The following is a 235313-nucleotide window of genomic DNA, read 5'->3' as shown; positions in this document are numbered from 1 at the left end:
AAAAAAAAAAAAAAAGAATGTGTCTTAAAGCTATTAGAGCTATCTAAGATATGAAGTCAATGGTGAATACAATTTCCTATATAGAGATAAAAGCACAGTTTTGGTATAGTTGGGTCTACAATGTAGACTCTACATAAACGAAATGTATCGGGATTTATGTCCCACCAAGAAATGTTAGCTTGCCAGCATTCCGAAAAACTATTTTGGAAATGAGATCTTCCACTACTACAATAACAGCACTTAGAAATTAAAAGGTAGGTAAACATTTTGAAGTTACTTCAAGGAATTGGACTGTAGTATTTAACACATATGTTTAAAAAAATGTATAAATAATACTTGTTTTATATACAAACATTTTTTTAGTAAAGGAATTTAACCAGAATATACGCAGAAACATTTAAAGGAAAGATTTTTTGAAAATTTCTTATAGGTTTCTATTTCTAGGTTATTATTTCTCGCGGTGTACACAGCTGATAATAGGTGATTAATCAGCATTTATCGATACATTTCTATGAATATTTTGTTTACTATTGGTAAGGGTTGAAGGTTTCAAATGTTTTGGAACTAATTCCTTTATTTCACAACTATTAAATGAACGCGCCGAAATGAGCGAAGCAAAGGAAGATGCAGGTGTTTTCTCAGTGCGCCTGGTCATAGCGGATTTCTACATGGAAAAGCCAATATTCGGCTTCGATCCATGCTATTCGGAGTTTCGCGGCAAGGAAATTAAAAGGGTCAGTTATATTGAACATTTTTAATTTATTTCCTTAAAATTGTATTATTTGTGAAATTCATGATTTCCAGGTGCCAATAATTAGAATTTTTGGTTCTAGCGCTGATGGACGCAAAACGTGCATGCATGTCCACGGTGTTTTTCCATATTTCTATATACCTTACGAAGCAAAGGAGTTCGAATCCTTGAATAAAGCAATTTACCAAATTACGAGTAATGTTGACAAAGCAATTAATATTTCATTGGGACAGGCGTGTTCTAGTGCGATTCATGTATTCAAAGTGCAGCTGGTCAAGGGCATGTATGCTTAAAAACAGTCATTGTTAAGGGACTTTACAATTAATGTTTAAAATTACCTTTTAGTCCATTCTATGGATACCATCGCGGTGAACATCAGTTTCTTAAAATCTACATGTTTAATCCACGATTTGTGAGACGAGCGGCAAATTTGTTACAAAGTGGCGCGATTATGAATAAAAATTTTCACCCTTATGAATCACATGTACCCTATATTCTCCAGTTTATGATAGATTATAATTTATATGGTATGAGTTTTGTTCATATACCGCTTGATGTAGTGAAATTTCGCCAAGCCGGTGATGAGCATAACCTCAGAGGTAAGTTTTTTTACACAATACACTTACGAGCGGATATTTATATGATTCTTTGTACCAATAGAGTTCCAAGTTCCTGCGCTGAAGCAAGCACAGTTCCTTAATCCAACAGTGGCGAAAAAACAGTCAACTTGTGTATTTGAAGTGGATATCGGGTCAAATTTTATACTAAACCGTTTTCAACTCGCGTTGCGCAGTAATAACAGCAAAACACATTCGAATCCAGGTATCGAAGCCATTTGGAATGATGAACGTTTGCGTAGACAGAAGATGGCTGAAAGATCTGATGTTGACAAGGTAATGTAATTTGGGCATGTCTTTCGATTAAAGATTTGTGAAAGTCAATTTCTTGGTAATTGTTAATTTAGGTGCCTGATCTGGAGTTGCCGCCCACTCAGGAGCGTTACAATGTGCAACCAACAGAAAGCGATATTTTCCATCGGACCGTCTTGCAAAGCAAATTAATGGCATTAGAATTGTCTGTAACGGGAAATGTCAGTCAAGCTGATCAATCCACGAATTTGACGTTACAAACAAGTAATGCTAATTTTAGTTTAGTAATTTCTGGTGACAAAGAACAGGTACATTAAAGTTATATTTGTTCAAATGGTAGTAATGATCTAAAATTAACTTAAAATTTGTTGCGTTCAGAAACACACTTTCAATCTTCGCAAAATTATTGGTAATGCCATCTATCCAGAGGAATGTACACCTGACGAAAATTTAGTCGATGCCTCCTTCATTGAGAATCACGTCTCGCAAAATGGATTTCTACTAAGTAGTTCAGTAATACAATCCACAGCAACACCGCCTATTAACACGGAGACTGCTGATCGTAGGGATAACATTTTTTTGGATGACACTGTCGTTGATGAAGAATTATTTTCGAATTTCAAGGCAGACACGCCTAAACAATCTGATACTAGCCGTAAGTGAGAATTTATAAAAAACGCTCTGCTAACTGCAAGCATTGTCTTTTATCTCATTTAGTGGGTGCAGAAGATTTAGAATTGCTAGATATTCTACAACAGCTGGAAGAGCATGAGGAAGATGAAAATCAAATCGATTTAGACAGCACGCTTGCGCCACTAACACAAACGCACAAAAAATGTAAGAAATAATTATGATAAGGTATATAAAAAATACTAAATATTTACTAACAATTATAACAGTTGATCCTTCGCCAGAATTGCTGGACAAGCAAGTAATAGCGGCAGCTATGAGTCAACCATTGCCTGAATGCGACACCGATTCCGATACCAGTGAAAATGGCAATCTTCATGATTACTCCATAATTTTAGAGGATATGGATGAATTGATCTTAAAATTTACCCCCAGTCAACCAACCGAAGAAACTGATAATCAAACATGTCTGCCACAAATGGATGGTTCAGACGATTTATTGCCCAAGACACCAGTTAAAGGCGCAAGTAGTGCGAAAACAGGCAACAACCGAAATGTATTAACTTCACCACGAACGCCAAGGATCACTAACGGACCACATTTGTCACCGAAACGATCACCAAGAACCCCAAAGTCTAGTGCGAGTAAAAAGTATGCGCCATTACCGTTAACAATCACTTGTAAGAAACAAGAAAGTAAGTTGAAGTGCAAAGTTTCAAGAATAGTTGTAAAATAAAAAAACCGTTTTAGGAAATGTCGCAAAAGAAGTTCAAACAACTCCAGCCCGACATACAGTTTTAAGAAATTTAGATCTCGGCTCTTGTGATACTAAGAGGTTGGTCTTCCTCAGCTTTTTGATATTCATTTTAAATTAATTTCTAACTTTTAAATGTTCAGCACCAAAATGACCTTAAGCAAAAAACTGGCTTTAACTGCTTTGCGGCGAAAAAGTGTGGACTGGAGTCCAAGCTCAATGCAGGAACATATTACAGCAAGCAAAGAGCCAAGTGATGAGAGAAGCGTAAAACGGTGAATATTAAAAAATTCTCAATCTTCAAAAGAAGACTTAAGGGTGTATTCTGGTCTAGACGCCTAAATTTTAAGCATTTTTTAAACTAACATTTTTACAACAAAAACATTTTTACTATCTATTTTTTTTATATGATTTTTAGTGACATTTAAAAAATAGTAGTGATCTAAAACAAACACATTTATAAAAATTCTTCATTTGTAAAGATGTGGACATCGGATTGAACTTTTGCCAAAGAAAAAAATTCACAAACCAGCGTTGAAGTAAAAAAAAAAATGTTTTTATTTCCTTATTTTTTGACCTAGAATTTTTTAAAAATATTAAAAGTTCAAATTTTCAAAAATCCGGGGCAGGCACGATATAGAGATGTTTAATAAAGATTTCAAAGAAATCAGTTAAGTAGAACTTGAGATATCATGTCAACCACCTCAAAAAAAGTAGTTTCGAGAAAAATGCGTTTAAAGTTTCGTCGTCCACTAAACCCGTTCAGTTGCCAAGAGACTAAAACGGCTATAACGGAATAATTCGAATTTTAAATAATCATTTTAGGGAGATGTTTTCGAAGGTCTAAACTTTTAAAATCGATTTTTTCAAATTTCTAGACCCGAATACCCCCTTAAGATAATGTTAGAGCGAATTCAGTTTCAACAATAGTAAAACATGAAGTTTGAATTTGATTGTCAGATAAGATTGATCTGCTTACAATATACACTTATTCCATTGAAATTATTCATGTTTTTTTTTTGTTTTAACTTCAGTACACCAATTCGCCGCTCTCGAAGAACTATGGACTTGGACAGAACACACATTACATGCGAGCTAACGCCACGTAGAAAAAGTGAGCGAATTTTAAAAGTATACAGCATTGAAGAAGAAGAGAAACTGGTAAACGCGCCGGAAGGAACTCGGAAATATCGGTCTGTTGTATCTCCATTGAAAGTACAGAAGCAAAATAAAACCAAAGAGACATTATCAGATGCAAGTAAAAAAAGATGTCGGAACAAGTTGTCGAAATTTGCCCAAACAAAAAACCAAACGGAAGAGGTTTCGAGTAAAGTAAAACAAAAGAAAAGCCCGGTACCACGTCAGCATCAGACACGAAAGTGTGTAGTGAGAATTAGTAAAAGTCTAAAACAAAAAGCTTTAGATAATTCGAGTACTAATACTCCTGAACCATCAAATGTGATAACCCATAATAATAATAATGAAATCGCCGATGATCGACAGCTGGATTTAAGCAAGAGCACAATTTATACGAGCCCTCAACTTGATTTGAGCGAAGACAAAGAAAAGCGTCTACCAAATAATATAAGTCCGCAACTCAACGCAAGTGATAGCGATGAGATTGCAGCTTCAGACACGGAAGACGCGCCCACACCTATTAGCGCTAAACGTTTACGACGCAGCTTTCACCTGATACAACATAGAAGGATGCAGAAAAATGATGTTTCGAATAAATACATACACGAGACCACAAAAAGTGCCGATCACACCACGAAATCGTCGATCTCATCAACAGAAGCGTTTAAAATAGATACTGATGATGGTGTGGATATAGAAGATCCGCATATTCAAAGTTTCTATGATATATCATTTACCGACGATCTTAGTAGTCCACCAAATTTCAAAGAGATTTCAAGTCCAACTAAAGTGAATCTAGTAAAAGATGCCTCTTCTATTCCACTAATTAGTTATGAGTCTAATAATTCAATTCAATGCTGCCAACTACTTGAAAAAGTTCAAAACACAACCTCAAAGTCGAACTCAAGCACAATTTTGATTAATATCGAGCCTCTCTTAACAGAATCTGCATCGAATTCTGCAAAGCAATTAGTGCAGTTAACACCACTTAATTTGCCGCCAAGTTATGAAGAGGTATTGACGAGCTGTGTGAAGCTTGACATACCTGAATATGAATTTCAAAAGCCCTTCTATGGCAATCCCGATGACATAACGCGACTGAAGGAAGTCGGGCACATCGCGTTGCATATTCCAGGTAATTATTTATTTTATATTTTTAATTTTTATTTATTACTTTTGTTGTTCCAACATCAGGAAACACGCTAAACGACTGCGAAGAATTCAAAAGTGTTCTTGGTGATGAGCTAAAGGGTCTTACGGAGTGGCGTCGTCAGCAAATGCTTGCTATTAGTGGTCCTTCAGCACTCACCACACACTGCTCTCACCGAAATACTCAACGAATACGTGAATACTTTGCCGAAGCGAAGCGTGCAACGATCACACCTCAAATATGCCCGCCCACACGTCAAGAAGCTAAATTGTGGTTAAAAGCGCGCGATATGTTGGCCAAAAGCGAAACATGTGCTCAAAATAAAGTAACATTGGACGAAAGTCCCATAAAAGTGCGACGTCAAAAGACCACAATGATATTGAACGATGGTGGCGGAGGCTGTGATGACGATGAGGACGTGCTAAACAATACAAATTGCATCACATTAACACCGCCAACGCCGTTAGCGAATACGCAAAGATCCTCAAATGCAGCAAACACGACTGAAGAAGCGACAGCTAAGCCAAATTCGAATGTGAAATTGAAATTGCGCACGAAGCGCGCAAAGCTTTCTTTGAATAAGAAGCTAATAGCCTGTGCTAGTCCAGAAATGAGTGTGCTCTCGGCAAGTGACAGTTTGCAGTTATCACAAATTGCGCAAAGCACCAAAACTTTGAGCAGCGAGCAAGTTGTGGCCTCCAACGACACCACCATATCCAATGAAACCGTTTTAAATGCACTGAAACGAAATTCATTTCTTAAAGATTTGCAATCAAAAGCCGCACCATCGCCACATGAGCTCAGTTTTGGTTTGAGTAGCGCTTCGTTGGACAACACCTTTGGTTTCAAAGTGAATTTGGAAAATTTGCAGCAAGCCAAATCGGATGTGGAGGTAATATTTTCGATTAAAGATATTATTATTTATATACACATATATATATATAAATGGAAAGAGAGTTTTGTCCGCTCAGGGCATGTAATTGGCAGTGCATTTTTTGTAAGAAGGAATTCTCCAACAGATGAAGTTTTGGGGTGATACTTCTCCGGCGTATGAAAATTCGACTATACAAGCACTTTGGAAATGTGAAATAAAACGAAAAAGTATAGGTCCCGAATGGGTATGGTCAGTGATTTGAGCATTTTTTGCTTTTTAGACCCCTCAACGCCTTCAAAATCAGTAGGCCGTAGAATAAATAATAGCTCTTGAAATACTTCTCGTATTAAACGAACCACTAAATTCCTTTAGACAAATTACAAAAAATTATAATAAGGTTTCACAATAAGGGAGACTCCACGTCCAAAATTTAGGTAAGACAACATTAGCAGAGTCCAATTCCAGAAAGATTAAAGACGACCAAAATCAACTATATTTCTTACTGTTAAACAAAAAAATCAATGAATTAAAATTTTGATTACATATTTTTATACCCGTTTCATATTATATATTTTATGATGCAGAAGAGTACTGCTAAATGTCCACAATTTTCCAGTGCAATTATTTAACAACTATAATACTGGAGTTATTCGTGCCGACGCGTGGTAATTTGCTTCCCGATCCTGTACACGATGAAGTGCGTTGTCTCTTTTACGCCATTGAGCATCGTTCGCCAGCAACGCAAACCAAAGGCGCCACACTCCTACCACAAAATGATTGTGGCTGCATCATTGTTAAGGATATCGAAAGCGATAATGCTGGGCAAGACCATCACATGTACGGCACGGGTGGCAATAATGATGTAACGATGCGTTTCGTGAATACCGAAATCGAAGCATTAGAAGCGCTTGTAGAGTTGAGTATGCGCTGGGATCCGGATATCTATGGCGGTTACGAAATCGAGACGGCATCTTGGGGTTATGTTTTGGAACGTGGCAAGCATCTCGGTTTCAATATAGCGCCCCTGCTATCACGCGTGCCGACACAGAAAGTACGCGAATTTGTGGACGAAGATCGTGAGCATTTTACCGATTTGGATATCGAGGTGAGTGCGAATGTAATGTTTAAATGCTTAAGATGGTATATCTGCTCGTTCATTGTAGTTGAAATTGTGCGGGCGCATACTCTTGGATGTGTGGCGTTTAATGCGTTCGGAAATCGCGCTCACCTCATACACTTTCGAAAATGTCATGTATCATATTTTGCATAAACGCTGTCCGTCGCATAATCATCGTGCCCTCACCGAATGGTTTGAGGTGCCCTATACACGTTGGATAGTCATTGAATATTATGTGGAACGTGTACGTGGTACCTTGGCGCTGTTGGATCAACTGGATCTGATTGGCCGCACCAGTGAAATGGCAAAACTAATTGGCATACAATTTTATGAAGTCCTGTCACGTGGCTCACAATTTCGTGTGGAAAGTATGATGCTGAGGTAAGACGTTCTAAGTTGTTGCTAGCTTTAATAGTTTTTATTGTAGTACAAAGCATTCCCAAGGCGATTTTTAGGAGTTGACTGTTCTTGGCCGTATATAAATTTGGATTCGTTCCGGTAACATGGAACCGACTATCATTAGAGAAACTTTTATAGTTGTTTTTGTAGATGCAGAAAACATTCCCAAATAATTGTGAGTACTGCTGACCAGTTAGGGGACTTCGGTCGGATATAATTAGGGATCCATTCCAGTAATGTAGGCCCAATTGTTGTGAGAACAAAGAACAGTTAGGACGTACTGCATATTATATAAAAGGCTTCAAATAACAGTCTATCAGCAATTTGAGAGCAGCCTAAAGCTTCTACAACCCCTATTCGCCGGACAATACACTATTCGCACATATAAGTATTAGGAGTAGTGGAGAAATAAATGCTCATTTGGACATCTATCAATTATAGAAATATCAATATAGCACAGTTACCATACATATTCTATTGAATATTGTATCAGCCTAACCTTAGCTGACCATTCGTCCCGGTTTGGCCGGGACAGTCCGGATTCCGAGATAAGCGTTGAATAAAATTGTGTTGCTCTCTCACCTATTATATGTCGTGATTTTCAGTCAAGTATAATATGGAACAAATTGATGACTAAAAAAAACCGTCCCGGATTTGGCCGGGACAAATATGATCAGCTAAGCCTAACCTCTTAATTTGTATAAATTCTATAAAATACTTAATTCCTGATCGCAAATTTCTAATCCACTAATTGTAAATTATAAAACCCTACTTTTTGTAAAAAATATATTATCTCTCACTCTTTAAGGATAGCAAAACCGCGTAATCTTGTGCCGCTCTCACCGAGCGTACAACAGCGCGCTCACATGCGAGCGCCCGAGTACTTGCCGCTTATATTAGAGCCACAGTCGCGCTTCTATGCTGATCCAGTCATTGTATTGGACTTTCAAAGTCTGTATCCGAGTATGATTATAGCTTACAACTACTGTTTCTCCACTTGTTTGGGGCGTGTGGAGCATTTGGGGCAGTGAGTATACTTTTTTTTTTTTAATATTTTACATTTACAAGTCGGAGAATTTAAAAAACGCCTATTTCCTTTTCAGCTCCACGCCTTTTGAATTTGGCGCTTCACAGTTACGTGTCTCACCGACATTACTACGTCGTTTAATTGACGACGATCTCGTTACAATTTCGCCTTGCGGTGCTGTCTTTGTAAAAGCGTCGGTGCGCGAGGGTATTCTGCCGCGCATGCTTAGTGAAATATTAAACACGCGACAAATGGTTAAACAATCGATGAAATTAGATAAATCCAATTCGGCTCTTCAACGCATACTCCATTCACGTCAACTCGGTCTGAAACTGATGGCGAATGTGACATATGGCTATACGGCGGCGAATTTTAGTGGTCGCATGCCTGCCGTGGAAGTGGGAGATTCTGTTGTTGCGAAAGGCCGCGAGACACTCGAACGCGCCATTCGTATGGTGGAGACAAATGAAAAATGGCGTGTGCGTGTCGTTTATGGTGATACCGACTCGATGTTTGTGCAAGTGCCGGGACGCAATCGTGAACAAGCTTTCAAAATAGGAGAGGAAATCGCAGCAGCCGTCACCAAAGACAATCCACAACCGGTGAAATTAAAGCTGGAAAAGGTTTATCAACCCTGTATACTGCAAACTAAGAAACGTTACGTTGGCTATATGTATGAAACCGCGGATCAAGCGGAACCTGTCTATGAGGCGAAGGGTATTGAGACGGTGCGTCGGGATGGTTGTCCGGCTGTTGCAAAAATGCTAGAGAAAGTGTTGCGTATTCTTTTCGAAACGACAGATGTGAGCAAAATTAAACACTACGTTTGCCGTCAATTTAGTAAATTACTAGCTGGACGCGCCAATTTGCAAGATTTGATTTTTGCGAAGGAGTTTCGAGGACTGAATGGCTACAAACCAACCGCGTGTGTGCCAGCGCTCGAGTTGACGAGGTGCATATGTGAAAGTCTAAACTATTAATCCTTTTGTGCATAACTCGGTTCTTTTGTGGTATTCTAATATAATTTAGCTATTCGGTCAAGGTTTTTCTTATTTACAGCAAAGAAAAAAAACGAAACATAACCTCAAAAGTTGAGTTAGAGACTCTCTTACTCTATACACACATTTTGATAAATTAACTTTTATGATTTTCAAAAAATCTTATGTTCACAAAAGGGTTTATTTTAAATTTCAATATTAGCTCATATTTTAAATTTCTATCATTTGTACTTTTTTACCTTGCAGGCGATGGATACAAACCGATCCACGTCGTATACCGCGTTGTGGTGAGCGCGTTCCATTCATTATTGTTAATGGACCACCCGGTGTACCGCTAATCCGGCTCGTACGCAGTCCACATGAAGTTCTGGCTGATGAAGGCTTGAAAATCAACGCGATCTATTATATCACCAAAGCAATTATACCACCACTTAATCGCTGCTTGCTACTCATCGGCGCTGATGTGAATGAATGGTAAATATTTACATTTTTTATTTTATTTTTAATATTAATAATATAATAATTAATGCCTTTCCAGGTTCGCCAGCTTACCACGCAAATTACTTATCGTTCCACCAATTTGCACAGCCAACAAGCTGGCTTTCAATGTGGAGCAGCAGGCAAATCATGCGAAGAAGAGCACAATTTCACAATATTTCTCCGCCACAAATTGCATTGCCAGCTGTGGACGCCAGACAAAGCAGGGCATTTGCGAGGTGTGTGAACGGCAAACGCAACGCACCTTCGTCATATTGCACCAGAAAATGGCTAAAATTGAGCGAGGCTATCAATTGGTACAGCAGATATGTCAGGCATGTTGTGGTCGCGTGGGGGAGATCAAATGCAGTTCTCTAGATTGTCCAGTGTTGTATGTGAATGAGGTCAAACGTCGTGACTTGCAGCAAGTGGAACATATACGTAAACTGCTGGCAGAAAGATTTTAATTGTTTATCGGCAGCGATTGTATCCGGTTAAGCACTTTAACTTCAGCAGCATTCTCAAAATTATTTTCTGTTTTCTATTACAAGAACACGATTTTGCTTAAGATATAAATTAGTGTTAAGTGTTAGGTAATTTCATGTTATTGTAAGTATTCAACTATTTTAGCTAAAGTACCGTTTAATAGTACAATATATTTAAATGCTGAACAGTTTTACAACGGTTTCAAATGCAAATAGCATTTTTAAATTAACCTAAAACGCCACCAATTCGCAAGTCCTGAGTTCGATTCCAAAATATTTTGTAGAGTCTCCGACGTTTCCTTGGAGGTGTAACACACTTCGTGCCAAGCTTAATATTATATATACTCCGTTAGGGCTATAAAAATATTTGCTCTAATAGTGATGGTCACACAACCAGCTATGCCGAACCTTCGGGTGTACTTATGCCTTGAAGAAACTTCTAATAAATTTTATAAACCATTTGGGGGGTTGCTCCCTAAACACCTTACATTTTACATAAAAAATGAAGGTATTAACCTCAAATTACAGGGTAAGCTAAATAAAATATCTTGGAAAATTTGTATATATTACATACGTATATACATAGGTGGAAGAATAGAAAATTCATGTTTCAAAAAAATTTTTTAAAAAAATGTGAGGTTAGGACCGTTCAATGTTTGCTTAATTTAAGAAAACTTTCAAAATTATTTCTAATTCTCTACACACTTTGTATTAGAGATTAGAAACTCACATAACGGTCGTTGTTGTTGTATTAGTATCACATATTATTTAAATAATTTTGGGGAAATGTCGCTGAGGTAACATACCTGCATCGCAACCTGTTTGGGGTTATAAAAGCTTAACGTTTGTCGACTCTTATGCCTAGCTAACGGTATCAATATGCAAGTTCCACTGCCAGCATAAGTAATAGCGCTTCTTTAGTTAATTTAAACAATTTGAGTTTTATAATTTTAAAATATTTTATTAACATTTTTCATTTCATTATATAATTAAAGTGCTCAGAATGTATTGAGTCCATGTACGAGCATATGAGAACATGCACTAATTGTATTATATTTAAAAATTGTACAACTTGTATATGTAGAAATGTATGAATGTATGTATGCGTTGAATATGAGAATGATCATGTTAAAATTGTTGCTGTTGTAGTTGTTTTTTTTTTGTTTTACAAATTTCAAAATTAAAATTGTACAAATAGTTGTATGTATAATAACAATGACATTTTTTTTACGCTAAATTAAATCAGTGAGTTTTTTCATCTATGTTTATCAAACAATTTTGCCACGCCTTATGTATATTAAAGTGTGTGTGTATATGGTAACAAATTTTTTCTTTAAGTAATATTTCACAATTTCTCATGCTACAAAATGTATCTAATATTCATATTTAAAATGTTGAATTATTTTTTGTTCGTGTATGTGTGTGTGTTTGTTTTTAGCATACAAAAATTACTCAATGATGTTTGACAATTAAGGCAAAAGTAAATTGTAAATATACATATGCATAGACATAGTTGCAACAAATTTTATAAATATATATGTATGTATGTGTATATATGTAAGTAGCTAAGACATATATCTAAATAGATCATATGCATTGCTTACGGTATACAAACAATGTAAGATGAGACAATGTTTAATTATGGTGGGTGATGGTTTGTGTTGCTTTTGTAATTGCGCGAGTTAATTTGTCGCTACTGTTTAATGATTGTTTATTGTTTGTACAATTCCACACTGCTGTAGCGCATGCATTTGCAACACGGCCACTATCACTACATATCGAGTTCGAACATCATCGTGTTTCGATGTGCATCCGCATCGGATGATTCCTCTGATTCGAGACGAGCACGTTGCATTTTGCTGCCGCCCTTTACGTGCTGCTTGTTGGCGGTGTTATATTTATTGGCGTGTTTGCCACCAGCATGTGGCGGCTTATGAATACTGTTATCTGCGCTGTCACCTCCTTTACTCTTCGATTTCAAATATTGGGTGTCAGCCTCCAAGTCAATGGGCTGCAAAAAAAAATATAAATTTGAAATTATAATTTAAGGAATTATGATATATATTTTTTTTTTTGTTAATTTACTGTTTTTATATATATTTTGGTATAATTACAAACACAATATTGTATTTGTATAGATTCAAGTATTGAAAATATGACATTTGTGCGCCAATTTGTTGTTTTTGCCTTCATGTTATTCTACATATTAAGATTATTAAAAGTTCAAGCCAACTCGGAGCAGTAGATTAATTTTTATAAGAACTTTCTCATGCATAAAAATGCTCAAGCTAATTTTTCTATGATTACCGATATGTTAAGATCCTAAATTCGTTCGAGTCCACGACCCTAAACTAACAGCCCAAGTTCTTCATAAGAGCTACTTTTAAACACAAAAGTATTGTTGGAACTGCACTTTGTCCAAATTAGGTAGGTATTCTTATCTAATATATGTTATTAGCTCTAGCTCCAATCAGTCGTGAGTTATAAATCATGAGAATTACATTTTCGAGAAAAGCAAGACGACACTCAATTTCGATGTGGTGACCTAGCAATACATTTGGCTGGTAATTTATTATATATCTGGCACTATAGAGGTCACTGAAATCGATTTATTGCAAAAGTATTTTGTTTCTTTTGTTGTTAAAGCAGCTTAAAACATTCTGTATAGACATTTGCCACCTCACCCGCTCTGCCTTGACGACAACTCTTGTCCGCACACATGTAAACTCGAGCGCAGTTAAGATTAAGTAAATTCTACTGTCTTGTGAACATTTCGAAAAGGTGTAATAAATCAACTCAATTAAGTTATTATTAACAAAATATTATCATAGCAGTTATATTAAAAATAGTTGGTCCAAAAATATACCTAATAAGCAGGGTTTTGATACTATGAAGGATGTGGAAGGATGTCGAAAATCTATATCTGACCGAAAAAAGGCGCCAAGAGCTGCTAATAAATTTATTTACAATAACTCACTTAGACACAGTAAAAGGGAGTTATTCGGAGATATATATGTACATATAGAGGTAATAAATTTGGCAAAGCACTTTAGTTAACTGCGGAGAAGCTTTTACGGCAGTACTCAATAAGAATTAATATATTTATATTGGAGTGATTAACAATTCATTTGAATATTACTGTTATATAAGTATGGTAGATTTTATCCCCTAAAATATAGTAGAAGTGCATCGCTAAGTATATGTTGTCCATGAGACAAAGAGGAAGCTCCCATAGATTTTCAAACTTTTATGGTGAAAGGGTTATACTATAACAACAACAACTAAAGGAAACAACTCATAAAGGCTGCACCCTATTAGCGTTCTGCAAACACACAGACACACCAGTGCGCACACACCCTCTGCGTGTAATTTTAGCACTGCTATCGAAAGCGCCGCCAAGAATCAATTCAAAAATAACAATGTCCCACTTTCAGGCTAAAGTGCTGCAATCAATGAAGTAATTAAGCTATGCTATGCAAATAAACAAATCGGCGAATAAAGTGTAATGTACATACATAACGAGTGAGCACTACAAGTATTTACTTACATATGTACATATATCGTATTTACGTAAGTGATTCCTTCGAATTAAAGAAGAAAATCTTAAATGACAAAATTGACCACTTGTTTACTGTCGGTGCATACAACAAAAAGTATTTATTTGTCAATATGTCTGTATGTCAGAATATTGGCGTTGGGGGTCTAAATATCACATGTTTATGTTTGTATAAAGGAGGACACAGCTGGCGTGATGCCAATAAATAATTTAAAGTCATGTAACATATTCATATATTATGTTTATATAGAAAAGTATTTATATAAAGGGTGATCCAGTAATGATTTTTCAATGCATATTAACTAAACAGGGACAAAATATTCCTAAAATTCTGAATAGGAACCAGGAAGACAATCTGCAAAATGTTACCAATTTATTTATACAATACAAATATTGAAAAGGTATCAAAACTGCCGTAACTAGGAACCAGAAGAATACAGATAGTTGTTTGGAAACCAAAGCATCCTTAGCAAATAATCTATGAAACATTTTTGGCATACAACATAACAAGGCATTCGGCAATGCACCGATATGGTCGCGAGTACATACTTATGTATGTAGCGAAACACAGACGAAGAAGTTGCAGACGGGCCAGAACACTGCACTTCGTACGATAACAGGATGCCTTCTGTCTCACTGTGATGACCTTGTGATGTCTCTCTCACACCTACTTAGTGAGTCATGGAGGCTTCCGGTTAATGAACACAATGCACACCTTTTCAAGCTATTTCTACTGGAATGTATTCGCAGAAATCATCCCTGCAGTCATCTGCAGGTAACTGCCTTCTAGGAGCATCACGCAACTTACTTCAGAAACGCACTGCCTCCAACCGACTACCTCCCAGTGAATGGCGTACTTGGGAGTCAAACCACAACCCATTGCAGATAAAAAACTCTAGTTGTCCTGAGAATCTAGAGTGATTTTTGTGAAATTTCGTTTTGGATATTGTACCAGTTTAAACTCCTACCTATCTAGTATTAACACCGACATACTAAATATACATATGTCGTGTGTGTTATGAGTCCATGCATGACTCTAACCAACTTTTCGCAAGACTAATGAATCTCACTCATCTAATACCTCTCTCACCATGGTGCGACCTCGTCGAAACAGCACGTTTCCTGGGTCTCTCTCAGAGATGACAACCAGCTTGAACCTTACCATCGTTACAACAATACAAATAGTAGCTTGGCTCTGATTTTGAAGTGATAGAATCATTCACTTTTAACTAGTGCAGGAAATTTAAGACATGAACGTAGAGCAACAAAAGCCCAATTAGGGATTGCTAACTAAAACCGATTGTCTTATTTCATGAACGTTACAGGATTTTGAAGCGGATAGCAAACAAGCTATTACTGAAATAAATTCGAGAGAATCACTCAGGTCTTAAACCATTAAATGCGTAACTGCAAAAAAAGCCAAAATAGCTTTCTAAAAGAAAAAAATAAATACAAGATATAAAAATCTATGTACTAAAGAAAATGTTTTTTGTTGAAATTTCATAAAGAAAGCAATATAAGGACCACCCTGTACACCCAAATCTTACCTATACATAAGTACTTATGTATATTTGTTTACATTTGAAAATGGTTATTTCAAGCAAGATTACAAACAAATACGCCCTCGCAAATGTAATTAGATATGTGAGTTGTTATCAGTATTTTAAATAAACATATAAATTTAATTTACTGATAATGATAGATTAACAGAGAATTACATGTCAGCTAAGAATTGCTATTATTAAATAATTAAAGACTCAGTGGAATTTTAATTAAATTTGCGCGAATAACGCGAATTTTCATTTTATGAAAAAAATATTTCTGCATTTGTCTACAATAATGTTGTCACCTACAAAATATTCTCCATTCAATATTATGCACCTATGTCAGCGCTTCTTTCCATTGTCGAAACACTTGTCAAACTCGATTTTTGTGATAGTCTTTAGCTTAGCTATGCTTGTAAAACGACGGAACTTTAAGGTTCTCTTTCTTTTTTGAAATAGAAAAAATCACATGAAGCCATGTCTGGCGAATATGGCGGCTGGGCCCTCGTTACAATATTTTTTTTTTTTGAGAAGAATTCATGAACATATATTTGATTCATTTCTTTTAACAAACGAAAATCGCCAAATCTCATAAAAACACGTCTAACCTTAGCGGCTGCTACAGACAAAACAAGCAATAAATACAGCTGAAAATATTATCATATTTAAGGGGCATGTATATCAACATAATAAAACAAAAAAAAATTACAGTGGGAGTCTCCAAACTTGCGAAATTTTAATTTTAAAATTTAATTTAAAACAACTCGTATTGAAAGTCAACTTTCAAAGGCTTATGGATGCTCATATGAGTTTCCTAACTGTTAAAACAAATACACTTACGCAGTCTATTCGAAAAAAAACTAATTCTATATTTCATATTTTACTAGCGCAGAAATAGAAACCACAATCCACTAAATTTTAGACGTGCTAATTAACAAAAAGTTAAAGCGGTGAAAACGACTTTTACGGGCTTATTATAAATGTTTGCTTGTTAATTAAAAAATAATAGTAATAATACCAAAATTTTACGCGCATATTCAGTGATAGCTTTTACAGTAGTCCCGCGCTTTAAATTTCCCCAAACTACACACCATTTACTCACCTTGCTATTATCTTCGTAGTCGGCAGAATCGCCTTCGCTCAGGCGGCGCTGCAAGGCGCGCTGTTTGCGATCACGGCGTTTCTGATTTTTCTTACGTTGCCCCAAAATGCTGGAATTTAGCCTAAAATACAAGAAGAAAGCAAAGTTAAGATAATAGTTCGCAATTGAGGCAATTTAAGCCAAATTAAATATGTATACACTTGAGAATATTTATATTGCTTAGACAGCGCTCAATTGTTTTATCAACTGTTATGCACGTCATTGTGAGCAGTTTGTGAATTGCGCAATTTAACTGTGAAATTGCGCAAATCAGCCGTACAGTAAATCAAGATAAGGGGGCATCTCAAAGTGAACCGCTTGTTTGTTTTTGTTCATATTCATATTATTATATAGCAAAATTTAAATTAAGCTCATCCGTTAATGGAAACTCACCTAAATACCTGCTCCTTAATGACCTCATTAAATCTAACAGTCTTTTTACAACTCTCCGATAGCCTATTGGAGTCATTTTCCTCCGGTATGTCACTGAATGATTGCGAGAAACGCAAGCTACTCCCCACACCACCATCCACGGAACAAGAAAACGACGAATACTCATCGATAGACGAGCAGCTGTCAGAAATCGATGGACGTGGCGCATAACGGCTATAGCGTTTCAAAATACCCTTGAAAGAGGGTGGTAGAGTGGAAGCACCGCTACTCACAATACTATCACCACTACGACACTCCGAATAGCTACGTTGTTTTCGTTGTTGTACACCATTTGGTACAGCCATTGATTGGGTGTTCATGGATGGTGGCTGTAAGTTTGGTGTAATTGTGTCGTTACGTTCCGGTGATGAGTTATCATCCGGCGAATTAGAAGAATCATCATTCAAAATTTTAGCAGCCTCTTTCAAAAATTGTTTTTGCTGTTCCTGCTGTTGTTGTTGCTGCTGTTTTTGATACACTTTGATATCATCACATACCGATTCGGAGAGTGAACGACGTTTCTTATTCTTCTTTTTTTGTTTTTTGTTAACTTTCTTCGGCGCTGCATCGGCTGCATGCACCAAACCATCCTCATCTTCTGTGGTATTAGCCGTACAGGTGGATTGTACTTCGTTTGTAGGTTTTATTTCGATTTCCACAGAACGTTCACACTCCGAACGTTCAACGGAAATGTCCAATGATGAGGAAAGTGAAATCGGGGGCGTTGGTGGAGATTTTTTGCGTGATTGACGCGATTTATGAACCAATTTGAATTTTCCTTGTATTGTGTACTCTTTTAAATCACTGGCGTCAATGCCAACTAAGTAGTTGTGGATATTCTCACAAGAGGCAGCCATGTTTAGATTCAGTACTATATTATTTTCCCAAGCTTCAGCTTCCGCTGACGAAATTTCTGCATTACAATCGTCAGGCAGTTGCAAGTAGAGTGCATAATGCGTTGGGTAATAACCGCTGCCAATCGATGTAAATTGCAGATGTAGACTCTTAGCGTTCTTAAGCATTGCTATTGACTCCGGCTGTACATTGCGAACGTGTAGTACCAAAGACATAACATTGTCCAAGACATTGCAGTCGAATTTGGCGGGCAGTTGATACTGAATGGAACTCTTAAGGAAATTGGTGGCGGTGTTTATTGATGTCGGCGCTGGCGAGCTGAAAGACTGCGACGCTGTGAATGGGTAAAAGGATGAAATATATTTATTCAACCCATTCTTCAAGTAAAAATTGAGACATTTTGCATTTAAACAATATAAAATAAAAAAAAAAACATAAATGATTATCAAATTAAATCTTCCTTATCAGTTGTAAGCTCAATTTGTATTTACTTATGTTGAAATTACAAAATTTGAATACTCACAATTTACATTGTCACCAGATGCGCTCAGGTTTTCCTCCACCGTGTCACTAAGCTCATCTACGGGTGATTCGCTATTTGACTGCAAATTGCCCTCTTCGCGAATATCACTCTCCACACCGCTGTCTTCGCGATTAAGTTGGAAAATGGAATCATGCATGGTACGTTGCTTCCTTGGACTATTCTGCGTAACTGGCAGCGTTATGCATAAACGTCGCTGGTCCGTATCGAAACGCGCAACACCGCGCTTATCATCCACAGCATAGGGGAGATCTAAATTGAGTCGATACTTTGCGCCGGTACGTTCGCTCAATAAATACAATGACTTATCTGTCACATCCAATTTACATTCGGCTGTAGACTTGAGGAGAGGTAATTCGATTTCTATCACTAACTCGCGCGGTACCGTCACACTGAACTTAGCGTCTATTTCGTAGGTATATTCGGTGAGATCAACATCACGACGATGCTTAATAACATATTTGGGTATATTAAATTCTGGTTTTGCAATTTCATTTTGTGTTTTCATCGGTATAATTTTGGGTTTACCGGCATCAGCTGATGGCATGGCGGGTGAAATGCCATCCAAGGGGTGTGGTTCGGCAGCCTCTGCTGGCGCAGTTTTTGATAATGTACGTATCACAATTGGGCGTGACATGCCCTTAAATTGTAGTTTTGGAAATTTTAAATTTGTACGATCCAAATCCACCTGTAGCGACAAATTTTTCATTAATATATTTATATATGTTTGTAAATGCTTATATGCATATCATCCAGGTAACAATTTGCATTGATTCCGATAAATTTATCGAAAGTATAAATTTGCTCACCTTGAATTCTCTTTCTACAGCGTCCAGCGCTGTGTCAATGAGGCACTTACGGAAAGCGGAATCTCGTTGTGACAAATACAACGCATCCGGATGGAAAATCACATCGTACACGCGACAACGCTTACCCTGTGCATCTAAATCCTCACGTGGTGGCGCCTGCGCAAGCGGTATCGACCAGCTTAAGTCGGGATTACCCGTTTCTGGATTTAGGCACAACTTATTCGATGGACGCGTTAGTTCGGCACATTTTGCTACATTTACGAAACACTTTGTAACACCATCCTCAGATGTTTTAATCACGAAACCGGGTTCGGGATTTATAAAACGCACATCTACTCCCCGTTCCGCTTCAAATTGTTTAATTTCTTGTTCGTAAAGTTTACGATTTTCCGGATCTTGTATCTCTTCACAATATTCAAAGAATAATTTTCGAAATTCTTCTTTTTTTAAAGCATCTTCAATGCGCGCAAACTCCTCTTTCGTTATATCAAGATATTCTGTGCCGCCGCCGCCACAATTTTTGCTATTACGTCTTGGGGGCGGCGGGCAATGTTTATTACGTGCAGAGGAGTTTTGAGTGGCGGTCGATTCCGACATTTTTGTAACACAAATTTTAATTGGACAATTTTCAATTGACAAACTCTACAAAAGTTAGACTGATAAAACAAAATATTTTATTGTTTTGTACACCAATGCTTTTATGCTCTTTTCTTTGATTTTTATTTTTTAAGAAATAAAATGTCTTAAATTTGACTTTTTAACGCACTATAATTAGTTTGCACACCAAGTTTTTTAGTTTTTATTTTTTACTTTAATACTCTTTAATTTCACTTATATGTGGTAGAAATTATGCGATGCAAATCTGAAATAAAAAAAAAAAACAATTTATTTAGCGATGTACAATGTTTTTCTGCCAACAAAAATTATACGTTAGCGTATGGTATATAGGTTTTACCGGGTTCGCAGTTTGGTACTTGAAGAAAAATGTATAATTTACTAAAGTTTAATTTAAAAATTTTGTCTATAGGGACAACGTTATCAAAGGGGCTTTGAAGATAATACCGGCGTGAATGCTCTTCTAATTTACCCAATCGAGTCTTTTGCGTTTCTACTGGATCATTAGTGCATTACACCTGTTAAATGCTACTTAAGCCAGGGAGTAATATGTATAACTATTCGATAAATATACTATAGCTTGGTCCATATATATATGCAAATATTTACACATACATACACATATATGTACAAGGAAAATTGTTAATTTCAATTCCACTTACGTAAATTTCACTTTCTTTATCTGTTTATTCTTTATATACTTACATACATACATAAATATTGTACAAAACACACGGGGTACAAAACTTTATTAAGGATTATATGAATATACATATGTTCATATGTATGTAGTATATGTTTTTATAACGAGGTTATTTTGTTATATGTTTCATGGTCTGGATTACAAGTTTTAATATTTTTGTATGTTTTATAAAGAGTAAATTCTTACATTTATACATACATTTTGTTTACATACAAAAACAGCAACGATAACAATGTCGTCATATGAACAAACATAGATACATAAATTAATTTGTATTAACAAAAAAAAAATATGTACAATAAAATGTTTTTTATCTTTGAAGATTAAAAATGAGAACACTCATTGCCTATGTGTAGACTCTTTGGTCCCTGAATAGAAGGAAATTCAAGCCGAACCCAACCGAGTTCATTAAAGAAACTCTCGACATATTTATGTTTTTATTTTTGAAAAAATATTTCAACGCTTTTAGCTCTTTTTATTAGTTTTTCTTATCTCTACAATGAATGCCAACGTATGTGTAATGTGTATGCAGATAGATACATCATACATATGTATGTCTGAAGGTCTTTCTATTTGCGTTATAAAAATTACGAATACATAGGAACGAGAGATGTTCTAATCAAACACATTTTGGGAGATATCAAACGAAATACCGGCTAATTATTGTCTACCATGCGGCCTGGTGACGACTAAAAAATTCAATTGGAGGGAAACGAATTTAACACTTTTTGTTCTACAAGTTTAAATGAGATTTCACTACAATATGCACTTTTTCACATGTCAACAATTTAATGAGGAAAACCATGATATATAAATTGGCTTAACAAAATCACCCTCAGCTTACATCAATTTTTTGGCTGCGCTGTGTTTGCGTGATTCTAACCAAGTAGCATATGTAAATACTTATGTACAAGTATATGCACAAGTAAATAAATATTTTTTGTAATGTTTTATCAATATTTTCAATAATGTGTACCAACTCTGTTAATATTAGTACTTATGCATGTCTGTATGTAACCAAATATCGTAGACAAATTGTCCACTATGAATACCGGCTTCAAATCGATTTTGTTCTGAGGAATACGAAGGTAGTTGTTAAATTATAAACAGCCGTCAACTAACGGTAGTCAACGGTTATCACCTTGCGCATCCCACAACTACCTACACCAATGCATATTGAATGGGGTTACCTACGGAAAACCCATGTGCATGCAACCGGCAGTAGGGGGTCATTATTATCCACTACAAGCAATAAAACTTGATTTGCCTTGGACGCAACTTGCAGCGCCGGCGACCCGGTTCGTATGCCATGGCTTTACATGTTTGCACACACGTATGACGAGCGATGTCAGTGACATTTGCACTACTTTTCTTTCTATAATCTTTTCTCTACACCAAATAGCAAAGTGGGCAGCTGACTCTTGCCATGAGGTAAGGATTCAAGAGCTGCAAATGTTCCATTAATTTAAGCAAACGCTATTTGTTATTGGTATTTATGTATGTATATATGAGTTTATAAACAAACTCAGCTGTTTCACATATTGTCACGTATTTTAGGGTGCTGATAACGAAATATTGCGAATTTCACTGTTCCAGAAGTTACTTTACTCTTAGATAAGTACATACACCATTTGTTCATAGGACTTTGATAACTCAATATTTTGATTTAGCACTGCTTTTTCTGCGAAAGTATGTTCAAACGCTCCAGCCTCGTGTTTCCTATTGCGCAGCGGCTTATTAGTTTTCACCTACAATGTTTGTATATATACATATTTCCTAAATTTTTATTTTTGTACCAGTTTTTGCTGTTTTTTCTGACGTGTATTTAATGGCGGCTACGACAGTTGGAGAGGAAATCATCTGGTAAATTGTGTTAGTGACGGCATTTTAGTATGCAGTTTATAAGATAACCGAATATTATTGACCAAAGTTGGTAAAACCACGTGGTTGTGTTGTACCCAATTCTTTTGAAATATTCGCTAAGCTGTTTCGCTGTATTTAAATTAGTAAAAAGCCCACTAAGAAAATATATACTTAAATAACATTATCTTTACCTAAAACAGTATAATTGTATGAGCTTTAAACAACAGCTAATAAGTACCCGGTTCACAACTTGTCTATTCACCTTTGGCTTAGAAAGAGAGAACAACAACAATAAATAAAAAAAATTACAGGAGAGTCGTGTATAACAGCTGTGAAAGAAGTGCAGTAGCTGATTTTTCTGGAACTCCACTTCAGCTGATAGTGTTGGTTAGTACTCAACTAATCATTGCAACATATGACTATGTACACAGCCCTTATTATTGAATAGTATGGTATTATTATAAGTATTTATAACAATTTGACAAAAAAAATAATACATATTGTATATTATGGCTAGTTGTAATTGTGGATTACATCAATTGTTTGATGGGTTTAAGGCGTGATTAACCGGTTTTAAGAACGTAGGCACCGATCTTCTGCAATAACCCTTCATAATATTTAATACCTATTTAGCCTTAATGCACAATATTCTTTGCACGCACACACACACATAAAGTAACTCACATACATGCACACGCATTACTATTTTTATTTAATTCTTCTGTAATTTTGTAGATATGTATACATGCAGTCTGTAATAGATATATAGCAAAGCGAAAGTAATTGTATACTAACCGGCCTTTCGTACTTTTAATTTGAATCACCGGTTTTCAATTAATAAATATACTATATTTTAGTTTTATGATTGGAAATTTTATTAATATGACTTTAGTTTGTCTGCGCTCTCGGCGTTTACACAAATTTACAACCACTTGCGACGAATTGATATAATCAACTGGCCGCTTACCACAGCAGAACCCGCGTACAAACAATACGATAGGTGAGAGCTCCGGCATACGAACTAGTTGGAGAGTGTATTTTCCGAATATATGCCGGTTCTGTTGTTGTTTTGTTTTAATGGCCTCTGCGCCTCACACTGTTCATCGACGCAATTTAAAAACAATCGTGGAACATACACACACACATAATTTATGTATGCAAGTATATATATGTATGTTATTAGTAGACGAAATGATTTGGAAAAACGTCTTAACTAAAAAAACATAAATTTGCTTAGTCTGAGGCCTTACCATAGTTTTGAAATATCATATTGAGAGTTCTCTTTATTTTTTTAATATTATATTAAAGAGTAATATGCAAGTTATCCTCAAAAAATTGTGCTATAGATAAGATATTAGATTAAATTGACTTATTATATTTATAAATGAAATAATAAAATTACATTCTGTCGGCTTTGACTAATATTTCAATATTTTGTTAGTCATATTTACCTACTAAGAAGGTATATGATAGTATATACATACATATGTATGTATGTATGTATGTATATGGATGTGTGGTTTTATAAAATATATAAGAAAGAGGAAATGAATTTTTACTTCCCTCCGCAGCATTGAACGGGCATTATTCACGTACCAATATTTTTATTGATAAAACAATATATACATATACTTAATATACGAATATGTACATATGCAGTCATATTTGTCTTCTTAAAATAATTTTAAAAACTAAAATAAGAAATACTAACCTCTCAATGTAGAATGTGTATTTAAAATTCATATCAGCTGAAACTAAACGGAACTTTCACTAACTTATCGACCTTATTTAATGAAACAGTCGATAAAGGCGTGCGCGAAATGTCAAACTTAAATAAAATTGTGCAAAAGCTTTTGCGCGAGAACGTATAAAAATTACCAGTGAAATCGAATAGTGAGTGATTGTGTAAATTTTTTTAGACATATCAATTGAATAATAAAAATTGATTAAAGTGAAATATTAAGTTACACACCCGAACTAAATTACAGTCATATAAACAGCTGTGTGTGCCACTTTATAAAAGGTGAGTGAAGTCGAAGCCTTACTTACTAGCAAAGTTCTATAGTAGATCAATTAATTTAAAATGATGTTATTCAAACTGATATTTTAAATTCTTTGCTGATATACATAACTTACGTATATATATGTTCCATTTCAAGGCAGACTGCCTAAGTAATAGCCACGGCCCCAATTTTTAGTCGGGCACTAACTCCCAATGAAGCGCTGTTTGTGAAAAACCCTTTGTGCAATTTTTAATGTTGCTACAATTAGAACAATTTACATATATATGTACTTATATATTCCCAAACACAGTATTCTAGCATGAATTGCTTTGATGCATTCTGTAGGGCAACTTCTCGCAGTTCCAGAAATTGTGTGGCCGGAAGTTCAAAAGCGCTGATTTATTTATGTTGCAAACATCAAAGGATTGAATTTAGTTACGTTATTAATCTATTTTATTGGATGTTTTATAGATTTTTAATGATGTTTAAGGGGTTAGGCCAGCCTAAAACCCTCAAAAAGCTGTATGTAAAGGGCTATAGTGGTCCGATGGCAATAATCTATGCCAAAGTCAAATCGTGAAGATATCTTGTCAAATAAATAAGTGGCAGCTATATCCTATAGTGGTCCCATATCAGTGGTTCCGACAAATGAGCATCTTCTTTTGGAGAAAAGTATGTGTGCAAATTTTCAAATCGATATCGACACTACAGCGGTTTGGAAGGGGATTTTTTTGACTATTCTACTAATTAAATAGTTTTTAGGACCCTAAAATGTACTTTAAGCTAACAAAATAATATTTTTTAAATCCTTAAACCGGTCTAACCCCTTAATACATTCTGGTGCATACAGGTCACCGATTTTTTTTTATCTAAATTTCAAAATTAATTTCCGCTTCAGTTATTTAAACGATCTTCAATAATCTTTTTTATGTTATAATTTTTGGATACTATTTTAGTGCCAACAGCGTTTTCTCTTTTAGTTAAAAACCCACAATTTAATTACGCAAAGCCAAATTATTATTTTTATATATAAAGAATTCCTTTATTGTACAGTAAAGGTAACCTAAACATTTTACAAGTACGTACTATACAATAAATAATCGATCGTTATAATATATAGATATACAAATTCAATAGAGTGCCACAAGTAGCACTATAAATTTATAAAATAAGATTTTTGTCTTAATGTTAAATTTTCAAACAAATTTAAAGAATTTAATTTACAAATAACTTACAAGTATTCACACACATACATGTATAAAAAAATACAGACACAAGCTCATGCACACCAATAATTTTACTAACTATACTTTAAATTATATTCATTGTAGTAAAATTATGTAATTTATGAATGATAAATGATGATTTTAGAAAACTACTTTTCCAAAGAATATGGTATAACATAATTCATTTAATATGATTTGAATTCTAGGCAGCAATTTTATATATTGTAAATTGTGTCAGAGGTTGATAAAAATTCGCCTGAATTCCAAAACAAAATAAGCTTAATGACAATTCTCTAAGCTACTTTTCTTCTATTTTCGCATATTCGAGTGTCCGCTATGGACTCACTTTCGCTCTGCGTTCAATGAAATTTTACGCCTGACCCTTAGCATAGTAATAGCCAGCAAAGGGCAAAGCGTGGAATGATTGTGTCAGTGGGATTGTACGCCCAGCTGTAGCTGCGCTTTGTTCTTGTTGACGGCGTAAACGTGCTGGTTCATATGGCGGTTGTAAATCGCGTTGCAATGCCAGCGAGGCCAAATGCTGCTGCTTAAGATCACTGATCATGGCGATTTTGCGATGTTTCGGCTGTTCTCCTATAACTGGTGTTGCCTGAGCGGCGCTGATGGCTGCTGCAGTGGCGCCATTACCAGCCGTAGTGCCAGTTAATTGATAGGCTTCTAAGTCATCATCGCGTGGCAGCGGTTTATGTTGATCCTCCTCGACTGGGCTGCCATCGGGACGTACACGGAACACTAGCGGTCCACTGAGGAAGGTCTCTGTGGAGGACTTTTGATTATCTGTCTGCCCGTTGGCATAGCCATAGGTAATATCCATATCCATTGCGAATTTGTGTTTTTTGTCGGCTTCGCCGTCGAAGAGTGGATTTTGACTGTGTGTGTTGGTCGTGCCGGCTGTATTGGCTGGCTTTTGATGCGTGAGTATGATAAGTGAAGAATCGGGTGGTGTTGGCAAGGGTTTGCGTGTAGTAATCAATGTTGAGCTTTGATGATTGCGCATAATGGAAGACCAAACTGTAAAGGAAACATAAAAAATCTCTATTATTACAAAGAAATCTATTTTAAGCAATGTAATTAAATTATTGATGAAGTAATTATGCATTATAACTCTGGCTGGGTGTAAAAATGCATATACAAAATAGCAGACGCATGATTTCCAGTTATTTATTTGACATTAAATAACAATTAATTACATTATCTAATATTCAACGGTACAGTGAGGCAAAGTCAGTTTATATCGTGTTAAAAATTAGACTTTACTCATTTATGATGCTTCTAAGAACAACGTTTATTTTATAACTGTTGGCGGGGCTTTAATGCAACAATGTGTCAAGCAGACAGCGCATCTATCTATCTATCGTGTCAAGTTAATTGCAAATTTATGCGAAACTATTATGGTGAAAACACTTCCTTAATAAAAACTTATTTACATTACATTAGCTGCGCGATAATCGCATCTGGTCAATGAACAGATAATATGCATTGAAACTGTTGTGTTAGTAGCCCCGTTACTCATAATTTGAGTTTTAGCTAGTGCTTAAAAATATTTCTTCATTCTTTGGGATAAAACAAATAACCAGAAAGCAATAAAATTCACTTAACTTCAATGGAGAACAAGAAAAAATGTTAACTTCGGCTGCGCCGTAGCAATAATACGCTTCACAGGTCTATTTCTTATAGCAAATATATACATATGTGTATGTACTTGTATAAGTAAATCTGAAAACATAACGCCAACGATTTTTATCCAACGGAAAATATTTTGCTAATTCCTTTTTAGCCACCTTGTTTGATATAAACAACTTTCAAGTCGAATTCATTTGATGAATGTAATAAAGGGAAAAGATCTTCATATTAGTCAGTAAATTTCAGCTAAGTATATACTACAGTGCTCCGATCTGAACAATTTGTTAGGACAATAACTTTTACTGAATTTCGTGAAGATATCTTGTCAAATAAAAAAGTTTTCCATTCAAGGTCTTCAGTTTGATTGATCAATTTGTCTGACAGCTATATCTTATAGTGATTCGATATTTGCGATTCCGATAAATAAACAGCTTCTTAGGGAGAAAAGGACGCGTGCTAAATTTCAGGTCGATATCTCTTTAGTTTAGTTTCAGTTTTCAAAACATATGCATATCGGGTGGACCGCTGTGATAGCTGTCTTCTGCTGTCCGCCAAATCTTTGAGAGTGCCTAGTCAAACAATAAACTGGCATAAAACATCTAGTATAATCAAGCACATGAAGGAAGCGGTTATACCACTTTAATGAGGTGTCTGCATACTATCTTCTATTGAACTGGAAGTCAACTGGGTAATTTTATGACAAGAGTGTATAGAGTGACGTAGCGAACAGAGAAATATGTTTTGGATACTGCTAGTGTCATGCTGGCCCAGTTCCAGAAAATTTCTATGGTTTTAATTAACAGTCAGCATGATTTTCTCATTTCTCATCTCCAAGGACTTATTGAACGCAGTTCGAAGGCTTTTTTTGGGCAAAATCGATTTTTAAAAGGGTAACTAGTTACATCGTATGTTTAAGTAGTTGTTCGAAAACTCGTTAAAAAAAAAAAAGGTAAGTATCACTGGTGCCGAACTATTTTAAATATTAATCATCTTCCTTATTCAGCGTTTTTCTAAATATTTAGAATATGTTTTTGTATACTAAAAAATATATTATAAAACGAAGTAAGGAAGGGCTAAATTTGGTTGGCTCTTTCAATTTCATTAAAATAACTCCCACAATGATCGATTAATGTGGTATAAAGTCAACTGGAAGTTCGAAAATCTTTATATTAGGTATATGGGGGCTAAGAGAAGTATTGATTAGATTCAACTTATTTTTGACACAAGGGTATATTATTAGCAAAATAACATTTTCCCCAGATTTTACGTATGTATATATCTTACAGATTGACCGATATTTTTGGTCTGGGGTCTACATTTCCGGTATCTGGGGGCTTGAATAGTTATGGTGCGATTTTGACAACTTTTAGACCTAAGATGGTATACCTTAAAGAAAATATTTTGCGAATTTTTATCTTTGGCACTGTTAAATGGAAATGCCAAAATAATCTTACGTACCAAATTTGTCTGAAGTTGATGGAGTAAGCTCGGAGATATGTAATTTGACCTAAATATCGGCGGTGCCACACCCATTGTCCAATTTTGACATCAGCCCCTATAAAACACTTTTGTGTTGTTTTGGATGTAAAATTTAATGTATCTGGTGCATTTCGTTTTGGATTTATCGCAGTTTTAGTAGTTTTTAACAAAACCGTTATATGGGGAATGAGTGTGGTTATCATCCGATTTCACCTATTTTCATGCTGTCACACGAGGTCTCGAAATGATTTATCTTGTGATTTCATTCGGGTGATATAGCTTGAATAGTTTGGGAGATATATACGTTAAACTTGTAAGGGGACGGGGACGGACTTGTAAAAAACAGGTGCCACTCATTATTGCGATTTGTTGTATCAAATTAAGTATAACCCTATAACTCGATTATTTTTTGGCGATATAAACAACCGTTAGTTGAACAAAACTATTATTCTCTGTAGCAACATGTTGCAAGAGTATAAAAATGAGGTGTCAGCCGGGATTATGTCAAGACATTGCATATAAGTGAGCCTTGGAAACATCTCTGTGCAGAAATCTTTTGTTGGCTATTTCAGTGTGAAATTAAATATGGTGGGTTCACTAGTTTGTGTCATAAATAAATAGAGGTGTATAGAGATTTTAGACTATATAAACTTTTCCAGCTATATATGTAAATACGATTGTGTTAGAACACGCCCTTAAAGTCTAAAGAAACCTTCACATAAACTTGGTAAAGTTGTAAAAGACCTTATATTATATATCATTTTTATTATTATGCAAAATTTTAGATGTAATATGTCTGCAGCTGTACATATTTTTTTAATTGCACAATAAAATTGATGAATGGACAAACACAATTAGCAGTAAAAGCCATTGCGGAAGTCAATTAACCGGCGCCTATAAATATGGACTCGCGGATAAATGTAAATACATACATATACATAAATATAAATAAATACACATACATACATACACTATCAACTATTCCGCATAAACAACTGTTTTCTAAAGTTTTATAAAAAAAAAATTATTTATTTTATTACACTTGTCAACTTACTAAGTTCATTGGCAGCCCGTTGATAGGGATCCAGCAGATCCAACTGCGAGTCGGTGAACGTTTGTAGTTTCTCATAGCCATAGGCGAGCAAGTCGCGCTTGCACTCGTTCACTGGCATCGCCGTGCTGGCGGCGGTGGCTTTACAGTGCACGCTGACCAATTGACCGAACGTCGAGTAGAGGTACGACATCTGTGGGGCGAGAGAAATGTGAAATATAAAGTTATTAGTGATTATTTTTTATAAACTTTAATTATATATTTTTGTTGTAATTGTATGTATAACTGATAGTTATATTTATTTAATTACACGCTTATTGATAAGAAGGCGGACGTGGCTTGCGCCAGAAGTAGAGTGCAGTGTGAAATATATAATATTTTATGATAAAATATGTTTTCTACGAGATGATAAGCACTAGTACCGATATTTATAGTTGAATGAGATAAATGCCAATAAGTGTGTGACAAAAAGACGATTATATGTGAGATTTGAGATATCTTAGAAATCAGTTGTTGAGAATTTGAAATATTTTATTATCTTTTTAAACATCCGACGATTTGTCAGCATTATCGCAACAAATCTACTTGCGATATTAATAAGGAAAATGTCTAGTGATAAGCACTAGTACCGATATTTATAGTTGAATGAGATAAATGCCAATAAGTGTGTGACAAAAAGACGATTATATGTGAGATTTGAGATATCTTAGAAATCAGTTGTTGAGAATTTGAAATATTTTATTATCTTTTTAAACATCCGACGATTTGTCAGCATTATCGCAACAAATCTACTTGCGATATTAATAAGGAAAATGTCTCTCGGTATAATTTATGACGGCTTATCTTTAAAAGATGAAGGCACAAATTTTCTACGAACGAAGAAACCCAACTTGATCTTATTTCCATAAAATATTTAATACTTTAAAAACTTATGTTAAAACCCCATTGGTTTTAAATTTTATCAAATAAAACAGGTAAAAACACATTACCGTTTTCTCACGAACTCTAACGAGTGCAATGACAACAAAGCAACAACTTTCAAGCCAATTAATTCAACCGGAACCGGAATGGATACGAATTTATATCCCGGAAATTATGATCTCGACTTTTTGTATGGAGAAAGCTCTTTAATTTGACGAGATATCTTCAAGAAATTTGGCGCGGGTATTGTTTCATGCAATAGTGTAATCTTCGAATAAATTTTTTAAAACAGATCACTATAGCATCTAGAAAGCTTTTTCATTTAAAGAGATATCTTCACCAATGCAATCTCCGACTCGATATTCAGATCCAGTCACTATAGCATATAGTTGCCAAATAAACTAAACGATTAAAATCAAGTTCTTGTAAGTAATATTTAGTATTTGTAAAGGGTATTACAGTTTCGGTGTAACCGAAGTAAATGTTTTTCCATTTTATTATGTCAAATGAATGCCATAAATCGACTAATTTTTAAAGACTACTAAAGAAAAAGCCGCGATAACGACTGAATTAGCTTTTCAGCTGATATTATTCTTAATTAAATCTTGGTTTTGCTTCTTTCTTCTAAATATTATTATAATGGAAATATCAGAAGTCGATCTATCACACTCTAGGCTCTCCAAAACTGCTTGGGAGATTAATATGGCTTGATACTCTGATTATAGTAAAATTAGGCCTAAAATCATTGAATAACTACTTAAAAATTATGCTATATATGTGAATCTCCAACTTGTAACTCTTAACATTTAATTTGCTTCATCTAATTACAAAAACTTAAAAAGTGGTGAAACGAACAAGCTACTGGTATAAATAAATAGAGCTCAGCAAGTGGTTATACTGATATTAACTGTATAAATTTGTTGTTGCTTTCATTTGTAAATTTTTTGACAAGAGAAAAGGCTACAAACGAAACGAGCAGCGAAGTTGCGAATCAAATACGGCTATTTTACTGACATACAAGTATATACTAATACGATTACATATGAAAATTTTGATATTTTCAAAAATGTTCAATATAAAAAACAAAATCACATTATATTTTTTGATATAAATGTTTATATTAGTTTATTGTGCCAAGTGAAATTTTAGAGCTTTACACTGGACATGTAAGGAATACTCAATTATATAATTCTGGTCAGGTACTCCAATTTTATTTTTATGGTTGCCACTTGCTTTAATGTGACTGCAACCGGAAACCGATATGAAAAGTAATATATTCTACCGAAAATGTTTATTCATTCAATATCCGCCAAATTAAAAAAAATATCAAAAAATTATAAAAAGTTTTTTTTTGTTTTTGTTGAATATGGTTGTAATAAGGATATAGATTTTAGCAACATCAGTCTAATTTTTAAAATTTTTGTATACAATTTTCAGCATGTTAAAATAAGCAAATATGTAGAAATCTAGATGTGGATATGACGAATAATGTACAGGGTTTTCCAATAAGAGTGATATGATTTTTTTTCAAAAAAAAACACACTAACTTTTTACTGAAATTCAATTCTTTTATATTTAATGTGAAGTACAATCGTTACAATTTAGTTCTGAATATAACATCATACAAATGGCCGCCACGACTTCTTTTGCAGGAACGAATTCAATGAACCCAATTTTCGAGTACTTTTCCATTAAATGAATAGCACTTTCAATAATGACTTCTAAAGCTTGAAGAGAGTCAGGTTTATTGCTAAAGACCAATGACTACAAATAACCCCACAAGAAGTAGTATAATGGTGTTAAATCAAAACTCCCTGGAGGTCATTCAATTTCACAAATTCTTGAGATTATCGTATCTCCAAATTTTTCTCGCAACAATTCGGTTGTTGCACGTGCTGTGTAGTACGTGGCTCCGTCTTGTTGGAACCAGATGTTGTCAATATCAACTTCGGCCAATTGGGGCCATAAAAAGTTGGTTATCATCGAACGATACTGCTTCATTTCGAAAGAAGTACGTACCGGTGATTCCACCAGACCAAAACCCACACCAAACTGTCAACTTAGGTGAATGTAATGGTTGTTCATGAATAAATTATGGATTTTCTTCGCACCAGAATTGACAGTTTTGTTTATTAACTCACCATAACCATAGCGGCCATAAAATGACAAAAGCGCAAGAAAAGTTGTAATCGGAGAACGATTATTTTGATAATAAAATTTAATAATTTGTAAACGTTGTTCTTGCGTATATCCTTTCATGATAAAATTGTAAACATTACTGAATACAATGAAAAAACGACATATCATCCCTATTGGAAAACCCGATATATTCGCCATATAATTGAGCTTAACGTTTTGTTGAAGTTTGGCCAAGCTTTTACCACTCTTCGAGGTAAGCTCTTTGGTTTTAACGGACTAATGGAGAAACCTACTACTCCTAAGCTGTCTAAAAATAGGTTTAAGTGAAGCTTCTTTAAGGCAGAAATACACTCAACTACTTGCCAAAAATTATTTGATAATTTTAGTTTTGGCTGCGATTCGAGCTCACGACGCATCGTTTAGTGGTTGCGTACTTCAAATATTTTCAACATATGTATATGTACAATAGGTGTTTTGAACAAATGCATACGAGTATAAATAAATATCAGCTTCTATTCAACATCGAGATAAACATCTACTCCAGTTGCGCACTCGGAAAAAGAAAAAATAAAAACAACAACATTGATGATAAAATGATGCTACAACGGCTAGATTGCGCTACCGATTTGCTAACTCTTAGACATTTACGTCTAAAGTTAACCGACACAAATTTCTGCATGTTTGTATGTATGTGCGTGCATATGTAAAAAGCCATATGCAAAGAACGTGCTGCAGCTCCCGCTTTAGATGCCACAACTACGACAATTTACGGCGCCAACTACAATGCAAATATGTAGGAATTACTGCATAAAATTTTCGGTTCAGTGGTTCTTTAACACATAATTTTGTATGTATGTACATATGTACATTGGCATATGTATGAGATTTGCTTCTGCGCATGTGTAAACGCTGCCCTATGGCAAAAGAATTTTGTGCGCATGCGCAATTATGTATTCTGTAAGGGTATCGGAGCGTGTCATTTTGTGTTAATTTTGCATTTTGAGTTTCGCAAAACGGCAGCTGGAAGAACCGAACACGCGGTAGCATTAAAGACATACAGACAGACGAACAGACAGACAAGCGACGATAAATCTTGCTCAGTTTGGGGTTTTCAAAGATTTTGTTAGCCAAAGGCGGTCAAGCATCTGTGCCGATGACACATTTCTGTTCGACGAATGACGGAATTGGGGAATTTCGCACTTTGATTTAAGACTCAATTTCACTTTTTGTGCGAAGACAACAACGCAACAAGTGCTAAGTGATCAGTTTTAATAAAACAAAAATATGCTAACAATATTTCGGACAACAAGATCTGCATACGGAAATATAGAGAGCTTTTATTTATTAGGTATACATATAAATAGAACAATAATACAGGTAAACACAGTTATAAATTAAAAACAACAACAATAGTGTGATACGAATGAGTAATAACTAACGGCATGTTGTCGCGTATATTCTAACTGGTTTTTAACTGGTTTAAACGCCTTCTAAAGGCCATCGATCAGTTTTGCTCAAACTAATTTTGTCGACATAGAACTAGACTTTTAAAATTTGCCATATAACGATAGTAATTTACTCTGCTTTGGATACAAAAAAAAACAGAATTTTATGAATTTTTCTTATCGTTTGGTAGAATATAACCGGCTAAGCGATTTTAAACGGCCCACCCTGCGAAGTTGCGCACATCTCCAAAACACCAAGTGAAGTTGATTCTTATTTCACTTAGTCTTCTCTAAGCTGGTACCGTCTTGAGCACTTTTTAGCGCTGGAGAATTTTTATTCATTCGGCTGATATGTTCTAGCCCACATAGCCACTGCGTTTTAGTTTATTGGCCTTGTTATATTATGTGTTGTTTTGGGAAAATTCCTGCTGCATAGATTTCGAAATCTGCCCAAGAATAATTCTTTCGAAATTTTAAAAAAATGCCTTATCGGAAGTTGTGTTCCTTATAGCGGCAAGAAATATTCCTCAATATATAATTTTACTAATTTCTGACGAATTGACAGTTCTTGGTCGGATATAAAATCGGATCCATTCTAGTCGTAGGGCCACTATTGGATGTCTTTGTTTAGGATTCTATACTTTAGGTATGTTAGGCTTGATACTAACATAGATCTCTGTTAAGTCATAGCTTTGTTCATCGCTCTAGCAGCAATTGATGGCAAGAGAGTTTTATGTTAGCTTTCAGGGTTAATATTGTTTTCAGTTCTTATGCTGGTACTCAGAAGGGCAAAGTGTTTTCAACAGCAACTGTCATATAGTATGAGCCAAAAGGCAAGTGCGCCGGCTGGATATACATACAGGTTGGTTGAAAAGTTTCTGCTTTTACCAAGAAATGGCACTACTAGCTCCAAATTTTTTTTCTCAAGTTGGTACATCGGTCGTGAGAACACATGTAAAGTTACAAGTTATCACAAGCAGAAACTTTTCAACCAACTTATATTTCACCTTATCTTCCTTCACAGCAAGACTCGAATTTAAAGTTTTCTCGGAGCAAAGGTTATTTTCTTCAAATCGACAGTGCTCTCTAAAACTATTTTCAATATGCTGATACACAAATAACTTTAACATTACTACTCAAAATTTAACTGATTACAACTTGCCAACCTTAAAGATGAAACTGTAATTGTCTGGACTCTCTCTACCTAATCTACTCTCTTTTTTTCTCAACTATCCCTTTTGAAATCTAGTTTGCTTCCCAAAAAATATAGACATTTATTTGTAATAATATTTGCAATTTTTTTGTATAAAAATGGATTTTGAAAATTTTTTGGTCGACATTTTTTTACATAATATATAAATACGTATAATTTTTTTAATAAGTCTACTATAAGTAGGAATATGTAGGTGTAGGTGGAAGTGCACCTCTATTTATATTTAAAATTTTATGAATCTCCGTTGTTAATATATATATTTATTTATTTAAAATCAGCAACTCCATTTTTTTTATCCAACCCTCACATAAAATTGTTGTCTGTCTGCAAATGTAAATTTTGAGCATTTTACAATTTTCTGTTGCTAGCATATTAATGCGAGAGTGTTTCTGTGTGCGTCACGGCGTATAAGTGACCACTAAATGTGTTCGAAAAAACATGCCAAAAAGTTGCCGAAAGCGTATGCAAATATATGAATGAGGTAGTGCATGCCAACAGTAAGAACACTACATATATACATACATATATATGCATGTAAATACATACATACATATGTAAGCTGTGCAATCGCATGCCAGCTAAGTGTAGAGGGTTCGCGTACGTGGGTGACTGCTTTGTTCCCAAGTACTCGTATTGACAGTTATTTAAAGCCGTACGTGATTTTTATGTAAACTAACTATCGTTGGCTGAAAATTAAGCCAAAACTATTGGATTGGAGAGGTTTCGCTATTTTTATTGCGCAACGGTATAAAGGTATGTTTTCAGACATATTTATGTATGTTATACATATGGTAGATATGTGTGAGTATGTATATGTTAAAGACGAGCGTTTTAATGTGTTATTATGTTATTCAAAAGATAAAAATTTATTTTTGAAAATTTTCACATGGAGTCAAACTATTTCAAATAATTAAATACAGAAAAAATTATATTTTTTTAAATACTTTACACTCAAGCTCGTCTGATCATAATAGATAACCTCAATTCTCTAGGTATTACTATACTTCAAATTCGAGCTTTTAAGACCTATAGGCTACTCTGGTTTCCAAATCATTGTAAATATTAATGTTAATTTTTGTGTGAGTAAATTTAGCTCGTATTTGCAACATATTGAGTAAAAGTTTATTTATTGATATTTAAGTATTTCTAAGTCGTGTTCATATTAACTAGATGTATGTAGTATACACTATTAATTTTTTACAAAATGAAAAAAAAAATATAGCAGTAATATAGCATTCGGTATATCAGGCATAGGTAAGTCATAATATTAATTTTGAATTTGAATTTATAATTTGCATGCAAAAAGTCCCCTATATTATAACCCTTCATTTAAATATTTCGAAATTTCCTCTCCCTTTGGTTTAATTCTTTCTTTTGGTATTGCTTCTCCCCTAATTGCTTCCACCTAAATACATAAAAGAAATTAAAATTGTGTTTTTATGTTAAAATAGCTAAAAGTCCGAATAGCCTTAAAGTGGTCGAAATCCATATACAAAACGCTTGTCCATTGTCAATTTTTTGAAACTGTCGGCAAATAAATTTGAATACGAAAACTAAACTACTTTTGAACAAACCAAAGATCTTATCTCACTGATATTTACAATATCTTATTGATAGTTATTTTTCTAGGTTCGGTAATATCAAATTACTGTTTTAGGATCTTCCTTGAAGTGCAATTTTACTATTTTCGATTGCTGGGAAAATTCATACGAGGTGTGTTCAAAAAATAACAGTTTAGAGAATCCAATTGTCATTTTTTTATGATGTTGATATACATGCCTCCTCATGTATATATGATAACACTTTCAGCTGTATTTATTGCTTAATTTGTCTGTAACAGCCGCTAAGATTAGACGTGTTTTTATGAGCTTGGCGATTTTCGTTTTTTAAAAGAAATCGATCAAAGTATTTGTTTTCGGTTTCTTGGTCAAAAACTATACTGTAAGTCCCAGTCTCCATATTCGCCAGACATGGTTTGTATAAGTTAGTATTGCGATGATCTAAAACAGAATTTGACTTTGTTTTTGCGAGCTGGCAAGTACTTAGTATGGTTATCATGCAAGAAATCTTTTAAAATTATCGAAAATTTCTAAATGAGTTATATTTTGTATGAAAATTACTCAAACTTGTTAGAAATTATGAAGTAGCTAATATTGATTATAAGACTCATAACACAAGCAAGATCTTGATTAAAGCAGTCAATAGTATTTAGATTTTCTTTTTCATTGGTCATATTGACTATATTACATATCGATTTGTTATTTAAAATAATAGAGATAAAATTTACTATAATATTGAAAGTAAATACATAAATATTGTTTCTTTGCGAATTTTCATCTCATAAACACATGCTATGTGACCGATCAATGCAACAACAACAAATTACCGGCTGAAGCTTAAAATTTTGAGGAAAGTATTTTTTTTTGTTAAGTTTCTGTAGCAGAGTCTAGTGAACGAGTTCATATACATACATATGTTTATATGTATATATTATATTTTATATACCCATTGATCCACCTTATAATTAATGAAGTACATTTATCGCTATGCATTTAAGTACTACGACCTCACTTCTATCATAACTTATGGGCTTGTTTTACATACATAAATTATCATTAAAAAATGCCTATTTAAATTTAAAGCAGACTATAAATTGATTTAATAAATTTAATAAAAATTATTGAAATTTTCGCTTTTATATCCGCTTTTACCGACAACCGCTCATTACATATATGTATATAAATACATATACTTATACATACATATGTATATGCCCATACACACATACATATGTTTGTATTGTATAATGAAGTTGATATCACTTGGTTAATGATCATATTGAAGGTGTGAATTATTTATGAATTTAAACGCTTTTAATATTTCTTAAATACTCCGTGTGTGTTTGTATGTACATATGTAATCGTGTACACCTCTGCATTAACTTCATGTGGAAACGGTGCAATAAATTTATGCAAATGGTGAGAAAAATGATCTTATAATAGCCAGTGGTTCATAAGTGCGCTGTATAGCGGTAAAATGCGGTCGGTCAGTAACCCCATTAACAAGCCAACAACACTGACCACGAGCAATAAAACGACAAAATAGCAACAAAAGATTGTGAAAAAATAAACAATATTGTTGAGTAAAAGAAAAATGAAAGACGGCACTTTTACCGCGACTTTACAACGCAATATTAAGCGAGCTGGCGTAGGATATTCGTTTGTAATTAATTACTTAAGATATTTTAATGAATTGAAGCGAAAATACAAAATAAAAGAAGTGGCAAATAAATTAATGAATACTTTTTAATGAAAAGCGGGCAATACTTTTACATTTTTTATTTTGAGCAAACGGCGTCTATATTTCTACCGCCGAAATAGCGCTTCAAATTTGATTATGAATAGGTTGTTATTTATGTTCGATGTGTCAGCGATTATTCGGCGAAAAAAGTTAATATAATCGATCGACCGTACCCTCGGCTATTTGTGAAAGTGTTAATGGTCATGGGAGGGGAAAAAATATCATGTTTTATTCAAGCCTGTGTGTAGTGTTCAACCTACTGAATTTGTAATGAAAAATTTAACTAGACGTAGAGCGCAAATTGTTGTTGTTTTATAAAGCGTTATTGATGTTGAAAACATATTTATACCCTGAATAGGCCATTTATGATTTAAACAAAATGTTGGCCAAGTGGCCACGATGGCTCCGTTTGCATATCTCCACCCGTTTTCGATGGCCCGGTGCAGCATTTTGGCTCGAATTGGAATTACTGCGCTGAATGTTGTCTCTCGAGCTCCTCGAACGTTGCTGGTTGATTGGCGTAAACCTTTGATTAGCACACCCCCAGAGAAAATAATGTAGAGGCGTTAAATCACATGATCTTGACGACCATTTAACTGGGCCATTTCTCAAAATTAACTATTCACTAAACTTTGCACGCAATATGTCTATGTTTAGACGTGAAACATGAGGCGGCGCACCGTCTTATTGGAAAAGAGGTCGTCCGCGTCGATTTCATCAAATTTCGAGGGAAACAAGTCGGTCAACATCGTGTTATAACGCTCGCTATTAATGGTAACTTCATTTCCTGCCTCATTTCGAAATAAATAAGGCCTGATGATGCCGCCATACTAATTTTTGGGGATGTAATTGTGTTTCCCGAACCACACGAAGATTTTATTCTCTTCAATAGCGACAATTTTGTTTGTTAAGAAACCATTAAGGCAGAAATTATCCTCATCTTAGAAAATTACTTTTCGATGAATTTGTTTAATATTTTTGGACAATTTTCAAGTGTTTTACTAAAGTGAAACGGGACATGATGAAATGGCAAACCTTCCTGAACACACTGACAAAATTTGACAATTCTGACACCGTTCCCACGACAGTCGGGTCTACATAACCGAAATGGACCCGGATTTTATCTGACCAAACTAACTTAACTCGCCAGAATTTGACGCTACAACAACATCAACTACAATAAAATTTGACATAATAACCAGATAAATATATTTTTATACTCTTTAATGCTACAAGAAACGCACCTGTGAAGGGTGATATAGTTTCGGTGCAGTCGAAGTTAATACCATGTTCCGACCCATACTTAACCCTTTGCACTCGAGGACTTTTTCGTTTGCGCGAACTCGAGCAACTCGAGACGATTTCGGCCGAATTAGGTCAACATTTTATAGGTACTTTAAAAACATTTATGAACAAGCAAGCATATACAAGTTATAAAGTTTCATTAGTTTAATCATTTAAAAGCCGAAAATAACAAACTTTGATAAGTATTACACTCTGTAATGCTCAAGTTCACACTTAAAATCGGTCGGGCGCCGCTCGAGTGCAAAGGGTTTATCACTGAATTTAGGCTGTTCAGTAGATTATCTCACTAATCTACTAGATTTAGCCAGATTTCGCCATACGAAAATGACAATTGTTAATCTCGTCACCAAAACGTTAACTTAAGCTATAATACCCATCACAGATCCAAAGGTTCCTTACAATAACTTGATTCCGATCTAATTTCGTGAAGATACCTCGTCAAATAAAAAAGTTTTCCATGCAAGCACTTTACTTCAATCGTTCAGTTTGTATAACAGCTATATGCTATAGTGGTCCGAAATGAGCAGCTATTTAGTGAGAAAAGAACAGGTGCAAAATTTCCGATCGATAGCTTAAAACTGTGAGACAAGTTCGCGTATATACAGTAGGACGGACATGGCTAAATCAACTCAGCTCATCATACTGATCATTTGTGTATATATAATATTTCATAGGGTCTCCGACGTTTCCTTCCAGGTGTTACAAACTTCGTGGCAAACTTAATATACCCTGTTCAGGGTATAATTAAACAAACAAATAAAATGAAAAGTGAAAAATTAAAGCAATATCCAGTAAATAAGTGAAAATGGCAGAAAATAGTAACAAGGAGAGTAATGTGGAGTGAGGCTGCCGAAGCTGATCTAATAAAGTTGTGGTGGGAAAAAACGCCTCAGCTTTGATGGGATAGGCAGTTGTAACAGTCTAGATTAGTGAATAAATTAAATGTAATTCAGTGATTGGACAAATTTTTGGTGGGAACATGATATACGATTTTTTCTTGTTTGACCAAGACGGCGACAATATGGTATCTTGCACAGTGGTTATACATTTCTCTAGGTTTAACTTATCTGGTGATTTGGCAATTTTTGCTTCAAAAAACGACATAACCCTGATCGTGATTGGAATTCCACTGATTATAGGTGTGCGAATTATTGAAAAGTGCAACACTCGAAAAAGTCGAGCCTTAAAAAGTCACTGCTGACATTTGTTCAATATTAAGATAATAGTACAGTTTTTTTTCGTAAGCGAGTGACAAAAGATATTGACTGCAGTTGTTTATGTTTAAAAATCTTCAGTATTTATTTTGTACCTTACAGAACTATATTTGAGATCGCTGAGCTAGGAAAAAATAGTCGACTTAGTAAAAAAAAAATACTTGCTTAAAGCAGAAAATGTAAAAATAGTATGTATTTTGAATTCTATATTGAGATAAAAACTATTTTAATAATAATATTTTATCTCCATATGCAAATCATACAATAACTGTTTATAATTTAAGTTTAAATCCATTAAAATGCTGTGAATTTTTCTTTATACATCTAACTAATTATGCATAGCTAAAAGGCTTGTCCAAATTGATGCGCTCAAACTGACAGTTCTCCTGCCAAAACCAATTATTGTAGTGCCACATCTACAGCTAAATTAATTATACGCCAATTTGTTACACACGAATAATTTTCTAATTTCAATTTGAAGCGCTTTTTTTCACTCAACACGTTTAATTCTTCAAGTAAAAAAGAAAAAATGTTAATAATGAAAAATACTAAAAAATAGAAATAGAATTACTGCGCAGTCGCAGAGGCATGTATGGGGAGGCGTATTAAGTGAACTCGCAAATGGTGAGAAGAAAGAAAAACATAATTATTAAAGAAAACAAACAACTAAAAATCACAGAAAACGTTCTGTCATTATTTTATAACTTTTTAGATTCTCCCATACCCGCTTGTTCTACACACAGTAATCAATTTTAATAGTTATAGGGAATCCAAATGAAATGATAATTATGCATTACTAAGCTGAGTATATCTATATAGGGAGACTTGACAGCCTGGGAATAAAAACAGCAGGTTTCAATATGTAAAGCAATAAATGTTGACTCAAGCTGGAATTGCGTGTAAAGAGCAATAAGTAAAAAATATAAGACTATTCTCGATTATTATTGGCACAAAGAAAAGCATAAAACCAAAATATATACAAATATATGTATGTAAGCATTTTTTGTGCTAATCCCTTACCATTGTCTGATTATTCCTGGAAAACGATCATATTATATATACTTAGATACAAACTTTACACACAAATATAAGTGTGAAAATATTTACATTTAGTTAACTAAGAACCTACAGTGTACACAACTTTAATCCTCATCAGTTTTTATGACCACTTGGTTAGCCTTTTGGCTTGACCAACTTTATAGCTTTTACCAATAATTTTCAATTAAGAATCGAAAAGAATTTACGATTCGTTTCTTTTTGTTTTGTTTTTTAATTCGCACTTAAGCTGAAAGCGCTTTTAAAAATATTTTCAAAAGGCAGAGAAAACAACAATTAACAATTCTAAAAGATGACCGGCGATTTTTTGGACTAATGACGACATTGTTCCATATAAAAATACCGAAGGCAATAATAATGCCTGATTTTTTATTTTTTATTTTGATATTTTAAGTTAAATATTTCAACAGCTTGCTTTGTGACTCCCTGCTGAACGTGTTCACAATTTTTGTTTTGTTTTTTGGCTTCACAATAATCGGATATAAATGAATTTTTTGTAAAGATGTCATCTTTTGATTTTAAAATCTCATATACATACGTACATATATATGTAATTATTTATTTATATAAATATATATATGTATATATTATTTAAATATTTATATTGTTTGAAAATTGGAAGCAGTAAATTTTGATCAGCTAAATAGCGGATTTAGACTGCGCCTTAAAATTGCTAATTGATTAATTTAAAGGGTAAACATTCTGTGTCCGATTTTATGTCATGCAAACATAAATTGGGTATGTATCAAGTTCTAAATTTAGATACGAAGTTTTTATCGGCAACAGTAATCCTTTACAGAAATTTTAGGCTATCAGAGTTGCCTTAAGATTTGTAGATTCTCTACTTTCCAGTTAAGAATTACCTTAAGATCGATGGCGAAGTTCGCTTACGTGAAGATCGCTCATCCTCTGCTATTATCTACTGGTAAACAACATTTTTTTATTACGTAAAATGTGATTTAATTAACCGACTCGCTCAATTTGATTTTCTTGGCTAGGTTAATGATCAGGCAACCTCTTTCCAACACTTAAAAAATACCCTAGCTTTACATTACTCGAATACCACCAACAAAATAGTACATTTGTATATTATGACGAGCCTTTGCCACGACAATTTCGTCTAGATTAATTTAGTGGAACCGAATCTACATAAATTTGGCTAGACATGGTGAAAAATAACAAATATGTTGAGAGAGTTGTCGTATGGTATTGAATGTCTGTAAATTATTTACTGCATTGTTTTCATAATATTTGTTTGCAAATATAATAGTTGAATTAACTGTTTTGTTATGCCAAAATCTTATTGAAACATTATCGATATGTTCTTATAAAAATTACAGCACATAGTATAATGACTGAAAATTGGGATATTAGGAAGCGATACGAAAGATTAATGCCGTGGTTGCTCCTAAAGCACAAATATAATTGGACGAAGGTCAACGAAACTTAACATAACATACCTTCGATGTCCATAAATTTGAAGACTCCAACTGTTTCAGTTTTCGTAATGAAAGCCAGTAGTGCCTAGAGAGACTATTTACTAGGAAATTGATAAAAATTATCATTCAGAAAATGTTTCGATTGAAATACCTAAAGTCAATGGGTCAAAATTCGAATTTCTTTCCCTGGTCAGATTTTGGTACATTTTTCATTGTTTTATTTTATTTATTTAATTTCAAAAATTACTATGTTGTAATATAATGGTCAACAACAAAGAGCGAGAGACACAGTCCGCCGTGTTCTTGGAAGGGCTTGAATTTTCCTGCTACAAGTATAAAAAAAGATTGCAATTATGAAAATCAATTAAAAGAATATTTTATTGCATATAATGAAATTTTTGATCGCTTCCCTCCCCATGAAATATTGCTGCAGGAGTTGAAATTCATCAACTTTAAATAAAGTAAGCTTGTAAAAAGGTGCTAAACTTAGCTTAACGGTATAAATGTGTTAATTTACTAAACGGTAATTTAATAGTTGTGCAATTTGTTAGGTGTATAACCACTGCTACTGCTATACATATACATACATAGCTCTACAGTTATGTTGACAGTCAACTGAAACTCGAGTGCACCTTGAGAAACTCGAGTGCACCTGGAGTAAGACTCAAGTGCAAATTGGGCGCGTGTGTGCATCCCGGAATGAGACATCATTTACACTTATTATCATACATAAGTACATATGTACATTCTTGAATGTCTCTCGAGTAAATTGCCCGCTTAATAAATTGACGCATGTTGTCGAGTATGCCCGACGGTTAATAGAAACTCTCGAAAGTCAATGAAAATTTGAAACGTTTTAAGGTTTAAAACTACAAATAAAATAGTTTGGCTATATGTACGAGTATATATTAATCTACAGCTATTTGCTTATACTCCATCTATGTAAAAAATCTACCAATAAACATATCTCACTTGGCAATCTGTTAAATTATCTTGCGGTTTTTAGTTTTCGTGACTTTACTTGTGGTATACAAACATAATATATATATATTTACGAATGAATGTATGTATTTACATATATACATTTAAGTATGTATGAATATACATATGTAGGTCCAGTGAAATAAATTATGATATCCAGCAGTTGCGGCATGTGTGACATAATAATCATCGTTTTAATTGAAACTCGAAGGTCGCACGAGCCATGTCGGCATATTTCTTTGCAATCAAACTGGGCGTCATATGACAAGTAAAATAAAAATAATACAGCTAAAAGTATGGTACATAGTTCGTCTTTACTTTCTGAGTAAGCCTAAATCTGTTATTGTTATTGCTTTTATTGTAAATAGTAATAAATCTCGTCATCTAGAAATGAAAAACCATATCTCACTTTATTCGAACGTCAAATTTTTTAAATCACTTTTTACTCGGTGATTTTTTGACTTTTGTAATAATAAGTCTTTAACCTTAATACTACTTCACAATTATTTATTGTGACCTCCATCACACTCGCACAGGGGGCAGTACCGAAGTATATATGACCAGTGGGATTTATTTTTACCGAATCATCAAAAGCAAACTACAGAGGACACGATACTACTACAAACAAAAAAAAAAGAATTAATATATATACTATGAGGGTTAATTTGCTTTATTCGCCTTAAGAACAAATATAAATGGATTCTTACTTAACCCTTAAAAGTAAACAAAAGTAATAGAGTCGAAAGTCAAATCATCAAATTTGCAAATAATTACTAGAATTCGAGTAAAGAAATTATTATGTGCATACCTTGCCATACCTAGTTTAATATAGTGATAGATCAAATTCAGTATTAGTTTAATTTTATAATAATATTAACATATATTTCCTAGTTCGAAAACTTTCGAATGTTTCAGTACTTTTTGGTGGTTGTGGAAGACAAGGTATATCTTATGTATGTTAAAAAATAAAATAGCATTTCGGTTATAGTGATAATCTGTAAGAGTTGAAAATTATGTGAACCCTTATATAAAATAAGTGTCTCATATTTTCCAAACAAGTTCAGTTCAATTGAGTATGTTTCGCAAAAAAATTTAACCAAAAGCTTAACTGCCGGTTTAGCAAACATAAATTTTTTTAACAGGGGTTAAGAGTTGATAAATTGAGGAAATCCTACTTGGAGCATGCGTTTTATAGACGAATTCAGTTCAATTAAGTATATTTCGCGAAAAAAATTAACCAGAAGTTTAACTGCCGGTTAAAATGAGTAAAAAAACCCCATTTTGGGTATAAGTTTTCCAGACAAGTTCAGTTCATTTAAGTAAATTTCGCGAAAAAAATTAACCAGAAGTTTAAAAGCCGGTTAAAATGAGTAAAAAAACCCCATTTTGGGTATAAGTTTTCCAGACAAGTTCAGTTCATTTAAGTAAATTTTGCGAAAAAAAGTTAACTAGAAGTTTAACTGCCGGTTAAATTGAGTAGTTCAGAAAAGAACTGTTAAACTTTAACAAACAAAGGAAATTCTCGCTTGTAATTCTCAAACGATTTTTTCTTCACAAAATATATATAATAACACATCTTATATTTTTGTATTTCAACAATTTTAAAACAATTTCTTTGAAAGACCTTCGAGGTGTAGTCAAAAATTATAGAGGCATTCACAAAGTGGTCGTTCAGTCGAATAAATAATCCAACTTACTGTGTTGTTGTTATTATAATTGCACAGATATTTTTTGATTAGTTTCTATTTTTTTAACAAATTAGTAAATAATTAAAAAAGACTGATGATTTTTTATAGTAATAAACTTGAATTGGCGCATCACTGTATTCTACTGACCTTTCGCTTTTTTTCGTGTGCAAAATCAACACTTCGTTATAACCAGTAAGCGAGCGTCCCTGCTGATTTCTAATATATTTATATTTAATTTGAAGACGTCAAATTGGCGCTGTGAAATATAAAGAGTCGACAGTTCGCGAATTCGCGTGTTTCACCGTTAATGGACCGGCTTAGCCGGTATGAATACATACATAAATACATAAATACATATGTATGTGCAAGCATAAACATTTTGAATTATATTATATTTGCGCTGTTTCATTTATTTGGTTTATTTTTTATCTCCCATTCAATTTTTTTAACTGTTGATTTTTCCTTTTATACAATTTTAATCTGCTTGGTTGCATTGGCATTCACCGCCGTTTTACAGTTAACGTGAAAACGGTCGCTTTATTATTGCTATTATATTATTGTTATTAGAAAATCGTTATTGTAAATATTGGCGTAAATTAGACGTGAATATATTTTTAGAAATTTCGAAGACGCGTGCTAATGCATAACTACTATAGCTTTAGTCTGTGGTTCGAAACCCGGTGGTTGGGAAAATTAAACTCTGTGAACTTATTTATTTGCTTTTATTTTTTTTACAATTTTAGTAAAAAAAATCTTCTACTTAAAGTTTATACAAAAATCGATGGTTATATATGTCTCATTTTTATAAGACAGATAGACTTGCGCCCCAATTTCGACATAAACTCAGCCTAACAACTGCCATGAATGCAAGCGCCATATTATTATTAGGGGCATTGTCAGTATAATAATAGTGTATATAATTGTACATATATATAATTACACATACGTACTTATATATAATTGTGTATATAAAATTTCCAACGTCAAGTTCAATGCAAACGTTCAGCCGTGTGGAACAATTGCCCGTTAGACAGGTGGCACGATGCAGTTATGAAAATTATATCTTTAGACAGAAATACAAACATTTATACATTGTATGTATGTGCTCGTATAATGGCAGAGTCGGCGCCATAACTGTTGTTGTGGGAGATTAAAGTTTCCTTAAGATATCAAAGAAAGTACTAGACTAGTAAGTAGTGTTCTTTTTAAAGTGTATAAAATGTTTAGTACAAAAAATCACAGAAATGTGTATAAAGTGTCCAATATTTTGGATTTTTTGGTTTAAGAATTTTATAATAATTACTTTTTGAATGGAACTTCTGTCATATAATAACCGCAACTCATAAAGATCCTTTGGTTCAATTTCGGCCAATTTCGGCAGCTATAAGCCGATCTCAAAAATTTCTTCGGCGAATGTACCGGCAATTTAAACAATAATGCTTGCCAAATTTCGTGAAGATATCTTAGAAAAAATAAGTTTTACATACAAGGACTTTATTTTGATCATCAGTTTGTATGGCAGCTATATGCAATTGTAGTCCGATCTGAACAATGCTCTCTTAGATTGTACCGTTGCCTTAAAAAATAATCCGTGTCAAATTTCATGAAGATATATTGTCAAAAAATTTTTTTTCTATATCATGAATCACATGATTTTGATCGTTTAGTTTGCGTGGCAGCTATATACTAAAGTGGTCTGATTACAGCAGTTCCAACAATTGAGCAGCTTCTTGAGGAGAAAGGGACGTGAGCAAAATTTTAGATTGATATCTCAAAAACTAAGGGACTAGTTTGCGTATATACAGACAGACATGGCTAAGTCATCATGTATATCATTAATATGTATACATATTTTATTGAGTCTCCGACGTTTCCTTTTGGGTGTTACAAACATTGTTGCAAACTTAATATGCTCTGTTCAGGGTGTTTACTTTGACAGTTATCCCTCCCTGAACTTGTGTAATACCCTATATTTAGTTTGTATTTTATTAAGCCCCGTAATATACCAAACTGATAATTTCAAGATAGATAAAAGATCTAATTGGCTGGCCCAGCTTGCAAAAAGCACCTTGAGATTTTTCCATAAATAAAAGGTCCTTTCTAGTTTTTCAGTTATAAGCCGATTATAAACAGCTAAATTGTCACTATTTGAAATTTATATGTATATGTATAGTATGTATGCATGTTCTTGGAAACCTCACTCGAGAAACTGAAATTTGAAAGTATTTGCTGGCTAGAGAGGGGGCAGCATGACCCCACGTAATAATAATTTTCAAAAATTTCCACCGTAATTGCATCTACTTGTACTATAGATATGCATACTTACACATACATACTTAGCAAAGTGCATGCCTATCTATCACATGTATATATGTTTTTTTTGTTTATATATGTAAGTATGTATGTATGTATGCAATCCTCCAATAAAAAGCTGCTATGAATCGAGTCGATGGCAATGACAATGCTGACGCTACCTTGGCATTGGCGCTTTGTGTAACGCGGCGATAGAAAACGCCGTTGCTTTATTGTGAGTATATGTATATTTATTTAATTGTATGTACTATATATAGGTGTGTGTGTGTGTGTATGTCTATTTATAGTATGCATGACTTTGCCGCCATTGCATTCTTCTCAAGTAATTTAGGTCTATTTAGCACAAAAAAACGATAAGTCGATTCGAGTTCAATGATAAAATCAGCAACAACACAACAAAAACAAAAACACCAGTCAAACGTTAAATCCAGTCTGACTACTCTATTCGGCGGCAATTCAAATGCACAAGCAATATTAAACTCAAAAGCCACTTAAATACAAATCGAATGCTGTACAAACTGTATGCCAATATGAGTGATATCATTATTTCGAATGCATAAGGCTGAAGACGTATTCCGATTATGTATATATTATATTATATGTGTGGACAACGCTTAACGGTTCAACATGTTATCTGCTGTTGCCTAAACCATTTCGTTCCGATACATTTAGCATAATCAAGTGGTGAATAGCCCCGTATGCGAGATGCAAACATATTCAAAATGCGATAGTCAAATTAACTGCTATTCGTAGCGAGCGCCTTGCACTTGTGTATAATCGCCATATGTACATATAAAAATATGTACCAGTTGATTTTTATTGTTGTAATTGGTTCAATATTTGCATTTGAATGGCTTATTGATAAACAGCACCGAACAAACCGGCAATGCGAAGGTGCATATTTAATGATTTACATATATAAATATTGTATATATTCATATGTTTATGTAAATCGCGTCAGTGTAGCGTTATAACATCAGTTTTTGGCCTAATTTGCATTTTTCATGCAATTTTTCATTATGATAATATACAAAATAATTCACGAGCAGTAGCGTTAACCTTATCATCGTACGATTTCTTGCTCTATATGCTTAAGAATGTATCGCACAGTTAAGACAGTTAAGGTCTCTAGCTGTGCAAGGCTCTTTGTATGCCGGGTACTCGTAGTAAGTTGTGTTTTTTCATGGGGTCAATCGTGAGGCTTAAAGACGTCTTCGGCGCTGCCTTCTTGACCTTATGCCTTTTTAATTCTATTAATATATGCCGAGATTTATGAATTATTAATAATTGGACAGAAAATGCAGCAATAATATGTTATATGCAAATTTAGGGTCAACACTCGCTTACGTTCGTTTTTGATTAAATTAGATGAGTTATTGATGAAGAATGCAAATAAATATCATAAAGATGTTTCAGTTCAAGCGCAACGACATTTGTTATTGGTTAATTCCATATTGAAGTTATTTTATGCATTTTATTATTATTTAAATTAATGAAGTGGCGTCTACACTTTGCTTAACGACTTGTCGCGCTTGTCATGTGATCTAATTAACATTAACTAACAAAGGATGTTAAAGATATAGATATTAAATGCAGTTTTTTCATGTATAAGAGCATTGAATGAGATACTTTTTTATGTGACAAATGTAATTAGCGGCTTAATATTGCCCGCCGAGAGTATTCACCTATTGAAAAAAGCGGTTATCTAATTTTAGAATTTGCTGCAGTCGATGTACGAATGCATAATCAGATTGAGTGACTGTTAATAAAAAATGTGAACCTCGAAAAATGGTTATTTATTTGTATTATTTATTACTCCACATATTTGACCCCAAAATCAAGCGGTACAATGGAAACTAAACTTGTTATTATCATACATTTTATACTAATAACAAAATGGCATGAATTAGATTAAGGATTGGATACTCTTCCCATAAACTTTCTGGTTGGCTCTTTTCTGTTCACAAATTTGGTAAAATTCCTCGAAACAAATTTTATGTTGGCTAAATTTTATAATTGGCCAATTCTAATTTTGTCCTTATATTAATAATATTATTTAAAAAAGAAGCTACTTTTCTAAAATATTTTACAACATTTAAAAAAAATTTAATTAAATAAAAATCAAATTATTTTTTAAATTTAAGTTCTTATTAAAAATTTCATGAATATTATTTAAAAGAACAAAAAATATTAAAATTAATTGTTTTTGTATTATATGTATTTACAAGTATATATATTTTTAATTTAACAAAGAACTTTATTTTAATAAATTATTTATTATTTTTTAAATCTTAATTTTAATACTTATTACAGGTTTGGTTTAATTTTCATTTTTAATAAAGATTTAAATTTATTTATTATTATATTATTTTCTTTAATTTTTAATTAATTGTAAATTTATTTTGATATTTATAGTAATGAAATATAAAAAATATTTTTTTTATAAAATATTAAAATTTTCAATTCGTTTTTTTAAATTATTTTTTAAGTAGTATTTTTTATGTCGGTTATTAAAGTACAATTAAGATAACATCAAAGTCATTCATATGTCGTTAAATACATTTTTAGCATGATTACGAAAACCAACTTTCTTCTCATTAATTGGCCATTTCTAAATATTACTATCTCTATTTTTATAAATAATATAATTTATTAAAAGAAATTATTTTTCAAAATATTTTAGCACATTTTAAATATATAAAACAATTTTTGAACACAATTTTGATTATACATAAAATCAAATAATTTTTTGAATTTAAGTTCTTATAAAAAACTTCAAAAAAGTGATTAAAAAGAAAATAAATTATTAAAATTAATTGTTTTTATATTTAATCTTTTTCAAATTGATAAATAATTTTTAATTTAAAACTTGTATTTTATTTTAAACAATTTTTTATTATTTATTAATTTTAATAGTTATTAAAGTTGTTAGTTGTTTTTTTTTTTTTAATTTTAATTTATTTTAATAAATTATTTAATACTTTCTTTAATTTTTAAAACAACTGTATATTTATTTTGATAATGATAGTATTTAAAATATATGTAAATAAAATTTTTTTTTAATAAAAAAATTGAAAATTTTAATTTTTAATAATTTTATTAGTGGTATTTTTTTATGTCGGTATTATAGCTATCTAAATTGATAACATCAAAGTCATTCACATTGCTGTATTTTTACTTGGTAGAATTCATTAAAAAAAAATTATACAAAAACCAAACTATTTTTAAACTTATAATTTAATTTTATTCCAAAAATTAATTTTGAAAAAAGTACTTTCTTTATTTAAGTGGCCTCAACTAATATTAAAATTGAAAAAATAAGACTGGTACTTAACTGAACTTCGCTTAAGCTCATCTACAGCAGCAACAACGCAGTTATCACAAACGAAAATCAAACAAACAGTAAAACAAAATAAATTCATTTAAACACGTAACACTAAAACCAGTTGGCGATAAAAATTTTTGTATAAAAACAAAAACTTGTTAAAAACAATAAATAACTAAATAGTACGCATGCATACATATTAACCCATGGGTATGTGTTTGTGTGTGAGTGTACAAGTCAACTCATCCTACTTTGAGGCAGCAGCAGTAATGTGAGTTAAAGTAAAGTACATGCAAAACAACGCACAAAAACAACAACTTAATTACAATATTTGCGTCAGCCCAAGTGATGGCGGCTATGCACGGCATGTTGTTGTAGTTTTTTTTTGTTGTTGCGCATATTTATTTATGACTACACTTTATATTTACACACGCACACACACATGCGCACATTTGTTAATGCAAAGTAAAATTATGCAGCATTTTTCATTTTTCGTCATTGTTGTTATTGTTGCTATTGTATTTTTGCTTACCTTTTCATAGCGCGTCAAAAATTCCCAAATCGGTATCGCTGAGCCGCAACACATTTGCATGGAAACGCTAAAGATGAGGCATGTTGCAATTACTTTCGCTGCAGCGCGCTTGTTGTTGTTGTTGTTAAGGTTCCTCATTGTTGTTTTCTTGTCGCTATGCTGGTTGCCTTTAAGTATGCGAGTAGGTTTTTTATTTAATTTATTTGCGTGTTTTTCGCGTTCGGCGCCGATAAATAATGTCAAAAAGCGCGACTTTCAAAAAAAAAAGAAGGCGTTAAAAAAAAACACTTCTGTTGTATAACAGCGAAAAGCAGATGCGACAAAGCGCTATTTTGAGTTTTTATGTTTTTACTTTTAATTTATTTTTATAATTTTAAATTAGTTTTTTTATTAAAATTTTTGTTTATTTCCAATTCTATTTTATTATTTTCCGCTTTGCGCCCGCATTCACATAATTTCACTGCAATGCGCGACTGACTTTCTTTTTCATCGGCCTGTGCGCGCTCGTTCGTACGCTCGATTTGCTGCGCTACGCTGGCGTTTGCTGGCTCTTTGCCACTCGGCTTAGCTGTTTTGTGGTGCGCTTGCACAATGACTTGAAGCGTTATATCCGGCGCGTATCTACTTGTAATATGTACACCTATGAACGCACACGCGTTCAACCGGATGACTGCAGCGCCGTGAATTCAATGTATAACGATTGAAAAGCGCAAGGTTTGACCTCTGCGCGCGACTTGTCTGGCTGTCGATTGGCCTCTCTATGCGCCCAGTTCCGTCTTGCGAAACACTTTCTACGGGTTTCTTTTATTTATATATGCTCAGCTTCACTCCTCCTCAACGCGACGAACTCAAATCGATTTCTGCTCTTTTAACTGTAGCGAAGACGACTCAGCGAAGACGCTGCAGACACGCTAGACAAGTTATGTAGAAAATTGTGTGAAAAAAACACACCAAGCGTTCCAAAAATAACAAAAAAGTGACGTAAATATGCTGAAATTGTGCGTTGTTGTTAGGTAAGACGTCGCTTGTTCGTGACGCTTAACGGTTTTGCTATTTCGATATTTCAAAAGTCTTCAACTAAATTTGTATTGATTTTATTTTGAAGTTGTTTTTGTAAATTAAACTTTTTTCGTATCGCGGAATTGCACTTTGCGCTTTACAGTTTGAATAGAGACACACAAATACATATGCCGTGTGCGCTTCCGTTGTGAGTTTGTTAAAAGTCGCTTTTCCGATTCAATGATTTTACTTTTTACCACTTTTCTCTGCAATAGACATGCAATATTTGTTAAATTCAGTTTATTATAAACAAAAAACACACCAAAAATATTTTTTCTTTTCTGGGGGCGTGAAGTACACAGCACTTTCTGGTTCGACACGTCTGTAGACTCGTTTTGAAATGCGGTCTCTCGCGCCGCAACGCAGGCATTTATACGTTAAGCGCTTGACGTTTGGCAAGCTCACTGTGTGAGGCGCATGTGGAAGAGCAGTTGGCAAGAGAACATGCTTGGTGGAAACTCGTCGCAAGCACAACGAGCGCACAAACAACGAAACAGATTACTAGTAGCTTCCAAATTCAAACAGATACGGAGTTGTTGTTAGTTCATTTACTTATGTATGTATGTCTGACTGTGTGTAAATATGTATACAGATTCGTATGCGGAGAACATCATCAGCTCGCTAGTTCCCGATTTAGTGAGTTAGTAGTCGCCAATAGGCGCTCATCATTTGCCATTTCGGGAGAGCAACTAAGCCGGGCATAGTTGGAATGAGTGGCTAGTGGCGCTGTAGAAGGACTAACTTAAAATCGATGAGTGAGAAAAGACAGCAAGTTTCGCTCATCTACTGTGGCTGGAATGCTTGTTGCTGTTTACTCGCTGCAATTGTTTCCGCTGCGTTGAGCGTTGCATGGTGGCGGAGGGTTGGTGTATGTTGTTGCAACATTTTATGCTAGACGAAAAAGTCGTTCAACTTCACCGAGACCTTAGTCACATTTTTATACTTGTTGAGTGACGTTGCATTTTGCTGTTGTTGCATTTCAATAGCAACGAGTAAACGTTGACATTCTACTTGTAGGTGACTGCATTGACGGCGGCAACTTGATGATCGATGCGGGGTTTTGACATGAAAAAAATCAGTTAATTAAAATTTGAAATCGAATTGAAGTATACAATGTTCTGAAAATTATTAAATGTATTTTAGTGTAAAAAATTAATTTTCTCATTAGCATGACAAAGGCAGGTAGTAAGGCATATATTTATGAAATGCAATAAAAAATAATATTTAAAAAATAAAAATATTAAAAAATAAAATATATATACTTTTTAATAAGAATTAAAAAAATATTATAAAATAAAATAAAACAAATTTTCACATTGAAATTTAAAACATAACAATATAAAATTGTATGAAGTTTTAAGATTAAAAAAAAAAATATTAATACCTTTAAGTATATAAAAAAAAATAATTGGCTGAAATGTCAATAATCAATTTAAGTGACTGAAGTTCAAAAACAAAAAAAAACCTGTAAAAGCGTTAACTTCGGTTGCACCCTTAACAAATAAAAAAGTTTTCTTTACAAGGATTTGATTTTGATCGGTAAGTTCGTATGGAAGCTATATACCCTAGTGGTCTCATCCGAACAATTTGTTCGAAGATTGTAGCTTTGCTTCAGACAATAATCCATGTCAAATTTCGTGAAGATATTTTGTCAAATAAAAAAAGTTTGCCATACAAGGACTACATTTTGACCTGTTAGTTTGTATGACAGCTATATCCTATATTAGTCCGATATTGGCGGTTCCGATAAATGAGCATCTCCTTGGAGAGAAAGAGACATGTACAAAATTTTACACCGATATCACAAAAACCGATATCGCGTATATATCAACAAACAGACGAACATTGCTAAATCGCTGATCATTTATATACAATATACCATATATATTTTATAGGGTTTTAACGTTTCCTCTGTGTCTTACAAACTTCGTAGCAAAATTAATATACCCTGTTCAGGGTATAATTAACACAAAAAGGCATTTAGTAGCACAAAAAAAATTTAAACAATTAACTTTTGAGTGAGATTAAAATTTGTTAATAATAAATGCACGTACATATTAAAAAATTTTGATCATTTTATGAATGCGCGTAAAAAGATGAGCAAAAAATGCCCACTGATTACGCAGAAAGGCTCGTTTGACACACATAAAATACAATTATAAGAAGCAAATAAGAAGCTAAAAAAAGACTAACCCACATTTAAATTGACTTACTTTCAAGTATGATGTTTTTCAGAATTTAATTTTTTTTTGCAAAATACGATGAACAAGTCAAAAATGAATTCAACAAAGCGCAAAGTAAAATTAATCATATTTAAAAATATAAAACAATTAAAGAAATTAATTTAATTTTCTTAGCTTTAAAGGACTTAAAGTTAATTAGCATTACATTAAATTTTTAACATTGTATAAAAAAATCGAGAATAATTTATAAAGAGCAACGGACTGAGTTAATGCTAATATTTCCCCCTGAATGCGATGTCATATCACAAATCAAATATCTCATTATTGTACAAACAGGTAAAATAAAGTTAGGTTATGTGCTTAATTGATGCCATGAAAAGTACACAATTAGACTTTTAGTGATTTACCTTAAAGTGTAGTAGTAATTATTTTGAAGACTTATTCTTAAGACCTTACACTTATCTTTAACTGATACCATATATTTTTCATATACATACGTATGCATTTGTTTGAATGATTCTTTGTTCAGTTTACAATTGAGCATTCCTTGCGGGAATGATCTCACAACTTCGTCCAGCATACAACAAATACAGATGGGGCTTGTGCTTAAAGTGCTATGTATATATATCCTTGAACGAATATAAAATTTGAAATTTTGCCGTTATTCTTATTGTAATTTTATGCTATAACCCCCAAAGTTGCGGAACTTTGCTGTGGTGACTTGTTGCCCTTGTTGGGATTAATCTTTGATACTGACATCTTTTTCCCCTTGTTTACTGTCAATGATAAATTCATGTGGAACCCGACAATATTCATTCACAAGTACTGTTCAACACAGTACAGTTCACAGCATTCTACAAATATGGCCAAGGCGACAATAGAGTGTGAGCTTCTTCACCAAAATTTTTTTCTTCACCAAATTGGGCAGTTTTTCTGTAATATGGCGTTGAATTGACCCAATAACTCGACATAGAGGAGCCCCTTCACCTTCCATATGTGGTAGTTGATTTATAGATCACACCCAATGATCCCCGAAAAACGTTGACAATTACCTTTCATCTTTTTCTAAAATCTCTTCAACAAACCGGAAACAATTCCTTCGTGGAAAGCGTTTTTCGGTGAATGAAGAAGATATTACAGCTGTAGACGGGTATTTTGCAAAGCTTCCGGAAAGTCATTATAGGGATGACATAAAATTATTAGAGGATCATTGGAATAAGTGTATTGAAGTTAAGGGAGATTATAATGAATAAAAAAATATATTTCGTACCAAAAACAGTATTACCAAAAACACTTTTCAACCAATCTGTATACACCCATATTATCCAATATACGAATAGTCGCAGTTAAGAATATTTGCACCACATAGTGTCATCAGTTTCTTTTCTTCCTACATGTAAGGCTTCGTGACGGCGTTAACCACCACATGCAACAAATTTCTGCGTGTGACATTTCCAAGTTTGGTAACAAATGGAATTCGCACGGGGTCAAATCTGAAAAATACGGTAATCCGGCGTCGAGTTGTCACAAGTATTCGTCATGGTAGAACCCTATGACCGTTTTTCACTTTTTTAAGTAGTCACATATCGTGAATTTCAAAAAAAAAAAACAATGGTTAACACCTCTCCGGCCAATAGGGCAGTCTGCAACTTTTTTAGAACAGTTGCTGCGGTTGGTTTCAGCACTGTTTCGACTGTTTAGCTTGCTTTAGTAGCTTCACGGTTGCGCTTATCGGCCGGTGTACGAAAACGCGTTCCCATCTTCCCGAACATTCTCATACACAATTTTCAAGTAGCATATGAACCAAGCAGTTTTTTTTAGATGTTTACTGCCACAGCTATCTCACGCACGACGTGATGGCAATACGAGAGTGTGGACGTTTGTCATCCTTCATGGTTCCACTGTTTTCGGCACTATTGGACTTAGGTCAACAAAACTTACATGTGATCCTTGAATCTCGTTAAACCATATAGGAAGAATATTTACTGCATGAAATTTAATTTCTCTTGTAAGCTAAGCACTTATCGGATCACTTTCTTAAGAAATTCTTCCTTTTAGCTCCAAGGACGAATACAGAAATAATTATTAAAAAACCGCCTGAGCCAAGAAAAAGTTTAGAAGTAACTACCCGAAAACCTCCACAAGTAGGGTCCAATGGAATAACAGGATTTAGAATTATTCTTTAAAATTGCTAATAAGGCATTTTAAGATGACTATTAATAAACCTTATACCGTAAATGATTAAAAAAATTAATTACTTAATGTTTAGCTCAGTGTAAATTTACGCCTATGTAATTTCTTTTATTTCGTGTTTGTCTACAAATTTAGTTTCAACAAAACCTATATGGTCATTTTTTAAGGTTATGTTAAGCTTGGAGACTCCTAATCGTAAGACTAAACCGTTTCAAAATAGAAAAACACTTTCTGCAAAACATTTACACACACATATTTGCATATACATACATACTGGTATCTTAGATCTTGTATCGCAAATACGACTATCTGGAGAACTTAAATGTAGTGAAATTTTAAACGATTTGTCTCTTCGCATTTGTAAAAATATGAAACTCATTATATATAAATACTCGTAAGCAACTCAACTCACACACACACACTAACAAATGTCTAAGGAGCACAAGTTCGTTTCTTAAGTTTTTTGTTTTCATATAAAATCCCCCCAAAGACATCAAGTTGGAACGATTAATTGTTTGCATGCGAAAATCGCATAAATCTTTTAATGTCACGAAGTAATCCTTTTAACAAATTCGTTTGTTTTTTAGCAACTGCTTAACGGTAAACCAATGAATAGATGGTTCAAACCGCGCCCACATGCACTTAAATGACACAACAGCGTCGCTTCAATGCAACACACAAGGGTGTGGCATTTTATCAACAAATTACCATGGCATTTTTTGAAAAGCCAAGCCAGTGATTCCCAAATTGCAATAAATTTCTTTAAAAAAAAAAATAATTTTAATTGTCAGGCAGTTTAACGCATGCGCAAGAACAACTTCGCGGAAATATTCTGGAATTTCCAATTTCTCCGTTCATTTTTCTTGTTTCCCAAAAAGGCCACCCATTTAAATGTTAAACATTTCAAAAAGTAAGCGCTGCGCAAGTCTTAATGCCTGTAAGTGACCCGCCCTTTCTGTGCCACCGCTATTTGAACAAGCCACTTTCCGAGCACTTCTGACCAAATCACAAATGAATGCAAAATGCGAACAGCAGTAAGTAAAACACGCTTCAGACTACATTTAGTAAACACACAACAAAAACAACAATAGCAATAATGACGGCAAAAATAACGCAAAAACAATAAAAACACATTTTAATAAAACAAAACGGCCGCCAACAACCACACACAAACAAATGCTTCTGCCGATTCGCATGGAAGTTGACGGAGCGGACGTCAACAGCAACGACGGCAGCGACATTGCGCTATAATGCTGTCGGAATTTTTCAATAACTGGTTTTGAAACTGCGACATAAATTTCTCCCAAAATAATATTATTTGTGCAAAAGTTTGTTTTATTGCTTTTTATCTTAGATTTTGTTTTTTTGTTATCGGTAAACGTTCGGGGAATTTCGGGTGATTAAGGAGAAGACGGCGATGATTCCTCTTACCAAAGTGTGGAAGAAGTTTAATATTGTTGTAGTTAAAATTGATTTAAATATCTTTCTTGTTTTTTGGTGTTGTATTTTACTACACGAGCATAGTAAATATTTATAGCTTAGCGTTGCTGCCTTGCTGTTTCGCTGGAATATCGTTTTATAGTCATCTAGTGAAGTGTATTTTATTTTACCTTTTTTTGTTGTTGTTTTTGTATATCACATCCCATTTGTGTATGGAACATACAATATTATATTTGAAATTTACAAACTGCATCTTTTGACGCTTTGTTTCATTATATTGTTTGTATATTAAATAATCCAGATTTGGAGGTTATATGCAGTTTTCGAACAATAGGTGTGTTTTCGTGAAAATATTTGATTCGTTCATTCGTGGCCTACCACCTAAAGTCGATAGGAACTTGAGCTTTCTTACTGTTTCAAATTAGCGCCAATTTGTACCACAAAAAAATATCTGCCGTGATATTATATATGCATCTGACTCTAAATAATGAATAGAAGAGGAATTTAAAACAAGGTCGTTATCTGATCCTCCTTAAATACTGGTTGGTTGAAAAGTTTCTGCGCTCGAAATGAAAAAATACTGTTTTTGCTACGAAATATATTTTTTTATTCATTATAATCTCCCTTAACTTCAATACACTTATTCCAATGATCCTCTAATAATTTTATGCCATCCATGACTTTCTGGAAGCTTTGCAAAATATCCGTCTACGGCTGTAATCCCTTCTTCATTCACCGAAAACGCTTTCCACGAAGGAATTCTTTCAGGTTTCTGAAGAGGTTTTAGTAGCTGGGAGCCAAATCTGGTGAATACGGTGGATGCTCAAGCAATTCATACTTTAATTCGTTGAATTTTGTCACTGTTAAAACATCTTTGTGAGCAGGTGCATTGGCTTGATGAAAAATTATTATTTTTTGCTGCAAACCATGTATTTTCTCACGAATTTTTCATCAAGCTGATCCAAAAGGGTGCAATAACATTCAGACCACCTTTCTGCAGATAATCAATCAACAAAATTCCTTTTGCATCCCGAAAAACGAATGCTGATCGTTGTGGCTTATTTGGAGCTGAACAACCAGCTGCAGTCCACTTTAAACGTTCTTGTTTCAATTAAGGATCATGGTGGTAAATCCAAGTTTCATCCATAGTTATAAAACGACGCAAGAAATCGGTTTTATTCTATTTAAAACGCTCCAAATTATGCTGAGAAATTTGTTTTCGATCCAGTTTTTGTTGAATTGTTAACAAGTGTGGCACTAACTTCCCAAACAGCTTTTTCATATGTAATTCTCAATGTAAAATATGAGGTACTCGTTCGTCTGAGTTGTCTATGACATTAGCAATTTCACGCTTAGTCAAACTTGAATCTTCACTAACAATATTATGAACTTGCTCAATGATTTCTGGTGTGGTTGCGGTTTTTGTTTATCCTTCTTTTGGGTCGTCATCAAGTCTACGACCACGTTTAAATTCACCAGCCCAAAATTCGGCGGTGCGCTTTGAATGTGAGGACGCCTTATACACTTCTAACAATTGTTCATTAATTTTCTTTGACTTTGACACGTCAACTTTAAATGTAAATTGTAAACAAAGAATTAATCGACCGAATGACTTGTAACTTTGAATGTGTTCTCGCGACAGATGCACCAACTTAAAAAAAAAAAAATTGCAGTTAGTAGTGCTATTTCTTGGTGAGCACTACTCACTTTTCAACCAACCTGTACAGACTCCCAATTGGCACATATTAACTCCGGTTAGTAGGATATTCGACTAAAATTAGTCTGATTTTTATGATTATATTTAGATAAGTCCATCTAAGCTTCTGAAGTAAGCAAAAAGTATTTCGTTATTAGCTTTCAGGTCAATTAAAATAAGCGTCACCTTTATTAGTTTTTGGATATTTGCGCACTAATTGTGATTTATTATTATTAATGCTCTTGGTTCATAAAATGAAAATTAGAAAATATAACACTACAAAAATATTAATGAAAGAATAAATAAAAATAATTTAATAGTCTAGCGAAAAGTGTTGCAGAAATTTAACTACGTTAAGAAAAATAACATAAATAAATGTTAAAAAAAAAAAAAACTATTGCCTGGCACGCCTGCTCAACGTTTTGCTAACGGTTACGGGTGGTGCAACGTTTTCATCGTTATTGCTGGCCGGTGCTTTTCGGTTTGAGCGTGCGCGACCACGAGTTGTGCTGTTTGCGCTTGCGTTCTCCTTTTCCTTGCTTGCGGTATGTGCGGCAGGTGACAAAAACTTAATTTCCGTCTCCATTGTGATCACTTTCAAGGTGCGTACTTCGGTTTTAGTACGTGTGCGTGACTTCGTCGTGGTTGATTTTTTATCCTCGGTTATTTTGATCTTTTCTACAAGCTGTATTTGTGGTTCGCTTGGGACGAGTGTGGTTTTGTCGCCGTTGGCGGACACGCTCACTTCTGCTGAAGCTTCTTTTGTATTCGTTTCTTTACTTATACGCTTGGTTGGTGCGGCACGCGGCGCTTTTTTGTTGGTACTTTTGGCATTTGTGGTTTTTGGCGGTGCTGTTAGTTTACCGAAAGTAGAATCGGGCGTTTTAAAGCAATCGGTGTTGTCGTCGGAAACATCAATGACATCGGGCGTGCGCATTTTGCGCGCTTTTGTTTCTTTCAGTTTGGGTGTGCAGCTATTATTTGAAACTAATGTGGGCTCATCGGCGCCAGCCAAGTCTATGGATTCAAATTTACGACAAATATTCGACAGATTCTCATTGTGGCGGCTAGCTTTGCGTACGCTACACTTTTTGCTCGACATTACACTAACGCTAGCCTGTAAATTTACAACTTCTTTGTGCTTACAACTACTCGCATCATCACTGTCCAACAGATCAACGGATTCGATGCGTTGACAGCGATTCAGTATATTGTCAATATCAGAATCGGGCGTAGAAGTTGACGAGTGGCTGGACAAATCACTTGTAGCCGCTCTAATTTCTCGCAGCTTTCTCGCTGTCAGCGATTTTGTGCTTCCTTTTATATTTGTAGCACCGGTTTTGGCTGGCGTTTCAGTCGCCAAAAGTTTCTTCGCTTTTCTTGCCGTTAAAGTCAACATTTTCTCTTTGGTTTTACTAACATCTGGCAACGGCGCAATAGCACGCTTAGGCGTATGCTTGTTTAGACTCTCGTCGCTGTCGTATATTTTGAAACCAGCAGTTGGCAGCTTTTTCCCTGTTTTAGTTGCTGGCACATCCTTTGCTAGCACAGTCGCGTCTTCTAAATCGGGTGACACATTAAATGCTAGCGCGCGTCGCAAACCGCCATGACTCTTACTCACTTTCTGCATGGACATCTCTTTCTTTGTAGCGCGCAGTTGTAAGAGAAAATTAATGTGATAAACAGTATCAACATTTCCTTTTACGCTAGTGTAGCGCAACAGGCCCGCTTGGAGACAACTTAAGGCTTTTTCGTATTTCTTATGTGTACGCAGATAATTGACATAGTGTTGCAAATTCAACAGTTGTATATTCTGAAAATTGATACGTAGGAAATTGTTTTGCTGATGCGTTTCCAACCATTGCTGACTAGCTTCATAGAAATCCTCCAGTTTGTCATGATTATCGACAAGAAAGTAGAGTCTGGCATTCAGGCAACCAACCATAAAGCAACACCATTGCAGAATTTCATATTGTTGTAATGTATCGTTGCAAGCTATTTGGAGAAAGCGTGTAAGACCATTTTCTCGCTGTATTGATGGACTAAGTTGCATCTTGAGCTTAATTTACGGAAAAAAATTAAAAGGAAATGTTAACTAAAATTCAATTTTAAATAGTTGTATAAAAAAATACTCTACTTCATACCATTTTTAAGGGCGATGCATGCAACGGTATCATTTTGCGCAGCGGCTCCATTCCCGAATGCAGCAACTCCAATGTGTTGTAAGTGGTTGGGACTGCCAGTTTCTTCTCAACGGCGCGTGCTTCACTTAGTTGCCGCAAATCTTCGATACTTTTCACACCCAATATGTATTCAATCAATTTTACTTTGATCTGTGCATAAAAAAAAAATTAATTTAAAACAAGATAAAAAACACAATTAACTTCGGCTGCACCGAAGCACTATAAGCATAACTAAATCTGAACGCCAACGGTTTGCCTCCAACGGAAGAGGTCTTGCTATATCTTTCTAGCCACGTTGTTGTATATAAAGGATCTTCAAGTCGAATTAAGGTTACTTAATAAGAGAAAAATATGTTTTTTTTATTTTTATCGGCCAGTTTGAATGGCAGCTGTATGTGATAGTGGTCCGATTCGACGTTGTTTGTACTTTGGTTTTGATCGATTAGTCTGTATGACAGCTTTAAGCTATAGTAGTCCGATCTGAACAATATGTTCGGAGCTTGTATCGTTTGTTTGGATAATAATCAGTGCTAAATTTAGTGAAGATATCTTGTCAAATAAAAAAGGTTTCCATACAAGGACTTGATTTTGATCGATCAGTTTGTATGGCAGCTATATCATATAGTGTTCAGATATTAGCGACTCCTACAAATGAGCAGCTTCTTGTGGAGAAAAGAACGTGTGCAAAATTTCAGATTGATTTCTCAAAAACCGCGGGAATATACACCAACTTAATATGCTCTGTTCAAAGTAAAAAAAAAAAATAAATTATTTGTTATGCTTACCTGCGTCTTTTGCACATATTCCATTTGTAAGTTTATCCACGCCCACATGGCTAGCATTTGTATTATACGCAAGGCTGAACCGGATTGCAGGAGCAGCTTAAAGGTGCCAGCGAAATATGAATTCACAAAATGATCGCATAAACGATTGGCGGCACATTCGGCCACTTGCTCTATGAGACTCAATAGTAAAATCGTATATGACATTAATTCACTGTTCGAGAGTTTGAAGAAATCACCACGGAAGCGCTCCAACGTATCTTCCATTTCTCGCAGCAAGCAACGTTGTGAAAGCTGGGTGTCTCTCCGTTCTGGTACACTATCCAAATGCTTCCATAAAATACGAAATTTAACAATATCGACAGTGCCGAGCACGACATTATATTTGCCCTGTTGATTGGGCAACTCTGCGTGCACCTGATGAACATACTGCAGCAGGACTTGTGCATAGTTGAGGTGACCAATTCGTGCGTAATAGTGTGCCATTTGGCAGAGGCACATGAGTACATGGTTTTGGTGGCGTTTAATAAGCGTTGGCAACTCTTGTAAGGCGTTTAATAAGAAATTTTGCTTGTGTGCCACTTCTACAGCCAAGTCGATGTTATTTTGTGAATTTAGAAAGTATTCGCTGTTTTCACAAAAATAGGCGAGGCTACGTAATGAATTGTATTCATCGTTAATTAAATTTGTAGCGCGATAGTGTAGAATCCAAGCTTCCGTAGCGACATCCAAATAGCCCGCCAATTGTAAGTACAACGCAAGTGAGGTTAGGTCTTCAATGATGGACTCCCAATCGATGTACACCTCATTGCTGAGGATCGGTTCGGTGTCAGCCTGCAAAGTACAGTAGTTGATTATGGTTTATAATTTTATAAACAAGAAATGTTTGCACCTTTTCATAGAATTCGCGGAACGCTTGCAGTGCCGTTTCGGCTTGCTTTACGTATTTAACTTCATGTGTTACAGTTAGCGTTGACAATTCTTTGCGCTGCCACAAATCTTCTATGTTGTCCTCTTGGAATTTTATTTCCACTGCCAACAAGTCCTTACGCACTTTTAACGAATCATGAAGCAGCGCTGTATTTATATGCGCCCAGCAGAGTTGTTCCAAACGTGTCAATCCCGCTGTTTTCTCTATCTTCTGCTCCAAATCTTTCTTGAGTTGTTGCAAGCGTGTAGCTACTGCAACCGCTAGTGGACCAGCACCACGCGCCACCAATACTTCACCATACAATGAAGGACTGCAGCGCATTAGCGTCATTTGAAGTTGTGCACAACTCTTATGGTACTTGAAAAACTGCTGAGTTTCTAACCAATGTAATAAGTGCTTCTGTGGTGTATCCAGAAAAACCTTAAACGGATTGTGACTTTCCATAGCTATTTGCAGGATGCATTGTCCGGGCGTCACGTGTGGCGAGGCCGTGTGAAAGTGTCCAATGCGGGTACGCAAAGTAGTAATGTCAGGCCATGCGCTTTCTTGCAGCATGGAAGCTATGTGTGCTACATGTAGATCTAATGTTAAATTTGTTTCACTCGATTCCAATGTCATTTTGTATAGACGACGCAGTAGTAGTGTCCAATCTTTAATGGAGAATTTATGGCGTATGCGTAAGAGAAACTCAGCTAATGTTATGCAAAGGCGTTTTTGTGCTGGTGTGCGCATATCCAACGTCAGTTGTACGACACATGCGTAGAGAAATTTCAATTCTGCTGAATCAGGGGTTATACATGCGAGAGAATCAAGCACACTGACGCCATGGCGCATCAACGTTAACAATTGCGTACGTAAACTGACAAAAAGATCTTCACTTTCCGCTGCTGAGTCATCCACAGCCAAGGCATAGGATGAAAAGGCAGCCAATGAACTAACAACAAAAGAAATGATTGTATGTTTCCTAGCGCTGGTGCAGCAATTAAATTTTAATAATTTTGTTTCAGTAATACGTGGCGCTAAACGTATACAGCTTAATATTAATTCGTAATGAGATATATAGCATTCAATACTGGTCATGTGTTGCCAAAAAAATGAGAATGGTGTGGTGGGATTTTGCTGTAAATGCGTCAATAGTACCGCTATTATAACCGGTACATCTGTAAACCAACGCTCTTGCATTAACATCTCTCCATAGCGTTCAAAGAAAGTTGTTAGCTTTTGACTTAGATCTTTATATATATCCTTAAATTCGCCAGGATTCGGTAAACCATAAACTAATTTCACCAGATAATATAGTAGTGAAAATACGTAATTGGAACTTTTGTCAGTAGCAAACACTGACATTTCACGACATGCACGCAAATGTCGCAAAGCCAGTTGTTGCTGCAATCTATCCGGCATATCTAATTGAAAGAAAACAGTAAGTGCTTCTAAATGCCGTTGACAATGTGCTTGTAATTCTCCTTTCGACGGTTGCGTTGTACGTACATCCTTAAGTAACGTGAAGAATGCATCATACATTTGTGTTTTATTTGTAGGAAGTGTGGCGAGATAATTAAAAACTGTGGAAACACGCTTTGGCACCAGATATTGTATAAAATCAGCTATTAATTCCGGATATGCAAAATTATCACTTTTATTACATTGCAACATACGCATGAATAAGTCTTTAAGTGAGTCTATAATGTGGACTATATGCTCTTGGGCTAGTTGGGCATTTACGCGTATGTGATTGTGTTGGCAGAGTAAGTGTTGCAAGTACATGCCTAATATAACTTTATAATCGCCTTCACTCTGTAGATAACTAGTATAACTTGCAACAAGGTCACATATCCTTTTAGCCTCAGTAAAGATTTTCTATTGGTAAAAATTTTACATTAAATAGTTTGATTTTATAATAGAGTTGGACTCTTGTTTCACCTTATCTGCGACCAAATGATGTAAATATCGAACATGTTCCAGGTACATTGTCCAATATTTAGCGCTTATTGACGGTTGAATATGCTTCCCTACTACATGCACCAATGTATCACAGTATACATCATAGTGTTTGCCTTCCGACTTCGCAGCAATAGTACAAATGGCACGCAATATCGACAATGCTAATTGCATTTCACGTCTATTGGAATCCTTACTCCCATTCTCTTTTAGTGTTTGAAGTTGTTGTTGAACCCTCTGCATTGCGTTGACGGCCATTTCTCGTGTGCCTCCAAATGCCGCTTCATATTCGGTCGACATTTTCTCTTTAATTTATTTTAACTTACATATGTGTGATAATATATTTTCACATCAAATAAAATTATTTTTACTACCAAATCAGGCGTTTTGCGGTTTTAAATTAAAAATCAATTATTTGTCTTTTGGCGCTTTTGCAGCACAGCCAACCTTTTTAAAATAACTTAAGTGGTGCCAATTCATAATAAGAGTGTTGCCACTTAAAAAATGTAGCAAGCGCCGAAATACCTCAATAAAAGTAAAAGTTATTTGCATGTAATTTTCTTAAAATTTGTTTGTAAAAATGCATTACTAAAATAATACAAATGTAATATAAATATGCTTTATACTAAATATGTGTCAATATCCCAAATTTGTTACACGTCTTGAAGTGTTAATGCCTTCATAATTTTTTACTCATCTGGCTACTATACTCCAGCTGGCAATTGTTTGTATTTTTCTTCGCTGTTTTGTTTTAACAAAAATATTAACATTTTTCTTTGCCAATCAACAACAAGTATATTGCCAATTGCTTCAGTACGAAACCGTTTGCCACAGCGTCAATAATTTAAAATTTATCGAGTGACGCGAGTGAATTAATGTAGTGTTTATATTATTAACATGTGTGTGTGTGTAAGCAAAATAAAAATACGTGGTGTCCGATTGTACAATGTTTGAAAACAATTTATTATCTTATCTACATTTTCAGATTTTATACATTTAAGGTATATCAAACCTGATATTCACTGTTAAATAAAATCCTTCATTAATAATATAAACATACGCAATATATTTATGTACCTATTTGTATATTTTATAGACGGACGGCGGGAGCAAAGTTTGTTAAGTTTACTTAAAGTGCATGATATTGTGCCAACAAGTGCATTTATTGTTGAATTGGAGAAAGTTTTCATTAACGGTTTGCAGTTGAATACACATTTGAGGTATACCGCGTAACGCACACACACAATATTTTAAAACAACAAAGTGACGAACTTTTTGCCGTTAAAGAAACGCATGCGGCTGGCCCTACTTTCTGAAGCCCTTGAACTAATAATCTTGCAAGTAAATAACCTGATAACGGCATTTCTTGTGTGATACAATATTATTTCAACATGTTGGCTTATTCGGGGCACATTATGACGCTGGCCAATAGTATTATTGGCGTGGGAATACTGGCCATGCCGTTTTGTTTCCAAAAGGTAAGCAAATCTATTGTTTCTCTATTCTCATGTATATATGGAAGATCATAAATTATGTAGATATTACTTGTTCATGAATCATACAAGAAAACCGATTTTTTAATAAGCAAAATTTAACAAACATATAGGACGTAAAGCGGTTATTTAAATTGCTGTCATAATATCAGACGAATTGTATTAGCGTGCTTATAAACAGTTAAAAAAATTATATGCAAAATTTGAAAATATTCCACTTTATAAATTTCATTCCTGCTTAGCTGCAGTATATATAAACATACATATGTATGTATATAATATTAATACTTGACACCCTTTGTTGTCAATATTTTAAAACCTCATAATATCTAATGAGTAAAATTTCTAATTAACTCTAGCAAATTGAAAAAGTGTATATATTTTGTTTTAGTTGTTTACAAAAAAAAAAAAAAAAAAAAAATGAGTAACCTAGTAATTTGTAAGTAATAATAATTCACAATATTTTTAAGGTTACAAACAAAATTGATACAGACACGAAAATTGTTTTATGTGCATATATGTAGATGTATAGTATATGTATGTACATATGTATATTCAAATATTTATATCTACCGGTATATATATAGCTTATCATTTCCTAGAGACTCCAATGAAAAAATGTGTTTATCAGTGCTTTAACCGGAAATGTTATATTCAGAATAATTTGTGTTTTCTAAAGTATATTTTCTATGTACATGCATAGATACTAAGTTCATATTGAGTAAATATGTACATTGTCGAATTTACAATTATAAATTTAATTTATTTCTGTATTATTATTTAACATGTTAATCGTTTTGTTGTTTTCGCACCTCTACTATTAGGTGCAAATGCAACTATATACCTATATATATACATATGTATACATGTTATTTTTTATATTTCGAAATATAAAGAATATATATTTTCATAATTTTAGTGCGGCATAGTGCTCTCTGTTCTGTTGCTCATCATCAGCAATTGGATTACTCGCATATCTTGTCATTATCTAATAAAATCCTCACTGTTGACACGGCGTAAAAGTTTCGAGTTTTTGGGTAAAGTAATAAATTGCAAAGCCTATTGCTTTGCTATTGTATATAAATTACATTCAAATAATTTTAAACTTTAGCTTCTTTTTCATTTTCACCGCTACAGGCTTTCATGCGTTCGGTTCTTCAGGCAAATTACTTGCGGAGTTATGTATTATCGGTTATCTTTTCGGCACGTCCATCACATATTTCGTGGTGATGGGTGATTTAGGACCGCAAATCGTTACAAAAATGTTTTCACTTAACACGGCTGACTTTCCACACCTACGCACGTGGGTGATGATAGCTGTAACCGTCTTCTGCATATTGCCCTTGGCTATGTTGAAGAATGTTGATAGCCTTTCAACAGTATGTGCTGCATCGATTGGATTTTATGTTTGTTTGGTTGTGAAGATTGTACTAGAATCCGAGGCGCATATTGTAACGCATGATTGGGTGGAGAAAGTGGAGTATTGGCGGCCTGCGGGTATTTTACAATGCTTACCCATCTTCAGTATGGCGCTGTCATGTCAAATGTAAGTGGAAAATTGTATTCAATTAATATTTTATATTTTTCGCACATTGCACGCGTCATAAAGTTGCACTAATTATTTTTTACATTACTGCGATTATCTTTATTTTGAACGTCCAAAAATCATAATACAATATGTTTATTTTTTTTGCAAAAAATCAACAAAAAACCTATACTTTTACTGTACAAACCACCCAACCATTCATTAATTTTTTTTTTTGTGAAAATTCATCAAACACTTGCGGGCTTTAAAAGTTCATTCCTTCCGTTTCCTCGCTTAAAAACCTCATTTCACACGCTTCATTAGTTAACGAGCTAAATTTGCATTTTACAAAACACATAAAAACACTAATTAACATTGAAAATTATTACAAAAAAAAAACCAAAACACTTGCCTTTATCAGGCAACTTTTTGAAGTGTTCGAGAGCATCAATAACCAAAGCGTGGAAAAGTTGAATGGGATTGTACGTAACGCCACTTGGATTTGCACTTTTGTGTATATAGCCGTCGGATTCTTTGGTTATGTCGCCTTTTGTACTCAAACCTTTTCGGGTAAGGCGTAACATTTCCTATAATCAACTGAAATTTAATTGAAAATATTTTCTAGGCAATATTTTGATGAACTTTTCACCCTCCTTTGGCAGCGATGTTATAAAAATTGGATTTGTGCTTTCGGTTGCATTTAGCTTTCCGCTAGTCATATTCCCCTGCCGTGCTAGTATTTACTCGCTACTCTATCGCAAGGTTTATTCTACTATAATTTACAATTTACCGTACATACCTATTAACTTGTCTATACAATTTTAGGGTCACACTGATAACAGTGGTTATATACCAGAGACTCGTTTTAAGGTCATAACCACCTGTCTGGTGGGTTGTGCACTCTGTATTGCGCTCATGATACCGTCCGTTGAGCTAGTAATCGGTTTGGTGGGCTCCACTATTGGCGTTGCGATTTGTATCATGTTTCCGGCATTTTGTTTTCGAAAAATCGTGAAGAAAGACTCGACAGAACGTTCTTTGGCGCAGTTTATATTCATTAGCGGGTTTTTTCTCATGATTTTGGGCACGTTTGCCAATTTGAATGCCATCGATGAACAGCGTTCTGGTGCGCATTTACATGTAGTTAACGAACTCGAAAATACGAATTTATTGCGACCAACTGAGAAAATAAATGTGATACCCTTAGACTCAGCGGTAGCACAACCGCAAATAGATAAACTGAGAATGGAAAAAACACTTGTTGATTTGAAGTTAAAAAATAATATTTTGGAGTCAGAGGCAAAGAAAAAGTCTGATTATTTGATGAGTGCCACACCTGTGCAAATGATATCGCAGCCAGCGGCAGTTGTTATTAATAAAAACATAGAATTACCGAAAGCAAATGTGATAGCAGAAAACCCAGAGAATATATTGAATGTAATGCCACTTAAACCAGAGGCGCCACTTATTGTTGAGGCAATAAAGCCAAAAAATGACGCTGCGGAAGTAGACGAAAGCATAAAGCAACCAGTTGGAGAAGAAGCGGCGTCAGAACTTAAGCCGGTACAACAAAATCCACTACCACATGAAGCGTTAGCGCCACAACAACCAAATATTGAAACACTACCGAAGCAGGCAGAGCAAAATGTGCCAGAAAATCAGCAACCGCAAACCATAGATAAGGATGCTATCCAGAAGGATGAGGAAATTGCCGCTGAAGAGTTGAAGAATGGACAAAAGTTGACCAAAAGCAGCAATGATGTGGAGCTTAAAGAAACGCGCAAAGAACTGAAAAAGACCAAAGAATTGTTGGAACGCACTGTGGATCAGTTGAAGCATGAACTGGCCAAACAGAATGAGGAAACGCAAAATATGGTGGCAGAAACGTTGGAGAGGGTAGTGAAAAAGGTGGAACAAATCGAAAAAAAAGTGCAGCATAATGCGCCAGTCGAAGCACACGCACCAGCGGCAGCACCCGAGCCAGTGCCGGCGCATAAACAACGCAGTGACTCGTCACCGCAGCAAGCGGTAGCTAATGCGCCGCAAGAAAGCGTAGTAGCGCCTAAATACCACGAGGAGGCACCTAAAATTCCAAACGTACCAAATCGTCTGGACGAAAGACCATCGCTGCTGAGTATACTTTCGGAACAGCAAGCAGATGTGAGCAAGAACATTCCGCAGCATGTTTATGAACCGTTATCTTATAAAACCGGCGAACTTATTGAGAAAGTGAAAAATGGCAGTCAATTAGAAACGCGTTTGCCACTACCTTTGGCCGTATTGTTTAATGCTTCATCCATAAACACCAACAACAAGTCAAATAATATACAAATACGTGAAGTGGGCGACAAATATCCCTTGAACACCACACAACACATCGCCGATAATGCCAATGCTAATGCCACCATTAACTTTAAGACTGATAATGCAACACAAGTAAAAGTAAATGAGCAACCTTCCGCGAGTTTAGCTCAAACACCTAGTGACAAGGAGAAGGAGAATGTGGAGGCGATACGCCGCGAAATACTGCAATTAAAGTCCGAGAAGTTGAAGGAATTTCCATCATTTGGCGTAACGGACACTGACATCGACATAATAGCGGCCAATGCCGAGCATATAAGGCGTAAGAGGGCGAATACGCCCAACTTTGCGGAAATCGATACGAAAATGCAAAGCAATAATTGTTTAACTGCGCCGAAAGTGGACCAATTGCTGTCGCAGGGTGGCATAAGCAATGCCATTAATTTGAAATCGCAAACTTTTGGACGCGAATTGCGTTCCATAAGAGAGGAAAATGAGGTGCAGCTTTAAATGAAGAGGGTTTTGCTGTGCTTAAAGCTCAATAATTAACCTCTTTGACGATTTTTCTATTTAATGTATTTAGGGTTCATTGCATTTACTTAGAGATTTTTGCATTAAATGTAAGCTGTTTTGTATATCCCATTTACTCAACACATACACAAAACCGTGTGTATATGTGTACGTACCAAAAGCATTATCTGCCAGTATCATTCCTACCGATGGCTGCGTGTTTCACGTAGACCACCATATACTAAGTCGTTACTTATAAACTGTCGACAAGCCTATCTACCTATTCCTAAATGTATATAATATGAATACTTTTTTGTGCGTGTGTGTGTCTATGCATGTTGACAAGACTTAATAAAATAAATATTTATTTATTTAAACTGGTGTATAATTTATTTATACATCTACAAATTCTAGAATATATCTGAACTTTATGTTAGCTAATATACAATATTTAAATTGACGACAGATTTTTTTTATACCCTATACAAATACATATATTAAGTTTGCCATGTAGTTTGTAAATGTCAAAGACGCTATAATTTATCTATCTATTTAATGAATTATGGTGACGAGCTGGGTTGATTTAGCCATGCCCGTCTGTGTATACGCGAATAATTCCTTAATTTTTGAGATATCGATCTGAAATTTTGCGTACATCCTTTTCACCTCGAGCGGCTGCTCATTTGCCGGAGCCTAAGATATTGGAGCACTATAGAATATAATATAATATAGAATATAGCTGCCATACAAATTGATCGGTCAAAATTAAGTCATTATATATAAAGCTTTTTTATTTGACGAGATATCTTCAATAAATTCGGGATGTAATATTGTCTAAGTCAAAGCTATATTCTTTGAAAATAATGTTCAGATCGAACCACTATAGCATATATTTTTCATACAAACTGACCGATACAAATCAAGCTTTTGTATGAAAAACTTTTGTATTTAATAATATATCTACATGAAACTTGGCAAGGATTATTGTCCACGGCAACGGTACAATATCCGAACATATTTTTCAGATGGCTCCACTATAGCATATAGCTGCCATACAAACTGATATCAATATCAAGATAAAGATATTTTATATCCTTCTATGCTAAATGTTCCTTGTGAAGGGTATTATAACTGCTGTTTAACTAAAGTTGGCGTTTTTCTTGTTGTTTTTTAATTATTTACCGTTTAAAATAAAGTGCGCGGCAAATTCGTTTAAAAATATAACTGTATATATGTTTGTACGTATGTACCTATGTATGTTACGAGGTGTGCGGGAAAAACCCTGAGTTATGTTAAGCGCTATTTGTTTTACCGGTGAATGACCCTATGTAAGGTTAGGTTGGATTGAAAACTCTGTTTCATAGCTAAAACTTCACATACAGCTCATTCCACTCTTCATACGATTACAAATAAAATGAACTTTCAAATTTTTGTTTTTGTTGAAGTGACAGAAAGTATACCTCAGGTAATTTTGAGAAAAGCTGCTGAATTCCCAGTCCTCGACCGCATAATAATCCTTGGCTTTCCAGTTACGTGAACCTGACTGTCGTGAGAACTCACGAATTTCTTAAAAGTTATGGTCTATGATGCTCAAAATGTTACACGGTTGGTCACACATTCCAAAGGCATATAGCTCTTATATTTAGCAAATTATCAAGAGATTGACCCTTCAGAGAGCCACTGATTCTAATAGTGGGTCTCAATAACCTATTTAGCTGTCAACTTATCCTTTTTTATTACAGCGAATTCCTTTCGTCACGTCGTCCTTTTTGTAATAATATTTATAAAACAAACATGGACAAATAATTTCATACGTAGTGCCTCTTATTGCTAGACTAAGTTCATACATGACTACTTCTTGGACTTCTTCTTCCACTACATTTTGTAAGAGTATGTGAGACTACTTTACAAATTCCATATTAATTAATAAGGAGGGACTTAGTTCGTACTTAACCTTAAAAGTAATTTTTTTTTTTACCCTGACGTCACTACCATCATACTGCTGTCGTCATTGTTGTTTTATAGATTGTTTTATAATTTAATTATATAAAACCCTGTACAACAAGAAAGCGATATTTGTAACATAACCTCAAAGAGTTTTCTTCCTTACTACTTGATTTACATTTAAAAGTAGTCGAGAAGAGCACAATATTACAACACCATATCCATTTCCAATACTGCAAAGCTTTAAAAAAATTTAAAGTAAAGATAAACAAATCAAAGGTGCCAAAAAATAAAAAATAAATTCGAAAACATGTCATCTACATTTGAATTCGAAAAAGAAAAATCGCAAAATTTAACTTTAGTTAAGAATTTTTTCAAATTTCTTATATTGCAATTTCTACATTTGTGTCAAAAAATGTTTCCCTCCAAAGTAAGTAACACTCATAAGCGCTGACTTGCTTTAAAGTCGACGCTTTCTTTACAACAAAACAAAGCGCGACAAATTACCTTCATTTTTCTACAGTTATTTAGTAACGACTCATTGCCAAGTCTGCAAGGTTCGCTCCTCTCACTAAATTCTGTCTATTCGGTAAGTGAATTCTCTATCAAAATGCGTTTCATCACACTAAACGTTTCATATTTTCGCAGAACACTTTTGGTCCAACCACACAAATGGAACTCTATCCACGTCGACGTCATACCGAGTTCTACTATGACCCCCAACCGATGGAGGAGTATCAGAGTCGCGCCTGTGAGCATCCGCAAGACAAATTGCAATACAAAGCACGTGGTTCGAAATTTGAGTTGGAACCCATAAACGAGGAGTCGCCGAAGTTACGCATCAATCCACCGAAGAACTCTGATATGCGCATGTTTCGTAACAGTTACTTCTCGTAAGTGCTATATGAATGACGAGTGGAGTGGAGTGCTGTTGGTGTGTGGAGTTGAGTGCGTGATAAGCGTATAGCGAGTAAGAGCGCGTAGTTTGTGTGAAACTGTAAACGCTTTGAATTTCATTGAAAAATAAAACACAAACATTTTTTAAACTAACAAGATTTTCGAAATATATTTATATGTGTGTGTTGTTAGTAATTTCTTTTTATTTTCTATGTGCATTAGATATGCAGTCAATTACTAGCGATTAGTTCGTTGAGTTAGTGAGCTCACAATACTAGCATCATCTAAGCTTCTTAAGAAATACAAAAAGTATTGTTTGTATATGTATGTATGTATGTATGTATGTTTTTAAATAGTCAACAGCATATTGGTACACTTCTATAGTATCTGGTTGTGTATAAAATGTATTCCAACAACAATAATCTAATGAACGCACGAAGTAAACAACAATTAAGGCGATCTTAAGGATCGTTTTTAAGTATTTTGTTTATGTATCTAAGTCAAATGTATGTACTTTCTCGGATTCTTCTTTTTTTGCTCTTTCATTCGCTGTCTAGAAGTTTAAGGTCTTTTAGGTAAAAGTTTGCGCATTTCAGACATCACCACCAATAGCGTGCAAATCATGCAGAACCTATAGAAAAATGTTCGAAAAATTGCATATTTCAAATAAATTATTTAAAAACCATCACAATTTTACCTCTAATATAGTGGCCACACTCCACGCCTGCGTACGACAGGAATCATGACAATAGGCACCGTTATCGTTGGTCAGTTCGGGCAGTCCACGCCAGTGGGAGGTGTGTAGCTCTTTGAAGTGAGCGCGCAAAATTGACCTTGAGGGGAGTATATAAAAATATTTATTCTAAATTATATATGATATATTAATATATATGTATTTACATATATATTTTTTTTTGTTGTTTAACCCCAAAGCTTAGTGTGAGTAGAAATATTAAATTCTAATGAAAGTTATATAAATTTTACTCAGAGTTTGTAAAAAAACCGTTATATTATTTATGTATTTTCTAGATACAAAATTCATCCAAACAATCTTTACTCTCTTTGCCTGTACTAGGGACGCTTTCTTTCTTGAATATTTAACTATTTTTGAGTGAGCTCTCATTACCTACTATTCGTTTAATACGACCTAGTCGAATTGCAAAAAATTTAATTTTTTCCATTATAATTTCCAGCAGAGTTGACTGTTTCAATCAATAAATAAGATCATATATGACCTGTTTCTACGACAGTCTGATTTAGCTAACCGGAATGTACCTGATTTTATGTCCGGCGAAGAAATGTACACTCTGCAGCATTAAATTATTATTATTAATTATTTCGAGAATTTTGCCTGTTGTTACAATAACAACAATAACGTCTACGTCTTTAGTGAATAATAGGGCCTTAATTTATACCCGACCAAGCATTGACATATTCAAAACGTTGCTTCAAACTATTGGTGGATTATTATACTTCTGCAAACCTGCAATAAATTGTTGCCTAATAAATTCTTTTTTATTACAAATTCCGTTATATTTTAAGCAACCATATGAGATTCATCAGTCTTAATATCTATATATAGCAGAATTAAACAATTCTTTAATCAGCTTAAATTGCGGTTTTGTCTACGATCTCTAAGATTCAAAGGATTTTTAAACGATAGCTCTTTCAAAAACTTAATTTGGACCTGAGTAAAGAGATCTTCATGTCACCCCGACGTAATGTGTCAGTAGTTGATGCTTATCAGGAGCTGATTGCTCCTACTAAAGCAATGAATATGTCACTAAGCACTTTTATAATCTTGAAGAAGTATAAAAAAAAAAAAGTTCTACAGTACCACAGTTCCCGCGATGATATCCAGTTGCAGTCTTGTCGAAACTTTCTCTCCACTTTATAACTTTCCATATACTCCCAAGTATTTCATATTGTTATGTTATGTAACGGACAAATTTCACATTTCAAGCTATCCTTCGCATTCTTTATACTTATCTTGTCCCGCCCGGAAGTATAACAACCTTTATTGTGTTATGAAACTCAGTTGTTTTGATTTCGTAGACCTAACTGTAGTGGTAAACTCTCTACGTATTAAGAAACCTATTAAAAGTTTTTGGACGTCAATGTGAACTATGGTTTCGATTGAAGGCCTAATTAAAATTTTTTTCGAAACAGTCTCTGATATTCGATAAGGTCAAAATTTTCTTTCATACAAACTCACCATATTTCTGCGATAGTCGCATCCAGATAACCGCACTTCTTAGCGAATATGAGACGAGCGCGTAAATAGAATCCAATAGGCCACAGCCATTCGGGTCCCTGATGATAGTTAAAACCATGCGCCACCGTGCAGTCATCGGCGTCATTTGAGTTATCGTAATTAGGACGATAATTCCAATCATCTGGATCGAGTGTCTTCATGCCCAGTGGACCGAGCAGATGTTTGCGCGCTTGCTCTAAAGCAGACCAGGCTTTTTGTGGATTGAAAAGCTCCGGCGCAACAACCATTGTTATTGGGAAGTTGCAACGCAATTGGAAATCAGTCCAACCTTGCGAAGCACCATACGAATCCTTGTAGATATTCTTCTTGTTTGCTTGCAAGCCCTTCTCCGATTCATCGACAAAGAAGCATTTCTCGAAATTGTTTTGAATGCGATCAGCCCATTGCTTGTAGGTCCATTTGGTCGTTTCACCTGTGATTTAACCCAAATTTAAATTTATGTTTTCAAACATTTTGTTTGTTGGTTTTACCATTCGGTCCCTTGCGTTCCACAGATTTATATTCAATAATACCCTTCTCGCTCAGTGATTGCATAAAACGCAACACCGACATTTGCAGTCCAACCAACTCCACAGCGGAGCCATCGCGTGGTGTAGCGGGACGACCGCGGTTGCCCGCCGTCTCAGATGAACCCATCTTATCCATCCAAGTGCCGCAATTAGCAATATTGCCGCCGAAGACGAAACCCGTCTCTGGATGTACGCCGATATTGTTGTTGAAACCCTGATCGGTCATGTGGGCGTCAATTTCATAGCCGGCATTGCGTTCGCGATATTGCAATCCTTGGAAATGTATCTGCAGCGCCTCTTGCATTACATCGATCAACTTTTGATCGAATTTACCACGTGGGTGTGGCTCACTGTCATCGTAGGGGAAAATACGCGAAACTAGATCTTTGAGGATCTCCACACCACGCGGTGCTTCACCAACATATTGTTTAATGGAGTTCAACCACCACCAGACGGCATCTCGGCAGTTAAAGCGTGGCTTCGTGCCATTGTCTAACAAGTTTGGTATGAGTCCATGTCGAAGACATTCACCGAAACCGAGTATAATATAGCGTGCCTCCTGATAGCGACCGGTCAGGTACATGATGCCGCGCAATGCAATGAAAGTGTCACGACCCCAGCAGCGCATGTAACCGGTGGAGAAGTGTGGCAATCCTGTGAAAAGTACAGGAGTACTTTGACCAATCGTTTAATTGATTATGAAGCAAGCTTACCTGCTGAGAGCGTTACACATATCTCGGGCGGTTGAGGTACTACAGCCGGACTGAGCGGTGGCAAGTTAGCAGATCTGCAAGCCGATAGGAACTGGAGTGTGGCCAAAGCAAGCGTTTGCGGGAAGTTATGACCGTCTCGTATAAATCTGTGGATAAAGTTTTAAAAACTGATAACTTGAAAAGCATATGACATAAATATCAACTCACTCTGGCATCAGTTGGTAGGTGTGTCCAACGAGAGCTTCGTACACACCACTCAAAATGGCGTCAAAGTAGCAAGGAATGAGGTATCTTGGTATATTCTTCAGCGGATCGAAAGAGGTTTTTAGCCACTTCGACAATATCTTCGTGCCTTCACGCTGACTTAGACGATCAGCCACATAATCTGTTGCGAGCATAAAGATATCATTAAAAATATTTTCGATTATGATAATAACTCATTTACTACAAACCAATCATCCAATTGCCATCTCGCAAATTGTTGCAAAGCGGATGACCCAAATCATTGCGTGGCGATATCTCCGTTAATATGGAGATGAAACCCTGCAGACCACAGTAAACTGTGCGGCCATAGTTCGGTATATCATAGGTGGCACCACCATAGCCGTGATCACGTTCCTCCTCTTCGCAGGTAAATAGCGCGCGATTCAAGTCAACCAGGTCCAATTTGGCGATGATTTCACACAACTCCTTGTACATCACACCGCTTTCGGATTGCAAAGACGTCACTAGTCTTTGAAGGTATTCAGCATGAGGTTTCGTTGGGTTGTGCAGAGAAACTCTGTAATGATGTAAACTCTGGTAGAGCTCATTTCAAGAAAAAGTTGATAAAAGTTACCTGATAGCTACCACCGAGCCTGGATAAAGATTTTCGAAATCCAGTTGTGTTACATTACCATCAACATGTGCAGTGGCGCGGAAAATTTTCGACTTATCCAAAGGTATATGTTCGCGCAAATTGAGTTTGAATTGTGAAAACCCGTTGATGTAATTCGGGTCCTTCTTGAATGGACCCGGTCGATCAAACGGCTTATCACTTTTCATTGAAATATCTGCTTCAAGTATAATCTCGTTCAATGTGCCCTCGAAACGTAGCGAACGTACGCCGGTTGGTCCAGCATTCGGATGTGGATAACCGAAGGCAGTGTGTGCGACGAGTATGACACTTTCATGGGTAGTTGGTGAATGACGTGTAACCGCAACTATATTTGGATCCATTTGATCAACATATACTTGATTGAAGCCTTCTTCAGCGAGTTGACCATGCAGCAAATTGAGTGCACGTTTAGCAGCAATAATACCGGAATTGCCGTCTACGCCTTTGCCCCATTCCTGGTACTGACGCTCCTCGTCTACGACATGGATCTGTTTGATAATTTTCGTTAGTATAAAATATACGAGGTTAGCGGTTGACTCAATGTTTTAACTTACGTGATGCGGCACGAGTTCGTCGTAGCCGCGATTGCTGCCTGTGGCACAGCAAGCCATCGACACTAAAGCTGCTGACGGCAATAAATCGTAAACCGAACGCTTTTCCACTGGCGATGGATTATCATGAGTTTGGTCCATGAAAAGTGCATGCGCAACGCTGGATGCTAAATCACGTTTGGGGTTCACGTAGAATGCGCCAACCGGTTCGCCACCATAGCGGTAGACTAAGCGACCCTCTTCATGCGAATCCCAGGCTGACAAAGCTTCACGTATCAGGGAGGTTATACCGAGGCGATTGACGAAAGCATTGTCTGTCCCGTCGGAGTTCGTGAAAAGCTCCGCAACAACATATAAATCTTGATTAATTGCTCTAGCAGCATCTAAAAGATATTCGGCAACATGAAGTGGTGTTGAGTGACAGTTATCCAAACGTACACCATCAAAAATCTTGGCGGTTGTCACCACATACTCGGTCATGTGTTTCCACAAGTAGGGGCTATCTTCCGGTTTTTTGCCATAACGCAATTTAACGCTATCTCCCCAAGCAATAAGCTCGCGCTTCAGATACACATTTCCACGTCCGGGTTGTTCTTCGGCAAAATCGCGTAGTGGATCACTATAACCCATGACCCAACCGTTGTGTGCTTGGAAGAATTTACCCAAATCGCCATACATGCCTTCCTCGATCTCCTTGAGACTCTTGCCGAATGCTTTTAGCTGTGTGAAGTATTGCATAAAAAGTGGATGTTTCTCGGAAATGACGCGCACATGTGGACCATCGTGCTGCACACGCTCATAACGTACGCCAGCCAAACAATTTTCGATGGCATAGCCCAGATAACCTTGAACCTCTGCACGCGCTTCCTCATTGATTGCCTCTAAACGGTAACGCAAGGTCTCGGCGCATTTACGGAAACGTGATTCTTCATCGAAGCAATCACCATGGAAGGCATTAAATATCTCCAATGCCAGATTCATATTAATGGTGGCACCCAAACGTTTATACTGTGGATCTTTAATCAATTGTATCTCATTTAAACGTGACTCGTCGGCGACATGCTTTGGTGGTGAGCGCGTGCGTACTAAAGTCATGAATTCCTCGATAGTTTTGCTAATATTGCATTGGAAGAGTTCGTGAATATTCACTTTTGGCAAATATACTTGATGTAATTGATATTTGAGCGCCTGCAAGTGGTCCTCATATTCGATCACAGACGGCACACCGACATTTTCTAAAAGTCCAGCTGCCACATCTTCGCCGCACTTTGCGAGTAAGGCGTCAAGCAGAAAAGCGGGACGCAGATACGGACTAGTTGCGCAAGAGTAGGTAACATCGGGATGTTCGCGCACCCAATCTGACTCGTTGGCCGTATGATTTAGCACAATATCGCAAATGGAAGCTATCTGCAATTAAATAAGTGAGACGTTAGCCACTGGCTAGTATAAAATTACATGGACCAACTTAAACTTACACCCCACTCCTGACGACATTTCTTTATCACCTTCTCCACATCATCAAAGCCGACTTCACCGCCTTTCTTTACAGCAAAATGCGGATTCACCTTCAACTGATTGCGTAGTGAATAAGCCGAACGCGAGCCGCCAAGCTCTTGAATTGGCGTGAAATGTACGACGTTGTAGCCCGATTCCTTGGCAACGCGCAACTTCGACTCCCACGTGTTGAGCGGGCCCAATAACTTTGTAAGCACCGTCTGACAGCGCACCGAATTCAAGGGTATGATCTTCTGTGCGCCGGGTGGGCCGACCTGTAGTGTGGGCTCTACTTGCACATACAGTGCGCCATCGGGCTCCAAACCTTTGCTATAACATATTTATGAGAGAACCGATGTGAGAAAACTATGTCTAGTTAAGTTAGAAACGCTAACCATACAATATTACATACCTATCCTTGTATTGAAACCAGAAGCGGAAGGTACCTGAGAGATTCATTTTCACTTCGCTGAATATGTCCGTGTCGACAATGTGTGCATATTTACTCAAATTTGTGGTAAATGGTTTCCCATTACGGGCATGCCAGTCCAGCACGCGGTATTCAGTGCGAACGAACTTTTTACCTGCGAAATAAATTAGTAAAATAAATAAATATTTTATAGTATAGTGTATGCTATACAGTTAAGTAACCTACCATCTGCAGGGTAATTAGTGTGTAAAATAATTTCGCGTCCCAAAAGTGTGGCATCGCCATGTACACGAAGTGTAGTGCCACGCTTGATTCTATAGAGCACACTCTCGGCATTGGTACCCTCAGCGATGGGTACACTATGTATATCTGTCGATATAGTCATCTTGGCTGTTCTTGGTTCTGCAGTCACCAACTGATCTGCGCTAAGCTTTTCAAATTTGGCGCCAACAGTTTTTGTTACTGGAACTTTGACTTCTTCAATTGGCTCCTCTTTGGTTTTCTCTTCCTGATTGTTTAGTTCCAAATCAAATTGCTCCTTGGAATTCGATTGCTTCGAAGAAATTTGTGTGTTATTCGATTTCTGTTCTTTTGTGTCTAATAATTTTGCCTCAAGTCCCACAGTCTCTGCTGATTTCAAGCTAAGCTGCTCTGAACTCGTTTCGGATAAACAGTTCTCTAGCGCCTGCTCTGCTTTGCTATCGACTATGTAGCTCGATATTAGTATATCAGGCTCCGTTTTTTCAACGACAATTTCGTCTGCCTGTTTGTTTGATTTGATATTTTTCTCCTTTGAATTGTGCTTCTTCGGTGAGGTTGTGGTCTTGGGAGACTTTTGTGAATTAGTGCCCTAAAAGAGAATGTAAAGTTAATTATATAACATTAAAGGTTCAGATGCGAGAGAGAAAGGTGCATAGAAAAGCGATATTTGCATACTTAATTATTAACGGTTTTTGTAGCGACATTTAAAGGCAAGAAATCTTTACTTTTCCCGAGCTGTGAGCGGAGGATTTTAGACACTTTAGGGTTATGAAATAAATACATTTCATACGTGAAAGGGACAGATTATTATACAAACGCTTTTATAATATGATTAACTGTTAATAACACACAATATAATGGATATATTAGGTAAAGTAAAAAGTTCGTTCGGTTTTTTATTGATTTTTCAAAAGATGATAACTTTGTGTACATTTGTCCGATTTAAGTCAAATATGCGCCGTTTTGTTCGTAAACTTGTTGCCAACGAGATGCCAACTTCACACATACACCTCTCGTAGAAGACTGCGTCCCTATTGCCAAAAAGCTCGGAGAGCCAATTTTCACAAGCCTCTCTTGAGGCCAACTTCCCACCATTAAGCGCGTTCGCCATGGACAGGAAAAGATGTTAATCACTTGGTGCCAGGTCCGGACTATAAGGTGGATGCATTAGAACCTCCCATCCGAGCTCCAGGAGCTTCTGGCGAGCCACCAAAGACGTGTGTGGCCTAACGTTGTCCTGATGGAACACAATTCGGCCTCTGTTGATCAAAGATGGCCTCTTCTGGATGAGTGCTGCCTTCAAGCGGTCCAGTTGTTGGCAGTAGAGGGCCGAATTGAGCGTTTGGCCATAGGGGAGCAGCTCGCAGTAGATGATTCCTTACCCATCCCACCAAACACACAGCAAAACCTTCCTGGCCGTCAATCATGTCTTGGCCACCATCTGGGCCGCTTCGCCGAGCTTTGACCACGACCGTTTGCGCTCGATGTTGTCATAAGTGACCTATTTTTCATCGCCAGTCACAATCCGCTTCAGAAACGGGTCGATTTTGTTGCGATTCTGCAGCGATTTGCAGATGGAAATTCGGTCCATCATGTTTTTTGCGTTAGTTCGTGTGACACCCAAACATCGAGCTCCTTTTTGAATCCAAGGTTATGCAAATGGTTCCAAACGGTTTTCTGGCTTATCTTTAGTTCGTCAGCAATTAAATAAGTGCTCACGTGACGGTCTGTTTCCACTATTTCCATGATTTTATCGCAATTTTCGACGACAGGCCTCCCGACGCGTGGTGCATTTTTGACATCGAAATTACCGGAACGGAACCTAGCAAATCACTTTTGGGCTACACGTTCGTTTGGGCCCATAAACTAAATTAATGTTTTCAGCCGCTTTGGCTGTTTTTCGCCTTGATCGAAGAAAAATTGTAAAATATAGCGAATTTTCTCTTTGTTGGTGTCCATCTTTGACGAGCGCTCACAACGAACTGAGTAAATCAATCGAAAAACTCTCAAAGACAAACTTTTAGCGCGAATAAACACGTTTTCAGCGCCGTATAATGACATGATGCGACACGTAACACTAGTACTATGGACAATAACGCCATCTCTTAGATAAAAACCGAACGCACCTTTTACTTGACCTACATATTATACTACATACATATATATTTTATACATACATATTTAATCAATGACAAAACATAAACACGTTGCAAGATCTTATAATAAGCTACAAATGAAAATTTAGTGCCAAAAGCTTGAATATTATATAGCATATCATATTTACAGTATTACCCGCTTTATTAAAAAACTGTCAAATCGATCAACCATAACTAGTTTATTATACCGCTAGTCGGTCGTTTATCCGACATCAATTATGCCTAAAAACATATTGTAATTTGTAGTCATAATGTGTTTTTTTTGTAGTTCTAATTGTATATATGTATATCATAAAACAAATAAACACATTTAACGATAGCACAAAACACGAAACGTAATCGACAAAAATTGATTGTTTAATTGCTTTATACTGTATATGTGGTATATATAAAGAGTTTCAATATTTTTAACTTGTTATATTTTTAACACATCCCCAAAACCAAAAAGTTAATCTTAAATCTTAATCAAAATTTATGAAAGTGGGTATGCCCATATGTTTACTTAAAATGTTCCAACAGTTGACTACCTTCCAACTCTTTAATTTGTTTGGCTTCAAATTTTGTAACAGGTGTTAATCTTTTAAATTGTTTTATTTTAAATTATACGAGCTATGTATATTTTTAAAAACACTTTTTAAACGCTGAACTAAACAAAAATAAACATGTGGCAACTCTTCAAAAAAATATTTATAATTATAAGCCTTCTTAAATCTCCCCAGTTTGATGCCGCTAATGCCGCTTTATTTTATACATTTTTTGACTTAAAAATTTCAAACAAATTTTGCTTAAAACTATACCAGCCATATACCTAACAATAAATAACAAAATATTCCAATCGATTTGGTATTCACTATGATGGCTCCCTGTATAACATACATCCTGTGTGTCGGAATTTGGTCGGGCTACATAATTTCGTTGTATACTATCATCTCTTATACCGAAATTTAGACTGTGTCTATCCAAAGTGCCAAAATCACTTGCAAATTAAATATCGATCGTAACGAGAAGTTAAACTGTCTTTATACGAGTATGTCTCGGCCAACAATCCAAATATGAAAGGTGTTGATCCATTTTAATCAACATCAGTTGGATTTAATTGTAAAAATTTTCTAATAGTTATCCACAGTCAGATTGAGGTTACACCAAATCATGCACTCTCAGTTTGATTTGGTGTTGATAAGCGTTGAGTATTTTTTTCTTGATCTTTAGAATGCCAAGTGAGGTTTTAACGGCGAATGGAACATGGCTTTTAGATTTTTGCACTCGCATTACATTTGAACGGAATGATTTATTATTTTTAAATATTAATTTTTTTTTCATTAAACTATTTTCTCAACTGGTTTAACATTCAGAAATTCCAATTTTAAATTGCTCAATTTCAACCGGGCGTGTGAATTTTATCTTTGTAATTAGTTGATGTACCTTTCTGGCTCGCAAATCAATACTTCGCCATTTATATCGTCGTATTATACTCGTACAGAGTAATTAATATGCCGTGATCTTTCGTTTCATAGTTTTCTAAAAAGAATAGCATGGACTTCTTTTCGAACGTATGATGTTTTGCAACAAGTAGGTCGTACAAAATTTTATTGATACCTCTAAGATTGCCAAGATCTCATGTGTTGTAGAGTGATGATCTTCATTTCAATCATTTTGCGCTGAGCATCGAAGTTCTCACAATAACGATGAATAGAAAATCCATAATAATATTTTTAATTCAGAATGTTTATTGTACGCTGGCTTTTTTGGATCAGGCGAATATTACCTTTTTGAATGACATTTTTATTTTTTCCTAACAGAATCGCAACAACATATATATGTGACAATCTTGCAACATGTTGCTACAGAGTATAATAGTTTTGTTCACCTCACAGGTGTTTTTATCACCTAAAAATAATCGAGTTAGAATCTTAATGAAACTCGTGATCGTACGCTTAGCAGATTTCCTATAAGTATCCCTTATGTCAGTGTGAAATGGAATTCGGATTATAACTCCGCCCTCTCGTCACATAACGGTTTTGTTAAAAATTACTAAAAGCGCGATAAATCAATGACTAAATACGGCCAGAGACATTAAATTTTACACCCAGGATGATACAAAAGGGCCGAGGTCAAAATTGGACGATGGGCGTAGCACCAACCACATCACATATCTCCGGACTTACTCGACCAATTGCAATCAAACTCAGTACATAACATTATCCTGACGATCCTATGTTACATTATGAAAACGACCGCAATCACGCCTACTTCCCATATAACACAATTTTAAATTATATATGACTCTTTCACTGTCCACTACACAAATGAAGCACCAATGAATACATTCGGTTAAAACTTTGCACAAATAGTGTCTTTAATGTATGCTATCTGAAGTCTAAAAATTGTGAAAATCGAACCACAACTGTTCAATCCTGCACATACCGAATATGTGGACCCCAATGCGTATGACTGACTTTCTGCTGAAAATGTTGGTCAGATATGTTATTGAAATTCGATTAAAATGATTCTCTTGTGTTAAAAATATGTTGAATCGGGTCAATGCTTCCATTAGCCCTCATATACCTAATATAAACATTTTCGAACTTTCAGTTGACTTTATACCACATATATCGGTTAATGTGGAAGTTATTTTAATGAAATTGAGAGAGCGTGTTTTTCTTATAACAGTGTATCTTGGTGCCAAAAATAGATAAAATTGGGCGAAAACTTGGTATAGCCCCCATATAACTGATATTCGGGATTTTAAAACTACCAGTTGTCTTTAAGATGACGTTTATTATTTGATTAGATATCTTATGATATTTGGCATATTTTACTGTCCGAGACAACGTTACAATCTTCGAACAAAATTTTTACTTTAGCATATTTGTATATAGCTAAAATATGTGTTATACCCTTTTATAAGTTAATGCACCTGTGAAGGGTTTTATAATTTCGGTGAATTAGAAGTTAACATTTTTTCTGGTTTATATTTAAAATTTTGTATTCATGTAAATCACCCGTTTCCGGCTTTGTTTCATAGCTAATAAGTTAACACAAATGTATAATAAGGGTCTTAGATTGCTAATCGTTGCTTATACCATATTTATCCAAATGCATTGTAGAAAGTAGTATATAATACCTGCCTAATACCTGCTTAAAATCAATACTTTTGACTTGGGCGGTTACTAATGAGATTCTGGGTAGCGGCGTAAAATAAATTATATTTATGAAAATATTGTTATGAGAAGAATTTTAAGTATTTATGACAGGTGTTTTTTTATATTTTACAAAAAGGGCTTTATTAACTTAATCTGGCTCTAGCACCAGTGGTAACCATCAAAAGCGCTCAATTAAGTTAATTATTATTATTTAACTTTGCTTTTTACACGTAGTTTTCAAATATTTCTATAGCATATACATAACTTATTATACATATGTCTGTCGAATATATACTACATATATATATAGTAGTTATAGGTATGTATGTTAAGTGTTTCATCATTTTATCCAATTGGTTATTTGTTTTTCGTTCTAAATGAAGCAATCGGTATTAATTTGATACACAAAAGTTAGACTCAAGAGCACTCGGGACGAATTTCAATGTCACACGAATTGAGCGGCTGATTTTTTGAAATCGATCGTGCTGCTTGTCTCCGTATTGATAGAATAATTGTTGTTGATCGCATTGTTGTTGGCGACAAGTTTACAATTTGCGGTTATAAAGGCGCTTATATACATATATTTATTAATGTATGCCTATAAGATTTGCTCGAAATATTATTGACATAGGCGCCAGTCTTGAATTGCTTGGCTGTGCGCCGTTTGTTGTTGTAGCTGCGGTTTAACTGATATTTTTGATATTTGTAAATAAGTTATTATATAACTGTAGCTATTAATATACATACTTACAAGTAATTTATACTTAGAATTACGAATTTTTTGTTCAATATTTTAATATTGTTTTAGTATAAATTTTTTTTTCGAAATTCTATTTGGTTTCGCTGCTCGAGTCTAACTGATTATGGTTGCAAATGCATTTTGTCTCATAACTGCCTCACAACATTTTCATCTCAACACATTAGAGCTCATACACACACAGAGCTATTTCTAACACATAATTACTTACATGTGTACACATACATATAATTACTTATTTATGCAACTATTCGATGATTTTGCATAGAATCTTATCAGTCACGGGCGTAAAACGCACATGAGGACGACGAAAGGGTTTCGGTTGAATGCAAACACTGAAGATTAGACACCTTAGACACCAATTACTGATAGAACACCATCCAACAAAGCAACAAATATTTTTTTATATAACATTTAAGCGCCGAATAGCTGTACCACTCAATACACAACGTTCACGTTAGCTCCCAATATTATATACCCAAAGTTATAGTTAACTTTTTGTTTCATAAATTTTTGAAATACATATTTGTACTTGTTTTTCAATAATTTTTCTCAACATACCTCACCGCCAGCACTAATTTTGTTAGCTTTATGCTTGTTTTTATTACTACTATGCACATTGCCCATATTTGCGCTTGGAATTGCGTTCAGCACACCCGCAAGACCGACGTCCGTAACAGTTTCTGTCACCGGTATGTCGGGCAATTGCTGTTCTTGGTCACACTCGACCATATCGGAAGCTGCATTTCGTGGGCGCTTCGTGTCAACGACGCGCGTCACAGCTTCGGCAGCAGCACTTTTACGCCCTTCCGAACCCTCAGCGCCGCCATCGCTAACCGCATTTGTGGCGTTGGCTCCTGTTCCATCTTCGGTTACACCGCAAGACCATTTAATGCGCGGTCTATTGTTGGTTTTGGTGTTGGGTTGCTGAACGTTAGCGTCAGCGGCGCCATTAACGTCGTCGGCGTTCACATCGGCGTCAATGCTACGATCGTTAGTTAATTTCGAATAGGAATCGACGATCCAGCGTACAAATTGCCAATCCAATATTATTTGTAGCAGCGTGTGCAATTGTCGTTGAAGGTCAACGAAGAAGCGTCGAAAACCGTCCATCCTGATTTATATTTGATTTTTGTTTTTTGAACACTTTTATATCTATTATCTGTGGGATTTTTGCGGGATTTCGTTTTTTGGTTGCTTGTGACTCGGCGTTTATTTGCTTACTAACTAAATGTGTTGTCGAAATCTAAATTCTGAGCGGTTAAATTTGCACCAAATAGAGCATTATTCACATGTCGGCACGTATACAGGGTCTAAAGTTAGTGCAATGATTCATTTTACTTTTGTGGAAATTTCACAAATTCCTCAAGTAATGCCGACCTGCAGTTATAAGCTTTATATGTATATCTAAATAAGTATATCTGATAATTTTTAGTTAGTGCTTTGGGGTTTACTTACTATCGGTTCATATAATACTCTATTTTTATAACCTAAAAATGCAACGAGCGTCGATCAAGCAGAATAACCACTATGAGTGGTTGGGGTATTGATCAAACAAAAGTTATCGATTTGTTGCTGTATTAGAACCGAAGCTCCAAAGATTGTCTGAACTGTATGACTATGCGCATAATTCGGAAATAATAATTTTTATTGAAGTTCCCAACATGATAACAAGACGATTGAAAGAAGAAAGTCTCCAAGACGATCGTGTATGAATTATCAGAATGGAGTAGAAGTAGTTCAAACTTATGATATTCTCAAAGCAATCGGATGCTGTCGATGAAAATTTAGACTTTTTGAAGAACCTTGCCCCTCGCAGCATTCTCCAATACTCATTTGGGTTAAATTTTTGATCTTTAAAATGAAATTAAGAGCAAAGATCCTTAATACCATGCTTAACTAAAACTGGGATACTCTCTAAAGGCCCCAATTCCTTGAGCACCTCATTCATTCAAAACAATATGCGAACAGGTGTAAGCTACAGTCCTTATCCAATCACTTTTGAATATAATTTATTTAAAACTAGCTGACCCGGTTAATTGTTTACCATCTCACAAATGAATGGTTTATTTAGACCCATCGATTTGAAAATTGTTGGCATTTTTTTATGCATTCGATATATTTTTTTATAAGAGAACATTTTCGACATTTTAGTAGTTAATCTGTTATTTGGGGCGTAGACGGGTTCAATAAATCACGAGTTCATCAAAATCGTTCTTGAGCTATAAACGTTATTAATAATCCGCCTTTGCTTTATTCACATATATAAAAAATTTATGAAGAACTATGAATATCTAGAGAAAACTGTGAGAATTTCTGAATTTCAAAGTCACTCAGAGAAATATTTCGTTTAAGACCGATAAGACTAGGTTAAAAAGTACTACATTCGAACAGTTTTAGAAAGAAAACACCATCGTAGATCCAAGGGCTCTTACAAGTTGAATCGACTTTTTATAGATCAGCAGAAAAAGGTTGAGTTCCTAGGAGTCCAAAACTATTCTCGACATTCTAGAAATTTTAATATATCATTACACCTTTGCTTTAGTAGACGACATATTTGGAAGACCGATTTGATAGAGCTTTTGAGGGAACTACATAGTTAAGACTCTTAAGGAGATTCAAAACGACACTATTTTATATAAATACAAGGGAACTCGTATAGCTTTTTAGATAACTTTTTGGAAATTGAGATCCATTAATGTTTTCGTACCGGCCATATATTTCGAAAGTTATGGAATATTTGTTATGGAGCACCTATATGGTCTCAGCAAGTTTCTTAGGTTCAGGAACTATAGATGTAAAATAATTGAAAATATAACCATGAACACAGTGTGAAAGACATTTAAGAGATTCGTCTTCTCTTAATGACCACTATCATTACAATATTACGAACGAGGTAAGCAAAGTACGAAATTTTGTGTGTTAGTTCACACAGAAATAGTTGTTGTAGTGTTAGTGTTATTTAAGAAGAGCATTTCACAATTTCTAGGTTAAATTTCCAAATTCTCCTCGGTATTGTACCATACACCCTATACCACCAGCTCATGCACGTAAACCAATGACCTTTCCAATGAACTTGAGAATTAAAAGTGACGTCATAGAACTCACTGTTTCGTTTGAGAAAATGCAACAACTTTGCACTTATGTCTATATGTAAATGTATACCTACGTACATATATCGGAAATAAGTGCTAGTTGTTGGCGTTTGCCGACTGTGCGCGATTCGTCTAGCTAGACTCTGGCTGAGGGGCTGGTATATACACAAAATACCATACATATAGATATGTGTGGTGAATCAAAAACGTGCAGCACTTTCACTTTCTCTTCGTAACGTCACTCGTGGTTAATGTAAAAACAAACATTTTAGTTGACAGTGGGCGATGAAAAATAAACACCACCCCATTTGGGTACCTATATGCATGTATATCTGTATTTATTGTATACATATGTGTATGTATATATATGTGTTTAGGAAGTTGTCTGCTGACCAAGTCAAGTACTTATTACCGATTTAATTATAGTGCAAATGGGTGTGTCTAGAAACAAATATCTATGTACATAAATGTACATATACCTATATAATATATACTACTCGGTTTATAACCTTTCTTTCTAATCTTTACGCGTGGAAAATTTTTTTCTTGTTTAAGTTGCTGTTTGTTTATAAAATGGGCATCTTTGCTAGATTAGTATATAAACGCACATACATTTTGAATAAAAAACGCGCTCATGGACCATTCGTGAGCGACATTTGGTCATTGATTTAGAAAGAGATTAAAAGTTTTGAAAAAACTTTTTTTTTTACTAAAATAAAAAATATGTCTTATGAAATGTAGTATACATAATTATACCCAGAACAGATTAATGGTGCAATCTGCGAAGAAATTTTCCAGATCGAATCACTATAGCATATAGCTGCCATACAAAGTGAACAATCGGAGTATGGAAACCATTTTTCGAGATATTTTCACGAAATTTGGCGTGGGTTATTATCCAAAGCAACGGTGCAATCTCCGAAGCAAGCGAGGTCGAGTCACTATAGATACAATTGCCAACTGACCCATCAAAATTAAGTTCTTGTTAGTAATGTTTTGTATTCCTGAGGGTATTATAGCTTCGGTGTAACCGAAGTTAACGTTTTTCCTGTTTTGGCAAACGATTTTCACAAAAATCAATCAAACGCTCCTATACTCCTATCACGTGGCTATCACTCGCCTTCGAGCGCAAATTCTTCATTAACAATGACATTCCTTAGAGATTAGCAAACGATCCACTGCATCAGCACTGCCATTTACATTATAAAACAATTTTATTATTGCACTTAATATATAGTAAGAAGTTTGATTTCCTATTGCCGCTCTGCTCTGTTTTGCCGACCCGCTTATCAGCCAGCTTGTGGCGCCTTTTCTTTTCTGCTGCACATTTCATTAGTTTCGCTTATTGGCTTGTACTAGTTCAATTGTGCATAAATATGTAAATCACTCTAGTACATATAAATATATATACATACATATGTATGTATGTATGTATGTATATGTAATATGCGCGTAATGTGGTGCAAAAATAGATGTGTTTATTTAAATGGGTCACATCATATCAACGAATTGCAAATAAGTCACAAAAAATAAGAAAAAAAGCAACAACATCTAAAAAACTTTTAACTAATTAAATTTTAATTAATTGTGTATATTTTTGCATTTGAACCAAAATCTAATTTAATAGGTTTGTTTTATTTTAAGATATCGTATGTAAATATACATCTGTTTGTATGTATATATTTAGAAAATATTTTCACTGTCCACTATAAACCATTTTTCTATTATTTGTATGCCCGAGAAGTCACTGCACTTTACGGAATTTTTCGCATTTATTTATTTATTTTTTCGCCTTCTCATGCCTTAATTAATTAATTTATTTTTATTATTTTAATTCTATTTTGTTATAAATAATATACATACAATGCTTGTATATATTTATTAAAATATTTTATTTTATTTTTTTCTATTTTTTTTTTATTTAAAAACTTGTTTTTCTATTAACATAAAATTAATTGAAATTAACGAAAATTTTTAATAACATTTTTTTTTTAATTATTATTATTTATTTATTTTTTAATTTTTTTTTTGTTAATTTATTTTTTAATAGGTTTTTATTTTTTAATATTAAAAAACTCTTCTTTGATTAGTATTTTATTCCACAAATTTTTTTTTTTTTTAATTCTCGAAACACCTTTTGCGCACAACTCAAAATGTTTATGCAATTCACGCATTTCCACCATTTAACCAAACATTTATGTGACATATGCATTTAAATAGAAAATTTGCAAATCTGAAATATTTCTACCATAAAATATGTATGCAAGCAGAACGATTACTTTACCCAAAAACTTTTGTGACTTAACTGACTTTTGTTGGCTGGCGCGACGTTGAAAAATCTGTCGAAAATCGGGCGAAAAAATGCCTGTGCGTACGAACTGCGAGTAAAATAAAATTGACTGAACTGAAATTCACAACTTCAAGGTGACCTCTTTGAATCGAATCGCACAGCTGATAGCTTGACAACCTCTCCCCGTTTGACTGTTGTCTGCCTGCCTGGTGGCGCTGCAATCGCTGTTGATGTGGGGCTGGTGTCTTTGTATATTTTATGTACTGTATTGCTTTTGGATTGCGTTCATTCGCCTCTTGTGCTTTCGTTTGTTGTGCTCTCTCTCTTTATTGGCATATACTCAAACATATGTATACATATATGTACATATATAAAATCGGTTTGTTGGTTGTTGGGGAAAATGCCGGTCTCCCATTTCATTTAGACGTGGTTTGTTTACAATGCGGATGTGAGTGTATGGGTTCGCCGGCAATGTACTGAACTGGGGAGTTTTAGCGCTGCACGTTTGCCGCTGGTGGGCATTCGACAATGTTTAGACGATTACTGATGATGGTTGAGTTAACGATTTCAAGAAAATATCGATAAGTTATAAAATAAAATATACTTTAAAATTTAAAATAAAAATATACAATATAAATTTAAGATATGTTTGTTTGCTAGAGATTAGCGATCCAGCAGTTTCAAAAACTTGTCAGCAATTTTTTTTTAAATGTAAATTTTTCCCTTGCAAAGCAAAAAAATATGTGGAAGTACAAGTCCATGCATTAATTGTGTTTTTTCGCTTTCATTCCATACTTACTATATTGTTTCAACTTTTTTCTTTCAACTATCATTACTAACTACAAGGATATCATGTAACTGAAATGTCAAATCATTATGTATCTCCCACTTTAGCAAAGGGGGTGAAGATTGACATATTTTCTCTACTTTGCTCGGATGTGGCTTTCTCTACATTCTCTTTCGGATATTAAATTGAATGTATATACCTCTCTGTAGTGACTTTGACTTTATGAAACATGAAACCGTCTTGAACTTTATAAGCTCACCAAAAAACACCAGTGCGCATGTCACACCTACTTCGCTTGATATGCCTAATAACAGAATAGGTGTACTGTGAGTAGCGGGACTTAGTTTCGTATTTCGTCGGAAAAATTGCCTTGCTTTTTAGAAAGTTCGGTTTGGCGAAAATTTGTCGTAAGGCAAAAAGTCTAATGGCTTTGAATTCAAACCGATGTACTTTACCTTTTTAAGACTGAAGTGAGTTCTTTGGTTGGTTACGTGCTCTAACAACAAAAACACTAATTTATGAAAGTGAAAGTTAATCTTTCTTCTAGTAATTAAACGAAACTTTATTTTTTAAGATTTTTTTTCAAATAATTTCCCTTTAAGAGGCTAGTTAGATCCATCTAAACCCCTCAAAAATTGGTTAACATTGGAAAGGTATTTAAAATGCGAAGTATTCTTTAGAAAATAACGGAATTTGTAAAATTTAAAATTCGCGAGTTTGGAGTTCCATTTTATTATCTTGATATATGTACATACAAATATACATGCCCGTAAAGTACGAAAACATTTTCAGCTGTATTTATTGCTTACTTTGTCTGTAGCAGCCGCTAAGGTTAGACGTGTTTTAATGAGCTTGGCGATTTGCGTTTGTTAAAAGAAATGGATCAAAGAATTTGTTCGTGAAATCTTGTCCAAAAAAAATACTGTAACGTTGCCTCAGCCTTCATAATCGTCAGACATGGCTCCGTGTGATTTTTCCTATTTCTAAAAATAAAGAGAACCTTAAAAGGCCGTCGTTTTGCAAGATAGATGAGATGAAAAGTGTTTCAACAATTGGAGAAAGCGCTGGCATAAATTTATAATATCTATTAGGGGCTATTTTAAAGTCGACAACATTAATGTAGACAAATGAATAAATATTTTTTTTCAAAATTTCTACTTTCCCGTTATTTTTTGAATACATCTCATAACCTAACCCCTTTAAAAATATTTCTTCTCTTAGTTTCTTCATAAATTCGCTACAAGAAAATAAATAACTAAGTCAATATTTTGCAACTGCATTTTAAAATCTTTATTCTCATACATCATTCAATTCTGCTAAGTACAATCTAATTGCTACTGGCTGCAAGCTAGCCAAGCTTTTCTTCCGTTAAATGTCGTATGTTATAATTGATAGGTGCAGATGTAGTATGTTTGTATGTCTGTGTGTTTGTTTGTATCTTTGTATATGTTTTACTAACTACTTTTGTGACATTCACCATTTTTTGTTTATTAATTTATTTAATTTATTATTGTTTAATAATTTCTGCAACTAACAATACTTAATTGGTAAATTGTGGTTGGTTCTTTTTGTTGAGGAGCAACGTTTTGATTTTCATTTAATTATGAATTTATACACTTTATACTTTTTTCATTAGTAAACAGAATCAACAACAAACGATATTAACGATGTAATTGGGTTTGTTATTGTTATTTTTACTTTTCTTCTCAAATTATGCGATAAATACACGTTTAGGGTCACTCGATTCTTAGGCATCGTTGTAAATCATTTAGTTAAATATTAAGTATTGGATATACACAAAGCGTTATACATCGTTATACATATACAAATCGTTATATATAATTATCTATGTATGTATATATAGGGTATATGCGCACAATACATAATTAATATACTAGAAAATATTTAGTTAAATTATTTTGTATATCGATATAGTATAAACGAAATTGAAATTTGAAAAATATATATATATATATGTATGTGTACGTATGTATGCTGGTGAGTGCACACATACAAAACACACATTTGATTATAAATAAATGTACTACTTATATATAGATAAAGCATTACAGCTAGCACTATTCGTTTACACAAAAAATCAGTTTTACTGAAATATATTTCTATAGAAAAAATAAAAGTTGCTTTGTGACAATTCTGCGGCAGCTTTTCGACATGACAAAATGGCTCGCCACAACAAAGCGAATAACTGAACTTGTGACCTTTTCTTGCAGTTTAGGTTATCTTTTGCTATTTTTACATTTTGTTTTCCTTTTCCTTTCTTCATTTTCATTTGTGAAGGCATTCCTTAGACACAACATCGCTTATTTATATTATTTTCAAGCCAACAATCAGTCAGCTGATTGCTGGATCTGGCACTGAATTTGCTCATTTGTGTACAGTAAAGACTAACGGCGCTGATTCATCCTCCGGCAGGTGTTCAGCTAATATAATTTTATTCGCTGAGCGCGCCGAGGGCACTTGACTCTCGATATCCTCATAGTCAACCGACGATGAACGTACCAATTTGAATTGTGAACCCTTATTGTCTTGCTTTGTGATGACCAATGAGGCGGGGCGCGGACCTGTGTATGCAAAAAAAAACACACATTACTAGTATACTTACATGTTTTTAAAAATATTTGTAATAGTATACCTGTTGTTTTGCTCGGCCGTCGTTCCAACGTTGTTGAGCCGCTCGAAGGCAACGTTGATGCAGACGATGAGAGTGATGAGGGCTTCTCCGAGATGTACTCCAAATTGGATGTCATTTGTAGTTTGCTGCTCCCACTCTTCTGCCCGCTACCCTGCTTGATGCTGACACGCTTATCAGTTTTAACACTGTTCTGATGTTTCAGTATTGAATCGCGTCGTTGTGCTACCGGTGATGCTGGTGGCATTGGTGTGCTACTGATTAGCTGCAGTTCGGCATCTACGGAGATAGTTAAGGTAAACATGCAGGCATATATGTAGTTGGTTTATTAGGTTTGAAAGGAGACTTAGATGTAAAGATTTAAGTATTAATAAAGAGAAAGAGAGAGAGTGAGAGAGAGAGAGAGTAAATACACAACTTTGATGACACGACTTAGGTTTAAAGTATAAAAAAGTTCTCTTCTAGTTCTAAAGCATATTAATTAACGAAAATTTTTACAAATTTCTATACATACAAATACACACTGGATCTATTTAACTATTACTATTTAACATTATTTTTTATAATCATATTTTTTCGGGAAAGTTTAATTATAGCTGAAAATAATTTTCTAATTTTTCTTAAGTTAGCGAGTTTAGGGATTTTTCACCAACTGGATACTAATGGCGTTAGTGGTGTTTAGAACTTTTTGGGTATGAGAAGTCTGAATCTAAATTCTGAAGTTATCGATAACCGTCACACATTTCATTACGAATTTTTACGAATTTTCACCTAGAAAGGTCGTAAAATCTGGCCTAAATATAAAATACAAATCTTGCTTTCTAGAGCGTACGTTGTTATGTAACGGTTTCTATATGAACTCCCAATATATATAAAAAATTCTTTTTTCTCGATATTTCGTAAAAAGAAGAGGGGTCAAACGTAGTCTTATGACTTTAAAAAATCTAAAATGTCATTAAATTTTTACATAGACCTTTAAGGAAGTGTTGCTAATTTATGGCACAAAAACCACTAGTACAGTAATAGGACGATTTAATTTCCAAGTTTCTATTAAAAAAATTTGTATCTATATTATTTTGAAATTTCGTTTTTTGGCGTTATAATTATCACATAAGGTCATTTATATACATGGTACTTAAAAATTAAAAAAAAAAACATATGTGAAAATGTAGTTGCAAAATTAGAATTTTTTCAAAAATATGAGAATTATATGTACATATGTATATTGAAGATTTCGGTTTCTAAAAACAGTATTTCTGACGTTTGAAGCATATTTATCATATATTGAAAGACCCTCATATTTTTTTTTGTATGCATAAATATAGCTGTTTCATATAATAAATAATGCCTTGAATTAAATAAATATTATAAAAGTATTAAAAGCCGGTTCCAAATAATTTTTAGGTTATGTACGAATTTTTGGGAATCGATTTTTACATACATTTTATAATACTTATGCGTATTGACGTATACACATACGCACGTATTCTAAAAATAGTTTTGATTTTAAACATAATACTTAATATTTTTGAACTTGTGGATCAGTAAATTTATGATTTTTTTATACCCTTGAACAGGGTGTATTAAGTTCGGCACGTAGTTTGTCACCACCAGAAGGTAACGTCGGAGACCGGAAGTATGTAATATGTACATAAGTATATATGTAAATTATTAACATGGGAAGCTGAGTCGACTTAGCGATGTCCGTCTGTATATACGCGAACTAAGTACACAGTTTTTGAGATATCAATATGAAATTCGGCACAAGTAATTTTCTCCCCAAAAAGCTGTTCATTCGTTGAAACCGCCGATATCAGACCATTATAGTATATAGCTGTCATACAAACTGAACGATCAAAATCAAGTTCTAGTATGAAGTATGGGAAAGTTTTATATTTAACGAAGTATCTTCACGGAAGTTAGTACGAATTATTATCCAAGGCAACAATATACACTCTGAAGAAATTGTTCAGATCGGACCACTATAACTTATAGCTGCCAAACAAATTGCATGATCAAATTCAAGTAAGGCAACTTTTTCATTTGTGAAGGGTATTATAGCTTCGGGGCAACCAAAATTAACGTTTTTTCTTGTTATTTGTATTATTACTGTTAATCATAATTATTATCATTATTGCCATTCATAGTAGGGTATGATTTAAGTATTATCTTAACCAAGTCAATTTCATTATTTGAAATATTATCAATTAATACCATTATTTTTAGCTATAACCCAAAATCACTAAAAATATACAATATTTATATTTAAACACTAGTGCGACTTAAATAAATGTATATATAGAAATATATAATATAATTTGTTTGATTATACATAAATAAATAAATTTAATGGGTTATACTAGTATGTATGTACACATGTATAGAAAACTGCATATATTGGTATAATATTACAATACAATAAATCATAAACACATACTTATATACAATTCAATTTGTGACCAAACCGAGAACGAAAAGCGCCGGCGCAGCAAAGCGTATGCAATGGCAAAAAGGAAAAAAGCCCAACACCAATAACCACCAGCACAACCAACACCAAAAAAAAAAACAAATGATTGAGGAGTGCGCAAGGCAGCGCAGGCGCAGCTAGCCAAAACCAAAGTATATAATAATATTATGTACATATGTATGCAATAAGTTAATTTAAATGATTTTGTGATTGCAACAGCCAGAATAATTGCAGCGTATCGCCCAAAAAATGAAACTAACACAGCACACTGTAAAATTTATTTCAAATTTTTATTATATTTTTTTTGTTTTTGTTTTTGTTTTCTAATACTATAATTAATTGTTTCTTTAACGCACGTTAGTATATTTTGCATAGTTTATATATTTGCTATAACACATTTGAATCATAATTTTTATTTCTATTTATTTTTTACTATTTTTTTCAATACTCTACAGTTAGTTTTAGCATGTTTTTATTATATTTATGTAACGCTACCACAGTTAGTAAGTCTATACATGATATTATACTATTTGTGTGTAACTACCTATGTATGTTTGTTTGTATGTACTCTAGGCATCGGTTAGGTTCACAAACATTTATTCATTGTATGCATACTTTTTTCATATGCTGTATGTGTATTTTTTTATAGTTTATGAAAGGGTTATTTTTGCTTAAACAATTAAACATGCATTCATGATAGTTTTTAATTTAAGTCTTTGCATTAAATTAGTTTAAAATATGTAGGTTCAAAGCTCGCTGCACTAGAGTTATAGCTTGTGATATTCTGTTTTTTTTTTTAAGTTATTTATGTTTGCATCAGCACTTTATTATTAGTAACAAATATTTTTGTATGCAATATAATGTATGTAGTTAATTAATTCAACATTCGTAGGTATATGTATGTGTGTGTAATGTTCGTGTGCATAAAAATATATGTGAAAAATATAATCTGTTAAAATTGCAAGTCAAATAAAATACTGTTGAGTTATAATAAAAAGGTAATAAAAAAAGTAAGCAATGCGATATAAACTCAGTAAAAACTTCAATAATTAGTTAAAAAATATTTCCATTTGCTTATTGTACAAAAAAAATTTAAACTAAAATTTCCAGTCATCATGCAAGTTATGTGATTCAACTTTTATTAACATACATACATAACTTGTGTCTGCCAATAAATGTAATGGAATGTGATTTTAAAATCATCAATTAACTTTAATGTATGAAAACAATCGTTGAACAAAATTTTCACGGTTAGCATACATTTTTGGTACTTTTTATGACATATATGTATATATATACTTTCAGACACATTTTTAGTTTGTTAATAGATTATTCTTAGACCGATAAAATCATATTTTCCCTATCTAACATACTAAAGATTAGTTCGTTTGAATTTTTGCTGCGAGATTGTAGTTATTTTCGCTTTTATATTAGTAGACGATTTTGTAACTGCCATTCGGTGGGTCGAGACTTAATATCATGGCCGCATTGCAATTTAAACAAATCTTTTCTAATAAAGGTTGCCTCTTGAGAGAACTTCCAGTGAAATTCTTATATGGAAAAGCTTCGCTTAAAAATCCATCAACATTATGGGTAAGAGGTCAGTTAAAATCAACGCAGATATATACTGTACTTGTACTTTTACAGTTGTGTTGTGTTGTGTAGGTGACAAATTCTCATAATTATTTTTATTTAATGCTTTAAAGCGTTCTAAATTTTTTCAACACCAAATTTTTCTCGTTTCTTATAATTTGTATTTCATTTTATTAAATTTGCAACGCCAATTTGCAGCCTAATTTCAAATAACTCTCACACGCAATGCTCACAGCTAACCTAAAGGCCTTTACAACTTTTGAAGTGAAGCTTAGCTTGAGATATGTTTGTAGTTTTGTTGTTTCTTTAACGTTTAATTATTAATGTAGCCATTTCTTTTTAATAAAAATTTAGTTTTAGTTCAAATAAGCAGATTCATATGCATGCAAGCATGTACAAAAGTATATATGTAAGTGAGTAAAAAAATATAAATAGTTGTTGTTAAGATTCTATTTGAAGAGCAGAGTCGTTTGGTTTGTTCTTTTCCATCTGTGATTTATAGTTTTACAACTGTTCTATTGTAAATTAATTACCATTGTGGTTGATCTGGTTTTCTAAAATGTAACCTTAATATGTAGAGTTGAGTTTTCGTTTGCTTCATAGCATATGATTTATGTATATGTATGTAGCTAAATTGTGCATATGTGGTAGACGTCTAATTATTTTTAACTATGCCAAAACAAACGGGGTTTCTTTCTATAAATACATAAATTCAATTAATCGAAGAGCCAAACCTTTAAATTTAAAGAGTTTTTGAAAAATATATTAAGCTTGGTTAGAAGCTCTATTCTCTATTCACAAAATAAAAATTCAGAAATACTGTAGGTATTAATAAAATAACAAAAAAAATTTTTTTTTGGTATCAAAATCTCTCAAAAATTGTTTTTAAATTAGATAGACAGATATTAGATATTTAAATCGACAAAAAATTTAAAGTTTTTAACAATTCCTTATTATATATATTTCTTTTTCGATTGTGTTTTGAGAATAAGGCTCTTATAGCATTTTTAATATATTATATATAATAAATTAACTTTTTTAAGAACTTGTATGCTATAATTAATATTGATAAATTCAATAAGCACAATTTCGAAGGCAAATACTTCAATTTGGGAGGCTAACTTTGAAAAACGGAGAAAAGACTTCCTAAATTCTCGAAAAAAATTGGTTTGGTTCAATAGCGTTTTTTCTGTATTCAGTATAAGGTCCCAAAATCGCTTTTAAAATAAATTTTCTTGAGAAGTGGTATTTTAAAAATTATAATATTTTAAGTTTTGAAGGAGACCGTACAAAGTATATATGATATTTAATTGATCAGTATGACGAGCTCAGTCGATTTAGCCATGTTCTTCTGTATAAATGCGCACATGTCTCTCAGTTTTTGATATATCGATCAGAAATTTTGCACATGTCCTTTTATTACATACATTTGTTGAATTGAAGAATATGTGCAGATCGGACAACTATAGCATATAGCTGTCTTACAAACTGAACGATCGGAATCAAGTGCTTGCATGGAAAACTTTTTTACTTGACAAATAATCTTGTCATAAATTGTTATTCACTGCAACGCTACAATCTCTGAAGAAATTGTTCAGATTGGAACATTGTAGCATAGAGCTGCCATATAAACTGACCGATCAAAATCAAGATAAAGATCTTTTTATACATCTTTACGCTATAAAAAGCACCTGTGAAGGGTGTTATAGCTTCGGTGCAGCCGAAGCTAACGTTTTTTCTTATTGAAACAATAATCGTCAAGCATTTGCAGTTTTAAAAAATATTCATATCGATTTTAACTTACATATACTTGTCTTTTTTTAATTAAAATTTATTTGTTGCAATTTTAATGAGCATTTTTCAAATATTACGAACTCGTCAAATGCATTAAAAATTATGTCAAAAATCGAAACTAAAGCAGCTACTACACAAAGACGGGGTTTAATACTGCGCTACATTGAGCTTCAAATAACAGTTTTTATATAACGCGACAAGACTGGATAAAATCTAAAACTTTTTGGGCTTTGAGTGCATTCCATGGCGCTGTAACCTTACAAATATACACAAAGATTTTAATACTTCAAGTGCCTTTGAGTGTACGTGTGTATGTGTGTGTGTACGGTTCTGTGCCAACAACATGTGTGCTATTAGTGGTGCAGTACTGGGAGGGTTTGTGACCGATATTCACAATACAATATATATATATATATATATGTATAGTTTTATGTATGTACTAGTTTAGATAATTGCATTTGTTACTGGCACCGTAATATTGCGTATTTTCTAAAAGAATGTTCGAAATTTCGAAAATATAAATATTTTGAAATCTATCCCTTTGCTTTACTATAGAGGCGTATCGCTGATATCGTGATCACCATTTGTATTTGGTATGACAACAACTGTTGGTACTGTATTGCGTTGTTGTTGTTGTTGCTGATGTTGTTGTTGTATAGGCGAACGCAGTTGTTGCTGTTGTGGCATTAGGGATTCATAGAGCAAATCATCACCTACAGAGTGATGGCGCTGATTGCGATGATGACCATGCCCACCAGCTGTCAACTGGTGTTGTTGTTGTTGATTAGCCAACAATTGTACGGCAGCTTGGGTGCTGGCATCACCAACAATACTATGACGCAACTTATACATGTCGCCAGCACCAATGCCACCACCAACATGACCAGTATTAAAAACGCCAGTGCCTCCATTACCCATATGAATAGTGTTATTACCACCGACAACACCACCACCACCACCACCACCAATACCAATACTTTGCAGCGAATGCGTGCTGTCGCTGTGATTATGTTGTTGTGTATGAAAATTGCCGTAGTTGTTATTGTTGGCATACTGTAGGAAGTGATTAAATTTGAGGTCATCGGACGGTGAACCGAATTCCGATGACTCGCGTATGGGCGCTAATTGCAGTTGTGCAGCTGCAGCTAACATCTCACCTGTAGGCAAACCCGATGGGCTGGGTCGCTCACTGCTCGCCACATCTTCGAAGGCTTCCTCGTTGAGGGTTTGCAATGCGCCGCAAATCATTTGCTCCTCCAGCGTGACCTGTAAGTGAGGGGGAAGAGCGGTTTCATATGGTTAATAAGGTGTGCGAAAAGTAGGATTTCGAACATTTAATGCCGTATCTAATTATCTACACGGAAAATACGAATTTCGTTACAAAACTTAATAAACAAAAAAAAAAATAAAAAATCTGAAAAGAATTAATTTTTTATTTACATAAGCGTAAGCAACTGATGAGCGTAAAACAACAGTGAAAAATACACGAAAATCAAGTATACATTTAGTACGGCAAAAGAATTTGAATCACAAAATTTCATAAACTCGGAAAATGGATAGGAGAATTTATTATTGTACATACTCTTATATGAGTTTTACTTGATAGGAAAACAAATTTAATTTGAATATAACTTTTTTAGTCCGATCAAATTAGACAGAAAATAGGAGTGAGTTTACATAAATTCACAACAAGCTGAAAGATAGTGAGTATGTTCTTAATATCAGAAACGATAGGTCTTAGGAAAAAAGTTTTGAGAAAATTTTTTTTATATATAACTTTATCAATCAACAATTTTCGAATAAATTAATTTTTATATAACTTGCATTCCTAAAAATCGCGTAAAATTTTTTTTTCACCTTTGACCTTGATTCCACATATCGGAACGATATTTTTAGTTTACAATTTTTAATCATGTTTTCAACATATTCACTAACTTTCAGCTTGTTGTAAGTTTATTTTGACCGGTGTTTTGTTTTTTCAATATCCAGTTTCTAATGTCTTAACATTTTTTTCCAGTTATTATAACACCATAAAATAATTCATATAAAAAATATATACGAAGAAATTTGTAATTTTTTTCTAAATTAAAAACAACGACTTCTTAAACTAAACATAGAGTGAAGCGTAAGGCTCTATACACTTAAACCTTGGTTGCTTTCCATTCAAACAGCTAAAATCCTACCTATAAAGAATACACCCTGACATACTAAACATATGTCCTGCATGGAAAGGGTCCCCGCATGAACACCTCCTTTCCCTATTAACCGACCCCAACGAACAAATCGTTTCATGGATCTTAGATTTTTGATGACAGTTAATTTTGCTCTTTCCCCCAAGTAAGGTCTAGGTATTCCGTTACATCCAAAACAACATACTCTCGAAATCTAAAGTTAATTTTTACAACTATGAATATTTCCTTGCAAATTTAACCGTAAAACGTTTTCTTTGTAAAATTCTGAAAAACTATTCGTTTTTTATTTTGTTAGGGTTAACTGAACAGAATATTTCTCCTACTATAAAAGAACTCACAAACTGATTTACTCTAATCTCAATCGGTACCTTCTGTAATTTCAAAGCTCCTATAGAAATCAAAGCTACATATATGCTATGGTGGTCCGATATAAACTGAGGGACTAGTTATACAAACAGACGGACATGGCTAAATCAACTCAGCGCGTCATGGTGATCATTTATATATTTTATAGGGTCTCCGACATTTCCTTCTGGGAACTATAACTTCGTGGCAAACTTAATATACCCCATTCAGGGTATAATAAGAATGAGAGGATGTAATCAACTTGTATGATGTATATATCGAAAATGTCCCTTTTGCCAATGTCGTTTCCCCTCCTTTTGTTTTAAATATTTTAGTTTGATCGAGCCATATCCCCTATTTATGGTATCTGTGTGTTGATCTCAACCAACAAGAGATTAACAAGCTTTTGACCGTCTCCTCGCTCTTTATGATGATATTTTTAGGTTCAGGGCATGCATTGTATATCTTCATTCATGTTTTAATAACCTTTTCAGATAGGCACTTATAAATTTAGGCAGTTTCACAAAAGGTTTGGTCATCTGCTGATTGCTTGTTGTCATTTTTGAAAGTTTATCAGCCATTAGTACTAAAAATCTACTAATTTTAATTCTAATTTTTTAATAAATTTAAATCTAATTTTTGTTTTCTAATACTTCCCCCATGAGTTCTCATACCACAAAAATATAATTTTTAAAAACTTCAATTTATACTCTTTGAATGTATTACTTGTAAATATATAAAAAATCCTCTCAATTTCTACTTAACTTAAATCAACCTAAAAACCATGTCACTGTTTTTAAAACTGTTTCACCATATATCGCTACTTCGGATAACCTTGAGCATTCTCTCCTATCAATCGTATTATCGTGGATATCCCAATTTATCCGACATGGCATTTTATTCGAATGTTGACTAAATTAATATTCCGTTTCAAAATTATGACAAAGAAACATTAACGAATTCTATTATAACTTCAAAATCATTTTAACAACGACAAAAATACTGACATTTATGAATAATAATATCGTGCGATTTGGAAATTTTAAAAAACACATTAGAGATCGTAAATTTCTTTAGCGTACAAGAATTGAGCAAATTAACTTATTTAAATATACATATATAGCATTATAAATGGGCAACACCGTAAAAATATGTATGAACTTTAAATTTTAATGACTTTTACCTGTAGATACTCATAATCGTGTACTTTTAGCTGCATTTTCGGAATGATGCGCAAACAAAACGAGAATATACGTTATGTATGAAAACGAATTGCTTTGTACATATGTATGTCTGTATGTATGTGTGTGCAAACATGAAATGTGTTGCTTGCGACATTGAATTGCTATGGCCAACATTTCCAACTACATTACATTCAAAAATTTGGTTTTAAAGTTTTCGAAAATGTTTTAACAACAGTATTTTTCGAAAAGATTTCAAAAATATCTCTCAACACGTTTTCAAAAACAATGTTTTTCAAAATGTTTTCAAAAACAATGTTTTTCAAAATGTTTTCAAAAACAATGTTTTTCAAAATGTTTTCAAAAACAATGTTTTTCAAAATGTTTTCAAAAAAAATGTTTTCAAAAACAGTATTTTTCAAATTTGTAGTAGGTAGTACATGGAAATATTGATACTACCGAATTTACTTGGATAAACTAATAACGGAGGTCTGAACTCCGGTTGCTGTTGCTTGACAAACCTGCTTTTCCATATGACTGGTGGTTGAGTTTTTACGTGAATGCGGTTGACTCGGCGCCAGCGTATGTGTGTCTGTGCTGTCTTTTGGTGCCGTCGTGTTTGGGGCTGGCACATCAGCTATCGCCGGTGTTGGTTTGAATTTACGTTGCAATTTTTCACAGTCTCGCAGTGTGTTTATAAGTAATCTAAATAATTCCCAGTGGCCAAAATTGAGACCGAGCACCTGTTTAAGGAAGATTCAAAAGGGTGTAATTAACCAATTAACAATTTAATAATAATTAGAGTAAAAGCTTACCCCTTTCAGATCGGTGATATCGCAGTATTTCAGTACGCGCCCATTTATGGCATTCTCTTTGAGAATAGGTGACAACTTCGGTAAGGCGGGACGCAAGTCATCGACGCGTTCCAGCAAGCTGACGACACCTTCAACCGTTAGGTCGGATAGTTTTGTCTGCAGCACGTCATCCTGAAATTATATATATATATATATAATAAAAAATATGTTCCACATTTCAGCACCTTTACATAAATTTAAACACTTACACCAAACGAATCACTTGGCGAGCCGATTAGCGGCGTCATTGCCGGTTCTGAATTTATACTGGCATTTCGATGTCTCAACTCATAGTCGTTGTGGAATAATTGATATGGGGGATAAGCAGCAGGCGAAGGCACATACGTCGGTATTGGTGGGGGTATGCGTACGGCAGGATTAATGCTCGGCTTATTCTGCAGCATTAGCGTGCCTTCATCTTCGATCGATTGTTGGTCCTCTGCAACATTAATAAATAAATATATATTATTTTTTTATTTTTATAAATTTATTTTTGCAAACCTTTCAAAACTTTTCTCAAATATGGATCGAGATTGATTGTGAAAGGCAGAAATATGCGCAAATCCGCCACTAACAAATCCGATTTATGCAACTGCAAGAATGCATCCAATTTGCGCTCATCACGATCGAGCTCGAGCAATGGTGCTGCCTCGCGTAGACAAGCGATTTTTGGGCGTACTCTGTAATAAATAAATATTAAATTATTTAATTGATTGGGTTACATAAAAAATTAAAGCATGCAAGAGAAATCTACGTCGAGATGGAAATCGAACTTATTTAAAACAATAAAATGTATATATGTAGATTACTGGCAATTGTAACTCGTATCTTTACTATAATGCTATTTTCTTTCTTTATAGTGCTTTGAAATTCAAGTATTTTTAAATCAAAAATCGTATTGATTTTAGTAAAAAATCATATAAAACAAGAAGAAACGTTAACTTCAGTTGCACCGAAGCTATAGCCAAAAGTTTTCCATACAAAGATTTGATTTTGATCGATTAAATGATAGATATATGCTATAGTGAGCGAATCTAACAAATTTGTTCGGAGATTGTGGGCCAAATTTCATGAAGATATCTTATCAAATAAAAATATTTTCCTAACAAGGACTTGGTTTTTATCGCAGCTATGTATATGCTTTAGTGGTCCGATATCCGGTGCCGACAAATGAGGACATGTGCAAAACTTCAAATGGATATCTTAAAAACTGAGGGATACTTCGTGTTATACAGACAAACAGACATGGCTAAATCGACTCAGCTCGTCACGCTGATAATTTTTTTGTATCCCTTTTTTTAATAGGGGGTTTCTTTCTGTGTGTAACAAAATTCGGGGCAAACTTAATATACCCTGTTCAGGGTATAGATATAGAGTATACAATATATAGCTTTCAGCGACCTATACTGAAAATTTTCGTAGAATATTTTTTTTTTTTTGCACATTTTGACCCTTTGACGTAATCCAGGACCGAGCATTTTTTCTTATTTCCAGAAAAACTCGCTATCAATATTAATATAATATAAAAATTTTCGCGGAATGTTTTTTTGCGTATCATTTTAATCCTCTAATATCCACCCACCATTAATAATTTTTCCCCTTCTTCTAGAAAAATTCATTACCAGGCTAAGAAATTTTTGATCTAAGCAAATAATTCAATATAAATTGATTTTCATTTTCACTTAACCCTTAAGTGACTTTTGACGTACTTCGGGTACTTTTTCTGAATACTATTTTTATGGGAGCGTTTTAATTGCAGACATTCTGCAATTATGACTTTGCTTAAATGACTTTAAGGGACCATTTACAATATATTTGCATGATTCGAAAATTGTCATTATTTTTCAATCGCAATATTTAACCCTTACTTGCTTTCGACAAATCTATATCAGCATTTTTTTAGGAATATTTTAGGCAGCAATTTAAATTATTGATATTACTTTTAAAATGACATCAAAAAACAATTTCTAAAACGGGTACCAGCACGCGTGGCCATTGAAGGCTCAAAATGTTATAGACAAATTTTTTTCCGAAAAATTTGTTAGATGTTCATTTGAAAGAGGTTTATAAATTCTGTTTAAAAAAAAACATTTAACTCTTATAAGAAAGCTTTTAAAACTCCGTAAGCAATTTTAAAACGATAAAGAAAAATGGTGTTCGAAAAAAATATATTTAGTTTGTGCCATAGTGTAATACGCACTTTTCATAGACTGCTTGCAGCGATACATTATCGTCATATGAATCCATGAAGTTGTCGTGTTGCAGCACAATCATGCTGGCGCGCAGTGGCCACTGCTCCGTTAAATTGATCCAAGAACTTAAACGATACCAACTAAAGTCTATTTGGAATGCTTTCAGTAGACGCACTAAAAATGAAATCAAAATAAATATTTGTAAATTGTAAAAAATCGTGCATGAATTTCTCTACACTAACCTGTTATGTAGATGACATTCATGAGACGACGCATGCTGCGCGGATTCACATCACTAAAATAGTCATCGGTTAACATGATGCGCGACAGATCGAGCACGCCCTGCGGATTCTGACCCAAGCGATGCAAATTCGATCCAATCGAACTGGCCACCGATTCGGAGAGACGCATCTTCTTTCCGCTGCGCCCGGGATTATGCGAGGTGCGCAATTTCTCTTGACTGGACATTATTTCCGATGCATTGGACAAGCGACGCGCCGACACCGAATGTCCCAGTGTGGGACCATCTTCATTGGGGAATTCACTGTAGTTGCGTTTGAAGAGCATAGCGGTCATTTGAGCGCGTTGCACCTTACGCAAACCAGAATTCTGCAAATACACCGGCAAGTGCACTAGATTGCGCAAGAAATCGTGGCCGCCAATGCCACCTTCGGTGAAGAGACGTCTGCTATTAGCCTCTGCTGCTTTCGCAATTACATGCGGATCGACAGCGATAAGCAAAACAAATGGACGATTCGGCGAGGAGAGTAACGTTTGTATGGCGTTGAGCACGCAAAGTATGCGCTCCGTATCACAGGAATCCAAAGCGTCTACAACGCCCACAAGGCGGCTTTGCTGATTCGTAAAAGCATCCAGGCACTGTGAGGGGACAAGAACATTTATTGGAGATTTTTTGCTGCGAAATCACACCTTCTTACCTTCACCATATCGGTCATGAGAGCCACCTCGGCGCCCATTGCAGTCAGTGGCGCACCCTCATTAAGACGCACCGAACGACGCAAATGGCGTCCTTGTGAAATGAAGAGCGAACCGAATGCCTTCGCCAGTCCGTGTAAATTCGTGCAAATGATAGTCACTAATATCGCGCAAATTACATAAAGCGAAACGAGTATCCTTTCTTTTTCCTCAGCCGAAGCGTACGTGAAATACGCCACCACGAGTGAGATACCCGTAATAAGTGTTAATAGACATAACTCGAAAACAATCACAATTGGCATGCAACACATGCGACGCCAGCGCCAACCGGATGTCACTTTCAACGCTTTAGGACGAAACGCGCGATACAAGCGTGTAGACAGCCAGCCATAGTGCGATTCGATGGCCTCATAGAGCGCAGCCAACATATGCGTAACCGCGCTCTCGCCCGTAGGCGACGCGCTGCTCGCCTCAGCAAAGTGAAAACGCACCGGTTTCGCTTGTGTGTCCGCTTGCGCACCAGGCGGATGACAGAATGCCACCTGTAATATTAGACGCAGACGACCGAAACGCTTCATAATACCATGTTGCACCGAATATGCCCAGTAGACATCCATATGGTTATTGGCATAATTAATACTGGCAAGCAGGAGGTATGTGAACACTAAATAAAGCACTGCTGCTATACTGCCCCACATGGCAGACCACGAAGATAGGCCGACTACGGTGCCTAGCACTAACGCAATATGCAGATTAACCAGGAACATCAAGCCGCTCGTATTGATGGGCAGTTCCGCCCACTGGCGAGCGAAATTATTCATCTCATCTCGTAGTTTGTTGAGCAGAAAACTTTTACCGCTACCCCATTTGGCGTACAAACCGACCGTAATGGGTGTGGTTAGCGTAGGCTCACTCAATACATCAGCCAAAGCGGACGAGTACAATTCATAGCCGAGCATGCCTTCCGAGTCTTCATTCGTATTGAGACGACGCGCGCCGAATACTTGTCCCAATATAGTTTTTTGATGTATGGTATCAATATTGTATGGCGTCTCACCAGCCTTATTCGCTCTGTACAAGAGTTGACTGTTCTTGGGGTTGCGCAGCAATGCCTCAACAATTGCTTTGGAACGCGCGCGCATGGCAATGTGCAAGCAAGTGTCGCCACGTTTATCGCTCGCCGTCACCTTTGCCTTGCGATCCAACAACATTTGCACCATTTCCAGATTACGGTTGCGCACGGCGCGTAGCAGCGCGGTATCACCGTCTTTAGTCGCCGCCTCGAGATCGGGATTGGTGGACAAGAGTATCTTAACTATATGCGTATGGCCCTTCTCAACTGCCGTGTATATAGCAGTTTTCCGATCCTTGCCTTGTATATCAACATCAGCATGCTTTTTAAGCAGCGCTTCAACAACGCTGCGATGACCACCTTTGACGGCATGTATGAGGGGTGTGTCGCCGGCGCGATCTTGAATGTTGATGTAAGCGCCAGCGGCGATCAGAGCCGCGCATATTTCCTACAGGAGAGATAAAAAATCATTTAATTATTAATAAATAAATTAAGGACGCGCTGTACTCACTTGGAAGCCCTCACGACTCGCAATCGCCAACGCGGTCATGCCATCCTTATCCAGCGCATTAACATTGGGTTTCTTCTCCAGCAGCGAAGTAACACAGTCTGTATGCCCGCCTGAGGTGGCCACCAGCAGCGGCGTCCACGAATACATACCAGCTGTGTCGACATTAGCACCGGCCTTTAGTAGCGTATCGACAATCTCAGCATTGCCTTTGCGGCACGCCCACACCAGCGCTGTTGTGCCATACTTATCGCCGACATTCACCTTAGCACCGCGTTGCACCAACAATTCAACAATATCTCTGAAGCCACGACCTGCTGCCCACAGCAGCGGACCCAAATGATAATTGCCATGTACATTCACATCTGCGCCTTTCTCGAGCAGGAAACGCACCAGATCGGTGTGACCACGATAAGCGGCCCACATTAATGCCGTCCAACCGCCCTGGTAGGGAGAGAGCGATATAGTGTTAAAGAGAGACATTCAGCGAGGCATGATACGAAGAAATATTTACCATATCACGATGCTCAATATCGGTGCCGTGATCGATGAGCAGTTGTACGATATCGAAGTGACCATTCTTGGCCGCGCATATAAGTGCCGTCCAATTGTCATTGTCCTCCGCTTGGACATCTGCGCCGCGTGCCAAGAATTCGCGCACAAAAACAGTTAAGCCACGTCCAGCAACAACCATAAGTCCAGTGGTGCCATTCTGTTTCCAAAAAAATATGACAAATGTGGACATACAAATTTATATATAAAACGCAACTTTCATAGAAAAGCTGTGCTCTGGAATATATACTTCCAAGGAACGCCCGTGTGGTAAAATTTAATATAAAATTGCCTATTAACTCACCTCATCACGATCATCGACGGATAAATGCCTACTATCTAAGATAGCGCGCAAACCGGACAGGTCATTATTTTCCACATACTGTAGGAGCGCTCGATGTGCTAGTGAACCCATAGAATCTCCGTAGCGATTGAGATGCTAAATATCGAAAAAAAATTAAAAAAAATTATTAGAAAAATATTGAAGCGCTTGACTAACAATATTAATAGATTTTGTTATTTAAGGAAAGTTTCATGCCAAAATATTATTGCAATAATTTAGACACTCAGAAATAAGCACATATATCGCAAGGCAAAGATTCATCATCTCAAAGTGTTGTGTAGATGCTGAATATATACAAAAAAAAGTTCTGCATGAGACGCACACACTGAATTTTTATGCACCACAAAAATGTCATATAATATTCCCAAAAAAAAAGAGCTTTCACATTCACTTCTGGAGCTGACGCCCTCATGAGCTTAAGGTTATTCAAAAACCAATAAAACTTAAACATTCGCTTGCGGACTATAGATCACAGTAGCAGCACTTAATCCAGATTAGTGCTGATTAAGCTTTCACAAATGATAATAGGAGCTTTTACATGTAAGAAGCTTTTAAATTAACTTTGACCACCCATACTTTTATTATTTTTTATTTATTATCGTGTTAAGTAAAAACTTGCACTAGCTTTAGCCACTAATTGGCCAACCAATTTTTCATTTTCGCCCTTATTAGGTACAAAAATATATTACACACACAAGGAGAGCTTTCACATTCACATCAGAGTTTGGTTTAGATAATTTAGGAATCAGTTAAGATTTCATAACACAAAAGTATGTACATATATATGTCGAATAACTTTTAAGTATTAGTGGAGTAATATAAAAATTTATAAAAATCCAAGAAATCACTTAAAATACTGTAAATTTTTGTTTATAAAAAATAATGTAAAAAAAAAGTTTTTAACTAACTTCATAATGGCAAGCAATTAGTTACACAACAGTTATAGTAAACATTTTATGTAGAGACAAGTTTCCAAAGCAAGCTTTTAACTTATGTTAATTGTATTCAAAAGCTTCAGAGCTATGAGCTTAAATTAGTTCAAATTGGGTGATTAAAAACATCCATATTTATTAGCTAGAGCTTTCATACTAAAATGTCATTTTTAGTACTCTTTGCACAAATTTTGAATGTGAGCTTTCACTTTTTAATCAGCGCTGTTAAAAAGCTCTCAAACTTTCATACATTTTTTTTTGCTATCTCATACAAATAATTTGCGTAAATAAACTAAACAGATGAAGTATAAAAGCTTTATACATAGAAAATGGGATATTTAAATAGTATGATCCACAATTATCTGAAATTTGCCATTCGTTCCTATATCCCTTCCTTGAAGTTTTCGCTTCTTTTTCAAATAAAAAATGAGTTAGTTGAAACGTTGATACACTAAGTTTAAGCTGCTTGCATATACGATATTTGCTTAACAAATAAGAATACTATAAAATAAAAGAACGGGGCATACATAATATGCCAAGATAAGACTTATCCGCTATTTGGTTAATATGAACTCGAATATTTCCGAAGCATTAGACCACTAGCCAGTGTGTCTCTAAGCATCAAAAATTTGTCCGCCATATTAAAGTTTTCTATAATTTGCATATTAGTCTAAATGATGAAGAATTTTCTAACAATTTAGATTAATATGAAATTATTAAAACATGCGTGTAATTGAAGGTATCAGTTATAAAGCAAGCACGCTTTTTCGTGCCTGAATTGGAGAATGTTGGTGTAGACGAACTTTGATTACAACAATACGCCGCTACATGCCGTACAGCCAACGAAACAATCTATTTATTGTGATGGCATTATTTCGCGTCATGGATCTGTGGCCGAATATTGGGCCTCTCGGCTGGAATTTATTCGCGCCAGCCGCAGCAGTCACTTGCCCAAAATCATTTTGAAAACATAGTGGCAAATACCTATCTTTATAATAAAGCTAAATTCTTGGCCATAACATTAAAATATATACGTTTTTTTCTTCGTGAAAACCACATGTCTAAAAAAACACCATTCATAAAGAATCGGTGGCAGAGAAACCTACATTAAATCTATGCTTAATTAAAATATGCATGCATCTAACAAGTTTCAGAGTATCTCTAAAAAATCAGGCATTAGATTGATTTTAAAAATATATGTACTTGAGTAGAGAGTTTAGGCTTAATAAGTCCAGCTCACTACTGATTATTTCAGTCTAAGGTTTTATAAAATATATTCTCTTCTTCTAGTTCTTGTACTCGTCGAACCATAGAGATATTCAGGTCCTTGAGGAGGCAAATTACTTTCGGGCGACTAAATTTTTTTTCGTGGAGTGATTTACAAATGTTTTGTATATATTATATATACATACAATCGATTATTGTGATATTAAAAATACTATTATACACTCGTAAATTATTTAAACGATTTTAGGTTACAGTATGTTCACAGAAAAAAAGTTAAAAAAATTTAAACGATATGCAAGCGTAGTATCTGAAATCAAAATATTGAACCACTTAAATATAATGATAATAATGAATTGTTAAATCAAGATTTTACAACTTTCGTCATTGATTTTAGTAGTTCAATTAATTGATTCGCACTTACTAATATTGACTTATTTATTTTGGCACTTCAACTATTTCGAGTGATAAGTGCAAAATCACAAGTGCTATGAAAACTCTTTAAAAGTAATGATAAAAAGCACTTGCCTGTAGAAGTGCCAAGTGTGGAAATGAAAATGCTTGAGTGAAGCAAAGTAAATACAAATGCAATAACAACAATAACAAAAAACAACAAATTCAAGTTGAAGATAAGGAATAACGTAAATATTTACCTTGATATTAAATGGTCTTAATGGACTACTTACTATGTCTAAGTAGTAGCTTATTAAATGTAATATCTTACATTGGATAAGTAATATATTGTATGTGTACCGAGCGACGTACGAGGGTTTGAGTTGCAATCAAATGTGATAAAATGTTAGAACTGATGACATTGACATTGATCGATTGGTACGTGGCACTTTAAGAGCGCAAGTGAAGATGTATGCAGATATGTATGTGCTTATGTCAAAATGTGGCACCATAGGAATACATATGTACATCTATATACAATACCTAGAAGTTTTATTAGGCCAACATTGGCAGGTGTTAATGCTCACGACAGTGTCGTCTTATATTTGACTATTTTATTATGATGACACAATTTTATTAAATGTGTCAAAAGTGCATTGAGCCAAACATAAATATATTATATAATATATATTAAAATATCAGAGAAAGTTAAGGATAAATATGCCGATTAATGCCGCAACTTTTGGATAGGAAGAACAAATAAACACGTGTATCTTACTCAAAAAGTGTTTTTTTTTTTTAAATAGCGCGCATAAATTTTAAATGCAACTCTGCTACTTTTTCAAATTACATTACTAATTTATTTTTTTTAATTTTTATTTAGGCTTTTTTATATAAAACAAGAAAGAACATTAACTTCAGCTGAACCGAAGCTGTATTAAACTTCACAGGTGCATTTCTTGTAGCATAAAATAGTATAAAAAGGTCTTTATCGTAGTTTTGATCAAACTGTTTGCATGGCAGCTACGTGTGACTTTTTCCTATTTCAAGAAATATAGACAACCTTAAAGGTTCGTCGATGAAAATGGCGATCGCAAAAATCGCGTTTGAGAAGTGTTTTGGAAGAAGCGCTGGCATAAGTGCATAATATCGTATAGGGACTATTTTGAAGGCGACAACATTAATGGAGACGAATGAATAAATATAAAAAAAAACGAAAATTCCCGTTATTTTATAAACACACCTCGTATGCTATAGTGATCCGATTTATTCGGAGATTGTAGCGTTGTCTTTGACAACAACCCACAAAGATATCTCTTGTCAAATAAGTTTTCCACACAAGAACTTAATTTGAATCGATTAGTTTGTATTGCTGTTGCTTACCTTAGTCGTTTTTTTAAATATTTCTATTAAGCTTGTGTTAATCTCAAAAAAAAAAATTATTAATATTTGCCCATCTTTTATTCTTACTCTTAATTTTTATTCTCTTTTTTCATCGCTTGAAAATTTTTCCACTCGAACATATTTTTTTTTTTCAAAACAGTAATAATCGCTAGGGGCCTAGTCAGGATTATAAGTATGGTGTCTAGACATACTGCAGCCTATCTAATGCTTGATTTGTTAGACAAAAGTTTATGTTGCTATAGCAACTGCATAAATAATTCTTCTATTATATACATGGGTGATAATATTTTAGTAATGGGTGATTAAACCTCTCCTATAAAGGTGCTGTATTTATTTGAGAGGTGTATCTTGAATTTATCCCACGATGATGGCGGTTGCTTCAAGTTTTAAAAACACCGCCGAAAGGCTGAAAGCAATTATGGCAAGTTTCTGATTTGCAGAAATTAATAGGTCAAAAGTTTCATATTGTTTCAGAGGGCCAAACGCTATTAGAAATTAATGAAAGAACTATGATTAAACACAGATCCTGTGGTGAAATAGAGAACATCTTAAAGAAAAATATAAAAAATATGTAGCCTGATATGAATCTTGATCACTATAGATAACGCATACTCGACTCTCTTGGTAGTAAGTATTTTCTTTCAGATATTGTGTTATAGTTTATGGTTAACATCCTTTAAGGCACCTCAGTTGGTAGTTCACTGAAAACCTTGTGTCAAGTAGCTAAAGCTTTATGATCAAGTTATAAAATTTAGTACTCATACTACAATCTAAACAAACAATAGTAAATTGTAGTTTCTTCCAGTTTTTTTTAGATGCTTTAAAGCTTTAACTAAGCAAAAATATATATGTATATAAACACACTTTGTAAGCATTTTCTATTTACTATCCATTAAACTAATAACACGTGACAGCGCTTAAATCACAAAACATTTAATGCATAAAATGCAAGGCAGTATTCTAAAATACACACTCTCCCCAAGCGTCCAATCAACTTAATGAAATTCACTGCAATTTGAAAGTATTTTTGCTCACGCAATCCCCCTCTTCTCACACGCGCTCCACTACATATGATTTTTTAGTGATTTGTGTGTGTGTGTGACAAGAAATACGAAGCAAATTTAGAATTGAATTCTTGTAAGAAGTTTATATCATTACACACAACACAAAAATGCGCTGCAACTGGAAATGTTAAAATTAACTGAATTTGCATTTCATTGATCCTGATCAGCACACCTCTTCAAACAACTTAAGATTATGATCGTACGAGGGCAGCTGGTTAAGTCAGTGACACTTGCAATATTTTATTTTTAGAATTACTAAAGTATTCTTTCAAATGCAAGCAAACATGAAAAAAAGAATCTCCCGCTGACCTTCTTTCATTTACATTTAATCAAAGCAGTCTGTTAATTCAACTGCTCATTTCATTTCAAATAAATTTTCACCAATTTGACCAATAGATATAGATACTGATAATACTGATATTTTCAAAAGCTTTTTAGAATCCTGATCTATCGAAAGTTGATTTTTTTCAATTTGCTTGTATACAAAACTTAAACAATTAACAACTATTTCAATTTTTTTTTATGGAAATATATAAATTTCTTATAGTTTCGATTTTGGATTGCATAAAATAATCGAGTTGATTTTAGCAATAAACCTATAACTCCAATTTTCTCTCTTTGTATTTTTTACAAATATCGTGTTAAATCACAGAAAATTCATCATATTCAATTCGTAATTTATAAGATTATTAAATCTATGCGAGAAATATTTTTCGTATTATTTTAACACTCAAAAACCGTTATTGAGTGTCAGTTCTGATAATTTTCTAAAACATTTCCTAGAAGTAATTTTGTGAGAAAGGCCAACGATTAAAATCTTAAAATAAAATAGGTATGCTTTAAAAAAAAATTTCCTAGGGTCTACGAGACAAAACTTTTAAGTTGTCTAAAGGCAACTAAGGAAAGTTTCAATATTTATGAAATTATAATAATTGATGGCGATTGTCAACTACGAGATAATAGCCCTTAGTGTGCTACTATAAAATGTTTTGCACTGTGAAATACAAAACAATTTCCAACAGAGTTTTATGACTTTATATTATGAGGTATAGTGAAAAGAAATCCATTATTTTTGCATTAAGTTAAGGGTTTATTTAAAACAGTTAGGTTAGGTTATGTCGTAGGGTTGATTCAAACTCGCTGAATCTCACTTGGACAGAAATTTGTCCTTTGTGCTACCCAAAAACTCCTAAGAGTTGCAACGCTATGCCCGGGCACCCACACTAGTCTAATATGGAAGAAGCCTGAAACTGTGGTTTTCACAATCTTCTCTTCAGGCAAATATTTCACCAGGAAAATCATTCGCCATAGACAGGAACAGGAAATAATCACTTGGTTTCAGGCCCGGACTATAAGGTGGATGTATAAGAACCGCCTCTCCTCTCTTCATATGGTCAAATTATTGACAGTACAGGTCCGTATTAAGAGTTTGGCCGTAGCGAAGCAACTCATAGTAAAGAATCCACTGGGAATCTTATTAAGCACATTCCTGACCGTCAATCTTTTTTGAGCACTGTTTGCGCCGGCTCACGGCGATTCGGCCACGACTGTTTTCGTTTGACGTTGTCGTAAGTGAACTACTTTTCATCAGCAGTAACCATGCGCTTCAAAAATGTATCGATTTTCTTGCGGATCAGCAACGATTCGCAGTTGGAAATTCCGTCTATGACGTCTTTTGCGTTAACTCGTATGTCATCCATACCTCGAGCTTCTTTTTGTATACAGCCTTATTCAAATAGTTCCAAACGATTATTGTGAAATGTTTAGTTCCTGGTTTGGGCTTTCGTCCTTATCAATGAAAAAATCTAAAATATAACGTATTTTTTTTTTTTTTTTGTTGGTGTCCATCTTTGACCCGTGCTCAAACAATATTAAATTAAGCAATCAGAAAACTGTCTGTAACTTATACAACGTGAGATACTGATTACTAAAGCCATTTATTGGAAAAATAATGGATTTATTTTTACTAGATTTTATTTATCGGAACATTGTAAGCATTTAATATAATTTTCTTAAAATCTGTAAATAACGCTTTGCTCGAAAAAAGTTGGAAAATAAAATAAAAAGTAATCTTTGTCATCTGAAAAATGAAAAGCAAATATTTTGATAATTTTTCAAATGGTGATTTTTAAAAATAAGTTAATTTTGTATTTACAAAATATCGCCTTCAAACCACACTAAAATTGAAAAATTGTGAGGTAGCAGAGAAAAAATGCGTGTGTTGATACTTTTATAGCTCATGGCATTCAAATATTTTCATTTTCGATCAATTCGGTTTAACAGCAAAACTGTGCGCTAAACTGTGTAATAAATGAAAATGAAATGTCACAAAAATATAAAAAGAGCTTTTTACCTCAACTAGCAATATGGAAATGCTGCAAAAGTAAAACCTTCACTTAACATTATTGTGTATGAGTGTGTGTTCTACATATTAATGCATGTTTTGCTGCTTTCATGTCATTTCTCACATATAGCAACATACATAAGTATGTATGTATGTTTGTAAATAAAATTCGGGGATTTTTCTTGAGTGTTGTGCATGTATTGGTGCTCATATCTATGTTGCAGTTTTTAGAGCGCATGAAAAACTAATGCCACAAAGCAGTTAAATATTTTACTATTATCTGCCGCGACGCCAATCACTACTGTTAATTAATGATCTCTTGACGCCAAACACACACGCAACGCTAGCGCGCATGTTCAGGCAGGTGTAATATAAGCACTTACGTGTATGTGTGTGTGTGCGCATGCGAGTTGTAAAATTTACATACTGGCAATGAGCGGTTTTCAATGAATCCATCGTTTAATCAATGAAAATTATTACAAACAGCTCGGGCTGCCTTTGCACATTTGTTTTTTCTTTCATTTTATTTTTCTAATAATTTTTATTTATTTTTTTATTTTTATTATTAGCCGATAAGCGTTTTCACTGTAAAATCAAGTCAACACTTACGCGCTGTGGGAGATTTTAATTGCGGCTCATATTCTGTTTCATGTTACATAAATTTCATAAAAGCAGGATTTTCGATTTTCAATTCATCGGAAATCTCAGCTGTTTGGATATTTTATGAGTGATTTACTTGCTGGTATTGACTTTGCTTTTCTGTGTAAACATTCAAATTGCCGCCGCCTGATCATTTATACGATCATTACATTTACACATGATAAATAATATTTTGTATTAATTTTATACCTCGGAACATGTTGTACAGAGTATAGTAGTTTTGTGCACCTAACGGTTGCTTGTAACACTCAAATATATGGTATATATGTATATATATGGTAAACCCACTCTATAATATATATATTATATATGTATATATATTAAAATGAATAGAATGACAAAATGATTTCCGGTTATTCCGAAACTGTCCGTGCAAAACTAGAGATAACTCGATGAATCGACGAAACCGCACTGTTGCCATGCCAAGCCCCTAGATACTGAATGAGATGACGTCAGTGCTTATGGCTGACTTTATACCAAAAATATTGGTCAATTGACTATTATATGTACATATCTTAATGAAATTAGGTGGATATCTTTTCCTCATAGCCGGGTGCTTCAAATCGGATCAATGCTTTCCTAAACCTCCATATACCTAATATAATTATTTTCATTTTTTTGGTAGACTTTATACCGTAAACACTCAAGATCAAATATGATAGACAAATATTTTTGTTCTCGATTCGTACAACCCTTTTTTTATGCTCGTGTCAGGTTTGAACTCAACTCATATGTCAATTAGTGTGTGTTTGGCAGCTGTTTGTTCACGACGCGAAAAGTTTGTATGGCAATTTTTACCATGTAAAAAAAATTGACCAACGAGTTTGCTTGATATTTTGGGATTTCAGTAGAAATACGGCTACGAAATCGTTGAAAATGCTTTGGGTAGTCTACTTTATGGTGAACACAAGTGTTCGAATGACACTAAGCATTAAGTGCAGCTCGTAAAACATCGAAAACTTGTCTCGAGCGAATCCTTCAACCACCTTTATTAATGACGATAACGTCGAAAAGTTTCGTTGTTTGAAAATCGTCAGAGAATCTCAAGATTTTTTATGGATCAACTCAACCATTTTGGTTAATGTTTTGGGTATGAGGCGTGTCAAAGCTAGACTCGTACCCACAAAAATATGAAAAATGCCAGACAAACTGTTAGCGTCGGAATATTGAGAAATACCGGTCAATTTGTAAAATATTGTAACAAAATTAATTGGACATACATATTTTCTGAGTTATGTTATTAATGAATGAAATCGGTTGTTGACTTACCCTAGCCCCGATATACTACATCTAATGATTTTCGTTGCATAGTTAACTTAATTCCGAATATATCGATCAATATTGGGTAGAAATATTTTATTGAGCATACTGCAGTTTAATTCCAAAAGTAGCTGTAATTAGAACAGATCTTTTCTTAGCCCCTGTATAGATAATATAGTGGTTTTCGACTTTTCGGTTTACTTTAATTGTATTTAAATGTCGTTCTTGAAATCGGTGCCGACTCTAGTCTAGCTTCTATATGTATAATACTAGCAGATCACTCCATCACGCCATCCCACTTGGGGGAAGAGCACCTCATATAAACGATGGGATGTGAACATCGAAATTTTAATAATTTGTTATTTATTCCGCACATGATCGCTTCGTAGGGAGCCAACTGGGCGAGTAAGCCGCGTTGCACTTTATTTCATGACATTGACTCCCCTCCAGTGGCCCAATGACGCCTACTCGCATATTATGTTACAGCTTAGCCGAGCGGTTCGCCGCTCACCATGCGACTTTTTTCTAATATTTACATTTTAAAATTCATGATGTCTTTCGAATGGAATGTCCGAATCGAATAATTCAAAAAGTTACTCGTATGTAAAGGTATTGAATCAGTCTTGAATAGGAAGTAATTAATTTTGATAAGGATTAATACTGAGGTATAAATAAAACGCCTTTACAAAGAGGGCATTTTAATTAGATTTTTAAATAAAAGAACACTTATTGTGACGTAACTATAACAGTTTGACATATGCTGTCGTTGTAGATAATCTATAATATTCGTACCACAATTAATGCAATTTAAACAAACAAACAATCAAATATTTCCTCTTTATAATATTTGTACAAGTATAGATATAGATATAGGGTTATCGGCTCTCGGGTTGAGTTTTACCACATATGTATATATACAATTTCAATTTCGTCACTTTGGGAAGATCGATTACTTCCATTAGCATTTTCATTCGATAGTAAAAACTGGTAATATCGGTATGTACCCTCCCATAGCATTTGTAATAAAGAAACTATGAGAGTACATGCTCTCTATTATAGGATAGTAGGATACCAAATATGATAGTACAATACAATGTGGAAAATATTTCACCGTCTTTAATTCCTGCTAATTGCGAAAGCATATAATATTCGGTCACTTCCACACTTAGCACTTCCTTACTTGCTTTTATTATTTAAGTTTTTTTTATTTTTCCCTCTAATTTGTTCGATAAGCCATTAGCGTAGGAGAAACGTGATTTGGCATATAAATATTAATTATTATTGACTCTTGAGAAAATGCTTCGATTAAGTCACGTGACATTAGTTGCGCGAACACATGTGTATGGTAGGCTTTAATGTGCAGAGTAAGCATTTTGAAACAATTCTGGTTATACTTATGGAATTATACAAATATATATGTAGATATTAATAATGCTAATTTCGTGTCATTAATCACTAAACAAAATGATTTCAGCGTTTGACATGTGTGTTGTGTAGTTTTATGTATATACCGAAGAAATTTTAAAAATATCAACAAATTTTCCAGTGGCCCAATTATTTTTACACTGTGTGTAATTAGTGGTAGAAAGTCAGTGTTGGATGCTGTTGTGGGTTTGTAAATGGGAATTCCCTGGTGAAATTGTGGTTTCCAAAATTGTGTGTGTTCAAAAATTTTCCATAAAGCGCGTAAGTGATTCAGTTCAGATGCATAAATATATTATACTATATTCTTCTGTATATACTATATATATATTTATACATATGTAAGAAGGTAGTATGATTATAAAGAAAATATTTTCTGACATTCTTATTGAAGAAACTGCTGCTTTTTAAAAACCCCTTCCTTTTCATTCCAAATGCATGCAAATGGGACATCTTTAATAACAGTTAATTACAATAAATTTTGACACAAACGAATTGCGTTAATATTTCCAGACACAACTAGGGTTGCATTGGCGTAACTTTGTTTAATAAAATTTCGCATTTTCGTTTTGTTATTTTCATATTTCAATCGAAAATTTCCCCAAGTTGTGTTTCGTCTCCTAGCAACAGACGAAAGTTTTTTATAGCAGAAAAACACTAAGCAGCTCCACATTTACTGTACTTTTTGATTCGATTTCGAAATCGCTACCCACCAAATGATGGTGATAAATTCGCTTGATAAGTTTATTTTCCGTTATCTGTAACAAATATCAATATACTATAAGCTTATACAGGACTCTTTATCATCTTTATCATTTATATAAGAAAACCACTCAACATAAAAGGAAAGAGTTCAAAATTTGAGTAGAAGTGGGTGAACCATTTCTATCGAATGCCGAGAAAGACACAATGCGTTCTTTAAAAATTCATTAAAATAAAATTATTATTTATCAATTGAATTACGTAAAAATTGCAATCAGTCATTCTAAAATTTAATTAAATGATAAATGATAAGAGCATAATAATTTTTTCTATAATTATTTAAAGAAATTAATACATTTTCCTGTAATAGCTCTGATGGTTGTAGCCTTCGAAAGCTATCATTGAGTTATGTTACAATTATGCGACAAGGTATTTCCAACAAGAGTTTGTATAATTGATCCAAAATATTTTTGTGGTGAATATATTCTTAAAGAATATGTTGGGTTTTTACGTTTGTGTATAAACAAGAAAATATTGTAGTTGTGAAGCTAAGCTAAATAAACGTGGGAACCACCCTGATGATTTTATTCTTATGAACAGAATCATTTAGGCCGACCGTCATGTAAACACTGTTTGAAACCATTTCAATAAGACTAGATATAAAAGTAAACTCGATGTATAGATGCCATATGTGCTAACGGTCGTGGTGATAACGCGGTGAGCCGACGTAAAGGGTGGCCAAGCCAGGATTGATGCCCAAGAAGTTTTTGCTATATGTTTTGTTGGTATTGGCAGTATCATCTAACCTGACCTGCTCCTCTACGGCTACACTCTTAATTCGGAATTATACTGTCAACAATTGGACCTTGAGAAAGAAGTCAAAACTTCATCGTTTACTGCCAACAGGAGACAAACTGTGTTCTATCAGTACAACGTTAGGCCACACACATCGATAGTGACCCGCCTGATGCCCGGCAGCTTGGTGAACAGATTCATATGCATCCACCTTATAGTCCGGGTCTGTCACAAAGTGGTCTGTTTCTGTCTATGGCTAGGATTTTGTGGGAAAAAGTTCAGCTTAAGGATGCTTGTAAAAATAGGCTGTACCAGCTTTTTGACGAAAAAGGACGGATCATTTATGCTAAATATAAACTTCAATTTAATGCAAAAATTATGGTTTTGTTTTTACTAGACCTTATACCAAAAATCAAACTAAATGGGAATTTTTTCGATTACGATAGCTATATAGACCTATTGCCAGTCGTAAAAAAAGCTCCTGAAAAGAGAAAAAGTACTTAAAGAGAGAGAAGAGTTTTAGTGTGATCTACAATAGAAACACCAAAATCATTCAATAAAGTTAATTTAAACGACCTAATTAAAGTTATAAGATAAATATAGGACGATAGAGTTGCGCTTTGAAGAGTTTTAACGCATAAATATAATTATTATATATGTATATAATTTAAAATATTTAGGTGTTATATGTGTACTTTTAACAAAAAATAAGAAACACAAAGCCAAAAGTGATGAATGAAATAAAATGCATTGTACGAAAGAGCAACAAGTTTTTCTAATTTTTTGCTGATTTTTGTATGTTACTGTCTTGCTTTCGTGTCTCTTTTTTTATTCTTTTATTTTGTATAACTGATAATATTGTGTACTTAAAGGAAGTACTTAAACCATAATTTGTCATATGTTTGATTTTCATTTGTTTAATCATCATCAGCTGGGCCTCATGCAACAATAAAGATATATGATAACAATAAGTATATTTCATGAAATTTCCGGATATGCATTTAAAAATTTACAAATTTACAAAAAAAAAAAAAAATATAAACGTGTTTTTATTTTTAGTAAACGCAGAATGAATTAAAATTGAAAACACCAAAAGAAAAAAAAAAACAAAAAAAGTAAAGAAGATGACGCACAAAGAAAAATAAGAACAAATAAAAACGGAAATTCAAAAATAATAACAAAGCTTAATGTAAAAACGACACAAGTCGAGTTTAAGCAACATCTCAAATGTTTTGTAAAAAATTGAAATTTGTTTTAAAAAAATTATATAAATAATTTTAGATTTCCAAAGAGTTCTCAAATTTTTTTTACACTATATTTCCCACTAAATAATTGCAATTTGTTATTGAAATAAAAATTAGAAAAAAAAAATTGGTTTCTTAATGTAATTTTAAAATTAATAATTTTAGAATTTTTTTACACAATTTACCATTACAAAGCGAAATTTGCCTAAAATAAATTAGTTTAATTTAATTTGATACAAATTCACTTCTGGAAGTTTTATACATTTTTCTACCGGGAAAGATTCCCTATTTAAAAATTGAAATTTGTCAAAACAACTGATATTAAAAAAAATTATCATTGAATAAAAATATTTCTTTTATAACACTCAAATTTAATTTTAATTGATAATTATTATTACACATTTTAGAAATATAAATTATTCTTTTCACTCTTTTTATAATTAGAAAATCGAAATTTTGTAGATAAAAATTTAAACAAAATAATTATTTTAAAACAATCAAATGTAAGTTTAGTTTGATAAATTAAAATGAAAATTTTAGAATTTCTATTCTCTTTCAATTTTCTATTTCTAACCAAAAAATCGAAATAAAAATTTAAGAAAATAAGAATATAATAAAAATAGGTTTATGAAAACACTCCAATTTATTAATTTTTTAATGAAAACACTCCAATTTATTAATTTTTTTCACACAATTTCTAATTAATCGAAATTTGGTAAAAGAAAAACGTTTTAAGCATTAAAATTAAAGTTTTGTTAGACAAATGATATTTGAAGTTTTTTAGAAAAATATTAAAATCTCATCACCACTATTTCTGACTAAAATGCAGCGCTGCAATTTAAATATATAAATAAATTTGAATACACACACGCACACTTTGGCGTCATTGTTGTAAGAAAACACTGTTATCTGCGCCTGTAATTTATGTCTATTTACTTGCGCCGCAGAAAAAACAAAAATAATAAAATAAAATAAATTTAAAAATCTTAAGTTTTTGTACACTTTCCGCAGAAAATGTTGCCAGAAGCAACCGCATGTAGTACAAACATACATAAATATAGTATGAAATGCTTAAACCTCTACTACGTTTATTAATGTAAATATACTAACATTTTTCGTTTTCTTACGAATCGGCGAACGTAAATTATTCAGACTTAGACGCGACGCGCTCAGGATTAGCTCATCCAAACTCTTTGACAACTTCATGCTAAGTGTGGTTCTGAGGCGCACCGCTTTTACAATAAATTAGTTTAAAAAATATGCAAAAGACTTTTACGTGCGTCGGTATGTATGTGTATAGATACTATTAGATATTTGTACACAAAAAAAAAGTGTCGAAATGTCTCCCACTTTTCGTAGATTCGATAGACATGCGCGATAAGGATGTGCAAATGATGAGCACTTTTCGGATTTTCCACAAAAAAATAGATTAAGAACTATGCGCGTTGTTGTTGGTAGTGATGTTGATAGTGAAATTATTTGCAAAAATAAAAAAACACACCACACTTGAGTTGATGATGGCACACAAATTCGTTAAATTAGTGATAATGCATAAATATATATATTCCTGTTTTGATTAACACACTGCTGTTTGTTTGTATAGATTGGTGTGTATGTGTATACATGTTTGCAAGCAATTGACGAAGCATGCATATTTTATTAGCATTGTAATTTTTATTTTTTACTTTTTTTAAAATTATTTTTTTTTATTTGAATTTTTTTAGAATAATTTAAAAAAAAATGTTTCGTATATTTCTTATAGCAATGCGAAATTGTCGGCACTCTGTTGTATTAGCAATACTTTTTTTTTTAGATACTTAGCGCACATATGCCAACACACATACATTTGTGTGTGCATTTTTTGCGGTGAAAACTATTAAATATTAAATTCACGCTAACTTTTTGTACGAGTTTTGTAAACATAAAGTTTAGAATATCACAGAAAATTTTTTTTTATTTTTTATATATATATTTTTTTTATTTTAATATTTATTTTTTTTTTAATTAAAAATTTTTTTTTTGTTATTTTTGTATTTTATAAATTGTTATTACTTTTTATAACTTATTACACCTTTTTGAATATTAATTATTATTATTTTACTAATTTTTTTTTGTTGAATTTAATTTTCTTATATTTTCAATTTGCTATTACAATTTGTATTTTATTTTAAAATTTATTAAGGTTTTTTATTTGTATTTTATTTTTAATCTTCTTTAATAATTCTTTTTATATATAAATATATATATATTTTTTTTTAATTATTTCAAATAAATATATTTTTCTTATTTTAATTTTTTCTAATATTTTTGTTTTCTCACTTTGTATCAATGAATGAACAATAATGTCTTCAAAAAACTTTAAATATATGCACATTCAATCTAAATCACCAATCAGATTAGCTATTAATCAACATTTTGCTCTTGTATGTAAAAACAAAAACACAAGCCAAAATCGAAAAGCGAGAAAGATGCACGCACGCGCGTATATTACACGTTACACACAGCACAACAGTTGCCAAGAATCTCGTCAACAAACGCAAAGTAGCAAACAGAAACCGTAGGGCGCACGCTACCGATTGTCTACTACTATTAACTTGGCCTTTTGCTTAGCGACTGACTAACTGATTTAATGAAGATTTGAATGCGCGACGATTTCAACAAAACGCTGAATTCGCTGCTGATATCAGACGGTGATAAAGATGAAAGAAGAGATGCGTTACTATACACAAACAGCCACAGCCACAGTCATCTGTTGCTGTTGTTGTTGTATTGCGCTCACCAAATGCTAAGCGTTTGCACTGGGCTTAAAGCGTCAAGCGGCGGTGAGTTTGCACACCGAAGTGGCATTACTTGTTATTCTTACAATACTCAAGTGTTGTTCTCTTATTATTAGTGTTGTTGTTGTTGTCAACAGCAGTTGTAGCTGTGCATTTCCAGTGTAATTCTTGATAAGAGGCGTTGAGGAGCAGCAGCGACAGCGCCGCGCTCGCTTTGTTATTGCTGTTGTTACTATCATTTGTACAGTGTGGCGAGTTACAACACACTCGGCAGCGAAACTCATAAATTTGTGAGAGACACAAATTTTCCCTGCACAAAATATTAGTATATAAATAATTTGTATAAAATTTTATGACGCGCTCACTTTTCATTTGAAGCGCGAAATAACTGTACTTAATCAGGTTACTGGTTTTCACCTCGAACAGTTAGTTTGAACCCAACTAAATACCAGTAAGTGTGTGTATGTAAACGAGTAAAGAAAGTAAAAAATATTTCATGAGATTTTTCAAATGCAGAGATGTTAGATAATAGCTGTAGATGAGTACAATATTAAAATAAAAAAATTTAAAAATTAAAAAAATAATAGAAAAAAGTAAAAAAAAAACTTAAAAAAATAATAGAAAAAAGTAAAAAAAAAATTAAAAAATATAAGTAAATAAAAATAAATATTAGAAATAAAAAAGAACAAAGAAGATGAATAACAATATTAATATACATAAACAAAAATACATAAAAAAAAATATAAGAAATAAAAAGGAAGACTGAAGATGAGTAACAATATTGAAACAAAGAAGTACAAAAATGAAAAAATAAATAAAAGAAAAAAAGCAAAAAGAAAATATAATAAAAAAAATATAAGTAAATAAAAAAGGTAGAAATATACATACTTATGTAGCCTACATTTTATATGTATAAGCCCAAATCAAATTCTCTCAACATCTGGCAAGACAAGTTTTAATAACAACAACAATACAAAATAGTTAATAAATATTTAGAACAAACAATAAACCTGATCAACAACGGTTTTGACATTAACAACAGTTATTTGCGAAAAATGTCTGTCAGACAGTTTTTATGAAATTGATTTGCAATTTTTTTTAGTGACCATTCATATACTTATGTATTTCTTCAAACTCAAAACTCTCATCATATTCATTGAAACAGCATCGTCAATCAGTGTATTTTTCGGCTCGTTTTGTAAACTAAAAAAGTGAAAAGTCTTAATAATAAAACCTAGCTCAGCCTCTAAACTTTGTATCGTCTTACAAAGGAATATTTAAGACGAATCGTTTTGACCATTAATGACATCTTTAGCTATTGCTGTTGTTTACATCCCAAATAATTTAATAGTACTCAGATATCTTTCTAGATAAATTTTTGGATATTATAATGGTTATTCTGCTTTTCGGGTCTGATACGAAATCTGCATATCAGAGATTCACAAACTCGGAATTAATGCGTTCAATATGATAGTTATACTTGTAGGTACATTACAGGGCAAGAGTTTAAGAAAGAGGTTATTTGTCCTCAGTTTATAAAATCTGTTTTATATTTTTAGTCAACAGAGATATCATTCTGATGAAAAGTGTTGCCAGAATGCCTTCAACCAAGATAATACATAAAGAAAATGTTCTGAAGAAAAAACTAAATGAGGTTACAGCTCAGTAAACATAAGATGGCATAAAAGAAGGTTATACCACATTCCCTGCATTTAATTTCTTCTTTTAACCAGGAATCCTTCTTTTAATCAAGCCGATTTTTAAACCATTTAATAGTAGTTGTCTTTTTTTGAAATATAAATTTCAATATTACATATAAGCATAAACTTTGTTTTTAAGAAACGCGATTTACCGCACGATAGGAAAAAGCGCGCTCCAACTTAATTTTTAGCTAGAAGTAATGCAGATATTGAACGCATTTTTAGCTCTATGAATAACAAAATTTTATATGTTCAGTGTGGCCTCATAAAAATATTATATCAAATTTAATATTGATTCTGATGTCATTGGAATGAAGAGTTCATGTGATGTATATACTGATTCATTTTGTAATTATGAAGATTTTTTCGTTTGTAAAGTGTTATAAAAACAGAAAATTTTTTTAAAGAAGCTTATTTTTTAGATAAGCACTTTCTGAACTTTAGCACATTTTGTTAATTTAGTAGGAGGAATTTTATGTAGACATTAAAGGAACTTTTTTCTCATTTTAGAAGAGATTCGGAAATGAATCTTCTACAAAACCTGCGCTAGAATCAAGATAATACAGCCAGAAGGCTAGAAACTTGCGCAGGCAACACTGTTGACGAATGTTGCACTTAATTTATATTAAAACAAATACGTAATATACAGTTATATAATAATAAACATGATGTTTCATATGATGCCTCAGTGAACTTTGCAATGCCTTTACTTTCTTCTTATTCTCTCTTTATAAATATGTTTTATTGTGCCTTGGACATAATGGGCTTAAGGTGTCTTCAGTGCGATCTTTTCGGCAAAGTGTGTTTATGCCGTTTATTTTTAATGTTTACCCAAATGTTTTGGTTTCATTGTTGAATAAAAATTATTGAAAAAAAATAAAAAAAATTCGAAACAAAAAACAATACTTTTGCTAAAAAAAAAAATATGCTATTTCGAAAAAAAAAATATTTAGCATCCAGGCCAAGAATTAAATCAAGAATTTAATTAAAATTTGTTCATTTAAAATTTTTTAAAAGTATTTATTTTTTTAATGAAAAATGCTGCCACAGATGAAGCGGAAATTTTCTTTTTGAGAATTTTCTCGGAAGTCATATAATTAGTGTAGATTGAGTCACTTCCTTAAAATTTACCTCTTCCTCTTCTTAAACCACAAAAACCACTGTACGCCTTTAAATGTATGCTCATCAAACAGAAAACCCCCCATAATTGAAGTTATGGGAACATCGGAACTTAATTATCATCATATCAGATGAAGTGACGTGGGTAAAATACATTAAACGCCATCATTCGAGGAAGAAATTACATGAGGTTATAGAGTCACCACAGCTTCATACCTAAAACCAACAATAAGCAAAGAAATGGACTAATCAAGGAGAAGGTGCCTAAGAAAAGATCCGGGCTGAAGTTTTTATATTATATATAATTATATAATACTATTATAAAATTGAAATTATAATGGATTAAAATCATATGAACCGATAGTCAGTGAAACTATTTCGATAAATGAGAGAGAGTGTGAGAGAAAGGCGAGGCCAAAGACATTTAAAAATCAAAACTACAGATATGAAAAAAATAAAGGGTTTTCGATATAATGTCTGTGTTTTGATAGGAGCTTTTGGATAGCTTATATGCTTAAATATCCCACTCTAGAATGACGTTGCTTAGAAATAATAGTAAAATGTAAATAGAAGTGAACATCCAAAGGGTAATTTGTTTCAAGATAATTTTTTAGAAAAGCTTAAATGTGAAGTAATACACTCTGGATCGAATGCTAAGTCTTCAATATTTTCTAATTAGCTACTTCTTAACCGATGTCGGATGATCTAGCTGAAGAAGAAATTGTCCAGCTTTGAATAATACATTTTTCATAGCGGACACCACACAGCTCTGAATTGATAGCACATCGCAATGAAACTGAATTCCCTCGAGCCACAATTAATGTAGTTTTTACCAACCATTTAATGCCATTCACCACACAGTGCCCACATACATTGTAGAATGACAGCGCTATGCGTTTTGTTGGCATTTATGTAATACAATGCGGAAAAATTTGTTTCGCGCTGCGCTCACCTAAGTCAACTGAGTGCAATGATGGGCGCTAAGGGAGTTGTTGGCTGATTGCATGTGCGGGTGGGTGCGTCAGTCGATGGCGCTGATATATTGTCTACTCAGTGCAGCAGAACAATCGGTTAAGTGCTGGCTGGCAAATGTGGAAATTCTAAGTACATAAATGTATATAATAGTTAGTAGTATCTTTTTAAGTATCTTGCATGAGCACGCAAAGCAAACGAACGCGAAGAAATGACGCGTGGAAAAGTAAACAACAAAGCGCGCGCGCACATACAAACGCACTACCATATGCACATATGTACGTGTGTGTAGTGCGTGCTTTTCCGAGTGTAGTAAATTTCTGCAAATAACCACCAATAATAACAACAACAAAAACAATTTTAGTTACACATTGTGTGCAAAACAGTGTGCAGCGACTAGCTTTTGTGCGCTCCAACGGCAATTTGATTGACGCTGCCGCGGCGCTGTCGGGTGATTGTTGTTGTGGCAGAGGGCGCTGTTACAATTGACGCAACCAACCAAAGTAGCACAGTCACTTACATACACACACGTTAATTATAACGCGCTTGCGAGCGCGCGCTGTAGCAAAGCACAAAAGCAGGAAAAAAGCGCGCACGATAATACCGTTAAACGACGCGTGGCCACCGCGCCGAATGTATATACAAAAAATTGACCTTCGACATTTGCCAAATGCAATTGAACTGTGTGGTGGCGATTAAAGAGTTTCAGTGGTAAGCATTTTGGAAAATTACAAACGCGCGTCGCCAACGAGATCAACATTCGCCAAGCGCGCAACGGTTTCTTTATAAAATGACAGTTGAGTTTAATGGCAAATTAATTACTTTTATTTTACTTCAGTTTTAATGAGCAATCGTATTTCTATTTATAACACAATCAACGCGCAAACAACAACAACAACAACAACAACAGCAATAATTGTGGTAACAGCAAAAAAATACCAAACATATTGCATCTCAGATTTTCATTGATACGCGCTAAATCAACGCGTCGCCACAGGCGGACCAAAAGTATGGCGCGTTCGCCTTACGAGCGCCAAATCGCATTGCTATAAATGACAGAGCAAAAAAAACAAAACCACAAAAAAACACACACCACCAAACAACACAGTCGAATATTAACAACTTTAATAACAGTAATCACAATGATTATGCCGGACGGCAAAACGCTTTGTTGACAATAGCCGCGCCGCGCATTCGTCTAGTCGGCGAAATAAATGTTTGTTGTGCGCAAACGCGTCTTGACCGTTGCGATACGTTGTGACCGTTGGGGTGCGCGCGCGATGACTGCGATGCAGAAACGCTTGGCCACTCTGTGATGCTTGCGCTGCTGGTCAGCAAACGAAGGAAAATCGCAATAGAAGCAGCAGCAGCTGCCTGCTTAATCGCGGCGTTGTCGTGAGAGAGCGCTAAGCAGTAGTGAAGTCGGTGGCTTAACTTGGTGGCGGGTATGCTTGGCTTCCAATGCGAGGCGCCTTCAACACAGATTTGTAGTTTTCCACTGCCGCTTTTTAATGGTTTGTTGTTGAGAAAATAAATGGTTTTCTTATTTTATTTTAGCAATTTTGTTTTGGTAATTGTGTGTTTCTAAATAGTGTGCGGTAGGTGTGCTGAGTGTCTCTTCAGCGCTAGCGATGGCTATTAAGGCGCAAATATCGCTTTTCTTTAGCACGATTCTGCATTTAATTTAATATATTTTTATCTCAGTGGCTAATGCAAAACAATGCGTTGGGGGCTTAACCCTCACGTACCGCCTGGTGGTTACAAATTTCGGTAGATACTTCGCAGAGTTTTCTATTATTAAATATCTGACCATCATTAAATCAGTAATTAATTTAAACAAAACAAACGAGAGCGAAAATATGCAAAATTCTTAACGTTTGAATCAAAATGAAACCATGCATGATTTATTTGGGAACAATTGATCGCCGAGCGTATCCACTTAATTTTTTTATAGATTATGAATTTAGTAACCAGAGCACCTACTTTGTGTCGTTTGACCTTTGACATTTTTGGTTTAAAACATTTCTCGAACATATTTGAGAAATGCAGTCAGTTCGTGTTCGGATGTCATAATAAATACATTACTCTAGATGGAAATTATGTTGATAAATAAAGGCACATTCTTATTAAAAAAAAAAAAACGTTATTTCACTGTTAGGACAGGGCCTTTAAGCCTACATACTAGTATCTGGATTCAATTCAAAATTTCAAGCAACACAAAAAGAATGATTTATTTCTGCTTGAAGAAGAGGAAAGACGAAAGGACGTTGCCGCTCGTGCCGCTCAGGAGGCACGCTTTCTGTTCTTGTTCCAAAAAGTTCGCTGCTACGCAATTCAGTATTTCGTTTCATGTTGAAGTTCTTTTAATGGCTTGAATAGCGTTCGGTTTCAAATGAATATTTACATTATATTCGGAAATTTGAATTTTATTATCTATTTATTGTATGTGATATGCAAATATGCATTATATAATAGCAATGTTTCAGAAAAGGGGGCATAAGTATAAAAATTAGATGATCAAAACTATGTTTGTGCACCACGCATGAGAATTTGAGACTGTGATATAATAGAAACTTGACTCGTATCGCTTGTGTGAACGCAATTAGCGATTTCGAAAGAGAATTTGCTTATAATGAGCGACAAAAGAGTCCTCGTGTGAATGCAGTCCAATGTTCCAGTAAAATTTCAATCAAATTTTTGCCAGTAGATCAGCTGATCTGACAGAGGCTAACAACTTTCCATTCACTATTAAATTAAAATTATGCGGTTTTGGCGAGTCCAACTGTCAATTTTTTTTTATTATGTTGATACTTGTATAAATACCCCTGAAGTACGATACAATTTTCATTTAAGTTGTATTCATTGCTTACTTTGTCTGTATCAGCCGTAAAGGTTAGACGCGTTTTTTTATGAGCGTGATGATTTTCGTTTGTTAAAAGAAATGTATCGAGGAATTTCTTCGTGAATTCTTGAACCAATCTCCATATTCGCCAAACATGGCTACCTGTGTCTTGTTTCTATTTCCAAAAATAAAGATAACCTTAAAGGGCGGTCATTTTACAAGCATAGATGACATTAAAAGCGCATCCCTGAAAGAGCTAAAGGTTTAGCCGAAAATCGAGTTTGAGAAGTGTTTCGACGATTGGAAGAAGCGCTGGCATAAGTGCATGATATCGAATGGGGACTATTTTGAAGGCGACAACATTAATGGAAACAAATGAATAAATATTTTTTATATAAAACGAAAATTCCCGGTATTTTTTGAACACACCTCTCAGTCATCTATTCATGACATTTCAAAATTAATTTAATGCAGTCATTTTTTGAAGGTTCAACAAAGGGTTAAGTTTGTTTTAATCACTTGGCATCGTTAGGTTTAACGCAGGACAGAGATTTTACTATAACTAACAAAGAACAATGGCCAAATTCGACTGCTAAACTGCAATGAATAGTGAAATAGTGTTTTGACTTCTGGAGGTATTTATAGAAAAAAGTACTGATATAAAAATCTAAATAAATACAATTAAAAATTAAGAAAATTTTATAATAAAAAATATATCAAAAAATTTTTAAAATATTTTTAAATGCTATTAACTAAAAATAAAACTGGAAATATTTGATGGGAGGAATACAGAATATGATAAAATATATAAAGTTCATTGAATTTAAAAAGCAATATATGTTTGTTTTTGTGTGATAAATATCGGGAGCGGCACTTATTGCATTGATTGACAATACCGCCCGCTGAAGTTCATGTTCATATAAAACGAGTATTAACAAATTAATTACACAAAAATAATTATACACTAATAAAATAAAGCATACAGATGTGCAGTGACGAGTATACAAATCTCAAAAAATGCCATCAAAGAACCAAAAAATAAATAATGAAAAGAAAAAAAAATTAATTAAAAAACTAAAAAATAATAATAACACCCGAAACGAAAAGACAATTTTTTTAAATTATTTAAATGTCAGTATTCCTTCTGTATTTGATCTACAAAGACAAAATTGTTTCCCAACATAAATCAAAATGTGAAACAATTGTTTACACGAATGTGAAGAAAAAAAAACAACAACAAAAATGGTGAAGAATTAAATTACTGATTAGCGCCGATGGGGAGGCACACACACCGCAGCTAATGCCAATAACCTATTTCGGCGCAATTATTGACCCCTAAATGAACGGAAAAATGTGAACTTATTCCAAAAAATTTTAGATTAATGAATTAAATATTAAGTAATTTATAATTATAATAAATATAAAACAATAACCGATGAACGTAACTGACAAACAAATGACGAAAGAGTTAAAAATAAGAAACAAACAAAAGTATATACATATATGTATTGTATATAAAATAAAATAATTAAAAGTAAATAAAAAATAAATAAAATATTTCAAAATTTAATTAAAAAACAAGTAAGGAAGGGCTAAGTTCGGATGTAACCGAACATTTTATACTCTCGCAAAGTCAAATGGTATACTCGTTTGAGATTTCTTTGTGGGGTGGCTGATATTTTCGGTAGAAGGTCAACTATAGACACTGGGGTCCACATATTTAGTACTTAGGAGCTTGAACAGTTTTGGTTCGATTTAGACAATTTTTGGTCACAAGGTGGCATACTTTAATCGCATTATTCACGCAAAGTTTTACCCCGATACAATCATTGTTGCTTGATTTCCATAGTGGAAAGTGAAAGAATCAGATGGAATTGAAAATGGTGTTATATGGGAAATGGGCGTGGTTGTAATCCGATTTCGCCCATTTTCGCACTATAACATAGAGCTATAAGAAGAATGCTATGTACCGAATTTGGGAAATTGGTTAAGCAGATCTCAAGATATGGGTTTTCACCTAAAAGTGGGCTGTGCCACGCCCACTGTCTAATTTTGAACGCGGTTCCTATAAAGTCATCTCATACCATTCCAGAGATAAAATTTAATGTCTCTGGCGTGTTTAGTGCTTGATTTATCGCGCTTTTAGTAGTTTTTAACGATACCGTTATATGGGGAGTGGGCGGAGGTGCCACCCGATTTCAACTATTTTCACACTGTAAGTAGAGGTTCTAAAAACATTTGCTTCCAGTGAATTTGGTTATTATAGCATTAGCGGTTTAGGAGATATGCACATTAAACCTATTAGGGGCGGAACCACGCCCACTTAAAAAAAATTTAACTGCAGATGCCCTTCCCTAATGTCCCTAATAACAGTCTTGTATTTTATTGCGGAGCTTAGTTATGGCAATTTATTTGTTTTTGATTAATGGCGTTTTGTGGCCGTGGCAGTGGTCCCATTACGCCCATCTGCAATACCAACCGTCTCACGGTACCAAGAAACATGTCTACCAAGTTTCATAAAGATATCTCAATTTTTACTCAAATTAAAGCTTGCACGGACAGACGGACGGACGGACAGACAGTCACCCGGATTTCAACTCGTCTCTTCATCCTGATCATTTATATATATATATAACCCTATACAAGAAACAAACAACCGTTAGGTGAACAAAACTATTATACTCTGTAGCAACAGGTTGCGAGAAATTGTAGGTACAAAGGTGATTTGTTAACGCTTTAAAATTTTCCTCAAAATTCCCCAAAGCCGCAAGTGGAAAAAAGTAATGTATTTTACAAATTCGTAACTTTTTTAATCGCTTTACTTTAAATTTTTGTTTTTATTTCTGGCAAGGATGGAGGAGGATTAAGTGTAATAAAACCAAAGGAGCAACTCCACAAATAACTGCATTAAAAGAAGCTAAGCAGAAAGCAGTGACGCAAATAATAAAAAGAATTTCGGTTTGATACGAGGGTAGTTGGAAAAGACAGTAAATAAAATGTATATATATATTTTCTATCTACAGTTTAGAACTCAGCTACTTTTTTTGCCGTTGAGGTCCGAGGTGCTGATGTGCTTGATGAGAAATCTTTTTATGTCTGAAATACACATGTAGAGTTTGTCAGATCTCTCGTTAAGCGATTAATTTAGGAAAAACACTTTTGCAATAATTTTAGATACGGCCGTTTGACAGCATTTCAGCCAACAACCGACAGGTTTACTAATGTTACGAGTTATTGGATTAAACTTCACTTTCCAATCCTTTTTTACACCAATAGAATTGTAGTTTTTATTTCTAATCGATAACATCAATTCGTCAACTTGAAATAGTATCGTTCGTTTTACTTTTTTTAAAAGTAATTGTTCTGAAAAGCGCACATATGTACGTGCTAAAAATCAGTTTCTGTGAGCATTTTTGCATATTTGAGGTTATGTTAGAATATTTCGATGGTGTAATATTCTCTAATATTATATAATAATAATATTCTAAATAACTTTTTATAGTCGAAAAAGTCTTAAAAAACGAATTATGAGCTCTCTTACGAGTATGCTCAGTTAAATGCACTATAAGTCTCCTATCATTGGCATTATTTGAAATTTACCGGCATCTTAAGGCGTGACGCTCAATTTTAACGATTTAAACCACAGAAATTGATGCTCAAAAATTTTTATTATTTTCGAAACTTACTTTGACTTACGAGCTAGTCTCTCAGTTTTTGAGATATTAATTTGAAATTTTGTACACGTCTCTTGTCTTTTTTGAATTATTAATTTGTCGGAATAGCCGATATCGGACCACTACAGCATAAAGTTACCACACAAACGGAACGATCAAAATCAAGTCCTTATATGGAAATATTTTTTATTTGATATTATCTTTACGAAATTTGGTATGGATTATTGTCCAAGGCAACGGTACAATCTACAAGTAATTTGTTCAGATCGGGCCACTATAGCATATAGCTTTGATACAGTCTGACCAATTAAAATCAAGTTCTTGCATACAATTTTTTTTATTGGTGAAAAGTATTATGGCTTCTGAAGTTAACGTTTTTTCTTTTTATGCATAAAATTACAAACAGATGGGTACATTTTTCAGACATTATGTATCCAGTGCCTGTCAAATGCAAATTTAATGACGTAGTTGGTTGAAAGTTTGACAGATGTCGACTAACGGTAACTGATAGCAGCAGCTTTTACACTTACAGTTATTTGGAAAGTCTAAACACTCGCTGACTTATCAAACCTCTCCCTTAGTTATGACGACAAAGCAAAAATATGCAGAACAAAAATTTGTTGAACGAAGTGTCAAAATGCTGAGAAATTTTATTTCGTTTGCGGTTTAAGATCAACCGCTTATACTAAAAAACATTGGTGCGTATTATGAAATTCATGTGACATGATTTATATGTACATATATGTGTATATGTAAGTTTTGTTAGTATAGCACTAACACTATTTAAAAAAATGTAGTAATTAACGGTTTTAATTTAGTTTCAATATATTTATAATTTACTATAAAAGAACACTATTTGTAAAGTCATTGTTGTATGACTATGTTTTGTAGACAACTTTGGGTCATTGTCAGCCGCAAAGCTGCGCATAGGTAACGAGATCGTTACAGCCATCAGATAAACCGCAGTCACACAAATCCTTAACTTACAACGCTGTGAACTTGGCAGCATGTTGTGTGCAAAAAACAAAATAATTGCATTAGTTGCTGTATATATAAAAGTACAAACGTACATGCAAACGCTCATAATGTTACATTATGTTTGTAAGCGTTTTTTATGATGCTACTGCGCTAAGGGATCATTAAACTGCACCCATCAATGGTATTCACCAACACGTGCCAAAAATAGCGTAGCGGCTACAGGCATTTACACAGGCATATAAATATGGTATATGTATGTATTTGTAGTATGCAGGTGATATTTGGTCCGCGACGATGACTTGCTGTGTCATACTTTGAAGTAAAAAGTGCTTAATTTGCTTATTATTTTTTTTAAGTTAAGTTAAAAGGCAACAAACGAGCAAATTTAGCTGTATCACACTTTAGTCACTCATGGTGAATACCCGCATTGTACTTTTCATCGCTCAGCACAACAACAATGTAAGTTGGTGATCTTAAGATTCTTTGTCTTTTGTTGTAAAACAATAAAACAAACGTAAACAAACATAAACTATTTGCAAAAAAAAGTACGAAAGAAGTTACACTATGCCAGGTTACATTGATGCTAGAATACAGTGCGCGGCATATTAGTAAATACAATCGTATATTTTGTAAATTTTTTACACAACTTTTTATTTTTTCGGTTGTTTTGAAGTTTTTTTTTTATCAATTGAGTTATTTTCTTATGATTCAACGAAGTAAGTTATCGTTATCTTCTTTTCAAAGGATATGATTGTAAGTATACTGTTTATATTGCCGTTTAAATTACAAAAATGAAAAATGGTCAATTGATTGATCGAGCTAATATTATTTAATTGATTCTTTCTGAACTTACTAAGAGCTATATATGTGGTAATGTACTCGAATAAAAGCGTGCAATTTCTTTAATTTGGTTATAGGCGTTTCTGACAACCTCTTACTTTAGTCAATTAACAGTTTTTCGCAATCTACTAGTTGACTTATTTCAGGTGCTGTCTGAAACACTTAATATAGTTTTTCTTTAAAGAGCTATTGTACTATTATAATACAAATGAAAATAAGGATAATTGATCTAAAAATTGGGCTGTTGCAACTTTCACGATAAACAGTTTACTTTAAGTTAACCTCTTGTTAGCAGAACTAAACAGCTGATTGTAAAGTGTAAAAAATATTCATTTTGTTTGAAATAAAATACTGTTGTGTGTTAATTCATTCTACGCAGCACCAAAACAAAACAATAAAAAAACTTTATGTTTCTAATAAGATGAAAAGGAATACCGTTAATTATTTAGAAATATAAGGTTGATTTGTACACAACCAGTCTTTTCAGGACTTTTCGCTTTCAATAATTATTCCCCTGAAGGGGTTAGGTCAGTCTAGGATTTCATTTTAATGATTTCTTTTATTATTATTCATCAGTTAAGAAAATTGTGAAAAAATTGTTTCCTTATCCAATCCGCTGTAGCATCAAAGTGTTCGGGTCAGTCAGTTCAGATCTTGCAAGGAAGTTACTTCAAAACTTAGGCTTAAAAATTTCCACGTTAAATTAAACTGTAGCTTCACTGTAACATTATCTAGTAAAAAGCATCCAATTTTTTTAAATATAATATTGCAATGTTATTACTAACAAGTTCCTGTTCATTTTATCGATCAAAAATTTAACCTCTTTGGGGGTATTTGTACATTTTGCGAAAAATTTAGATTATACTTATATCGTTTGTACTTTAGTTTAACTCTATTTGGTCTTGTCCGTCTGCTGTACCATATATACGGGAACCACTTCCTTAGTTTTTGAGATATCGATCAGACATTTTTTTATTTGAAAAGATATATTCACGAAAATTGGCGTGGATAGCTGACCAAGGGAGCAATATAATATCCGAAAAAAAATTTCTAATCGAACCACTATATCATATAGCTGCTATACAAACTGGGCAAAACCAAAATTAAGGTCTTGTGTGGAAATTTTTTTTATTTTTTGAAGGAGACTATCATAGCTTCGTTTTTTTATAGTTTTTATTTTGTTTCTAGAATCATCGTCGCTAGTAGGGGTCTTATTGAAGAAGATTGACTCCGTAGCTGCCATTTTGTAATATAAAAAGGCCGAAAGAAAAACATTCTATTAATTTTTCCTTACCACCGAAATAGATTGTCAAAGTTAGGCATTTTTGGAACTTTAAACTGACCTAACCCCTTTAACTATGGTAAGCAACTCATTTTCTATACGTTCTTAATAACTATTTTTTTTATATTTTTTTTTAAATATTCTTAATCAGTGTAACTGTTAAAATTTTGTGACATAAAACTAACTGAAAATTCTTAGTTGAACTATTCACATGGAACTCACCTTGTTGACTCCAACCGCCGCCGGCTATTTATAACTTCAACAAGAGATCAAAGCATGGGAAAGCCGCAGAAGAAGCAGCCAACTAACCAGCCAATGTTGCATGCAACTACGAGTAACTAACTATTTGTATGTAAGTAAGTATGGTATATTAGCGATAGCTAAAACGATGATGAGCCCAGCCAAACGAACGATGGACCCAATTGTGTGTGAGAGCAAAACATGCAGAAAAATAAAAGTTAAAGGATAAGTGTGTAAAAATAGACGCAAATGGATAAAAAGAGTTTGAACTACAACACAACAATTTAGCGGTCGCAGAAGAGAGGAGACATGGGGCTGGAAACAGGGTAGGTTTGGTAAGCATATTGCTGAGTGATTGCGCGGGACTAGAAGATTTAATTGTAGGAGGTAGTGAAAACCAGCGAAAAGGACGTAATAAAAGCAAAGCATGCAACAAACCCGCATTATCAACTCTATAAGTGAGAGAGAGAGAGTGTGTGTAATGCAGAGAAGAACAGATATTAGTTGCAAGATTCAGAGAGTTAGAATTTAAAACGTTGAAAAAACGATGAGGCCAGTAAGAATCTGCGCAACAAACTCGGTAAGTCAGTAAAAGATGGCAGTGAGCTTATTCTGAGACAACACAAGGCAGAGCGGAAAATGAGCAGCGCAGTTTACGATTAAAGAGTACAGAGTTGTTGTAAGGCATGAAGCAATGAAGGAGCAAGAGCGTGAGCTTTTGTAAAGAGGTACATCAAGGGTAGACAATGTGTTAGCAGGGTTAAAGCAACAAAGCGCGTGCGTATCGGGTATGACGAAGCACAATAGGTTGTGCGAGAGCTTGATACATATAAATCACAAACGATATTTTTAGAAAATATTTAATTTCAGGGATTTTCCAAGTACTACCGCTGGATTGTTTACGTGCGAGAAACGACGAAGCGCAAAATTGAATTGACTGAAACGACGTGCGCCAGGACTGAACGGTAGGCCGGTGCCATTTTGTTTGGCCAGCTCTAGTTCGTCGGTTGGCGAAAGCGAACTGCCAGGTGTGCCGACCACACCACCGCCGCCGCCGGCATCATTGGCCGGCTCGATATTGATGATAAGCCGGGGCAATGACGAATGTGGTGACATTTCCGATTTTAACCTGGGTGTGGCGAGTAAGGAATTCGGCGTAGAGTTCGAATGATCCAGTGCGCTGGTTACCGAACTCAGCGCTGTCGTCTCCTCGCCCGACTCATCGACCAATGGCAAATGCATGGTGTTCACATCTCGTATGCCAGTATTATGGAGTCCACGTATGAGCGCACTGATCGTATGGTGATTGTAAATTATATGCTGCTGAGCCGTGGTTGCGCTGGCGGTCGTAATAACGGTTGTACATGAAGACGCGTTGCCACCCCTACTTGCGGCGGTACTAACCGACGTCGCTGTGGTTGTTGTTGTCGTGCTGCTGATGGTGGTTTTGTTTGGAAGCTTGAGGCTACTGTTGCGACTATTCGAAGGGTCATTTTGCTGCATGATTTGTAGCTTTTGCTTTTTGTTGCTCTTTGTGGGGTGACTTGGCGAATGAGTGCACGTATGCAAATTAAAAATGTGTAATTTTCCTGTTTGTTTTGTCTTTTGTGCGCAAATTCAATTTTTCAATTCAAAGTCATTTAAGCCCAAATCTCTTGTTGTTGTTTTTTAATTAATTGTTTTTGTAGAATTTTGTTTGGGAATAATTTTGTGTTGATGTTAGCAGCAATGTTGCAGAGAAGAGAAAATGAAATGTTGAAGGGACACCCCCCGCAATGGCGTTTGGTGGCTAAAATAGAATACAGGTAAATACAGTATATTAATTGTTTTTGTAAAAACAGGCGTTGAGTGTGCATTTGAGAAAAAGCATCAATAGAGAGAGCAGAAAAAAGAGTGTGGAAGTCTAAGCAAGCGTTTATTTGTATGTAAGTATATAGATATTATATGTGGAATTCTTGATAGCACAAGAATTTCCAAATCAATTTTTCTCGTTGATTTCATTCAAATCACACAAAAACACATAGAAACACACAAATCAACGGCATACATGCATTTCTCTATGACCATTAGTGCACGTCAATGTTTATTTAGTTAAGAAAAAATTAAATATATATTTACGACTTTCTCATGATTGAGCACAAGTAATCATGGGACTCATCAATTAAGCTCATCAAACCAATTCAACAAGTTACAATCATTCATTTTATGACATAAAACGCGTATATGTTACAATACCGAAAGATATTTGACATAGAGTACGCAAACGTACGAAAGTATGCACACAAAGTAAGCAAATATTTTCACAAAATGTCTGAAAATTGTGCTCTGATATATAAATAAGTTGGTATAGATAAAATAACGGATTGTTAACAAGATGTATATATGCACATATGTATATTAGGGTGGAGTGAAGAAAATTTTTTTTCTGTGCTTAGCCTGGGGGTAAAATCTGTAGATTTAAAAAAAAGAAAACTTTTGGCCAAAAAAAAATTTTTTTTTAACGCCTAATCAGTTTTAAAGTAAGTTTTGAGTAAACATTTTTTTTGGACAAAAAAGATAGTTTTTGGTTTAAACTCTTCACGTTTATATAAAATATACCGAATTTGATGGTTTTTGACTCAAAATTTATTTTAACGCTTTAGGATGTGGTCATTTAAGACTTTTTTTAAAACTCCAATAATGACCACAAAAAAAATTTTTAAGTAGATAAATTTTAATTGGCCAGAAAGAGGACGCTCCACAGCTTCTAGAGCACTTATCAAACATTTTTTATGAAATAAAAATTTTAACTCGAAAATTTACTTTAAAACTGAGCCTCTAGGTGTTTTTTTTTGGCCAAAAATCTTTTTTAAAATCTACAGATTTTACCCCAAGGCTAAACCAAAAAAAAAATTTTTCGTTCCTCCCTAATGTATTTGTATATTAGGGTGCACGTTATTTTTTAAGTTAAACGCCTGCTGAAGTTTCAGCTTTTGCCTAAAATAAAAAATCTAACTTTATAGCCATATTTCCTTTTCCATAAATATAACATGAGATTTTTCGATACTTGACATTAAACAAGTAAACATACAATCTGTAAAAAAAAAATGCTTTTTTTTTAGTACAACATTTTTCGCTCTACGAAACAGGTCTCAATGATTCGCTAAGAAATATCATTATTGGACTCCAAAGTAGTGGAAAAGAGTTCTATTAGGTAAAGATGGAATGGGAAGCAATATGTGAGAAGTTACTTAAATAAATGCCTCGCAGATGTGAAGCAGTTATTCAAAATTATGGCTTTTCCACAAAATATTAGCTTTTCAATAAAATTTTTTTTTTTTTAACAAAATATCAAGCGTTGTTAATTATGTGACCGAGCGGTTTTGGTAAATACTTTTTCAAACAGTGAAAAACGTAATGCCGAATAAAATTACATTAACAAACTACATATTATTTAAAAAGTGTGAAATATCAGTTAATTACAGGGCTGCAAACCGGTTTTCGAACCGAACCGCCTCTTTTACTGTCCTTGAACCACGAAGCAAACCGCTTTTGTTTTAAAATGCGAAAACCGAACCGGAAACGACTCAAAAAAATGGTTCGGTTTGGTTTAAAATGAAAACGACACAAATTTGCTTAAATGCAACGCCATGAGATGTAATTTTTCACTGTAATTTTCAATAATCGCGTCTGTGTTCTCAGATTATTATATTATAATAACTATTGGTATCTTCTTTGTAATCAACGCTGAAAAGTTTTAATAAATATTTTACATGCATTTGATCTCAATTACGAAGCCTTTTATTTTCGTACATACATATGTATGTATATAAGTATGGGTTTTTTCATATCAATTAGTATAAAAAACTGAACCAATTGAACCGAAACGAACCGTGGTTCAGAGATACTCATAAACCGGTATAAGTATTTTCTGAGTGGTTCGAATCACTGAACCGAACCGCATCGATTTTTTTAGTGGTTTGCAGCCCTAGTTAATTATCCTTCAAAAGTTGAAATTATTTTAATAAACTTTTCGTCTTATTAATGGTAACATGATTCAAACAGCAGCGTTGCTAATTAGGCGACCACAGCTGTATGTATGTATTTTGGAAGAAATGCCACTCTGGAAAAAGCTTTTTGGTTATATTTACTTGTGATCACTTCGATTAAATTTGTGTTTATACCAGAGACCGTAATCATTATGAGTTTTATTTTAAAAATCACGTAATAATTATAATACATTGAGTTTTACGATTTTTGTCAACGATAATGATTAATTTTAATTAATTTTACAATAAATCATCAATAATTACTATTTTCTAACAAAAAATAAATAAAAATCAAAAATAATCATTATTTTTGAGCAAAAAAATTAAACTCACTTTTGATCATAGGTTTCTTTCAAAAATATAACTGCTTCTTCTCTTTTGTGAATAAAATAAAAATTTAGTAAGAAATTAGATATTATTTCGATGAACTCGTTGCAGCGGGGCGAGAAGAGGGCGTGTCAATACCATAAAATAAATTTGATCCTTGAGATTTGTTCTAAAAGGACCTGCAACGAAGTTAGTAAAAACCTTCATAAGAAACCTGTGATCTAATAATCAGAAGAAATCATCATGGAAATGCTAAGATTGTCGAAAAAGGATTAACATGACGTTATCTGTTTTTTTTTTGTATGCCGATTCTAACTGCTGCCTTTTTTATTTAAAAATCGCAACAATAATCATTGTTTATGGTGTATGGTTAATCATTAATTTCGAAATGTATAAGGATCTTTTTACTAGAAATCCGTTATTTTTTCAATTGCTGGTTTTAGTATTCAATACCTCGTTTTGTATAAGTGCGATCGTGTTACTCTATATAATGTAAGTATAAGGTCTAGTACTAAAAAAAAACTTCGCAGACCTTATGGTATACAAGAAGTCCGGACCTTACACTTCTTCCTGCCTATGTTGAATGATTTTGCTGGTGAAAAAATCGCCTCAAGAGAACCCTATATATTAGAATCGACTGTCCCAGTTTTGTTTTTTTGCCCTCAAGAACGGAGGTTTTTAGAGAGTAACAATTTGAAAATACTTTTAAAATGGAAAAAAGTTATCGAACAAAACGGTGTATGTTTGACCTATATATTAATGTATTACCTTTTACTAGGCCAAATATTATGTAAGGGAGTAAGGTTTCCTTGAGAGATCAATACTGAGAGATAGAGGCATATATATACCAGATATTTGCTTAAATCAAAAAAAAATGTATTGTTTACCGGCATCATGGAACATCGGATAATGTTTATGGCGCCATAACACATGACGAAACTGGGGAGGTTGCCCGAAACTATGAGGCCGCTCAGATATTAACAGAAGCCATATTTTTATAAATTTGAAAAATAAAACGCCTATTTTTGTCGGCATTTTTTGGGGTTGAGCTGGTATATGAGTAATTTTATTATTTTGGAAGCTGTTTTTTTAAGATTTATGTATAGACAGATATACGCAATCTCCTCAAATGACTATTATTCTTATATTTTTAATTCTATAACAAATAAATCGCTTGAAATTTTTCAAATAGAATAATTTTGGTTAGTGTTGTGGGCATAATGAGGTAATACAATTACGGCCGAAAAAGTAATTACACCACTGTCTAAAGTAGCTACAATAATTTAAATCGTAAAATTAATGTTTATGTTATCTTTTAAATCATTCATTAAGTGACTTTCGTGTCATCAACTCTTCGTATTGTGTTCATGCGATGCAATTAATAAATCATTAAACATTAATAAAGTTTCCATCTAGGGAAGCTTTCTATTCATTAGTAGGGCAAACGAGGGTAAGCCAAACGAAAGTTATTCAGTTGAATTCTATAGAAGAGAGTAGATGACTACCTCATTAAAGTGGCATAACTCTTTCTATACTCTCGCTGATTGTTCGATTTACATTTTTGATGTTATACATAATCAGAAAGTTTTGGCACACGAGTGCTATTCGTATTGTTTACAGTAATTTTAAATATTCATCTCGGCCAAAAATTAGAATTAAATCGCGAACATTTTCGCGCAATTATTTGTTACAACTTTCGACGTGAATAACTTTAACAGTGCATCGATGAACCTAATTCAATTTTTGGCCATGAAGCTCCAATAAAGACCAGTGTTTATCGCTGTATGATGAATTCAATCGAGGTCGTAGATCACTCCAAGACGAATTTCGTGAAGGTCATCCAAAATCAGTTGTTGTTCCAGAAACTATTGATGCTGTGCGCAAACTGACATTGCAAGATCGTCATGCGACCTATAGTGAGATTGAGACAACTACAGGCATTAGTGGGACTAGCATACATTCAATATTGCATGAACATTTGATTGTAAAAAAAAATGTGTTAACGATTGATCCCACACAATTTATCAATCGCGCAAAAACAAGGTTCGTGCCGATTTGTAGAGTTAAATGTTAAAAAAAATACGATAGCGGAGCTTCAAAACACCTCTATAACAACGTGACAAGTGATGAATCGTGGATTTAGGCGTATGAGCCTGAAAGTAAACAGCAGTGGACTGTATGGGTGTTTCACGATGAGCCGAGTCCAACAAAAGTTGTTCGCCCACGAAGCACTTCCAAGCAAATTTTTGCCTGTTTTTTTTTTTGTAGAGAAACTAAAGATGTCGCAACCACCAGTTGTCTTTCAAGAAATCAGGAAAACCAACTGCCGAAGACGGGCCACTCTTCACCACGACAATGCTAGGTCTCACACATCGACAGAAACAACTGCATTTTTGAGCACTCAAAACTACGATTTCATGAGTCATCCGCCGACTTGGCTCTGAATGGCTTCTTTTTCTTCCCACACATAAAAAATAAACTAAGAGGTTATAGGTTTTTGACACTTGAAGAGAGGGTTGATGCGTTCGTAGAACGTATGTTTTGGAGATACCCCAATCAGTGTGGCAAAAGTGCTTCGAAAATCGGTTTAAACGTATGCAAAAGTATATAGATCTGAATGGAGAATATTTTGAAAAACAATAAAGCGATTTTCGATGATTAATATTTGTTTTTCTTTTCTAACACCGAAATATAAAAGGCAACCCTCGAGTATATGTAGAAACATTCCTCAAATAATTTAATAAATATATCTAGTTATATACAGGTTAATACAAATACCTAGTAACAAAATACATATTTACCCAACGAAATAACTCTAAAGAAGCCTCAACAATGAGAACCATAAAGAAAAATTTCCTCTTGAGATATTTCTATTATATATAATAAAATAATTCTCAAGGTTATTTAATATTTTAAATCTGTATATACATTGGTATTAAAATCGATACCTCACTTTCCGGCGTATGACTCGGCTTTAGACGTGCCTTAAACATAGTGGTAAAACTTTTGCTGCGTTTCGCCGTTTTGGCGCGTTTCACTTCGCCCACTCCTTCCGTTAAGCTAATACAATAAACGGAGGGAACTTTTGACGTTGCACTTGGACACTCAATTTTGTCGGCCTTTTAAAACGCAATTGAATGCACAAAACACTTCAAAAAAATCGATATTAAATTTTATGTTTATTTGTGTGCGTGAGTGTGAAAATTGCGATCGTTTTGGATGTTAACGGGTTGCGTGCACGAAATCGAACTGAGAATTAGCGCAGCTTGACGACGACACTTAAATAGCGGCGGAATAGACAAAGTATATACGCGGTCATAAAGAAGGCATAATCATAAAGAAGGCAAATATATTTTTCAATTAATTAATTAGTTTTGAACTTTATTGTAATTTTTATTTTGTTTTCGTGAACACAAAATAAACAGCAGATTTTTTTAGATAGCAACGGCAAATGCAATTTTATACACAGATGTATATATGTACACACATATGTGAGCAAACAAGTGTACTTTCGGCGCACATTCCAAGTTGCTCTGCATTCGCGAACATTTACTTATGCTTATACATATGTATACTTTAAAGTCACAGTGTACACCCAGGCGGTCGCCTATTTCCTGTTTGCATTGGATATACTAAGTACACATGAGCACTTACTCATGTACATAAACTAAGCCAAATGATATTAATCCGCGCGAATGATGCTGCTGCTGCTTAGCGTTGATAAGACCAGCTGATAACCACTACACACACACACACAAAAACACACTTATATTTTGGTGCACACTAAGCAAGAATATTATTGTTTCTTTCCTAGTCATAACTGGAATATTATATATATTTTCAGAGAAAATTTTCACGATCAATAACTGTGGGACTGAAGTGCGTGCGTATTGTATAAAGCGCTGGTATTGCTGGTAGCAGCAACAACATCGAGTAATATATCGGCAACAAAGAGCGACTGTCAGTCATGGCAAGCAGCTGACTGACAGCTGTTCAGCTTCGGCGGCGCTTCAGTGCATATACAGAAAAGTTAATAGTTTATACAATTGTGTTATGTAGTTGTATGTATGTAATACAGTTATAGATGTAAATAAGTACGAGGTTTGTTTGAAGTTGTGACTTCTCAGATTTCATGAGATAAAAAATTTCAAATATCGATTTTTTTGCTCCAAAACATTTATCAATCGATTTGATTAATCGATTTTTTTTTATTATGAAAAAATAATAAACTTTCAGAAAAAAATTAAAATTTATGAATGAAAACATAATGTATAAAAATCGTACATAATTATATATTAACTGTCTTCGATTGGCTTAACTTTGGAGAGTTACGAATCGAACAAGCAACTTGCATGAATACAATAAACTGTTATAAAGAAATGGACATAGAATAGATAGCGGTTATGCCACTCTCATGAGACCCTCCACAGCGAGAATTCCCTTAGATTGAATTCAACTAGTTAAGTATCATTAACAAAATTTACCAGAACTGGTTAATTTAAACTGCGCGACCAAACCAAACGAAAAACCCATTTTAAATGTTCATGTGAAGTTTGATCTCTATCTGTCAATTAGTGTATATGCTGCCAAAGCTGTTTCGTTTACGACGCGACTACGACGTTTTTTTTTTTTTGAAATTTTGAGTTTCCAATGAAATCATGACTATGGAATCGTTGAAATACTTCAGAAGTATTTTGGGGAGTCTACTTTATCACCAGCAAAAGTATTTGAGTGGCACAAAGCATTCAGTGAAAGTCGTAAAGTCATCGACAACTTGCCGCATGCGTGTCGTTCATACACCTCTATTAATGACGATAATATCGAAAAAAGAAACATTGCTTGAAAATCGTCTATTTTGTAAACTATAATAAAGATTTGTATTAATATATGTGAAAATTTCGTTTTTTTTTTGTCTGTCCGGGTCAACTTTGATCGATGGTATGTTTTCACATGTACATTTTTTAATAACGGGGCAGAACTCGAACTCATAAAGTAGAGATGATCCGAGTAATATTGAAAAATACGTTTAGTTCGAATTATAGGATGGAATATAAGGGAAAGGATGTTAAGGGGGTGTTCACTGCTTCAAAAAAAACAAAGATTTTTTTATTGTCTTATTTAATTCTATAACATCTCTAAAATATTGTCATAAATTCTCAAGTTGATTCGAGTGATAGTTTTGCAAATGCGCCATGAAAAGTTGCGCGCTCGAGGTCTTAGGTATAGTCACTTAAAACTTATATGCGTTTTTCTCAAAACTGTGTGTAATTTACAAAGTTGAACAAACGATTTTTTTTTGTTCAAATACAGCTATTTAAAGAACGAAAAAACGTCGAGAAATTTTAAACAAAATTTGTATTTTTTTTTTGTAAAAACGTTATGTTAAAAATGCAATTTTCACTAATAATAATTAGTTAATTAATAGTTAATGGTCTTAATTAAAACTCATATTGTTTTCTTTTTACTTTTGATGATCCTGAGAGTAGTTCTGTTGTCAACGCGGAGGCCCCTTCTTTCCGAGGGACTGCCGGAAATGAAAGTTAATTACCGAGTTTTGAATATTTTGCTACGAAAATATCACACATTTTTTTTAAAATATGTATCTTTGGAATAATAAAAAATTTTAATAAAATATATCGTTTTTTGTTTGAAAAAAATAAAATATTGAAAATAAGCCGTATTTGCTCGACGAAACCCATGTAACTCCTTAAACACATCTATTAAATTCTTTATGTCGATCGGAGCCGCTAAACTACCACCAACACCTTAAATTTGCCAGCATGTACAATTCAAAGATTTTTTTGGTTTTTTTTATTATAAAGGGTGTTTTTTTGAAGAGGAGAGGAGAGAGTTTCAATTGACATGAATTTTATTTATCCAAAAGATAATCTTGTTGTATTACATTTTAAATATGATTTCAGACATATGACTGCCACGGCTGGCTCGGATGTAGTCCAATGTGGACGTCCAATTTTCGATGACTTTTTCCAACATTTGTGACCGTATATCGGCAATAACACGACGAATATTGTCTTCCAAATGGTTAAGCGTTTGTGACTTATGCGCATAGACCTATGACTTTACATAACCCCACAGAAAGTAGTCTAGTGGTGTCAAACCACAAGATCTTGGAGGCCAATTGACAGGTCCAAACGTGAAATTAGGCGGTCACCAAATGTGTCTTTCAATAAATCGATTGTGGCACGAGCTGTGTGACATATTGCGCCGTCTTGTTGGAACCAGAGCTCCTGGACATCATGATTGTTCATTTCAGGAATGAAAAAGTTAGTAATCATGGCTTTATACCGATCACCATTGACTGTAACGTTCTGGCCATCATCGTTTTTAAAGAAGTACGGACCAATGATTCGCACCAAACAGTCAGTGTTTCTGGATGTAACGGTGTTTCGACATACACTTGAGGATTAGCTTCACTCCAAATGCGGCAGTTTTGTTTGTTGACGTAGCCATTCAACCAGAAGTGCGCTTCATCACATCATATTCATGATGAATTGCCAAACCAAGCTGAGAGTAAATCACTTGACAGCTGTTAAATCAGTCGCCATCTTGAACAGTAATGCCAACTTAAAATTCTATACCTCGAAAAAAAACACCCGATATAAAAGAATTCCAAGTTTAGGAAATTACATTCCTTCCGATTGTAAAATGCGTAACCAGTGAAAATAAATAGTCCATTTTTAAATGTAATTGTCGAAATGATTCAAAATAGATTTTTATGTGATTACCATGTTTTGGACTAGAATTGAACTGGCAAGTTTTTGTTTTCAATTATTTTCGCATTAAACAATTATTATATCGTTTCAAAATATTGTAGATTTTTATATGATTATTTTGAAACAGAGTTATACAGACTAATTTTCTTGTTCGATTATTTTTGATTAATCGATAATTATATCAATTATTTCCGTATTAATCGATAAAAATGTCGATTAATCGTGCTTTAAACAACCATATCGTCTCACAAATAGTTAACCAATAGAAAATAAATAAATCTATTAAGTGTTTACGGTCAATTGCTAATTATCAGTAATATTAAATGTTTTATGGCTGTAATTGATTAATCGAGTGTTAAACGCAACTATAGCGGATCGTATATCGTCATTAAAATCGGTTGACAGTATGATCACTAGGCATGAGTTATGATTTATTTACTATGTATAATAATAATGGTAATGTAAAGATCGAAATATTACAACTACTTCCGTATTAGCAGCTTTTTGCTGAAACTTTTTGTTGGTCCCAAAACAGAGAAAATATTATGAAATTTCAATACTATTATAAAGATGCAGATCAAAGTAGCTCAAGATTACATTAAAGAGGTCACACTATATAACTATATTATTTTAAATCATGATTAATGAGCCGACCTCGTACAAATATACATACAAATATGTATGTACTAAACGTTGCATGAGTTTTACTATATGTTATTATGATTTGGTTTTTTTTCTACTCTATTAATTGATGACTGCATTGTATGCTCATGAATGTCAAAACACTCATCATTTCTTTATTAGATCCTAGTTGATATTGACAGTTATAAAGTACATCAAAACAAAGTACAAACTGTCAACAATAGTTGAATAAAAATATACTCATAGATGTATATAAAAAATGTATATCAGTGGCGATATAGAGGCAATTTAGTTATAAAAAATATGAACATTAAAAATGCGAGTACTGTTACTTAATTGAAAATGCCATAATATTTGGCATGTTATTGTGTTTTAATTTTGTTTAGTATACAGTATGTATATGTAGCCTTATTAAATAGCTCTACATCAACCTTTTAAAAATTAATTAACACATTAATCTTCAACTTTCGATTTCTGCATACTTTCAGGCGGCCATCCTAGCTCTTCAGCCAATACATCTGGCAGCATTGGCGCTGATCGATGTGTGAAAATTTATCCAAAAAGAATATACTTGTACACAAAAATTTATAATTGTCGAATACAAAAGTGATCGATTAATTCCTAACACTCTTACACATATCTAACTGGTGGAAAATACCGTGAAGCTACACATTATATATTGAGTTTGATACTTTTGAGCTTTAAACATTTTTTTTTTAAATATAATCTGTAAGACCTTAACTGTGAAATTAGTAATTAGGTCTAGCTAAAGCATTAAGCGAGGCAAAAAAGTCAATATTACTCAAATTTTATGATAAAAAGATATATTTCGATCTTAACGAAGAAGTAAGATTTTAGTAATTATTGTAATGAAGAAATATACGAATGTTTTATGTTTTGTGAAATTCAAAAATTGATTTTTTTTTTTGCTTAGTACATATATTTAAAAATATTCGCTGCAAATTTTAAGTTAATTCAGCAAATAGTTTCGAAGATAGGAGCATATTTGTAGGATTGTTTTAACTTAGTGAAATCGGCTCCCAAAACTTTACACGCGTCGAAACGCTGTTTACCGAGTCGGTGGATTTCTCCGAAACGACTAAACCGACCGATATGCAATTTTTTGATTTGATTTTTTATAATGATTTCGATTTGCTAAGTCACTTTGCAGTGTAAATATAAATATAATATAAAACAAGTAAGGAAGGAATCAGATGGAATTTAAAATGGTGTTATATGGGGAGTAGGCGTGGTTGTAATCCGATTTCGTCCATTTTCGCACTATAACATAGAGATATGAAAAGAACGTTATGCACCGAATTTGGTTGAAATCGGTTGAGCAGATCTCAAGATATGGGTTTTCACCTAAAAGTGGGCTGTGCCACGCCCACTGTCTAATTTTGAACGCGGTTCCTATAAAGCCAATTTATACCATCTCAGAGATAAAATTTAATCTCTCTGGCGTGTTTAGTGCTTGATTTATCGCGCTTTTAGTAGTTTTTAACAGTACCGTTATATGGGGAGTGGGCGGAGTTGCCACCCGATTTCACCCATTTTCACACTGTAGGTAGAGGTTCTAAAAACATTAGCTTTCAGTGAATTTTGTTATTATACCATTAGCGGTTTAGGAGATATGCACATTAAACGTATTAGGGGCGGGACCACGCCCACTTTAAAAAAACATTTTAACTGCAGATGCCCCTCCCTGTTGTGATCCTGTATACCACATAAGAGTCTTGTATCTTATTGCGGAGCTTAGTTATGGCAAGTTATTTGTTTTTGATTAATGGCGTTTTGTGGGCGTGGCAGTGGTCCGATTACGCCCATCTGTAATACCAACCGTCTCACGGTACCAAGAAACATGTCTACCAAGTTTCATAAAGATATCTCAATTTTTACTCAAGTTAAAGTTTGCACGGACGGACGGACAGACAGTCACCCGGATTTCAACTCGTCTCTTCATCCTGATCATTTATATATATATAACCCTATATCTAACTCGATTAGTTTTAGGTGATACAAACAACCGTTTAGGCAAACAGGTTGCGAGAGTATAAAAAAACTTTTTTTTTCTATAAACCATGACAGTTGTCAAAATTAGAAATTTTGACTAGTCCTTCGAACATTACTAGTATTCCTCTATTGCAAAAATAATTTGTTTGGGATTTGGATTTGGGATAATTTAAAGCAGGAAAATCTTCCTTACCGCCAGACAGCTTTTTTCGGAGGTGCTTCTAGAGATAGGCTACGGGATCAACAGATGCCAAAATTTTTCAAAATGTACCTATTACCGATTATTAAAGTACATTAAATTTGTATATTCGTATATTATTTTATTTATTTATCCATATTTATTAATTAAATAAAATACCTCTTCAAAAAATTGAATTTTCTTTGACATGCAAGTGGGTAGAACCCCTTAAGGCCATCCACATCTTAACGTTAGTGCTACCAATTCATTAGAAGTTAGCGTAAATTTGCAACGCTTTCCAAACTAATTAAATTATATGAGTATTTATATAGGTATATAGATTACATAAGTGTGAAAAATGCGACTCACTTAATGCATAGGCTTTCAACTATAATTAATATTCAGCTTTTGCATACCCCGTTATTCTGTTTTTATTTAATGAGCTTAGCTTCAGTGCTCTTTTAGAAAGATTACACACGAAGAAATGCAATTACTTTTGTTATTATGTGTTATTGTTGTAGGAGCACAATGCCATATTTGTTTATTTTGCTTGGGATTATCTAATAAATGCCAGTTTTGATTACAAAATATTTATCTAATGGCGTTAATATGCTCTGCATAAAGATATGTGCTTATAAGTGTGTGAATAAGGTTGGTAAGAGTGCAACCCTTTTGAGCTCATTTAGCGCTAAACGCGCCATTTTGATAAAGTTTGTGAATACCTTGCGGAAAATTTTAACCAGTTAGCAGTTACTGTTTAGCAATAATTTCCAAATTGTGGCACAGAACGGCATAGATTTTTAACTTTTTTTAATTGTTTATGGCAGATTGTTAAAGTTTATGTTCTGTAATAAACATCAAGAACATATGTTTTTGACATCTATCCCTCTAAGAAAGTCAGAATGAGTTTTAAAATTTATAGATTTAGATTAGAACACAAATATTATGAAATTTTGAAAAAAATTGTTTAATTTTTGCATATTTTAATAGTCTATATCTTTAGGAATCCTATGCTAAAATTTTGAATAAATATTTTAAATAAAAAAAATTGAATTACAGGCTTCTAAAGTGTTCATCTCTATGAGTTCAACTTTAAACGCGTTTTTATCGAAACAACATTTTTCGAATTTTCAGCAGCGATTACTCGGAGACAAATAATTCGATCACTATCAATTTTTTTATGCAAATAGTTCTTCATACAATGACCGACAGTTTTTTGTTCTGATTTTTTGTAAAACTCTCCTTTTTTTAAAAACACCACCATTTTGTAAATTTTTGATTTTTTATCGACCGTAGGTCATTGTACAGACAATATCATCTGGAGTACTTTCAGGTTTTAGGTTGGAGGACCTTTTTTAGCACTTTCGGAGATCCCGTCTATTTTTACAGTGTGTTTTTAAAATATGTAGAAATATTCGGTGCGTTCGAGATGGCAATCACGACAGCAGTGTTGCAAATTTGTCAAAGTATCACGTTTTGCGTGAATTTTTGGCAACACTTGCAACAGCATCACGTTCTGCTGTCATTTTTTGTACGCAATTTATGCAAATAATCGGCAACACTAAATTTTTGTCTGCACATCAGCAGAGTATCAGCATTTATGCAACACAGTAGCTGAATTTGTTTATAAAATGTAAATTCTTTATATATTCTTCTAAATCGATTTCATGCCCTTCAAAGTAATTGCCGTCCGATAAAACGCACTTTTTCCAGTCATTGAAGCAGTCAGAATAGTATTTTTTTCGGGTATAACCTTCAAGAACTGCTTCTATTCGGTTATTATCTCCTCAATCGTGTCATAAGGGCGTGCCCGCATTGGTCTTTGTGTTTTTTGAATAGGCAGCAGTCACACGGAGCCAAATCAGGCGAATACGGTGGCTGTGGATCGATGCCGAGTTTTTGACAAAGAAAAAAAAAAATATCTGAGAAGAACCAATGTAATATGACATGATGCCTTATTGCGATGAACGAGCCAAGAGTTGTGCGCCTATAATAAATAAAAAAAAAAACAGAACAACTCGCGCCCAATATCATTTCTTTAGCACTACTTCCATTGTGATATCACTTTTCTGTACTAGAAAGCAAGGTACATGGTTTCTGCAACATTTATTTCGAAATCCATGGGGTCTAATTTTAATTTGACGTGACGCTCCTGAGTAATTGCTGCCATTGTCATATTTTTTTAATACATCTGCATGAAAATTTAAGATAATATTCTTCACATGTCATATATAACATGTCTATAAAGTACCATTGGTTTTTAAAAAATAGATTTTAACTGTTTCATCAAAAAAATAATTGTAAAATTGGGTCTTGTTTTACAAGAATTAACTCTACTCTCTATTTAAGCAACTGAAGGAACTTCTCTATGGCTCATAACTTTACAGGCACTGACTATTTGACTAAGGTGTGCTAAACTCACACTTAGGCTTCAATTTTCTTGTTGGGTGTCTGATTTCATAAAACAAGTGGTGCAGAGTCGATCATGGAATAAAGCTTGCACGCAGATATAAAAAACAAAGCATTAGGTAATTTATATTTAATTTACAGATTTATTAGTCATAACATAAATATGTAAATTTTATTGACCTCAGACTGTTCCTCAGACGGATATAATATTTCAAAGCGTCTGCATCAGTTTCTGAACACTAATACTAACTAACTAAACACGGTATAACTAACTAAAACAGTATATATTTGGTGAAAAATAAGCGAGTAGCAGCAACAGACAAACTATCATTGAAGCTAAAGAGGAGGTTTATAATTTCTCACAGGGTTTGTACCACATAAAAGCAATGTGCATCAATAACTATGTGCAGAAAAAGGTATACGATATACTGTATATATGTGCAGTATACACGTATACAAATAAAGATTCTTATCAGTTAGTAATTGCAACAATTTTATATGAAAACGAGAGATTATCAGCTTCAACGCTACAGACGGCGGCAGCACATTTGCACAAACCGAGTTATTTATGTGCAAAATTGTGTATAAATTTGTGAGTATTTATATGTATACATACATACAGTTGTATGTATGTAGACATTTACATTTGACTACGTATGCGCGTATGTATTTATGTGTTTATTGTATAATATTTGAAGCGATAGTCTAAATTGGTGGCGAACAAACAAATAGGAACGCGATAACAACAAAAGAAACAAAAAAAAAAAAAACACTCATGGCATTATACCATACATATGTTGTTGGTAATATTGTTTTTTTTTTACCTGTATCGAGCTTCCGGTTTTTTGTAGGGATAGACGCAAAAAGCCAAAAGGAAACATACTGCCATAGTTGCCAGAGTCACGGCGAATTTGCAAAGCGACGCCAGCAGCCGCGCTCGACGCGCTGCGACTGGAGGGCGAAGCGGTGGCGGGATTCAGCGGAGACATTTCGGAGAAAGCGCGACCCATTTGCACGAGACGCGGCGGCGTGCGACGCGCTTGGTCGCCTACAGCGCCCTGCTCAGACGCCTCATCCTCTTGGGCGGTGCTGAGCGCTTTCTTCATAACTTTTTTTCACTTTAAACTTTTGAGCGAAAGAAATTTTGTATTACAATAACAACAAAACTTATTTGTTGGGTTGGGAACAAAAACGAATTTTTCACGAATTTCACACTTTTTCATAAAATTTTTATTTATTTAATTTTTTTTCACTAAAATATTTACATACACACGCGCGCACTATTTGGGGGAAAGGTCAACACAATTGCGTTCGAAAGCAAATCAAATTTAATGTACAATTAAAACAAACAAACATATGTACTTGTACATATATGTATATATTAAGGAATGTTTGCCGTTCGCCGCGTCTGGAGTGGTTCCGAGCTGCGTGCGGTGGGGGGTGGTGAGGCGTTGAGTACGTGTACGCGTCTATGAATTTGCGAATTTAGTCGTCTGTGCGGCGAGTGACTAAACTCAACTAAATAGCAGATTGCGCGCGCGAGCTGACTAATGACGCGTATCAACTCAAACTACCGTTAAACCAATCATTAGGTTCCAAAAACAAAGGCAGCACAGGCAACAGCGTGCTATTGCGATTTTACCACATTTAACGCTGAGCCGAGGAAATCGCGGGCCTCTAACAATTTAGTTATGTATATGCTTTCTTCACTTCACTGATTAGTATAGCTTCGCCGCGCGTCACTCTGCTGGTGCGCTGCTGACAGTGACTGCATAAATGCCCGTAGTTTGTCATAAACTGCGAGAGATGAGACAATGTACGGTACTATCATAGAATGTACTGTAGTCCCGGCATATGTACCCACACGTCTGAGGTAATTTGTATGTCAAAGCTGATAGACAGCTCGATGAGATAAGAGTCTCTTACACAGGCGCATAGCGACTTAATGACTTTGTGGATAGCAAATTTTTTTTTTGTTGAGTAAAAAAATTTTTTTTTTTTGGTAAACAAAATGTTTTCGGTGTTTTTCGACAGAGGAGCACATTTTGTACATAGGTCCAACTTTATATACAATACATCAGCACTACCTGCATAGACAATTCCATTATGAATACCATTTCATATTTTGATGATCTATGGTATACATATTAGCTCAGCATAAACACGCGGCCGCTCACCTCATCAGCAGACTTGACGCAGTCGCCATTCGGTCGAGATAATCAGCTTAAATGCACAGGTGACTGTTTACAACTACAATCATGAAAAAAACAAATGCAGCCGAAAATTGGACAGATGTCCCATCAGTAGGCAATACGAAGCGATGAATGGAAGACCAAGAGAGCTGGTGGTGATGTATCATCGGTTTGGTAGAGCACAGTTACAAATTTATATAATTTGTGAGCTACTTTCTCAGATTCAAAGTAGTAGTCTGGTTCGTAAAGGTCAAAGTGTTATGTTAGATTTTTAACGTGCTATACCGAAGAGAGTAGAGTTGTCCGCCTACTAAAGAGTAATTTATGTCAGGAATGATCATCGATTTATATATATTGGGTCGGCTAGACAAACTAGTGCGCAATTAAATGACTTGTATCTCTCATCTCTCATATATATAGTGCTTAGAAAGAGAGTTTCGAGTATCACATTGTCTGTTCAGTTCATGGAAATCGACGTTATTACAAGTAAACGGTCAGCGTATTAAATCGAAAAAATGAGAAAACATTCTACCTGTAGATGTATAATTTAGTAAAGAAAGTTCAGCTTCCCAAATGAATCGAATGACAGAAGAGAATTATGTCTAGCATAACAAAATGCACTTAAGAGGCAAACCTAATGTGAAATCGATTATTTTCATACTTCGATAAGTTATACCTTTAAAAGTTATAATCTAAAATTTCAAATCGATATCCAAAATACTTTTTGAGTTGCAGGCTTCTAAAGTGTAGCCGCACAGTTCAATCCGCTAGCTCTATCAGTTTATCTTTAAACGCGTTTTTCTCAAAGCGGCATTTTTTAGATTTGCTTTATTGGTTACTTAGAGATTTCGAGAATTTCGTTTTTGGGTTTTTATCCTCTTAGAAGGCAGGAATCACTGAAACAGTGGGGGAACTTTTATGTTTAACGCCGTCAAAGATGGCATGTAACTCGAAAATTAGTAACTTTTGCTTAAAAAATGTTACAGTGATTTCTTAAAATATGTATCAATACTTCTTTCTTAATTCTCAAAATCGCATTTTTTTAAGATTACACTAGAAAATCAATGCTTATGTCCTGTTAAAAAAAAATCCCCACTTTTATGAAAGTGAAATCAAATGAGTTCTTGAACAAGCTTATGCTTTGATTTTTTTGCCATACTCGTCTGTAGTTCTGCCGCTATAGACAGTTGATAAGACCCTAAATAGACACTGTTGTTTCACTCATTTTGATCAGTCAAAATAACATTCACAACTTGACATTATTCCCGTTTCGTAAGTCAAACAAATTCGTGAAATTGTTGTTAGTCGTACCATATGTGTATACTTATGTATGGTAAGTATGTAAACATGTATGCTGGCTTTGCATTAGGGTGGTTGAAATTAAAAAAAAAAAACATTAGAGTAGAAAAAAAATCAAATAAATAAAAACTACAACTTTGTTGAGCAGCATTGTAGTCAATAAATTATAAGAAGCCTTTAAACACATTTTTCATATTTTTCAAAGTTTTTAGCAGAAAATTTTCTAACTCGTTTTGAGTCAAAGATTAACTCTTTTTAACTCTACCGAATTTTCGGAACTATTTTGATTTAAAATATATGTACATAAAAAAAGTGTTATTTCAAAAATATTCGGTTTAAAATGTATGTACTTATGTCAAGTGCGGTTATGCTACTCTTTTTTGGTAAGTACAAGAAAAATCTAGATTACTGTGGTTAAGATCGCTAAATATATCTCAAGAAAAATACAATTAGGCATCATCGAAGCCAATATATAATGGTATATACGCATTGTATATGTGGGTTTTTAACAACTTATCTCGACTTGCTTTTCTTTCGCTTTTAAGCTGTAAATTGGAATTATTTGCATGCAAATGTCAAACAAATCAGACATTTAGTAGCCATTTTCTTGGAAATCGATTTTAAATACTAAATCTTCGATAAAATATTGCATTTAATGAAATTTAGTTGGAAAGCTGCTTAAGGAATTATATCCACTAGCAAATCACAAAAAATAAATTTTTTGTATTTTTTTGTTTTGACGAGCCATTTTATTTAACAAATAAATATAAAAAAAACATACACTCACAGAATTTAATGTACTTTAATTATTAGCGATTCATTTTTAAAAATTTTAGATGCCCTTGAATACGTAGCCGATCTCCATTAGCACCTCCGAAAAAAGGTGTCTGGCGGTGATCAAGGTTTTCCACTTAAAATTAACGCAAATCCAAAAACCAGAAATAGTTCTTATTACAATAGATGGATACTGGTAATGATCGAATGACTACTCGAAAAAAGTAGTTTTTTTTGAGAGTGGCTTAAAAAATCGAAAACTGAAAAAATCTTATTTCTTCGATCAGCACCTGTGAAAGTTTCAACTAGATCGGTTTAAACTTAGCTGACCATTCGTCCCGATTTGGCCGGAATAGTCTGGATTCCGAGTTAAGTGTCCCGGCCGTCTCGGGTTGAACTGAATAAAATTGTGTTGCTCTCTCATCTATTATATATCGCGATTTTCAGTGAATTACAATATGGAAAAAATCGATGACTAAAAAAAACCGTCCCGGATTTTCTCGGTACAAATATGGTCAGCTAAGCTGAAACGTTTCGTAGAAAATTTCCTCATTAACTCTGTAAACAGCTTTTTAGGAAAATGCGTTTAAATTTTGGGGAGTTAAAGAATTCATGCAAATACGTGTATATCTTCGAAACTATTTAAGAATATTCTCAAATATATGTACATTCACTATATAAGCAAAAAAAACATATTTTTTAAATTCGCATGTAGATATAACCTCTTAAGTCAAATAAGTTATCTTATCAAAAGGTTGGTAGAACGAAAATAGTTATGCTAGATTTTTAGTACAAATTCGTTAAAAGAAAAAATTCGTAAAAATATGTGTATTTGTTCAATAAGTGTTTAATTAGTTCTAAAACAGGATTACAATAGTTTTGAAATATTCGAATGAATATGAAGATGAAAATATTCCATTTATTTAAAAAAATGGCGATTTTCCGATATCATTGGAACTATTTAATTATTACTAATTAACAAACGATTTGCTAACGCCCTAATCCGCACACAAACATCATATGTACATATATAAATATACTGGTATGTGCATACATATTTATATACCGTTTATTGAATTGGCGAAATAGTAAAACGTCGATTTTAGTAAGACTTTGAATATATTAGTTGCAATTAAATCAGTCTTTCATAGCTGCGCGGCTGAAGCAAGCAAGGTGATACTAAAATATACTGGCGGTTAGTTTAAAATAAGTGTAAAAATAAAACAAAATAATATTATTTTATATTCCTTAAAAATTCATAATGCACATTTCGATTTCATGTTTGCAGCTGTTTTCTTTACCGTTGTTTGGATAAATGTGTTACAAAAACTAAATATGTATTAAATACAAAAAATATCGAGTATTTTTTTAACAACTAAGTGAAAGTTGATTAAACGATTTAACATCTGTCAAAGAATTCACCACAAGTGCTCTATATGTAGTAAAAAACACGAATTGTTTGATCTAAATGAAATATTGCTATTGTGAGTTCATTGATAGTTTAAGTTAAACATGCAGACAAATGTAAGTACTTTTATATAATAATAATTAAATACTTCATATTTCGATTAATTTTTTGAACATCATCATAATCATTCATCAACAAACACAAATTTTGCAGAAATTTGATGAAACAACTTAACTCGACTTAGTATTTTATCTCGTCAAGTTATATATGAAACTTATAAAATTTCAACTACTTAACTATGTGGATCGGTCATTTAAGCACACATCTTCCTTAAAAGTGATTTAAAATATATATTTAATAATTCTATGAAAATTCAAATTAATTGCTTTTAAAGCAAACTTTGCTAAAGTCAAATAGTAAGTTGTTTTGTCAAAAGTTCTCAGATACATATGTACAAATATGGCTACATTTTATATACACGTGTATGTAGTTGTTTCTATATATGGTATAACAGTTATTTGCCCAACGCCAAACTTTTGTTTGCATACTTTTAGGCTTTTTGTATGGCTGTAGATTTAATGAGTGGTATGTTAATATGTATGCTCTGAGCAGATATATGTAGATATATATTTAAATGTGTGAGTATGAGTTAATCGTCCCTTCCGCCATCACACCTATTACTCACATTTAATATAAAAACAATAATGTGTAAACATTTGAAAACGATATCTCAAAAAAAAAAAAAACTGAGGCACTAGTTCGAGTATACACAGACAAGACGGGTGGACAGACGGACATGGCTAAATCGACTCAGCATGTAATACTGATCATTTGTGTATACATTTTATGGGAGCTTCCATGTTTCCTTCTGGGTGTTAAAAACTTCGTGGCAAACTTAATATTTATTATGCATCAGTTGGCCCGACTAAACTTGGAAGCGGAACAGTTTTTATTGTATTTGAAAGTTGATGGTTTTTGGTAAAAATAATTATCGATATGCATTTAAAATTAATAAATGACAATGCTTTCAAGTAACTAACTGTCAAATATAAACAATTTAGAAATACAGGGTATATCATTGAGGTCGAATTTTTGGGTTTGGTTATTAGTTTTTACTTATTTAAGTGTAGCATTCTATATTAAAAATTTAACGTTTATAAATGGCACTTTCGACAACTTTAAAATAATCGATAGGAATAAAGCAGCTACCTTATGACTTTTTAAACGCAAAACTTTACACAATTAATTTTATTCTTAATATCAAGACAAAAAAATGTCATTAATTTCAAGCTGTTAGCCGATTTTTTTTATTAAATTAATGTTTCTAATCTTATCCTCCATAAATGCAGCATTGAAATCGATTAATCGAAATTTTTAAATCAATCGATTATTTTATAAAAAAAAAATTTTAAGGTTTCAAACCTTACCGTACATAAGTGTAGTTTAGAAACTATAAGAATTAACCTAGTTTGTCATACAAGTAAATTTACGATTGAATTAAAGAGACGGTTCGTTTGTGACAGAAATCGTTCAAAATCGATAAATTGGTGTTAAATGAAGAAAAGGTTAAATAATTTTATTAGAGATTGAGTGGTTACATCACAGAAAATATGGATAGCTTAGAATATTGTGGTCAAGTAAAGACAATGTTCTGAATTTATTGATCGAATAATTTACTAAATCAGATTATGTCGACTGCTGTTCAAGAATATAAAGGAAATTGTGATTCAATGAAAAGCTCACCAACGAAACCAAAATTTATTTGGAGGTTTTGAGAAAAGCTGCCATTTAAAAGAATTTAAAGGAGAAATGAAAGCAGCCAAAAATAATTTAACATGAACTTTTCGAGAAATTTTAGTATTTACTTATTGTGAAAGAGGACATGATGATAAAATAAGCATTTCTAGCATTTTTTTTACATTATCTTATTTACCTAGCCATTGTCATTGAAAAACTTCCATGAAAGTGGAATTTGGTTTGAGTTACTTGACATTAGGCGCTGTCAATTGCCCTTTAATTACGTTAAGTGTCAACAATGTGGTCAGGTAAACGCTGTCATTCGCTTAAAAAATGAGCGATGTGTGGAAAAAATAAAAATTTTTTTTTTGCTCTTAAAAGTACAAAACTTAATTGTCAAGCAATAAAGAGGGCAAATAATGTTGATTAGCCAGTGTATACAAGTAATAATGATAATTGAGCGCCGCAGATGAATAAAGTTTGCGTTTATTTTTTCTTGCACTGTCACACTTGTCACTTAGCGCGTAGAATGCTGTTTTTAATGCAAATAGAACGCATTCGAAAAATTCGTTGTAATAATTGTTGTAAGACTATAGAAACTCATACATATTTAGGTACAAATTAGTTTATCAACAGAAGCCGTTAACCATGTAATTAGGGTATGGTTACTAATGTTTAATAGTTAACTTGTGACATTACGCCTTACAATTACTTATTTTGACATAAAAATAAATAAAAATGTTTCACTTCAAAATGTGTCTCGTAATATTTAAATAGAAAATACATTTCTACTATGTGTTAATTATTTTTAAATAATAAGTATATATGCATATGAATATGACTATTTTATTTAAAGCAGCAAGCTAAATATAAACAAGTCTACAGTGGTGCGCACATAAATAGTTTAGCACGTATGTACATAAAATATGTTAGTTGAAATTATTGAAAGCAAACAAAAATAATTTATTATATTGAGAACTATACTAAATAAAAAGGAGTATCTACAATAAGTATTCGAAGTATTATTTTTTGTGTGGTCTGCATTTTTTGATACATTTATTTACATTTTTTATATTTTTCTACTCTGAGCAGGGTATACTAAGTTTGCCACGAAGTTTGTAACACCCACACACACCCAACATCGGAGACCATATAAACTAAATACATACATAAATGATCAGAGTGGCGAGCTGAGACGATTTAGCCATGTTCTTCTGTCTGTCTATATATACACGAACTGGATCCCCAGTTTTTTAAGATATCGTTTTGAAATTTTGCACACTAAAGCTATGGCTGCCATACAAACTGAACGATCAAAATCAAGTTATCAATTCAAAGGTACAATCTTCGAACAAATTGTTCAGATCGGACCACTATAACATATAGCCGCAATAAAACTGACTGTTTTTTTTATTAAATAACCTTAATTCGACTTGATCGTTTATATCAAACAACTTGGATAGAAAGAACTATCAAAATGTTTTACGTTGGATGCAAAAGGACAATAAAATCATTAGCCGGTTAGGTTTTGAGATTTAGTCATACATATAGATCATATAAGCAACGCACCTGTGAAGGATATTGTAGGTTCGGTGCAGCCGAAGTTAACGTTTTTTCTTTTTTTGCGTTAGTTTTGGTTCCAAAGCGTGCTTAAGTTTTGGCGAAATTATATATACATTTTATTATAAATTTTTTCTTTGATAAATTGTATTAAATGCACGTAATTTTCAGTAAGGCACGAAAACTTAAAAATTTGAAAAACTTCAAATATATTTATCATATATCGATTAATTCGTCTGATCACCACTAAATATTACAGATTCAATTTATTTTTGGCAATAAAATTAAGCTAGATCTTGTGACATATTTTGATTGTTTACCCCTCGTCACAGTACAATCACTATAACCCGTTAGTTTCTGATTTGCCGACACTCACCTCTTTCCAATCTGTCGGAGAAGTTGACTGATAAAGCGTATCCATGAAATACGAGACAGAGAAGACAGATAACTGCTCCTCCATAATTTAATAATGTTTACTGTATATATGTGTATTTATCTGTTTTTGTTTTTTTCCGCCTCTCGGTCGCACAATAAAAGTTGCAATCACCCGGTTTCGGTTGTTACGCGCTTGACATTTGTAGTGAAATAAGCGTGGGTAGCAAATGCTCAACACAAATATAACTAGTATTTTTTTTACCCACTTTTTCAACACAGCATACAGTTACATATACATACATATAGTTTATAGCGGCGCGTACGAGCGCCTGGTTATAAGATCTTGAAAAAAAAATTAAGAGATATCTCAAATACAGCGCAGATAAACTTAGCGTCTCGTTGTCAGTCCCTCAAAGCGCAAAATTAGACTCAGAGTCAGAGTTTGGTTGGCGCTCTGTGGCAAATATCATTCTAATGTTGAAGTGCTGAACAAAAAAAATAACACAATTGATGATATATGCACTCATTTATCGCAAAAGATGAAAATAAGAACGACACTCCAAATTAGACATCTGATACCTGCTGGTACGGTATCTTTCCTTTACCCGATATATCCGGCACATTTCAATATTTGTTATTTCAATTTCTTATTTGGCGGTGTTTGTATCAAAATTAGTATCAATTTGTTGTTGATTTTAAATTTAATTCGAACGCAATTCGTCGTTTGAGAATGCACTCAATAGAGATGTGGGAGTTTTTTCCAATTCGATTTTTTTATATGATCGTACGTTACAGCAATGTCGATGCTGAGGAGTCTACATTATCGAAATATTAATGGGTAATATTAAGGGGTACATCTAACATGTAACAGCTTAACAAAAGGCGATTTTTGAAAATTAAAAAAAAAAAATCAAATGTATCAATTGTTCTAAAATTTTAAAGATATACATATTTACACACCTATTTTAAAAACACACGATAAAATTCCAATAAAAAAAATTTTAAATCGATCCCCGACGGCGCTAAAAAAAAATTCTCTATTTGAAGATATTGTCTGTGCAATGACCTAAGATCGAAAAAAATCAAGAATTGGGAGAAGTTTCGCTTTAAAAAACAAATTGATTTTATCCAAAACTTTGGTCGGTATTGGACAGCTAAATTTCGAATTTTGATCAGGTCAAAAACTGGTAAGTCATTGTATGGAGAACTATGTATACCTATATAGAGCATGTAGACAAAATTTTATTAGTGATTGAATCATTGATGATGTCCGTCGATTTAAAATTTAAATATGTTATTTTTAAAGATATAACCTATCGACATAATTTAATTTCATAATATGTGTGACCCTTAATGGCATAACCACATATGGACATACAAAAATACAAAAAGAAAAAAAAAATATCTCGAATGCCAACATTATATGGTGCTATTTTTACTCTAATTCGTTATCAATGTGATTTGTATTTAGTGAATACTGTTTAAGAAGGTTTACAAGTTTGTTGACCGCACTGTGCATTTTGATGGTAAATTATCAGTTAGCTCTAAAACAAAATGTTGGTTATAGAGATGTTCAGATAAGATATTTTAAAGCAGCCGAAAAACATATATGAAAATAATATAATCTTTGACAGACGTATTCGCTTTTATTTCTACTAGAACAACAATATATTGCTACACAAAAAAAAATCAACTTAAATAATTAACCTTCAATAATATATATATTTTTTTGCATATAAGTTAAAGAAACTACACCACTGTTCGGCGTGGCACTTGCTTGGAAAATGAATTGATGAGCTGTAAATTTAAATTAAAAGCCCTCTATGATTTAAGTTGATGTGACGGAGAAAGTATTGTTACGCAAGAAGCGTATTGTACATACAAATTCAGATAAATTAATTGTTCATAGCAAATGTCAAATAATTAATTACTTTTATACTTTCTATTTATTTACAAAATAAGTTGCACATGTTTTGACAAGTTTATAAATTAGTGTGTGTGAAATTAATTAGACATTCTAAAAAGAATTCTAATACGCGTTTAAGGCTAAATTTTTTATTTAATTATTATTGAAAAAATAATAAAAAATAAATTTTGTTGAAAACTAAAATAAAACATTAATTTTGTTGATGACTAAAAAATAAACTTGTTGAAGATTAAAAAAGTAATAAAATTTTTTGTAGACTAAAAAGTTATTGATTTTTTATTGCACAAACATTCTAAATTTGGTGTGCTATTTATATATCAATATTGATAATATTTCTGTTGACACATGAAATCAAACATCTGGCAATAAAAGTTTGACATTTTATTTTTATCTATGTATATTGAATTTTTTGTCAAACTATTACATTAAATATTTGCCCTTTTCATTAACAAATGCACAACAAGTGATGACGTAATAGTCCTAATTGTTGTAATAAATGTCTAATGTTGCTATTGTAATGAAATATAACATATTGCATAGTACATTTGTACATAGCAACAAAAACGCGATTTACCCATTACATTAGCATTGCTATTTAGCCAATAACAAGGGCGTGCATTTTTAAAAAAAATTTAGATGTAAATGTTGTATATTTGGTATAAGGGTTTTTTATGTAGAAACTTTTATTGACTCATATTTCGCATTCCTACAATCAAACAGCTGTGCTGAATATGCATAAAAAAATTATAATTTTTATTAGCGCAATTATATTAGAGCATCCCAAGAAACAAATTAATTTCAAATATGTTTACATTGCAATTATCTGGTTGTTGTATATTATATATATTTTTTCCAGGCAAATGACTGCCATGAATTGAATTTATTCAATTCACACAAGAGATTAGCACTGAAAGCCTCAACAGCGGAGTGCGACGACGAGAATTTTCGGAGGGTCATTCACCAAACATAAAAAAAAATTATTTATATAAATAATAAATTTACGCAAATTTTTTATCGTTAATCAAGCTTAAAGTTCAGCAAAACTAAATAATTATTTTATTTATATTTAGTTATTATTAGCAAGAAGAGAGATTTGGGCTGATCGGGTACAATTCTTAGCAAGCCCTAAGTTCTCGAGGGAAACCGGGTTACTGCAACAAATGTTTGCAGATTTTTTCTCCAACAATTCACTTTAATCATCCCCTGGCTACGGTTTTCTCTCTACGGCGCTGTATGTAAGTTATATATTCTATCTACGGCCATGTATTTAGGTTATACGCAATATATCATAGGTATAGCACTTAAAGTTATTTCAGACACTTATTCTTAGGTAGTTTTCATGAGAAAGTGTATGGCAAACATTAAAAATCAGCATAAAGAATCATATTCCACATATAAACCTCGTATATTAAAGTTAATTACTACCATACACAAAACGCACACAAATATACATACATAAATATGTGCATATGTTATACACATACAAACACTGACCTCAAGTGTGCGATTGTGATATTTGTTAATGGCAATCTTATCGCAAAAAAACTACATGTAACACGAGGAAGGGCAATCAATCCTTATGCTGACTATTATTTCCAAGTGCAAAAGCTTATGGCCTCAAGCCATATGTACGTATATATGTACTGCTAAGTGAGTGGACATAACGTCGATCACTTTAAGTCAATAGAAATTGTTCAATATCGAAAGTAGATACTCATATTTCACATAAACGAGGAAATTGATAAGTGTGAACTGTTATATTTTTGATAAATATATGTATGACTGATCACTGACTGGCTTCTTATAATTATAAGTGCGATTTATAGTAAAATGTGCATGATTACCAAATAAAAGTACTATAGTATCACCCATTAATCGCTTGTTATATTCATATGCACATACAAACAAAAGTAGATACAATGCATAGCTTTGATTTATTACCGCCCACCAAGTTTATAACCATACAATTCATCACCCGAAACGCTCATACAATCGTCAATCAGTAGCGAAGAGCAAAAAATCAATCATTATCGAAGATTAAATGGACATTTAAGCACAAATTTGCTATGCATAATCATTCATTTTCAAAATTTTAGCACCTGCGTACACACAAAATACCGTAATTAAAAAACTATATTTCTACGACAACTAAACGGAGAAGCACATAGCTTTTCATTGTTGTTTTTTCTTGTTATAGCGACGAAGCCATGCCTCAAGTAATTGGGAGGAATGCTGCCGAGTTGACAATCCTTGCCTGGATAAAAATCCGGGTCCATTCCGGTTACGTAGACCCGACTGTTGAGAGAACGCAGTTCATCATTGTTTTTTTCTACGTATGATTCTTATATTTTAGAGTAATGCTGCGCTTGATTTGATTTTCAAACGGCAAGCTTGATAATTATTGCTATTTCATACACTCAATTATTCTACTAAATATGAATAGAACATGGATATATCCATATATGGGCAACATTATCACTTACCCGCTTATAAAGTAAAACTAAATTTTAATATTTCAAAAACTTTATGATTTTCCTAAGCTTAGCTATTTATATAATAATAAAATAAAGAGCTTAAAACTTTGTAAGTTCACTACAAATTTGCAAAACTGAGCATATAGCTCATCTTACTTAGCTTAACTTTTATTTAACAGTGAAATAAGCTCGCTTGAAGTTATAGCCAGATAGCGTTTTGACGGTTGTGGAAATTGTGAGCACTCAATTAGCGCCTTTGGAGAACTTGCAATGTCACCATATTTTATTATTGACAACGCACGAACAACGCACGTTTGTTATCCCTACCACTGTCTATATATATACATATATTGTTATACAACCAAATAGATAATGTAAATATATAATTAGCTTGTAGACGTTGTCATTGGATGCCCACTTCATTGAATGATATGATGTCTATGTTTTGTTAAAAATTTTCCGCTTTCTGCACACGATGTTAAGACTTTTATGTGTTTTTATGATAATGTAGAGTTCCCCTTTGGTATATAACTTAATAGAATTAGCATACGCGTTATACAAAACAATGATACACTTACCTTTAACAGCGCCAGTCATAAAAGTTTGTTTGCCAGCTAATAGACACTAATTTTTACTTGGCTGCCTTGGACCACAGTGCAGACTGCCAAAACAAAAGTAAATAAAACAAAACAAAAATCAGGGATAATTAGAGACTAACGATGCTGATGACGTTTTCCACGGCTATTGTCGATGTCGGTCGATGCAGCGTTGTGCTGATGCGACGAATTGGTTGTTTGTTTGCTTGCGTAAATCAATCTTAAAATTCTACAACGGCAACAATTTGTACAAAAAAATCACGTCTCGTCGATCACAATGCGAAACGAATACTTCATGCGCACCCTAAGGCGAAATTTATGGAGCATTTGACAGAACCCAATTTAGATTATTTTTGCATTTACTATATATTCTGAACGCAAACACCACTATTTACCATATAGAATTGTACATTTTTTCACTTTCGTAACTCTTTTTTTGATATATTAACATTACACAAACCATGAATTGCACTGAATTATTTTGAGACATAGAAGTATTTTGAATTTGCTAAAAACTTTCTTTTGTGTTTTGTTAAAGACTTTTGCAATATATCTGTATGTATATATATTTATTTTTCTATTATAAAAGTATTTTTCTTCGCGACCCTAAACCGCTGCACCAAACCATCCAAGCAATTTTACCAAAAATTATGTGGAGATGAAAATTTTGACAAGCACGGTGATTCCCGATTGGTTTCCTTGGAAAGTTTCTGTTTCACGGCCAGAACTTTGTTTTATTATTACATTAGGCACTTCAACGCACGTTTCCACAAATTTAATTTAATCTAATAACTTAAGATTATTTATTGCAAAGATTTTCACAGCACAAACATTTTGGATTTTTCCTCTTTTCAGATTAGACAACAACAGCGGTAGCGATAAATGACAGCACAGACAAGACGATTGGTGTTTAAAATATAAAAGCAACAAAATCTACAAAAAGAAAATGTCAAATGAATATATTTTTGCTTATTAATAATTACATGAATAGTTGTTGCTTTATTGGATACCGTAGTGGGCGAATAATACGAAAACGGAGAAGATGAAACAGCTGTCTTAGTAGTGTTGTAAATGAAAAGAAAAAAAGCACGTGACAAATATAAAATAGATCGGGCATATTTTAATAACGCGATGCGTTCTATTTGCTTACGCATATAATGTAATGATTGTTAACATTAAAATAATTTTTATTATTTAATAAAAATTGTGACTACTACCAGCTGTTAAAGTTCTTAAATTATTTGAAAAAATTCTATTATACATGAAACGGTAACCCTCCTAAATGTTTATAACGAATGTAATAAATTGACACTTCGGTGTTTTGTTTTCATTCTCAAAGTAAATGCAAAATTTGCATTTGTATGCATGTATTAAAAGAAAACAAATAACAGTATTTTTGCGCGATTTAATTGTATTGTTAACTTATGTATATTGCTCATTGAAAGTATACATTGTCGAGATGGGATAAATAAACCGAACAACAAAAGTGCAATATGTAGGTACTCTGGTGTAATAGCCGGTAATATAAATCGCTACTTAACCTATTAGCAAACCAGTTGCGCTTTGCTTTTAGCATCTCATTCTTGCTGAATTCTTTAAGTTACTGCGGGCTGAGGTACATATAATTCTTGGTATAAAATGTTTTAATAGTTTTGATCACTTTTAAATATATATATATTTATATGTTTTTACAGCAGTCATGGCACTTAGTCCCCGTGAGTCTGGCGAATACATCGCAAAAATGGCGAAATACTTGACAGTGATTCCAGCAGGCATTGAAAAATTGGCAAAGGAGGTTATTTCCCGCCTGCAGTCTGGAGAACTTGATCCAAAGAATTTTTCGCAAAATGATGTACACCCGAGGGCCACTGTTGCTCATGCCATTGAATGGATATTTGTGGTGGATACACTAAATTTCTGCTTCTGGACGCCAAGTAAGGAATTGTAGAATTTCATTTGGAGCTCTTATATACCAATTTGTTTTTTTCAGCTGATTACACGAAATACAAGGTGAACGGTTACACTGGCTACTTTGCTTTATGTGCTGCCGTAAATCGTGCCATGGAGGAGGGAATAGACATCACCAACGCCGCGTACTATTCCACAATTGATGCTGATACATTGCGTAAAATCTTTCGTTCAGATGATGGTCAGACCTCCGTGCCACTGATTGAACAACGTATCGCTTGTCTGCATGAGGTCGGCAAAAGACTTTTGGAGAAGTGGCAAGGCAAATTCGAGAATGTGTTGCGTGCCGCCAATAATTCTGCCGCGCGTTTACTGGAGCTAGTGGTCAGTGAATTTCCTTGTTTCCGCGATGAAGCTGATTACGAAGGAAAGCGCGTTTCATTGTACAAGCGTGCACAAATTCTAATCGGAGATATTTGGTCCTGTTTCGAGGGCAAAGGCTTGGGTAAATTCAATGACCTTGAAAAAATTACTATGTTTGCCGACTATCGTGTGCCACAAGTGTTGATACATTTCGGCAGCTTGGAATACAAGCCGGAGTTACTCGAAGTATTAAGCAAAGATATAATTTTGGAGAATGGCGATCCACGAGAAGTTGAGATTCGTGGTGTCTCTATATATATTGTGGAGCAGGCGAAGGACATAATTTTAAACAAACTCAATAATAACGAAATTGAGCTCAATAAGGAACACGTTAACTCAATTTTAATTGATCACTTCCTATGGGATTACCGACGCAAGCATGCAGAAGAGTTAGAGCACATACCATTCCACAAAGTATTAAGTGTTTACTATTAAATGTTGCCTTACAATAAATGTTACAACTAATATTTTGTATAAAGTTGTGTTTTTATTTAATTTAATGCCACCCACATTTTAAAACCCACTGACGCAGCGATATTTTGCAATATTTATAGCTTAATGGGTTTTGGTTTGCCAGCTTGAGCAGCTACTCGTTCTTCGTAGCGTTTGTTGGCCTCAGCGCGGGACAGATTGCCTTTGCGCGCATAACGCTGGTTGATTAGGAATTTGACATCCATCTACAAATTATTAAGGAAATGTTATAGTGAAAATTGAACCAACTTTACTTATATAGAGTATCTTACACCCAGAGTTGCTTCATGACGCTTGCGGATTGGGCGCTTGATGCCATTACGATGCGCCTTCCTGTTTTGGTTGTGATTGGTGTGATTCTTTGACTTGGCCATTTTAAGCTACTAAATCTGTGCACCAAATCATATGAGTTAATGTTTGTTCCGATAGCATTTATTGCACCACATCAAATAAGGATTTACACAGCACATACATTTTGTGATTGAAAAAATTATCAGCAGCAGCCAAAATAAAATGAAAACAGAAAAAATAATTGTTAGAACACATAATATATAGATATATTTTTGCTTTTCTCATAATTTTGGCACACTTTCATTTCTATTATTTGGGATTTTGAAAGATTTTTTAGTAATTATTAGCAATAATCCTACCTCCGTTTTTGACAGTAGAGCGGAAAGGAAAAATATTTGTGGGAATGTCAATGTTGACATTTCAGTGCTTCAATAACACAGGGTTGCACTAAGGGGACTTCGCTACTAAAGGTTCGCGTAGTCTTTAAAAATGTTCAATATATCATTAAAAATTATTATTTTGTATAACTCTACACAATTTTTTTAAATGCACTTTAGAGAAAGTTTATTAAGTTTTATTTGATGTCTTTTAATGTATATTTTGAGTAATTTCAGTTTTATGGTAGGACTATATACGAAGTAAGCATTAAAATAAGATTTTTGACTTACTATATTCGTATATTACTGAATATATGGTATTACATTCGAATTGTGGAACAAGAATTATTGAGTTGGTTATAATGGTATCTTTATAGGACAAATACTCAAACAAATCTTTCCGTTTTGCTTATTTCTATACATATTTCGAAACTTCTTCAAGCATCTGGAGATATATTACCTACCTAGCATTATTGTAATTGAATACATGTGTTTAAAAGCATTTCGTTTCCTTACCGGGAGGAGTCTACCGCATTCGTTTATAAAATTCTCGAGTTCTTTGTATAAACGGGATCTCGTAAAGCAACAAATATAATAGAAATGTCCCCATACTACACTCTCTTCGAAACAACACTTTTCTCAGCTCACCATTAGAAGAAATCCACGACAAATGATGCTGCTATCTATCCTTATAAGCTAATACCATGTACCCACTGACACTTGATCACGAGATTTAGGCTGTTGAGTAGATTATCTCGCTAATCTACTAGATTTAGCAAAATTCCGCAAGATTTGAAGCTAATTTAGTCGATATCTCCCTGTGCGATTCAGATTTAGCGCCATCTGTTTGTCAGTATGGCAATTTATCACAATACTACAGCTGATTTAAATACTACAAACTGTCAAAGTAAAAAAAAGTTAACAAAAAAATAAAATAACAAGTTAAAAATTAAAGCAATACCAAGTTAATAAGTAAAATGGAAGAAAATAGTATAAAAAATAGAAAGTAATGTGAAGTGTGGCTGCCGAAGCCGATATAAAAGAGTTGTGGTGGGAAAATATGCCATAGCTTCGATCGACTAGTCGAAAACAGCTGTTTTATAAATCCCCAACGGCAGCGAGAACAGTCTAGATTAAGAAATAGATTAAATGTAATCTAATCACTTCAAATTTTTGGTGGGATGATATAAGGTCAAGTCACCCTCATATTCGAATATTTAATATTTCTTCCGACAAAGGAGGGCGGTCCGATACTTAGTACTTTCCCCTAGACGACTGCTGTCAAAATCAGACGAAGGCTCGTGTTTTTGTTTTGACCACCTCTGGAAGCGGGCATATCCGGGGATTTTTGAGAAGTGTGAAAATAGCAATTGGCTGAAGAAGATGATACAGTAGGCGTCACAAATGACCACGTGTGTGTCATATACTGCATGAAATATTAACTATGAAAAAACTGTCGGTGCTACTGTCGTGAGGCTACTTAATAACTGATTCCGAAGGAGTCGAAACAGTGAATTTCATCTGCCGAACACGCCCCGAAGAATGCAAAAACTGTCTTATCGAAGAAAGGTGATGACCACCGTTCTCTTAGACCTTTAATCAGTAATCTACATCGCCTACCTGAAGAATTACAATACGGTCATAAGCTCTAATGTGCCGTATTATTGGCGCACAGCGTGAAAATGTTAATTTTTGGTCGAAATAAAAGTTAGTCGCTTTTTATGCTTATCTTTTTTAATGATCAGAAGAATAAAAGCACACTTTGGACTCATTTGATGTCTTCATTCATGACGATATCGTTTGATCACAGGTATCTGAGCCCACAATTGCTTGCTGAGCTCTTAAAAAAGTCACTACTAAAGTCTGTCGAATCCTAAACTTCAGTGAATTCCTTCATTAAGTTTGTACACGTTTACTTACCAGAATATCCAAATGAATATTTTGTTTTATTAAGAAATTGTTTTATTAAAATTAATCATCTTTATTTACATATGAATATTACAAAGAAACCTTAATCAACCTGCTTCTAAATATTCGCTCATTTTTGTTTTCTCTTTTCATTTCCTCCCCATAACATAAATATCAATATTCTTATTTGCCTTCATAATCGGTTATCATTATCCTCTTCCCCATCCTTTCAGTTCACTAGATCTTCACAAACTGACCCATAAAAAAGGTGCCAAACTTTTGCGAGCGCAGGAAATACATGAAAGGACGATCAGCAATGAAGCGTTTGCGTCTGAAACTCCTTACGGGCAAAATTCGCAAAACTGCAATGTGGTAAATACAAACATTTCGAATTATTAATACATTAGTAGACAATATGAACCCCAAAAATAAGTGGATGGAAGTATTTTATGGTATATATTTCCACATGCATATCTTACAATTATGATGTTTTTGTCGCAAATGATTAGGTAACGATGTGGTTTTTCCACGAATATTTGTTTGCATGCTGTGACAGATGAAGCAAAGCTGATAAAATAACATTAACAGACATGCGTACACACATATCGAGTAAAATGATATAAATAAGCTTGGATCATATACGAAATAAGATTGGATCATATACGTCAAACTTTCACAGTAATTGTAAACAAAGGTTTTCCTTCTTTTCTTCATGACGTTACAAGTCAATGCAGTTTGCTGTTAAAGGCACTCCAAAAAAGTAACGGAAAGAAACTGTCGTAATCGCTATTTCTATCAATCTTGATACCGAGTATACATACATATATACTTTTATATATTTAGTTACTCAAGTACATACTATATGTATAATAAATAAAATCAGTTATATGATGACAAAAAATTATAAAAAAAAATATTTATTTATTTTTAGAGCGTTTACATACATATGTACATATATAGATAAATAAGGTTGTTCAATTGTCCTCCATCATGCTTTCGTTTTTTGTCCAGCAAACATAATTAAATTGGCCTTATTCTTAATGATATATGCAAAAGGTCTGTCTGCTATGAAAATCCTGGGCGGCGGTGGACCTGCTCCCACTGAGGTTATGCGCGAAACGAGGACAGCTGAGAAAAAAAATAGTATTTACGCAATGTCACTTTTAGCTAAGTTGTATTGTAGTTGTCCAAACTTGTAAGTGAAATGGTGACTTTTAAATAATATTAGTAAAATTTATCTATTCATTATTAGAAAATGAGATTTAAGTGGGGAAAAAAAATGCAAGTTAATAACAAAATTATTAGCAAAAAATTAAAAAAAAAAATCATAAACAATGTCTGTACCATATTCCGTTGTGTATCACACTTTTATGTAAAATTATTTTATAAGCAAATACTAAAAACATAACAAATTAAATTAAAAGTAAAAATAAAAAATACAGGAAGCAATTTAACATTAGCACTTCATATTATTAAAAGCTTTACTCACAAATTTAATTTTCACTTATTTTTAACCCTTAGGGCGCAGCTACATATCAGGATTTTGAAACCTTATGACTATGAGCGCTACAGAAAATCAATCAAGCCCTGAAAGCTAAGTCGGCTGAAAGACAATTCAGCTCAAATGCCTGATAATGAGTTCCAAATTTAATTCATAAGGCATACATAACTAGTTTTATTTAAACCAATATCCCATTTTATAATAAATAAAATTAAATATAAAATTATGGTTAAAGCATTTAACTCTTAACGCCTGGCCTTTTGTCCAGCAAAAATGACGAAATTTGCTCTATTTTTTATTAGAAATACGAAGGGTCTGTTAACAATAAACTTTCGAGGTGGTAGCTTGGATAGTGCTGGTCCAGTGAAGCCCAATAAGATGGCTGTTAAGTAGAAAATATAATATTTACGAAAACAACGGTCACTAATAAACTAAATTAGAAATTAATTATATTTTTATTGTTATAAAGGCCATGATCACATATTAGTTGATATATAAAAGGAAAACTAATCTTTTAATAATAAAAATAGAGTAGATAGTCCTTTTCTAAAAACCATACATATTTAAGTTATAAATAATAATATTAAAATATTTTTTATAAACGATTTTACGTGTTCACTATATTTTATTTTTTTTTTTTTGAGTAAACATTTTTTATTATATATAATTATTATCACTTTTTTTTTCTCACGAAAAGGAGAGGGAAAATAAAAATTTATATAGACAGATAGATTTAGGGAGAGACAGAAAAAGAACTTCTGCAGCGAGATATTGTTTTGGCGAAGGGAAAGAAATGGTGCAACTGTGACTATACTAATTAATGGAAAATGAAGGCAGAATGATGCAATATGCACCTACTTATATCAAGCAGATTTTCACTTTGGAATATAGAGGTATATTCGGTTTTGAATACTAAAGTGAATACTAATGAAAAGCTGTCAAAAACTTCCTAGATAAATAATTAATTGCCGATTGCTACGTATTATCTCTAATAGTTGTTTGGAATTTTTATTTTTTCACAAATATAATTATATACAATTAGTAAATGCTTTTATAAACATTTGAGGAACGATCATCAATTTTCTGGCTTTTTACAATCTCCAACAAACAATGGCACACCGTGATCATCACTTCTGATTAAATAGGCAAACGGACGATCGACTTTAAATCTGGGTGGTTGGTGATGGGCGATTAAGGAGCAATACAGTAACTTCATAGCTGTAAATAGTAGTATAGGCAAATGTTGGTATGTAGTAATTGGTTTTAATATATCATAAATACGTATATTGTGTTTATGTTTTATAAAGATAAACTAATAAACATTCAATTTGTAATATTTTGAAGTATTTTGTAGTTCACATTTGATCAACTGTGCGTTCTTATTAGAACATTAAGTTTATATACCGCATTCGCGCACATTCTGAGACTACCATTATCTCTATTCCAAACTTCTTGCACTGAAACTAGGTTAGTTCTCAAAAAAAATGTAATTCGCTCAGAGCCATTGAGTAATACTAATAAGTCCTTGTTTGACATAGGGTAAACGCCGGAAGCTGTATATAGTACTTGGTGAAACAACCCAGCATTTTAGGGAAATAAATTATTTTTTTTTTAAATTACAAAAATTAGTAAATATTATTCTCCCCCATAGTAATTTTAACAACATTTTCTTATTATAAAATAATTTTTGAATTATTTTTTGAATTTTTTATGTTTTCAAAATTTTTCTGAAATTATTTTATTTAAACTTTTGTATAAAAATATATCATAATATTATGGTTTTATTATTTGCCCAGTATAAAGTGAAATTTCCGCAATATCACTGTAAATGATAAAAATAAATGGGTGATCAACGGTGAATACTGGCGGTGATAATGCTGGAAGAGATCTGCCCATAATCATGCCTGAAAATATACCAAATGATATTTGCATGCATGCATTAGCGATATTTGCTCCACCGATTATGAATGATTGTTGGATTGTGTGGGTGTGAATTTGTGGAGAATATCTACATAATGTCCGTTACAAAAGTGTTTGAGTTTGATAAAACCCTTAACAATATTTCACAGTTAAAAAATGAACATTTGCTTGTCACTTCATTTTATGGTTTTTCTAACTTTCCAACAAAAACAGTTAAGTTGTCTAAGCAATTGTTGATCGTGTAAATAAATGGTCGATCTACTTTATAGGTTAACAGTGTTTGATCGATTTCGAGTGCGTAATTTGAAATACCCATACCTGAAAGCAGAGCAGCGTTGAGAGAGGTATTTTGTTAGCCAGAAGCCTTTCGTATTTCTTGAATGATGCAATGAACAGAGACAATATGCAAGCCACTATCAATTGAGGAGAAATGAGATGAGTTAAATGGAAAAAAGTTAAACCGACACCATTAAATGTATCACGGGTTTCCGTCATGAAATCTATAATAACATACAAGTATCTGAGAGAAAAGGCATTATGAAAATATGAAGAAATCTTATGTCTTTTATCTGCGAAGACAGTTCGTTAAATGCTTTTTTAAAGAGTAAAGAGTAACTTAAATTTAATGTAGATCTAGGTATAGTGCAGCGCCTGAACCGAAAATAAATAACTAGAATCTCTTTTAAAGTGTAGTGTTATTTTTTTACTAATTAACCAGTTATAAAGGTTTGTTTTTCACATTTCAGGTATAAAAATGTTTCATATCGTTAACAAATGTAACATGATTCCAAGAACACATGTTACAACAGTCTTCGCCTTACCTCAAGAGATAAGCTGAGATAGTGCGGTATAAAAAATCTATTATAATATAATGCTGCTCCAACTCATCTGCCGAACAGTAAAGTGACATTTGATCTAGCTTCTTTTCGCATTTTAGAGAGTGTGGTGTGAAATTTATATTTATCCGACAAATGCTGGGTCTTACGTGTTTTTAGTTGACCGACAGAAATCGGTTTAGAAATGTTTTTATGGCACGTAAATATATACTCAGGGGTTTGATATGGCCTGTCGATCGTCTTGGGTCGACTTAGACTCCGATATTTTATTACTCTCATAAATAATATTAAAACTTAGAGGCGCAGAGAAAGCGAAAAATACAAAATGGCAACCCAAGTACGCAGAAAAATTGACGTCAGAATAAACTTCTCTTTAAATGATGACTAAAAATTTTGTTGTTTGTCTTTTTTTAATTTTTTTATTTTATAAGTATATGCCGAAACAAAAACAAAAATACACATTTTAGTCAAATATAAGATGCCCCATAACCTTTTACTTGTATGTCTAGTATTAATCTGTTTCCTGTACTCTCCACTGCAAAGTCACATCTCCGCGCTTCAATCCAATTAGGCACAAAGTGTGTGTACCGATGACTCCAACATCGAGCGAAAAGCGTTTACGTGTAATTACCCTATGGGACACCCTATATAGCTGATGACTAGTCGTATATGGTATATAGTGTACTCTAGTCATTGAAGTTGTTAACGGTACCAGCAAATAAGAGATTTTGGTTTGCATTAACCACAGCATAGAAAAATGGTCTGTCGACGAAAAACTTACGGGGCATTTTTACAAAACGCAAAGATGTGGCGCACATTACCATCGCTAAATAAGAAATACGTAATGCATTTTTTAATTTTTAAAATTGGGCACTGTATGTCAAGCGAAGGGTGAATATTGCTTTCTGCCTTATTATTATTTAATTGATTTACAGTGATTAAAGTTATAATATACATATGTAAAAATTGAAAAAAATTATAAAAATAAATGAATATGAAAATCCTTGAAGGAATAAAATTAATGAGTTGAATGAGAGTGAAAATAAATATTCCTTGTTTTGTAAGTGTATGGCAAAAGAACGCCGTAATCAGTTAAAATTTCTCCTAAAGTTTTTCGATTTTTTAAAATGCTTGATAAAATACATTGTTTGTTTTTTAAAAAGCTCGGTGAACTTTTAGAGGAAAACTTTAAAGGTTAGGCTTTGAGCGAAATAAAAATATTTCTGGAAGTTAGGCTCTAAACGTAATAAAAAGACCTCAGGTAAAAATATATTTTAAATTTCTTTGAACTACCGATAGTTCGTTAAATTTTTAACTTCCCGCTAAGAAAATGGAAAATTTTCTAAAAATCGGGAAGATATTGGTTTCACCCCATTTTGCAAAAATCGAGTTCTCAACAGATCTCGACGTTTTGAGGGTCGAGGAAGCTTCCCCGAACATTTCTACGATGATGTCCGTATGTCTGTATGTATGTGTGGATGTATGTGTGTGTGTGTGGATGTATGTGACCCTCTTATAACTTTTAAACGGCTCAACCGGTTTGAATAAACGGCATTCCAAAGGGTTTCATTGCACTTGAATTTCGTGTGAGTTTGGACCCAATCGGACCAGTAGATTTTGAGAAATCTCAAAAATAAAAATTTTGAAAAATCGTTTCGAATTTATTCCAAACGACTTGACCGATCGACACCAAAAACTAATCAGTTCTAAACCTTGAAAAAACACATCGTTTGCCGCAAACCGGGTCAAAATCGGTTGATTTACTTGCGAGATATCGAAAACAAAAAATTTCAAAGAGCTCAAAAGCAGTGAAAAAAGCGAAATTTGAACGTTAGCGTATGAAATTAGCGGGAAGTTGCAGGGATGGCCCTTGAGGCCAACCGTTTTCCACATTTTTTTAGCTAAATTGACAGGATTTTGTGACTATTTATTGAAATAACCGTTTTCGATGTAAACTATTTTTCTTCACTTTTTAGTGGTACCATTTTGGAGAGCAGAGCTTTAAAGCAAATTAAAAGTGTTCTAATGGTTAAGAAAGACAAGTTTAAGATTTATATTGAGTCAAATAGAGTAAAAAATGCATATCTAAATAAATTCTTAACTATTTAGTAGTTCGATGAAACTTTATAATTTTCAACTGCGGAAATTGTTTTAAATATTTTAATTTTTAGAAAATTTTAATTTGTGCTAAATATTATATTTTCAGATTTTATTTTGCCATTTTCTATATAATTTTTATATCTTTAGTGCGCTTTGGCGATTTTATATAAATACAAAAGATAAAATTATGCATACTACTTTGAACACTCTGTACTTTGAAATGACAAAAATCAGCTGTTTTCGTTGTGACAGCAAATATTTAGACTTTTTAATTAAAATACTGTGTGCTAATATAGAGCGGTTAAAATAATAGAAATACTTATTTAAATTAGTTAGAAAGTCTCGAAGATGCTGCGAATGGTTTTAGGTATAAACAAATGCTACTAAGAGTGAAAACTAGAAGCAGAAGTCCATGGAAAATTCTAGCTAGCGTTTTCTTTTCTCAAAAAAATTTTGCATTTATTCTGCCCTAACTTGGGCTGATTTTAACGCGCGTCCAAAGACTCTTGCTGCTAGTTTGAATAAATTTATCGCAAATGTTGTAAGAATGATTATTCATGCAACTTTGATAGTCATTTACTTTGAATTTTCTCCAGCGGTATGTCATCCCAGCAAGTCACGTCTTAGCCCGGAAACTGAACATGCATTTCATAAGGCCTTTGCGTAAGGATGGGATGAACAATTACACGTACACAAAAGTTTCGGTTAGAATTGTCAATTGGGCCCATAGAAGATATAACAGAATTCTCTGGGCTAGCCGATTATTTAACCGATAGGCGGCTTACAGCAAAGAATAAAGTAAGTACAAGATATGAAAATTTTCAAGCTACAGTCTGCGTCATGTTAGCAAGTACACTAATTATATCTGTATGTAAATATACATAGTACCAGACCACCACTTCCTTTACATATAGTATATTGTAATTAATTGCTTACAGCAAAGAATAAAGTAAGTACAAGATATGAAAATTTTCAAGCTACAGTCTGCGTCATGTTTGCAAGTACACTAATTATATCTGTATGTAAATATACATAGCACCAGACCACCACTTCCTTTACATATAGTTTATTGTAATTAATTTTTAATTATGTATGTTTTAGCACTTTTATTTTTATTTGTTCCACTTTATGTAGGTTTAAACAATTAAATAACAATATATAATTTTTTAAATATGCATATGAGATACTGCTACAACAACAAGCCTACTGAATATTGTATTTTACAATTCATCATGATTTTCGGATGCAATTACAGCATCCAGGCTCCTCACTGTACCCAAAAATAGTGAAATTGCTGTAGCTATTTCTCCGGAACTGTTATGTTTGATCGTATATAAGAATGGATGATCGGCATGAAATTCTGGTATTTCGAAAAAGGACATGGCACAACGTTTTTTACGTATAACGGCGCCTAATGAGAAAACAGAAACACACATACTCGCAGATAAATAAGTAATGCGCTTGCAGATATGCATGTTATGTATGTTTGTGTTGTTAACTAAAGATAAACATATGCTATTAAGATATAGAATACGATATTAGAAACGAGCATAGACAAATAAAGATGTGTGAAGTGAACATATATATATGTGGACCAACTCGAGAAAAAAATGTAATGCTTACCAGTAGCTGCCGCGGCCTCAGTGCCTTCTTCGTTCACTTCAATGAAGGCTTTGTGCACGACTTTCGAGACCTGCAATGGCATGTCCGAATCGAGCATGTTACCGAATTCAGCGTTTCTGCTGAACATGCGTGCCATGCCAAGCTGTGGATAATGCCATAGGTATATGGTGTGTTAGAGGTGTTTCAATGTAACAAAAGTTAGTATAAAATTTAACTTAAAAAACAAAAAAACAGCAACTATTTACATTTATCAAAGCATCATTCAATTCGATATCGTATTCCGCCTTGAATTTGGGCAATTTCACAATGACTTTCGTGGTCATCAAATGACGTGTGATGTCACTGAGATTGAAATTCTTTAGCTTCTCTTGCAGACTACCCAACCCTGTGCGTGAGTTCGGCAATATCACCACCATCGATAGATCGGAATCCTTGTAGGGCATTTCGAGTACAGTGGCGTCCAATTCGGATATAACACCATAGCCGAAGCTTTCCTTCAAATTCATCATTGGTACACGCACTGAGTCGACTTCATTTAGGTAGAAATCATCATCATGTGTTGCCGATTTCGGGAATTGGTATTTCCATTCGCCCTTAAAGTGTATGGCATTAACCAATACTACGCGTGTGTCAGAATCCACCGCATCCGGTGCAATGAGATTCTTGATTAGATTGTTTGTTTTGGATTCTACCCACTTGTTAATTGTAGTTGCCGCTTTAGCGCTGTCAGCGAAATTAATGCTATCGGCTGAGGAGAAGAATTTGGTTGTGGCAATTTCATTAAACTCCTTCTTGATGCTGTAGCCTTGCATCACGTAAATCTTATTGGCGATCTTCAAAATCGGACTATCCTTATAGGTGGCCAATACATTGTGAAAAGTGTCAGCGATCGCCGTGACATCGTTCGATGGTAAACCCAGACCGCGGTCGAGTTCCGCAGCAGTTTCACCGACTGCGCCAATTCGTGCCATGCCCACACATGTTTGTATCGAGAAAGGTGAGTATATAATATTCCTGTTGGGCTCTTTCTTGTGCATGTGATTGAAGAGTTTTACGGCAAATTGTGCCGATTTGGTGGCGAACTCACGTTGTGTTCCAATTTGATCGTGATTCGACATGCTTGCAGTTGTTGTGTATACGGAGAGTAGTAGAACGAATGTAAGGAAGGTATCTGAAATTAGAAGAGGAAATAGAACCATAAGTACTTGTTTCAATGTTATTCTGAAATATATGTAAAATCTATAAGCGAAAGCATTAAATGTTGGTAATTTAACTATGTGGTTTAACCTAATCTCAATTTGTCAGAGAACAACCCAAGTGATGCTTGCTGAGCTGACCTGCATCTCAATCACCCAGTAGTAAATCATAAGAAATTAACGAGGCTCCTACCCGTTCCCATTCAAAAGCTAGTGAAACGGAAGTACCTTACTTAGAAATCTTATCAGCCTTATAATTTACTGTTATACCGCTGTGTCCAGGAACCCAAACCAGTCCAATCATGTAGTTACTCGGTGTTAGAGATAAGGAGTTTAGACATCCCTTTACTACTCTCAAGCGCACAGTTATCGAGCTCAAGGCTATATCGCCGCCCTACTATCGGAATGGATAGTCATCACTCTGAAGGAGGCTGCGTTAAGGAGCAGTTGATCTACTGCTACTTTTATGGCCGTCACCTTCGCTTGGAAGACGCTGCTGTGTTCAGGAAGCCTAAAACTGTAGTTGATAGATGGTAACCGACATAATACTCCTACATCAACCCTCCCAAGCTTTGATCCATCCAAAAAATGGCTCAGCGCACTTCTCTTCTGACAATCTTCGTGTATGAGCAGAGAAAATACTGTACATTCAGAGCTAGACTCGTCGTCTTGGTAATCCAAGTATTTTGGAATGAAATCAAAGTGTTCGGGAATTCCAGAGTCTACAGTTAACATCGATATATAAGGTGTTCAATAGGCATCCTGTGCCCTTGAAAGTGAATTTCTACAAAAACTACCCACAGTCTCTATAACGATTTCAATAGGAAAGAGGTGAGACTGATGGGACTTAAGCCCTTGGCCGCAATTTGCGATTTTTTGCCGCATTCGGGATGAGCGCAACGCTAACGTGCCTCCAAACCCCAGGAATATATCCCAATCTAATGCTAAACGAACTTTAGAAGTTGCAGTTCTTTTCAGTGCGATTTCTTTAACCAAATATTGGAGTAAAAATCTGACCAAATTATTCTTTCAGTTAATGGATCGTTCCTATGGCCCATAATTTCAGTTAACAAAACAAAAAAACAAAGCAGAGCCAGGGAAAATATTTGCTTGGATCTGATCAAGGATATTTTTGTTCCGGCTTGTAGAGTTAGTGCATTTGACGTCGGTTTCAAAAAACTGTTGATGTACATTTTTTTTTCGACCCATACCTATATACATCGTATGTACATTACATATACAGATCTGATAAGATCAGCTGGCGCTTCAATGGATTCAAGGATATTGATTAGAGCGGAGGTAATAAAGATATTTATTACTGACTTTTAAAAATCTTAAACAATTATTAATTGCCATCTTCCAACAGCTGATAGTTTGTATATAATTTTAGATTTTGCCTCGACGATTTGTGAACCCACAACAAATTTGTTTCAAATTAGTCACACAATCAGCGACTTAAATATACTAGAGTGGAAGTTGCAATTGCCGAGAAAAACAACTTCCCGAATCTTACTTTTCATTAGCAAATGCGTTTTTTATACCCTGAGCATGGCATATTAAGTATGTCATAAATTTTGTAACACTGAAAAGAACACCATTTCCGTCTGTTTGTACAATATATAAGCGAACTATATACTAAAATTTACACACGTCCCCAAGAAGTCGCTCATCTGTGGGAACCATTATCGGACCGGGTTAGCATATAGCTGTCATGTAAAAATCAAGTCCTTGTATGGTAGGAAATGTTCACGTAATTTGGCAGGGATTATTGCCAAAACTAAAGCTACAAATTTTTCAGATCGGACCACTTTAGCATATAGTAATACAAACTGACCGATCAAAATCAAGTCCTTGTATGTAAAACTGTTTTATGTAATCAAAATCAAGATAAAGATCTTTTTATACGCTTTTATTTTATAAGAAATATACCTATGAAGGACATTAAAGCTTCGGTGTAACCAAGTTAACGTTTCTTTCTGTGTGTTTTCAGTTTGACATTTCGTTTTGCCATAAGCAAATCCGAGAACTAAATGGTAGTGCTTAGATTTTATATATTAAAAATAGTTAATATACCCAGGATATTATCAAAGAACTAATTTTACGCAAATATAATAATGATTTAAAGCATATTTACTTTAAAAATGTGACATATGACTTTCTCGTTTACATTTATTCTTAATATTTTGAACATTTTGTTTGGCGTTTATGTTGAAAAGGGCGCAAACTTCGATTAAATCAGGCTTAATACACACATAACTATGCATATATCGCTTGTACATCTATATGTATATAAGTATAATATGTATATAGTACGTGTCATATTGAGCAAAGAATATATTTTATATGTCGATTCGACAAGTAATCTGAAACTTACCGCGCACAAAATTCACTGGTGATAACATTTTGTATTTTATCTGCGCTTGTGATGATTTCTGTTCTATATATTTTTATATTTATGTATTTGTCCTAATGTATTGCTATACTAACACTACACAATCAACACCACATATTTATAGATTACTTATTTTTTATTTAGTATTTAATATTGTCTTGTATTTATTTGCAGAATAATTTTTGTTGCTGTTTGGCACAAAACTATTTTAATAAATTTTTGGGCTAATTAAGAGCTGGATGTACAATTTTCTTCTTACTAAAATAAATTGCTTAAATATTTAACACAAAATTTTTAAAAAACTATTTATATTCATTATATTGCACTTTCTTCTATTTGATTCGCTTTAAGTTCGAACAAAACTACAACCGAAACGACGTGTGTACAAAACGAGACTGAATCGGAAATGTAATTGTACACGCTTGTACTTATCAGCGTATTCGAAAATATACCAAAAATAAAATGTTAATCAATGTGTCTTGAATGGAGTTATAAATCAAGTGATAGCTTAAATAGTTATGACATTTTTAGAAACATTATAAATAGATTAACAAAAATTAAAGATTGCAAATTTATAAACACATTTTTCTGATAAAAAAAGCTATTAAAATTAATAAAAAAAATATATACATATGTATATGTACAATATAATATATAAAAATGTATTTAGAGAAATAATAAAAAAGCATAATAATTTTATATTGCTAAAAATCTAAAAAAATAATAATAAATTTAAGTATTATATAAATATTAGAAGTATATATTTTATATTATATAATATTTTTTATATTTTATATTATATAATATATTAAATATTTAACTTAAGTATTTTACCTTGAGTAATAACTGGTTTCAAGTACACAGTTTGTAGTGTTCTCTATAATTTTTGTTAATTCCAAATAATTGTACATAAATACATATGTACATACATTTTACTGTCGCTAGTTATTCAAAAGTAAACGATTACTAACTACAAAAAGGTGCGGAATAGCTATATACGTATTTACATATGTTAAATATTATGACGGTTTGATCTACGCAAATAGATATTGAAAAAACTGAAGGTGTTTTCCAATGAATATTTTCATACAAATAAACAAATATGTAACAGGTATGAGGTAAATCAACCAGTTTTTATCCATTAAATTCAACAAAGTCTAAACTTCAAATATCAAAAAGAGGGAACTCAAAGACGTCTTATATATTATTATTGTTGTAAAGCCCCCTATACTACATAATTGACTTTCAAATCGCCTTAAAGGTATATAAGCCGGTTTTTGAGATTTATTTTTTTATCACAAAAAAGTCATTTTATTATATTTTTTTAAAATTTTTTCATTACTGCCATAAAATAAAGACCCACAAAAAACTTATTTCATCACCCGCTATTTCATAATATTTTCTCTTTCGTACTCATGCTGCACAAAGAGCGATAATAGAAGAGCGCAAAAACACGTAAGGAAAAAGACCGGGCAATTGTTTACATACTATTGTTGTTGTTGCTAACAATTATAATATTTCAAGTCGGCTAAAAAAAATTTCGAGTAGTATTGTGAGACATGATTCATTGGAATTTTTTAAGTTTTAAGTTTTTGGTTGTTTAAGGTTAAACGCCAGCTGATTGAATATATTAGCTTAATGTTGTTTTGCATAGCAGTCGAAGGAGTTTCTCTAAATTTTCCTTTCCTTTAATTTAGGAAGTCCGATTGTTGCTGTTGCATTACTAATTTTTATTATTTCCTTGTGTGACTTTTACCTGTTATAATAAATTCGAGGCCAGTTCATTCGCTAAAATGTTTTCAACCTTCTGGTTGGTAATGTGACAAGGCACTTCACTATATATTGTACATATTACACTACATAAAAACATACTATAGACATATGTGTTTATGTACTGTGAACAAGTTTCATACCTTCAAGTTCCTTATGCATTGCCATTCTCTTATTTATGACAGTATCTTCTTCAAGACAATATTTTCATACGAATTGTAAACAAAACTTTCGCCTAATTTCGTTTATGACGTCACGAACCAATGTTCTTATCTGTCAAACGCTCTCTTAAAAAAATGGCAGCACAAAACTCTGGTAGTCTGGATTGCTATCATTCTTGCCGAGTTAAATATTTTCCATTTGTGTCGGAATAACTTGAGTAACTCACCAATGATAAATCCATTTTAAATTTAGTGGAGTAATAAGTACTAACTAATTATAAAGAAATAATATTATCAGACGTTGTTATCTTGCCGTGGTAAATATGTATATATGTACGTATATACTGCATCTATTGCCCTCTTAAAACTTCTTATACATCTCTAATACATGACTTAATAAATTTTTTTGTCTTAATTTGTCGGCCATATATATTACATTAATTTTTAATCAAACGCAATCTATATCTTTGTAAGTAAATGTAAACATTTTCTTACAAAATCAGTTACAGTTACAGTTAATTTTTGTATCGCGGGTACAATGCTGGCACAATGGAACAAAGCAAACAGCGGCTTTGTTTACAATTTGTACACGAGTGTCATTATTTTATGAAAGCTTTTGTCCCAAGACTATACAAAGTTCGAATATTTATACGCTGAACAGGGTTCAGTCAAGTCAAGTCGCTATGAAATTTTTAACACCCAAAAAGAAACGTCGAAGACCCTATAAAGTATACACTTACATATGTATATATAATTGATGATGACCGATTTAGCCATCCGTCTGTATATACTTGAATTAGTCCTTTAGCTTTTGAGATATCGTTTTGAGATTTTGCACTCGTCCTTCTTCTTCCTAAGAAGTTGTTAATTTGTCAAAATCGATAACCGATGTTGCACTACTTTAGCATATAACTGTCATATAAACTGACCGATCCAAATCAAATCAAATTCCTTAAATTAAATTTTTTTTCTTGACATGATATTTTGAAATTGGTATGTGTTACTGTCCACGGCAATGCTACAATCATCAAATCAATTGTTCAGCTTGGAAAACTGTAGCGTATAGCTGCCATGCAATGTTACCGTTTAAAATGTTGATAAAAATTTCCACAAAATATCTTTCTTAATCAAATCAAACGACTTAAGTGGCCAATTGACAGTTCCAAATTATATTGAATATAAAAATATATATAAATGTGAAACACATGCTTTCATTTTGACAGCTGGTTTTACAGTTGTTCTTCTAGAAGCTGACACACCCTACATGTATTATTTTAATTCAGATTATTTGTATACGTAATATTGGATCTGACTGTAATATTGACATGCGCTCAATTTTCTCTCTATATTGGTTCTCTTTATCTGTACCAAAGAATGTGCAATAAAAATAAACACTTTACTGATTACTCATTTATCACTTATCTGCTATCGCTTTCAAGTGTGTAGTGGATACTTGTGGACATTACGGCGTTTAGTACTGTGGTAAGCTTGTGGAGTGTAAGTCTAGAATTTGTTGCAAAAACGTGTTAATTTTGTAACACAAATTATATGTATATTTAAAATACGTGTAATAATAAAGAGAGCTTTGAATTTTTGTTGTTCGCGGTTATTACAAATAAGTATTTTTTTTTTCAAATTTTGTGTGTTTGTTTATTCTTGGAATTCGTTGTTGTTTATAAACAATCTGTCACTGATGTTTGAATGACCCCACTTTCTGTCAGCAAGATACACTGACTTAAATCCAGAATGAACGAGACAGCCATAGCGTGTGAAAAAGTGCTAATAAATCAAAAAATAACAACAACAAAGCCCACACAACACTCGTCTTTAAATCGCGGTTTTCCCGTTTATTTGTTTACTTCGTTATACATACAAGTATCTGTGTATAATAACAAATATTTTTTATTGGTTTTTCTATGCACTGATTCGCATTCATAGTTACATTTATATAAATTTGTTGAAATATAGTTTCACTAGAGCATTGGAAAAGTGAAGTAATCAATTGAAAATTTTGTGTGAAATATTAGAAAAGAAATCTTTCAACGCAGCTCGAACACCAAAGATGACGTCATTACGGTGTATGAATTTGTTTGTATAGCTTTCTTTTAAACAAATAAACATTTTAAGGCGAATAAGTTAAATTTCTGCCAAAAATTAGCAATGTGTAGTTTTCAAAATTATTTTGAGTGCGCATACAAGTTTCGGGACACGTACACGAAAGGCCGCTTTTGAGTGTTGAGTGTGAAAAATATATTTTGAAATTGAATTTTGACGGGTTGCGGAATTTAAGTGACTTTGAAGCAGAAATCCCTATCTATGCGTTTTATTTGTTTTAAATCGCTGGCGTGTTTATTTTGTTTCTACTTTAATTCACGTGCAAAAACTTTTTTAGGTTAAAGAAAAGTCGAATCAAATTTAAAAGTTAACCCACCGTTGTTTTGTGCCTGGATATATCGCAGATAATTATTTTGGACATTTTAATATATTTTTTACTGTTCAATTGGCTATTTTTTATAACATAACTAACTCTCCTTTGTGGTACGCATCTAGCTGCTGGAGTCAAAATTTGTGGTTCAACAAATTTCTAATCACAATAATGCGACAGCTGCATTTATGTTAAAATAAGTGCTGTGTTAAATGATATATTCCAAGCTTTGTTAATATTCAATTCTCATAATTTCCTAAAACTATAAAAAACACTCAAAGTCTTAGCTAATCTCAATTTTAATGCCAACGTAAACAAAAAGGCTAGTGAATCACATTGGCTGTTATCGTTTTTCGATAATTATGTATTATTCATACAAGTACACCACAAGCGTAACAAAACTTCATAAAAACAGGAAAAAGTGTTAGCTTTGGCTGCAGCGAAGCTATAATACCCTTCATAGGTGCATTTTTCATAGCATGAGGGGAAATACCTTTATCTTAATTTTGTTCGTTAAGTTTATATGGTAGCTATACTATAGTTATTCGATCTAAACAAATTCTTCGAAGATTGTATCACTGTCTTAGACAATAACCTTTGCCAAAATTTGGTGAAGATATTTCGTCAAATAAAAAAGTTCTCCATAGAAAGACTGGATTTGGATCGTTCAGTTTGTATGGAAGCTATATGATATAGTGGTCCGATATCGGCAGTTCTGATAAATGAGCAGCTTCTTGGGGAGAAAATAACATGTGCAAAATTTTAGATCGATATCTCAAAAACTGAGGGGCTAGTTGCCGTATATACAGACGGACATGCCTAATCGACTCGGCTCGTCATGTATATGTTACAGCGCCTCCGATGTTCAGGATATAATAACTTTAATGCTGCATAATATAAATTTTATCAAAGCTATTAATGACGATTAGTTCCAAATCAGTTAATAAATTAAATTTGAAAAAATATATATGTATTGTACATACATATGTACGGTATATGTATATCTTTTGTTCCTCATGTAATTCAGTGCGTCCAAATATGGGAGTGTAGACATGCGTCATGTCTTATCGGCACATTTTTTGAATTAGCCCATTGGAATTAATGAGTGCTTGTGCTAATTTCTGACGAAAATTATATATTCTTAATACGTACAGTTAGACAAACTGAAGAACCGAAATAGGTCTGACATAATATAAACAATACAAAAGTGAAGAAAGGTTCCATAACAATTAATTTAAAGTATACAACAGATTTTTCAATTGACTACCGAAATGTTTTACTAGAAAAATATTTGGTATTCAAAAAAAGAATCGTAGTTCTTTAAAATTTAGTTGCGAATGCGCTTAATATTACTGCAAAGAGAACGAAGACGTTTATGTATTTTCAAATCAAATCTCTTATTTTCTGCAACCTGTTTTCTAGTGATACAAACACTCATCGCTGCAATCTTAATCAATATGGCAACAGCCGGCACAATCGCACCATCGTTAGGCGCCAGTCGCAATCTCTTCGCAGCGGATATTTTCCAAGCGTTAGCACAGACGCGTTCACAGGAAAATGTCGTCTTTTCACCAGCGTCCATACAGAGTTGCTTGGCGTTGGCCTTCCTCGGCGCTGAAGGTGAAACGGCACAACAACTGCGTAGCGGTTTACGTTTGCCGACGGCGTTGGATAAAGCAAGCATTGCGGCTGATTATGCTGGTTTTCTGCAAAAGAATTTCCATAAAGCCACGAACGCAGCAGAGGATGCACCAAAGTTGCGCATGGCCAATCGTGTGTATGTTAGTGAGTTGCTGGAATTGTCAGCAAAGTTCAATGAACTTGCCAAAACTAGTTTCGAGTCCGAAGCGGTGCCAACGAAATTCGCCGACGCGTCTACCGCCGTACAAACGATTAATACGTGGGTTGAGAAAGAAACTGAGGGCAAAATCACGAATTTACTACAACCAGATGCTGTGAATGACGATACCAGCGCGATCTTGGTGAATGCGATTTACTTTAAAGCCAAGTGGCTGCATCCCTTCAGTGCGTTCTCAACTTCGGATCATGAGTTCCGGATGAGCGATGGACAAACGTCGTCGGTGTCTATGATGTACGGCGATGAGCGTGTGAAATATGGCGACTTAGCGGATTTGGATGCGAAAGCTATTGAATTGCCATACAAGAATTCAGATTTGTCAATGCTGGTGCTTTTGCCTAATAAAGTTGAGGGTTTAGCGGCGTTGGAGCAGAAATTGGCGAATGCTGATCTGAATTTGATTGTCGAGCGTATGCGTAGCACAAGTGTTGATATATTTTTGCCAAAGTTTCGCATTGAATTCGAAGTGGATCTGAAGCAACCGCTGCAGCAGGTTAGTAGTAATAATATATAAATAAATAATACTTTGTATTATAAATTTGAATAATAATTCTGTATATTTAATTTACAGTTGGGCATGGTAGACATGTTCAGCTGGTCGGCTGATTTTAGCAGCCTTTTCGCGGCAAGCCCACAACAAAAAGTCGATGAAGTCAAACACAAGGCATTCCTCGATGTGAATGAGGCTGGCTCCGAAGCGGCTGCGGCCACATGTGAGTATTTTGTTTTGCTCTGCTGATTTTATCTAATGATTTTTAATAATAAATTCATTTCTATTGCAGTTATGAAAATCGTGCCAATGAGCCTGAACTTGGATCAGAAGGTGTTCAAGGCGGATCATCCATTTGTGTTTGCGATACGAAACAGGGAGGCCGTCTACTTTGTAGGGCATGTGGCAAAGTTGTAAAGCTACTGAATGCATGCAGTAAAGATTTTTAAAATATTTCGAATGTATTTGTAAAATATTTTTTAATTTAATAAAAAGGTATATTCACTAATCGAATCCAAATCGGAAAATTCTTCCTTACCGAGAGAAACCTTATTTCGAAGTTCCTGGAGATCGGTTATAGGAAAAACGAAATTCAAAATTTTTAAAAGGACGATTATAAAAGTTAAGTTAAAAAGTTTCAATTAAATTCTTTAAATGTATATCGTTTTTTTATTTATCTATTAAATAGAAAGAATCCTAAAAAGATTTAAAAAAAAACGTTGTTTCTGACTTGGGAACATACTGAAAATGTATATATATATGTAATCGCTTAATATATTCAAGTTGGCTAGAAGTGTAACTTCGAAACACTAGTTACACCGCTAGAGTATTTTTTAGATTTATATTTCTTTCTGAAGTCGATTACGGTTATCCAAATATGTTTTCTAATATGATTTTCATACGTTTTTTATTTTCCATCTACATAATATCAATATATCAATTAATACAAAAAACAATTTTTTGCTTAGTATTTTTTATCGAATTTTGGGATGGCTATTTCTATAATTAAAGTGCTGTCAAGATTTCATTCAATGGTTATAAATATTCAGCCGAAAAAAAATCACAAGATAAGATTAACAATTTATAAAATTATTAGTTTTCGTTCAAATATACGTTTCCTATGATAAAAACAATATTAAAGACATTCACTTACTTTCAATAAAAGCAAGTCAATCGTTCATTGTAAGTACTTCTAGAGGATTTCTATGGAGTTATAAATATACATACATAAGTACATCTATTTATGACTCCAATTTTATGTATGAGTATATGTTGTTTCAATAAATACTTTTCAAAGATTCCAAAGCTGTTATTAATTAGTGGACTTTATCGATTATAGTTATCGATCATAGTTACGGAAGGTTCTTTGCTTCTTTATGATTGTTTCATATAATTTTTGGCAAAACCGACGAAGTGTACGAAAAAAAGACAAAACGTTAACTTAAAACCCTTTCAACTCCGATCTGAGAAATTTCTGCGGATATTGCATCATTGCCTAAGGCAATAATCCATCCCAAATTTCTTAAAGATATCTCTTCAGCTAAAAAAGTTTTCCATTCAATCAGTTGATTTTGATAGGTCAGTTTGCATGGCAGCTATATTTTATGTCTCAGAAATTGAGTGACTGATTCGAGTATATACAGACAGACAGACAGACATGGCTAAATCGGCTCAACTCGCTAATCATTTATTTTTTAAAAGGTCTCCGGCGTATTATTCTGGGCATTACAAAATGCTTGGCAAATTTAATATGCCCTGTTTGGGGTTCAAAAAAACTGAAAATATATGTTTAAAATTAAATTTAACTGTAAACCTTGTGACTAATGTTACTCTTCTTTGAACAGCCGTATTGGTTACTTACACTATAGTATATTCTTAAAGACAATTGTTCAACCATCTCATGAACGTATAAGTTAATTAATTTTTAACGACTTTAAATGTTATTAGTGTTGTTAGTTAGAACTTTGTTGGTAACTATATATCATTCACGGAAAGGTGACTGCAATAAGGGGAGTTCCAGAATAACAACACATTGTGAAATGTGCAAAAATAATTTAAATATACCATACAATCTTGCAGTTGTATGTCTAGTTTTGTGAAATATTTTTTCAACGAAATACTATAAATTTGCACTTCCTTAAAATTTTAATGAGCTAAAAGAAAACTTTTGCAATGTGAACTCAAAACATTATTGACAACATCTGCCTACACCGAAAATGGCGCATACTTTCTTTGTTTTAATTGTTGATCGCCAATGTACATATGTACATGTATATGTATCACAATTTCACAATTCACTCCTAATAGAGGTGCTCACCACAAAAACTCTCCAAGTCATTTGTTGGTTTTTGACAGCAATTGAGTTTTATTTTTCGGTTGATATTTCCAGCAATATACACACTGATCACTAAGGCTTTAGTTATTCCCAGATATTATTATTTCGTAACTATCAGCTTTTTCACATTTGTTTATTTACTTACTGAATTTGCAATTGTTACCACGTCTGCTGAAGAGATTCCACAGGGCAACCAAATTTGTTGCGTTCACTATTTTACGTCGAATTAATGACATTAACAATTGTTGACTGAATTTTCGCTGACTTGTTGGAGTATTTATGTGTGCCGGTCAAGAATGACGGCACTACGCGTTGTTGTGGTATGTACTGAGCGCAGACAAATAATTAATTAGCCACTTGAAGAGTACAAGTAAACATATTGGCTCTCTTTTGTATCTCAGATTTAATGCAACGCTGAAATTATTAATTAGCACAGCCACCCTGATCAAAACTAAAGTGTCACCCTGTAGAATACTAGCGGTGAGTAGAACCTTTGCCAAAAATGATTGAACGGAGGCGGATATGTAAAATAAAATTTTTCACAATAAAATTGCAAATTTTTTTAAGTAATAGTAGTTAGTTAACTCATTCATTTTTATCAAATAATATTTTTACTAATTTTCAACCACTTATTATGCATTTTAATTTAATTTTCTGTACACCAGCTATTAAACTATTATCTATAATATAATAATAATATACGCTCAATAATAGCTACAAATTTTTATTTCTTTCATTTGTTAATTAATTTCGTTACATTAGAATCCTGTATCAACATTGACACACGTAAGTGTCTCGTAACATCGTCACAATAATATTTTAGAAGTTTGTACCTCCCGGAAGGAAACGTCGGATACCTTAAAGAGTATATATGTATGTAGATACATAATTTATCAACAAGACGTGTTGAGTCGATTTAGACAAGTCCGCCGATACGGAACCACTATACCATATAGCTGTCATACAGATTGACCGATCAAAATCTTGTAGTTCTTGTAGGGAAACTTTTTTATTTGGCAACATATTTTCATGAAATATGACATTGATTATTGTGTGCGGCAATGCTACAATCTGTGAACAAATTGTTCTTATCGAACTACTATAGCTGTCATTCAAATATCATTAAATCGTAGTTGAACTATTTTAATAATAGTTTCTACCTGTGTACACTTTTCAATTTATTTAAATTTATTAGGTTAGTAGCATATTACAATATCGGTGTTCAACTAAACAGGTTTACAAAATATTTTTGTCAAAATGTTTTTGAAAAGGTTACCGCCTCTTTTAAATTCAATTTAATTTAGTAAAATATGATATGATATCTTACTTATAATACTATTTGTATTAAACCTAATACGTTTAAGAAATTTATATATATTCAATTCAATTGACAACATTAATAAAATATTATAGCATGTGCATCAAAACTATATACATATATTATATTTAATATTTTAAGGAGTATTGCCAACTTTTTGAACAGCTTAATTTCAATAAATTAGAAAAAATAAATTTTACAATCAAATATAAATATAGGACGAGTTCGTAGATGGGCGTAATCGAACCACTGCTACGCCCACAAAACGCCATTACTCAAAAACCTATAAATTGCTGTAACTAAGCACTAAATAAAGATAAATTCGTAAAACTGTAATTTGGCACAGGGGATCACAGTAGCAAGAGGCACCTATGAGCCAAAAATTAAAAAAAAAATAGGCGTGGCCACGCCCTCTAAAAGGTTTAATGTACATCCACCAGGATTATATATTGATTTTCGTTGTTCTAACAAACCTTATGCACCTGAACGTATTTCCATAGCTTTGATCTTGGCAAGTTTGAAGAGTATGAAATTTTAAGTTACACCCGAACTTAGCGCTTCCTTACATGTTTAATTCTGAAAAGTGTACTGAATGAAATATAGATTTACAGCAAAGAAAGGCATGTTTCACATAAATCGCGCTTGGTTTTCTTCTAACCTCTGAAATAATGAAAACGGAAATGATTTCAACATATCCTCTTAAAATACTTGAAAATTGTTTTATTAAATTAAATTATACCTATTTCTGAACTTTTTAAAACTGTAGATACATAAAGTTTTAACAATAAACTTTTCACACAAATTTCTTCGAGTTTAAATTGGTACGAATTCATAAGTAAATTTAGTTGTATGGAAAACTGCTCCAATTTGCAGCTGAAGTTACTTTCCTAAAAAGACAGAGATTCTGCAAATGAGTGTGCATATTAAGGCCAAAATTTGTTGCTTAACCGCAAATGCGTCAAGAATTGCCCATTTTGTGATGCATAGAAAATACACACATACCTATATATCCGTGTTGTTCATTTATTTTACAACTGTTTGGATTTTTTCAGAGTTTGCTCTATTTGTGGTAATGGGCATTGCATTTTTCATGCCCCTCACTTTGGTACCAATTGGACAATTAATATTGCCATTGCTTAAAATAGACCCATTCATAAAAAACTCCATCTAAAGCATAAGCATAAAAATGGTGAAAGCTCTAATAATTTTTCTTAAACTACAGCAGAAAAGCTTTCCGTATTTCAAAATGCACCAGAATATTCAAACACAAGCATTTATTTAATTACTGAGGAACTAAAGATAAGCCAGAAAACCGTTTGGAACCATTTGCATAACCTTGGATTCAAAAAGGAGCTCGATGTTTGGGTGTCACACGAACTAAAAACATGATGGACCGAATTTCCATCCGATTTTTCCGATGAAAAATGGGTCACTTATGACAACATCGAGCGCAAACGGTCGTGGTCAAAGCTCGGGGAAGCGGCCCAGATGGTGGCCAAGACCAGATTGACGGCCACGAAGGTTTTGCTGCGTGTTTGGTAGCATTCGCAAGAAATCATTTACTAGAGGCCATCTTTGATCAACAGAGGCCGAATTGTGTTCCATCAGGACAACGCCAGGCCACACACGTCTTTGGTGACTCGCCAGAAACTCCTGGAGCTCGGATGGGAGGTTCTAATGCATCCACCTTATAGTCCGAACCTGGCACCAAGTGATTACCATCTTTTCCTGTCCATGGCGAACGCGCTTAATGGTGGGAAGTTGGCCTCAAGAGAGGCTTGTGAAAATGCTCACGTGACGGTCTGTTTCCACTATTTCCATGATGTTATCGCAATTTTCGACGACAGGTCTCCCGACGCGTGGTGCATTTTTGGCATCGAAATTACCGGAACGGCACCTAGCAAATCACTTTTGTGCCACACGTTCGTTTACAGTATCGGGCCCATAAACTAAATTAATGTTTTCAGTCGCTTTGGCTGCTTTTTCGCTTTGAACGAAGAAAAATTGTAAAATATAGCGAATTTTCTCTTTGTTGGTGTCCATCTTTGACGAGCGCTCACAACGAACTGAGTAAAGCAATCGAAAAACTGTCAAAGACAAACTTTTAGCGTGAATAAACACGTTTTCAGCGCCGTATAGTATGATATGATGCGACACGTAACACTAGTACTATGGACAATAACGCCATCTCTTAGATAAAAACCGAACGAACTTTTTACTTGACCTAATATATGAGAAACCTCGGAAAATGGTTGGAGACTCTCTACTCTGTGCGTCATCACGTTCGTGTGGTAATTATCACTTCTGACAATATCACTGAATCGTTAAGTAATAACCGAGACACAAATAACTTGGCGGTTGCTGGATACACGCACCTTCGTACCTCCACAGTGGCGAAACATCGATATAAACCCCGCACTTGTCTGCACAGGCAGCGGTCGGGAGCGTTGAATGACAGCGTCGCAAATATTGACACGAAAGTTAATTACATTTTTATCATAAAATAAAGAGAAAATATTCAACTTTGAATTATATAATAAAACGATAGCGCGCAATATGTAAATGTAATAATGATTGACAGCCGCATCCTTATGATATATAAATACCAATATCCAGATCGACTAGTTCTGTGGGTAATCAACACAGGTTACCTGTGTACCAAAAGTGAAACTACGAAGTCGTGTCTGCATATTTTTCAGTCAACTTAATATAATGAGCTTTTAGGTCTGAGAACTTATTTGCGTTACTATCCCAGTTTATTCTCTCATTAAATATTTACTTGTACAATTCGATTCAGAATATTCTTATAATTGTAGTTTCGATAATTTACACTACTTATTCAACACTTCTGAAAATCTTGCCTTAATTGCCTGCAAAATAAAGCCGGAATCTCGTTATCTAATTAATTTATAAATTAACTTGATAGATCATAATTAATATCACGACCGCCGAGAGTATATAACTACAACATATTCGAGGCTACCGTCGACCAATGACTTGGCAAACCAAAAGGACTCCCTGTACAACCAGAAAGGAATTTACCTTTAAATGGTCAAGTATAATCATTGTTCGAATAACAACGATCATATGACCAGTTTTCGAACTTTTTGCAATGCGAGAAATTGTTGAGCAGTCATTCGATTTGTGTGACGTTAAACCAGGATTCTCTCTTTCTTCCATATCAATGATGAAAGCTACTTTCAGTTATGGCCTTTATATAACACTAACAAATAAACTTAACCAATTAAAATTTAAGAGTTTGAGACTTATTTCGCTATCATATTTTCAACTCTTTTGACGCCGATTGACTGGAGAATAATTTCGACTGATTTGTTAATCTACAAAAATATATACGGTGATTGATTAGCCTGTTTGACGTTGATGGCTTCGATCTTAATGCAATCATTTTCCATGAACATTGTTCCCCGTGCTATTTCCTTACTCTACTCATTTCAACAGCTTATTTCGACAAGTTGAGAGGCCAATCTCACTTTTATAATTTAGAAATTTGTCTTCGTTGATATTTGATTCAGCGATAATAAATTATGTGATTGATTGTAGAATCCAAGGTAGAAGAGTAATTTTATATAATATTTCAACCTTGATGACTTTATGGTTCATGTAGCACTTGGAATGCGATTAATATTTGTTTCCCATATTATACTTTTTAATAATGCGGTGCTCCAATTTATCTAAATGTCTGGGATACCTGAGGAGTAATAGATTATGAGAGATATGATACGGTATTTCATAATCAGAAATCTCAGAATTTTTGTTGTTAGGTCAGAACTAAAGGCGAATATTATTTATTATATCTGTGGTGTCATTTTTTTGTTGACTTTCTGCAATTTAACTTACCTTTACGATTTCTTTAAGTCGAATCGTTTGTCAGAAAAACTCTTCTCATTATTCGAAACTTTTCGTTACATTTCCGCTTTTTTCTACTCCGTCGGAAGCGGATTTCCTATTTTCTCCTTAACTCAAGTTTTTTACAGCTTGAATATATCGTATTTGTCGAGGGAATTGCAGTTTACCCATTATTTAAAATCTTAATTCCCATTATTGTGAGTACTCTGCTTTTGCACCAAACATTTTAATATATTTTACCGTAGTCTTTGATTTATTGCAGTTACGGTAAATAGAAATACTGCAGTTTCAGTCAAAAAAACTGTTACATTAAAGGGAACACTTTCAAAGCGTACTATGGCGCATGCGCAAACCAAAGTACCCCTGTTTCTGAGCTGTGAAAAGCTTACACTTGTCCACTATATGCCCCACCAGGAGAAATGAACCCTTAAAGCAAGTGCTTGTGTATCTTCGTACATATAGGTAAAGGGTCTCCCAATAAGAGTGACATGATTTAAAAAAAAAAAAAGCCCACTAGTTAAGAAAATTCAAATGTTTTTTATTTAATGTGAAGTACAATCAATACAACTAAGTTCTGAATATTACATCATACAAAATGGCCTCCACGACTTCTTTTGCAGGAACGAATTCGATGAACCCAATTTTTGAGTACTTTTTTCACTAAATTAAGTCGTATGTAATAGCACATTTAATATTGACTTTTAAAGCGAGGAAGAGAGTCTGGTTTAATGCTAGAGCCCAATGACTTCAAATAACCCTACAAAAAGTAGTATAATGGTGTGGCACGTAGTCCCGTATTGTTGGAACCAGATGTCAAGATCTACTTCTTCCAATTGCGGCCTAAAAAGTTGTTTATCCTCGATTTATACCGCTCTCCATTGACGGTCAACTATAGGCACTGGGGTCCACATTTTCAGTACATTTGGTTCGATTTAGAAAATTTTTTGTCACAAGGTGGCATACTTTAAACACATTATTCACGGATACACAGTTTTACGCCGATATAATCATTGCTACTCACACAATACACACTATAGCATAGAAATCTGAGAATAATGTTGTAGTTGAAATCGGTTAAGCAGATCCCAAGATATGGTTTTTCACCTAAAAGTGGGCGGTGCCACGCTTACTGTCTAATTTTGAACGCAGTTCCTATAAAGTCATCTCATACCATCCCAGAGATAAAATTTAATGTCTCCAGCGAGTTTAGGGCTTGATTTATCGCGCATTTAGTAGTTTTTAACAATATTGTTATATGGGGAGTGGGTGGGTTGTCACTGATCATTTAAATATATATAACGCTATATCTAACTCGATTAGTTTTAGGTGATGCAAGCAACCGATAGATGAACAAAACTATTATACTCTGTAGCAACAGGTAGCGAGAGTATAAAAATGGTCGAAACGACACTTAGAAATCATATCTTCCCTATTGGAAAACCCAATACCATATATGGAATATGCAATACATATATAGCATTATGTGATGAGTGGTATGTGTATGTGATGTAGTTTTAACCATAGAAAGCCACGTTGCGTGCTGGCTTTGTAAGCAAAAAATTAACGAAAAAATCAAATGCATATTGTTGCATGCAACATGTTGCAAGCAGACTTGTTGTGTTTTGAATTTTAACAATTTACCTGCAGCGAACATATAACAGTACCGAGTGGTGCACGAACAAGGCCGTTTGAACGAACGTTACAAACGTTGTTGTTGTAGCTCGCGAATATCCTCGTCGGATTTACGGTTCGAAAAAAATCGAATTGACACATTCGCAATGCAGTCAGTTTCGTTGTAAGCAACAACGTGTACGTTTACCGGTAGCGGATATTAGCGATTTAATGCTGGAAAAATTAAAACGTAAATATATATTTCATATATAAAAAAAAATATATATATCATTTAGCCAAACAGTTTGAATGTGGAAAACGGATGTTAAAAATTCATTATTTTCGGGATATAAATGAGTGATGGTGAACAAAAAATAATAATTTTCGATTTTTTTGGATAATTTTGGATTTTTTTTTATTATTATATAGCCTTCGTGATGAAAATAAATATTTTAGCTTTTGTTGTTAAAACCTAAAAAAAAATACATAAAGCTACTGTGATGAAAATAAACAATAAGAGTGTGTGTGTGTGATGCTAAGCATTATTGTTATTGAATATTAAATCGTTGACCCAACTGTCGTTTCAGTGCAAGGTGCGAAAAAGTAAAGAAAATCAGTGAAATGTGAAAATGTCCGATGTGTGACAATAAATACTATGGGCACTGCGCTGCAAAGGACAAACGCTGACCTACTCACGCTCAGTGTTAGAGCTGCCCTACTGTGCTCCTGATGACGGCGATGATGCTGTTTGCGCGTGGTCTGGGTGTGTGCGATGCGCACTTGGCTGCAGGCAGCCATTCGGCCGGCTAAGCACACATAAAGAGCAGCCGAGCGTCCCTTACAAATAATTGAACTTTCTGTCTATAAATATACGCGTTTGTGTCGTGGGGTGATTTGAGTGCATGTATTGACTTTACGTTAGAGTGCTTAAGCCAAACGAGCCACTTGGCCGCATTTTTTATGGTAGTATCCATACCATATTGTGTAGCTCACATATATACAAATGTGTGCGTGTATGTGTGGATACATGTGTGTATGCAGGTGATGGGCATAAACCCACAGGTAGCTGGATGGTGTCAGCGTTTGCCCTTGCTTTGCACTCTCTTCAACCACAACTTGCCGCTTACTATTTTTCCTGCTCACCGCTGTTGCCTATAATTAGGCGCTAACAGTTGTTTATTAAAGTAAAATGGCACGTGCACAACACATGAAAGCATAAATATCATGTGGTCAACCGCACAAGCAGATATTTAACGCATTTGTTGTAAATGACAAACAAAACCTTTTGACTTAAAACATTTTATTGAGTATAATATGACATATGTATTCCTTACTTGTTTCTAGGATGTTGGCGGCTACTTTTATATACAATTTTTTCTGGTGTAAACTTTGCAAGGGTTGCAAGGAACGAATTTTTTCAACACTGCATCCCAAATGAACTGTTTTATAAATTTATTATATTAATAAATTTTACGTAAATTAATTTTTATACGACTGATTCCAGTCTTCAAAGGAAATTGAGTGGCTGTAACTGCAGGTATGAGTTCTTAAAATCTCTTGTAAAAAATATCCATCCTTCCAGCGAAACGCTATGTATCTTCTTATGCAAAACCCGCACCATTTGTGCACTCGTGCATTCGTTCGTCCCGCAAATATTGGTTTTTCTTTGTTGTGTTCTTGCTTTTATTTTTTATCTTCCCGTTTGCTTCCTATTTGAGCAACGATGAGTGGTCAATTTGAAGTTTCACTGCTTTTTTATTTTACTGCGCGTAATTCAAAGTATCAGCATTGGCGCTAAAGGGCTATTTATGGATAAACCCACATGCACACACACACAAACACACACACACACAATACATATAAATACTTGTATAATGTATACTTATATGATTTTCTTCCCTTCCGACGGGGAGCCTAATTTCACATGGCACCTTCAATAATGCAGCTATCAGATGGCTTTCGGAAGGCTGCTGCGATGTCATTCATGTAAAATAGGTATGGATTGCTTTGATTAAGGAACTGCAAGAAACGGAAGTTCGCTTTTTTGATGGTAGAAAGAGAGGGACAAGAATGTAGAATTTTATGGGACTTCAGAGGGTGATGGATAGACTAGGCAACTCGGGGACTCACAACGTACGTATGGACCATAAGACCAAAAGATGTTAAAAAATGTGCGGTGTATATATCCGAATATATAGGACCGCCATATTCGATTTATTCTCGATATGGGTTGCAATCTACGATATGCAAACATAAAGCAGAGTAGAAAGAATTTTGTAACAAAATGCAATAAAAATCAGTAAGTTTAGCTTGGACATTCGCTTTGGACTTTTTTAGATTAACTGCTTAACTGCAATCTCCCGGTTTCGGGAAGCGAGTTCTGTAGAGGTTCTTTTAGACGAGTGGTTTTCAAGAAAGCATTGGCTTGCCATTTCGAATAAACAGACCTACTTCGGACTATCGTTGCAAATTTTTTACCAAATCATAGGTCAGGCGACGTATCGCGTGCTGCGTTCAAAATTCGGTCGTCCAGCAGAGTCGGTAATTCGAGCAACCATGGATCGGTTTTGTACCACGTTTACTGTAGTGATGGCGTACAATGCGTACCGAAGACGCTATTACTGCTGAGAAGTAGAGTACCGAAAAGGATCGACCCGAATGAGTCCATGCACCATCGCCCGTTCTGTAAATGAGCCCAAAACGAGATGGCCACCGATTCCAATTTTCACAAGAAAATTTTGTTCAGTGATGAATTGGAGTGGAGAATTGAAGAATGTTGATGTGTAACGACCTTTGGTTCCAACAAGGCAGCGCTACATGCCATACAGCAGACGAAACAATAAATTTATTGAAGGAAACTTTTGATGAGCACATTATCTCGCGACGTGGCCTATGTCAAGATCGTGTGATTTAATATCACTTTCTTGTTTTTGTGGTGTTATGTGAAATCGCTTGTTTTCGAAGATAAGCCCAAGACGATTGAAGCCATGGAAGAGTACAGCTCCAATTGATGCAAAAAGTGGTCGAAAATTGGACCTCTCGGGGCTGTTGTTTATTCAAGCCAGCTACGGCGGTCACTTACCCAAAATAATTTTTAAAACATAATAGAAAATCCTTAACTTCATAATAAATCTAAATTGTTGCCCTTAACATTAAATTACACTTACACTTACATGATTTTCTTCCCCTTACGGCAATTTCAATGCGATATTTAGTATTATTGCCGTCCGTCTTTTAACATTGCGTTCCTCTCTCGCCCTCAGCGGGCTACTAAAAAATGTATCGGCAGCTTAACGGCGCTTTGTGGAGCTTCGTTTAGGGCTGTGTGTTAATATATTTATAACGCCGGTAAGCGTTGAATTTATAAGCAGCCATTGTGCTGGGCGTGTCCATGTCTGAAAAGCGACGCCGGTGATTTATTAAGCAATCAGCGATAAAACGTGTGAAAAGCGTTTAAATAAATTTTTGAAACATTCTATAAAAATTCGAATAGGAAAAATTTATAAAATTATTCAATATTATAGTTGACGCGTTCGCATATCGCAAAGCCTCATATCATTGTAAGCGTTGAGGATTTTTTTGTTTACTTCAATTAATATTATTAATGTTAAAATTAAGTGAGAAGCCCCAGCTAAAAATTTTCTATTGTACTGAGCTAGTACATAGCTAGTAAAGGGTGTTTTTTGCGCGGTGGATTACTGTTATTTCCAAAAAAATACGGAAAGTGGGTTGAAGTTACTAATATCTTGGTGTTATTAGGATGCAAATGTCTACCATGACTGCGCTATATTGCGATCACGGTGGACTTGTTTCGCACAACTTTTTTCAGAATATCTGTCATAATTTCTATCTCAGAAATAACGTTTCAATTGTTGGTAGAGCTCTTAGCTCTTTATCACTTTAGTCCGTTGTCTTAAAAAAGTCTCTCAAAAAGTAGTCAAATGCAATCAATTTTCATAACCCAGGTAGTCAATTGGCAGGAATATTTGATGTGATTCAGTCCCAAAAAATTAACCCAAAGGAGTAGAGGATCAGAGAGCTTTAGATAACACAGGTGTACAGTGCTTTTGCGGTCCTAGATATAAAATCGGTTTTGGATATATTTGCGCTCACAATTCATGATACTGTCAATGCTTATGTAAGACTTGCTCTAGTATATTTTTAAATCTTTCATTTTACATTAAAAAAAATCAGTAAACATGAAACAAAATAGCAGATCTGTTTATAATATCAGCTTTGTTTTGAAAAATAAGGTTATAACGAAGTAAACAGAGAGACAAAAAAGACAAACATTTATTATATCTCAATTAAACGCCTTCTATGAAATTTTCCTGTATAATTTTCCAGTTGAAATTCCCTTTTTAAGGGTTCACACTAATCTGCCACAATGACCCATCAATCTGGATAGCTTTCTTCTAAACCTTTTAGATTCTTGTGAAACCGCTCTCTCTGTTTCTAACCAAAATTGCCTAAATTAATTTTTTAATTAGTGTCTTAAAGTTTGTTAGCATATTTTACACAATTTCTTCATAATTTGGTGGTTTATGGTTACCTAGGAAAATTTAGACTATTAACATTAAATTTTTCCAAGCTTCACTTTCCGGATCAATGTTACGTCATTGATAAAATCTGTCTTCATCATCAGTCGGGCTATTTGTGGACCAACAAATAGTCCACCTTTCAACTTTTCCATACCAAGTTTCGGAAATTTTCTACTAGTGTTGTTATAACAATATATATACTTCCAAGTCCAATGCTTTGAGAAATTGCTAATCATTCCTAAATTGATCACGTATTAAATTCCTGAATCCATTTTGAGAAAATAAATTTGGCGTAGATGTTTCCTACTGCCTTCACTGATAGTTTGTACCAATTTTTAGGGATTTGGCTGCTTCATTGTTTTTGAGTTCATGCGAACAGTAAAACTGTACATTTAAAAGACTGTAAGTCTAGATATCTCCATGTCGAGATATTTTTTATTAAACCTTAAAACCTTTCGCATAATTTTTCGCATATTTTCGGGTAAGGCGCCTGAGTGTGGGGATCACGTGAAGCTTGTAGACACAAAAAAGGGGTTCAGCACCTTATTGACGTTTGGAAAAATACATTTTAATACTAATAAACATTTAATTGGTCAAAATATAAGAAATGTAAATATCATAAAAAACAAGAGCACTTTCAATATTTTCATGAATGAATTCGTAATCAACCATCAACATTTGCTAAGATATCCAGAGCAACAAAAAATAGTCGTTTTTTTATTGAAGAATGTGTAATTGGCCTCGTCGTTGATGAGTGCGAAGTGCTTTGTAAATTGCCGTAAAATGTTGGACATTTATTTTTACGATTTTTAAACTACTTTTTGGAATCAAATTTTGTACTGGTAGCTTTAAGTGCCGCATATTCTTAAGAAATTAAACATTGTTGGGTTAGTCTATTCTTTACATTTTACATTCATGACTCCCAATGCAACTTGTACATTTAGCACTTAGTATATCTTAGTCATATTGTTTCTATTTCTTCTCAGTCTTTAGGCAAAATTTTTCGATCACACCAGACTGCTATAAATTTGGCGAATCTGTGCTGGCGATGAAATAGTAATTTGTTTCAACCACCACCAGTTCTCATTTTCCTACAGTGTAGCCTTATCAACATTGTTGTTATATTGCTTGTGGACACATTTGGTCCTCACCTTAGTTTTATTGGCTCAAAATAGTATTGAGTTCATGAATTTAAATTGTGTAAAACTGGTTGACATGCTTTTGTGGCTGTTGCAATTTTTTCTCTACATCTTGATGAAACTTTGTACACATATTCCTTGGCATCCAAGGGAGGTTGATATTGCAAACCGGTGGAAAACGCCATTAAAAGAAAAAACATTTCAAGTGCCATAACTAAGCTGCAAATTAAGATACAACAAAACTGTAATTTGGTAAGCAGATCGTTATAACCAGGGACATCCGTGGACATGGCTCCGCCTCCTATATGATTTAATGTACATATCTTCTAAACCACTTAAGATAGGTATATCAACCAAACTTACTGAGAAGAAGTCATTTTATCACCTCTTCCTTACCCAAAATAGTAAAAATCGGAAATTAACAACGCGCACTCTCATCATAATGGTTATGCTGAAAACTACTAAAAGTGCGCTAATTCACTAAATAAATGAGCCACAAGCATTGAATTTCACAACCAGGATGGTAGAGAAGGACTTTAGAGAATACCTATATACCTAACATAAGTATTTTCGATTCGGTTCACTTTATACCATATCTAGCGGTTAATATGTAAGAAATCTTGATGAAATTCAGAAAGAATCTTTTTCTATTAAAAGTGTAACCTCTTTCCTTAAATGTATCAAATCACGGCGACACTTTCCTTAATTTGATATAAAGGCCAAAACCTGACGATGTTTCTATGTCTTTGTTCCTTGCAAGTTGCAGGAGTATGAAATGTTCGTTACACCCGAACTTAGCCCTTTATTACTCGTTACATTTAGGGTTGTGGTAATGGTTCTATTTTTTATCACCAGCCACTGTCTAATGCAAAAACGACTTATTTTTCTAGTGTTCAAGCAGCACTGTAAAATCGTGTCTCTTGTCTCTTATCTTGTCTTGCTTCTGATGAAAGTATGCGTATGCTTTTGAATGTTTTGTAGTGGCTGCTTTACTTACTCCTAAATAATCTGTGAGCTCTTCTTGCGTTTGGCAAAAGTCTTCATCAAGTAGTTAGGCAAACCTCTAGTTATAGACCCTATAGTATTAGTGCAAAGCAGTATATAAAGCATATCAGCACATGAAAAAGTAAACTTGAAAATATATCATATAATAAATAAGAATATTTTAAATTTCTTTATTGATCAGTCAACAAATGATAGCTTACAGAAAATTCTAAGAAAAGCACAAAAAATCTTCCAATTTCTTTTCTTTTTCATTTAACGAGCACTTAAGCATGATGTTTAAATATTAAACTTACGAAAACTTTTTTCCCCACAAGTTCTTGCCAAGCAACAAATATGCGAGACAAAACATAAAAACCTTATTTTTCTGCTGCCGAGTGGGATAGCTGTACGTTATGGAAATCGATTGCCGATTTTCGTTGAACACTTCAATGGCGATAACTTTACGCAGCAACAGACTTGATATAAAATGCTTTGAAAGGTACTTGAATGGTTTTAAATTCATCATTTTGAAAACATGCTTTCACTTGAAATTCTCATTCATACGTACATATACAAGCACTCTGATATTTATAAGCTGCCCACGTGCCTTGCTGCTACGGCCAAATCCGCTTCAATGGAACACTTCAAATCAATTTGTGAGCCGTACTTCAGGGTCTACTACTAATGTGCAGCCATTTATGTGGATAAATTAAGACAGATCGGTGCTGTGCATACAAACACATACACACACACACACACACATGCGCATCAGTCAAACAAAGAAAAGCACAAAAAAGCAAGAAACGAAGGAAAAAGAGGCAAACAAGGAGCGCGTGAGAGCTCAACGAGTCAACTTGTTGGAAAATGGCAACCCGCGTAAGGCCAACAGGAAGCCGAGTGGGTGATACGGTTGGTGGCGCGTCGACAGTTGCTTTTGTTGACAGACTGTTGACATTTTGCCAGTGAATTGCTGAAGCTTTTTGTTTGCAGGCAAGTGTCTGGCCCCTGCAGGTGACCCGCAGCGCCTGATTGTGCAGTTAAAGATTTTACTTTAATAAACGAGACGGGTGGGCGCTGATAACTGCCAGTAGTATGTATGTGCTTTTCATTGATGTTACTACAAAATGACATATGTAAAAACGTTGTATGACTACGTGTGGAGTCCCAGACGTTCAGTTAATGGAGACAATTGCATAATGCATGAATTTTAATTTGCATTGTAAAGCTGTGCCAACAAGATTGCGGGCATTGTCGGAGGAGCAAGTAAACGCGTTTAAGCGGTCCAACATGTTTCAAATATGTTTTGTAGACACGCTCACTGTGCTATACATGTAAAGTCATATATTCATAAATTTAATGCTATCCAGATCACTTCACGCACTGACTGATTGCATATATCTACACACATACAAACACGTTTTAGTTTGGTTGTCATGGCGTATGCGTAACCTCAGCGCTGTCCATTACAACGCATGTCACGTATACGCCGTGTATGACGCTGTGTAGTGCATTATGCAAATGTTGTATACATACTTGAAAATTTGCATTGATACTCCTAGCGTGTGTTTTATTGATGAGGTGTTGCTTGCTTGGCGAGAGATTTGCGCCTAATGAAATGTTGCAAATTTTGGATTGAGTGGTGAGTGATGAAACGTTTTGTTTTATACCTATGCTTATACGTACATTAGGGTGTCCGTTGTTAAACAAGTTAATTTTTTTTTGCAAATTATCCAACGTAAACAAGCTCTTTATTTTCAATTTAAACCACCCCTAAATAATTTTAATTTTCCCATATATTTACAGTTAGAACATTCTCCTAATAATTAGTATGTAATATATTTATATTATTTTATTTATAATATTTCTATCTTTGGATATATAGATCCTTTGGTATGTGGATGATAGAGACATGTTATATCTTAGCTCCGCAACCGTTTAGGTCTATTAAAAGCCTTGCCCCTTTACTATAATATTTACAACCACAGGAAGAATTGAGGCGATATAAAGATTCCCACAAAATAGACAAAAAATCTTCTCACACAATTTATCTTAACTTACTCAAAAAAGTCGAATCACAATAATGCAATCGCTGCATATCGTTTTTCCTTTAAAGTAACGGAAGTAAGCCTGCTTCGGGCAGTATAAAAAGGTTTACTACGTTGATTGAATACTGGATTTTTCTTGATAAATTCTACCACGATGAAGTTCACACTTCGGCAGTTTATTAGTTCATTGCTATTGCAATGGGTTAATGTTTCGTCTATGCATGAAACGAAGAGTTGAAACTTATATACTCTTATTAAAAGACGTCTTTCTGGGTTCGCGACTTTTTGGTTATGCAAAAAGCGAGTATAATGATTACAGCGAACTCTTGCAGTTGCCACACTTTTGACCTGTACAAATAGTTGCTTGTGGTCCCTTAGTTGCCTGCAACCCGCCACCGTCTTTGCTTTGTTGTATGAAGCATCAAGTTTGCATTCTTCCACTTCAATGAGGCGCAGTTCGTTGTATACACCACCAACCCGACCCAAACCGAGCTGAGTTGAGCTGAGCTGGAATGAACCAATTGTGGGCGTCCCATGCAAATTCTCGGCATAAAAGCTTACTTGTGTCCAGTCAGTAGTCACTTACAGGGCTTAAGATGTACTCATGAGAATATAGACGCTATTGCACGTGTAACATATGTGTGCATGTGTTGTTTCTTACTTTTTATTGCTGTTCCGTTGTTCTGTTAATTTTTGGTTGCACAAGTCAGTACAGTGGTTAGGGCGTAGCTTCATTTTGCTCTGGTGTATCTGCTTGTCGATGCTTAATTTTCTTCCATCAGCTTCCATGTCGTCAACTGTGCTTTTAGCCACATGTGTGTGTATTTGTGTTTTTAATGACGTCAGTGATTCCACAAGCAGCGTACAGCCTTTCGTATAATGAATTTAATTTTCCACTCAATGAAGTGGAAAATATCACGAAAAGAAAAGCATTGAAATCTTACTTACATAATGGACATACATACATATATGTAGGTATATGTATATGAGTATACTATATTCGTATATATAAGTGGGCTTACATGTGTATATATGTATGCGGGTGTTTGAGGTCAACGTAAGTGGGCTTGATGGTTATTCACTAATTGCGAGTATATTACAGCATTTAAAAGACGCGGAGACACTGCTTTAATGTGTTCTCTTGGCCGCGCTTGTTGTCCGTAGCAAGCAATCGCGCCGTCATGCCCAGTATTTCATTTAAGATATAATCCATGTGGTCTTTTGAAGTTACTACTCAGCTACTTCGCACTCTTTTAATCTGACAATAGAAGATTTTTGCCTAACGCGAAAACAAGAATAGAATCACCGACTGATATTGTTCTTTTTCTATTAAAACTAGGCGGATACGATTCTTCCTGATGCATTCAAAACAAAACAAAAAAGCAAATAAGAATAAACGTTAATTTCGATCGCACCGAAGTTAGAAAGCCCTTTATAAATAGAGAATTTGAATTCAAATAGAAAAGTTTTTCATACAAAAACTCAATTTTGATCGTTCAGTTTATATGGTAGCTATGTGCCATAGTCCGATCTGAATAATTTCTTCGCAGATTGCAATATTGCCTAAGAAAACAATCTATGCCTGGCAGATATCTCGTCAAATGAATAAAATTTTCATACAAACACTTTATTCCGATCGTTCAGTTTGTATGGCAGCTATGTGCCATAGGGACTCGATATCGGTGGTTTCGACAAATGAGCCGCTTCTTGGACGGTCTTGGAGTATTAGGTTAGAATTATATTGTAAGAACACTCGTATATTACAATTTACAGGTTAATCCTGCTTTCGGCGCAGATAAAGCTTTAATTTATACTCACCATGAGAGACTAATTTATGAAAGCCTTGCAGACTCTCCTACATTCTCGAGAGCAAGAAGGTTCCAAAAGACTAATTAACCAAAATCGTGTGTTGTCTGGATTCACTTAATCAAAAGTATTCAGTGCTCTAAATGTATTTGACATAGCATTACTGGGTGTCCAATAAAATTTTGATATTTTGTAAATATTTAGTATACTTTATTTAATAAGGATATAACCTGTATTTGCGCTACAAGAACGCTGCTATCAAATTTATTTTGGGACAGTCCAAAAAATGCATTTGAAATTATATAATTATATTATATAGATTTTCCCTGAAAATATAACTAAAACCCTAAAATGAGTTTTTGAGAATTTAATCGAAGCTTTTTATGTAAATTTTTGTATTGAAAGCCCTTTTTGGCTTCTTAACGAAGCGAGAAACAAAATGAGTGGAGAGTCAAAGCAAACTAAAGGTCAGAAAATGAAAATTGAACCGAAAGTGAAACAAAAAAGTAAGGAAAAAAAGATTTCACATCGAAATGAAGAAATGGCATCCCATAATAAAAGACAGTTATAGCTCGCGAGAGCTAGCGAGTAGTGAATGTGTACAATTTCTTTCTTTTTTCCATACTAAAGCAACGATTCAGTGAGTTTCGGAGCAAATTCACGATAGTTAAAAAACCAGGCAAATAATTGATATAATTAACAGCAAAACGGCATGGCAAACGTTGATGATTGGTAAGATAGAGATGATGGAGAAGAGAAAACCAGGCGTTGGGCAATAATTGGAAATTTTCAAACAAATTTTCACTAGCACTCGGTTTGGTTTATGGCCATCTTTGGAGCACACAATAGAAATTATTGCTAGTTTACACAAATGAATTGAATGAGGAGTTTAATAATATTTTGCTTATAAAGTGACCGTAATGAAGGAAAATTTTATAATTTTGAAAGTTAAAAAAAAGATTGGATAAAACAAAACTTCGGCTGCACTGAAGCTATAATACCCTTACGGGTGCAATTTTTGTGGCATAAAAATGATTAAAAACATATAATTCATTCGGAGATTGTAGCGATGCCTGATATAGTAATCTATGCCAATTTTCGTGACAATAACTTGTCAAATAAAAAAGTTTTCTATAAGAGGGCTTTAGTTGGCATAGTCAGTTTGTATGGCAGCTACATGCTATAGTAGTCCGATCTAAATAATTTCTTCAAAGATTGTAGCGATGCCTAATATAATAAACTGTGTCAAATTTCGTGAAGTTATCTCGACAAATGAAAAAGCTGTCTATATAACCACTTGATTCCGGTAACGGTGGTTCCTACAAATGATCAGCTTCTTAGTTTGAACGATATCTCAAAAATTGAAGGACTAGTCGCGAATATTTAGACAGACAGACAGACAGGACTAAATCTGCTCAGCTTTTCATGCTGATATATATTATAGGGTATCCGATATTTCTTTCTGGGTGTTACAAACTTGGTGGTAAACTAAATATAATATATGCTGATCAGGGTATCAAAATAACTCATTTTCTAGGCTGGCTTAATTGGATAAAAAAAATGCTCTCTAAACAACATATCTGAAATGTACTCAACTTTCTACGAAAACATTTTCTGTGCGACATTGGATTACCACAGAGATTTTAGACCTCAAGATCCCCTACCATGCGGAGCTCCAAGTTCTGTCCACTTTGGTGTACGATCTCTGTAAGTATCAACTGTTTTTCTGTGCAGTATTAAGAATGTCCTTGGATATTTATCACCCCAAGGCACAATGTTTTTTCTTGGCAAAGTCGGTAATACTTGAAACTTAGGCAAATAAAATTGTGCATATTAAATGCCCTGTTTGCCTCTTTACAATAACATTTTTAATCTGAGGAACAATTGAGGTGTTATAAAGATCTCTTCAAGATATACGAAGGGCCTTCTCTTGACAACTCGTCTGGCAGATATAGTGGGGACCCTTTTTACGAAATCCAATTTATTAGGTTGTAATTATCTACTCGAATCACAATAATGCAATCGCTGCTAATCGTTTTTCCTTTAAAGTAACTAAAGTAAACCTGCTTCGGATAGGATAAAAAAAATTGTTAGGGGTTACGTTGATTTCCTATTGGCTTCACTTTGATAAATTCTAACACGAAGAAGTCCACTCTTTGGCATTTTATAAGACTTTGCTTCATTGCAATACAATATGTACTCATGTTTCGGCTATGTACGATGGGGTTAGACTTAAGTTCTAATGGCAGAACTAAGGTAATCAGGAGCCTAGTCGTTGCATATTTGACATTTCTAAGCGTTCACCTACCTTACGTAATTTCAGTCTATGATAAACGATTAACATTTTTAGATTTTTGTTATCTTATCCAAGTAAACTTTGAATAGGTTCAATAAATTTTAAATGGCTGACACACGCTAACCATTTCTGCTTGATTCCATTTTAAGTTATTACTCTCAAATTTCTGCTTTATTTAACTGTCCTCGTTTATCTAGAATCTAAAGTCTGATTTACATATTAAAGAGCTACAAAATATTAAGAAATCAGTCAACTAACACCGACAAGCATCATTCAATGTTTCTGGAAAATGTTTTTGAAAACAAAAGCCTCGTGAACTTCATAAGAAACTTACGATTCCAATTAGACAAATGCGAACAAAGTTGCTTTTGTGCGCTTTTCGTTGCTAATAAACATGAATAGACATTGTCCTCAATTTCTCTAATTCTAGTGACAATTTGTTGATTTTCCAAATTTGGCAACTTTCCCTGACTTTTTCTCTGCTGATTTATATTTCGCAAATTGGCAAGCGTTGCTGTTGAAGCATATGCAAAATAAAAATGACTAAAACTAATTATATAAGTGCATTAAAATTTATGAATTTCGACATTCATCATTGAGAGAGGTTTAAAAAAACTGAATTTTGAAATTCATAGAAATAAAACTGTTTGCATCAATTATATTATAATATTAGTGAGATAAATTTGATGTTAAAAAAATGAATAATTGCACATAATCTCTGTGGCGGGTGCCAAGCAATTACAGTTTTGATTTATGCGTACCTACAACGATTAAACATGGATATGCGGGAACCAACCATTGTTTCAAATCATGGGTGAAAGAGAGAGGACTAAAGTGAGTCACTCTTATCGATTATCGCACAGTCATCAATGAACCATATGCGGGTTTGAATCAAGTCTACCTGGAACAACTTCAATCAAGTCAATGTCAAAATTTCCATGACGGCTTGATGAGACAGAGCTGGAAGAAGGTTGGACCTTGCAAATATTTTTGCAATAAGTATGATAGAACACCACACCACAAATGAAATAAAAGCGTGGAATTCTTAACTGTTTTCACTCACGGATATCTCAAAGATTTTATATACGAACGCTTGGAACGCGTTGTCGTTGCTGGGATCAGATTTTATCTGAAAAATGCAGCTCGATCATGGCCCGGAATGGCGTTAGATTTTAGGTGTTGTAGATTTTATAAGTTTTAATGCTCCCTTTTATCGAGCACTACGTCCTCTCATTATGGCAATATTTTCTGGGTTAACACAAAGCAAATTGGCTCAACTTCAGCTTGCCTTCACGGACACCACACTTACCCAGCATAAAAATTCGCTTTAGCCAATTGGAACAACAGAATTGATTAAACAATATAATCCACTAATATTCATTAATATAGAGGAACGCAACCTGGATATATTTTTATTCTTCTTGGTTAGACTTCTCAATGCTCAAATTTAGACTCCCGTGATCTTGACCGCTGGTCGAGTTAAGTTGTGTGTGTCTTAATACTATTTTTGATCATATTGACAGGATCCTCTCCATATAAAGTAGATAGCTTTACAAACTAAACCACTTTTGACCCAATTCAGTTGATTTGTTTGACGAACACTCACTTAATAAAAAACTGTTGATACTGCAGCGTTTTTCAAGTAGGAATACTTTCTCGTGTTTGCGCTCTTAAAATAAATCTAAAAGTTAACCACAACTCATGTTCGAGAACACATGTGCAAACATGTACAAATATGCTTCCACAAACAAGAGCACACATTGCCGTGCTGAAGTCAGAGGTGTAAAATACATTTTTTTGGAGGGGTTCGAAAGAAAAAGTAATGAAAAAAGAGTACGTTGATTAAAGACTAAAAAAGCTTTTCAAAGAAATAAAAATTAAAAAACAGCTATAGTGAATTTGTATGGAAAATTACCGTTATGCAAGAAATACCTTATTGAGGTACGAAATCTTATCGCACAATTTTTTTTATGAACATCTAAGAGTTGTTTTTTATTAAATAGATTTTGGGTTGATCGATTATAGCTTATGCCCATTAAAGATCTGAAATTTTAAAAAATCTGACGGTAAGTATGTAAATTTTTATGAAATAACAGAATATAGATGAGTTTAAGGGCTTTCCAATTGTGTGTCTAAAAATCTGATAGAAAAAAATAAGTCTATGCGAAATCGATATCTTTATTTCGCTCAAACTAAATTTTCTCATTTTTTATTTCATGTAAACCAGATTATTTATCGATAAGATACCATGTGCAAGCCATCATATCTACTACATTCTCCTTGTCTAAGTCTCTTGCTTAAATTATTTGAGTTCAAATCATAATCTAAATATTTTTTAACTTAAAAATTTCACTTATATAGCAGATATAACACGAGTATTACGATACTTATCCAACATATATTAGTAGTATTATATATGTATATACTCTATATTGCAAAACAAAACGCAACCAATTTGGTTCAAAACCCAAATTTTAGGAAATTTCTATCTCAGCGCCATCTATCGGGAAACTATATTTTGTTTACGAATATGCAAGGAACGACCAAAGCTAAAATTTAGTTTTAGAGCAATTTTCACACCTATGTAGGAGTATTAAGGTGAACGAAACTTTTTTTTAATAATAGTGCAATACAATCCTAAAAAATAATAACAACAACGGCAACAACAAACTATCCAATCAATTTGAACCGCTGACACTTGGCTTGCCAACCAAGCTGTTGTTAATTTGCTGCTGTTGGTGACCACATATTTTATTGGACATACATTCATTTTGCTGTAAGCGCTTTCATGTTCTACATATACATTTACAAGTATGCACGTACCATCTTTATTATTCTATATAATTGTTTTGTTTCCCAAAATGGTAGTCGTGTCGCAGTGTTTTATTTCCTTTCTGTGCCTTACATACATACAAGGATGTACTTTATATGTAACAGCTACATTGTTGATTGTTGTTGGAATATAACGATTTTTCCAAATGTTTGCGGTTTTGCGAATGATTTGCTTCGTTAGATCCATTAACAGGCTCGCATGGCATGTTAAGTATGTGATTCTTTGCTGTTACGGCGGATAAGTGATAAATGGTGAACATTAACAGTAATCATTTAAAATGCCAATTTAACATATACCCAGCAGCAAATTGAATACTTGAGGGAAGCAGGCAGCTTTAATGGAATTCGTTTTTTATTATGTGTGATGAAAATGTTTTCAAGAGCATAAAATTGCTTTAAGTGAGTCGGTATTTATATCAAAATCGATAGAAATTGAGTTAATGTGATGTGGATATGATGATGATACTGTTTTTTATCATAAAATAGGGCAATTTTTGTTACCCTGGATATCTTAGTGAATTTCGATGCTTTCAAGTGTCCAGATTAATACCTTATTCGTGAAAATATTGAATATGCTCTTGTTTTTGAGATTTTTATATCTGATATTTTGATCAAATACTGTCTTGTTAGCAATAAAATTAATTTTTTCAGTCATGAGTAGGGTTCTGCGCACCTTTTTCACGCCTACAAACTTCAAATGAAGAATATTGTCATATATTAATGCTGTAAGACTAAAAATCTTCTCGGACGCTAGTTGTCAAAGGAGGAGAGTAGGATGGAAACTTACAGGCCTCCATTGATTGACAAACCAGAAGACATAACCAAAACTGGCATTAGCCGTCTCAACAAGTTTGTGAGATTGAGATTGTTTTAGTGAGATCTCTCTCAGGATCGACCTCTCAACCTAACCTAACCTGACATTTGAAACAAAATTTCTAAACTTAGTATGGCAATGTTGAAAGGAGGAAAATTTGATGGTCCTTAAATACGGCAAATAATGAATGATTATATCAAGGATGTTAGGTTCTGGAAATTGAAGCTTGGAAATTTCCTAGGCAACCGCTAAGTACTAAATTATGAAGAAAATGTGAAAATATTCTGACAAACTGTAGCTATTTCTAGGAGCAAATTTCAACTATCTAGTTAAACTATCTAGGTAATAATATGAATATGTTTTGGAATAATTTTGGAAACTATGGTAAAGAACAGAGAGAACGGTTCAACTAGAATCTAAAATTGATGGAAAAAAGGTAGCAATATTACTGGGATCGTCATATGATGGCAGATTACTGCTAGTTCTTAAAAAAGGATTGTCTGTTTACTTCGATGTATCCGTATTTTTCAAATCAAAACTGACATTACAAAGGTTTCAGTTAATTTGATTCTTGTTTCTGATTTTTTAAAGTAAAATTAAAATAAAGACTTAAAAATAAACGAGAGCAAATCTTACTAAACAACTGATAGTTTGATGAACTGTGAGAACATATATATTCGAAACCGAACTTATACCTAGAGCAACAAAACCACTGTAGATCAGTAATATCAGCCGTAAACTTAAACCGACTTGTGTAAACTTAACATAGAAGAAGTCAATAAAAATTACAAATATTTTTTTTTTTTTTGTTGTCAATTCCTAAACTTTGCCATATTTTGGATTTGCAAAATTAGTTCTTAACAAGTTCTAAAAATCTACTCCTTGCTGAAGTAAGGTAGTAAGAATTTAAAACACCAACAAGGGAAAAGTGAACTAACAAATTTTAAATGGATTTTTAACTTATTTTAATTTTTTTTTCATAATAAAATTTATAAATAATTATTTTTTCACACAATGAAGGTATTTTCAAAACCACTTTTCCCAAAAAATGTAAATGAAAGCCTCCTCGAAAACTTTCCGAAGGTTTTGTTTACAGATTTTCTTAGCACAGATTCTGTAATAATTCATTTAGTTTTACTTTTTGCAACAGTTGGCCACTCTATAATTGAAATAAAGTCTAACCGAATACTTTTCAAAACGTTTTAGCATTTTGATTGAGAAAAATATTTTTAGTTTTGCATATTACGATACGTGACAACTCTTTTACAAAATATGCATCATTCGAAACCTACTATCCGTATACTTTCTGTAAGGCTTTCACCTTAAGATTGCCATACATTGTGAGACACTTTCAGTTTAACTTTTTGCAATAGGTGGCAACTTAATTACAAAACATATCTCTACAAACACTTTCTAAAATGCTTGAACTTTATTCTTTATTATCTGTTATTGTTGAAGCTCTCACTTTAAAACAATGCAAAATGTGAGAAATCCGCGTCGTCGTATTAACGTGTGTAATACGGATCCCTATATGTTTGATGAACTCTATCTCACATATCTTTCTAAGTAATCTAAGGTTTTTCTCGAAATTTTTGTTAGAGATTTGTTCGCTTTTTGCTGCCTCGTTAATATAGTTTTCTCTACCTCGAATATGTGTAAGTTTGTTCCATTTGGTACTAATTAATAGGAGCTCGGCAAAGAGAGCGTCAAAGAGACTTCAATGTCATCTGCAGCACCTTGCTACTCTGTAGGTCGGCGAAATAGAGAATAACTTTGCTTCTCTGCTGCCAGCTATTACCTTATATAAAGTTTTATATAGAAATCACAAGTTGAGTAAAATGGTGCTGGTAATATATTCAGTATAATTCCTTTACTGTATTTTGTTTACACCTTTATCTCTCACTAATTTTTTATTGTAAACCACCATTTAGTGATTTTGTGAGCAAAATAAATTGCTTAAGGCACAATTGAGTTGCTCAGTCGTGTGCTTGATGGGAAAATTGCCGGTGAAAAGCAGTAGGAAAACAAAATAATGCACAGCGGGAAATTTAGAGAAAGCACAGCAAAAAAAGAAAGTGGAAATAAAAAGCTGAAAAATAAGAGCTAAAATAAAAAGGAACAAGAAATTTTCAAACAACGGAAATACAATTAATTTTCTCGATTTTTCACAACTAAGGTGGCTAGAAAGTGAAACCAGCAACAACAACAACGCCAATAATATTGTAGAAGTGCAAAACTCATGACTGTGGCAAATAAAGTGGCAACATTCTTTTGTTGCAAAGAATTTGAAAGGGATGCTATTTCCATTTTAAAAATTCTTAAATTATTCGTGTTATGTTTTTTCATTAGTTGTTGTTGTTATTAGTGTTTGTACTTGTATTCCATCCACTTTGTTGCACTGGCAACGTTGTCGTCCTGTTTGGTTTTGCCTCCGTCCTTGAGGACCATCGACTTAACAGCGAAAGTTTACTGTTATTGAAATATTTTCGTTTTTTTCTGCTTTAAATTGTCGTTGCCTTTTGTTGCAATTTATTTTAAAAAAAATATTTCTATATACATATCTATATATGTGTATATATATTTGTATAACTGTACATTTTATGAACATTTTTTTACCCCAATGATCGCTTACCTTCTGGCAACTCATCTTGATGTTTTAACATTGTAGCATTTGCATTATGCTCCTGGGTTTATGGTTATGTCTGTATGTAATATATAAATATGTGTGTGTATGCATCAACTTTCTAACCTATCATTACTGCCGGTTGCACAGGAACTCAGTTGGCATCCGATCCATTGTCATTGTCGCAAATTATGCAAATTTATATTGACCGAGTGGTTATTCAAATTTAGTACCATTTAGTTTGTCAGAGTTGTGGGCTTACGGTATTTTTATTTGCTCGTTTTTCATCATGTCATGCAGAACTTGAGAAATTTAATTTAATAAATAAAAAAAACATAAAAAGATATCCAATTATACTTGAGTATATTTTTAATACCAAAGAATGAAACACATAGCTAATTTGAGAACATCTGCAAATTCTGTCTTGATCTTTTATTTTAATAATAATGATTAATACCTATATCTTTTAAGTTGATTTGGTACAACATAGAATTTTATAGTGGTCGCTTTTTCTACACAGAAATATTCTACTATTTTAACCAATAGTTTCTTTAAATGAGGTAACGTTCCGAACACTTATCCAAGCGATGGCTAATCTAATTATTTAGATTTTTTCGCGGTTTTAAAATCATGCCACACATCGTTAGTGAAGACTTTTGGTAAAGTTAGAGATGTTAGTTGACTAAAACTTTCTTCCACAATCACGCCATGTCTATAGGCCATAACCTCTTTCGTATTCATTACAGCCTGAACAGGGTATATTAAGTTTGCCACGAAGTTTGTAATACTTAGAAGGAAATGTCAAAGACACTATAAAATACAATATATATTTATAAAAGACTAGCGTGACGCGCTGAGTCGATTTAGCTATGTTTATCTTTTTATTTAATAAAATATATTCACAAAATTTGGTACATACATATATTTTTTGGATCAGATCACTATATCATATAGCTGCCATACATACTGACCGTACTGTATGGAAACTTGCTGTCTGCTTAAATTAACAAATATGTACTCTATATCGAAACATCTGGGGTGGACCTTCCGAAGATCCTACAGCCTTTGTTCTGAATGATAGCCAATCTCTATTCAATCAGCAATCGCATTATAGGTATACTGATTCTGTAGCACTTTAGAGAAGCACTGGAAGTGTTATACACAACGAGCTGATTTCTCTCTCACATTTTCGCAACAGGTTTTTAATATTAGTTATTACATCATACTTACAGAGAAAAATGTTCCTTTTAGGTTATATGTAGCTCCTTAATATTACGAAAAATTGGCAAAAAAAATTGAAAGCAGCTTTTATTAAAAACGCATCATACAGATCAACTGCCATAAAAGCTGTTTAATTACAAGTTTTTATCCCCGCGCTGAAATGTAGGCAACGTTTTTAATCAAATTTTTTTTTTAGTTGACGTTGAAGACAAACTTGTTAGAAGAGAATAACAACTACCCATTTAGGTGGTGGGGAAACATTAAATTCTTTACCTCTATGTACAACTGTTAGACCGTTCTACGAATTTTACTACATGTCAATTTAGTCCTGCTTCTATATATATTATATAACATTTCTATGAAGAGTGAAAGCAGCTATCTCACCACGCACATTTGATATAATAATAACTGAAAGCCTTGATTTAATTTTCATTTGTTCCCTGTTGGCAACATATTCCATTTTGATTTAAATATTTACTCCTATATGTTAGTTATTTCTATTTATTATTTTATTAACAGCATTTCGCAATGTCAGTTTGTTGGTAGTCCAATGATATCAATACCTGAAAAGGATAGAGTTTAGGCGTAAATATGGGAATAGGAATTTTGGAGCTTCATTAATACTTTTAATTTATGAACAACACATAAAACAAAAGTGCAAATATATTGCACATAATACTATAATTTCGGGTATATGGCCACCACGACTGTGATTTTTGGGGACCACTCTGACTTAATTTAGAACTAATTTTTTTAAAAACTACGATTTTTTTACAGCTGTAACGCACCGATGATTGGTTCCTAACTGCATGATTGTAGTTGGTTTAACAACGTAGACTATAAATTTGTCGTAATCCAATGAAAAGTAGTCTCATGGAGTCAAATTATTTGGTTTCATTGGTCAAAAGGCGGTGCCATTTATTTATTTATTGATAAGATTCGGCCACCAATGTTCGGCTCGATAAAGTGATGTTTTTACGCCTTCTCTGTATTGCCTGTAGAGTTCAAAATTGATAGCAACGTTGGTTTTTTGAATTGAAAAAAATTGGACCAGAATACGACATTTTCCTTATTTATATACAGCCTAAGTCTGTTAGAAATGTTAAACACTGATATGAGCGAATGTTCCAGTAAAAGGCCTTACATAGTATTTTGCCAAAGTATATTAAAAATAAAGGGCACATATTCACAGTAATTTTCAATCAATTCTATTTAATTTAATCTGTCTGATTTGTATTCTGACTGATTTTCTAATATTAGTGGGGTGATTCAGAATTAAGCCAGTTATTACCGATGTGGTTTTGACAAAATTATTCGGTGTTACTTGCCGTGTTTAAATTGCATTTCATAAAAGTCTGAACAGTAGCCTACCAATCTTTAGTATAATAATCTAAGTGTGTGCCGAAAAATAAACGCTTTGTTGATGGTTTTATCCTGCAGTCACATTCTGGTGTTTCTCACCTAAAGTTCTAGTATTCTTAATATAAATTGCTATTTTTTCTATAATATATGATATTACTTGTCTCCCGCAATTTACAGATAAAATAGAAGACATAACGTCTGCTGGGATAGTAAATGTGTGGGTGAGAAAGTCAACCGCCCCTTTTCAATTGCTAAAACTCAATTACAAGAAGAAGAACAACTTTCTAAATGACGTGACACGACTTAGGCGACAGTTGTACAGCAAAAAAACTCGCAGTCCTTAACATTTGGTGGCATACACCAGCTGTTTCTGACAGTATAACTGATACACATAGGACAGACGGGGTAGTCGGGGCAGTCGGCGCAGCCGTTTATCATACGCCCAGTGGTGCGCTAAGCAATGCTCGACTGCTTTGCCTTAAAATATCGGCAACGCTTTGTTGAAGATGCCAGCCTTCCCTCAACTCATTCAGTAGATAAAGCTCCCAGCTTCATAAAAATTAGTATTTGGCTATGTATTTGACTTTACTTTGATTGTAATTTTGGCTTTTTACAGTTCCATTTGTCGTCTTTCCATCTGCCGGCTATTCCATGGCTTCAACTTATTACATATCTACTATTTGCTACTATGTGTTGGTGTGAGTGTCCATTCGTCCAGTTGGTGTCAACAGCATCGTTTATGTAATCACAGACATCACAAACAACAAATACAACAACGGCAACAATAAGATTGTTTGCATAATCAACTTATATTTGAAATTAATTTCTCTAATGCCTGACTTAAGCGCCATGATTATGTTCACTTAGAACGCCTGCAGGCAAGGTGAACGGAGTGATTTATGACATAATGGCACAAAATGGAAGGCAAGCAGCTTTTGAAGTGCGTTATTATTATTTCTTTTGCTACCTGACAAGTGTGTTTATATATATTTTTACTGTTATGTAATTGATTTCTGTTTATTATATTAATATACCATACATATTTGAATCAAGATACATTAATTATATGGTAAAACTGTAAAACTACGTATATTTCCTTCATGCATCTCCCTTATTCATATACCGAATTTCGTTTGTGCTTTCTGAAACAAATATTTACTTTGATATAATATTAAGTATTTCGTATACTGATTTGGTCATAGCATGTCTAGAAAACAAAATAAAATAAAAATGTAAAAATTTGTTATAAAAGACTAATATAAAAAGAAAAGTATTAATTAATTACATGGTTATTGATTTGAATATATTATAATCAAAGATGCTTTAATTTTTTAAACAATAAATTTTTTATGCAGTGTTTAAGATGTTCCTTAAACACGAGTTAACGTATATATTTGGTGTTTAATATTAAATACAAAAGAAATGTCTTACTAGATTCAAGCTCCACTAGACTTAAGCTCCACTTGCATTTGGTGTTAACGAAATTTCGAATGTGTTTAAGATTAAACTTTAACGAAAACATAAAGCTAAGGTTTGCTATGCAACAAATTATGATTCTTTCCATTAAACTCATCTTCGGTGTGGTGCTTATGGAAATAAAACTGTGTTAATCGTCAAGCACTATCCTTAAAAAAATACTTTTCAAAACAACATATATACTTACTCGTCTTAAACTCAATTGTTATTTGGAGTTTATAGATACAATGCAGTGTTTAACATTAAACACCACTCACAAAAATAAAGTTTGCTGTAAAAAGTATATTTACCAGTCTTAAACTCCCCTTTTATTTGGTGTTTATGAAAACAGCGTGATGTTTGACAATAAACCCTGCACATAAACACACGATGTGCTTATGGAAAAAGTCTTCGGTAGTTTTCAACTTTACACTAATTTAGTATGTATGCAACTAATACTGTGTTTATATAAATATCTTTACTAGCCTTAAGCCCCATTTTTATGTAGTGTTTATAGAAATGACATGCTTTGAGAACATTGTGCGCAAAGATATGTTTAACTATAAAAACTATTTTTACGAGCCTTAAACTCCACATGTAACTGGTATTTATGAAAACAATGTGGTGTTTAACAATAAACACTACCCATTAACATATGATCTGTTATTAAAATTATCTTTGCCAGCATTTAACCCACTTATTTACCCACGGGTACAGAAAATGCAAATTAATTATAAAAACAAAAACTTTTGTACTGCCTTAAACCTCACTTTTACTTGGAGTTTATGGTAGTCATAAAAGTTTTGCGTTTTGCATTACTACTTCTACCTACCGATCCAGAGAGGTGTAGAGGCATGAGCTTTCAGTGAATTTTATTGTTTTGAAAAAAAACTAGAATATATAAACTTAAAGAGAATTCTTCTCAAAACAAGTGAAAATCATATGCTTGCAAGTTTAGGTAATTAAAACTGGTATATTCAATGACTTACTGTTTCAGTCGAGTGTATTGTCTTATATTATAATTACTTTTGTGTAGATATATAGAAGTAATAACCGAAACTAATGCAAATTGATTTTAAGTTAGGCGAAGGCTTTTATTAAAAACTAATTTTTAATTTTGACGAATTTGGCCAAGACCTTAGGCCTTACCTTGTTTGGAACGAGCTTAGATACCTTCTAAATCAACCTTACGTATTGTAATTAAATTATAAAAATTTGATTTGAAATATAAATGTAAAAATATACTTTTTGATTAAATAATGAAAATATAATTTCACAAAACATTAAACCCAACTATTTCTGAGCAAGCAAACATTAGACTTTTCTTTAAAAAAAAGCTTAGGAAAACAAAAAATCGCATAGCGTCTTGAATTTGTCTAAGACAAAAGAAAAAAATATAAAAAGCACGCACTATTTGCATAGAAATGGCCATGAGGATCTCAACGATATAAAAATTTGTTATCAATAACTTTATGCTCGACACTTAGTAATGCTAATTAAGATGTGATAACTGATCAAGGCTTTTAGGATATAGATAATGAGAGGGAAAAAAAATTACTTTTGGATGTCTTTGGCCTCAAGATTGGTTCGTCAAATCAGTGTAGTAAGGTAGAATCAATATTGGGCTAGACATTTACATATACCATATAAACGTGAGAGAAGATGTTATTTTTCTCGCATTGTCAATAAACTGCAATAGTAAAGGCAAATACCGAATTTGTTAATATTAACCCTGTTTTTGTATAGACACATATTTTATAAAGATAAATATGTGAGAGTGTTTTTCTGTGCATTTAATTTTGTTTTTTTTTTGTTTGGGACAAAAAATGTTTCTCTACTCATAAAAGCTGGCAAAAGTCACAAAAGTATTTAAGTATGCTAGCATTACAATTTCCAATTAGAATAGCATTACTGGCGACCATTCTTTTCGCCGCACCCCGACGCTTCTACATCTTTTACTGTCGTAAAATGGGCACTATGCAAGTGAGGACAAGGAGAAAAGGCAAAAGAAAGAGAAAAAGGTCTTACCAGGAGCCAGTGGCCCCATGACTCTGTGTGTGTTTGTATGTTTGTGTGAGCCTATGAACGTATGTCTGTCTATATATGTGTTTGTACTCGTGTAAACTTGAACTATAATTTCTAAGAGTTCCTTGGATGTCAGCCGTCTATAGTAAGCAGTGGAGTGTGATGATGATTACCAAAATGAATGCCTCACACACACAGATATAGAAATACGCACATACAGGGGCAGACATTTGGGTATGAGACGTCACACCGGCGTGAGATTAAAGTGTAAGCGGAAGTAAACTACACACACACACAAACTCATACAAAAGAATTTGTATATAAATAGTTGAAGTCAGTGTAATATATGCGTATCTTGAACGCTGAGCCTGCTTGACGACGTCTATTGTATTGAAAAGTGAACGCTGATGGCATTGCTCATTTGCATTTCGCTCAGGAAAAGCGTAGTCAGCAGCACGCTGTTGTCAGTTGGATCAAGACAAGTATCACCTGCGGCCGGTGATGGGTTGGAGTCATCTCGGTTGCTTGAAAGCATTTAAACGCCAATGTTGGTTTTGTGCAAATCAACGGCAATTCCCCACACTTACGCACGCCACATATCGGTACTCAACATATATACGAGCACATGTGTTATTTGACGACTATAAGATATAATGCAAAAATAAGCAGAGTTAAAATTTTAACGGTAAATGTAAACTTTAACTGACATGCTCGTAAACATTTCACTGTGTGCATCTTGAAAATAGTACTATCTATTTGTTAGGGTAATTTTGCAGAATTAACACATATTAAGCAGGGTGTTTCAATTGAGAGAAGCCGAAGCAAGCGATATGTGGGGGTAAAACTCTTAATTTGCGTCTCATATTTGGCAGGGTTTTAAAACAAAAACTCTTAAACTTTCCAAGATTTAGCACCAAGCTTGACAAAATCACAAGTCATGAAGGGTTAGTAGATGGAAAGGAATTATCACAGTAATGGAAGAAGATTAATTCGCTGGTGTTTTTTTTTTTCTATTACCCGAAAACGGTTCTAATGAGACTATAATGTACTGAAAATAGATTGGAAACCCTTACAAGATGTATCTAATAAATGTTTTAGGTTGTCTATGATGTGTAGGGTGAAAACTGATTCCAGCGTTATAATTGAAAAGCTTCTCTTTTACCCAGAATTAGGTTCCAGCGTTTAGATAATTGATTTTTTACCTAAATAATGTTTTACGCGTTTTTCAAATCATCGACATTGATGTAGTTGAGATTCTTCGACTCCTCTTTAATGTCATTCAGCTCTTATATGGACTTCTCAACTTGGGTTTGGTCCTCTCGTTAGATGCCTGATCTTGGTATAATCTAATTTTGCAACGAATGAAAAAAGTTGTAATCGAAAACTGTTTATGATATTATAAATTCAGTATAACAATGTCGAATATTGTGAAGAAACCTTTCAGCTAGTTCTTAGCGCTGAACCGGATAGTTACTTTTCGAGAAGAACTCTGTACATTTTTCAATAAAAAAACGAAATCAAAATAGTTTAAAATTGAAAGAAAATATAAATATTTCTTCATAAAATTTTACTCATACATTTTATTGTAATAATAAAAAATCAAATAAATTCAACTCATATCTTATTGAAAAGCTGATATCGTAAAGATTAGGCCGGCTAGTTATTTTTATAATGAAATACTATTTTTGTAAACGCAAATGTTTAAAAATGTTTAAATTTTTTTCAAGCGTTGAAATTTTAAAAATTCAGAACTCTAACATTTTTCATATTGAGTCGAAACCAATAAATACGTGTCCAATATTTGGCCTCAAAGAACACAAAAAATTTTGAATGGTATATATTATATATGCTATTTTTTGGTTTTCGTTCGGTTTCGTAAACTGTCGGTGCGGGCAAGTGTCGTCGAGAGGTTGAAAATGAAATAAAAATAATATATTGAGAACATATCACGTGGTGTTCATATCACGGCTTCAATACGGCTCATCTATTTAAGTATTTAAAAAAAGTATATTTCATTATTTACGCATATAAAGCGAAGGCGATTCAGGAGCAAGTGTTATCTACACCAAACTTAAAGATGGGATTCCAAGCTACATAACATTTCAGCGAATGACTAGCAAGTTAAGATTCTTTAAATACGATATACGAATGTTCTATAGTTTGACAATATAACTGTTATTTAATAAGCATTTAAGTATGTGTTTGTGCCTTTTTATTTCTATTTACCCGAATATTGTTCATTTTATAAAACGGTAATTCAAGCAGCAGCGTAATAAAGCATAAACTAAAGCCACGGTCTAAAATCACCACTGGTATAGCAATATATTCCAGCCCAAAAGGTCCGACACCGCACTGTTTGCGCATAATTCAAATGACCCAAACATATTGATTTATGGTTCCACACTGCAAGGAACCGTAGGTACAGGCCAGTGGCGAACATTTCTAGAGAATGTTTGTTAAAGAGCTCCTCAAGTGGCCACCCCTCTTTAAAAGCATGTGCTAACAGTATTTTAAGTACTGGTTTATCCGATTCCAAGAGCTTTAGAATCATAAATGACCGCATCAATCGTATTTGCATTAGCCGCAAATCAAACTTTAAACATAGGAAGCTAGCCCAGACATCCAAGCCCAGCCGACCGAAGTGCCAGCCGCCGTCCTGCAGTCGCGTCAAGAACGCTGTGACAACCATCACCAAACAGATGCTGGTGCCGATGGCTTGCTAAGCAGCCGGTTGAAAAGGTACTTGAGAGTA

The 235313-nt window shown here is 33.9% G+C and overlaps 12 protein-coding genes and 2 long non-coding RNA genes across 47 annotated transcripts; 7 read left to right on the top strand and 7 right to left on the bottom strand.

The window, feature by feature from the left end:
* Nucleotides 1-488: 488 nt before the first annotated feature.
* PolZ1 (DNA polymerase zeta catalytic subunit) lies at nt 489-10881 on the top strand. 2 transcript variants are annotated; one of them, XM_070109179.1, is made up of 18 exons: nt 497-734; nt 805-1034; nt 1097-1350; nt 1412-1644; nt 1716-1928; nt 1999-2275; nt 2338-2457; nt 2520-2945; nt 3001-3085; nt 3148-3279; nt 4039-5276; nt 5336-6183; nt 6782-7270; nt 7329-7663; nt 8490-8708; nt 8785-9660; nt 9953-10180; nt 10245-10881. In XM_070109179.1, the coding sequence occupies exons 1-18, from the start codon at nt 606-608 to the stop codon at nt 10648-10650; spliced, it is 6738 nt and encodes a 2245-aa protein (XP_069965280.1). In that variant the 5' UTR covers nt 497-605; the 3' UTR covers nt 10651-10881. The 2 variants fall into 2 exon arrangements, with proteins under 2 accessions (XP_036219196.2, XP_069965280.1); XM_036363303.2 differs by lacking the exons at nt 8490-8708; nt 8785-9660 and having other exon boundaries at nt 489-734.
* Nucleotides 10882-11608: 727 nt separating this feature from the next.
* Nop17l (Nop17 like) lies at nt 11609-23691 on the bottom strand. 3 transcript variants are annotated; one of them, XM_036363304.2, is made up of 6 exons: nt 23523-23691; nt 19547-20408; nt 18720-19425; nt 17303-18530; nt 16871-16991; nt 11609-12679 (listed from the first exon to the last, which is right to left on the bottom strand). In XM_036363304.2, exons 2-6 carry the CDS (start codon nt 20141-20143, stop codon nt 12440-12442), a joined length of 2892 nt encoding a protein of 963 aa, XP_036219197.2. In that variant the 5' UTR covers nt 20144-20408; nt 23523-23691; the 3' UTR covers nt 11609-12439. The 3 variants fall into 3 exon arrangements, with proteins under 3 accessions (XP_036219197.2, XP_036219199.2, XP_036219198.2); XM_036363306.2 differs by lacking the exon at nt 23523-23691 and adding an exon at nt 22491-22579; XM_036363305.2 differs by lacking the exon at nt 23523-23691 and adding an exon at nt 21709-21812.
* Nucleotides 23692-24730: 1039 nt separating this feature from the next.
* LOC106620924 (putative sodium-coupled neutral amino acid transporter 10) lies at nt 24731-73615 on the top strand. Of its 4 annotated transcripts, XM_014239596.3 has the most exons (8): nt 68174-68410; nt 68506-68629; nt 68697-68887; nt 69822-69939; nt 70040-70448; nt 70849-70997; nt 71053-71189; nt 71253-73615. In XM_014239596.3, the coding sequence occupies exons 3-8, from the start codon at nt 68801-68803 to the stop codon at nt 73236-73238; spliced, it is 2886 nt and encodes a 961-aa protein (XP_014095071.2). In that variant the 5' UTR covers nt 68174-68410; nt 68506-68629; nt 68697-68800; the 3' UTR covers nt 73239-73615. The 4 variants fall into 4 exon arrangements, with proteins under 4 accessions (XP_036219192.2, XP_014095071.2, XP_014095070.2 ...); XM_036363299.2 differs by lacking the exon at nt 68174-68410 and adding an exon at nt 24731-24750 and having other exon boundaries at nt 68506-68887; XM_014239595.3 differs by having other exon boundaries at nt 68176-68318; nt 68506-68887.
* On the bottom strand, nt 25745-54409 carry Reg-5 (Rhythmically expressed gene 5). The gene is made up of 3 exons (XM_036363302.2): nt 53002-54409; nt 30134-30323; nt 25745-26988 (listed from the first exon to the last, which is right to left on the bottom strand). The coding sequence occupies exons 1-3, from the start codon at nt 53137-53139 to the stop codon at nt 26327-26329; spliced, it is 990 nt and encodes a 329-aa protein (XP_036219195.2). The 5' UTR covers nt 53140-54409; the 3' UTR covers nt 25745-26326.
* LOC138857181 (uncharacterized) lies at nt 43328-43937 on the top strand. The gene is made up of 3 exons (XR_011396204.1): nt 43328-43461; nt 43523-43648; nt 43722-43937. It is a non-coding gene; the product is annotated as an uncharacterized lncRNA (long non-coding RNA).
* On the bottom strand, nt 61719-67855 carry thr (three rows). The gene is made up of 5 exons (XM_036363298.2): nt 67392-67855; nt 65430-67328; nt 64541-65371; nt 63717-63905; nt 61719-63631 (listed from the first exon to the last, which is right to left on the bottom strand). Exons 1-5 carry the CDS (start codon nt 67707-67709, stop codon nt 61967-61969), a joined length of 4902 nt encoding a protein of 1633 aa, XP_036219191.2. The 5' UTR covers nt 67710-67855; the 3' UTR covers nt 61719-61966.
* A 1844-nt stretch (nt 73616-75459) lies between the features above and the next one.
* On the top strand, nt 75460-76235 carry LOC106620916 (uncharacterized). The gene is made up of 3 exons (XM_014239575.3): nt 75460-75612; nt 75706-75771; nt 75831-76235. Exons 1-3 carry the CDS (start codon nt 75493-75495, stop codon nt 76077-76079), a joined length of 435 nt encoding a protein of 144 aa, XP_014095050.2. The 5' UTR covers nt 75460-75492; the 3' UTR covers nt 76080-76235.
* A 156-nt stretch (nt 76236-76391) lies between these two features.
* Nucleotides 76392-94940, bottom strand: LOC106620920 (glycogen debranching enzyme). Of its 4 annotated transcripts, XM_036363288.2 has the most exons (14): nt 94625-94802; nt 89807-90498; nt 83154-83778; nt 82911-83082; nt 82480-82828; nt 81008-82411; nt 80415-80941; nt 80029-80357; nt 79784-79961; nt 79577-79722; nt 78825-79517; nt 78295-78766; nt 76777-76912; nt 76392-76710 (listed from the first exon to the last, which is right to left on the bottom strand). In XM_036363288.2, exons 2-14 carry the CDS (start codon nt 90356-90358, stop codon nt 76672-76674), a joined length of 5622 nt encoding a protein of 1873 aa, XP_036219181.2. In that variant the 5' UTR covers nt 90359-90498; nt 94625-94802; the 3' UTR covers nt 76392-76671. The 4 variants fall into 4 exon arrangements, with proteins under 4 accessions (XP_036219181.2, XP_036219189.2, XP_014095058.3 ...); XM_036363296.2 differs by lacking the exon at nt 89807-90498 and having other exon boundaries at nt 94651-94940; XM_014239583.3 differs by lacking the exon at nt 89807-90498 and having other exon boundaries at nt 94625-94759.
* Nucleotides 94941-96683: 1743 nt separating this feature from the next.
* Arms (Ankyrin repeat-rich membrane spanning) lies at nt 96684-175802 on the bottom strand. 7 transcript variants are annotated; one of them, XM_014239579.3, is made up of 15 exons: nt 174760-175802; nt 174620-174702; nt 114058-114192; nt 113716-113913; nt 113205-113645; nt 111624-113141; nt 110928-111564; nt 110694-110859; nt 108995-109173; nt 108703-108932; nt 108455-108625; nt 108161-108382; nt 105079-105187; nt 98071-98346; nt 96684-97999 (listed from the first exon to the last, which is right to left on the bottom strand). In XM_014239579.3, exons 3-15 carry the CDS (start codon nt 114166-114168, stop codon nt 97803-97805), a joined length of 4455 nt encoding a protein of 1484 aa, XP_014095054.3. In that variant the 5' UTR covers nt 114169-114192; nt 174620-174702; nt 174760-175802; the 3' UTR covers nt 96684-97802. The 7 variants fall into 7 exon arrangements, with proteins under 7 accessions (XP_014095054.3, XP_014095055.3, XP_014095056.3 ...); XM_014239580.3 differs by having other exon boundaries at nt 174620-175802; XM_014239581.3 differs by lacking the exons at nt 174620-174702; nt 174760-175802 and adding an exon at nt 169642-169839.
* Nucleotides 175803-175975: 173 nt separating this feature from the next.
* On the top strand, nt 175976-177446 carry LOC106620914 (queuosine 5'-phosphate N-glycosylase/hydrolase). 5 transcript variants are annotated; one of them, XM_036363286.2, is made up of 3 exons: nt 175976-176132; nt 176332-176571; nt 176628-177446. In XM_036363286.2, the coding sequence occupies exons 2-3, from the start codon at nt 176337-176339 to the stop codon at nt 177401-177403; spliced, it is 1011 nt and encodes a 336-aa protein (XP_036219179.2). In that variant the 5' UTR covers nt 175976-176132; nt 176332-176336; the 3' UTR covers nt 177404-177446. The 5 variants fall into 5 exon arrangements, with proteins under 5 accessions (XP_036219179.2, XP_014095045.3, XP_014095044.3 ...); XM_014239570.3 differs by having other exon boundaries at nt 175976-176252; nt 176335-176571; XM_014239569.3 differs by having other exon boundaries at nt 175976-176252.
* On the bottom strand, nt 177436-178220 carry RpL29 (ribosomal protein L29). Its single transcript, XM_014239598.3, has 3 exons — nt 178090-178220; nt 177712-177828; nt 177436-177645 (listed from the first exon to the last, which is right to left on the bottom strand). The coding sequence occupies exons 2-3, from the start codon at nt 177811-177813 to the stop codon at nt 177517-177519; spliced, it is 231 nt and encodes a 76-aa protein (XP_014095073.1). The 5' UTR covers nt 177814-177828; nt 178090-178220; the 3' UTR covers nt 177436-177516.
* A 1844-nt stretch (nt 178221-180064) lies between these two features.
* Nucleotides 180065-200934, bottom strand: LOC106620921 (alaserpin). 11 transcript variants are annotated; one of them, XR_004976642.2, is made up of 5 exons: nt 200768-200932; nt 188241-189166; nt 187996-188137; nt 180495-181143; nt 180065-180377 (listed from the first exon to the last, which is right to left on the bottom strand). XR_004976642.2 is itself a non-coding variant. In XM_014239588.3 (4 exons), exons 1-4 carry the CDS (start codon nt 200856-200858, stop codon nt 180253-180255), a joined length of 1284 nt encoding a protein of 427 aa, XP_014095063.3. In that variant the 5' UTR covers nt 200859-200932; the 3' UTR covers nt 180065-180252. The 11 variants fall into 11 exon arrangements, 10 of the variants coding, with proteins under 10 accessions (XP_014095063.3, XP_036219149.2, XP_014095060.3 ...); XM_014239588.3 differs by lacking the exon at nt 180495-181143; XM_036363256.2 differs by lacking the exons at nt 180065-180377; nt 180495-181143 and adding an exon at nt 181747-181898.
* Nucleotides 186625-198800, top strand: Spn42Dc (Serpin 42Dc). Of its 5 annotated transcripts, XM_036363267.2 has the most exons (5): nt 186625-186739; nt 186969-187170; nt 197362-198290; nt 198369-198510; nt 198580-198800. In XM_036363267.2, coding segments are annotated over exons 2-5 (1197 nt in total). In that variant the 5' UTR covers nt 186625-186739; nt 186969-187169; the 3' UTR covers nt 198705-198800. The 5 variants fall into 5 exon arrangements, with proteins under 5 accessions (XP_036219160.2, XP_014095066.3, XP_069965173.1 ...); XM_014239591.3 differs by lacking the exons at nt 186625-186739; nt 186969-187170 and adding an exon at nt 194949-195011; XM_070109072.1 differs by lacking the exons at nt 186625-186739; nt 186969-187170 and adding an exon at nt 195371-195389.
* A 6549-nt stretch (nt 200935-207483) lies between the features above and the next one.
* LOC138857195 (uncharacterized) lies at nt 207484-231824 on the top strand. Its single transcript, XR_011396221.1, has 2 exons — nt 207484-207668; nt 229698-231824. It is a non-coding gene; the product is annotated as an uncharacterized lncRNA (long non-coding RNA).
* Nucleotides 231825-235313: the final 3489 nt, after the last annotated feature.

Source organism: Bactrocera oleae, chromosome 4 (genome assembly GCF_042242935.1).
Source record: "Bactrocera oleae isolate idBacOlea1 chromosome 4, idBacOlea1, whole genome shotgun sequence".
Taxonomy (NCBI): domain Eukaryota; kingdom Metazoa; phylum Arthropoda; class Insecta; order Diptera; family Tephritidae; genus Bactrocera; species Bactrocera oleae.
The sequence above is the reverse complement of the archived record's forward strand: the minus strand, read 5'-3'. Positions and strand labels throughout refer to the sequence as shown.

Coding starts and splice junctions, on each gene's coding strand:
- PolZ1 (XM_070109179.1), top strand. CDS start 606: ATGAGCGAAGCAAAGGAAGATGCAGGTGTTTTCTCAGTGCGCCTGGTC. Junction 6,184..6,781: donor AAGCCAAATCGGATGTGGAG/GTAATATTTTCG, acceptor ACAATTTTCCAG/TGCAATTATTTAACAACTAT. Junction 9,661..9,952: donor CCAGCGCTCGAGTTGACGAG/GTGCATATGTGA, acceptor TTTACCTTGCAG/GCGATGGATACAAACCGATC.
- Nop17l (XM_036363304.2), bottom strand. CDS start 20,143: ATGTCGGAATCGACCGCCACTCAAAACTCCTCTGCACGTAATAAACAT. Junction 18,531..18,719: donor ATCTGGTGACAATGTAAATT/GTGAGTATTCAA, acceptor ACCCATTCACAG/CGTCGCAGTCTTTCAGCTCG. Junction 16,992..17,302: donor ATTAAGGAGCAGGTATTTAG/GTGAGTTTCCAT, acceptor CTTGTATTTTAG/GCTAAATTCCAGCATTTTGG.
- Reg-5 (XM_036363302.2), bottom strand. CDS start 53,139: ATGAGGAACCTTAACAACAACAACAACAAGCGCGCTGCAGCGAAAGTA. Junction 30,324..53,001: donor TTTTGACGCGCTATGAAAAG/GTAAGCAAAAAT, acceptor CTCGCCCCACAG/ATGTCGTACCTCTACTCGAC. Junction 26,989..30,133: donor ACGGGCTGCCAATGAACTTA/GTAAGTTGACAA, acceptor TTTCCTTTACAG/TTTGGTCTTCCATTATGCGC.
- thr (XM_036363298.2), bottom strand. CDS start 67,709: ATGTCGACCGAATATGAAGCGGCATTTGGAGGCACACGAGAAATGGCC. Junction 67,329..67,391: donor ATCATTTGGTCGCAGATAAG/GTGAAACAAGAG, acceptor TTTTACCAATAG/AAAATCTTTACTGAGGCTAA. Junction 63,632..63,716: donor ATGCATCGCCCTTAAAAATG/GTATGAAGTAGA, acceptor CCGTAAATTAAG/CTCAAGATGCAACTTAGTCC.
- LOC106620924 (XM_036363299.2), top strand. CDS start 68,801: ATGTTGGCTTATTCGGGGCACATTATGACGCTGGCCAATAGTATTATT. Junction 68,888..69,821: donor TGCCGTTTTGTTTCCAAAAG/GTAAGCAAATCT, acceptor TCATAATTTTAG/TGCGGCATAGTGCTCTCTGT. Junction 69,940..70,039: donor TAAAAGTTTCGAGTTTTTGG/GTAAAGTAATAA, acceptor TCACCGCTACAG/GCTTTCATGCGTTCGGTTCT.
- LOC106620916 (XM_014239575.3), top strand. CDS start 75,493: ATGTCATCTACATTTGAATTCGAAAAAGAAAAATCGCAAAATTTAACT. Junction 75,613..75,705: donor AAAAAATGTTTCCCTCCAAA/GTAAGTAACACT, acceptor ATTTTTCTACAG/TTATTTAGTAACGACTCATT. Junction 75,772..75,830: donor CACTAAATTCTGTCTATTCG/GTAAGTGAATTC, acceptor ATATTTTCGCAG/AACACTTTTGGTCCAACCAC.
- LOC106620920 (XM_036363288.2), bottom strand. CDS start 90,358: ATGGACGGTTTTCGACGCTTCTTCGTTGACCTTCAACGACAATTGCAC. Junction 79,518..79,576: donor ATGTGTAACGCTCTCAGCAG/GTAAGCTTGCTT, acceptor TACTTTTCACAG/GATTGCCACACTTCTCCACC. Junction 76,913..78,294: donor GCGACTATCGCAGAAATATG/GTGAGTTTGTAT, acceptor ACTCCCCTCAAG/GTCAATTTTGCGCGCTCACT.
- Arms (XM_014239576.3), bottom strand. CDS start 161,401: ATGAAGAAAGCGCTCAGCACCGCCCAAGAGGATGAGGCGTCTGAGCAG. Junction 108,626..108,702: donor CGCCAAGTGATTCGTTTGGT/GTAAGTGTTTAA, acceptor ATATAATTTCAG/GATGACGTGCTGCAGACAAA. Junction 105,188..108,160: donor CCAGTCATATGGAAAAGCAG/GTTTGTCAAGCA, acceptor CCTCACTTACAG/GTCACGCTGGAGGAGCAAAT.
- LOC106620914 (XM_036363286.2), top strand. CDS start 176,337: ATGGCACTTAGTCCCCGTGAGTCTGGCGAATACATCGCAAAAATGGCG. Junction 176,572..176,627: donor TTTCTGCTTCTGGACGCCAA/GTAAGGAATTGT, acceptor TGTTTTTTTCAG/CTGATTACACGAAATACAAG.
- RpL29 (XM_014239598.3), bottom strand. CDS start 177,813: ATGGCCAAGTCAAAGAATCACACCAATCACAACCAAAACAGGAAGGCG. Junction 177,646..177,711: donor GTCATGAAGCAACTCTGGGT/GTAAGATACTCT, acceptor AATAATTTGTAG/ATGGATGTCAAATTCCTAAT.
- Spn42Dc (XM_070109071.1), top strand. CDS start 195,831: ATGCGTTTTATTTGTTTTAAATCGCTGGCGTGTTTATTTTGTTTCTAC. Junction 195,907..197,361: donor ACGTGCAAAAACTTTTTTAG/GTTAAAGAAAAG, acceptor CCTGTTTTCTAG/TGATACAAACACTCATCGCT. Junction 198,291..198,368: donor TGAAGCAACCGCTGCAGCAG/GTTAGTAGTAAT, acceptor TTTAATTTACAG/TTGGGCATGGTAGACATGTT.
- LOC106620921 (XM_036363253.2), bottom strand. CDS start 200,858: ATGTCATTAATTCGACGTAAAATAGTGAACGCAACAAATTTGGTTGCC. Junction 189,167..200,767: donor TGGTAACAATTGCAAATTCA/GTAAGTAAATAA, acceptor TTCTAATTTCAG/ATACCTTCCTTACATTCGTT. Junction 187,871..187,995: donor TGAGGCCGCGGCAGCTACTG/GTAAGCATTACA, acceptor GTTTATCTTTAG/TTAACAACACAAACATACAT.